Source organism: Tiliqua scincoides, chromosome 4 (genome assembly GCF_035046505.1).
Source record: "Tiliqua scincoides isolate rTilSci1 chromosome 4, rTilSci1.hap2, whole genome shotgun sequence".
In the NCBI taxonomy this organism is placed as follows: Eukaryota; Metazoa; Chordata; class Lepidosauria; order Squamata; family Scincidae; genus Tiliqua; species Tiliqua scincoides.
In genome coordinates this window covers 32,198,266-32,486,623 of record NC_089824.1, presented here as the reverse complement: position 1 = coordinate 32,486,623, position 288,358 = coordinate 32,198,266, and the positions used below count along the sequence as shown (strand labels likewise).

The 288,358-nt window shown below is 42.3% G+C and overlaps 1 protein-coding gene and 1 pseudogene across 1 annotated transcript; one reads left to right on the top strand and one right to left on the bottom strand.

Annotated features, from left to right (window-relative positions):
• Nucleotides 1-98,329: 98,329 nt before the first annotated feature.
• Nucleotides 98,330-98,449, bottom strand: LOC136649853 (5S ribosomal RNA; annotated as a pseudogene).
• Nucleotides 98,450-118,752: 20,303 nt separating this feature from the next.
• RALYL (RALY RNA binding protein like) lies at nucleotides 118,753-272,239 on the top strand. Its single transcript, XM_066624402.1, has 8 exons — nucleotides 118,753-119,008; nucleotides 218,565-218,640; nucleotides 220,695-220,727; nucleotides 243,144-243,191; nucleotides 245,424-245,587; nucleotides 255,090-255,203; nucleotides 259,554-259,732; nucleotides 272,129-272,239. The coding sequence occupies exons 1-8, from the start codon at nucleotides 118,753-118,755 to the stop codon at nucleotides 272,237-272,239; spliced, it is 981 nt and encodes a 326-aa protein (XP_066480499.1).
• The last annotated feature ends 16,119 nt before the right edge of the window (nucleotides 272,240-288,358 follow it).

The window sequence follows — 288,358 nt, the reverse complement described above, 5'->3', positions numbered from 1 at the left end:
AGTTTCATAGCCTACCTTCAGTAGGTGTATACACTCACTGAGATGGAATGCTTCTTCAGAGAAGAAATGATAATAATCTTGACATTTTTGGCTCTCATCCTGATTTCCCATTTGTTACAAAATCCTCTCCTTGCTGTTGAGCACTTCATAGCAACTGGTGTTGGTGCTTGAGAGGGCCGTTGGTAATGCTATAGTATGCATGATTTTTAATTCAAGGCTTTATTGTAGAACTATGATTGTCACTGTGCAATCACACTGTGCAATCATACTGTGCAGCACTGTGGGATTGTGCTGGAATCCCTAGCATGTATGCACTGCTGAAACAGAGACGCCTGCGTTGGCTCGGTCATGTCGTGAGAATGGATGATGGCCGGATCCCAAAGGATCTCCTCTATGGAGAACTCGTGCAAGGAAAGCGCCCTGCAGGTAGACCACAGCTGCAATACAAGGACAACTGCAAGAGGGATCTGAAGGCCTTAGGAGTGGACTTCAACAGGTGGGAAACCCTGGCCTCTGAGCGGCCCGCTTGGAGGCAGGCTGTGCAGCATGGCCTTTCCCAGTTTGAAGAGACACTTGGCCAACAGACTGAGGCAAAGAAGGAAGGCCCATAGCCAGGGAGACAGACCAGGGACAGACTGCACTTGCTCCTGGTGTGGAAGGGATTGTCACTCCCGAATCGGCCTTTTCAGCCACACTAGACGCTGTTCCAGAACCACCTTTCAGAGCGCGATACCATAGTCTTTCTAGACTGAAGGTTGCCAACAGTCGATGATTGTCACAAACATGGCCAGCAGTCACAGGCATACCCAGGTGTACATCTAAAGTTGGTAGTTGGATTGCAGTGCTTAGATCTACTAGGCACCAGTTTTAAACGTGAGGCAGTTTCTGTGGCTGAGCAAAACTCCTCATAATAATAATAATAATAATAAAACTTTATTTTTATCCCGCCCTTCTCCCTAACGGGACCCATAGTATATTATTATTATTTATTAACAATATTTATATACCGCTTTTCAACGGAACGTTCACAAAGCAGTTTACAGAGAAAATCAAACAAATAATGGCTCCCTGTCCCAAAAGGGCTCACAATCTAAAAGGATACAAAAGAACACCAGCAGACAGCCACTAGAAAAGACAGTGCTGGGGTGAGGAGGGTCAGTTATTCTCCCCATGCTAAATAAAAGAAGAGTACCCACTTAGAAAGTGCCTCTTACCCAGTTAGTAGGGGTTAGGACAGAGGAACTGCAAATAACTGACAACAGAAGAAAAATGACTAAGCAGGGTTTTGCAGATGAGCAAGAATGATTGTATATGTTTGTATTAATTCATTCTGTCATTGAAACCATAGAATTAATGAACTTATATGGGGCACTATATTCAGTACTCTTGACTAGTAAAGAGCTTGCTTGGGAATGCTAGAATCATTTCTTGTTTTCTTGCCATGAAATGAATTGAAGCCAAAGTTGTAATTATCCAGGTAGGATGTTCATTGTAACACCTTAGCCAGCAGGATAAAGAAGTTCTTTGCCATAATGAGGGAAAATTGGTCTTTCTTTCTTGAACAAAGAAATGCCTTCTTTTCCACTTGGCATTTCAGAACTTACTGAACAAAGAGACTAAAAATTTGCCACCTGAAAGCATGCTAACAGTAGTGCAGTTCCCTTAATATTCATTAGTATTCTATGGTCAGGTGCACCATACTGAGGTACAGAAGTAACTTTTAGCTTTCATTTTTATTGCTGGTACACCGGGGCTTGTAGCCATGGGAGATCGGTTCCATGACCCCCACAGATACTGAAGGGCAGGGTGCTGGTGCCACAAAAACTTACCTGGAGGCTGTGTCGGGCCCTCCAGAGGTCTCGCTGGCCTCCCAGCCTCCTCAGAAGGCCTCCCAGACACCATGGACAAGCTGAGTATTCTGCCCAGTCACCAGATCTTACTTCTTGATTTTTTTTTTCCCTCTGGGGCACTCTAAAGAAGTTAATGCCTCAAAACCCAAAATAATTGAGTAATTTAGGCAAGAAATGTGTTGGTCCTTCTGTGCCAATTACTGCAGATTTATGTCAGAAGGTGTGTTATTCTGTTGTAAAAGAAGTTGATATACTGATATGAATGGATAGCACTTCAAACTATTGTTGTAATTAGCATTTGTTCTGTGTTTTTATATTTTTTCCTGTACATACATAGTTAATATATTTTTTTCTGGTTAAATGCCAAATCTTAAACTGCCCTCTTATTTCTGGGACACCCCATATATTGAATTGCTATGTAGGCTCACTTTGTCATTTTATACTACAAAAAGCATTTTCTCTGATAGTGAACTCAGAGAAGTTCACTGAGTTCATGCGCTTGGGTAGAGCTCATGAATTAGGAAATCAAATGAGGCTGTCCAGAAATAAAGTAGTGGTTTCTACATATTTGGGAGACTCAGGATACTGTAATTTTTCTGACATTGTTGCCCTCATTTTGTCTGTTTTGCAAGAGAATATGATTAACAAATAATTGTTTCAACATGAAGAAATTCAATCTCTCAAACATATTTAAATCCCCATAGTATTTAGTAAATATTCCTGCTTGTAACAGCTGACTTTAGGAACCTATGTATTAAAATTATTCATTTCATGCATGCCCTAAAAAACAAAAGAAGGGGATTACATTCCCAATAAACTACTTTAAATTATAAGAATTAGGCTACTTATCACTGATTAAGAGCTATAAATTATAGCTTTAATAAGCAGTTAATAGTGTCACAGTTTTTACTGCTGATTGAAAACAATTACTATTGTACAGATACAAGTAATAAAAGGTTGCTTATCATGCAGGCAGTGTGCACCACTTTCATAAGGAGGACTTCTCAGTCTCACAGAATTGCGAGTTATACTGGCTGGTGCTATAGACGAAGATTGTGCTGGTAATGCACTAATTAGTCAGTCTGATATAATAGTGATAAATCCCTAGTATCATGTGCCAGTGCTGTAGCTGTGCTCCATCTCACAATAAAGACCCTAGACAACTAAAGACCCAGTTACAACTGATGCGAAATGGTTTGTGTGTGGCTGCAGGCTTAAATCTTCTTGTGTTTAACAGTTATGGGAGGCTGCAGTTCAGACTGTAGTATAGATGTGGATTATTTTAACTCTTTACCTCTGCACTGTGCTATTGCAGCAAACAGCATCTTTCAGATTATACCCTTCAGTGACATAATTTTCAGCAGGAAAAAAAGCACAGAGAGAAATAATAAAATTTCCCTCTATTTCAGCACTTTGAAGGTTTATTTTTATTTTTTACTTTATCTCCCTTCCTCCAAGGAGCTCAGCATGGCGTACATGGTTCTTTCTCTCCAGTTTGATCCCTGGTATCTGTAGGTAGGGCTAGGAAATACCCACCTGAAACTCTGGAAAGCTGCAATTAGTTATTGTCAGCACTACTAAGTAGATTGTCCAATGATCTGACTTGGTGTAAGTTAGTTTCCTAAGCAACAGCTTGTTGGTCACATCCTTCTATTTCTTGAGTGTCACTTGCTAACTTGGTAACATCTAGGAGGGTTCTAAAGAACAAAACTTTGGTTAGAAAAGAGTAGTTGGACATCTTGATTCAAAAGCAGGCTCCCATTAAAAAATAAAATTCACAAAAGGTCTGTGATTTGACTTATTGTCACTATTAAATGTGGATAATGTGATTCATATGGTAATGTAGTATGTTATAATTTATCTGTAACTAATGTACAATTGAAGCAAAGTTTTGCTTCTCTGTTGGGCACCTGGCTGCTGCTAGGTACCATCTTCCATCCCAGTGTGCATTGGGGTATCATGTGACTGCATGATGTCCTGGTGTACTCTGACATATACTACTGTGCCCAATGGCTGCCAGACAATCAGCAGAGATGTATTTCTTTCAGCGCTGAAAGAGCATCTCTCACAAGAGCATCACCACTTCATGTTGCAAAGCCCACTTTTGCCACCTATAACCCCCTCAAACTCCCAATCCACCACTCAAGGGCTCTTCACAGTTTGGTAAAATAGTCTCAAATAGCTCCTGAAAATCAGCAAAAATGCAGACCAAAAAGAGATTGCGCAGCTTTAATTACAGACATGGGTCTTCTGTAGCTTTGGTCAGCATCCAGTTATGTGTTTTTGAATTTAGTTATGACTTAGTTTCTTGCTAATATAATGTGAATTGGGGCCACACAAGTCATTTGTGCACTTTATTTCCCTTAGGTTTCTTTTGCTGTTAGGAATTAATATAATGTATATATTATAAATATACCCAATATAACAGCACAGAATTCTCCCATTTGCAGCTGCACTGAGCTTTTTGACTGTTTCAGATGTTATTCAACTACTGCCATAGTTTGTACCTTAATTATTGGATACACTACTTTTTCCCCACTATAATCTTATGACAGTGCTGTCTGCCAAGATTAATTCACAAAACCTGTTGGTTGCAACAGCTATAAGAGATGTTGCATTTTCACATCATAAACATATTAAGGGTGCAATCCAGAAGCGCCCTTGGACCGACACAAGTCCCTTGCACCAGCACAGAAGTGTCACAAATGTACCGTTTGCACCTCCTTGAGAGGAAGCCACGTTGGCGCTCTGAGAAGTGCCAGCCTGCAGAGGCTGATGCAAGCCTCAGCACCAGCTTCCTCTCTTGGACTTGTGTTGGGGTGGCTGGGCCAACAGAAGCGGAAAAGGTAGGCGGGGAAGAGGCGGGAGGGAGGCGTTCCTAGTGGGGGGGGAGGGCGGGCTGTGCCCTGGGCAGGCAGGGAGCAGGAGGCGGGGCTGGAATCCAGCAGTTATGCTGGATCCCAAACCCCGGTCCTGGAGAGAAAGGAGCAGCTCCCAGCCACTCTGCTCTCCTTGGACTTGTACCACCTCAAGAGGTGGCGCAAGTCTGACAAGACCCATAGGGACCTTACCCAGGGCTAAGGGCAAAAGTTTCCCCTTGCCTCTGGCTAAGCCGCTTCTGGCCACTATCCTGTGCCGGATACAAAGCAAGCCTCTTGGCTTGCCTGTTCCACTACAGGATAGGATTGCGCCCTAAGACAACTAAACCCATTCAGTTTCTTTACAACAAAAATCTGACAGTTCTTCTGTCTAGTCCTTTCTCTATGCCTGTGCTACTTCATATGTGGGAAACAAATTTTGCTGGAGAGGGTTACAGGTGTACCACAATCACACAGTACAGTTACCTTTCGGTCAGTCTGATCTTGTTGAACTGCCATGCTGGGAGAAAGCACATTCTGCTGGTGCTGGCTGCTGAAAAGCAGCCATGAAATGCTGGATGTCACTGTGCCAGAGGAAAATGAGCCTTCCTGCACATTCCACTGGACCACGGAAGTCCTGCCAGAGCAGGCAAGCTCAGTGCAGGGGATGGAATGGGGTGGGGAAGGGCAGAACAGGGCAGTGATGGGTGGGGAGGAGGGCAAATCGAGCCAGGGAGGTTGTGGGATTGGTGGTGGCAGATGCGAAATTCTGACTTTCTTCCTGGGCCTGCTTTCACGGATCAATGTGGTACCAGATCTGAGCTGAACCATAGCAGCTGCTGGGACTTATGTGAGGCAGGGGGACAAATGTCCCCTTACCCCAAGGTGACTTCCAGCAATCAAAACTCCAGCAAAGCAGGATGCAGCAGAAGCTGTGCTGGAGCTATTGCATCACTACGTAGGAGGGATTGGGCTATGATGAGCTTTCTTTTAAGCTTTTTTAATATGGATTTTTGCAGTAAAGACAAATATTATGAACTGCCTCCTTTGTGTCTGGTTTTTTTAGTATCAAATAATAAAACAAATTGCTGATTAACAATTGAACACCTGGAAGACAAGCAGCCTGGATGGATGCGTTGTGAAACTGTTACACGTTGGGATCTCTTGTTATTGATAGTATCATACTTATCAGTTTGTGAGTTGGTTTTGAAGTAATTGGTTTGATACAACAATACAGTGACAAAGCATAAAAGCAATTATTTGAAAAGGATTGGGACTATAACAAAACACAAAACATGGTTTGTTGTAGTCGTATAGTCCTGCTGGAATGCATTAAATTCATTTAGCAATTTTAATTGAGGAAAGGATTTCATTGTTAACTGTTGACAGTGGGGCATGTTTGTATAATTCACTAAGAATTTTAATAGTCATGCTAACTGCAAAATCTGCCGATTCCAGACTATTAATATAACAGCTCAGATGTATTTAAGCAATCAAATCCTGCCAATGACCCTAATAAGCCAATCTTGGAACAGTAGCAGGATTAACAGGTTCAAAATACTACATAGGTTCAACTACTAATTTGGACAACATTTGAGCACCACATTGTCATGTCTCAGTGAGAATATTCCAGAAATAATGCACTGTATCTACTGCACTAAGACTTGAGCTGCTCTGTTCTGCAGGATGTTTTTGTTTTTTTTTAATATGATCACATAGAAAATAAAAATGCAACATTTAGATAAAATGAATTTCATTGCTATGATGGAAATTATAGTTGTATGCATGTTATAATAATATTTGTTATAGGGAAAATATGGAGTTGGTGAGCCATAGAGGCTATGTCAGCACCATGCTCCTTGACAGAGAGGTTCTAAAGCAGGAGATGAAACTATAGGTGGGAAGTGGATGCCACCCCTGTGGCAGGAAGTCTTTCTGGAAATTCAGATATAATACCAAACCATGGTCTTGTCTGGTATTACATGAAAGAGCATTGTTACTGCATGATCCCTCCTTCTCTCCCTCCCTTTTTGTACTCTGATTCAGGACCCCATCCTGGCCCTGCACTGGTGCTGAGTGTTGCAAGCATGCCATAAGACATGCCTGCGAAACCTCTGGGCCAATGCAGGCTCAGCGCAAGGTTGCACTAAGCTGGTGCCAGCCAGAGGCCTGTTGCATGCTGCCCAAAGCTACAGGAGAGCATCAGGTGGCAGAGCGGTGAGTGGGGGTGGGGAGGAGGTGTTCCAGGGTGGGGGGAAGGCAGAGTGGGGAGAGGGAATGGGATGTGAGGAGGCAGGACCAGTGGATCCAGAGCCTTGCATTGGGTCTCCCAGCCTGACATGGGGCTGCTTTATTTTGCACAGGCTGAATAGTTGGCGCAGAGTCAAGTATCCCCATTGCAGGGCCTCTTCCCTTACCTGGGGGAAGGGGATTAATGTCTCCTTCCCCCCAGGAGCTGCTGGTGGCTGCCTGGCGATCGTTGAATGCAATGGCAACCGCTTTGGCACCACTGCTCCTCTGGGTGCCAGGCAGCTCAGGATTTCTCTGCCCATTAGCTTATTATCTTTTCAACCAGAGCCAGCTCAAGACCTTCAGATGCCTGAGGTGGTATGCCAAATGCTGTCCTTATCTGATGATGTTTCAGCCTCTGCCCCTCCCATTCTCTAGTGTTCTAACTCTGACTTTCTCAATGTTTGTCCTCTGCTGTACCACTTCAGATAGTCCATCATTTTGAAGTACCGCCAGAAGTAACTGACAATGACATCATTACCTGTTACTTCCAGGTTGAGAGGCAATGCAATGCAGCAAACACCAGTAGGAAGCACAGGGTGAACCAGAGGGCTTTTTTGGAGCCTCCTACCATAGTTTGTTGTGTTGTGTTCCTGGTCTCGCTGCTGCGTGGCAGACGTCCAGGGCAGCCTGCAGGTTCCGCCAGGACCCATCTCAAGTACCATAGATGGTACCCGTACCACTGCTTGAGAAACGCTTTTCTAGCTCAGCACTCTCTTCCCCTTCACATTTCCTCTTTTTCTCTATCCCCCTCTTCCTTTTACAATTCAGAGAGTGGAGGGAGGAGCAGTGGAAGCAAGTAGGCAGATAGAGATGAGTGACCCTTACCATTCTACTGCCTGACTCATGGATGGGCTGGTCCTGTCTTTAGCACAAACTTTACATCTAGTACAAATGTTTAGTATCATTTAAAGAAATTTGAATCAATATTTTCATGCTGAATTGCTCAGAATAGAAAAATGTTTTAATTATTTAATTTTGTTTAAAGAGATATAGAATGCTTTCCCAGTTCTCGTGATGTTACTTTCTAAAGAAATGTATTGGACAATAATAAATGTAAAACAAAAGACTAGTTCTCACACGTTCTACATTCAGTTTAATAACTTGGTTTCCTTAATCCAGAACACTATGATGTATAAATTTAAATGGGCTTTGTTTAGGCAGTTGTGATACACAATTAAAATGTTCAATTACAAGAATGAAATAGTACACCTGGCAAAAAACATGGAATCTTTTTGTTGCGCTATTGAACACATAAATTTTATCTTACTGGATTTGGTGTTGGACAGGAGCACAGAGCTTTTCAGTATTTGCACTGACATGATTGAGACATACAAAATTATGCATGGGAAGGATAAAGTGAATAGAGAGATGTTCCTTACACTCTCACATAACACCAGAACCAGGGGAAATCCACTCAAATTGAGTGTTGGGAGGGTTAGGACAGACAAAAGAAAATATTTCTTTACTCAGCGTGTGGTTGGTCTGTGGAACTCCTTGCCGCAGGTTGTGGTGACGGCATCTGGCCTGGATGCCTTTAAAAGGGGATTGGACAAGTTTCTGGATGAAAAATCCATTACGGGTTACAAGCCATGATGTGTATGTGCAACCTCCTGATTTTAGAAGTGGGCTATGTCAGAATGCCAGATGCAAGGGAAGGCACCAGGATGAGGTCTCTTGTTATCTGGTGTGCTCCCTGGGGTATTTGGTGGGCCACTGTGAGATACAGGAAGCTGGACTAGATGGGCCTATGGCCTGATCTAGTGGGGCTGTTCTTATGTTCTTATGTTTAAGGTAATGCTTCAATTAGCAGAAGTGTGCTTTGTGAAGGCTAGCTCCCTCTGAGAATGCTCTCCTTGCTCAAAAATCCTCTTCTGCTTGTGCAAGGACGCTTTGCTTGAGCAGACTTCTCCTTCCATTTTCAGAGGAAAACTGTGTTCATGCAGTGCACTTCTAAAGCATGACTCAGGATGCTACTCGAATAAGCTGTGCAGCCAAAGTTGAACCCATCACTGGTCACTGGGGGGGGGCAGCCAAATCCTGAGCTGCCTGGGGCATGTGGCTGCAGCAACACCAAGAATGGCTGTCGCCGCATCCTGCGCACCTCAGCCTGCTGCGGGCGGCGCCTCAGGAGAAGGGGACTTTCTTCCCTTTGTCCTGGGTAAGGGAAGCAGATCTGCAATGGGACTACTCACTTTACTGCCAACCACCAACTTTACTGTGCTGCGGCTCGGCGGTCCATGAGACCGCTGAGCAGCAGAGGGTGGGCGCCCGCCTGGCACTAGCCCAGCATCGGCCAGCGCTGGGCTAGCATGGGTGCTGGCCCAGCGGTAAGCCTTGCAGATGTGCCTTACGGCAAGTTTGCGACTGCACTCCAGCAAAAAGCCGGAGCGCCGAGCTCACGATTGGACTCACAGTCTATTCAATCTGTTTTGCTCCATCTTCCTCCCCCAACCTCCTCATCCTGTATACAAGTTGAACACAAGTACGCTGTAGCTTCAAAATCTCCAATAGACACTAAGGGTGCAATCCTAACCTCTTATGTCAGTGCTTTCCAGCACTGGCATAGCGGTGCCAATGGGACATGAGCTGCTTCCTGCAGTTGGGTGTCACTCACAGAGGCCATCTCAAAGTAAAGGAATGTTTATTCCATTACTTCAGAGCTGCATTGCCCTTATGACAGTGTTGGAAAGCACTGACATGATGGGTTAGGATTGTGCCCTAAGTGACAAGAAGAAGCCACAGAAAGGTTGATAGGAAACCTACTTAATTTCACACTATGCGGTCATTAGTTTCTATAAAATAAACCTTTTGTGGACTTATTTGATACATAAATTGGCATAGATACAAACACACACAAACCAATTTGGGATCTAACAAATACTGTAGAATTAATCATTATTGTACTAACTGCTATCTCCAAGGATGGGTACAATTCAGCCCACTTAATTTCATTTATGTCCCACTGTTTTCAAAAGGAAGTTAAGTCTGTGCTTAAAATTTTTTCAACTAAAAAAAAAATGTACTCAACTTCTCTACATCCTTCCTTCTCATGTCTGGGGATTTTAAACATGCTTTCTTTTGGATAGAAAAAATAAGGTAAACACTTTACTAGAAGTACAAATAAAAATATTAACAGGGGAAGCTATTCAATACGTAAAGTATTCAAGGAAAAAAAAACCCCAAACTACTGCATCTAGCAAAAGTATAAAACTTTAATACCATTAAGGCATTATTTTTGAAGTATGTATTTGCCAAGAGTAACCTTTTCTGATACCTGCAATTATCTTCCTCTAAACTGATTGTTGTTGACATATGTAATTAATGCTTACAAAAGGACAAACCAGGAATTAAGGCAGACAGCAATTATATCAAGTGTAATGTCTGCAGATTAATGTTGGCATAATGAATACTCGTTGTGTTTTAACACTGCATAACAACTGCATGAAGAGGCCCTGAAAAGGTGGCTTAGAAGGAGAGAAAAGATAAGATTCTACTTGCACCCAAGATAAATCGGTGGCAATTTAACATTCTAGTAGAATCCTGAAATGCTTTTCTTTTCTTTTTTAAATGAACTTATATTAACCTTTTAAATGAACTTATATTAACCTCCTGTCTGATATGCAATACAGATATGCTTTCATTTTGTATTTATTACAAAGCATTTAGTAACTCACCTTCTCAGTTTAAAGGTGTGGGAGCACTTATATAAAAAAAAGAATTTTATCTATTGAATTTGTGCACTGATTTAATGCATTAATAAATTATCTAGCACTGTCTTTAAAAGTTTGATTGTGAGTTGATAGCAACAGTAATGGCATGCAGAATATATTTTTATCTTACATTTTATTCAGATATATTATGCAGTTTAAAATTAGAATTATTGCTAGCAAGGCATCATGTACGTTACAAGCAGCGTGTCGTCATTGAATTTCTCACTGTGGAGAAAGAAACTGTTGGGAACATTCACAAACGTTTGTGTACAGTTTATGGAGAATCTGCAGTCGACAGAAGTACGGTTAGTCGCTGGGCACAGAGGGTGAGGCCATTAGAAGGTGGTTCGGCAGAGCTCCAAGATTTGCAGCGTTCGGGGCGGCCATCCACGGCTGTCACACCTGACAAGACGCAGCTTGCTGATGTGCTCATTCGCGAGGACCGACGCATAACGACTAGGCAGTTGGCGCTGAAGCTGTCAATCAGCAAAGGAAGTGTGGATGCAATCATCTGTGCTCTTGATTACTCAAAAGTGTGTGCACGATGGGTTCCCCGCTGTCTTACGGTGGACCACAAATCTCTCAGAAAAAACATTTCTTCTGAGTTGCTGAAATGTTTTGAAGATGAGGGGGAAGCGTTCTTGTCCAGGATTGTGACAGGTGATGAAACCTGGGTTCACCATTTTGAGCCCGAAACAAAACGACAGTCGATGGAATGGCGTCATCCTCAATCTCCACAGAAGAAAAAATTCAAAGCAACTGCTTCCGCCGGTAAGGTCATGATCACTGTGTTTTGGGAGTGTGAGGGCGTCATACTCATTGATGTGATGCCAAGAGGCAGCACCATTAATTCTGAAGCTTATGTGAAGACATTAACCAAACTCAAGAAGCGCTTCCAGCGACTTCGGCGCCATAACAACCCAGGTGAATGTTTGATTCAACATGATAATGCTCACACATGATAAATGCCTCACACAAGTTTGAGGACTTTGGAACACATCACTAAACAGGTTTGGACTGTGTTACCCCATCCACCCTACAGCCCTGACCTAGCTCCCTCAGACTTCCACTTGTTTGGGCCATTAAAGGATGCCATTCGCGGAAGACATTTTGAGGATGACGAAGAGGTGATTTGCACAGTGCAGAAATGGCTTCGTGACCAGAACAAGGAGTGGTACCGACAGGGCATGCATGCCCTTGTGTCTCGCTGGAGGAAGGCCATAGAACTGGACGGAGATTACGTGGAAAAATAGGGAGTGGAGAAGAAACATCATTCTTTCTTGTGTGTAAGTTTCATTGTGTTCAATAAATAATTGTTGAAGAAAAAAATGTGGTGCATTACTTTCTGGGCGACCCTCGTACATTAATATTAATAATGTTATAAAATTGTTAATAGAGCAAAATTAATATTAAATATTAAAATACTTTTATTTTATTAAAATATTATGTATAATAATATACTTAATATTAAATATATTAATATACTAATATAATTATTAAGTATATTATTAATAATAATTAATATTATATTAAAATTAAAATTAATAATGTTATTATAGAGTGCATTTTTCTTGCTATAGGAGTGAAAATGTGCATGAGTACTAGAATTTACAGACTCTAGTACCTGTGCCTAAAAAATGGTACTAGGAATTGAATTCTATACTGCTGGTATAGAAACACTGATACTTTTCCAGCAAAACTGTGCTGCACCATGTTTAAGAATATAAGAGTGGTAGATTAGACCAAAAGGCCATCTAGTCCATCATCTTGTTTCTTATAGTGAAAACAATCAGATGCCCACAAGACATGAAGGTAGTAGCCTTTCCTATTCCCCTGCCAGCAACCAATATCCAGAGACATACTTCCTCTGAACCTGGAGGCCTATTTACCTGCTATGGTTATCAGTGATTCCTAGATCAGTTCTCCATGAATTTGACTAAGCTGTTACAGCCATCTAAGCCAGTGACCATAGCTTTTGATAGCAAATTCAGTAAACAGTTCTATATGGTGTGAAGAAGTGCTTTTTTCTGTGTGGACTGAATCTTCTACCCTTCATTTTCATTGGCTGATCCTGAGTTCTAGTGTTATGGAACAAAGAGAGAAAACATATATTTATCCATTTTTGCATACTACACGTCATTTTATATACAGCTATCACGTCTCCCCTTACTCGATGTTTCTTTCAAATTGTACTGTCTCAAACACTTTAACCATTCTTCTTAGAGGCTGGGATGCTCCAACCGCTTGATCTTGATTGCTGTTCTTCTGTACATTTTCATTGCCATGCCTTGTTTTTTGAGATAAGTCCAGAGAACTGTGCACAGCATTCAGAACGGAGCTTCATCATACATTTAATTAAATGCATTACAAAGTAGTTTCAAAATTAATTATTTCACTAGCTTCTTTGGGAGTAGGTAAGGAAACTGCCTCCTTATATTGGCTCCATGTAAGAGTAAAAGAGAGAGGTATGTGTGGGGAGGTGCTCCTTGTGACAAAAAGTTCCCAGGTGTTAATATTTGTTTTGCAGTACTACAGTTGATGAAGATCCATTGAATCTCAGAGTATAAGGAAATATTTATACCCTATGGTTTCAGGATATAGTCAAAATGCATGTTTTCTGTTATAGCATGTTATTACTTTATGGTTAAAAATAAATAATATTTCATCGCATAAGACCTTATGTCCCTGCTTCCCTAGAGGCATAGAAACTACAATAAAATGGATTGTGTTTTCCTGACTTCAGAATGATTATTCATCCATATAGTTATTATACCTTGGTACATAACAGATTTGTGTTATTCTTTTCACCTTTTCAGTACTTGCCTAGAATACTACTAAGGGTGTGTTATAATTTTTCAGTACATTGAACAAAAGAGTAATATGACAGCAGAAAGCATCTGATAAATTAAATTTGACATATTTTTATCTATATAAAATTGATTCTGAACAGCTGGAAATTGTGAATATTTTAGTATTCATTTTTTATGTGGAATACTGCTTATGTGCTCAACACTAATGAGATGTGAGTTGTACTTCATCAAATTGACAGTTCTTACTCTCTTTGATGAAGGGGTGTGTGTGAGAGAGAGTGGGTTCTGGTTAACAAATTCACTTCCTTTTTGAAGACAAAACCAATTTCTTTGGTTTGAATCTTATCCATGTTTACCTTAGAATAACCTCCGCTGAACACAGTGGGTCTTACTTCTGAGTAAACATGTATAGGATAGTAGTATTTCCAGGATTTAAGAATGGCTTATCTTTTCCTGGATATAAAAAAAAATGTAGAGTAGTAAGAAAAGGTATCCAAATAAAAGATCCCAGTGTGATATTAATGGTGAACGAATGTTGAAATAACAAACCAGATAAAGATCTCGCAAAAAATATTGTACAGAGGTACAAATAAGACTCCTACTAATCATGAGCCTAACATACATAAGAACAGCCCCACTGGATCAGGCCATAGGCCCATCTAGTCCAGCTACCTGTATCTCACAGCGGCCCACCAAATGCCCCAGGGAGCACACCAGATAACAAGAGACCTCATTCTGGTGCCCTCCCTTGCACTGGCATTCTGACATAGCCCATTTCTAAAATCAGAAGGTTGCACATACACATCATGGCTTGTGACCCATAATGGATTTTTCCTCCAGAAACTTGTCCAATCCCCTTTTAAAGGTGTCCAGGCCAGACGCCATTGCCTGTTCCACAGACCAACCACACAATGAGTAAAGAAATATTTTCTTTTGTCTGTTCTAACTCTCCCAACACTCAATTTGAGTGGATGTCCCCTGGTTCTGGTGTTATGCGAGAGTGTAAAGAGCATCCCTCTATCCACTCTGTCCATCCCCTGTATAATTTTGTATGTCTCAATCATGTCCTCCCTCAGGTGCCTCTTTTCTAGGCTGAAGAGACTCATAAGGAAGGTGCCCCAACCCAGTAATCATCTTAGTCACACTCTTTTGCACCTTTTCCATTTCCACTATGTCTTTTTTGAGATGCGGCGACCAGAACTGGACACAATGCTCCAGGTGTGCCCTTACCATAGATTTGTACAACGACATTATAAAATTAGCTGTTTTGTTCTCAATACCTTTTCTAATGATCCCAAGTATAGAATTGGCCTTCTTTACTGCCACCGCACATTGGGTCAACACTTTCATCGACCTGTCCACCACCACCACAAGATCTCTCTCCTGATCTGTCACAGACAACTCAGAACCCATCAGCCTATATGTAAAGTTTTGATTTTTTGCCCCAATGTGCATGACCTTACACTTACTGTCATTGAAGCACATCTGCCATTTTGCTGCCCATTCTACCAGTCTGGAGAGATTCTTCTGGAGCTCCTCACAATCACTTCTGGTCTTCACCACTCAGAAAAGTTTGGTGTCGTCTGCAAACTTTGCCACCTCACTGCTCAACCCTGTCTCCAGGTCATTTATGAAGAGGTTGAAAAGCACTGGTCCCAGGACAGATCCTTGGGGCACACCGCTTTTCACTTCTCTCCATTGTGAAAATTGCCCATTGACACCCACTCTCTGTTTCCTGGTCTTCAACCAGTTCTCAATCCATGAGAGAACATGTCCTCTAATTCCCTGAGTGTGGAGTTTTTCTAGTAGCCTTTGGTGAGGGAACGCCTTCTGAAAGTCCAGATATATAATGTCTACGGGTTCTCCCGCATCCACATGCCTGTTGACCTTTTCAAAGAAGGTCAACCTAGCGGAGCAGCTTGTGACATTGGGTGGTTGTCAAACTTACTGATGAGTTGTGGAAGTTCTGTATTTATGAATGGAAGGTGAGTTGCCATCATAGAAGGTGTCTTGATTCCACACATGGAAGTGGTCCTTCCAGGAGCATAGTTCTTCTGTTCACAGAAGGAGCATCTTCAAGCACACCAGTAAGTTTGGATTCAACCCAATATTTGTGAACAATTTTCCTGTTGGAATATTTTGAAGGAAGACGACATATAATGGGCAAATAAGTGCAGGAACATATTTTGTTTAGATGGATTATAAAGTAATGGGAGAAATAGTACCTGATAGCTTTCTGGCATACCGTATTTTTCGCTCCATAAGATGCACTTCTCCCCCCCAAAAAAAATGTGGGGGGGGGGGAAGTGTGTGCGTCTTATGGAGTGAATACTGCAAAGCTGCAGGCGTTCTCAGGGCAGCAGAGCTTTCTTGGCAGGTGCTTCTGCCCCTGACCAGGGTCCTGCCTGTGCTCAATGGTAATGCAAATGCAAATTGTAATGCAAATGCAGGCACTCAATGGTAATGCAAATGTTCAGCGCTTAGTGACAATGCACTTGCAGAAAAATACTACAGTACCTCATTCTACCAGTGCAAGGTTGATAAAGCAGAAAAGGCTAGTATATAAAATTCCTTTTAAACTAGAGGTAGTAAAATATGCTAAGGAGCATGGAAACAGAGCAGCGGAGAGACATATTTTATTACACTATTTGGTTCAGAATATTTTTTTTTCCTGTTTTCCTCCTCTAAAAACTAGGTGCGTCTTATGGTCAGGTGCGTCTTATAGAGCGAAAAATACAGTATAACTGTTAAAAGCACAAATCTTCTGCTTGACCAAAAATGTGAGAGCTCTAACATGGTCTGAAGGTAATATGATACTGCAACCTAAGGAGGTCTCATTCTGGACAGTGTTCGGATGTGAGCCTGTCTGGAGTATCATATTTATGCTAATATATACCATCATGGAAAAGAGTTAGGTTATAAATATAAGAAATAAATGCTCCTTTCTCTCTTCCACATTTCTAATCTATATTAGCTTCATTGAAATGGAGAATGATCAGGTAATTACAACTCTAATGAGATCCTGTAATTATTGTCACTAAGGTAGTCATCTATTTTCCTCTGCTACCACCTTCAGAAGTCTGAGATACGGAATTCCCATAGGTGAAAAACATTAATTAGGCAAAAAGCACAGATATTTCTAGCAGTTATCACTATAAATATAGACGAAATCTCTCAAATTGGGAATACAAGTTTTAAAACATTCATTAGTACATTAGTAGCTTTATTTTGACAAAGACTGAATGTTAATATTAGATTCTTCTGTAATTATAGTTTCATGGTGCAATAGACAGTTCTAGTGCTTTCAAATGGCTTTTTAAAACTTTCTGTGCCTTTGCATTTTTGTCTGTAATATTGTTGAAAAAACTGATATTGTCTCTGTTACAAAGGGATCATTTTCCATTTAATAAATTAGGAAATACATTTCTGGCATTTAAATAAGAGAATTATTGCAAATCAGATATTACAAAATAGTGGATAAAACAAACAAAACAAAATCTAAAATTGATCAGTGGCACCTTAGTTTTATGATCTTATGCCTAGGTTGAGTTCTTACTGAACTTAACTAGATTTACTTTCAGGAAACATACAAAGAATCAAATTACATGTAGTGATTTTCCTAGTCAAGAGAGTGAACAAATTTGTTTCAGTGGCAGTAAAGATATACCCTTGAAACTTACTGGTTCTTTCACACAGTATGACTTTTGGTGTATGAAATCAGTGCAAACGTTGCTGGGACTGAACTGATAAAATGGTGGGTCAGATTAACATTATTATTTTTCAGTGCTGGGCAGCCTTTGTTGAAAGTACGAGTATGTTGTATGTATGTATGTAGTATGTTGTAATGAATCAACTTACTTTTAAGTAAATGTGTTTCAGATTATGTGTGTTAATTTCATTTATTTTACCATAACAATTTATATGTATATTAACTTGTTGTTACCTCCCTAGTGCTTTTAGAATAGAAGATGCTAGGTATTTAAATATATAACAAGATCAAGCAAATGCTTTTTTAAATTGAAATTTCATGAGAAATGTATGAAAGTCAAAAAGGTTGCCCATGTAGTAGCCAGAGAAGTGAAAATTGCAAGTCCAAATAGAAAGATACAGGGGGAGGGAAAACACATATTCATCACCTTGACATAAAATTATAGAAAGAAAATCCTTGCAAAATATCTTCTCACAAGAGGATATTAAATAATTATGACTGATGACATGCATTTGGTACATTACGTTTTTCTGTTGATAACATAATTTTCAATATACTGCTTCTCTAGCTGTTGGATCAGTTACAAGATTAATGCTTTATGTCAGGGATGTCAAACTCGTTTCATTCAGAGGGCTAAAGTCAGCATTAAGAACATAAGAGCAGCCCTGCTGGATCAGGCCATAGGCCCATCTAGTCCAGCTTCCTGTAATCTCCACAGAGGAAGGAGCAATGATGGCCATGCGACTGCAGGTGCCCATGCATTGGCAGAAAACCTCTGTGCTAATGTTGACACCAGTCACAGTATACCCCTGTCAGGGACACTACATTCATTAGATGCATGGCATGGAGCCGTACTTCTCTGATTTCTCAAAGGGAAATTTCGGTGATGGAAACCATGATGAAAGGGCACTTGGCACACAAAGGGAATACTTTGCACAAACAACCTCTTGTCCCTCACAGTATGTATAGCAAGCCACTTTAACGCTTGTGTCTTCTAAGATTTCTTGTTACAGGGATTGTGCTCCAGGGGGACTCTACACACAAACACCCAACTGGAATATTTACTTCAACAGAGGAAGCAAGGACAGTACACCCCATATGGGTAAGCAGAGGGGGGAATTTCATGCCATCGCACATTGATGCTGCATCTATGTCTCGTGTCACTACCCTTCTCCTTTCTTACCCTTCAGGGTTATGAAATATGTGTCTGTTTTGCCTGAACTTTTGTACCTTTTACAACAGCTAAGAGCAGAGAGTGTCTGTTCCCTTTGGGTGAATGCTAGCTGTTGCGATGGCTAGTCAAACACTCACCTGAATCCCTTTTGTTTATTAGGACTGCAGCATTTCCAAAGGGGACTGAACAGTGATTCTCCCCAGAGTTCACTGCAGCGCTCCAGGAGAAGGAAGGGTGAAACTATGTGCCTGCCCCCAACTGGGCACCTCTCTTCTTGCAAACTTCAAGTATGCATTTCAATCCAGAGAGCAGGTATATCTGGTGCTATTGTCAAGTCCTTGTTACTGTGTCTTTCCTCTTGCTCCCCAATGGCAGCTGCCCCACAGGAACGGTGCAGATTCCAAGGGAAGCCTATTGCCTGCCTGCCTGCAGTGACCAGTGTGAGCCCAGCTGCTGTTTGGCAAGTTGCTGGCCTGTTTGTTTCGAGTCAGACTGCTGTGGCTTTGCAAACTCCATGGCAGACAGTGAACCAACTGGTGCAGCCAAACTTCAGTGGTAGCTATTACTTGGCTGTCTGTTGGATAACTTGTGATGGGGCACCAGCCCTGCTGGGATGAGATGGTGAGCAACCTGTCTTGTGTGTTTCTCTTTCAGATGCTGCTCTATCCCTGATGCTGTTCAATAAAAAACTGTACCTAGATCACTCTTGTTGTTTCTTTGTTAGCAGATATGGAACCTGTCTTCCCACCCTAGTTGTTTCTTATCTCAGCTAGCCTCGGGGTGGGCCTTTCTGGGGGCGGAGCCTCTCTGCTCACAGAACCTATTTGCGGTAAGGTAAGGTAAGAGGTGCTTTCTGCCTTTCTCCTGCTGTGCTGGGATGCTTAGGGAGCAGCTTACTGAAGTGGTTTGTATGGGTTCCAGACCTGCCTCTCCCTTCTCTTTTGTCCCCTACCAAGGGTGTGTTTGGCTAATCATACAAAAGGTCAGCACCTTGCTGTTTGGCTGGGCTCAAATCTGCCTTCCTGACTCCCTCTCTTTATTCAGTGAACTACTAACACCCTGCCTTGCCTGAGTTTATGATGGTCCAAGGACCAAATCTCCCCTGAAAGATCAGGTGTGCGCTGGGGTTTTTTGGTCCAGGGCTCTCAGCTTTCTCCCAAAGGACAGTTAATTTAGGCAGGTTAATTTAGGAATTTTAACCCCTTGGGTCCCACCAGAATCAGCAAAACTATTGTGCACCCCCAAAGTGTTGGGGTGGGACCAAAGGGTAAATAGCAGACATCATTCCCCAGGTGCGTCATTTTGAGTCAAATAGATCACACCTAGTCAAAAGAAGGTCTTTTTGCTGTCTTTACCTTTGAACAGCATGGAGAAATACTGACAGTCTTAAGTCAGAGAGAGATGGCAAAATTAGACAGCAACTATCATGTCAGGTTGCATGAAACTTCTGCTTCAGTTTTGCAAGTTGATGTGAGCATAACACAGGGCTTGCTGTCTTCCCCAAGGATCAAGCATTAACTTTTTTGTTTATTTTAAAAACAAATCTTCCAGATGTATGTGAGTTCGTGCAGAGGTGTATGCAGGGGCTGCAGCACCCAGGGCAGTGTCATCATGATGTCATGAGGTCACTTCCAGGTTCTTCCAGAGGAGGAGGGGGCCGCCTTCTCCTCTTTTTTTGTTCAGTGAAAGGAGAATCCCTATTGGAAGGAGGGTGGAAGGACGCACCAAGCCAAGCTAAACTGAGCAGGCAGCTGGACAGCCATGTGAGTTGCTGGTGCCCCTCAAGCTTCGCCCTTATGTCTCTGAGTGTGTGAGAGCATTCTTTGAACTGCATGATCACTTCAAAACTATTTCTGGTTTTAAGATTTGCAGCACCTCAGATTGTAGGCTTTTCTTGATTAGGCAGCCTTTGAATAATTATTTTCCACTATAATGAACATGACCATGGGGCTCAGTATTCCAAACAGCTAAAAAGCCACCAATATCACTGTCTGTGAGTGAAATGAAATTAGAATGTCTTGCTAAAGTGCCAGTGACAGCCTGGACTAAAATGTCAAATAATAAAACGTGTTTTTTCTTCTTCTTCTTTAAAATTTTACTTTGGCTGTTTAGCCATGCTCAATCACAGCTGTAATTGAGGTTAATTTGTATGAACTACATCACCCCTATCAATTAGTAAACAAGAAAGCCAATTAAACCAATTAGAATGTATTGGAAATTGGCTACTGCCATCTGGATATTTCTATTGTCAGGATTTACAGCTGGAGTAACCTCTTAATTTAGAATAAATAAACCACCCCCCCCCCATTCATTCTTCTGTAACAAATATATTTTTAAAGAAATGTATTTAATTTTTATTGTTGACATCAACTGAAACAATCCAAAAACATCCATCTTGTATGATGAAAAATAAATTTCTGTTTAAGTTTGCCCCAGTGTAAACTGCTATAATGTGTAACCATACAGCTGATGGAGTGAACTCTAGTCCACAAAAACATTTTATTAAATAAATGTTAGTCTTTAAGGTTCCACAAGACTCTTTGTTGTTTATAATAGCATACCAGAAGTATCAGACATTTTAATAGTCTTTGATAAGAAGTCTTTCCATTTCTGTGTGTTTGTTATTTTTCTTCTTATTTTAAATTCCAAATTTGCTTTTTAGTTAATACTTTGCTGTATCCCTGTATCACATTTATAGGCTTTGATGGTACCTCTGTGTTCAATTTCTAAACTTCTACTCATCCTATTGATATGACATGAGGTTTCCTAGACAAGTGGACGTTGACTTGAATGACAGACACAAAAGACTAGGAAAGACAGTATAGAATCTGTAGATGTCTATAGATATTAGCTGTGTCTTGCAAGGAGAAGGCTCCTAAATGTCCAAAAGTACTCTTGGAATTCTGATCTGTGATGAGAATCTACACGCACTAGTTAGTGATGTCATCACAGGGTAAAGCACTGGTAATCCAATAATCAGACTATACATTATGATAAATGTGTAATGTGGCCTAATGCTATTTTTATGGCCCAATCTTATCCAGGGTGTACATCAGCAAATCTCTCATAAGTCCTGCTCCAGCACTGCAAAAGCCACAAGCTGTTGTGTGCTTTGGGGCTACTGGTACAAATGGTTTGAGGCCTTGCTTGTATACCATCAGCTCATCTAGCCTGTGCCAGAGCAGGTAAGATGATGGAGGGGATGGTTAGGGGGAAGATTGGGGTGGGAAGTGGACTGAACTGAGGGTAGCAAGGGAAGATCTTGTTAGCAGTGTCGCACACCAACATCTTATCCAATATGCCCCATGGGCTTCTTGGACTTGCGCCAGCTGAGTAGCTGGTGTAGGTCTGAGCAAATACATTGATGGCAGGGCAGCTTACAGGAATGATAACTGGTGTTAAATGTGGTGGGTTATGGGGCAATTTTAATTGTGTGTGGAATTGGAATTCTAATTGTGTGTTGCTCTACTTGTGTTATCACCATTTAACTTTGCTTGTAAAATCTTTTTAAGTTGTTAGTTCTATTTTTTTAACTTGATCATACTTGATGTTATCCACTTCCAAAATTCCAATATGTTTCTAGTGCTCTTCTTTGTTATTGTTGTTGAATTTTCAAGCAATATTTTTTCCTGAGCACCACTTCATACATGAGTGCTAGGGGCAAAAAAAAACAAACAAACAAACAAACCAGTCCAGAGAACAGTCCCAAGGCAGACACCTTAGCTTTGAGATTAGCTATAAATAAGAGGTGCTTAAATTCTGAAAAGAAGTTGTTGAAAACAAATTTTGATGACAAAATTTCTGTAATCCAGGGCTATTTTTCTTGCAGGCAGCTTCTGTATCAGCATAAAAACGGAGTATTATATCCCTGTCAACTAATGTATGAGATAAATGAAATGTTAGCTGCTCTCTTTTAAAAAGATTAATGCTTGGTTTTAGAAGTAAGCTGTACTGAAAGGGGAGTGTGAAAACACATTTATTCTAAATATTATTAAGTACAGTAGTTCTCTGAAATATGGATCAGAAACCTATAAATTCTTAATGTAGTTAACTCTGCCTGGACATTACCTCATTTCTCTTAGTTTCTGAATGCAGCATTTGTATTAGCTTATAGTGCTGGCAGTCTTCTGATATTCTTCCAGATTTATGTAAAAGATTTAAATTCTAGGAAACAATATATACAATATGCTGTTGTTTGAAGTCTAGTCATTATCCCTCTCATCATATGCAAATAGAGGTTTTAAAGGGGTGGGTATTAGTTCTGCACATGCTTTTCAAATCCTGTGCAAGGAATTCCGGAAGCCTACACATTATGGCAGGAATTTAATGTAGAACTGAGATGCAAGACTCAGATTCAGAATTCCATACATAGGAAGAGTGCATCTTATACTTCATTAGAGCTGTTATTACACAGCCCAATCCTGACCTGCACTTGGTAAGGCAGGCCAAGTGGCCTGCACCGTATTCAGTGCTGCACAGAAGTTGGTTGAGTATCCCATGTAATGCCCCAACCACCCCTTTGAGGCTGCTCAGATCTGCGCCAGTAAAATTGCTGGCACAAATCCAAGCAGCCCGGTGTAACACTAGGCTGACTGGGAGGGGGTTTAGAATCTGGCCTAAATTGTCCAGACCAGTCCTACTCTCTCCTGGGCCTGATCAACCTTCCCCACTCTCACCCAAACTACCCCTGTCCTGCCCTCCCACCACCCTCTCCAAATGCTCACACCAGCCTCTGTAAGTTGGCACTTACTTACCCCTGCTGGGCCTGGATCTAGCATGGGGAGGACAGCGCACATCTTTGCATTGACCTACCCAACTCTGAAGTAATTGTGAGTGTGCTTTACAGCACATTTACAGCACTCCCAGGCTGGAGCAAGGGACTTGAGTTGGCAGACTGCATAGTTAGGATTGTGCTCGCAGTTGTTTTATTTTGAGGGGGAGTTGTTTGATTTCACTGGAACTTCCTCTCAAGTAAGTGTGTTTAGGACTGCAAGACTTTTAGTTTTGGATGGATGTAGTCATGGTGTCAGATTTTATGGGAAGTTTTAGGGCTGAGAGTAGTAACCACGCTTTGAATAGCAGTTAAATGATTTTATTAAACTTTGTGCAGCAATTGGTATATTGAGTCAAGTGAAATAATTAAGTCTATTTTTTCTTAGTCTTGTAATCTAAAAGAGCATCAAGCTAGCAAAGAAATTTAAACACATAGTACACAATAAGCACACTCGCACCCCCTTGTGTGCAAATTGAGCTGGCTCAATTCTGAGCAGGTACAGTGGAAGACCGGACAAGTTGGCTGTACATTGTGACCTTACTCTTAGTTGCTCCTGGTAGGCTTTTCTCTGTGGCTTGCTGTTTTTACAGTCCTTTTTGTTGTCATTTTTTGAATCTGTTGTTTTCTAGTATTGGGCAGTAACTTCTCTGACTGTCCTCATGCTCAATCCTCTTTACAGGCTCTCACCTAGTTCTATATCTTCTCAGGGGCTGAAGCGTAGGGAGGTTTCTTGCATGTCAACATCTCAATAATAAAATAGATCATCATTCCAGCTATTCTTAGCAAACAAAGCAAGTTTTTCAGTCAAATTATTTTGAGTCTCTCTGTGTCATTCAGTACTTTCTCTAGTTTAGCCTTTACTGAAAGCAAATCCAATTTTTCCACTCATTCTATACTCATACATGTCTAAAATAGTCATTGATTAAATGAAAGCAATAAAATGTCATTAAGGCAATAGTATTGTAATAATGGATAAAACGGCTAATCTCTTAATGAAGGCAATAATAAGTAGTGCAACAATTGATGATATAATAATAAAAATGATTATATCCCAGGCTGCTTTGATTGCCTGGGAGGGAGCTAAAGCAGGGTATAAATTTATAAGTAAATAAGTGTGTGTGTGTGTGTGTGTGTGTGTGTGTGTGTGTGTGTGTGAGAGAGAGAGAGAGAGAGAGAGAGAGAGAGAGAGAGAGAGAGAGAGAGATATGTGACTGCAAAAACCAAAATCAGTCTGGAGTACCTCAAACTCACCAGCTACAGCTCTTGGATTTGGATAATCTTGGAAATCTTGGATTTGGATAATCATGTTGTCTTAGCATTGATCCTCCTAAAAAGGATGAACAGTACAGGTCCAGCCTATTTATACACGGATTTGACTCAACACGAATGGCCCCTACAAATGAGAAGGAATGTGCTGATCCCTGGAGAAGGGGAAAAATGCATCCCTTTTAAAATCACAGTTTAAAAAATTGCTTTTCTTACTGTTGTAGAGAGAGGCAGCCATGCAAGCCATTACAGGTATAACCTAATCATCCATAAATTTTTCTCTCTCAATGCAATGAGAAGTGCCCTTTAAATTAAACAGTCATTTAACAAAGGGAGAGAGAGAGAGGGCATGGGGCTGACAATTCATCAGTCATTGTCTCTTCAGGAAGCTTCAGAACAAGACCCCTCCCTTCTCCCTGAGCACTTGAAAGAAAGGTACTTTGCATTGGTGAAGAGAAGAGTGGTCAGAATAAAGCCTTTCTAAGCACCTTGAGAGAGAGTGATTGAAAGATTATCTACTTAATGACTCTTTCTTACCTCACAAAGGTCAGCAAGGCTGTTTTTAAATCACCAGAGCAAAGAGACTTTATTTTTCAAATTGATGTGCTATAGTTCCGTTTTTTGCCATCCACCTGAGTCCTTCGAATGGAACCCTTGAGAATAATGAGATTCAACCTGTATTCCATAACAGCTTCTATAACAGTCATAATATTTTGCTGTGAACTGTTTCTGCCGCCTGTTTAGTTACTGTGTATCCCTTTGTCCCAGGCATTTTCTTCTTACAATTGCATAAGCTCATTCTCATATGATAGTGTAGCTTTGGGGCTTTGCTAAAGTCTCAAGCAATCTTATTGCCCGTGTTTGTCTTTATACTCATGAGTCATCTGTATGACTGCAATGTAGCAAGTTTTTTTTAGAACATAGTAGGGTGGTGATGGGGGCAAGGAGGAGAAGTCATTATTTTTCTTCTTTGTATTAAGGGCAGCAATTGGTGATTGAACAAACTGTAATGGATACAGTGCTGAAGTACATTGTCCCTTGTCAGCATTCCAGTGCCAGATCATAGCCATCTGATGTGTGGTGTATGGCCTAAATATCTCTTCAGAGATTTGTGTAATAGCTCCCATTGGTGAGAGATGTTCTGTATATAATAGCCTTTAGTACGTATTATTCATTTTATGTCTTGTTATTTTTACACATGAGGACCACTCTATTTACTACAGAGGTCACAAAACTCTGCTTCATACCCACTCATCCAGTCACAGAAACACACAGATCTAAATCTCTTGAGTTTTTGCTCCTTCTTAATGTGTTAAGTGTAAAACTAGATGCATAACTGCAGAAGTTGGCTGGATGAATGTTTTGTTCCTGTCCGCGCCCCCCCCCCCACTTGCATATAAGAAGAGATGGGCCATGAAATGTGATGAACTCAAAACAGGGAGTGGGAATGTTTTAATAATTTGCACCCATCATGATCCCCTCCATTTGCTACTTTAGATGGGGGGAAAAACTTTCCATTGAAAGTGAATGAAAAGTATTGAAAAATAGCGCACCAGGAGGTTCATGATCAGGATTAAAACCAGGGCAAAGTGCTTAAAACTCCCCACCCCCTTCTAACATCCCGATTCACTCTCTCCCCTTTGTTATCTGACAAATCTTGAATGCAGGGTGGGGGATAACATGCCCATCACAGGAAGGGGCAGGATTGTGCTGCTCATTCAGGAGAAACCTCTTGTGCATTTGCTCTCTAATGCCTGAACAGGGCTATTTTGTTACATTTTTGTAATGCATGAAAATAAGTATTTGTTGCTGCTGCATTTATATTTCTCTGAAGGGGAATATAAGATGGAACTCCAACCATGTCAAACCCAGAGGCAGACTTGTTGCTTCCATGCAGAGAATCAAAGCACAAAGCTTCATTGCCATGCCTGTTACTTATTAATTGAAGTCTGAGGTCATTTCTCAATGAAACAATTGCTTATAGACTTGGCCCAAGGATTTGGACTATAATTGAAAATAGTGCTATATTGCTTATATTTATTATAAAAACCCACCTCAGAAGACTGATACCTGTTTGATTTTCTGGAGCAAATGAGTATCTGTAGCCAGAATTGCAAAATAAGAATATTTTCCTTAATGAAACTTTTGCATGTTTATGCTGCCTGTATAAATTCATTTATATGAGTTGAGATAAAAGCTGCAGGTTCCCCTCCCCCATATGCAATCATGCAATAACAGCAGGAAGCCTATTCTTTAACTGGATTACGAAGCATGTGACTATGTGAAGCAGTATAAGTATATGTATATATACATGCCTCCAGTGGTTTTCCTGCAGTGGAATGAACATAGGAATGAGGACGTATAGTGCTATCACATTTCTTCTGCCCAAGTCTTATATAAGTGGTTGAAATATTCTAAGTTTATGTGATACTTGAACACACTCTGACATTTGGGGGATATTCTTGACCTTTTTAGGTTCTATCACATTAAAATATGTGGATGCACCTGTGTTTTAAATAACAAAGGATCTTGGTGTAAGAGGCAGTTTGGTGTAGTAACAAGAGTGTCAAATTTGTTCAGAACATGTGTCAAATCCTTACCGCGCCTTAGTACTAAAGCCTGTGCCAGAGGGACCAGGACTCAGATGATGGGGCTTGTGGCATAGGACTTTCACTCTGGTTTCATGTTGCTCAACTTAGAGCAGACGCATATTGGAACCTTCGGGCCAGTCACTTTCTCTCAGCCAAAGCTACCTCACAATCTGCTTGTGAGGACAAAAGGCAGGAAAGAACCTTGAAGGAAGGGCGGTATAAAAATGTGATAAATAAACCCAGTTTGGTGATGGGAATCATGGAGAAAGGCCACCTTGAACAAAAAAGATGCACAAACAACCTGCTGCCCTCACAACCTCTATGGCAATATACTTCAAGACTCACCTTCTCAGAATTCTTACCGCAGGGACTTCATTCATAAACACATGTGGAACCTCCACTCCACTACCTGGCGGGGGGGGGGGCAAGGACAATGTACCCCATGCAGATAAACAAAGAAGGGCAGCGAATCCAGTGCCACACTGTATTGCCATTAGTTATTTGATTTTCTCTACTTTGTGAACTTTTTATTGAAAAGCAGTATATAACTACTATTAATAATACAAATAATATTGATGCTACAGAGATCTACCTCATGTCTCTACACCATAGTATTTCCAAATGCCCCTGTGCATACACTGTGCTGCCTAACCGTCTCCTTTTGCAACAGTTATTGCCACTGCTGGCCAAACACTCATCTGGAGCCTTTTTCCCCCTTCAGTCTACAGCATTGCCATAGAGGGCAGACCAGTCCTTTCTCATAAGTTCCAGTGCAACTCACAACAGGGAAGGGAAAGATAACATTGTAAGGCTCTGTGGTCTCGCCTACAACAAGGCACTACTGCATTTACATCCAGGTAGCACCGCTCCTGGATCACAGGAGCATCACAGGGTATGTACGCCATGTCCTGCTGTGACGAGATGCTTGGCAAACCTCACTTGTGTGTTTCTCTTTCAGATGCTTTTCCTTGAGACTGTGCAATAAAACGTTTGCCTTGATCACACCTGTCACTTTGTAAGCAGGTAGAGGTCCCTTTGCCCTGTCTTAATTATTTCTTGCCTCAGTTGCCTCAGGATGGAACTCGGCAGGAGAAGAAGGAACCTCTCCTACCTGATCTCAGGGTCTGCAGCATCCACACTCCCTGATGCATTTGGATCTGGAGAATGGGGGGAAGAAGTCATTGGTCATGAGCCATCTGTTCTCTGTTGTAGAAGGCAAACAGTTGGGGAAGGGGGCAGCATAAAGACAACCACAGTGTAGCTACTATTCATCAGGTGCCAGCAGTGATGCACATTTTTTTCCTACAGTTTTAATGCTGACGCAAGTATTATGGAAATATGCTGACACACACAGCTACTCTGAAGTAAACTGGGCTGTCCAGTGCATGTTGTTGTTTTCTGTTAACGATTCACATATTTACAGAATGTATTTTCACAGTTCACAGGCTACGTAGTTCCTATTGGAATTAATTAGATTTAAGCAATTGAAGTATACACAGGGCTGCATGTTTTTTTTTCCAGTTCTCATCTTGTGCTTACAACATATTCTTTTTTGAGAGTGAAGATGCTCTTTTAATTTCATGATGTTTTGTAGCTTTAAAAAAATAATTCCATATTTGCTATAGAACATATTTTAGATGCCTGTGATTGATGTATATAAATAGGTGTTATCTGTAAGCAGATGGAAGAGCTAATGCCAATATCTGCTAGCTGTTTATTTCTTGGTGTTCCTGATGCATGCTGGGAACGTGGGTGTCTTTTGATGTGCCAGTTATAAAAGAGATTAGGGTAGTAGAAAGCTTTGAAAAGTTTTTTCCTCCATAAAGTAATGACGTCTAAGAATGTTTTTCTTCTCAAAGAATAGTCCTGCTAAGCATGTTTTCTGGCTAGGAAAGCATATTTAAATTTCACTGCAGTGAAAAAATAGAGGTCTGTGCCCATTTCATTTCTACACCTATTTCTCACTGATAATCGCACAGTAACAAGCATTCAATGCATGCACCATTTGTAAATACAAAAGGGCTAAGTTTTCAGGTCATGTTTTGATTTTGATTACAAGGGCTTAATTGCTTATGAAATTATTTCTTAGGGGTACTTTGTCTTGTTTGTAATGCAAAGATTCACCCAATCCAGTAAGGAACTAAGATTAAGCAAGCTTCCATAGACATGATCCTAGCTGGATGATTGACCGACTCTTGGCTCTTTGAGCTTGGCATCACTTGCCCTGTATATATACACTTGTTGAAGCAGAATCATTGACTGCCTGGACTTAGGAATGTTAGAGTGACAGCATAAGTTTTCTTTGTAAATTATACACCTGGAAGCTGAATATGTGATCTATGTATGTGTATTTCACTGGTATTGTGCAGGTCTGCATTTGTTATATCAAGCTGTTATGTTGAGATATGTTATCTCAGCTCACCTGGGTCTCACTTGGGGACCCAGCTCACCTGGGTCCAACTTGGGACTCCCAAGTGGTGAGATTGCTTTGTTACTGCTGATGTGAAAAGTAATCACCTGAATTGGGAGTCATGCGAATGAAACCTGGATTCCTAACTGCTGAAATGTGGGTCCCATCTATATGGATAGCCCTTTCTGTGACAGTAAAACTTTAAGAAGCAAGGATAAATTGCTCTGAGATCTGAGATAAATTGCTCTATCAATTCTTAGATATTCTTTTCCTGAAACATTTTATCTTTGTTTTGTTTGCAATGTCCTTTAACTTAAACTGTTTTAATAAGGGTTAATTCTGATACAGAAAGGTTAATATTTTATTAGTGAAAACTGTTCTGATCCAGAGAAAGTTTGCTTGAATTCCACTGAAAACAATGTGATTTATGTTTATTTGTGGTTAAATGCTACTGAAATTGTGTTTTATTTTAATGGGGGCTTATGAGGGCATCCAAAGGGACTCTATGGCATTTGCACTTGTACAAAAGGGGGGAAGGCTATTCGTGCATGTGAGTCACTTCCCTGATGCTGGTCATGAAATATACATTTTCATAAACTCTCTTCTTCCCTCTTTCAGAAGAGACTGAAATATTTCAGGAAAACTCGGGAAGCACAGCAAAGTTTATTTTCTATTTTATTCTTTCTGTTGTTGTTCTTATTACAGTATCCAAGTACTTGTTTCATAGCCTGTCTTTTTTGCAGATTTGTGTTTATCCTTTTCTTGTTCTGAATCCATAATGAATGTTAAGTGTTTTCACTGGCTGAACAGGAAGACACCTAGACCAGCACAAAGCTAATGTCCTTGTTGTTCCATCTGGTTTTTTAAATAATTCTCTGCTGAGTTTGAGATAGAGCTGGCCAGGTAGAACTATCCAACACGTGTTCAACTCCTTGGTATTGTCAGAAATATGGTCTGAATTATTATTTTTTATTAATCTTACCATTCACTGAGAGATGGATGAGTGGTAATCTGATGAGATCTGTTATAGTGTACAGGTTAGTATTTTTGCTTTTAAATGAAGAGGACTGGGTTTCAGTTCTATGCTCAGCTAAAGACCTGTATTGGTCACACCTGGAACAGCTGTGTCTCTCAGTCTAGCCTAACTCACAGAGTTTGTGAGAATAAAGAGCCAGTTATAAAGCGGGCAGGTCCAGGCTTTACCTTTGGCAAGGGAAAAAATGGTCCCTTGCCCCAGGGAGGCCTCCAGAGGCCAGAACTTCTGCATGGGATACTGCAGGCACCATACTGGCACAGCTGCATTGCTGTGCAGAGTTGGGTAGGACTGGGCTGTCAGTCCCTTAACCACTCCACTCTATCTGCCTATTAGTCATTGAAAAGTTAGTGAAGTTTCTTTCCTAATGACAGAATCTTGTGTGTGTGTGTGTGTGTGTGTGTGCGCGCGCGCGCGCGCATTTGCGTGATCAGGATCAGAACTGCAGTTGGGGCAAAGCCCTGAAGCTCTCCTCCCTCCTGCCAAGCTTTAGCCCCCCTTTGCCCACCATGTACTAAAAGCAAACAACACAGTCTGTTTACACATTTCAGGTAATTCACCCTTAGTATCCTGGTGCTAAAAGGTTTAGGCATTAAAGGTAAGAATCAACACTTTGAACTGGGAAGGCACCTGCAGTTATCCACCGAACCAGCAATATAGAAGCAGCTTTCATATGCCTATGAGTTACAGCTGGATAAGGGCTGTTTGTTTTTCATGTGATAATGTGGGCTGTGTATAGAGAAAGTAACAATGGGAATTTCATGTTTCCTACTGAATTGAATCCCCCATAAATGGTCAGACTTATACTGAAGGCTCTGTCCTTCTCAGATGTAACATAGTTTTGACTGAAAGAAGCAAAAGAGTTCTCTGCCATTGACTGCTTCAAAAGAAATTTGCAGCACTTGGTATGTAATGCATACTGATGCACTCAGTAAATGCATTAATTAGGCAGATCATTCTGAAATGATTTGAGTTATCAGCATTTGCAAATTAAATTCAATATCGCTGTACAAATTTGATCTACGATTTGAATAGTTCTGTTTGTTCTGTTAGTGAATGACTAATGCTTGGATAAAATTAAACTAAATACCACTTTATGCATTTATTAGGTGAATCCATATTTTGTTATTCGTTCAAAATATGTGGTGTTTAGGAGACTCTGAGACAATCAAATGTTTCATAAAGACTGTACTACTTTAGGAATATAAATCATTGCTTGCTGATATATAGCTCTATTATATATTTTGATATCATTGTTATGGTACTTGTAGCATTAATACAGAATTCTCAGATTTCATCCTGCCAAGGCCAATTCATACAACCAAAATGATATGGATGGTGTGGATTGGAAGATTGGATGGACCTGTGCAGAGTTTGGAAGATGACAAAGCAGTCGGGTAAATTTTCACATAGCTCCAGTGTTGCATCTCAAGTCACATTTCCCTCACCATTGCTCAGACCTCTGTTGGAATCTATACAATGCTATAAAGGTGAATTAATTTGAAATTTGGGTTCATGGTGAAACAGTTGGAAGTGAGTAAACTCACATAGGTGTCTGGAGACTCGGTCCACACCAATTTGGTTATGAGAATGGGCCCTGAGCCTAATAACTCAATCCTAACTAAATCCCTGTACGGTGATGCAGTGGCGCTAGCATGGGCTACCCTATATCCCATTGGAATTTTTGGCTGTTGGAGGTCTCCTTGGGATAAGGGAATATTTCCCCTTGCCCTGAGGTAAGCCCCAGTAGCTGCAATGGGTCAACTCGGACCTGTGCGAGTGATATTGCTAGTGAAGTTCACATTGATTCATGCAGGCGGATCAGGCCCAGGAAGGGAATCGGGATTCAGCATGTGCCAGCACCACCACAGATCCTACCCCCTCATGGGCCCAGTCCACCCACACCTCACCCCATCCCATCTCCTTCCGTTTCAAAGCTAGTTCTAATTAGTAGATTGTTGCTTAGAATAGCTGACAGCAAAGCCTTGCAACTTCATTTATTTTTAAACACAGCAGTGTTTCAGAGAGAGTTTCAGAAAGGAAGTGAAAAATAATTATTTTTCTATGTTTGTTCTCTTCCTGTATTTTCTCTGATATGTACTGTAAACTAAGACATAGTAGTAATTCGTCACCAAGGAGTTTTTCACATTATTGTCTTTGGAAATAGTTATTCTGAGTTTATCCAATACTTATTTTATGTCTACTTTTGTGGATTAACATACACCTGAGTATCAAGTCATGGCACAGCAGAACAAAAACATTTTGCTATCTGCCTTAGCACTTAATGACTTGACAATGATCCTTTCCAGCTTTTCCGAAAAAGACCATCTTGGTCTTTTCATCTTCTTTCCCCAGTGATTTTCAACCTTTTTCATCTCATGGCACTAAAATGGTCTCATCTCATGGCACTTTTTCATCTCAAGGCACTAAAATGGTCAAGGCACACCACCAGGTTTTTGACAATTGACAAGGCACACCATGCTGTCAGGGGGGGCTCTCATCTCCCATTGACCCTATTAATAAATGACTTTCCCCCAAATTCCTGTGGCACACCTGTGCACCACTCGCGGCACACCAGTGTGCTACGGCATAGTGGTTGAAAATGGCTACCCTAGAGGGCCATCAACTTTTAGATAGCTATCAGGAGCCCCAATTTAGTTGGGATTTTTGTGTTTTCCATTTATAGGGAGAATGCCATTAATTGTTGCAGTTGTGCTTACCACTGCTCAGGTAAACGATGCATTGATGTAGTAAGAGTGCAGTTATGTACATGTAAAATGTAGCAGACACCAATAGGTATTGCAACCAAGAATTCAGTCATAGTTGCCTGTTTCCCAAGATCTTTTAAGTGCATAGGAGCTCTGAGGCATGCTGAAATAATTGACAGAGCTGCATGAACAATTATCTTTTGGGTTGCCTCCAGTGTTGTATGCCGATAGTTCATAGTCAAGCTCAAGTTATGAACCTAAAATCTATAAGCCTGGCTAAAAATATAAGTTTTTCAGGGGGACTTAGCTGTGTTTTGCATTTAAAAGAAGATGGAATATATACATAGTTGTACCAATACAGTTTCTGAATACTGGTGACTACAACAAAGTAGTATACGAAGTGTCTTTCCCTTTAGATATTTGCATGTGAATTAGTTTCTTTTAGGAAGAAAAAGTTAGTGTGTATTTTTAGCTTCCAAAAATAATTTCATTTCTTTACCTATATTTCTCTCTAATGCAAGCAGGCACATGTGCGTGCATAAGGAGCGCCTAGAAGAATAAGTTTTTAAAAGAACAACTTTTAGAAATTGGAATATAAATTTTAACATTTTAAAAAACGTTATCATTAAAGGATAAAGATTGTTTTTTAAAACAATTTAAGGAGAATTACTTCAAATCTAGTTGTTTTCTATAAACCTAAAATGTATGAACCACTTTGATTAGTTCCCACTAACTACAAGTAATAGGAAAATCCATGTACCACACATGATGGTAGATATATAACATTGTTACACAAAAGGAAGCACAATTCTTAAAGTTAAAGAATGCAAAGAGAAGCACCACAGTTAATTTTTTGAAAGTTACCGTGATTTCTTATTTCCATGTTATAAAGATAACAATAGTTCCTTTTCCCATTTTCCTGTCAGTAAAGGAAATTGTCAGTAGCCTATTATCTAAGCTGCATCATTGGTTTGGCTTCCTGGCTGTTCATGTTAATTTATTCCAGAAGCCAAATCTCTGCTTTGGTCCTTGAATTCTGTTCTTCTGCTTCATTCCAAAGCTTTATTTTTCTTGCAATGCTTCTGCCCTTCTGTGATCTGTCTATGGATTTAACTTCATGTTCTTTTGTATACATGTTCTGATATATACATGTATTATCTGTTATTTGTATTCCACTGGTTACTTCTCTTTCCTTGCCACAGACTATTGAATATCACATCTGGACTCTGTATTTACTACCCTGATCTGAAATAAGACTTAATTTGGTGTGATCTTTCAGTTTCTCATCTCTCGTATCACAACTGTTCCTTCCTGCCCCTTGTTTGGAATTCTGACTCAATTAGTCCTCTCCTCCTCCCATAGCTCTATCGATGTACACAGACCTCCAATTTTAAGAGTTTGCAAAAGTACAAAATGCTCACTACGCTGTGTTCCAGGAAAATAATTGCACACCTGCTCCTGCATTTTGGCTTAACTAGCTTCATGATTCCTAACAGGGATAGTGGAATTCCTTGGCACTCATATGTCTTCTCTAGTGGAGCATATAGCCTTGGGCAGGGAGTGATTTTCATCAGGAAGAATATGGGAGGGAAGACTTAAAACCTCTTTACTCTTCCACCATGGTGCCAATTCTTATTCCCCTACCCCTGCACACAATTTGAAAAAGTTTAGAAAACAGGTATGCCTTCGCTTATCTCTTTTGTCATGTCTAATTTGACCCTGAAATGCCAGACCAGACTAAGTGAAGTCATAGTCCCTACCCTCCTGAAGTGGTAGGTGCAATACTTCCCTATGGCCATATGTATTTGTGTTGTTGAAGCAGATAGCAGCCAGAAACCATTTTCCATCAAAAAGCTGTTACAGAGTAAATAACCAGGCCTGGACATTTACAGCTCCTGATGTAATATTTCTGCTTTATAAAACAATTACCATAAATAAAACAATTACTGTAAAACAAATACTTTGTAAAACAATTACCAAAAAAACAAACAAACAAAAAAAACAAAGGACAACCAAGCAAAGCCTGAACAAAATCAGTCACAAACCCAGAGGAGCTAAGCAAACAAACAAATCAAGCATCAGTGATGCCATAGGCCTGGTGAAACAAAAGATCTTCACAGACAGTGATGAAAAATGGAGCTAGATGACTTTCCCAGGATAGGGAGTTCCATAACCGAGGGATATCAATGGAAGAGAATCTCTCAGGATACCCATCAACTATCATATTGTGACAGGATATTCCAAAGAGTGATCCCTTCCACCAACCTACGTGGTGGCCCCTCCACCAACAGGCTCATATGGGAAAGGCAAACATCCTTTATTATGATGTACTTAATTCAGCTGGTACAAAATGCAGCTGCTAGCTTGCTGACTGGTGTCAGCCTTTATGAAGATCTTGCACAGATGTTACTTCAGCTATATCAGTTACCAGTGTATTTCTGGGTCCAATTTAAAGAACTAGTTCCAAACCTAACTGAAGGAAAGTTTATTATTACATTTAAAGCCCTATATTATTTGGGGCCAAACTACCTGAAGGCTCATCTGAGCACTTGTGTTCCTTTCTGAATCCTGAGGTTCATAAAGGCTTCAGATCTTGGCCTATGCCTTCTGTCCTGCACCAACACAAGAACAGCTGGTGAGGATCACAGGGCCTTTTCTGCAGTGGCACCACAATTGTAGATGGCTCTTCTGGACAAGGTCTGTCAGCCCTCCTACCCATATTGGTTGTCTCAACAACTCCCTGAAGATTTTTCATTGCCTAAGAAGATTTGTATCATCACTGTCTTATAGTTTAATTTGTGACTGTTGGAGTTTGTACAGGATATTGGTGACTGACTTCACATAAATATTTAAATAGAATAACCATATCAAGATATTTGGGATGAGAGATTATGCCAGAAATTGTCCTGGTTAGCAACTAGTTTTACAGGTCTGCCCCTTTAAGGAGGGGGTGCAGAATGTTTTGGGGCCACGCTCATGCCCCCCCCCCCAAGTATAACACCAGTAAATTCTTTTTCCCTAGCTAGGACCAGCTGACTTTAGGCCAGCAACCCACACTCAAAGGCATTACTTTAGATCAGGGGTCTCCAAACCCTGACCCGGGGGCCAGATGCAACCTGCGGCCAGCCTCTCATCCCAAGAGCCTCTGGCCCAGTTGACCAAACATAACTGGAGTTGTGCTACTGGGGTGGGGGAATGGGGGCCATTGAAGCGTGTGCTTTATTTCTTGGGCTGTGTTGGTGATTGGAGAAATCCTGGGCATTTGAGCCCATTCATTTATTAATTCATCTAAGTTCCATCTCTAATGTATTTATTTAAATTTTAGTATTTAATTTTTTTTCCCGGCCCTTGACACTGTACCTGCTATTTGATGTGGCCCTTCAGCCAAAAAGTTTAGAGGCCCTTGCTTTAGATTAACACATTTGTTTTCATTGTTTTGCAGTTTCAGTGTTGCAATTTTAGGACTCTGTCTTCCTTAATGCAGAACCAGGTGGAATAGGAACCAATCTGGAACATTTCAGATCTTTCATCAGGTGTTACAGTTTTAACTGTCTTCAACTATGTGGTTCTGATCATAATATCAATCACTGACAGGCAGAAATCTTGGCAGGCATTTCCCCATCATGTGTATACACATGCTCCCTTTTAAAAAGGAAGAAGGAGCTCTCAAGAGCTTTTATGTTGTTACTGCTGAAAATCTGAACTTCATTTTTTCAAAAAGCAAACCCTGTCCTGCTTTTTCCCCACTTCCAACTTCCCTGCTGTTTTGTGAATTATTCAAGGCAGACTTCACTTGAGGTAATAGTTTGATTGGAAGGTTTTTGTATCTGGATTTGGATGCAACAAGGACTGTTAACTGCTCAGAATGTTAAGTGAACAGAATTGCAGAAGGCTTGTTATTAAGATGGAACACGTTTGCTGCTAGTGCTCTGGGGCTGCCATTGAAATTTCAGCTCTGTTCTATTTGTCATTCTGGAGTAGGAAAGCATTATGATGCCTGGAGTATAAATCAGCCTTTACATGGTGTCGAGTCCTGAAGCACTTTGAACATTCTAATCCACTTCAGAGTTAACAGAACATTTTTTTTTCCTTTTGGGTTTTACAAGTTTAAAGTTTCATTTTAAAAATTTAACCTTGTCATTGTGTTATTAAGCATAGTAAGTGTTTTTCAAGATGTTTATCCTTTCTTTCTAGACAAATATAGTTCCCACTGCTTATTTCATATACTCAGCAGTAACAGTGACAGAGAGATAAGGCATCATATCTCTTTCCTACACTGGATATAATTTCCATACCAGTAATTCTTCATCATTGCTGCTTGAACTAATCGGATTTAGGGGAAAACCTACCTTTCTATTATCAGCTTTATTGGTTAGACTGGCCATGTTTGAATGGTCTTTTGGATGACATTTATTTCTCCTGTGCGTTTACACCAGCTAGATGTTATTTTCTGTAAGGAAACAGAAAAGGTGTCTTGTGGCATTTTGCAGAGGAATCAATTTAATAGATTAACAGATGGGGGGGGGCAGAAGCTCAGTGGCACAGCACATGCTTTGCATACAGAAATTCCCAGGTTCAATCTCTTGCATATCTAGAGGGAAAAGGGGTTTTTGTTTGAAACACTGTAGAGTCTGTTGCTGGTCAGCATCCCAACAGGAAGTGATTTAGATGGAGCCATGGTCTAAGGCCATATATAGCAATTTCCTGTGTGCCTGTTTATTGTGGCATAAACTTTCATGGACTAGAGCCCATGTTGTCAAATGCAGCGAATTAGACTCATATACAACAGTATATGCTTTCATATAATGTAAAATCTGTTAGTAAGATGCTGAAAGCCATTGCTTGTTTTTGCTTTAGGAAGCATTTATCCATCTATCTGAAACTTATTTTTGTGGAATTGGCTCATGAACATCAGAGGTTGGAGAGAAGTTGTATATGGATCGCTCACACTTTTAAATGTGGTTGTGGTTCATTTTTTTAAAATGAGAATTTAGCAGAATAATCATCACTGGATAAATGCAGCACAGAAAACTGCAGGTATAATTGACCAGGAGTTTTTGCATGCTCCATCAAGATGAATATGCTTTCTGATATGGTATGAACAGGAAAAGGGCCTAGTGGACTTTTTCTTCTGTAAAATTAGTATTTCCCTTGAGAGCTGAACTCAGATGCCTAACACATGCAAAACGTGTGAAAGCATACCATATTGGAGGTTTGTCAAAGCATTCATGACTATAAGCATGTAGAAACTGGTGGCATAAGTAGAGCTTTGAGAATCACTGCATTGGGCTGCAATCCTATACACTTACTTGGGAGTAATCCCCATTGAACGGAATAGGAATTATTTCTAAATATATATAAGACAGTGATTCTCAAAGTGGTGGGTCATGACCCACCAGTTCGTGTAAAGGTTCCCCCCTTCTTTAAGGGGCGGGGGAAGGGGAGAGGCAGGGCAGTCATCCCCAGGATCGCGCCCATATGGGGGGCGAGGGGGGTGCTTGTGACTTACTTTATGAAGACAGGGCTGCAGGAGGTGCGGGCAGCCCTGCACAGCCCTCTGCAGTGCTCCCTGAGCTCGGAGCATTAGGAGAAAGTGGGTGCGAAGCGCCTCCTGAAAAACGGAAGTGATTTGTGCCTGCTTTCTCTGAATGGTCCAAGCCTCGGGGAGAACAGGGGGCTTGGCAGGGCTCCCCGCACCTCCTGCAGCCTGCTGCAGCCCTGTCTTCAAAAAGTAAGTCACAAATACCCCCCTCGCCCCCCTTAGTAGAGTGATCCTGGGGATTGCGTCACTGCCCTAGCCCCTCTCCGCAAGAACTTACTGAGGAAGTAAAGCTCCCTTAAAGTTTGAGAACCACTGACATAAGATTTCAGTGGTGATTTATTGTTTTTGATTTGAGGATTTAAATGTATAGCCCTAATTTTAAAGAGAGCTTGAAATTTTGTCTTGTTTCCATTGAACAGAAGACGTACGGGTTTTCTGGGGTTAGAAGGGCCAATTCACAAAGTTCACATTTGAGCCTATTATACTTCATTATAATGTGCCTATAATATTAGGCACATTATTATATTATATTATATACAATATTATAATATAATGTGCCTATAATAACATAGACTGCCTTCTATGTTAATTCCTATGCCTGGAGTCACAGTTGTACCCCCATTCCCTCATACCTGCCACTGCCCATGGCTGTTAGCTGCCCTGTTCTGTCTGCTTTGTTTCTTTGGCCCAATTTATAAAGATTGCCGCACGTGCAATAAAGATATACGATACCCAAGACTTAGGATCAGACTGTCATTGGTGTAGCAGCTGGACTTGGCAGTGGAAATATGAGTGGGATAGGGGAGAAGTGGGATATTAGCAGCCAGAACTGGCCCATGGGCAGCATATGTCACAGTTATCTCTAATAAGTAGTAGATTTAATTTTGCTGCTATTTCAAACAAAAGAGATTATCCCGAGTTGGACTGGGAAGAACTTGTTCTGCATCACTCCTTTTAATGTTTCTTTTCCTTGTTATTATATATTAGAGAAACCAAACAAGAACTTGACCTTCATTTTCAATCTAGCAGCAGATATTAACTGCATGTTCTTTTATTTCATGCGATTCAAATAACGGGAGGATAGAAGTGCCTCAGGTGCTGCCAGAAAACCGCTCCCAAATGCTGCAGTCTTAAGTGCTTAGTATTCTGCAAGGCACAAAAATATTGCTGTTTGCTGAGCTCGTTCTTGTTAAATTAAATTAGGTACTTTTAACAGTACAAAATGGATTTCAGCATCTTTGTTTGCTAAAAATCTTTGGAAACAGTTTGTCTTTGTAACATTTTCAAAGTTGAAATGGATTTTTCTCCAGCAGTGGCTTTGAATTAAAAGGATTGTGTACTTTTTTTTTTTTTAAAGAAACCTTTTTAAAAGGCAGAAAAACAGATAATTTTGTTAGCTAGGGGAATGCTTCTGTAACTGTTCTGTGCAGTGAAATTGTAGGCATTGTAACGGCACATGTCTGTATGGTTTTGACCACCAGAGTCTCCTTTTCTCTATTGAGAACCACAAACACATATGTAGCTCCAGTTAATTCCATTAATATCTGTAGAAGACAAGCTTACACAAGTAACTCTTGGCAATCGACATCCCGAATAGTTTTGGTTTGTGGAATTAAAAAAATTCTGCTTTGTAGAGCAGACAGTGGCATAGTTAAGGAGGCAGGGGGTATAATGCCCTGGGGACCACTCCTTGATAGGATGCCAACCCACATTCCCAACTGCAGATCCCGAGGCATCCACGAGGAGTTCTGAAGCTCAGGGAGGCTACATGCGGCCTCCCCGAGTCTCGGATCATGTCCTGGAACACTGGGGGGTGTTCTGGTCCCGTGAGGTGTTAAATTTTTTGTGCCCCTGGGTGCCTGATCCCTTAGCTATGCCACTGGAGGCAGGCAACTGTTGGCATGTGGTTGTATCTGCACCATAAACATCCCCCATTGTTTCACCCATGCCCTGCCAGCACTTTTAGGGGTCAGCTGAACATCTCATAGCTGATTTCAGAAATAAGGAGTCAGTAAGAAGCAGTCGGAAACAGAAACTATATTAGCCACTATTTTTGCTTTCTCTGGTTGTTACATTGCGAGGGTCTGTGAGTCAGTGATAGACTGTGTGTTCACGTTCAGAAAATTCTAGGTTCTTGATATGGCTGGCAAAAACCCTGTCTGAAAGGTTGACAAGCTATTGCTCACAATACTGAGCTAGAAAGGGAGATGGTTCTTTGAATGAGAGGGAAAGTCCTCTGTTTATTGTCCATCTTGTTATCAACCAATGACTGAAAATCACTTTACACAGAAACAGCAATTACAGATGCACAAATCACACTTATGAATGCCAGCTTCCAATTTCTAATGATCCAAAGTGCAGGTTTCTCCGTGTTTATACTTATTCAGCAGGTGCACAGATACAGAAGTACAAGAGGTTTCCTCTCCTGAACTCACCATTTTTTGTAATACTCCAATTGGCTCTTGTATTCAAGTTCAGTGGCATTATACCCTAGTCTACCCAACCAAGTAAAGTTTGGTAATTTATCTTCTTCTAACTCATGTGACAATTCTCTATCCTTCTTCTGATACCTTCTATTTCCCAGTGACTATTTTAAACCTCCCACTAATTTCCTGGTCTCCCATTGGGTCATTTCTGGTGGGGGAAACAGCCCAGCTGGGACCCCAACATTCTCTCTTTCACTTTAACCCATGCCAGTCTAAATGGAATAATTTACTAGTATCTTTTCACCCACAACCATCTAAACATCTGTGCAACTGATCTTAAAAGTAGGCACTGCCTTTTATTTGTTTTCTGTATCTCTTAATAAAACTTCCCCAATTTTGGAAAACTATGTTTCATGGTTACTTTATCGGAGACACTCTGAGGTTACTTGCTTCACTATCCAGTCAGCTATCCCCAAAAAGGCATATACTGCATTTTGGCCTCTCTTGTTTTACATTCCCCCTGTTTAGTTTCATTCTGGGCCTGGCAGTCCTGGGTTAAGATGGTTTGGTCTGGATAATGGAGAAAATTTCTCTTCCCTTTGCCTCTACCCTTTTTATCTGTCTTTCGATTTCTGTGTAATGTTGCTTGATAGGCAACATAGAAACTTTCAGTTCAATCCGCAGCTCGTCTAAATGCTGGATTTAAACCAATTTACTCCCATTGATTGTACTGTTTGTCTTCATTATTAAGAATGGGTGAACATGGACAAGCAAATGACATTTTATTCTTTACTATGCCTGCCCTTTTTGCCTTTTGATCTGCTTTTCTTCATTCAAAGCCTTCCCCAACCATTATTATATTGGGATGTTACAGTGTTTGCAAGTGGCTTAATATGGGTATTACTGTCTGCACAGATGGAGTTTTCTATGAGATTGAGGATACTGAGAAATGAAATAGCATGTGCCCTTGGGTACTGCTGAAGACTTCTTATTGCCAGAAACTCCATAAGGGACATTAAACAAAGCAATTGCCATTGGCAGGAAAACTTGTATAAAGTTTTCCTAGATTTCCTACTCACAACAAAATGGAATTCCATTACCCTTAGTTGGCAATTTTCAGTTATTTTCTACTCATCTTTGGTGACTTGAATCAATGCTGATCACAGATTCTATTTCAATATGCATAGTTTTTTTATTAGTTATGAATTTACAATGATTTGTTTAAAATGCTAGCAATCTTGTTATTACAATAAAAATACTGAAAGGTCAGTATGTCACACAGAGGAAAATAGAAATATTGGATGATCGTTGGTTTATTAATACATTTGCAGCACAGTTGTAAGTGCTGGTTCTGCGGGTGCAGCGGCTGCTGCACTGGCCTAGACTGTCACAAATGTGCCATAAAGCACATTTTCAATGACAGTAAGCAGCGCCAGCAAGAAGCCTGTGCTGCCAGTGCTGCATCTGAGCCCCTGGTTGGTGGCTTCTGCAGACATTTAACATTAATTTGTCATTAACCCTAGTTTAGGGATTGGGGGACATGTGGTTATGCACTTTGTCATCTCATGTTTGAGTCTTTCCAGCCTGTCCCTACTCCTCTTAGCCATAGTTTACTAGACACCTGCTCTGTACTTGCATTAACCAGAGTTAATGTAAACAAGGAAGTACCAGAAATTAGACATTTCCCATCAGGATTTCAAGTACTGCATCCTAGTTTGCATTATTTATAGTTAACATCAGTGTGGACCATAATTACAAAGCATTGTTAAGGATGGTCTGTGGGAGGTGATCCTCATTCATGCATGAGAAAGGAGGTGTTGGGAGAGAGCTTGCACTTAATCCAGCCAGATTCTGATCCTTTAGCCATGATTACAAGCTGACTAGTAATGCAGCTCTGCTCATCCTGTTTTCTGCATTTTCTAAATTAATATTCATTGAAGGCTTTACAACTCATGTATTTCACCTGTGAGATCTAATTAGGTCACATGATGCTGGAACTCCAGCCTGTTTTGTTCAGATCCTCAAATCTTTTTTCAATGTTTACGTTTCACAGATTTTTATACTTATTTTAAAAGTGTAGATATTCAGATCACCATGTCCCTAGTTTTTACTCATTGGGAACATTTCCTGATTCTTTTGGACCCATCAACCAGAGTTATATGCGCCTTTGTTCAGCAGTTCCTTTCTGCTTACACACACACACACACACACTCACACGCACGCACACACACACACTCTGTCTGTATATATGTTGCATAGCTTGTGGGTTTATGAGATAGTGCTAGAAAATAATTGCAGTTTCATTTATAAATTAGGGGTTGATAAATTATCAGGGGAATCTCTGCTGGCAGCCCAAGATCTCAGATTGCCTCCCTTCCTGAACTTAATAGCAGAAAAAATCTAAAGGGGGAAGACTAAATTCTTTGACTCATACCCTGTGAGCTAAGGGCCCAATCCTATCCAACTTTCCAGCACCAGTGCAGCCACAATACAGCCCCAGGGTTAAGGGAACAAATGCACTCATGATTAAAATCTCTGGGTATACTGGCCATAAAATTCCAAAACAACTAATATTGTTTGATGAATTAAAAACAATGCTTTGTCTTACAATTGCTTTAGAAATCATCAGGCATCCAAAGGCAAAACTCCACCATTCCAAGGCATTTCAACTTCCTGTTCTCTATTTAACAGCAAAAGTCTTACCAATTCATCAAACAACATTAGTTGTTTTGGAATTTTATGGCCAGTATACCCAGAGATTTTAACCATGAGTGCTGTTGCCTCTGACTATGATAATCTGAGAACCTCTAAGGGAACAAATGTTCCCATACCTTGAGGAGGTCTCTGTGACTGCCTCCCACCACAGGATGCAGTGCACACCCCATTGGCACAGCTACACTGGCACTGGAAAATTGGATACGATTTGACCGTAAGTTACTAAAGACAGAACAGTAGATAATGACTCATATCTACTCATTTAAATCACCTGTTGTCCTTAGTTGATAAAATGTATTCAGCAAGTGATAGTTTGGGTGGTGTTTCATGACCAGGCAATCAAGACTACCACAGTTGTGCAAAAATCCATAATAACCGGTTTGCTTTAAATAATGGAAATTTGAAATTTATAAGTATGATTCTGGGGGTAAAAGGTAAAAGGTTGACAAACTGAGCCCTAATATTTTTTAAGATTATTATAGGGATCCACTGAATGGTGGATGAAAACAGCACTGGCAGGTTTGAACAGAGAAGATATGGCCAACATCATGAAAGAGTGCCTGACACTTCTAGAAGACAAAAATCAAATATAGGGTTCAGTTCCTTTTAGAGAGGAGTGTGTTATATAGTTAGGGTAGTACACTGTAGATATTGCCCAGTGGTTCCCAAACGTTTTTGACTGGCGGCTCCCTCAATCTACTGGGCCATTGGTTGTGGCTCCCCCTTAGGGTTACAATCCTATGCATTTTATAGGGTGGCTGATTTTTCATTCCATGGCTCCCCTGGCTGGTTTGTGTGGCTCCCTAAGTAGTCATGGCTCAGTCTGGGAACCATTACTATAGCCTATAATTTAGGTGGTAGAGTGAATATTCTGGGTCATGTCCTATATTCTGGCATGATTTGCTTTGGTTAAAAATACACCCAAATCCTTTGGCCTGTCCTGCTTAATCAAAAATAATGAAAAAAGTAGGCAAATGTGACCTTTATTTTACAAACACACTCTGTGATTTTTTTAAATCATCTGCATATAAATAAAATTTTTCTATCAGCTGAAAACATGCATTGAGAGGCCCTGCATCATTTTTCTCATGAAAAAGAAAGTTTGTGAATGGGTTACATGCATGCTCATACGCAAAGAGACACCCACACATCATTCCAGCATTTTGTGGCTGCTTTTTTGTTAAAAGGCTGAGAGAAATTCTCAGAACTGCTCATACTGTAGTTTGACCCTCATTTGAATTGATTTTGAAACTTGACAGGCCACAATGATTTCAGCACAATTCTCATCCTGTTATTTATCACCCCGTCTTGATTTGTGTATTAGCAAATTTTAATTGATATTTGGCATCATATAATTCTCTATCAGTTTTATCCCCATCTGTGTGTCAGTTGACACTTTTTCATTTCAGCACAGATGTATTTTATTTGTCCATCACAGCAGGGATACCATTTCATTTTCAACCTTGCTTACAATCTCTGTTTCATATATGCTGTTGATGCTTTATAGCTTAATAGCACAGGAAATAATTACTTTTAATGCTTGTGAACTTACTGCCCACATCTTTCTTTTTTCCCCTCTCTAAATTACATCTCCAACACCCAACCTTAAGTGATGTATAATGGTAAGAGAAACCCAATTTTCCACATTTATGTATGTGTGTATCTCTCCCCCTCCCACGCAAGGTGGATCAAAACAGATATTCTATTGAAGAAGAGTGTCTCCTTGAACAGACAATCTTTCCTTGGTCTCTCTGATTTTCTTGGTCAACCACCACTAACCTTTGCACCCCACTTACCAAGTTATGTTCTCTAAGCAGAACTGAAATAGTCTTTGTTTTTTGCACTATGTTCTTCAACAGGGTGCATAGGTAGTGTAATGATTGCAATAGAAATAAATATTGAGATGAAAAAATGATATATCTATAAATCTATAAATAATAGATCTGCCTGAGATCTGGAAGAGTTGCTACAAGTAAATGCAAACAGTTCTGTGTCTGATAGACTCCGTTGTCTGACTCCATATAAGAAAGAGTCTGCTCACTATGGAGGTATGATCTTTACCTTCCTACCATGCACCTAAATGGCCTCACAGAAAAAGACATGACACTTGATGTGCTATTTGGGCTTCTGTAGAGCACTGGAATATACATCTCCTAACACAGCTCTTCGTACTAATATGCAGCTGTCAGTTCAGAATAATTGTGTTCTTTTTATGGATGGCACCAAAGTATTGTACAAAATCTGATATTTCAGTCTTATCTTCAGGCCCTTATACTTCCTAGTTAGCATTCACAGAATGTTTTTCTCTCTCTAAAGCAGAGAAGAAAATCAAGGAATGCATTAACAATGGCAATAACATGTCTACTTCATCATTAGCGGTAATGATGGAGCATACAATACTTCTCTTGAGTTCATTATCTGAGATGGTGAGTGATGTCTACTCTTATAATCACGGATGTAACAAATGATATTCCCCTGAAGTGGGAAATGCATAAATTGAGGGGTTAAAAAGCAAAAGGACCCCTTTAAGCAAATTGGTAAACCTCTTGCAGAGTAAGAAGCCCCTCCCTTCCAAAAATATTTTAAGCCTTATATACTGTACATAAAAGGTTTATTTATTTGCTATGTGTACATGCACTTGATGTTTTGTAAGGGATGCTTTATTGAGTAAGTAAGCTTCTATTTAACCACACAACTTCACTAACAAACTTGCAGGTCAGTCCTATTGGGCCCCTAAGGTGGTGGATTTCATGATCTGTTGCCCTAAATACCGCTATGGCATTGCAGAAGTTGCAGTACCATCATGTATTTTGGGGCCACCAGTGCAAATGGCTGGAAGTCCCACACACTCTATTGGTCTCCAGACACTTCCAGTGCAAGAAAGGTGGCAGTGAGAACAGTTCATGGGTGGGAGGATTGAGGAGGATCAGAGCAAGGCAGACCAGGATTGGATCACAGTGACACTAGCACATGCCAGACCCTATCCTTGTTTTTCTGACCCAACATATCTGTCCCTCATTAGGCATCCAGCAGCTAAATTGTTGGCATAGGTACAAGGAGACCAGTTGATGGCAAGGTGGCCAGCTGAGAGATAAATAAAATACATTTTTATTTATCTCTCCTGGGCTGCTTGGTCACCCCCCCCCCCCCATCGTAGCATATAGTGCAGGAGTCAGCAACCTTAAACACTCAAAGAGCCATTTGGACCCGTTTTCCAGAGGGAAAAAAAGCTCAGGAGCCACAAAACCCTTTTGACATCTAAAATGAAGATAATACTGCATATATAGTTTTTTTTTTTTACCTTTATGCTCTTATAGGTCCCATTTTTATAATGTAGCCCCCTCTTGTAGCTTTTAGTTAGTTTTGTCATACATTTTTGTCCTGTGTTTTCAGACACCTGGTCCTCTATGGTGTTTTGCCTGATTCCAAGGCCATTCTCTGCCTGGAGAATTATGACCACTTTAAGCAAATTAGCTCCCCTTCTTTTCCCCAACAAATGACCCTGGTTTTGCCCTGTAGTCCTGCTAGACCCCACCTCCAGGGTAGCTCACCTGTTCAACCTGCAGAGGTCCTCTCTCCTGCCAGCAGCCTCCCACCACTACAGCAGCCCCTTGGTCCTCAGCAGGTCTTGGGCACAGCAGCCACACACCAAACTCCAGTGTCTCCAGCAGTCCATTAGTCACAAAGTCAGTTAGAGTATCCAGGGCAGAGTCCAAAGTCAATAAGCCAAGTCACAGTCCAAGATCAGATTCCAAAGTAAGTCAGTCAAATCAGTCAGAGTATCCAAGTCAAAGTCAATAAGTCCAGTCGGTCTCCTCTCCAACCTGCACTCCTTCTCCAACCCACACCCCTCTTCCTGCATCAGGTGCTCCTTATATCCCTGAGGGCCCTATTGCCTTCCAGTGGCTGCAGCTATGCAGCACACTCTGTTGGATGCCCAGGCCTTACCCTTAAAGGGGCCACTGCTGACACCACATCTACCTCCTCACCAGATCTTCCAGGATTCCAATACATATGGAGGTTATGACATCTGCTTACCTTACATGGATACTAAAGAACTCCCCCCACCTTCCAGAGGCACTCTCCTGGAAGGAAAAAAGGACACAAGACTCCAGAGGTGGGGAAGAGAAGAAGCCAGAGCTGGGGGGGATGGTGGGGGGCAGCCACAGACCAGCTTCTGCCCTGCCTGCCTGCCCTCCCTCACTCAGGTTGCAACCCTCTCCACACTATCCTGGGCATAAGCCCCATTGGCTACAACGGGACTCCTGAGCAGACAAGTTGGTTGGAGCTCTCAGGTTGCAGTCCTCTCCACACTTTCCTGGGATGAAGCCTCACTGACTACTTGTGAGTAGACCTGCATAGGAGGGGGCTGAGGCTGCAGCCCTCCACACCTTCCTGAGTGGAAGCCTCACTGACTACAGTGGGGCTTACTTGTGAGTAGACCTGCACAGGAGGAGGCTGAGGCTACAGCCCTCCACACCTTCCTGGGAGTAGCCCAGGGACTACATCGTGGCTTACTCTTGAACAGACCTGTGCGGGCTCCCACTCACCCGTCCTTGCGCTTGGCCTTGAGCAGGCACCAAGGCTGCCATCCCAGGCACCCTTTCCAGGGAGTAAGCTTCATCTGCTGTAATGGGGCTTACTACTGAGTAGACACACAGGATGTCTCCTCTGCTGTGGAGGAAAAGCCTCTCCTGGCGCTGAGTGGGGACCTGCTCAAGGAAAGGTGGGCTGCAAGGGCTTGCAATGGCTGAGGAGGAGGGCAGCTCAGGATTGGCTGGTGGTCAGCCAGTAAAGGGCCCTGAGCCATTCCAACAGAAAAAGCCAGGAGCCTGCTGGATGCTGATTGGCTGAGCCTGCTGGAGAGTGGGGGAAGGGAAAAACAGGGAGCTTAAGCCTGCAGAGCCAGCAAAATTGAAAAGGGAAACCAATGTGGGGCAGGTGGGGGTGAAGGGAGAGGAGGGCAGTGAGCTCAGGGGGAGGAGGGAAGCAGCCTGCCCTCCCAGCACAGGTGCCTCCTGTTACCCCGTTTGCCACTTTCACCAGGAGGAGCTGCAGCAGACAGCTGAAAGAGCCACATGCGGCTCTAGAGCCGCAGGTTGCCGACCCCTGATATAGTGTGTGCTTGGGCAGCACAGCTGCATTGTGTAGGATGGTGGGGGATAGAATTGGGGCATTAGAAACTGGAGGAGGAAGAGGAAGTGAATAGTTTCAAATACATAGGAAACTGGAGGTGTGGATGAAGAGTTGCAAGCCATACAGGTGCAGCCTATTTATCTACGGATTTTTTTATCTGCGGATTTGCCTCAACGAGAATGGGGTGGGGGTACTGAAAGTCACACACACCTTTGCCTCCTTTGCCCTGAGCTGGCATCTCTATCCGTTTCTAGGCAGCCCAAAACACTGCAAAAAGGCTCCGCCTTGCCCAGGCAGGGAAATAGCCCTGGAGCCCTGGAAGACGCTCCCCTTGCAAAGGAACAGTTACATTCCTGGAGCCCCTGAGCCAACTGAGGCTAAAGAAGGGAAGGGGAAACCAACACACACACAGGCAGGTGCAGTAGCAACAGAGGGGAATGCTTTAAAAAAAACCCCGGGAGTATTTGCTGAGCCTTGGAGAGACAGGTGAGGGTGAGCAGAGAGCCAGACTACAAGTTCCTGAATGCTCTGGGGCAGAGGAGTTTCCATGATGGCTGCGGCCAGGGAGGGCTGCAGGAGCGGCAGCAGCGAAGAGGAGGAGGAGAACCTGCAGTGCTGTTGGGAGGCTGCATGGGACAAAGAGGACTCCCAAGCAAGCTCAGGATCCCACCTGTGAAAGGGGAAGGAGGGGGGAGGGGATTGAAAACAGCTACCTTAGTTTCCTTCCATTCGGAAGTGTCAGGCTGCAGGCTATATTTTCGTAACTCTATGGGATTTAGCACAATGTGTTTTTTGTTAATCACGCCAAGTCATGGAATGGAACTAATGCAGATAAATAGGCTATACCTGTATAGATAAATTACTGAGAGTTGTATCAACTATGCTTTAGAGCAGTCATTCCCAAACAGTTGGTCCGGAACCCATCAGTAAGTCATGACCCAGTTTTTGTTGGGTCTTGAAACTGACAGGGCAGTTTAGGCTATGTGCATCAAGGGTTAAACAAAGTGCTACTTGGGGCACTGCTGCCCAATCATCATTATAGCCACACCCCTTGGCATTTATAAATCAGTCAGCAGCCTCTAGGGCAGTGGTTCTCACACATTTAGCACTGGGACCTACTTTTTAGAATGAGAATCTGTCAGGACCCACCAGAAGTGATGTCATGACCAGAAGTGACATCATCAAGCAGGAAGGTTTTTAACAATCCTAGGCTGCAATCTTATCCACACTTACTCAGGAGTGAGTCCCATTTACTAGCATTGTTAAAAGAATATTCATAGTAGCTTGTTAACAGTACAGGTCTGTAACATTTCCCCAAATGGAGTCACATACCATGGTAGCATCAAGTCTAATATATTAAAAATAACATATTGAAATGAATGGGGACCCACCTGAAATGGGCTCACAACCCACCTAGTGGGTCCCGACCCACAGTTTGAGAAACATTGCTCTAGGACACTGGTACCTAACCTGTGGTCCGTGAGACTCTGAGAAGTGGTCCATGAGGTCTCAGAAAAAAATAAACCTTGATCCCTTCCAGCATCTCATCAAGCAAGCAATCCCCCATGGACCACCAGAAAGGGCAGGGAATGAACCGCCTGCAGCTGCAGCCGGCACTGAAGTGTCGGTTGTGGCTGTGGATGGTCTGTCCTCTGCTCTCTCTGGTAGTCTGTTGGGGAGTGTTAGCTCAGGAGACATTTCCCCATGGAGAGGGCAGAGAATGGACAGCCTGCAGTTGGAAACAAAAGCAGCAACCCACACATTTTCTCTATAATGAATAAATCTCTAATAAATCTTCTCTAATTATTGCAAACTTAATCATATTACTTCTATGTGGAGGCATGGAGGGTTGCATATGATCAATGACAATTCCAATTTTTCCCTCAGTGGTCAGCAGGCTCCTAAATGTTGGAAACCACTGTTCTAGGGTCTCTAAAATGTTTTATGAACTACTGCTTTATAGCCTATAGTTGCTGCTGGCTAGGTATAGTATCATATATGTATTGAATGGAATGATCTGGCGTGTCTTGCCGACTGTTTTTCTCTGCAACTTAAAGTGTTTTCTATTGACCTTGGACACATGTGTGCACTAAGGCTTTAACCATCAATTGAAATTATGAATGGTGTGTTGGATAGGTTTAGCATGTCGAGAGGAGTTCTGAAGGTCATATATGATTTGGCAGTGGTAGTGCATTTCAGGGAGATCTATTCAACCATGTTGAAAAAAAACCACAAGGAATGTACAGCCATTATATGAAGTACTATATGTTAATTCAGATATATTAATGATGCTTGAATGCAGTGATTTTCAACCAGTATGCCACACCACACTGGTGTGCCGTGAATGGTCTGCAGGTGTGCCAAAGAAGTTTGGGGGAGGACCGTGAACGATGTTAACCACCCACCGGCAGCATGGTGTGCCTTGTCAATTGTCAAAAAACTGATGGTGTGCCTTGAGAGTTTTAGTGCCTTGTCAGGGTGCCATGAGATGAAAACGGTTGAAAATAGCTACTAATGAGTGTTTTAATCTATCCTTATAAATCTTGTTTTCCGATATGTTTTTTTTAAACCACTAAATGCTTTCTCTATTGAAATAATATTTTAATTATCAGGTTTAGTTGTTCAAATTGCTTGTGCATTTCCTTTTCATTTTCTCCAGCCACAGGCTGTCAATTAGTTTTCACCTCCTACTCGGAATGCCCAATCTTTAGATAGCTTTATCCACTAATTACAATCTAGATGCAGCTGGGTACAAAATTCAGGAAGAGATGGGAGCATCCTGTACTGAAATAGATACAGCAGCTATGAAAGTAGGTATTAATAGTTGTGTCTTGTTCACTGCAGTAGAGAACTTGTGGAATGGAGTTTAATGTATTCATAAGGAAATAAATACACCACTGTAAAGAGCTGTTCATTAAATAATTACTGTTATTTAGGAAATTTGACACTGAATTGCTCCTTTAACTGCCTTGCAACTTTTTACAAATTAGTTGAAAAATTCATTCCTGAAATAATAAACATACAGCCCAATCCTATCCCACACCAACCCAGAGCATGCAGCACCACTAACAACAACAACAACAACAACAGTATTTATATACCGCTTTTCAACAAAAAGTTCTCAAAGCGGTTTACAGAGAAAATCAAATATCTAATATCTAATGGCTCCCTGTCCCAAAAGGGCTCACAATCTAAAAAGATGCAACACCAGCAGACAGCCACTAGAAAAGACACTGCTGGGGTGGAGCACTATGTATACTATGGTATGGCAGGAGACCAGATAGCCCAGGAGAAGTAAGTAATGAACATTTTTACTCACCTCTCCATAGGCTGTCTGGTCTCCTGTGGGTCTCCTATGCCTGCTCTTTAACCAGATCTCCCAGGACAGATCCATGCTAAAAAGGAGTATAGGATCCAGCGTGCATGGCTGCAGCTGATATCTATCCTGTACTGGTTCTGAACTGTCCCAGCATGCACTCTGCCCCAATCTGTTTACTAGTGACAGCAGGGATTCCACAGGCTGGTGTCGTCTGTGCACGTAGCCTTCGGGGTGGCTGGGGCACTGGTGGCAGCACGGCAGAGCACTTGCTGCACAAGTGGCACAGGCCTTTTGGTGATGGATTGTGAGATCAGCTAGCATGGGGCCCAGATAGGATTGGGCTCAAACTCTTGCTACTGAAATAATAACAAATGTTCTATTTCAGATTATAAACCATCTGCTATTCACATGCATTATGAGATCGCACATCATTTCTACATCTAGTATTGCAAAATTTATGGCTGTCAAATGGCTATGGACATGTGGTTGATAGTTCTGAGAAAGTCATGTTCCTCTTGACTTTATATACTCGTATTATCCCAGGGTTATAGTTCATACCTTCTTGAGTGTGTGTGTGTGTGTGTGTGTGTGTGTGTGTGTCAAGGCTGGGAAGGGGGGTGCCCCTTCCCAGTGTTGATCTACATAGGTTGGGTCGATTCAGACTTGCAAGGAGGAAGACTCAGTGAGGCAGTGAAGGCTTGCCCTGGAACAGGAAACAAATGTTCTCTTACCTTGAGGAGGCCTCCACAGCTCAAACCTCCCCCATGGGATGTAGCACATGCCAAACTGGCACAGCTACATCAGCACCAGGGGAGTTGTGCTGGATTGGGCTGCCTATTGCTTACCTTCCTTAAATTTCAGGGTAACGGCTCATGTAAAAATATATCAGGTTAGCTCTAATAGTATAGTCCTGATACTCTGTAAAAATTGCAGTGATGTGTGATGTTAATCACTAAGCAAGTGAGTAAGAAATTGTGTGTGTGTGTGTGTCTACCTGGAGCATGAAGAAATATGTAATTGTTGCAGTCCCAGTGCAATTGATTAATAATGCAAGCGAACTGGATATTTTTCTGTTAATTACAAGATTCTTGCCTTTGTGCATCTCATGCAGTGATTAAGTGGAATCAGCATTTCTGCAAATGATAATACTTAGAGTTGCCATAGGCACAGCAAGGAGGAAGCACTACAGAGCGATGCCTCTCAGCAGGGACAGGCAGACGGAATGAAACTAGAACTGCTTCTTCTCTTATACATTCAAAATCAGAGGACTGGTATAATGAAATCTTGAAGCAAGCATTTTTGAAGCATGGGGAGGGTCCCTTGTGAATACTGTATTACAAATAATAAACATTAACACATTTATAAATATGCATTAGATGTTCTGTATCAAGGAGCTTGGCATACTCAAGCTAATTACGACGACCTGTATTGCAGACTCTGCAAATATTTTTTGTAAATGAAATCCTACCAAAACCATATAAAGAATGGTATAAGCACATTTTTTTTATGTCTACCATAGCATAATCACCAAAATTTGCAATTAAAATGGAATGGGAGCTTTAAAAGTGTAAGGGGACAAAGGTTCAACATTAAGGCAGCAATCCTGTACAGGCATGCCCCAGTATTTGCAGGTGTTCCATTCCGGAACCTCCATGGTTACGTGAAACCATGAACATCAGGGAACAACCCCACCCTCTGGGGGTGAAGGGAGCTAAGTTCCCCTTGCCTCCAGAGGGTCATCTGAGCCCAGCAGAGGCCACATGCATCCATCCATGGCCTCTGCTGGGCTCAGAGTGAGCCTTAAAGCAAAAAAAAAAAAAAAAAAAAATAGTCACTCTCAGTTTCTCAAAAAAACCGGAAGTGACAAGAGGCTGCAGATGGACATTCGTAGCCTCTGCTGGGCTTAGACAACCCTTCAGAGACAAGGGGATCAGAGCTTCCCTCACCTCTGAAAGGGGGGTGGAGGGGAGCCCTATGGATCCGATCTAGGGATAAGTGAATTCATGGATACAGGATTCACGGGTACAGGGGCCCACTGTACACACTTATGTGGATGTAAGCCACATTAACATCAGTGGGAATTATTTGCTAAACAACTATGCATAGGATTGGCATAATGTCCTAAATTCATAATAATAAAGAAAGTTAATATTGCAAGAGCACACTAAATGCCTGTCTTTAGTTTAGGGACTGTAACTCAGGCTGCAATCCTAACCACACTTATGTGAGAGTAAGCCCCATTGAACAAAATAGGATTTACTTCTGAGTAGACCTGGTTAGGATTGTGCCCTCAGTGACAGAACACCTTTTTCTGAATGTAAAATGTCTCAGGTTCAGTTGAGCTCTATCTGTAGGTAGAGCTGGGAGAAGCCCCTGTCAGAAACACTGAAGAGTTATACTGACTCAACAGAAACCATCTTCAAACATTCATATATAGATGTAGGGCTAAGACAAAAAAATTATATGTATATCTTTGTGGGTGGATTTAAAAAGGTAAAATATTTGATAGATGGAAAATGTCAAGATTAAACTTATTCAAAAACAAATTTCCAAGTCTTAAATTCTCTCCACTCATCCATCATCAGATTCTTGTACACTACGGGCCCAATCATATCCAATTTTCCAGGGCCGGTGCAGCAGTGCCAATGGGGCATGCGCTGCATCCTTTGGTGGGGAGGCAGTTCCAGAGGTCTCCTCAAGGTAAAGGAGCATTTGCTCCCTTACCTCCAGGCTGCATTGCGGCTGCACTAGTGCAGGAAAATTAGATGGGATTGGGCTGTCCATATCTTACTGTAGGGTAGTGGTTCTCCAGCTTTTATCACTGGAACCCACCTTTTAGAATGACAATCTATGCAGGATCCACTGGCAGGAATGGGAAAATTCAGCAGGGTTTGACTTGAGTCTAGAGTCACTGCCGCCCGTGACTCAACTCAAAAAGAGTCATAATGGGGGCACTTTCCGAGTTGCCAAGTCACCCTTTAGTGATTCTAAATGACTCGAGTTGAGCTGCCCACCCCTTTAAAAAGCCAGCCGCAGAAAAAACAGGGCTGTCGTCGGGCTATCTCTGTGTGTATGTGTGTGTGAGTTCACTGTAAAGAGTCCCCTGCTGCCCTGTCCCATCTGTAAAGAGGGGCGGGAGGGGGTGGGAGGGACTGCATGAGAGGTCAAAATCTAACATGTTTTTTGTTTGGGCTGGATTGAATTTCAAAGCTTCCCTCTAAACAGCATTAAAACTCAGAATGATGAGGAGAGGAAATGAAGAGGGATGGGCATGGAAATGAAGAAGTCCAGCACGGCTTGATTGAGTCATGCGTCTCCAGCCCCTGCGACTTGACTCAAAAATGAGTCATAACAGGGGCACTTTCTGAGTTGCCCAGAGTGTTTTGGTGACTCAAAAAGACTCAAGTCACTAGTCCTTCTCTTTAAAAAGTCAGCTGCGGCTCCTTGGGAATAAAACAGAGCTGCTTCTGGTGTGTGTCGGAGTTCTCTTTAACCACTTCCCTGATGTCTTCATCGCATCTGTAAACAAGGCAGGAGGGGGTGGGATGAACTGCATGAGAGCAGGGAAAGAAGCAGCAAGAGGGAAGAGAGTCACGCGCAGCAGCTGGGAGGCTTACCAGTATGACCCAATCCTTTGCAGCTCTACTCAGAAGCCAATTTCTACCGCTGCTAACTGGGTAAGAGGTACTTTCTCAATTGGATGTTCCTCTTTTATGCAGCAGTGAAGAGTAAGTGGCCCTCTTCACCCCAGCAGTGTCTTTTCCAGTGGCTGTCCGCTGGTGTTCTTTTGCATCTTTTGCATCAAGATTATTAGCTCTTTTCAGTCAGGGAGCGATTAGTTATTTGATTTTTCTCTGTAAACCGCTTTTTGAACTTTTTTGTTGAAAAGCGGTATATAAATACTGTTGTTGTTGTTATTAGTACTGTACTATGGTGGGAGGCTGCCTTCTGGAGCACTTGTTGATCTCTACATGGTTAGGATTGGGACCATTCTTGGTAGCCTTGCGCTTGCCTTTGCCTGACCATCCACATGAGCCAAGGCATGTTTACTTACTTGTGAGTAAATGCAAATGTGTGGCTTAGTTTCATTTACATAGGGCTTAATACATTCGTTAGCTTGGAGGGAGGGACTTCCTTCTCGGGTGTTTTTGGGGGGCTGTGTTCATTGGATTGAGACCATTCCAGTGATGTTAAATTCCGCTCAGTCTGTCCTTTGCAATGAACCAAGGCACGTTTGTGTAATTGCAAGTAAATGTGCAGAATCACTCAGTTTCACTTTCCACAGGGTTCAATGCATTTTGCTCATCAGCTTGTCACTTTCAGCTTCACGACCCACCCACAATCAGGTTGTGACCCACAGTTTGAGAAACCCTATTGTAGGGTATATATCAAGCAGGCACCTTCCCCAGTGTAAGAGACAGGATGAAACCAATTAAATCAGAAAAGCTCTCTTGATCTGATCTAAAGTGAAGTGAAATAAATGTTTCTTTAGTCTAAATGGTCTAAATGTGAGAGTGCATTCCGAAGTTTGGGTGTAAATATGGAAAAAGCAATGTTTCATGTGCTCACACTCTTAAGAAATATTGAACAGCAGGATTTTGTGATGAATAATATTCTCTTTTCTGTTGACATGTACTATCTTCATTTCACCTAGTCACTTACTATAACTTTTCAAAGTCCTAACTATGCTGTTCACGCATGGAATGGTTACAGTTTCCAAATACATTAAACTGAAGCGTAGATTTGGTTTTTACTTTATTATGCTTAAAGATGAGCTTCATAAAAGTTAGTTCCATTACCTCAAACTGACAGCTTTGAATTTGATTCTGCTCTCTTATGTTTCATTTAAAATAGGAAATTCTGACCTTGGGATAGGCAAGTGAAACTCCAGCAGCCAAAGTGTGTCTGAGGTCATAGTATGGCCTGCAGTGTTTGTTATTCTGACTTTAAAGTAAATATTGGATTTTCCTGATTGTGTTCTCTGATCGCTAGCATGTGACCAGTGGCAGTCCTGGCGGTTTTCCCACCAGGGTCCACTTACCCACCTACTGCCCTCCCGATCAGAAAGTAATTGCAGTGACATCATCATCACTGAAATACCTCCAGTGCGCCATCATCTCTGTTCCCCCTTTGAAAAAAAGGGGGAGGGAGGGTCAACCCAGGCTCTGAAGGAGCTGTTTCCACTGGTGCTAGCAGCGTGGAAGGCTCCAACAGAGCTTTTTCATGCTGCTGAAAGGTACCCAGGAGGCTAGCGCCACCTGCCCCCGAGTATCTTCCAGTGGTGCAAAAAAGCTCCTAAGGAGTGGCAGAAACAGCTCTTTTGGAGCCTGAAGTGGCAAAGACCTCCTCCAAAATAGAAGAAGTGAACCACTAATGGCCATGGCAGCTCCCCAGCCATTCTGAGGGCCACCCTCATCTCTTCCCCTTTCTTTAAAAGGGAGGAGAGGAGGGCGGCCCTAAGATGCAGTAGGAAACTGCGCTTAAGATCTGATCTGAGGGCTGCCTGGCTGATCTGAGGGCTGCCTTCCTCTCCTCCTCTTTAAAGAAAGGGGAGAAGGGTGGTCCTCAGATAGTTGCGGAACCATGCTGACAGTAGCTGCAAGAGTGGAGCTACTGTTGGCGCAGTTGTGATTGTGAAAGAAACCAGTGGCTGGGGGAGTGGGTTGCAGTGCTGTTCCCGGGCACCCAAATTCCTGGCACCTGGGGCATTTGCATCTCCTGTCCCCCTGGGTATGCCATTGCATGTGATAGTCATAAATAACTATTGAAACTAGGTTTTTCTAGTCAGTCTGTTCATGTAAATGCAACCAAAAGATACAGCACAGTCTACTTTAAAAGCAGTGAAGTAGCTTGAAGTGTAGTTGACTTGCTAAGGTGGTTGTCATGGGTTCTAAAAGTACGATGGCATTGGGGGTGGTGGATCTGTCAGGGATAATTTTTTTTTGTACATCTAGGAACAGGGCTTTAGTCAGGCAGTTGCAAGCCTGTAAATATGAGGACATAAGAACATAAGAACAGCCCCACTGGATCAGGCCATAGGCCCATCTAGTCCAGCTTCCTGTATCTCACAGCGGCCCACCAAATGCCCCAGGGAGCACACCAGATAACAAGAGACCTCATCCTGGTGCCCTCCCTTGCATCTGGCATTCTGACATAACCCATTTCTAAAATCAGGAGGTTGCACATACACATCATGGCTTGTACCCCGTAATGGATTTTTCCTCCAGAAACGTGTCCAATCCCCTTTTAAAGGCGTCTAGGCTAGCCTAGCTTAGGACGATTTTCTGCGTTCTTGTAAAAAGTATCTCTTCAACTTGTGTTTTAAATATGATGGAAGTAGAACTTCTCAGTTTAGAGGGATTGCTAAAGTGGTTCAGATGAAAACATAAAATGCAATTAAATTTATTTATGTATAGCATTTATACCCCGCCTTTCTGTCCCAGTAAAGGGCACAAATTGGGACTGCTTCCATTCTTGTGTAGTACTCTAATTGCTGTGGATTGAGTGGTTCATTCCCTAACTCCATGCTCCTAACATCTTTCTAGGACCGTGGGTCTTTTAACTCCAAGGACAGAGGAGGTGGAGCTAGGTGCAAGCAGTTGAATGATCAGTTGCCTGTTTGAGTGGTCCTTACTCCCTTCACTGCATGATGAGATAATGTATCATTTAATGGTTGCTATAAGAAAAGACATGCTTATCCCATTTAAAATGTCTTGATTTCATTTCATTCTCAATGGTTGTAGTATAAATGGGAGTATAAAGGGGAGCCAAAGTTATATCTGTTGGACCACCAGCATGAAAAATGACAGAAAATGGCAAAGACTGTGATTATGTTATGGGGTTATTCTGTGGCAAAAACCATTTCAATGGGGGGGGGGGGAGGAGAATGAACAAAGCAGTGAGTTAAAATACTCAAAAGTGGTGACATATGCTATGTTTCTGCTTTTAAGCTCTCATTTTATATGAGAGCTGCTTCTTGTGAAATATGTGACACTGAAAGGCTGCCTCAGAGATTGTCTGCTTTTTGCTTCACTGACATCCATATTCTTTCACAATGCTTGGATTAAAATAAGATTGATCGTGAATATGAATATCAGACCTCAAATTTAAAAATGAGGATTTTTTGATCTTTTTATCTCTATTCACTATTTCTGAATTTTGCTATGCTAACTGGGGAAAGAGGCGCTTTTTAAAGTGGCATCTTCTTATATTTAGCAGGGGGGTGAGCAATTGTCCCTCTGTATCCCAGGATGGGTTTTTTTCCAGTGGCTGTTGCTACTTTCTCTTCTCCATCTCTTTTTAGACTGTGAGGTACTTGTGGTTTTTCTGAAAACCAGAAGTACCACTCCAACACCTCCGGGGGTGTCAGAAAGCCTCAGGACGCAACCAGAAGCTGCTTCTGGTCATGTCCAGAGGTCAGATAAGCCCCAACCTGCGGATTTGCTTATCTGCAGGTTTTGGCATCTGCAAGGGTTCCTCGAACAGAACCCTCATGGATGGTGAGGGGCAACTGCATAAAAAACTATTAATGTTTAATAATTTTCCCCCAAAGGCCATTTAGCTTTAACTTGTGCTCATGATAGAAGAATATGTTGAAATGCAAGTTAAGTGTGTCATCGTTCTGGTTGTGTTCAGACTTGACGAGAGAAAGTGGTATGCGATGACACATGAGAAAAGATGAGGTCATTTTCTCATATTCAGATTATAATTGCAAATATGTCATAAATAACGTATTGGATTACAAAATCCCTATTCAGGCATTTGTCTGAATGTGGTCAGGAAGGCAGCAAGAGCACATAAGCAAGCCCCGTCCCTTTCCCCATTTACAGTGTTTGTCTGCATAGACAATTTCTATAGCTGGGGAGAACATAAGAAGAGGCCTGCTGAATCAGTCCCAGGGCCCATCTAGTCCAGATTCCTGTATCTCACAGCGGCCCACCAGATGCCTCAGGGAGCACTCAAGACCGCAAGATACTTGCATCCCCTACATCTGGCATTCTATTTACCTTTGTACCTGCCAATGAAGACACCAGACTGCACTTGGGTTTAGCTTGGGTCATTTTATTAAACACAGGTAATGAATTTTTGACACATTTTTTGAAACCTACTTGAATACACCTTCCCTCCTTCGCCAGTGTGAGTTAGGGAGAGATTCTCCCATGACTGGAAACATCGGAAGCAGTTAAATGCAGCATGTGGGCAGGCTTCAGCAGTATGGGGCAGAACTTGCTACTCTCACACACACACATACACACACCCCATGTATATTCATCCATCTGGAAATGAATGCCTGAATAGGGCTAGAATGTAAGATGCACAGACAATATTTTCATATGAGGTTACGAGAAATTACCCAGTCTATGGTTTTATTAAGCATCTAATCTATCTAGCACCTTTTTAAAAATCCTCAGGCTCTATTCACTGCAGATAAATACATTTTCAAATGTTTTGAAACCATGAGAATATGAATGTTGCTAAGTACTTGGCAAAGAAAGTAGAGATTGCTTGCATAAATTGCAAAAAGATTGTGCAGAAATTAACTGTTAGACGTAATAAGTATTAATAATTAAACAGGTCTACATAGAGTCATTAAAATGACTCTACATTAAAATGAGAATGATCAGATATAAACTCTTATTCATGAGGGAAAAAAGTCTGTGAAACTCTGGATATGAAAATACCCATCCATCAAGCTGCATCGTGGATAGATTAAGTGTCAAGAGCTATAAATAACAATGACAAATCACTTGCTGCTTATAATGAGAAGTATATGACTGGTGTAAATTGAAGCCCCAGTCCTCTTCCTCTTTCCTTTCCTTATATAGAGCACACTATGAAAAGACTTGCTCAGGTGTGCAGCCTACAGGTGCAGTCCAGACTTATTGAAATCAGTGGTGCTTTTCAATATAATGTAGCATGCATCTTGTAGGTCTGAGATTTCACTAGTGTGAGTGGTGTTAATCACAAGAATAAAAAGAAAATATTAATTAGGAGCAGTAGCTGCTAAAGGCACCCCCCCCCCATTATAGGTGCTCTGCATTTGTATCAGTACTTCCAAACAGATCACAAACTGTGCCACATATACTGCAGAGTTACAAATCTCCACTTCTCAAACACATTCCTTCATTGTATGTATGTCATCATACACAGTATGGACACAGATCATTTCCATTTCTTTTGCATTGACAGTCAGTGGCATTCAATTCTACAGAGTGAATGTTCATTCATTCATTCATTCACTAGGAATTACTGGCAGGTGGTGGAGATCAGAAAAACCATAGCTTACAGCATCAAAGTACGTGTTTGGTGACCAGCTACACTGCCATTCCTGCATGGATGTAGCCTGGCCGGACTTCAACTGACTGAGACATCCTCTGTTCACCTACTACCTCCCACTGGTGTTTGGTAAGTATAGGAATTGCTCTCCACACTCAATCCCCCTGCACTGCTGACACGTGCTACCAGCTAGCAAACTGCCCTACCGGTTTGCTCAAAACTTATGCTCAAAACCCTCCAGAAGGCATATTGGCATCACAGTTCTCAGGGTATCACAGATGCCACTGATCCTGAACTGTATCGTTTAGCTGGCTGGATCCAAACAGCTACTTTCAGCACTCCCAGCGGCATTTTTCTCTCTCCCTGTTTTTTGAAGAGTAGATCGCCATATTGTACCCTAAACTGCTTTTGAAACTCTTCTCCTTTCCAGTTTCCCACACAAGTGGAGTTGTGTTTTTTTGCAACGGGTGGAGAGATTCAAACATGGATCTTGCCGTTTACTACTTGAAACAGTAGTCTGAAAAGGTATAGTTCAAAAAAGCAGTGTCACGGTTTGAGCCATCTAGTGAAGAGCACTGGCAGTAATTCCATGAGAAGCAAAAACAAGTATGTCTGCCGGAGATGGATGTCACAGCTGTGACCTGCTTGTGAGCTTCCCAGAGGCATTTAATTGCCACTGTTGGAGACCAAATATTCTTTTTTTTCCCTTTGACAGATGCTGTTTTTTCCTTTTTAATTATAATTCCAGTTGTTTGTTTTGCACTTTGTAATTTTTTATTGTTTTAATTACTGATGGAAGCTGCCTTGGATACCTCCCTTGAATGAGGAGAGGCTGGATATAAGTGTTTTAGATAAATAAATAAAGTCTTTTAATTGCCCCTGCAAGGTAATTACCATGTTCTTATGTCGGTCAGCCAGTAGGATGCAGTAGGCTAGCTGCAAGACTTGTCACCCAAAATTTTGATTTTGAGCTCCAGTGTTGTTTTATGTCTGGCACAGCCTGCCATACAAGTCACATTCAGGCTTTAACTCCTTTTTTCTCAGGCACCAGGCTAGGGAGGTGGGTGTATACCACAACCAACCATTCATTGTTAGTGCACCATCTTGGAGATAATTTTCAGCTGTCTCCTAGAAGCTGTGGCTATGATTTATACACCCCAATTTGCTTGAATTAATTTAGTTTACTTGCTCAGAAATGCTGTTCTGAGAACATGCTGTTCTGAGCATGACAGCTCCCCGGATAAGATCATCAGAGCCCTCTTGGCTCATGAAGCCAAGTTAAATACCTCCTTGAGCGTCCTTGTCTGAAATTCAAGATCATTTCAAACTTGCCTATTACAATTGTCATGATTCAGACACAGATGTGGCTTTAACAAGGCTTTGTTCTCTGTAAGTAATTGTGCATGTAACCATATCAAGGCTCCATTGTGCAGAACTGTGTTTAAGTGGCACCTTAGCACCTCGGAAATATAAGATCCTTTCTGCAACATAAAGGCTGAACAGCCTGTTGCTCTCCTGGTCAGGATGCTCTTTCTTGTCCAGAGAGCAGATCATGAACTGACTGAGAGCTGGAATCGCTGTGTACTTTGTGACTCTATCTTCTGATTTTACATATGGCCTAATCCTGTTGGTGCCTAGTTCCACTAGAATGAGCATTCCAGTGGCATTTGGCACTTTCCAGCTGTTGCAAAAGGTGGCACACTGGAGAATGCAGCCTGGCTGCTGCCACCAGCAGAAAGGGACCCGCTCCATGCCCCAGTGGACACTGGATGGCTGCCAGCACATAAGTGTACATAGAGGGCAAGAGTCAGGCTGGGGGTGGACAGAACAGGGCACTGACAAGGGTGGGGAGGAGGGTGGATTGGGACCAGGAAGCAGGTAGGTTTGGAAGCAGTGGCGTCTACTGAATTCCAACCCCCTTTCTGGTCCTGATCCCCCAACCTGGGTACATACAAACGTGCACCAGCTATGCAGCTGGTACAGGTCTGTGTAAAACTGGCAACTTAGCACATGTTTACTGCAGGGCAAGGGAAGAAATGTTTCCTTACCCAAGGAAGGCTCCAGAGGTTGAACCCGCCATAGTATACAGTGGATGCCATGCAGGCACTGTTACATTGCCATGCAGTGAGTTAGTTAAGAATTGGCGGCTCCTCTGACTCTAAGCATGTACTGGGTGGGACTCAAAGGCTACAGAACAAATCCCTGTTGACTCCTGGAACAATCAGTGGCTTCCAATGCTACTGACCAAATTGTCCATGCCTGTTAAGGATGGTTAAAAAATTAATTTTTTTTAAAAAAGGATGGTATTTTGGAACACTGTTCTTTAATCATTCTTTATTGCTCAGTAATCTTTGGTTTTATTAACCAGATGGATTCAGAGTTGGCACGCGACTTTGGAGCTCCCTTCACATATATATTATTTTAATAAGTTTGGGGTGGTTTGTTTGGGTTTTTGTTTTTGGTAACTCACCTTTGCAAAAGACAAGGTAAAAATGTTCAGAGTAAATAAATGTTTGTGATGATAGCAAACTATTCAGAATATGAAATAACTGAAGCTATATAAAATACGATTGCTCTGTCAAGCAGCAATCATGACATATAATTGAATGGGAACATAGTGACAAATTATAAAAACGGCAATGATTTACAACATGTTTTGCTTACTTAGGCTGTGTAGAAGACCCTAAGTGAGATCAGCTCAGCTTTTCATTCTGATTTGAGTATTGTTAAATGCACAGCAGACACTCGCCCATAAGCCGATCTCACAGATAAGTCAAGGGCAGGTTTTGAGCCAAAAATCATGGAATTTTCTATGACCCTAGGACAAGTTGGGGGTTAAACTGGGGGGGGGGGTACCTGATTATAGTTTTGTCTGATTTTACCCAGGGCCAGATCCTGAAAAATAACCTACCAGTAATTGTTGCCTAAGAAGTGTACAGTCTCTAATTTATTAAAAATACAGTAAAAGATTATAAGATAGATCTTTATTGATTAACTTTTTAAATTCTGGTCTTCACAACCTTTTTGTAAACACTATCAGAGTAAGTGCACTCTAAATATACCAACAGAACCATTAATCAAATCCTTCTTTAAGGCACCTGGTGTGTTAAGCCAGAGGCTCTACATACAACATATAACACATAACTGGGAGTGTGCAATTCAATTCACAGTGGAGAGAAAAACAGCAAGGACTGAGCATGAGCAAGTGCAGTTACACATAGTTGCAACCTTATTTACTCAGAAGTAGACCCATTGCTTTCCATGGGAAATTGTAGCCTGAGTCTTTGTTTCAAATGGAAATGAGGATGACATCCTGGTGTTTTAAAAAAAACAGACCTCTGCCAGGCATATGCAAAAAGGAAGGAGACTGCAACAGGGTCTGCTAAAGACAAGGAGGTTTGCTTGATTTCAGTGGGAGCCTTAACTCCTGGCAGGCTTTTTACCAGGATGGGGGTTAAACTGAGGGGTGTGTGACATTCTTTGAAAATGACTTGCCAGGGATTGTTCTGAGGCAGCAACAAAAAGGAAAAATTGGAGGCATTTTACCTTCTTCTCCGAACAGGAAAGGAGATGAAGGGCTCATGGGAGTTGTGAGGAGGCTTTGTGAGGAGTGCAGTGTTGCACTTACATAGCAGCAGCCCTCAAACAGACTATAATTCTCATAAGCGCATTCACTTCTCCTCCTGTTTGGGAAAGAAGCTAAAGTGGCTGCCTCTGAACACCATATTTACTGGTGAGTGAAATTGCTCCTTTTCCCCCACCCCTTGTGTCCTGCATTTCAGCCCAGTCCCACTCCCCACCTCACCAGACAGCTGCCACACTTCCCATAAGCTCCCTCCGCACCCACTGAATTGACCCATGTGTAAGTCAACCTTGAATTTTTGACTTATGCATTAGTATATATGGTAATAGAAGGAAATGCTGAACACAGAGCTTACCAAAGACCCCTAGGAAGGAATTTTTGCAGGATAGATCTTAAACAGGTAGAACTTAAAGGTTAGAACAGCAATTATCAAACGTGGGTCGGGTTTGACCCACTAGGTGTGTCATGAACTAATTTCAGGAGGATTGCATACCACCTAGCACAGCCACCATTGAAAATATGAGAAGATGGGGGATGCTGGAAAGGTGGAGAGCTGTGTGGTTATTTTCAGAATTGGGAAATTGAGTCACGAAAATGCATGATTTGTGGTGACTCAGCATACATGGAAGACTCTGAAAAACACTCGGGTCAGGGGGCCCCTGACTTGGCACTTGTCCCCACACATGCTGACTCAAGTCTGCCTGTGTCTGGGGGTGCTTGCTTACTGTTTCCGTGGCATGGAAAACCTTCTGGGGCCATAATTCTGACCGGCAAGCAGCAGGGCGTTCCAGCCAGGAACCAGGAAATGGTTAATGAATCAGGCACGAGGGGGGAGGTGGGAGTGAGCTTTTTCCCCTCTCTGATTTTTTCTGTCTCTGAAGGAACCAATGTTCATTGGACAAACTATGGACATTTGTATATTTTCATTGGCTAAGGTAGAGCAGGAGGCAGAGCCCAAGGGGGTTCTTGCCTTACAATTGGCTGCAAAAGCCCAGGAAGGTGAGAGAACTCTTGCCAATTCTGACAGGCAGGAAGGAACAGATGATCACTAGAGAAAGGATAGGAGTTCTAATATTTTCATTGACTGAGGGAGAGCAGGAGGCAGAGCCCAAAGAGGTTCTTGCCTTACAATTGGCTGCAGGAGCCCAGGGTGGCAGGAAAAAACTCTCTTGCCGATTCTGCTTTCCAACCTCATGGCGTCTTGCCTTTGTTGTTACTTGGGGGAACAAGTCTCACTGAATGAATGGCTACAGTGGGACTACTTCTGAGTAGGGCTGCCAAGTATTGGGTCTCTTCAGACAACTGAAGTATGTAGAGAAAATGTGTGTAATGAGAAGTGGGAGTGCATTTTGTTGCCGGGTTCCCAACCATGCATGCTATTTGTGCATATAGCCATTTTCAACCACTGTGCTGTGGGACAGTGGTGTGCTGCAAATTATCCCCTGGTGTGCCATGGGAAGTTGGGTGAGGTCATTTATCAGTAGGGCCATTGGGGGTGTGAGCCCCCATTGGCAAAACAGTGTGCCTTGTCAATTGTCAAAAAACTGATGGTGTGCCTTGACCATTTTAGTACCTCAAACCCGTGAGATGGGGCAGGATTATAAATCCAAAAGAGTAAACAATTCACTTGCTGAATTTTAGCTTATGGGTACCGCTCCACTGCTGCTAAAATCCAAGGAATGGCCATGGACTTAAACTGGATATGGATTGCAGACCACCTCTTAAGGTGCTCTTCAGAAGCCCCCATTATTCATCAAGATGCGTAGTGCTGGAATGATTTAAAATGTAAACACATGCTTTGTGTTCTGTTCATTTGAAACATCCCTTGACACCTTTTTCAGCCTTGCAGATCATTGATGGCCACCTCAATGATACTTTGTGTAAACATGTTTGTATTGCTCTATTGGGAAAAAGATGGGTTCTTCTGTTGTATAAAACATTCAGCAACTCTGTTCTATAGCCCACGTTAATAAACAGTTCTATTTTGGATCTAGTAAAAGTACTATACAGTTTGATTATCTTGCAGTTTATATTTACATCAAATGATGCTTTTAAAGAAGATCTCTTCTTAAAAGGGCCCAGGAGACCTGGAGAGACTTTGACAGGAGAAATCTGAAGTGTGCAGTCCAGTGAAGAATTAAACTACTGGGAGTAATAATATGGGCTGATGCACTCAATATAGCAGTAATGCCTTCAGAGAAGGAGACGAAATAATTCAGATCCTCTAGGCTGCACTGAAGCTAAATACAGTATGACAAGAAATAGGAGCAGTACTCATTATGTCTGATTGCTAATTACCCCTTTGAATGATTCAGTTATGCCTGCTACTAGATAATTAGTTTAGTAATTTATGGCTGCAGCACAAACTAGTACTTTAATTTTCACTGCACAATTTTCACAACACCTAGCATTCAGAAGATATCACCTCTTTTTTTATTCAGTTTTAAATTGCTTTTTTGATGGTCTTTGTGAAAAACAGATTTTCCCCCACGTGAATTTCTTGTCATGGCTTTCATGCGAAATTAGGTGCTTATACAGAAGTTAATTCAAACTTTAGATATACAGAAGACAGCGAGGTTTTCATGCTCGATCTTGTTTCTGATGGTAAATTTGTTTTTCAAGTGTTACGCATTTTGGTGTTGTTCAGTCTTTATGAAGACTATACACTGGAGTAGGCTACTGATACATGGAAATGTTTCAAAGCCTGGTATAAAATAATGTTCTTCCCAAAAAGACTACCAGTGCATTTTGATGTACCATATTTGTTCTGAGTGACTCATGGCCAAATCCTATCCTTCCCCCACCTCTGGTGCAGCTGAGTGGAAAAGACATGCTGTATCCAGTGGGGGGGGGGAGGCTGTGGAGAGAGCAGGAGGCTTCAGAAGGGAAAGCGGATTTTCCCTTTCCCCTCTGCAAACCACCTGCTCCACAATGGGTCTCCTCATACCTGTGCCAGCTTTTTAGCTGGCACAAGGCTGAGGAGAGAAAGGGGTGGTGAGGCTGCTGCCAGAGAGGATAGCATCCAGTGGACTCCATTGCCACCAGATCCACCCGCATGCCCTAAATACAATTGCAAATAATTGTAAAAGTTAATTTGGAAAAGAACTTGTTATCCAGACACAAGTTGTTCAAGTGCATTTAATTTAAACAGTGGATGAATATTCTATAGTACAGGACAACCATATTTCTTATATATATATATATAAGAGATCCATTAGTTTTAAAAGTGATGGCAATCCTCAACATGTGATTGTTTAGATTCATAATGCATTTCACACTAGGTAATTTTACAACAGAGATGCTATTGGTTCAGAAATCCATTACCCAGCAATTAGAGTACCAGTTTGGTTGGGATGGGTTAGCACTCCCTTTGAAGGATGAGGTTGTAGTCTGCAGGTGCTCTTGGTCCTGGCTTTGAGCTTGCTTCCAAAGTTATGGACATGCTTAGGCTGATCCACCAACTACGCCCTTTCTGGTCAGATCTGGCAAATTTTACTCATGCTTTGATGACATTGTGCGCCAGAATGGTATAGTGGTTTGCAAGTTGGGCTTTATATCTGGAAGATCCAGGTTCAAATCCCTGTTTAGCCACGAAGCTTCCTGGGTGACTTTGGGCCAGTCATTATCTCTGTCTCACAGGGTGCCTCACAGGGTTGTTGTGAGGCCAAATGGAGGGAATCAACTATGTATACCACCCTGAGCTCCTTGGAGGAAGGGTGGTATAAAAATGTGAAATAAAATATTTTAAAAAGGCATGAATCTGCCCTTGAAAACTGTCCAAAACTTTAGTTAGTGCAAAATGCAGCTGGAACTGCTGACTGCAACCAGGGATTTCGACCACCATAATTTGCCAATGACCCCTATATGTTGGCTGTCTTATGTTTCCAGGCACAATTCAAAGTGCTGGCAATGACTTACAACGCCCCTAATTTGTTTAGGGCCTATATACATGAACAGTGGTTTCTCTCCCCCATTCCCTCAGAACATCTAGGGTGGTTCTGTTGTGAGTTCCATTTCCATTGGAAATTTGATCACCAGTAACTCACAGCATGAGATTTTCTGTTGTGACATCTGGGATTCCCTGCAGTGGGAGCTAGATCTGCTCTTTCCTTGTTGGGGGGGGGGGGGGGGAGTCGAGGCTATTTTATTTGGCCCAGGCTTTCGTTGATTTTGTTTGCTTTTCCCTGAATTGTTTTCCTGACACTGTAGCTGTTTATTATTCATTCTTTTGTTTTATCTTGGCTGATTAGTTTCATTTGTTATTTTAGTATTATTTGCTGTATTAGATTTGATTTTGTTGCTTTTATTGAATTTTTAATGAATTGTGAGCTGCCTGTGAGCTGCCTTTGCAAAGGAAGGGGTGGAATATGAATGTTTTAAAATAAATTAATTTCCATGTCTAGATAGAGCCAGGGCTAGCCCAAAGCATTCTGCTGCCTGGGGCAAAAGATAAGATGGCAGCCAACTTGTGCCAGGCTGCTGGGCACTCTACAGCTACAGCCTTAGTATTTATTTTCAGGCATGCGTACTAGAGAGAAGATGCATTCATTCCCTACCCAGATATTGAACTACTAGAGAGTAGTAGTTCTGTAGTAGTACTATACCTGAAATACAGGTATGACCTAATTATCCATACATTTTTCTCCTGCGATTTTATCTCAGCAAGATAAGAAGGGCCCTTTAAATTAAAGGGAAAAGTCGTTTAATAGTGGCCTCCTTACTTAGAATAGCCACTTAGAATAGCTTCACTCCAAGGTAAGCAACCCCTTCCTTCCCCCAGAGCATGTGAAAGAAAGATAATCACTTTGCATTCTTTCCCAATGCTGTGCTCTGGGTGAAGGGAGGGGTTGGTGGCTTGAAGTGAAGCCTTTCTAAGCACCTGGAGAAAGAGATTGATGGATTGACTGCCTAATGATTCTGTCTTACATCACAAAGGTCAGCAAGGCTGTTTTAAAATTGCCTAGCAAAGGGACATTGTTTTTTAAATGGATTTGCTTTAATGCGATTTTTTCCATCCATGTGAGTTCTGGGAATGGAACACTTGTGAATAATGGGGCTCAACCTGTTTAATAGTTCACACACAGGCATTCCCAAAAGGCATAAAATAAGGGCAGTGATTCCCTGGGGACTGGGACTGGTCTGCCTCTAGTATGTCAGTGACTGTAGCTGAAAAATAGATGTCACTAAACTGGGACATTAAGAACTTAGAGAGGGGTATCTGTGTTGAGGCACAATCCTATGCTTGCCTACTCAGAAGTAAACCCCATTGTGTTCCATGGGACTTACTCCCAAGAAAGTGTGTATAGGGTTGTAGTCTCACCTAAGAGTAAGTTCCATTAAACTCAATAAGGTTTACTTCTGAGTAGACAAGGCTAGGATTGTCAGTGTATTACAGCAAAAACAGCAGAGAGTCTTGTAGCATCTTAAATCATTAAAGCTCTGCATCAATTTTATTTCTGCATAAGCTTACAGTCATTAAGCTTTCATTAAGAATTGTTAGAGAAAAGACCTTTCAAGAAACAGGCAGACGAAAACACAGACTCCCTCCCATCCACCCACCCAAAGAACACTATAAATTTTGCTAGTGTTTCACCAGTAGCTTTGCATATGGGTGTGGTGACCGTTTTTGATCAACTACTTTAACCTCCTTCAGCAAGCATATATCATTAATTTACAAATGCAGTAGTAAACAAGGACAGAAGCTTTGTTTCATTTCCAGCAGCCCTCTTAAACCCTAGAAAGCTCTGCCACAAAGTGTGAAGATTAGGCAACAACTTTCAGGCTGCTGGTCAGGCCTACCATAGTCCTTTGAGAGTCAGACAAAATAAGATCAAGAGGATGAATGCTGCAGGGGCAAATTTTGCCACCCTGATAATCCACCATGCCTCATGGGAAGACCTGCCTTGGTTGGAGCCTTATGCAAGCAGGGCTTGCCCTGTCTGCTTTGATGCCAGGTAAATCTTTCATTGATGGGTTTAATGATGGGTTGGACCTTGGATTCAAGTCAGCAAGAGAGGTGGAAAAGATTGGGATGAGGTGGGGACTTAAACAGGACCATGAAGCAAAAAGTGATGCAATCTTATCACTTAGGGAGCTGTAAATCCAGGCGCTGCAGAGTGCAACTTAAGTTGTAGGAAATCTCTAAATGAAGCAGAATAATAATTATTATTATTAACAGTATTTATATACCACTTTTCAACTAAAAGTTCACAAAGCGGTTTACAGAGAAAAATCAAATAACTAAATGGCTCCCTGTCCCAAAAGGGCTCACAATCTAAAAAGATGCAAATGAGAAGCTAACCTTGAGCCACTTAGGGACAATATGCTGTGACAACAGCTGAGAAGATATTGCTCTGCTAAAAGTCTAATCCACATGAAGTCTTTTCTTACCAGAACAGGTCAAGAAAATTGCTTTTGGGCCACTCCTAGCTGCTGGCTTCCAAGATTTAAAAGGACAGAATCCTTGCCTGCAGTCTCACTTGTTCAGTGTCAGTTGTTGGCTTGAGTTTAACATAATTAAGGCAACAACAAAAGCCAGCCAAATAATATAGATAGTAAGGCTATCTGCACCATGTTTGTGTCATTGCATGCTTGTCAAATGGTGGCAGGTTGGGGAAGTTGTGAAAGACTTGGGGCACAATCCTAACCAGGTCTACTCAGAAGTAAGTTCTATTGTGTTCAATGGGACTTACTCCCAGGTAAGTGAGGTTAGGATTGCAGCTTTAGTTCTGTTGTAGCATTTTTTTTTTAACTAGGGATCTTTCTTAAAGATCTATGGGAAGACGTTTTAGAGGTCTAGAAATCCCACTGACAATGTCTCTGACTGCGCTTCCTTATACCAAAATAATTAATTGCCTGAGGGTTTTCTGCCTGCAGAGTTCTCATTGCCCCTGACGGGAGGAAGGCTGATGGCAAGTTCACTGAATTTGCCATGTGTTTATGGAAGCTGTTAAAAGTTGTTGTTTTTTTCCAAACATTAAGCTAGACCTAGAGGAAAAAGACTAGAGGAAAAGTTTTTTGTTTTTTTTTTACATCATGAATGTTGTCATTTTAAATTTTTAACAGATATTGACTAACTATGACATAGAGTAAAGATAATGCATTGTAGTGCCCAACGACCAGTATATTTGTGCAAGAAATTCCAAACTGGCAACTGAATAGGTTTCCCATCCTTAGTACCAATATTGCAATCTGAATTTTGGTGCAGATTTGGCTACAGGTGTTTGCAGAGCATAAGCAGAGCTCTGCAGGATGATACCAAAGTCCTACCTACTGTGCAATCCTGTGTATGTCTACTTGGAAATAGCTTTCATTGTGTTCAGTGGGCTTAGTCCCAGGAAAGTGTGTTCAAGATTGCAGCCTCAGTTCAATTTTCCATTTCCCACAGTGGCCAGCCATTTGTCTTTGGGAGGCCGCGAGCAGGACATGAGAACAATAACACTTTCCCGCTGCTCCTGTCTCCAGCATCTGGTGTTCTGAGGCAGACTGGCTGGCTCTGAACCTGGAGGTAACAAGCCACCATAATGATAAAAGCTCTCGATGCTGGTCCTGCATGAAATTGTCTAATCCCCTTTTAAAGCCTGGACTAGAGACTGTTGTCACATCTTCTGGCAACAAATTCCACATCTTTCTTTTCTCCATTCTCAATCTCCTTCCAACCTCTAATAGGGGGGAAAAAAATAGTGTTTGAGGTTAGGGCAACCTTTTTCAACCACTGTGCCATGGCACATTGGTGTGCCATGAATGGTCTCCAGGTGTGCTGTGGGAATTTGGGAGAGGGTTATTTATTAGTCGGGCCATTGGGGGATGTGAGCCCCCAACCAACGTTGTGGTGTGCCTTGTCAATTGTCAAAAGACTAATGGTGTACCGTGAACATTTTAGTGCCTTCCCAATGTACCATGAGATGAAAAAGATTGAAAATCACTGGGTTAGGGGAATTTTCTACAGTACTGCTCTGATTTCATTTCCAAGACATCACAATTTGTGTTTCCCCGTGAATCTGCTGCATAGTATTTTGTTTTTTACCAGCACAGGCTATTGAGACACTAGGAAAGGTGTAATAGATTGCTTTGTTCTTCTTCCCTTAGTGTTATCATTTTGCAGGAGACTTCCTTTCCTGATTGATCTGTATGTTACCAACTAAAGGTCATTTCCTGAGTCATACAAGTGGTTTGTTAGGCTGAGAGTTTGAAAGAGGATGTGATTAGTGAAATCTTGGTTTTAAAAAGTGCACTTTAAGGACTGGTGATAAGTCACCAGACAGCATTCAGGCTGGGGACCTCGGGGCAATTTATACAGTACAGCTAGAGCCTGCTAGTTGGTTGGAAGATGTCAATTTGTGTCTTTACATTAGCAGTTTATCTTTTTTTTTTTAAAGTCATCTCCAAGGAGGTGAGTTCTAAGGGATTGTGTTTATTTATGTGCTTCACAATGCGTGCATTCTATTTTATGTTTTGGGTGATCTCTTGCAATGCACGGCATTTCAGATTTTATAATCAGAAGAAAAAAAAGGTCTACACTGAACACTGGATTATGACAGGCCTCTTTGCAAAAGTAATTATGTAATTTTCTTGTTCAGGGACAGCAACTGAGATGCCTAGAATATCAAAGTGAGAATAAAAGCATTCTCCAAATCGGTGCATTAGTATTCCTAACACATTAACACTGTTGCTGACAAATCAGTTGGGACTAGCAGGAAAATATTTAGATTATCGAAATGAGTTTTTCCTTATGGGCAGCAGTGCAGATTATGTTTGCAGGTACTATATTACTGTGAAAAATATCTGGCATTATGAGTTTATCAGACTCTGTCTCTTCTTGCTGTTTTATTTTCACTGCAGTCCTGTAACGAAATGAGCATGGATTTCTACTTCTAGTATGCTTGTACTGTCCTCTCACCAAGTATTTAACAGACTTGAATCAATGTTATAAAGGTCAGCATTGACAGTGAGATTTTTCCCCTGTGAACATCAGGGCTGTGTTTATTACAGAACGAAACTATGCCCTTTATAGCCAGCGGTCTTGCTTGAAATATTAAATGGGTCAGAGAACAAATAGATGTCCCCCTACATGTTGGATGCAGAGTTCTTCTTTTATCAGTTTATCACACACGCACAACAATACCAGATCCCACCCCACCCCACCCCCAATAAAACAGATTCTGTGTGCATCATCCTGACATTCTCAGCTTCATTTCTAATGATGGCTTTGGGGAGCTCTACCTACTAACTGGACCACTGGTACACTACAGAAGAGATACTAGTCAGATGCTGAGTTAATTATAAGTCCTAAAAATAGCTGTAGAGGCTTGAAAACAGTGCAGTTTGGCCACGCAAAGGTAGGAAACCTGATTTTGGAGCACTTTTCTTGTTTTTAAAGGGCTTTAAAATCAGACTCCAGTATCCATTGGCATCTGTGGTGAGTCAAATCTGCAGATACCTGGGTCCCACTGTATGCAAATATTGACATAGAAAGAAAAGTACATTGAATACGAATTCAGTGATTTCCAAATAAATGCACTAAGAGTGAGGGATGTACTGTGATCACACTTTCCATACGGAAGATTCCAAGTTCAATCCCCAACATTCTTCATGTAAGGCAGAGTAAGATTTCCATCTGAAACTGTTGAGAACTGCTGGTAGTCAAGAATATTCAGGTAGATGGCTCAATGGTCTAACTCGGTATAAGACAGCTTCTAGTATTGACCCTAATTGCACTAGCCCTGTACAATGTAAGAACAACCTATATAGGTAAATAACTGCAAAATAATAATACAGGTGGAGCTTCTTTATCTGCAGATTTGGAACCCGTGGTTTTACCTCATCACACATCCTGAACGCATGGATCTGCCTCACCTGTTGTCCTCAGATCCAGAGGGGCCTTCAGAAGGGTCTCTGCACGAGACCAGAGCACAGCTCCAGTTGCGATTGGAGGATTGCAATCCACGAATTTGATAATCCATGAATTTTGGAATTCATGGGGGAATCTAGGAAAGGATCCCCCAAGGATACTGAGGCACCACCTGTAGAGTCAGTCGCGTTCTAAGGAATAATACTAACATTCAAATAAAATCCATTTACTGACTAACTGTATCCGTATCTTCTTTCGCTTGTTCACAATACACGTGGACCCTCATTATCTGTGATGGTTCCATTCCTGGACCCCTCACGAGTACCAAATTCTGCGTGAAACCAAATCATGTGGATTTCAGACACTACCAAGCTCCGAATGCGACCAGAGTCTTGCTTATAGATACTCGACTTATAGGGGATATCTAAGCTGTGTCTGTGTGTAACAGGACTGCTGTGATTGAAAGAAAATAGGTAATATATAATTTTGTTTTCACATGTTAAATTGTGAGCATAATACAAAATACTCCTAGTGCCATGAATATTTCAGATGATCTTTTCATCTGATGTATGTTATTCTTCATTATATTTTACTTGCAGATTTATCTATTCATGCAATTTAAATCAGTAAAGACGCATTATTTATGATTTGAACAGCAGTTCTCAGTAAGTCAGTCTGTCAGCAGGCCAGTCTCTTGCAAGAATGAACGGTGTAATGAAGAGAAGAATCTGCATTTATCCTTATTACATCTTTAGTGCACACAATTTACTGCCTAGTTTGTGTGCATCAGGCAAGCTGTGACATCACACTATTTTATTAAGGACATCACATCATTGTATCAAACCGAAATACAGTTTATAACATAAAGCTTAATAATAGCATTTACAGTTATTATATAGTTCATATAGGAAAGGGTTTCTATTTGCTGGAAATTTTTGAAATTTTGGGGTGTATTTTTAAAAAAAGCACATCGTGATTACCAATCAAGGAGCGAGATTAGCAATGACTGACAAGCAGTTCTATGTGTGTCTAGTCAGAGTTGAATGGGATTTACTCCCAGGTAAGTGTTTACAGGATTGCAGCCTAAGTTAAGTTCCAGTACTTTAATTGGGAAAATAAATATAAAACAATATTAATCATATCCTAAGGAGGGGAACCAAAGTGGATTATTTATTTTGTTTCTTTGCTGCCTTTTTCACAAGGCTATTAAATCTCCTACTGATAAACCTCACAGCAGGACATATGGCAGCAGGTTGCAAAATTTACCACCATAAGGGCACGATAGGACTGGACTGCTAATCACCCCATTCATCTCGATAATCTCATTGTATAGTATTAGGATATCAGTTGAGAACCATGTTTGTGAAAGTTTTTCTGTCTGTGGTAATTAGGGCATGGATGCCAAATGATATGCATGTGAAAATACCTACAGGAGAATAGCTGGGTCATCTGTTGCAGACAGGACACCAATCCCAAACCAGTTCTCATAGTGTGTAGCAACTGATACCTGAATGGAGAGAAATATTTCTATATTAATCAAAGGATATACCCAGCTAGCTCAGTGAGGCTGCAGTGTGCATGTGGATGTGCATATCAGTTACAGATGTACACTGCTAAGTATTCTGTATGCACATCTTCCTTGGAAGGTTGGTGCAAGAGTGTGCTTTGGCTGTGAAATGTTGACGCTTTTTGCCCCAGCAAATTATGGACTGCCAAGAAATAATTGAATCTAATAATAATAATAATAATAATAATAATAATAATATAATATACAGTATTTATATACCGCCTTTCTTGGTCTTTATTCAAGACTTTATTCAAGGCGGTTTACACAGGCAGGCTTATTAAATCCACGCAGGGATTTTTACAAATTGAAAGAAGGTTCTCTCTTTCAAGAACCACCACATTCAAGATGTTACACTCCGATCTGGTTTTAACATTCTGGCCTCCATCCTCCCACGCTCCGAGCAGATGGAACAGCTCAGCTGCAGCTTGCCGGCTGCTTCAAGGTCGCACGGTGCCCGTGGCCTCGAACTGGCGACCTTGTGGATGTTAATCTTCAGGCAAATGGAGGCTCTACCCTCTAGACCAGACCTCCTGCCCAGACCAGACCTCCTGCCCTTATAGATACCTTCTAACTCTGTGATTCTATGATCTCCAGGAACATTGAGCTCTGAGTTGTGTAGAGCTTGCTTTCCAAGGGCTTTGAACCACATTGTTGTGCAGCTTGAAGGGAACACTGCTGCAGAGACACTTGTAGCTTCACAAGGTTACAGTAAAAATTAAGGGATTATTGTGATCAAAATAAAGCATTTTATTTTAATTATTACATATATAATGGGAAAATAGATAAAGATGCTTGAAAATGACGGTGTTTATTTTATTCAGACCGTTGTGTCCAGTAAGATGTAGGCTGTAATCCTGAGAAAATCATTGGACATCAAGCCGCCTTCTCAGGTAACTGTAGTGCATCTGGGTGAGAATGACTTGTGCCAGAGGACATCATTGGATCTCACCCTGATTCAGAACTGGTTACTGGGGATAGTAATTGTCTGGACATGCTTCCATGGAAGGTTTGGTGCAGCTGTCAGCCCCCTTGCAGCTGACATCTCCCAGCGTAAAATTGATGCATATCTGAGGCGGGTTGTGTCTCAGCTCAGTGGGACTTTTATTTCTCACCCAGTATTATGTTCTCCTCACTGTTGCTGTTCAGAGGTGATGGAGTACTTTGGTTCATGGCTGGGACTGATATATTTTTCTTTTGACCTGCAGCAGGGTCTGCGGAGCCTTTTTGGCTTTTGTGGGGTGGTGGGGGTTAAGCGCTAGGCTAACCCCCCCTTATGGCAAGTGGCATGCTGGCTGGGTAGCCAGGAATGGGGGTGGCATGCATGTCGAGGTAAGCAAGGTCAGGGGGTGACAGGACTGCTCGGACAACGCTTGTCTGGCTTGGTGAGGCTGGCTGGTGAGCCCCTGGCTGGTTAAGCAAGGGCTAGCTCACAGCTTAGCCTGTGTGGGTCAGTGCTGGCTAGCTGCCTCGACCCCTTGGGGTTGGCTGGGATAGGCTAACCCTGTCTCTGATGGGGTGATGCCTGGAGTCAGGATGTCACGTCCATGGGGTCCCGGGGGAGGTAAACAGCTAGTGCCATTTTCCCCCAAGCTCTTAGTGACCAGCACGCTTTGGGATTTTTACTAGCTTAATTTTTCCCTGCTGCAGGTTATTTTTATTAATTCAGTAAATTACAATCATTTCAAGCCTCTGTCTCTTGTCCTTCTTGGGGAGTACCTGGGTAAACAAACATGTCTAAAAATAAGACACTAATGTTCAGGGTCTTTATAGCTCCTTATTAACCTATTTCATGAACAAAAGTGTGGGCAAGAAAATAATCCAGACCGAACACTACTGTAAGAGTTTTAGAGAAAAGTACCCGAAGTTGGCTGTTTCTGCTGCCTTCTCTTTACAGTTCATTTTTCTGTGAACATAGTTTTGGAACTGGAAATAGCAGTGACTTTGTCTTTTATAGGCCGTTTATTCTGACCTCCCCAAAAGCCTGGAATGTATATTGTTGGAGTCAAGAGAGATCTTGGTGATGAGTTCTGTCTGAAATAATCACATTTTTCCCCTTTATGCCTGGTTCCGTTTCCTTCCTCTTCTTCTCATTGTGAGACCATCAAGGCAAGGGCCTCTATATTTTGTGTAAACCACTCTCTCTGTAGTCACACACACACACACACACACACGCACGCTAAATTTAATAATTGTAGTACTGGTAGTAAGAATAATAATTGTAACAGTTGCAGGAAGTGTTAAAATCCTTAAGCAGGAACAGGTCACATTGGATGGTGTGATATGGAACTACTAGTAGATCATGCAAAATGAATTAAGGACACTTGTGAAGCTTGGAATGTCCATTTATCCTTCCAATTAGCATGCTTTGATTAGAGCAGTCAAGTGCACCTGACAAAGAAGTGCACCAGAATTCAGAGAAGAGCGCTCACTGTCTTTGCCTGTGTCACTCTTCTGGGCATGTAAAAGTAAATCTTTTCTTCTGTTAGACAGAGGTGTGCCTCCTGTTTTAATTCAGAAAAGCAGTGTCCATTATCAGAGGTTTGGGAAATACCAACTTAAAAAAAAATAGATTAAGGCTGCAATCGTAACCATACTTTCCTAAGAATAAGCCCCATTGAACAAAATAGGACTTACTTCTGAGTAGACCTGGTTAGGATTGTACCCTAAGGCAGAAAGGTAGCCAGAGAGACTGAAAGAAGTGCCCCTCTCTCTTTGGCAGAGAGGTAAGCATACTGTTACCAGATCCACAGTAATATACATTCATAGGGGAAATCTGTCTCATGTGCTTGGGCCCTCTGTAAGTGACCAATGACACAGTTCAGCAGTTTGACAGGGAAAGATGAAAGTGGGGGTGAAAGATGCAAAAAGCAACCTTATTGTGGGGACAATATAACAATAATAGGGAAGGAGAATCAAAATATAGCACTCCAGAGTTTCTTAGCAATTCATACACCTAGATTCTAAATTTAAGTAGTTGCTGTGTACAGGAAGAATAGAAGGAGGGGGGAACAGGAAATCCTCAAATGAGAAAGGCGCACATAATGGCCCACGCATGTGGGGGGGGGGAGAAGGGAGATAAGGAAATTACGTTGGTTACCCAGGGAGAGCTGGGGCTGGTAAACATGGTGTTTTTAGGGTATCTGGAAGGAAGGCAGAAAGGAAAAAAACTGGGTAAGTGACAGAAATGAAGGGGAAAGTGGTCCTACAGTTCAGACTGCAGCAAACAACTGTGACTGCATGGTAGTTTTATTTGGACGAGCAGTTTCTAAACTCCTTGGGAGTTTGGGAACTGGAGTAAATTGCTGCAGGGAAGGGACAAGGCATTGATGGGATCCCCAGGATCGTACTGTTGCTGGGGCTGATGGGGGAGTACACTTAGCTTCCATAGTGCCAGTCTCCGGCAGGGGTGTATGTGGGAATCCTGCTGAGCCCTGTGCGGAGCTCCCCAAGCCTCTGTATGTGTTAAAAAAGCAGTTGGAAACCACTTCCAGTTTCATGTTTGAAAACTTGAAGAGGTTTCCAATTGCTTTTTTTACACATACAGAGGCTTGGGGAGCCCTGCAGAGGGCTCCATGGGTCTCCCTGCACTCCCCCCTGAGGCCTGCAGAAGATAGGTGAACACCCCCAATCAGCCTTGGCAGCAGCACAATCCTGAGGATCATTCATGTGCCTTCCCCCTTCTCCTGCCCCTTAAAGGGACCAGGGGCAGGACTTCTGTGGCTGGGGCGTTGTAATGCCTAGTGGTTGGGGCATCGCAATGCTCTAGAACCTTAGCTGTAGACTGAACCGAGGGCTTCTGGCAAGGAGTGAGAATGGGCCATGAAGTCACCTCATTCACTTGTGGTGGGGTAGCTTGTCTTTCCCATGAAATGATCCATCTTATCCAATGACCCAAGGCTCCCAAGTACGAATCAACTGGAATGTATTATTTCCCTTGTACTCTGAGTCCTTGATGAATCAGTTAAGGATGTTTGTTCAGTGGAGGCCTGGGCCTAATCATGGTTCTCCCCTAAAACTTTGACAAAACCGACCAGGATTCCTAAACACACACAAAACAGAACTCACATAAAGAAGCAAAATGATAGATGTAATAAGCATATTTTCAGTTTGTCTGTTTGCAAGACAAGCAAAGAAAAACAGTAGTTTGTGGGCTGATGACAAGGCTGAGCCAAGGATCAGTGTTGGCTGTCCATTTCTGCTGGATAGGGTGTGATGCATTGCATGAGCCATGGAGGATACTGAGATCAAGATTTAAAAGGTATAAAAAGGGCTCTGGAAAAGGTCCAGGAGCTAATCTGTTGCCTTAGCTAGCTTAAGAGAAGGAAGCAGGATAAGGAAGCTGGAGATGCTTTCCCAAGGAAGAGCGGCACATTGCAAGGCATCCCACAAAGAATGATTGTCTGGCCCACTCTAGCAGAGCTTCAGCTGCACTTCGTGAGCGATGTGAAGAACTGTAACTGAAACAATTGCATATGCTTCCTCTGTTTCTCCCACCTCCATTTCCTTTTCTGTTTCACTGTTTTCTCTCATTTCAGTATCTAAGCCTTTTGGACAGGGGCCAGTCCAATCATTTTTTGTAAAGCACCATGGATTTGGATGGTGCTATATAAATAATATCATGCCAACCTAGGATAAAGCTTCAGGCATCTGATGAAGTGAACTGTAGTCTGCAAAAGCTTATACTACAATAAATGTAAATGTTATTATTTAAGGTGTCTCTAAGGGCGCAATCCTAACTCCTTATGTCAGTGCTTTCCAGCACTGACGTAAGGGCAATGCAGCTCTGGGATAAGGAAACAAACATTCCCTTACTTTGAGGAGGCCTCCATGAATGACACCCAATTGCAGGATGCAGCACGCAGCCCATTGGCACCACTATGGCAGTGCTGGACAGCACTGACATAAGGGGTTAGGATTGCACCCTGAGTCTCCTTATTACATCACTGTGCAGGTTCAGATAATACTTCTTTGCCTGGACCAACTCCATACAATAAAGGATCTGTGCACTCATGATTCACGCATGCCCTGGTAGCTCACTTTTGAGAAAGTTTGAGCATTTTCTCTTTATCACTGGAGGGAAGAAGGTACTTTTGTTTGAATTGGTGTTTTACATGTGCTGATAAATCGACTTTAAAGATGGAGAGAGGCACTTCGAGCATTCCCTTTCCAAGCATGTGATTAAGAGAAAAGAAAAGCTGTGAGAGAGAAAAAGACTTCTTTCTTGATGTGTTTGGAATATAGTATTTTCTAAGGAAACAAAAGATGTAGAAAATCTCAACTGTGATGAGTTGCCCTGACAAAAGATATCCAGCATGAGCTCCATAAAGATAATGGGTAAAATAATTGATTCTGGCAACATACCATTGTCAGCCATGCAGTATGAACATAAGTCATTCCACGTCACTGTCAAGAAATCACCTATTCTGTGTCATATTAATTTATGATGTAATAGCCAAAATGCAGCAAACCATTCAGACAGCCCCAATGCAACAGTTTTGCGCATGCTCCATGCCACATAGCAAGCCACACTTTTGAGACCTGACATGGAGGTTGAGTTGCAAGGAAAAAAAGTCCCACTAGGTGCATGTAAGCCCTTGGGTGCCCCAAAAGTTCCAGTTTTATTCTTGAGAATAAAATATATATATATGATAGTAGTAGTTCAATTCAGTCTTATGAATTATAGAGGTGATACAGTGGCTCCAGTCATAAGAATTTAAAAGGAGGGCGACTAAGGCTTATTTAGCATATTAACAGTTCAACTTGTGGGGAAAAAAGGAAAACTTGTGGGAGAATAAAGGTTGAAGAATTATTTAAAATTATATTTGAAAAAAAGATTTTAGCCTTTTACATGCACTAGGAATATTTTTTTCATGGAATACAGTAGGCAAACTGAAGACTGGAATGCAAGTGTGAGAGTACATATAAACTTATATATTATGCAGCTACTTATTTGCCCTTTTGGTAGCTCATTATTTATTAGACTAATCCTAGTTCAGAGGAAGAAGAAAAACTTATATATTACAGTCTCCTGTATTTCAACAGCTCTAAAATTCTTTGGGCTTGGCACTTGACAAGGTGAGAGTGCATGGAAATGTGGAGATTCAAATCAATCTTTGATTACCTGGTAAAATTTAAAAACTAAAAAAAAAGGCATTCTAATATAAACCATAGTTTCTTGAGGGTTTTGCTAAGATTATGTTTCAGATTGAGGAGCATCTGAAGGTAGATACCTATTAAACAGTATTTGGGTTAATACCAGTTTTAATCTTCAATGCGGTCAGTAAGTCTGCTGTGACTTTAGCAAAAGATCTCTGACTTTATCAGAATGATTTGTTAGTAAGTTATATGTTTCTAAGAAGTTTTCATAATTAAGTCACATAATTAAATATTGTGTTTAATTTTTGCCAAAATCCAGTTTGTGATGTCTGAAATTTATTTTTCACATTTTTATACCACCCTTCCTCCAAGGAGTTCAGGCTGATGTACTTGACTCCTTTTGTCCTTACACTGGAATGTTTTATGACTTAACCTCATCAAGGAATCTTCTTTTGGAACTTGCTGGCCCTTGATGACTTATCCCAAGATCTAAATGAGTGTCATTATTGTTGTGTACCTTGCCGAAAATGAATCAAAGAAGTATGATGAGCTCTGGAGGCCAGTTGCTCCACAGGTTACAAGCTATGTGATGGGTATATGTGATGGGTACATGCAACCTCCTGGTTTTAGAAGTGGGCTACTTTAGAATGCCAGATGCAGGGGAGTGGCAACAGGGTGCAGGTATCTTGTTGTTGGGTGTGCTCCCTACGGCATCTGGTGTGAGATACAGGAAGCATCTACTGTGAGATACAGGAAGTTGGACTTGATGGACCTTTGGCCTGATCCAGCAGCGCTCTTCGTATCTTCTTACTAGCATAGACTCCTTGATTTAATTTGGTCATGGTGAGGATAGCTAGTGTTTTAGAGATGGTTCTTTTGTGTTGCAAGTGACTTAATTTATGTCAAGTCAATTAGCTTCCAGGATGTAGCTTTTCTTCACAGGTTCAAATATGCTGTGCAAGCAAGATGCTGTCACCAATTAAATGTTCCAAGGAATAAGGGTCAGGCACGGCTTCCTCCGAGCTAGCCCGATTGAGTGGTGAGGAGTGTAGCCTTTCTCTAGGAATCTGAGAGCTGAAGTCTCTTCTTTTTAGTTTTGCTTTAGAATCGCAATATTGGGCTGGAATATACTCTCCTGGCTGGTACCCAGTACACATGTATACCAATGTGTCATGCATTTTGCATTCAAAGAAATAAAAAAGTTGTCAGGCAACACTTTGTCAGGAACACTTCCTGGGCTCCTCATTACTACCTTATGACTACCAAGCTAAAATAGTTTCTCCTCTAATAATACTTGGCTTTTACTGAACAGTGACTCTGGCTTTATACTGAATGATCTAGCCAAACAGAAAATCATAAGAACATAAGAACAACCCCACTGGATCAGGCCACAGGCCCATCTAGTCCAGCTTCCTGTATCTCACAGCAGTCCACCAAATGCCCCAGGAAGCACACCAGATAACAAGAGACCTCATCCTGGTGCCCTCCCCTGCATCTGGCATTCTGACATAGCCCATTTCTAAAATCAGGAGGTTGTACATGCACATCATGACTTGTAACCCCTAATGGATTTTTCCTCCAGAAACTTGTCCAATCCCCTTTTAAAGGCATCCAGGCCAGACGCCATCACCACATCCTGTGGCAAGGAGTTCCACAGACCAACCACATGCTGAGTAAAGAAATATTTTCTTTTGTCTGTTCTAACTCTCCCAACACTCAATTTTAGTGGATGTCCCCTGGTTCTGGTGTTATGTGAGAGTGTAAAGAGCATCTCCCTATCCACTCTGTCCATCCCCTGCATAATTTTGTATGTCTCAATCATGTCCCCCCTCAGGCGTCTCTTTTCTAGGCTGAAAAGGCCCAAACGCCATAGCCTTTCCTCATAAGGAAGGTGCCCCAGCCCGGTAATCATCTTAGTCGCTCTCTTTTGCACCTTTTCCATTTCCACTATGTCTTTTTTGAGATGCAGCGACCAGAACTGGACACAATACTCCAGGTGTGGCCTCACCATTGATTTGTACAACGGCATTATAATATTAGCCGTTGTTCTCAATATCTTTTCTAATGATCCCAAGCATAGAATTGGCCTTCTTTATTGCCGCTGCAATCAGTTTTTCATTAGTGAAAAACTAATGAAACTTTTCATTTCATTTTCAGTCAGAAAAATCAGTTTTTCATTAGAAGAATAAGCTCTGGAGAAACAACGGTTTGTGGGCTTGCTTCTTTCCACCACAACCTCCTTTTACCACACTGCAAGGATGTTAATGCAGAGACAGAAAGCTGTTTAACCTCCTAGCTGGATAACCAGAATTAAACCACAGTTTCTGGTTTCACACAAGCTGCAGAACCACTGTTTAAACAAACCAGGTTGTTAACCTCACAGTTCTATAACAGACCAAGGAGTACGGGAAGAAGGGAATCCTAACAAAAATCCAGTGCTGTGATGCAGCTGTGCTTGTGCAGCCTCTGTCACATCTCATTTGGGAATTGCAGCTGCTGGAGGTCTCCTCCTGGTAAAGGGACATTGGTCCCCTTATCCTGGGTAAAGCCCCAGCAGCCACAATGGGACTACTCATTGCACCAGCAATATTGCTGGCACATATTCCAGCCTTCCTGTGTTGGGCTTCCAAGCTCAAGAAGGGGTAAAGGATACAGCAGTAGCTTCAGCTGCCATTACCATCCCTCCTGGGCTTGATCTGCCACCTCCCCCTGCCCCATGTAACACTTCCCTGCTCCTTCCATCTTCGCCTGCAGAGCATCTAGCTTTTCCGGTGGGCTCAGGCCTCCAGCTTGTAGCAGCAGGCCTGCACCAACCTTACTGTTGGCACGATGATCCTTTGCATTGCTACAGCATGCCTTACAGCTTGTTTGCAGCAGTGTGCACATCTGTCCCACCAGTAGTAGCTGGTTTAGGATTGGGCTGTTAGTTTACTGCTGTTTTTATTATCTGGTTTTTTGTAGACTAGTTTTGCTTACAACATTGTTTTGTGACCCACTTTGTATAGTTGTACAAATGGAAAAGCTATAAATGTACTAAATAAATAACATATAAATCTGCATAAACCAGGGGACAGCCACTAAAATTGAGTGTTGGAAGACTTAGAAGAGAAAATATTTCTTTACTCAGCATGTGGTTGGTCTGTGGAACTCCTTGCCACAGGATGTGGTGATGGCATCTGGCCTGGACGCCTTTAAAAGGGGATTGGACAAGTTTCTGGAGGAAAAATCCATTATGGGGTACAAGCCATGATGTGTATGCGCAACCTCCTGATTTTAGAAATGAGCTATGTCAGAAGGCCAGATGCAAGGGAGGGCACCAGGATGAGGTCTCTTGTTATCTGGTGTGCTCCCTGGGGCATTTGGTGGGCCGCTGTGAGATACAGGAAGCTGGACTAGATGGGCCTGTGGCCTGATCCAGTGGGGCTGTTCTTATGTTATGATTTTCTGTTTGGCTGGATCATTCAGTATAAAGCCAGAGTCACTATTCAGTAAAAGCCAAGTATTAAATTATTAGAGGAGAAACTATTTTAGCTTGGTAGTCATAAGGTAGTAATGAGGAGGCCAGGAAGTGTTCCCGACAAAGTGTTGCCTGATAACTTTTTTATTTCTTTGAATGCAAAATGCATGACACATTGGTATACATGTGTACTGGGTACCAGCCAGGAGAGTATATTCCAGCCCAATATTGCGATTCTAAAGCAGAACTAAAAAGAAGAGACATTTGCATATGCATATTTATGCATATTTACACCTGAAAAGAAATTTGAATTGTATATCCAGGAGATACAACCATTTCAGAGAAAGTTGTGTTGTTTTATTCAAATGTTTTGTTTTTTTAAAGTGACTTATTTATTAAATCCATATGTATAGAGGAGTTGCTGTTTTGCTTCTGTAGATCTAATTTATATTTTGTATATTTTACTGATGAAGCATGCAGGATTGGTAAAGTTTAATTTTTGCAAATACATTCCCAGAGCTAAGGTACAGAATGTGTTCTGAGATTTTCTTAAAAGGCAAGCTAATGTTCCTCAGATAAATTATTTATACAGAAAGTACCTAAAAAAGCAAGGCACAGTTTGATTAGGAAGGAGGTTTTCTATAACTGAACATTGATTGCTGACTCCAAAGGAACTGAGAGATAAAGCATTCCGAAATAGTGACTGAACATTCACTATGATCGGTGACTTAGTAAGTTGGCAGCTACCTGTGGGGAGTTTTATGCCTAAACATGTATAAATATGTAAGGTGAAAAAATAATAATCACTACCAATTTTTGTATCATATGCCCATATATCTTTCTTGAGTTCACATATTTTATATACATGAAGTAACACTAATAAATGACAAATGTAATACAACTGGAATGCGGTGGGGCATATCTGCAGATCCGATATCCACGGTTTCACTTAACCACGGATCGTATCTGCATGGACCCCCGTGCCCCCTCCAGAGGCCCACAGAGGCTGCCCGCGACCGCTGCAGACTTCAGAATGGCCTAAGGGGGGGCCACTTCCAGATTTATGATAAGGCGTATATAAGGCATTAAAAACATCACTTCCAATTTTAGCATGAAACTGGGAGTAACTTTTTTGCCTTTTAGGCCATTCTGAGGCCTCTGTGGGTATCAGAAAGCCTCCAGAGGCAAGGAGAGCTTAGCAAGGAATCCCCAGTTATTGGAACAGAATGGTTATCGGTTTTGAAATGGAACCCCAGCAAATACCAGTTTCTTATATACTTAGGACACAAGCCTAACCAGGTCTACTCAGAAGTAAGTTCTATTTTGTTCAATGGGACTTATTCTCAGGAAAGTGTGCTTAGGATTGCAGTCTTAGTTTCTGTATATTGTACGCATTCCTGGAATGCTTACAACACTGAAAGGCATCTACAATATCTATGTTTAGTATGTACATTATATATGAAAAGTGTAGGATGTAGTTTCCTCCCCCCCCCCCCCCAAAAAAAAATCTCAGGTCATCATTTGTTGCTTTGATGTTGTCTTTCTTACCCTTTGGGTGTTACGAGCCAAGTGTCTTGATCTTGTTTGCACGTTCATTCAGGATGTGACAGCATGATGACAGATCGTAAAAACATACAGTCTACAGAATTACTAGTGCGAAGTGATTTATCTTGAAGTTCCCAAAAATCTCTTGCAACAAGAAAACACCCCTCATTCCATTATATTACCTTGAATTCAATGGGCACAATTCAGCCAGAGTTAAGCATTCTGTATTTACAACCAGTTCATTTCAGTGGGAAAGATAACCGATTACATGCTTTATTTTCTCATTGAAATCAATGGTACTTAAATGAGCATAACTTAGACTGGATCTTACCCATAATGATTCTTCAAAACGTTACTCATGAAAGCCTGTTCAGAACTCTTAGTTACTTCTATCATTACCAAAGTTTGCATAGTGATTTATCCTGGCTTGCTCATCCCTATTCCTTTCTTTGTCAATGTTTTCATTTCCCATCTGTGAGTCCTTCCTAGAAAATATCTCTCTGTAGGACTCTATATAGTCCATCTCCATAATGCACTTGAGTAGTGTTCTCAAACTGTGGGTCAGGACCCACTAGGTGGGTTGCAAGCCAATTTCAGGTGGTTCCCTATTCATTTCAATATTTTATTTTTAGTTTATTAGACTTGATGGTACCATGGTATGTGACTGCATTTGGGGACATGTTACAGATCTGTACTTTTAACAGGCTACTATGTATATGCTTTTAACAATGCTAGTAAATAGAACTTACTCCTGGGTAAGGTACTCCACCTGGGTGGGTACTCCACCTTTTTCAAGTGGGTGCTCCTCTTTTTTTAGCAAGGGGAGAGTAACTGGCCCACCTCACCCCAGCAGTATCTGTTCTAGTGGCTGTCTGCTGGTATTCATTTGCATTTTTTTTATATTGTGAGCCCTTTTGGGACAGGGAGCCATTTAGTTATTTGATTTTTCTATGTAAACCGCTTTGTGAACTTTTAGTTGAAAAGCGGTATATAAATACTGTTAATAATAATAATAATAATAAGTGTGGTTAGGATTGCAGCTTAGGAATGTTAAAAATTTTCCTGCTGGATGATGTCACTTTTGGTCATGACATCACTTCTGGTGGGTCTTTACAGATTCCCATTCTAAAAAAGTGGGTCCCAGTGCTAAACATGGGAGAACCATTGCTCAGTAGGGTCTGACATACACAAATCAGGAAGGTGATGGAATGAGTTAGTGCAGCGACCCAATTTTTGGGAGGATTGCAAAACTGGCAAGGCATATAAGGCTATGTTCATCAAGGGTTAAACAACTGGCTGCTGGGATGGGAGCACTGCTAACCAACCACCATTATAGCTACAGAGGCTTGTGCAGCTGTAAAGTGAAACTTTTTTTTAGGTCGATCTCGATGTTAAAAAGTTTGGGACACACTGAGTTAGTGGCCAAATATAAAGGACCAGTAAGAACCCTATTAGCTCTCCCAGTCACCTAGTTCTTCCTGGTTTGGCTGGTTGCTACTGTCAGGCATGCATGTCAGGTAATCCTTCTCCTTGAGAGTGTTCCTGCTGGTGCAGGGTTTAAGGCCCCTCAGCCTTTTTTTCAAACTCCTTGACACCTTACAATAGGACAGATTCTGTCAGGCCTGAGTATCCATTAAAAAAACTTGACAACAGATCTGATAAATGTGAGAGTTACATTGGTAAGGCTAACAAGAACGCTGCAGAATGGGAATCCTTTCCTCCTGGAAGCCAGAAAGTCTTGGCCTCATTCCCAGCTCTGAACCATAGGTTTCTTTTTTGGATATTTCATAAGAACATAAGAACAGCCCCACTGGATCAGGCCATAGGCCCATCTAGTCCAGCTTCCTGTATCTCACAGCGGCCCACCAAATGCCCCAGGGAGCACACCAGATAACAAGAGACCTTATCCTGGTGCCCTCCCTTGCATCTGGCATTCTGATTTCAATGGGGGACCATGAAGTAGGGAATGATAATTAAGGTCAACCATGGCTAAACGGTAACGATTAGGTTCAGCATCTTGCTCTTATTTCCCATCTTAAAAATGTCATTAAAAAGACCAAGTACTTTAGAATTCTCTGTATTACAACTGTCTCGGAAAAGCGATTTATGCTACAACTTTGCTTCATAACAGCCAGTTTTGAAGGAATGCAAGTTAGTTGTGGTTTCACAGATGCTGCTTTACTCTGTTCTTTATTTCAGACATTTATTTTATATAGGTGTTTACTTTCTGAGAATGCTTAGCTGTTACCAATGAAACATCACATTCCTGGCACAGTCTCAGTCAGACACAATCTCAATTACAGCAGCCACTGCCCAAAGGATGTTTAGCCTCTTTACAGTAATTTTCAAAGCAAAAACATGAACAGCCCCAAACAGTGCGTGTAAGCTACTGGGGGAGAAAGCAGAGCTGGGAATAATGGAGAGACTGTTTCCCTCTGCCGCTGAAAATGACCTGAAATTAAAATAATTATACAGTGTACATTTTTGTACCAACTTCAGATCCGACTGGCAATTGAATGATATTTTCGTAATGGTGCAGCCTGTCTAATGTGAGCTGCAATGGTTGTGAATGCTGCTTATGTTTTTTAGTGATGCTTTGAAATCTCTATTTCCTTTGGTCTTTTATGGCATACCAGCAGTTCCAAGGATATTAACTCCCCTCACCAATCATCTCATCTTTGGCATCTGCTCCATAGTCTGCTTCTCCAAGTCTGAAAGTTATTTTATGTTCTTTTTTTTTCCCCCACTGCCTCTAATTCAACATTCATTGTGTATAATTGCAGGGTAGGGAGATGATTACACTCCTAAGAATTACAATCAAACTTAGCTTGTTAGATTATAAAGACCTGGTTGTTAATCACAATCATTTACAGAACAGTTAAACCCCACTAAAACACAGATGGCTCATTTTTATCACAACTCCCCAAATCTTACATTGTTAGTGAAACCCAGAGAAGACTGTACTGCTGAACAGTACAGCAAAGTGTTTCTTCTGAATGGTATCTATCGCTATCACTCATGAATATGGTACAGCTGTATTAATCTCATTGATGAAAACTTGTAGATGTTTTCATTTCCTTCATGCAAAATACAACATGTCATCCTGCTTCCACTTAGAGATGGGTGGAAAGAGCAGGTTGTGGGACAGCTCATCGTAAGGGCAAGTTGAAACCTGCACAATGGTGGCCAACTTATCTAAAGCAGAGGTATCTTGGCTGCTTACAAAGAATAATCTGCCAGCTTGCTCCTTTGCAGTCACTACAAGTCACCCAACTTCTTTTTCTTCCAAGAGTAGCTTGTATTCCAGAGGCCTGGGGAGGAGTGGATTTCTGGACCATACTCTGTGTGTGCTGAAGGGCATTTAACAGGGGCACAATGTTCAGCTCTGATTTCAAGACAAACCTCTGTGCCCTAAGCCTTCGGGTAATGGTGACTCTCTAAGAAGCCACCCAGGTAGGAGGAAGACCATGGAAAGTGGTTTGCCAAAAGCCCCTCAAATCTGGAACCAGCCCTTGCTTGCAGTAAATTTTTATGTCACAACAGAGAACACAACCATGGCAGTATTACACTGGTACAGTGATATGGGACTTGGATGGGGGATGTTATATGGAAGCCCTTTTCAACCTGCTTTCAAGATTTGAAGAGCTCTATCTGTCTACATAAGAATGAATTTCAAAATCACAAAACTTATGGAAGGACAACTGAGTAAACAGGAAATGGTTTTGATTTTGCACACACAGCTAGTCTAATATAGTGACTAAGAGGCTAAAAGCTGTGAATCAGGACTTACCTGATGTGAACCTTGCCTCTGCCAAGTCTTGCCTTGCCTTAGGCCAGGGGTGCCCAAACCCCGGCCCGGGGGCCACATGCAGCCCTTGGGGGCTCCCAATCTGGCCCTCGGGGAGCCCCCAGTCTCCAATGAGCTTCTGGCCCTCTGGAGACTTGCTGGAGTCCATACCGGCCCAACACAACTGCTCTCAGCATGAGGATGACTGTTCGACCTCTCATCTGAGCTGTGGGACGAGGGCTCCCTCCACTACTTGCTGTTTCACATTCATGATGCAGCAGTGGCAGCGAAGGAAAGGCTGGCCTTGCCTTGTGCAAGGCCTTTTATAGGCCTTGAGCTACTGCAAGACCTTCATTCGTTTATATAAGTTCCATCTCTAATGTATTCACTCATGTAAATTTATTCAAATTTGAAATGTAAATTAATTCTTTTTTTCCCCTGGCCCCTGACACAGTGTCAGAGAGATGATGTGGCCCTCCTCCCAAAAAGTTTGGACACCCCTGCCTTAGGCAACTCTCTCCCTTTCCACCTCAGTATGTGGTTAATAATACTTGACCTTCTAATTACTGATAGATATTTAAAAGATTCCATACCTTCTTGCAGAGAAACCAGCAGTAAGGGTGCAGTAAGAGGGCATAAAGTATAAAGTAAGTAACATGTTGTCTTTCTCAATGTTACTGACCTAAATAAAAGCCAGTGATTGTACATCAAATGATAGAACAAATCATAGCATCAGTGTCAGGCCTTCAGGCAAGGATTGTTAATAAGAATGATGAAATGCACAATATATCACCACGATCCAGTGCTTTGCCTCAACTCCCATACTGTGGCAAAAAAGATAAAACCCCTATGTTTACAAAGGACAAATTGCTACACCTGAGGACATTAAGAATAATAGAGAGGCAACATTATCCAGTGGAGTGTAAAAAAAAAAAATGGAAACCAAGAACATTTGAGAACTAATCCTAGTTGTCTCATTGCTTTCCTGATGTCCTGAGAAGGTGCAGGATCCAGCCTTGAGTTTTTTATGCCCTAATTGTATCTAATTAGGGTTTTGTTTGCCTGGGACACACCTGCACTGCAGAGTGGTATTTGCTGATGCTGTTAATTAGTCCTGCCATTGTTGACCCTTTTGTGCTGGTTGGTTATTTTTTACTTTTGAGAGTCAAAATAGCTTGATTTTCTAGTGTGGCTGTTAGAAACATCTGACACTGGCCCCTGTTCAAACATTACACTAAATTTAAGGCTGTGTGGTCCCTCCGTGACCCAGCAGAAAGCAGCTTCAGATGTTCATGTTGTAATAGAAATGCGCAAGATCCTCAAGAAGATAGTGTGTTGTGTCAACAGTGGCCCCTTGCTCTGGCAGGCAAAGCATAGGGTTAAAGCAGGGCTTTTCAAACTGGGGTGTTATGACACCCCAGTCTGAAGGACCTGGCCTCTGCCCCCTTAAGGGGCAGGGGCAGCGAGGAGGCAGCAACGCGATCCCAAGAATCACGTCGCTAAGGGGGCTGCAGCAGCTTGGCTGGACTTACCAGAGCCTCCTGTAGCCTCCTGTGGATGCAGGGAGCCCTATGCGAGTGTCTGCAGGGCTCCTCAGGTCTTCAAAAGTAAAAGCACAGCGATCGCACTCCACTTCCGGTTTTGTGCCCAGGTGGAACACCCAGAGCATTTTGGCAACTCGAAAAGACTTGCATCATGAGTTTTCTGCGGATCCACAGAAAAAAATGGAGCTGCTGCAGGGGTGAATGTGTGTCTCGAAGCTCTCTTTAAACACTCCCCTGATGTCCCCATCCCATCTGTCAACAAAGTGCGAGGGGGTGGGACAGGCTGTGTGAGAGCAGAGACAGACAGACAAGCGGCAAGAGAGACGAGAGTCACATGCAGCAGCTAGAAAACTTACCAGTATGACCCAATCCTTTGCAGCTCTACTCGGAAATAGTCCCATTTGCGCCAGTTGTTCAAAGGGGCCTTTCTCCTTTTAATCTTGCTCATCAGTTCCATCCAAAATACCAACATTCAGAATCCCAGATTCACAGAAGTTACAACAGGCTGATAATTCAGAATGCAATAGAAGAAATCTGGAAATGTAGCAATATGCAGAGTTAAAGCTGTAAGGCACAGCTAACATCAAAGAAACATCATGGTCGATAGGATGAGAAAACATCTTACTATTGCAAGAGAGTTATTTTTTCAATTACAGAGGGTACCATTGATTGCTAACAGAAGAGGTCTTGATATGCAAACCAGTGTTCTCTAAAATTCTGGAAGCTGCTGTCAGCCTGACCTATCCATGTTTACAGGAAATGTGCCACTGTATTCAGTTGGGCCTGCTCCTGGGTGAATATTGCCACTCTCATCTCAGTGTTCTCTCTTCAATGAAACATCTTTTAATTGATCGTCTTTGATTAGTAGCACAGATACTCCACATTTTCTCATAATGCTTATTTTCCCTAGGAAGATGTTGAAACTTAGGACTAATTTGTAGCCTGCCTGCCTGCACTGATGGCTTTTTGCAGTCAACCCTTTGTAAAAAGAACACCCATAATGTGTGATCTTCAAATGGAAATTGAATTAGTTGGTTGCTTTCATTAATTGCCCCCCTGAATTAATTTTCACACTTTACATGTTTGCTTTCTTTTTCAACCTGATTTATTCATGACATGTTACTCTCTTGTGCTTTGAGATAGCCTCTGACTATTCAAGCATTTTCAGTGACATAGAACTTACCAAGTTTTAATGAGGCTTCTGATGTGTGTCTTTTTTGCAGGGGGATGGGAGGAAATGTCTCCTGGGTATTCTCAAATACTAGAATATGTCTAAGAATTTTTAGCAATGCAAGTGTCCAGAGAAAGCCTCCATGTGTCATTTCAGTAAAAATAAAATTAGCAAGCAATTCTTCATTTGCTAGTGATGCTTATTTCCTGGCATTTATTATAATGCTTGAGTAGCCCAAAGAAGCTACATATGCAAAGCAGCCTCTTTGCCATAAAATATTTGTTGGGGGGGACGGGTTGGGGCGGGGTAGTACTATTAAGCTGAAAGGTTAGTGCCAAGGACTGAATTAAAGAAAATTGGATCTTGTCTCAAGGAATTCTTACTGCTGTCAGTACAGGTGATGTATCAATTTGAAGTAATTCAAGGTTCTGATACATACCAGCAAGATATGCTGTATTGTGAGTGACTTTAGCAGAATGAAAAAGGGCTCTATTTGCTTGCTGGCTAATTTGGGTATTATCCCCCAGTCTGCAGATTGGGGGGGGGGGGGATGAAAGAATACAACTTGAACCTGAGAAAATACTAGTTTTCTAATGAAACAAGGTCTTTAGCAAATGAAAATTTTAGTGGGTAAAAGATTAGATAATTTGGGAACAGACTGTTAGTTACACATAGCTAGAATAGCATTGTACCCTTGACTGTGTAAAGTCAAATTTCTGATTTGCAAGACATTTTCTGAGTAATTATTCTAACAATGCCTACAGACAAAACTTTTATCTGTTTTAGGAGTGGAAGGTTTGGGGTGAAACGGGTGCCCAAAGAACTGCAACTTTCCACATGTTCACACAATCAATTTAGATCAGGGCGGTCCAACTTTGACTGCTAAGGGGGCTGCAGTATGCTGGCTCCGCCCCTGAAGGCACAAATGCGGAATTGGTGACATGATGATGTCCCTGACAGTTACATCTGGGTTCTGAGCCGGATGGCAGAAAAAGCAAGTGGAAGAGAAGGCAGTGAATGTGGTGGTGCTTTTCAGACTCCCTGTGGCACTGTTCCAGATTGTCCTTCTCCGAAGCTGAAGCAGGAGGAGATATAGGTGTGGCAGGGTTTTTGAGAACCACCAAAAGAGGCCTCATGGGCCTCATGTTGGACCACCTGATTCCAATGAAGATGAAATGAAAAAAATTAAGCTTTTGAACTGTTCAAAACTGCAGAATAGTCAATATCAAGATACTTTTATCCAAAACCTCTATTATATGTAAAATATACAGAGGTTTTATATTTATCTATTTAAGCCTCCTATTTGGGTGATCAATAGTGGCAGTTCCATACATACTGTATTTCCATAGTAAGTACAGACTTTTTTGTTGCTGCTTAACAAAATGCAGCTTGGTTGGTACCAATGCTGAGGGGACGAGCTTCTTAACCCTTTCCCCTTTGAAAACCGAGAAGCAGGATATAAATGCTAAATATCGCTAAATAAAGTTGATGTCCCACATATTGAGCTAATCAAATGCCAGAGTAATCTTCCTAGTTTGCTGCTTATTTACTTGCAAATTGATGATCAACTAGTACTTTCAGAAAGTATTTATGTGGCAACAGTGAGTGTTTTGTTTCCCAGGTTGAGGCCATCACTCCTGTAACAGGGGACTGCTTTCTAAGTAGCAGTGTACTCTGTGATGTATATTTACTTCCTTAGTTAACTGATATCACCATATTTTCCACAGACTTGATCCAACAGCATATTGGAACCATCAAGTGTCTAAGAAGTAGACAGACATTTGCTTGTTAAAATGCGCTTTGTCATTAGAGATGGGCTCCTCTACCTTTTGTTACTTTCTCCAGACTCCTAGCTACTTTAAACCAAGTCATAGTGCTTGTCAAAAGACTATTCTATGTGTTTTTTTCCTCTTCCTCTATGTATGTATTTGTGCTGGTTTTTTTTTTTTTACAGTGAGGGCTGACATTTAATTGAGATTTACATTTAATGAGATTAAGCATGGTACTACATAGAACTTACTTTACGGTACAAATGCAAAAGACTAGGCTGCGTATCTCTCAAGTAAATCTTTTTTTTCCCTCTGTCTCTTGATTGGTCAGACAAAGTTGTTGACTTGGAAAAGTGATAGAGCAAAGTTTGTATACAATGTCCTTGTTTCTTTCTGGTTTTAAAGGCCTCTGAGCATCCCGCTTGGAGGCAGGCTGTGCAGCATGGCCTCTCCGAGTTTGAAGAGACACTTGGCCAACAGTCTGAGGCAAAGGCAAAGAAGGAAGGCCCACAGCCAGGGAGACACATCAGGGACAGGCTACATTTACTCCCAGTGTGGAAGGGATTGTCACTCCCAAATTGGCCTTTTCAGCCACACTAGACGCTGTTCCAGAACCACATTTCATAGCGCGATACCATATAGTCTTCTGAGACTGAAGGATGCCAATGAATGATGAATGATAAAGGAATTAAGTGATAGCAGCTACCATAGGCTTGTCTCAGCTTAGAAACTTGTTAATCAGTTCTTGATGTCAGTTTAAAAATTAATTTTTTGAGTGATAAGCATGTTGATAAGCCAGAGTTTGACAGAGTTTGATTGTATTTTAATAGAACTAGATACTGTTTATAACCAACCTGTTTTAGCTTAACTTTGCAAATCTGAAATGTATGAATTTTATTTAGGAAATGCAACTTAACATATAGGCTAAAAGGAAACTATTCAATTGTTTATGATACCAAACAGTAGCTGACCCACTTTGAAGATAGCAAAGGATGTGCACTTGAATGTTTCTCTTGTGTCCTGTAAAAACTAAGTTGTGAACAGCATGTGTAATTGTGTCACTTAAAAGCAAAGGAGGGTGTCTTGCCTGACTTTCCCTATCCTGCCAACTACGCCAGTTTGTCCCATCCAAATATTCCAACTCCCTTCGCCTGCTTTTTGGCTAATCAACACCCTCCTTTTCCAAGAACAACAGCTGAGGTGTGCAAAAGAAATGATCAGAACTCCTTATCAGTTTGTGCAATTAACAAAATTTATTGCTACAAACACATACACTCCCTGTAAGTCCTCTTGTCCAAAGGCTTTCGCTCCCCAAAACTCAACTTAACTTAGTGGGTAGAGGTCTGAAGCCTCCAGTCCAAGTCCAATCCTGTCTCCAAAGCACAGTTCAGTCTTCTGCAGCAGAGTCCCTCCTTTGTGTCCTCTCCAGCAGAGTGTCTCCTCCAGCAGGGTCCTGGCAGTCCTTTCTTCTTTGTCCTCCAGCAGAGTCCTGGCAGTCCCCTTCTCCCATGTGTCCTGTAGGTCTGGGGTCAGGTAACCTCTGGGTCAGGTAACCTCTTCCTCTGGGTCAGGGTAGCCTTTGGTGTGGTAGCATTGCTCCTTCTGGTGCTGCCTTTTATCCTGCAGCCCCTTGTTAAGTCCAAATGCAGCTCAGCTGTGAGCTACCTCCTTAGCTCATTCAATGTTCCAGCAAGGTCAAATGAAGCTCAGGTGCCATCCAGGTCTCCATTGGCCTTGATTGATTTCAGCTGTGGAGCCAGCCCTGCCCTTCCCAGAGCTGTCAACCAGCTGTCAAAACATGGAATCACTGTCAGCACCACATCATCCACCTGATGATCTTCTGATCTTCCATTACAGAGGGTTAGCAGAGCACTGTGACTATGGAAGATGCGTGGGCAAGGTCTCAAGGGCTTCTTATTTTTTTTAATGTAGATGCTTCCACTTCATTACTCACAATGAAACAGAGTCTTAACTGTCTGCTTTAATGAATGGATCCCTTCCCAGAAGACTTGCTCCTGGTTATATTCTAATGATGATATAATTAGAAAGCAGAAATAGCTCATGGTGAGAGGATCGCCTGTAGTCAGAACTCATAAGCTCCTCAGTACGACTGTGATCAAATTCAGGATTACTGAAGCATGGAAAGATAAACTGTACAGTGTTAAATAAGACGTCAAGATGTTAGCTGTGATTATCTATATTTTTTAAATAACCAGTGCACTACAACTGTTGAAGGGATGAAAGTTTTCAGGTGCTGCTTCCTAGCTACATTTTTCAATACTTTTCCCTGCTACCATTCCTGAAAGGCAGCTCACAGAGCTTGTTGGTTGGCAACCTTCAGTCTCAAAAGACTATTGTAGAAGCCTACAGCACCCGATATTCCCAGGAGGTCTCCCATCCAAGTACTAACCAAGCCTGACCCTGCTTAGCTTCCGAGATCAGACAAGATCAGGCATCTGCAGGGTAACAGTTGCTGCATACAAGCTGTTATGATGTAGTTGCATAAAGTTGCTGTACTCTTAAGAGATTTTTTTTTCTGGACCAGCCCTTTTATTTTCTAATAGAGAGAAAAGGCACTTTTTAATGGTAGGTAAAAAGTGCATTGTACAGAATAAAGATTTTATGAGGAACAATCTATTTCAGAAGAATGTTGTAAAAGAGGGTTTAAAGGTTTTGTTCTGTACAAATAGAACTTTTTTTGTCAAATGCATTTTGAAGTTAAAAAGTTGATTTTGCATTTTATGCGAACATAATATAAACAGAAAAGAAATTAATCTCAACCACTGGATGTTAATCTCTACCACGTTATTTCAAATCAGTTCAGTTTCCCTATAATATAAACCAATATCCAGTGCCTAAACAAGACTTGCATGACCTGTAAACAGGAGCAAAGAAAAAACCAACTTGCTTGGGCAGCTTGCATATGGAAGCAGGTTCAAGGACCATCCATTGGATAAGAGCTCCATCCTTTCACCATACCACATAGCTCCCAGTCATTTCCAACTTCTGAGATTTGAACATGCAGTTTCGATCATAGAACTATAATACAGTTAACATATTTTATCCCTCTGTCATATCTCTTAAGAGAGATCAGATATTAGTTGCCGTTGAGAGTGATTGATCATTGTAATTGATCTTCATTAAAAGTTGTATGAAATATTGTTTTTACAAGACTCACGGTCCAATCCTATGGACCATTTATGACAGTGGACTTCATGATTCACTGTCACAAGTGACCCAGCAAGTACTGGGTCACAGCTGCCAACAGAAACACCTGGAGGCTCTGTGTGCACTCTAGAACTGTTCGGATACTACACTGGTCCAAATAAGATGACTGAATGGGTGCTTCTTGGGCAGGAAATGAACTGAACAAGGGGGGAGTTGGAGGGTGAGAAGTGGAGAATCTTGGTGGCAGTCACATATGCCGGATCCTATTCCTCTTTCCTGGCCTGGACCAACCATCGTCCTCTCCTCAGACTTACACCAGGAACATATCAGGCATGATCGAGAAGACCATTTGCTAACAGGAAGCCTACCAGGAGGAAATTAAATTGTATTTTTACTTACTGCTTGCAAACCGTCTGATCACCCCTCCATAGCATGCAGTGTGTGCTCTGTTGGCACAGATGCATACTGTGCATTGGCGGGATGTAGGATTGGGCTGTTAGACTGTAGGAAGTGCTTTAAAAATCAATCATATAGGAAAGTGTTTGTTTTTAGCAGCTATATAAAGCATTTTCATGTTCAGTGTTTCTGCGTTTGCAATCTGGTTTTTGTAGACTTACAAAATACACTTTGGTGTAGACATGGAATTATACCTTATTATGGACAACTAGTCCATAATAAGGGTCCAACTAGGGTCAAATAGTTTAGCTTTTTGTTCAAGGGTTAGATTACCAATAAAGGCCAAATCACTTATTATTGGTAAGATGTGACAAACGTGATATTTGTTTTTTTCTTTATTTTTGCTGATTTGCTGATAAATTGCTTATGGGAGAGGACCCAGAATGTCTCAGCACCTGTTCTTTCTCCCTTGAGCAAAATATCTAGCAAAATGTCTAGCACAGTTCCAGGGAGACCCATTTGTGCACTGGAGGCTTGCCCTAGGTTAAGGGTACACAAGTTCCCTTACCATGAGGAGACCTCTGTGACTGCCTCCCTACCATAGGATGCAGTGCAGGTTAGCTGCTAGTGACTCAGAACAAACTGAAAAGTCATGACACCCATAATGAGGACAGAGCAGACACCTATATTGAGAATGATATGGAAAAATTCCTATATCAACAGCATCATACCCAGATTTTGACTTTTCAGAGGCATCTGCCTGACCACTATTAGAGTCAGAATGCTGAAATAAGCGGACTTTGGTCTGCTCCAGAAAGGAAGTTCATATTTGCTAAATGGTGCAGTAGGCTCACATTTTATCAGTCAGAATGTCAACCTAATATGCTCTCTCTGTACATACATATAGTTAATATACTGACTGGAAAGTCTCTAGACGTTTTGTTATGCACATTATTGGTACAGAAAAGATTTTCATATCCATCCTGTTAAATTATTGCGGAGGAAATGGCTAAAAGAAATAAGAAAACCACACAATGTTGAGTTTTGATATCTTCAGCAATATTTGCTGAGAATGCTTGAGCAGTTTTCATAGCAGGATCAAATTAAACAAATGCAAACTTTGCATAATTTAAACAGAGGTATGTGCATTGTCAAAATAAATGAAAGCGCTTCTACTAGCCGTAGTAAGTTCATATTAAATAGTGTCTTGAGAAGTCTGCATATTTGTTCTAAAGCTAAATGTGTATTAACTATAACAGAAAAATAGAACAGGTTTTCAGTCCAAAAGTAGAATAGTGGTGTGGTCTTTCTTTCTTTCTTTCTTTCTTTCTTTCTTTCTTTCTTTCTTTCTTTCTTTCTTTCTTTCTTTCTTTCTTTCTTGTGGGGAGGGAGTTTGGATAAAAACCATGTTTAATGAGTAAATGTACTAATTCAATAAGATAACATTACATCAAAATTGGGTGTTCGTTTTGCATCCACTTCCTCCTATATTTGAGACGGTGTGGTCGATGCACAACCCAATCCCATTTAACTCCTCCTGTCAGTGCAGCTACGCCACCAAGGCGCACGTTGCATCCAGCAGGCAGGGAGTCACATTTCTTCCTGGAAATGTGGTCCACCAGCACCCCTCCCCGGTTATACCTTTGCTATCATGTTTTCATTTCTCGTTTCTATAGTTAACTTTTTCATAGTGCTCTTCTTACGGATGCTGAAAAGAAAGAGAGAAAAAACTATTGAAATTGCTAGTGAAAATATTTTAATTAAAACAGGCTGAGAAATCCAGTATTACAGAAAGAACTTTCTTTTTTTAGGCTGTCTAGATCATTTTTTTTCCACTTGGATCTGTCCCACAACACAGCTGCCTTGTGTCATCCTGAGTGCTGTCAAAAGAAGCATCACATATAAGACCTTTAAAAGAAGAAATGAGATTCAAAGTAGCAGATTCAGTACAATTCATTATGTTCTCTCATTATGAAACTGCTGCCACGGATGCTCAGACTTTCTAATAGTTCTTCACAATCAGGTTTCTGTAAGTTTCCATTTGGGAGAAATTCCAATATATCAGTTCATTGTGAAGAAAGATCCACAATACCTATTGTACTCTCATACGGTATGTAAATGTCAGGGAAGTTGGAACTGGCATTTCTATAGAGTAGGATGCCTGCTTTTTCTTGTTGAACCATGCTTTGATGCATACTGAATGCAATCTTCAGCACACGCTGAGTTCAGACATAGTGCTAAGCCACAATTAAGCCATTGTTCAGTGTTACTGTCATGAACTTCACCCTCATGCACTCATGACTCTTCTTAATGTGCAAGGAGAAGAAATGGATAGCTTTCAATTTGTTATCCTGATTTGATATTCTGGCTTTTTCACAAACCATTATAAGAACAAGCTGGGATTTTCTGCATTTGGGTGCAACAGTAAATTCTGGTTTATTTTAAACTAGGAATCAAATGTACAAGTTTCTTCACTAACAGGATTAGTGTGCCATCTCAACCTGGCCACACTAGTTGAAAATAGCTTTAAGTGAAGCAATAACCTAAGGATAAATGGAAAATAAAATATTTTTAAAACTAGTAATGATAACCAACAGGATAGTGGTAAAATAATGGAATACCAATATAATGTTTTGAATGTAACAAACCACCTACTAGCATTAGCTGAATCAGGGTGCATTTTCTGTTTCTGAATGGCTTAAGAAACTCAGGTCCATTGATTCGAAGACGGAATTGAGGTGTCAAGAGGTCAGTTAAAGCTGAGGCTAAAGGTTTGTTGAGAAATGAAGTTTCTGTATTATCTCCTATTGGAAGAACCAGTTTCAGAATGATGTTTAGCCATATGAATTATCACCTCTTTAGCAGATTGAGGCAGGGGGAGATTGTGTTGGGAAGGTTGTAAGAGGGAATTTGTAAGTGGTTCCCTCTTGCAACTGGAGTCCATTTGCATATGGCTTGTGAATATGGAGGTCCCATATAGAAATCATGGCAATGGGCATAGGTATTGCAGGCAGCTTTAACTGAAGCAATAGTTAAAAGAATAATAGGACAAACTAATTTTAAAGACTAGTAAAACATCAGAACAGTAATATAATATTGTAACATAGCATCTCCATGATCAGGTGCTCACAATACTTGCATAAAATAATATTGCCTAGAAAATGGGAATAAAAGGAAAGATAACTGAAGAAAGCAAAGAGTGTATATCTCAAAATATCTTACATACATATATGGTTTCGTACATTTTTTTTGTTACTGTGGTTTAGGAAGTCAGAGGGAAAGAACTTGGACAAATAACTGGATGCAATAAATTCCACATTCATGAACCTGTCACAGAAAGCAGGATTGCCTCTTGACATTCATTGCAGTGGTAGCATTCTGTATATTGACACAACAAATAATGTAGCATTATTCTCTTGTGAAGAAAAATATACTGCTTTTTTACCTGTCAAGGACACAACCTTCAAACTCCTGTAGGCGTTAGCAGTTTGTTCACTGCATTCATATGTAAACACATTAATGGTTAGAAAATAATAGAAGATTGAACTGACTTTGCTGGTGTCAGTACATTGGAAAGCTCCTTTCTTTGTCTTTCTTTGGAACAAAGTTATTACAGTTCTGTCAAGGTCCAATCCTACCCAACTATTCAGTGTCGCAATTCAGTGCAGTTCAGCCCAAGGTAAAGAATAAACATAGCATTACCTTGCTATGCCTCCATGACTGTCCCCCACCACCACAGGAAGTAGTACACACCCCATTCGCACAGCTGCATCAGCACTGAAAGGTTGGATAGGATTGGGCCCTAGTTACTGTACTTAGACAGAACTTCTTATGCAACACAATACTGTGATAGCAATTTCCACAGGTTCATGGTGACATTGTCACCTCTCAGAAATCACACTATTGTGCATCCAAATCCTCCCCATGCATGGACAATATCAACAAATGATCAGCAATGATACAACCACTATCAAGGATGCACCACGTACACACGCGGGGGGGGGGAACGAACAAGGTTCATACCTCCCATGGAGAAGTGAAGAGGATGATAGGCACTTGGGGCAACCATCTCCCAAGACTCCTCTGCCTGTGCTCAGTAGAGGTGAGTGACCAAGAGAAAAGTGACCTCCTAGGTGTTCTGCCAATCCGCATGCCTCAGCTCCAGTTCCTCCTGCCTGATGTCCATATTTAATGTCAATAGATTATGTAACATTTAAGATATGGTTCAAACACCATTGCACCAGATCTCTGTTACTATTCAAGGTGCTCCTTGCTCTGACTCTGATTCTATAAGTTATTTGGTCAGTAGGTAAAGTGCCCAGTGGTCCCCACTGCTGTCCATGGTGCATAGGGAGAGAGTTTTTTGGCATTGGTCAAATCAAAATTCTCTTTTTTTCTGTGCCGTGGGCTTTTGTCCCATGTGCTCTGCATGACAGACATTGTTGCAGCCTCCCAAGTGATCATTAAATGCATTACTTCCTTAGAGGCTTATTTTCAATTAAAAATAGACGCTATGGTTTGCGTGTGTGCATGCGCGTATGTTCTGATCTGAATCAGACCATTATGCAGTTTATCCTTTTATTTCCATGCTGTTTCCCAGCAGAAAATAGTCTTCTCCCCCTTTCCCAGTTTGCTGCAGTGCCACATATGGGGTTAAACGCCGCTTCAGGAATCTATTTTTGGTGAGAAAAACTGTGCAGAAATAAAGGATTAAACTGGGGCATTGCCTGGCTGCTCTTTTCAGGTAAGATTAGGCACCACATGAAACAGTGATGTATAAAGCATCATATCTAGTCCCCAATAAAGTTTGTTTAGCCAGTACAATGTCCCCATTGCAGGACTGAGGGAGTAGGATACATGCTGGGAGGGTATTGCAGGAGTCATATTTTGCATGGATTTCTCCCCCCTCTGTAGCTCCCTCATTCTTGACAGGAGGGAAACTGAGGTTCCTTGTGGGTTTTTGTTTCTGTAATACTGAGACAGAGCAATTATAAAGACTCTGAAAAGTATTTGTGGGATTTTCAAAAAGACAGGTGTTCGTAGGAACTTCTTGGTCGTTGACTGTCTGTTGGCTGTGCAGAAGTCTCCTTTTGGGTTTCTCCAGTTTCCATTACAAAGTCTGTGCTCTACAATGTAGAGGAAACAGAGTAATTTAGCCTCATTGTGTGCCTCAGGCTACAATCCTATCCACACTTTCCTGGGAATGAGCCCCATTGACTATAATGATACTTACTTCTGAGTAGACATGCATAGGATTGGGCTCTTAATATAAGAAGACTGGGTTTTATATCTTCTGAAGTAAGGCTGGCTTCAGAATTAAGTGGGTTTCTATCTATTGTGGCTGTGGAGGCAAAGAGGAAAGAGGTGGCAGCCAGGGCAGTCATCTCTTGGGTGCCTTCCACCCATGGAAGTAGCATTCCACCGATGCAATGATAACCTATGCAGTAGGGCTGTCAGTGAGAATGGCTGGTGACTGCATGTGCTCACCTCTGGAGTGTCCTGCTGCCACTGCCACAAGAGGTACTTTGGCGTAGGGGGTGGACAGTGGGCGGGGAAGGGGAGTAATAGGGCATTTCAAGGGAGAAGCTGGGAGAGGAAGAGGATGGATCTGTATATAGCTGGTGGAGGTCCCAGTAGGCCAATGGGCTATCAGGCTATTTTCCCTTACCTCTTGCAAGCCTCCTGATTCCCTCTCCCCCACAGCTTGCAGCACTCATCTCCATGTTCATTCTTCACTCCACTGCATGCTTCAGTGTGCAGGGGATAGGATTGGGCAGTTAGGTTCCCAGTTTTTGTGATCTGTAAAACTAAGACCAACAAAGTGCAATAGCATAATTACACCAGTATCATATTCAGTTCCTAAAACGGTGCTGGCAGTTGTTGTTTTTTTGCAATCTTCAATTGCATCATGTGCAACTGGCTGTGTTTTCATTGAACTTGATTACATGCTGATTGCAGATGTTCTTCAAAGCAACTAGCTCTTGATTATAAGTAACGTTTGCCAGATGTTGTGAAGTCAGAAGCCAGAGTGTTAGAGCCCAGTGTAGCTGCCAGACATGTCAGACAAATTGAAATGCATCCACTTACCAATTTCAGAAATTAGTTCTTTTATGCTGCTAAGCATTCCATTAATGTTAAGAGGCTTCTCCTCTAGTGATGCTATGCTACTGCTTTTTGCAGCTCTTAGCTTCGTAGCTTACAAAAATTATTTGCTTTGTCCCTTGCTGTACACTTATTAAATCAAATCCTATTCATGGAGCTTCTATTCAAAACTTTGGCATTGGTGTAAGAAAGAGAACAAACAGGACAGTTACTTTTAACATCAGAATGTATAACCTTATTAGGCATCCTGAGATAATGACATAATGTTATCCATGCTAAATGAGAAAACCATACAATTTTATGGTAATCAGGGTCACCCTTTCCAAAGCAGTGATGCTCATTGGGATAAGGATTTGGGAATGGATTGTCTTTTGACCATGTGGCTTTCTCTTCCAGTTGCTGGGGACAGCCAAGGCTTGTATACAAAGAGAAGTTAATTTAATCAATAGTTACATTGCATTAGAGATTACGCTTGCCCTCCCCAACAACTTTTTAATAAATTTATATGGATTTGATTCATCAGTTTTCCTTAATTTTTCTACATCCAGGTTATGAATATAGATTGTACAGGTACTGGTTCAGTTGATCCATGTTTTCATCTTTCTCTCACTTCATTAAAAGTGTTTTTGTTTATCCTCTAATTCTTGAAATTCATTCACCTGCAATTCTTCCTTTGTCCTTTCTCTCACATCACATCTTTAGTCAGAGAGAAGGTGATTGGCTTCCATGCCCCTTTGTTGATTCTCATACAGAATTCAGCAATGTAGAAATTATGTTTTAAAAAGTATCTGTTTTATTTGTTGGCAAGCCTGTAGGCACCCCAGAGGCATAATGGTACTAAGTAAACATCATTAGCATCAGAAGCTCTTTAAAAGTGCTTGATTTTAATGCTTTGTTCACTTTTACTGTCTTCATAATCTTGCCTAAGAGCTATGTTTTTCCTTGTGTTTCTAAAGAAAATCAAAATTCATATTTTAATTTCAAAAATATAGGACAAATATTTTCTTTCTAAAAAGGGAGTTCATAAAAATGAACGCAGCACCACTCCTACTCCTTTAACAAAATACTAAAAGAAAACATGCCTGCTTCCATTTCAGCAATGTAACAGACTAGGAAATGTTAAAATTGCTGAGTTGCATGTGTCTGAGCTTCCCGTTCCCTCATAGCCAGTGCTTTTCTAGTACTAGATCTCAGACACAGTGCTTTTTGGTACAGACATTAGCTGAGAATTATTGATTTGTAATTATTGTGTGATAAGACATTGACTGAAACACTTGCATGGGTGAGTTAGCCGTAAAGTTGAATAGTAGCTTCATCTTACCAGATTCATTTGGGCATTAGATTGGGACTGGACAGACTCTTAGGGAGGCAACACTCTTCTCCCCTCACCCCTTTGGAAACTTGCTACCAGCAGAGCATCATTCAGAGCATCTTTTAAAGAGCTTTCTATTGGGTCTTTGGGGGGTCTATTGTTAAACTAGTAAGAAGGTCTATGTTTTTAGCTGTTTAACTGGATGTTCCTTTATTACCTTAAAACAGCCATTTTCAACCACTGTGCCATGGCACACTGGTGTGCCGCGGATGGTCCACAGGTGTGCCTCTGGGAGGGTCATTTATTAGTATGGCCATTGGGGGATTTGAGCTACCAATCAGCAGCATGGTGTGCCTTGTCAATTGTCAAAATATTGATGGTGTGCCTTGGCAATTCTAGCACCTTGTCAGTGTGCCATGAGATGAAAAAGGTTGAAAATCACTGCCTTAAAATAACGTGTTATAGTAAAAAGTATCATCTCCCATTGATGTCACAGCAGAGAATCTCTGCTGTTTTTTCTTTTGCCTTCTTCTTAAAGATAGCTTTAGCCATTATGACTTTCATAACAGCTTAAAAGGGCATGTGCACACAATGTATGGTGACCAAACACGGCTGAAAAAGGGAGTGTGATAAGGTATTTTAGAAAGATTTGGAATAGTCTTTAAATTTGCTGCAAATTTGCCCCAACCTCATGACTAGCAGAAGTAGAACAAATTGTGCAAAATATAGAAACACTTGCAGATTTGCTTACTTTGCTTTTTTAATGCCTGTTGCAGAATTCAACCTATGTTGATGTATAAAATTAGATTGGGAAAAGCTTAGCGTTGCTGTTGGCCCAATTCAGTCTGCACCTAGTGTGAGGTTTATGCCTGACAACAGGTTGACTTCAGACAAGACTTTATTAAATTCTGCAGAAGGTGAAAGACAGGGAACTGAGCCAAGCACTCGTGTCATGCTTCTCTGCCTCGAATACAGTTACGTGTACTGTATATACATTTGCACCCACACCAAGCTAGAATGGTCCAGCTTAATTTCTCTCACATTAGCATTAGATGTATCTTTATGTTAGGCAGACAGTGCCAGTCTCAACACAACCAGTTCTGTGGCCTCTGGTAATTTTCCACTGCTTGAGTTCACCACTTGGTGAGGATCTACTGAAAATGGAGTCACAGCAAAGAAAGTGGAGTTACTTGTGTCAATACAGTACTAAACCTTTGCTTGTAGCCAATTAATACATCATTGCCATGCAATAGATATCAGTACTACTACAGCTGTAGAATGAACATAATCCAAGGATAGATGTTGAATGTTGCTGTTATTTCTTAGTTATAATAAATACATTATTATTTTGATGATGATGTAGTTGTGAATTCAAATAGAGACTTGGAGACTTCTTTTGGATTCATTACATATAGTGTTTGTTTAATGTACATAAGAACATAAGAACAGCCCCACTGGATCAGGCCATAGGCCCATCTAGTCCAGCTTCCTGTATCTCACAGCGGCCCACCAAATGCCCCAGGGAGCACACCAGATAACAAGAGACCTCGTCCTGGTGCTCTCCCCTACATCTGGCATTCTGACTTAACCCATTCCTAAAATCAGGAGGTTGCGCATACACATCATGGCTTGTACCCCATAATGGATTTTTCCTCCAGAAACTCGTCCAATCCCCTTTTAAAGGCGTCTAGGCTAGACGCCAGCACCACATCCTGTGGCAAGGAGTTCCACAGACTGACCACGCGCTGAGTAAAGAAATATTTTCTTTTGTCTGTCCTAACCCGCCCAACACTCAATTTTAGTGGATGTCCCCTGGTTCTGGTATTATGTGAGAGTGTAAAGAGCATCTCCCTATCCACTCTGTCCATCCCCTGCATAATTTTGTATGTCTCAATCATGTCCCCCCTCAAGCGTCTCTTTTCTAGGCTGAAGAGGCCCAAACGCCGTAGCCTTTCCTCATAAGGAAGGTGCCCCAGCCCCGTAATCAGCTTAGTCGCTCTCTTTTGCACCTTTTCCATTTCCACTATGTCTTTTTTGAGATGCGGCGACCAGAACTGAACACAATACTCCAGGTGTGGCCTTACCATCGATTTGTACAACGGCATTATAATATTAGCCGTTTTGTTCTCAATACCCTTCCTAATGATCCCAAGCATAGAATTGGCCTTCTTCACTGCCGCCGCACATTGGGTCGACACTTTCATCGACCTGTCCACCACCACCCCAAGATCTCTCTCCTGATCTGTCACAGACAGCTCAGAACCCATCAGCCTATATCTAAAGTTTTGATTTTTTGCCCCAATGTGCATGACTTTACACTTCAATGTTAACCAGCAACGGGCATCTCATGGGACTAATGTTAACCAGACTCTTTATAACATTCTGGGTTCTTTATTTGAAGATTTGAACTTCCCATTGGCTGAAGTTTGACATCATAGATGGGGCTAATTCTTAATAGGCTGTAGATAGCCTTAGAGACACTTGATAGGTGAGCTTCAAGTTACAAGTTTCCAAATAAGGTAAAATTAAACATTTAAACATATTGTATTACAAAGTTTTCAAGAACCAGCAGAGGATGCTATAACATTTTATCCAGGACTGTCCCTCTTGGCAGAACTTCAAACCCATTTCTTGGCATACATTCCCTTCAGACTCTTAGGATGGCCTTGCTTGAGCCACCTCTCTTATCTCTCCTGCATTCCTTCTCCTGTTTTTAGCAAAACACTGTGGGGCTCTCTGCCAGGCAAAGTCCTTTAAACTTCCTTTAACAGTTGCACTCTATGTCTTAATTCTATTTGTGACCAGTTACTTTGAGTACATTGGTATTGAGGGATCTATAGTGGTGTATATCCTTGTTAAGAAGTGACCTCTTTCCTTTTAGTGGTTGCCTAGCACCTGCTAAAGTGTAATTTCTTTGAGCTAAGGCTTCAGCCAGCTTCTTTGCTCTCTTACTTTCAAGTAACTTTTGGTCCCCTAGGGTTTGCCTCTATTCCAGTTGCAATTCAAACAAAGAGACTAAAAGCAGAAGTTTTCTGATTCTCAAGAAGGCTTTTGTTTATCCAATTAAAATGTGTACTGTCTTCTAAATTTGTCTCTTGCAGGTGTCTGTGGTTGGCTAGCTAGACGCTATATTAGTTTGCCAAGAATCATTGCCAACTGATAAGCCAGCAGCTAAAACTTACTTCTAATGACTACGATTGTTGCATATTTGTGTTTTCTCAGCATTGTGATGTCCTTGGCGAGTCGTGTACTTCTGCCAATGATGAAGCCTATCTCCTTCATTGCCCTAGTTGCACTGTCTTTCTAAATTCCAAAGTGTATAGCACAGCCTTTGAAGCCCCAAGGTCTCAGCTTCTGTGAAACTAGCAAAACAGCTTTCTAAAATGAGTCTTTCAAGCAGCTTTTCTGTGAGAGTAACTATGATTTTTCTAAATAAAAACAGCCTTTCTGCTCTGTATGCCTTTATGCTTTAGCAGTGTGGCTTTTAAGCTTTTGCCCCAATGGCAAATTACCCTGGTTATTCTGTCACCTTCCATCATGAATAAGCACTTTAAACAGATGTTTAAATTTTAAATCTACTAAATGTTCCTTTAACTGTTCATCCATCAAAGGGAAGTTTTAAGAAATAATAAAAAAATTCCTTGTGCTGTGTACAAGGAGAAAAAGCTCATGCTTCAAAGAATGTATGCTCCTTTTTAAAATCCAGAATATGGCTTTTACCTCATATTTCAATCAGTATATTAAATTTAGTAGGGTCATATCCAGCGCCGATTTTAGCTGAGAGGAAAGCATTTCAGATGACTAATTGTTAACTGCCTTAATGTGCACATTGAAATATGTTCATTAAATGTTATGACCAACATATTACAAAGTCATATTTTAGAACAGTACAAGAATGGGTGCTTTAAATCCTCTGATTTCCTTTTCAACATGCACCATTCATGAGATCACTTGCCACTGTTGCCCATGTTGTCCTGGTAAAAGGCAACATTTGTGGTGATGGTAGAACAAACCCATGATATCAGCATACACATACAACCTCAGTAATGTCACTGGGAAGAGTGCCGTGGCAGCCAGATAAGACCACGGCACTCATTACTGTGGCACAGTGGGTAAGAGGGTGCCAACTGCAAATCACTATCTCCAGGACTTCCTGAAGATGAGAGTTTGAATCCCTTGAAAGAATAAATGGTTTCCTGATATCTGCAGTTGGAAATTCATCTTTTGGGAGTATTGTCACTACAAAAGTACTTATCCGTCTTGTATATAACTGAATCACTGTGTAGTAAACTATGGATTCTTTTCCATGTTTCCCAGCATTCTCCTACAAGGAAAAAAATATGAAATCTGTGCTAGCAGTTTTCATAGGCTGAATGTAGTACTTGTCTATCAGACACAGGTTGTGGTTGTGTTCTCCATTTATTCCCCCAATGCCTGGTGGAAGTTTCCTTGCATTTCAATATATATGTTCAGCAAAGTCTCCCTTTTTGGAGTTTGCTTATGCACCCTGTGTGGGAAACAGTGCTAAAACCTGTAGATTAAAAAATGATGGTAAAGCCAGTGTATGGTGTTTCCATTTTGCAATGTGGGAGGGAAGGACATGTGTCTCTATGTCTCCATCAGACTCCATTTCAGTGGGTTTCTGTGTGTTCTGCACAGTTGGGTTGTTCAGGATGAGGGGGGTAAGGTGTCTCGGGAAACCCTAGTTTAGGGTTCTTTGTCCCAACAGCCCCAGTTGCAACAGTGAAGTTTGGATTCCTGATGGATGCTTGCCTATAACTCCTGATGTGGAGCACTTGTACGAGTTTTGAGAAGATGAAACTCTGTTCAGACATGCGGCATCCATGGACATTGTACTTAGTTACAGCATCCACTGATGTGCATCTCCAAGCCCTTTCCTCATGCTGATGTGCTCAGAAATACTGCTGCTCACCAACCCATGAAGATAGCATTTGTCTTCAGTGACAAATGCTGCACCAAGGGAGAGCTCCAGCCCATTATAAATTTCCTTTCCGTGGAAAGGAAACATCTGCATATGATTAAATGTTAACAGTATGCTCTAGAATAAATATGGCAGAGCCATATTTGTATGCCCACACATGTTAATTCAGACTGAGTGTGTCAAAGCTTTTGTGATTCTGTAGGTAAAACTGAGTTACTTCAGAACATGCTGGTATTATTCAAATGCATGTTGTTAATAGCGTAAGAAAAATAGTATGAGTTCTTTCTCATTTCTATGAAGAATTCTGTCTTCTGTATAATCATATGGAAATTTAAACAATTGTATTATATTTCCAGCCTCCAGGCAGTCAAATCTCAGTTATACAAATATTATTCTTATTTTTACAAATTTCCGCAATACCTTTGCCTGGCCGCACATTTTAATATTGAGAACAGCCATCAGACAAATTCTTTTCTTTGTGACAGAAAATATGGTGCACTTTGCAATGCTAATTCTAGCTACAGGAAAAATAGTTTAGGGTCCTATTCACACATTATTCAAACCATAGCAAAAGAAGACAATGGAAAATGAAGCATTGTTATGAAACAGAAGATGCCCCAGCCTTCCTTGTGTATGACTGACAGCACTAAGGAAGACATTTAGAACAGGAATGGGCTGACTTCAGGCGTGGATCTGTGTGTGTTTTAACTAAAATCCCTGAGGTCCATCTACATGCCTCAAATGTACAAAGCAAAAGTGTTTACTATGGAGGATCTGTGAACAGTGAAGGCACAGCTAAGCAATCCTAGAATATGCATCCTGTCTTTCTTAAGAAAGACCTGCTTTTCTAGAGTGGATCAAGAGCTGCACCGAGGTCAGCATTCTTTGCAAGGATAGTAACTAACAGGTGGCCCGTGAGAAACTGGCCACGCTATCCAAAGTCTTAACATTGCTGTGAATGTGTTAGAGGTGCAGCTATTCTTTACAAGTTACAGCCAGATCTCTTACGAGTTTATTAAACTTTTCATCCGTTCTTAAAAAAGGAAACTGTTGTGATCTATTTACCAACACCACCTGCTTCATAACCCAGTGAGGAGTAAATTAATGCAGTGAAAATGAATTGCAGTGGAAATAAATACAGGAGGCTGAGAAGAGTCAGCAGCAACGTGCGGTAAAGTGTGTGAGTGAGTGGGTGGGGAGGAAGGTGCTATTCAGGCACTAATCCTTGGTGTGAAAATAACGCGTGCAAGTGTGCTCTTGTATTCATTCCTCGGTGAAATGTTGCAAATTACAGATTATCTGTTGCTGTTATTTTAGGACCAATCCTGAAGTCAGTCATGTCCAGGGCTCCAGTGGCACCAAAATGGTGACTGCAGGATCCTGTGGGCACCATGGCTACTGCTGGGGTATCCTCAGGGGAAGGGAGCATTCACTTCTTTTCTCTGGGCAGACAGCAACCAGCAGCACTGGGTCTCTTTGGCTGTGTGCCAATTTTTAACAGGTGCAGAGTCAAGGAGGCCTGTGTTGGGTCATCCGGTTTGTGGAGGGTTTCAGGAAGTGGCAGCAGATGCTGCTGCTGTCTCCGCCCCCTCGTGGGCCCAATCCACCCCTCCCCAACCCGAAAAACCACACTGCAACCTGACAGTCTCACTTATTTCTGGTGGTAGCATGGCATCCTCTTCATGGTGCTTGCTGGTCACCACAAATGTGCTTTATGGCACTGTCGAGATGCCTGGTGGCAACACTGAGGCACAGCCCCAGCTTTGGAATTGGGCTGCTAATTGTTTCTGTTGCAGTGTGTGTGTCCCCCGTGTGCGTGTGTTGCCACTAAGAGAGACAAAGAGGTAAAATAAAACTAATTTAACAAAAAAAATCATCTGATTTCATCTTGAACAGGAATACCCTGTAAAATGTTACATGTTGCATACTACAACACACCTTTGTCTGCGAGCTTAACTGTAACATGTTGTGCAGAATGACAACTTCAGCTTGTGGCTCACAATCGGCACGCAAGCACACACACACAGTTGGATTTCAAGTAGGTTGGCTGTCTAAATATGGACAAGGTATAGCAGTAAGGTGAAAAACAGAACCGATGGAAAGTTGGAGACACCAAACAGAATCATAGCATGTTAGAGTTGGAAGAGAATATAGAGGTCATTTAGTCCAGCCCCCTATTCAGTGTAGGCAATTGATATAGCATCCCTGAGAGGAGGGTGTCTAACCTCTGCTTGAAAACATCCAGAGTGGGGCCATAGACTGTTTGCACTGGTGGCCCCAAAGACCATGATGGGCCAAATCCTATCCAACTTTCCAGCCCTGGTGTAGCTGTGCCAATAGGGTTTGTGCTGCATCTTGTGGTGGGAGGGTAGTTATGGAGGCCTCCACAAGGTAAGGGAACATTTGTTCTCTTGCCTTGAGGCTGCACTGCAGCTGCACTGGGGCTGGAAAGTTGGATAGGATTGGGCCCGATGGCAGTGCGGACTTTACGCCACCAGTCTGGGGCTCACAGTGCATATCACAAGACTCGCCATCATAAGCTGTAGGCAGATTGGGCTGCAAGTACACTTCTTCTGTACATGAGCTCTTCAACTCATATCTCTTCTTCATCTTTTCTTTTCTGGGCTACACACCAAGTTCCTAACTGCTCCTTTTAGGATTTGGCTTCCAGACCTCTTCACCATCTTTGTTGCCCCCCCCCCTTTGAACTTGCTCCAACTTATTAATGGCCTTCTGAAATAATGGTGTCCAAAGATGGACACAGTATTCCAGGTAGGGTCTGAGTAGTGCAGAATAAAATGCAGCTATTGGTTATCATGATCTGGACTCTATGCCAGTGCTAATGGAGTGCAGGATCACATTTGCCTTTTTTTGCGGCTGCATTACACTGCTTGTGTTCAGCTTGTGGTCTAGTAACAGTCCATCTTATTCTGGGTCAGCCCTGAGAGTGTAGCAGCACTCTGTCTGTTTCCCTAGCTGGGAACCATGCAGTGGCAGAGAGGTATGTACAGAACCTTTATACTTGGGTACTCCACTGCTCCCTGGTCCCCAGTCAGCCTACTCAGATCCTCACCAGCTGCTGCTGCTATTCACCCCTGCCCACCCTCAACATGCCCCCAGCCTGCCCTGATCCCTGCTTCAACCATCCCACAACCATCCCTCAACAGCCTTATTTGCACTGATGGACTGTCTAGGCAGTTCTGGCATGCAAGTGGAGCCTGTGTCCACTTGTACCGGCAGCTCTGAAGTTGGTGACTGCAGCACAGCTTTTGGACCATTACAGCAAAGCCTGTGGCCCTGGATAGTAAGATTTCCGCCATGGGCCCTTGATAGAGTTGGGCCGTAGGTAGCTTAGCTCCTTTAAACAAGTTGCTGCTGGCCAGGTCTCCCTGTACTTGTACCTCTGGCTTTTTGTACATGTTTGCAGATGCAGATGATGATGAACTTTAAGTTACGCCTTTTGAGAATAAGCTGCTTATTATTGTTTCTCACTCTGTTACAGCTGGTATCTTGTTCACAGATGGTTCATAAGTGTTAATTATGTAGGAAATACTTGTGATCTGTTACGTCCAGCATTGTGATAATTTAAATGCCTAAAAATAACACTTAGGCACTGTTCCAAGACTTGTTGCTATCTTAGGCACTGTACTTTGGCCAAGACATGGGCAGCCCAGTCCTAACCTGCACTGGCACAGCCAGGCTGCATGTCCTATGCTGCATCCAGTGCAGGTTAGGAGGGGGCAGGAGGGAATATGTTTTTGCCTTACCCAGAGTAAAGCCCCAGTCTGCCCTATGGGGCTACCAGCTATATAACTGGTGGACATCCAAGCAGCCCTGTGTAAGGCTGCAGGTCCAGGAGGGAGGATAGATCAGGTCAGTGGAGGAGGCCTCCAGCAATCCCATCCCGCTTCCAGGTCTGATCCACCCTTGTTCCACTCTCCCTCATCTAGAAATGCCCTCTCCCTCTGACCCACCCACTTGCCACCCTTTCCCAGCCCCTCTGCTGCTTGATGAGAAACTCACCTCAGCCAGAGGCCAGGGGCTTTGTTCCAGCACTGGTGATCCAATGCAGGCCATCCCTCTGGTGCTACTTGCTCCTGGGTCAGCATAAAGAGGAGATATATGTGGCACAACTCAGAGTAAGGAGATATGTATCCCCTTACTCTGTGTTGTGCACCAGCTACTCCTATGAGGCTACTCAGATCTGCGCCAGCGAAATCACTGACACAAATCTGAACAGTCAAGTATAATACTGGGCTGGCTGGGGGAGGTTAGGATCTGGCCTAAGTTGCCCATGCTGGTCCCACCCCCCTCCCAGGCCTAGTCCACCCACCAGCCCATTCTCCCCTGCTCCAAAACACCCGTTTTGCCCTCCCACTATCCTCTCCAACCCCTCACGATGGCCATCCTCAGCCAGCGCAAACTTACCCCCGGTTCAGATCCAACACTGGGAGAGTGGTGCAAGTCCTCACACTGGCCTACCCAGCAGGGTGCATCCCCAGGGTGGTGCAAACATGCTTTATGGCACATTCACAATACCCGGAAGATGGCGCGAGTCTGATGAGCCAGCCTAAGTGCTGGTTAGGATTGCGCTCTGAGTGCCTCTCAGTTCGGAAGTGAAAGTGAAATGGTGCCAGTCCAAAATAAGGTATTATCTTCTGCATGCTCAGAATGTAGAACATGCACATTTGAAACTAGAGGAAGTATATCTGTTTGTAAGTTAAAAGTAAAAGTGGTTTTCTCCATGTTGCAAAAAAACATTTGTAGCTGCATGCAGATGACAACATAGTCATTGGAGAGGGGGTTATCCACCCCATGCTAACAACTTACCTTGTTAAACCATGGCCAGTAGATTCAGTTACAAAAAGTCTTCATGCTGACTGATGTTTGAGTGAAGTCACCCCAAATATGAATACTTGGTCTTTTTCTTCTTGAGTTCTTGAGAAATGAACATGGTTTTCAAGCAGAGAGCCATCTCAGATTTAAACCTCACTTGAGGAATGGTAGTGATATGATCTAAAATATGGCCACAATGAAGCAGAACTGAGCAGCAACATACTTCTTAGCTGTATCCTGTTAGAACTGTTCTGCCCTTAATTGCTATATAAATGGCCTCTTCCCCACCAAAGACATTTGTCAGCACTGGGAAATATGTTGGAGTTTGGCAGTTTGCTACCTAGTTAGCTGACGAATACAGAAGCCATATGGTTTGCTTGAAAATACACGGTTGACGTCTATTTTAGTGACAGGTGGTATACTTGCAAGGAAAATAACGTATGTATTCTAATTTGCAAATCACACCTGAGAGTCTCTTAGTATGGAAATTACTTCAATTTTTTAAAAAAATCATCGAATACTGACAATTCCTAAGCACTCTTAAGTGCTCAAAGTAGTTCCAATTGGTAGAACTTGTTCATCAAGCCTACATTAACAGCTAAGAGTAATGATTCTGTTAATTTGAAGTAGGATACACAATATCCTGGAGATTAAAATAAAAAAGAGCAGTATAAACTCAACTCTGTTGCTTCTGTTAATGTCTATATAGTTACAGAAAGACCATTTTCTTTTCAGAACCTAACAATCATAGGCAGAGCACTACGTACCGTAGTGGCTACAAGGTTGAGCTACAAATCAAGACTTTTCCAGTTCATTAAGGATAATGTAATGAAGAGGTTTGCACACTCAGAAAGCATTTGACATGTGGGACCTCTGTATCCACTGATACCAAGGTCCTCCTTTAAATACCTTGTAATAAGGAAAAAAGCACCAAAATCCAATTTCCCACCTTCGTGCTGTTAAATAATTTCATTCTACTAGATTCCATTATTCACTCCATCTAGTGACCAAATGAGGGATAGTGCCTATGCAAATGCATTCTGGGGTGACAATAGTGGTTCAAGAAACCCAGATGTGGGTCTTTAAAGCTATTTTTCCACTGATTTGGTATCCACTGGAGGTTCTGGAATGAACCTGTAGAAGGTTCGTTCACCCGTAGAAGCTTCTACTTCACAACCTGTAGAAGTATTATTATTATTACAACCATTCTTTAGATAAAAATAACAACCTGCTCTTTCATTTCATGACAATTAGGTGTTTATACTATTAACATATTATTGTTCACCCTTTAGAGCTAGGAAGAGATTGCTAGTTTCTAATGAAACCTATCGATTGCACTTAGCAGCTGTTATGTAACATGCTCTGCACTTGCAATGATGTATAGTATTTAGCGGGTGGAAAAGTAATGTGGACTGATTGACACTAGCTAGATAAAGGAAGGGAAGCCTTTTATCATTGTTAAGGTTTGCCCTCTGTCTGGCCTGAAATGTTCTTTTCACTGACACCTGATAGAGTTTAGATGAAGATGGATAGATACTTTATAAGCCAGTAAGTGAGGGACCAATCCTGTCCAGCTTTCCAGTGCTGATGTAGCTGTGCTAATGGAGTACAGCTGCAGTGAGGGGATAATCATGGAGACCTCATCAAGGTAAGAGAATGTTTGTTCCCTTACTTTGGGGCTACACTGCATTGGCGCTAGAAAGTTGGATAGGATCGGGCCCAGAATTTTTAAGTTGAACTACGTTGAATAGGTGCTAAATTTAGATAGTCTTTTTCATGTATATAGTTTAAATATATATTAAAAATGTGGGATTTAAAATTGACTTCTGGGAATACTCTTTAAAAATTCACGGTGCCTTTCTTGTTGTTAATCTTGATTAGCACATATTATTCTCAATTGTCTTTAGACTCATTTAGCTGTTATTAATGAAATTGTGTACCTCAGTGGACCTTTGCACTTGACTCTGTGCAATTAAACAGAAACCTTTTGTCATCTTGTTTTAAGGGCTGAAATCAAGCAAACCAACCATGACCGGCAAAACACAGACCAGTAACGTCACCAATAAGAATGACCCCAAATCCATCAACTCCAGAGTCTTCATCGGCAACCTCAATACAGCCATTGTCAAAAAGGGCGACATAGAGGCAATCTTTGCAAAGTACGGGAAAATAGTCGGCTGCTCAGTGCACAAAGGTTATGCTTTCGTACAGTACATGAGTGAGAGGCATGCAAGAGCTGCAGTGGCAGGAGAAAATGCACGGATCATTGCAGGGCAACCACTTGGTGAGTTTTTGCATGTTATCTTGTGCTATTCCTGATGCTATGAATGAACACAACTGAAGTATTTTCTGTTGTGCTTCATTTGGGGCTGTATCTTATTTTAGTAGCATATATCCCATGTCCCATCACAAATTTGATGAAGGTTGCAATTTTAAAAATATTTACTTGGGAGTAAGTCCTACTGAATTTCATAGGTCTTACTTCTGAGTAGACATGCATATGAATGTGCCATTAGTGTATCTTCTTATAATGTGATTTGTGTCTTGCACAGGAGCTACATGTGGCTGATCCACATTTGTGGAAGTTCCTTCAACTTCCATCACCCTTGGGCATCTTTTAGAAGCAGTGAAAAATGTTTAGGTTATGTTAAATGATTTCATGTGTCCAAAGCCCTTGGGATGAACTACAAATTTAGTAGTTCAGTACAAATTGGGATGAAGTACAAATCTGATAGTATAAAATATGAATAGCAATAGATGAAAAATGTCTGTCTTTAGAGTAGTTGTTCGTATGAATATGTCCAAGGATTTTTCTTTGTGTATTGAGACAGGATATGCATACGAGATTAATTTGTACTACCTGCAATCTAATATAAGTATTTCATCTGTATGCTAGTTCTGATTTAGATGGGAAAATTAAGGGTTTACAAGTCTGTGGCTCAAATAATGTTTCAAGGATATGTCAAAACTAATAAGTCAGAATATCACAATATACATAGGCAATATGGTGCATTTGTATGGAAAACAAGAGGAGAATCAGGAGAAAAAGTCAGAGAATATTGGTCACTACACTGGACTAAGCTTTAGTCATTATTGTGAAAGCATGATGTGCCATGTGCTCAGGCACATTCTTGAATTTCATAGAGCATGTTTGATTTTTTTTAGTTGCTTACTCCATTCATTTTCATTATTAAAACTTCCATTCATTTAGTTATACGTTTAGTTCATACTGAACTGTGGCTCTTATGGGGAGAGTCATTATCCCTATTCATTTTTGTTAGAGGAAGCTTACTTTATAGTGCCTAAACCCAGGCCCGGGGGCCACATGCGGCCCTCGGGGACTCCCAATCCGGCCCTCAGGGAGCCCCAAGTCTCCAATGAGCCTCTGGCTCTCCGGAGACTTACTGGAACCTGTGCTGGCCTGAAGCAAGCTCTCTCAGTGTGAGGGTCACTGTTCAACCTCTTGTGTGAGCTGTGGGACGAGGGCTCCCTCTACTGCTTGCTGTTTCATGTCTGTGATGCAGCAGCGGCAGTGAAGGAAAGGCCAGCCTTGCTTTGTGCAAGGTCTTTTAGAGGCCTTGAGCTACTGCAAGACCTTCATTTATATAAGTTCCATCATTTAGATAAGTTCCATCTCTCTTATATATTCATTTATGTAAATTTATTCAAATTTTAAATGTCAATTAATTTTTTTTTCTGGCCCCGACACAGTGTCAGAGAGATGATGTGGCCCTCCTGCCAAAATGTTTGGACACCCCTGCTTTATAACATGAGAGCAGCGATGGACCTTTTTGCTTTTTGGGAAAAAAATTTATTTTAAAGGCTTCAAAAAATGCACATGTGGTGGATATGAGTTACAATTAATATTTGGGGGGAACACATTTTGAGAGATAGAAGATACCATTGCACAGTGGTCCCTCTATATCTGTGGGGGTTCCATTCAGCTACCCTCCATGGATACCATGTTCCTTGGATAATTACATCCATGGCTGGAGGGCCTCAAAAGACCTCCTGGGCACAGCCAGAAGTTACTTCTGGTTTGCACCCAGCAACTTCCAGTCATGTCCAGGAGGCCTTTTGAGGCCTTCCAGCTGCAGGCTTGGCATCCTCAAGAAATCTGCCCCATTCTGCTCTGTCCGTCCTGAAAGGCTACCTCCCCGGCATGCCTCCCCGACACAGCCTTCCCATGCCCCTGTGGTAGTTGGCGCAAATCCTATCTATGCTGGCAGCCCTGGGTTGTGATGCAGCATCAGCAGGGTGATGTAGGCCTCCCCACCAGCACTTCTGACTCTCATCTTGAACATGCCTTATGGCACATTTGCAAGATGCTAGGCCAGCGCACTCCTTTAAGATTGCATTGTTTAGTGCTTTTCATATGTTTATATATAGTGTGGGTATTTTGTTAAATAAATTACTTCCTTTACTATTTAATTACTTAAATAGATTACTTACTAATAATTTATTTTTGTTTTATCAATTTCATTAATACCCTGACTACTTTCCATGGAACTCAAGGTGGTGGCTATATAATTCATGAGTCCTCTCACATCCAGGCGCTAATCAGATCCTAATGTGCTTAGCTTTAGTACTGTTGCTACATCCTTTGCCTCTAGAACATTGCTTGTAGCTTACCTACATTAACCATATAACAAATGCTCAAGGACCTTTCAATTTTTATTATTTTATTGAACACTCCAGATACATAATTTTCCAGATACATAATGTGCGGTTTGCAACTTAAATACAATAGCAGTTAAAACTATCTCCATGAACATTTTGCAAAAATGCAGTGGAAAACTTTATTGCATGAATAGTACATTTCCTTTTTTAAAAAAAAGCTGTAGCCAGATGGATCTCTTGAGTACTCATCGTAATCCCCCATGTGTTCACAAGAGATACAGGACTGAGTGTTAAATAAGCCCCAAAAACATTTTCTAGTTTTCAATGGTATGAATCTTTTCTAATTTGTGCAAATTCTATGCACTTCTAAATTGATGCCATATGTAGAGGTATTAATTTCAGTGTTTCAAGGGAAAAACTCAAATAGCTTGCAAATAATAATATGTAAGGCATAATGTAATGGTGTAAAATGAAATGTGGCCATCAAGAGCTTGGTTCGAAAAGCTTTATCCAGCCCGCTGCCCTTTAAAATTCATCCAGGAATTATAAAGCGCTGTAGGCATTTGTGTGCTGGTTTGCTACTGAGCAACCATAAATTTCACTGAATGTCTTTCAAAGCAACTGTGTGAAAGCCAGCAATGCTGTTACTTATATATTGATGTATCGAAACTTGATTGCAGTAGCTTTATATTTGTTTTATGAGGTGGATCTCTAAAATAAATGGGGTGGGGGAGGAAACACAAATTTCCAAGTACAGTGATATCCTTTGGTTTAGCAGGATGGTTAAGAGCATGTGATGAAAGGTAAACGCTCAGCTGACATCTCATCCATGAACTCACTAGTGTCCTTAGGCAAGCCACTCATCTGTCACATGACTATCATTATTCATTTTTTTAACGCCACTACTACTAATATTGCTAATTGATATTTAGAAATTTTGCAGCTGTTATTAAGATAACATATGTTAAATTTTTTTAGCCATCATTAAGAGTACTATGTGAATAATAAGTACTGAGAATTACAATTGTCATGAGAAGTACATATTAATTTAGGGAGAATGCTGTTTGCCAAGAGGTACATTATCAGACTGGGCAATCCATATAAAGAACCAATGGTTTGTAGTGTCTCCTCATGTGTTGATGGGAATTCCACCATGCATTCAATCAATAATGTAAGGAAGCACTCCAGTTCTTCCTAGCCGAATTGCAATAGGGGACAAGAGATCCTCACAAAATTATAAACCTGTTTTGGTTAAGTTATTGATTTGCAAATGATCATCCATGTTTATTCCAAGTATGACAAATATCTAGACAGTTGTGTGAATTAGAGTTTTCGTCTTGGATTGCAGGGTTGGGCTGTCACACTGAAGCATTTGCAATGGCGGAACAGAGTTCCATTTTTGCTGAATGGCCACTGACAGCGTGCAGAGTGCTCTGTCAGTGGCCATTTGGGGAGTGCTGCCACAAGAGGCAGAAGCTCTCCATGGAACCTAGTGTGCCCATCAGAGCAGGTAAGACTGCAGAGGGGTGGGTGGTCAGGGGATGAAACTGGGTGGAGAAGGTGGAAGAATGGGATGGGGTGGATCTGGTGGCAATAGTCCACTCTTTTCACAGCCTTCCTGCCCCTTTCTTGTAGTCCATTAGATGTTCCAACATGGGAACAGCAACTGGTGGTGAAGAACTGCCAACAGTGTTTCCAACTCAAGAAGCTGATGTCTCAATGCAAGCCATAGGGATGACCCATTAGAAGCTTCAGTCCTAATATGTATGGTGAAAGATGTGAGTCAAGAAGTGTTAAGTGTAGCTCAGTGGTAGGAACCTTAAAATCTCCAATATTGCAATTTCACCATGGTTGAAGAGTTTTCACTCTTGAAGTTCTCTCATATTTTTGCAGTGGCTTTTCAGTGACATAGACTTTATTCAGATGTCAAACCATAATTTGTTGTGACAAAAATGTACCAGTTCAATTCTTGCCCACTCTCCCCTCCCCTCTTGCCCTCCTTTGTGTGCTGTGGAAAATATTGAAAGTTTTTTCTTACAGTTTTGAGCAAACCACAGTTTCCTGTTATATCAAAATTTGAAACTATGGTTTGTTAAAACCAGAGTCAGCTCACAAAGCAGGATAAACCACAGGACTTGTTGTTCAAGCATTCAAGGTGTAGGCTTCCTCATGAGGAAGCTGCTTGAACCATTCACTAAAGAGGCTATGCTGTGTCTCCAAAACTAGATGTGATAGGGTAAAACAGATGCCATTTTTGGAATCAGCACCCCAAATATACCCAGGAATTGGTGTAACGTTTAAGGAAGCAAAATGTGTGTTGGCCTGTGTTATGACCCCTGGCGGGTTGTTCCTGTGCAGCTTCTGTTAGTCTACCCAGTGTTGCTGCCAAGTGCAGTGTTGTTTGGCCCAGGATGGGACTGAACTCAGGAAAGCAAGTGAGGAAACTCTCCTAACACATTATTTTGGAACGTATTATTTTGGAAGTTCTATGAATTTGAGTGGGACATATTTTCAAATTGCCCTCATTCAAGGTCCTATATGTACACTCTCACTCTCACTCTCTCACTCTCTCTCTCTCACTCACACACACACACACACACACACACACACATACACACACACACACACACACAGAGCAACTTTATCCATGCCCATAGAGGAATGTGCGTGCACATAACTGAATTCCCTTGGAGCTGTTGGAGCAACCTTTAGGTGAATAACTCTGCATATATATGTTAGACCAGGGGTGCCCAAACCCCAACCTGGGGGCCATTCACAACCTTCGGGGACCCCCAATTTGGCCCATGGGGTGCCCCCTGTCTCCAATGAGCTTCTGGCCCTCCAGAGACTTGCTGGAGGCTGTGCTGGCCCAACATGACTACTCTCAGCATGAGGGCAGGCTGTTTAACCTCTCACATGAGCTGTGGGGCTGAGGTCTCCCTCCGCTGCTTGCTGTTTCATGTCTGTGAACCAGTAGAAGGAAAGGAAAGGCTGGCCTTGCTTTGCACAAGATCTTTTATAGGCCTTGAGCTATCATGAGACCTTTATTCATTCATATAAGTTCCATCTCTAAAATACTCATTTATGTAAATTCATTCAAATTTTAAATGTAAATTAATTTTTCCCCCGGCTCCCAACAACCGTGTTAGAGAGATGATGTGGCCCTCCTACCAAAAAATTTGAACGTCCCTGTTTTAGACCATTTACACCCATTGGACAATGCTGAATTTTGGCAAATGTGCTTGGAATGCTTAAGATCATATGTCAACATTATGCACTTATATGATTTAATGAGGAAGGCACAGTATGATTAATGGAACCAATTTTAGTGGTTCAATTTCACATTTTTAAAATATGCATAGGTCAGGGAGTATATTTGTTTTTTAGGGGTAAGTGCATAATGGGGAATTTTTACTCTAAAATCTGACGTTGAAATAGGTTCTTGATAGGGTTTGATTTATCATTGAGTTGCTCCACTTTCATACTGTTGTAAATCCACTGACAACCAATTACACTGAAGCAAGATCACACCATGACCCAGTATACAACACTAAGTTCCAAAGACAGCACAGCAAGATCTAATTTTTTTTTGGTGGGAGTCCTTTAAAGCTGTTATAGATATTCATTATTCATTGTTTAAAAAAAGATACCAACAAATGTAACACCAAAAACTTTCCAGCAGTTACTAAGAATAACAAAGGAGTCTCTACGGCTTCTTTGGTAGATGTCCTTTAAAACTAATAAATTAGTTCCACTGTGGTTTCCATCCAGTTTTGTCTCTGTAAGTATTATTCACGTACGCCTGCCTTCAGGTCCAAATTAGAGACAGTTTCCAAGTACCTAGTGAGCACAGACTGACATATAGCCTCCGGTAAAATGGTGGTTACAGATAATTATTTTGGACAACGTACTCTATTGCACACCCTCTTGGGAAGTACAGGGACCCTGCAGGGGCTGTCGAAATCATGACAATAATAGAAAACATACAAAGTGTGGGGCAGGTAATAAAGAACACCTTGAGCAAGACTTCAGCACAGAGCTTTGTTGTAAATTGAACTGATGTACAATAGAGTAATGTTTCCATTTTTGGTACTGTGTGTCATCCCCCCCCCCCAGCAGTTCTCTTTGTATCTGATGCTTGCAGTGGCTCATGGAAGTGAAACATTCTAACTATGTTTGCAGAGCCTCTAATCTTTCTGATGAATCAATTCATCACTATGCCCTGAGTGTCCTAGGCAGAGTGAGTAATGTCACATGACATTAAAACAGTTGCTCTCTCACTTCCGAAAGGACTAAGAGGATGCCTTTGGGCAGAATTGTTTACCTGTTTATAAATACTAGTAAGGAACATAAATACTCTTTCCCAGTAACCTTAGAAAAACTATCTGAGACCTGAAAAACTATTTGTGTCTGATTATAGTTTTGTCTGATTTTATCTGAAGCCAGATCCTGAAAAAGAACCTCCCAATAATTGTTACCCAAGAACTGGATAGTCTCTATTAAAAAATATAGTAAAAGATCATAATACATTTTTATTCTTTAACTTTTCAAATTCTGATCTTCACAACCTTTTTGTGAACACTATCAGAGTAAGTGCACTTTAAACAACATACCAGTAGAACAGTGGTTCCCAACCAAGGGGCACTTGACAGGACCTTTAGGGGTACTTGCAAAAGAACTGAATAATGGCATAAAAAGGTTCCAGAATGCCTTGCAGGGCCAGCAAGGCAGAAAGAGAGGTAGTTAGTTGGCTGTGGAAGCCCCATCAATAGCTAGCTTTTGGTCAACAATTCATGTCTGAGTCAGTGATTGAAAACCAGCACTGTGGGGAAAAAAAAAAAAAAGCTGAAACATAATATGGAAAGTGATCAATCAGCAAGAATTTCTCAGGACACTTCTGGTGCAAAACAGTGAAAAGGCATAGGGCCCAATCCAATCCAATTTTCCAGTGCCAGTGCTGCTGTGCTAATAGGGCATGCACTGCATCCTGTGTTGGGGAGGGAGTCTCAGAGGCCTTCTCAAAGTATGGGAACTTTTGTTTCCTTACCTCGGAGCTGCACCAGTGCTGGAAAATTAGGATTAGGCCCTTAATTTTCAGTTCTTCAAACAGATAAAAAGAGAAAATACTGTGATGAATACATGAAGTACAGGTTTTCATATAGAGGAGATGAGGCTTATATTAATATTAATTAGAAACATTTTGCTAATATGAGGGATACAATTTATGGTAATGGGCTACCAAGGGATAAGCAAGTGAAAAACAGTTGGGAACCACTGCAGGAGAACCATGAATCAAATCCTTCCTTAAGGTGCCTGGTATGTTAAGCCAGAGACTCTCCATATAACATACAACTTATATAACTGGGAGTGTGCAATTCAATTCACAGCAGAGAGAGGTGCAAGTGCAGCTACATATAGATGCAACCCTTTTTACTCAGAAGTAGACCCACCGATTTCCATGGGTGTTATTCTCAAGTAATGGTGCACTGAATTGTAGGCTGGGACTTTGTTTCAAATGGAAACGAGAATTACATCCTGCTGTTTAAAAAACCAGACCTCAGCCAATCATTTGCAAAATGGAACAAGGCTGCAGCAGGGTCTGCTAAAGAGTATGAGGCTTGCTTGATTTTGGTGGAAGCCTTGCTTTTTTCTCAGGAGGAGAATAAAAGGTTATCTTTGGCTGCAGCCTTGCCCTGGAGAGGTTGCCTTGGAGATTAACAGCCCTCTAATTATCTTTGCATCTTTCTCCCTTGCTGCAACTTGCTTGAAAAGCCCTGGCCCCTGAGTGACCTCACAGATAAGGCGAGGTGATAATTTAAGCTTGATTTATTGGCAGAAATTTCTCACCATATAGGTGAGTGTCTATGGTATATTTATTTATTTCTGTATATATATACTGCCTTTCTCATAGACTTGAGTTGAGTACACTTGAGTTTCAAGATGGTTTATGTAGGCAAGCTGACCATAAACCTCCCTTTTTTCCAAATGGGGTTTTCACACATGTCATTCTATCAGAGAAACTTCATAGAATCCTCCATTTCTCCTGATGTTTCCGTTCATGGCGCAGTCATCGTCCTGGCTGCACAGCTCTTGCATTTTCCAAGCACAGGCTGCTTCAAAACATGCATTAGGCTTGTTCCCATTTCTTTCCACTTTCCTTTGTCTCTAGTCAGCAGCTTCGGGTCACCCATGTGGGGCCTGAGCCGATCCTGCTTAGCCTTTTCAGGCAAGGCAGCAGCTCATCCTCCAAACCAGGGGTGTCCAAAGTTTTTGGCAGGAGGGCCACATCATCTCTCTGACACTGTGTTGGGGGCCGGGGAAAAAAGAATTAATTTACATTTAAAATTTGAATAAATTTACATACATTTGCATAAATGTATATATTAAAGATGAACTTCTATGAATGAATGAAGGTCTTGCAATAACTCAAGGCCTGCAAAAGGCCTTGCACAAAGCAAGGCTGGCCTTTCCTTTGCTGCCACTGCTGCATCACAGATGTGAAACAGCAAGCATCAGAGGAAGCCTTCATCCCACAGCTCATGCAAGAGGTCAAACAGTCGCCCTCACGCTGAGAGCAGTTGAGTCAGGCCAGTGTGGGCTCCAGCAAATCTCTGGAGGGCCAGAGGATCATTGGAGACTGGGGGCTCCCTGAGGGCTGCACTGGGAGACCTCAAGGGCTGCAAGTGGCCCCAGGGCCAGGGTTTGGGCACCCCTGATCCAGATCACACCTTGCTGCCATAATAGAAGTACTAGTAGTATTAAGGCCCAATCCTAAACAGTGCGTGCTGGCTCATTGCTGGCGCACACTGTCACAAACATGCCAGAAAAGCACTGCACACATGGTCAGATTTTAAGATGCATCCCCAGTTGACAGAAGAAACTGGCCAGGCTACCTGTGACTTTATGTGAACAGAAAACACTCCCTATGACACCGCTAGTACTTCTGCACATTGTAGAGTATGATCAGTAATAGTGCACAAGCTGTCTTTCAGGGAAAGTTCCTGTCATTACTGTTCTCATTAAGAAGAAGAAGAAAAACCTTTGATCCAACTCCACAAAATCTCAGAGTTGACAGAAAACAGAAAACTGCCAAGAAGTACATTGGCACTGCAGATGCTGGGTTATTTGCACTACATCTGCCTCTTTGTCTGCACTGGCTGGTCTTTCCAGGGGAATAATTTGACAGCTAGATCAGTTTTTCATTCCCCAGTCTCTAGGGTAAGATCTGTGTTGCTACACATTCCTGGGACACTAGAGAAGTGCATTTAGGACAGTGTTCCCACTACTAGCACAGTTCATCCTTGTGAATGGGGATGTCCTGTAAATGAGGAAGAAAAAAGGCTTGTATTACATGTATAGTGGTTAGGCATAGACTTCGTCTTCAAAACAATGACAATGGCTAATACCCAAAGCTAATGCAATTCTGTTCACGCACATTTCACCCTGTAAAACTTAAACTCTCTTCAGTCTGGCACAGTCTTTTTATTAACTGAATGGCTATAACAGTTTCCGACTGGGTGACATGCAGATGATGCTGATAAGTTTTATAAGATGACATTAAATAGATATTCACCTAATGCAGTGCTTTTGTGGCTGGCAAGTTGATGTGTAAAACATTTCCTGATGATAGCAAGCTTGAACACCACTGCTGTTGTTTATACCAATTCTTTTGGGACTATTTATGATCAGATATTTGAATCTGGCTTTCTCTTTTTGTTTCCTTTTTACTTATTTGAATTTTGTGTGAAGTAGAATGTATTCTCTATAAAACCTAACTGGGATGCTTCCCCTTTCAGTTCCCTCCTTTTCCAGCGCAAAAAATAAAGGACACTTGCTTAATTTGTTTTTAGAAAACATAGTAAGAGAGGTGTAGTTTTATCATGCCAGACTTTCAATAACCACAGTGTTGGAAGGAGATTTAAAACGATGCTTATGCACCAGCTTTACTTGGCACCGAGCTTAAATGTGAAAAGCCCTTTTTCTGTTATGCTTCCCATTCAATTAACTGGCATAGTGCCTAAGTCTAGGAATCTGCAACATCATATTTTTTATTGTAATTTCATGCTTCTTCCCTCTGAAATTGCACACAGCGTGGGAAGGAATACAAATAAAAGTGTCAGTGACTACGGGAGTTGCAGCCAACTCTTTAATCTTGCTCTGCAGCGACTCACTGATGTCAAAGAGGGATACTCCTTTTAATAGAAGAATGATGCAGGAGCTGAATTATTAGCAGGCTACAGGCCAGTTTACAGGCCACAGTTTATGACAAGGCAACATAGCTTTTTGTCCCTTTTTGTGACTTTCTGCAAAAAGGCATTTGTGGTTGCAGCCTGGGTGCTGTGGAACAGGTCTGGGCAACATAGAAATCAGTCACCTGCCTGCATTTCCAAAGCAGTTTTATGTAACGCTTGGGCAGCTGAAAGAACTCTGGCAGACTTCAGCCTTCATTATTGAGGTGTTAAGCTTGACCATATGGTGGCAAATTATGCTAAAGACACAGTAGCTAAAAAGAAGTGAGAAAAAATTCCAGATGAATGAATTTATTTGCTAGTATTATAACAATAGAATGAAGAGGAATGAGGAGGAGGGGCATTTATATTGATTCTTGGAGGTAGGGCTTGCCATCCTACCACTCTTGATACGAAGTGTCTTAACTCTCTACCAGCTTAGGAGGCTGCCCTATACTACTGGTCCACTGGGTTCAGTATTATTTGCATGACTGACAGGAGTTTTAGATGGGTCTTTTCCAGCTCTGCCTATGACCTGGGTTCTTTGTCATCCTAAGCATGTGCTCCACCACTTAGCCACAGCTGCAGAGAGCTCAGGTAGAAGGGCAGCAACCCACTTAGTACTATTTGTTTTTATAAACAGTATTCATGTATAAGCAAAATGAGGCCACCACTGAGTAGACCCTTCTCCACCAACAAATACAGGTCCTAAGTGCAGCACTTTATTTTCCCTGCATAGAAATAAATACCCTAATGCTGTGGTTTTCAAACTCTCCAGGAGTTTGAAACCCGCAGTAAGTCTTTGCGGGGCAGGGGGGAGGCAGCAGGGGGAAGGCAGTTACGTAATCCCCAGGATCGCATCGCTCAGGGGGCTACAGGGACTGGGATGCACTCACCAGTCCCTGCAGCCATCCCTGTGTGCGAGGCGCCCTGCGTGACCGCCTGCAGGGCACCCCAGATCAGGGAAAGGGAGAGTGGAGCTATCTGCTCTGCCTCCGCAAAAGCGGAAGCGGAGCGCAATCTCCCCACTCTCCCTTTCCCTGACCTGGGGAGCCCTGCAGGTGCTCGCGCAGGGCTCCCCACACACAGGGATGGCTGCTGCAGGGACTGGAGGGTGTACCCCAGTCCCTGCAGCCCCATCAGAAGGGAAAGCAGAGCGATCGCGCTCCGCTTCCGGTTTTGCGGAGCAGGGGCAATTGCTCCGCTTTCACTTTTCCTGACCTGGGAAGCCCTGCCGAAGGTTGTGCAGGGCTCCCAGCACCCCCAGGAGGCTGCAGGAGGCTTGGGCAAGTGCACCCAAGCCCCTACTGCCCCCCTAAGTGGTGCAATCCACAGGATCATGCCACTGCCTTCCCCCTGTCTCCTGGCTGCCCCGCCCCTTAAGGGGGCAGAGGCCAGGACCTACAGGCTGGGGCGTTGCGATGGCCCAGTTTAAATACCACTGCCCTAATGGGAAGGGGATCTCCCATTGCGGTGGGAGTAAACTTGCCTTTTTGCACTGTGACAACTCTGTTGAGTACCTGATTGCAACTAGGTGACTTGGCCATATAGGACCCCATGAGAGCCACAAAGAATTATTAAGCCAAACCTTTGGTAGCCCTTCTGTATGCAAAGCAGACACTCTTCCACACACCTGCAGCCTCTTCTTAATTATGGTCTCTCCCTAAAGGCAAGGACTATTGTTTTAGCACATTGGGGGCTACACAGAGCACTAATGTAATCCTGAAGTGAGATAATCTCTAGAAACGAGGCTTTCAAAGAAGGTTGAGGGAAAAAAGATGACCACACACTTTGCTCCATGAAAATATTCTGTACTATCCACTTTTTCTATACTTGGATGTACTTTCTATACTTTGCACATCAGCATATTTGCTAGCCATTTGCCAACTGCAGGGGATCCTAAGGAGCAAGCTAGGGCATACACTCAATCTACACAGGGCTTCTGCCAGGCCTGCTGGCCTTCTTTGAAACACCTCAGGAATGCTCTGTGGAACACAGTGATGGTGGAGAAGATCAGCTTGCCCACCACTACCTTCTGTGTGATGTACCACCACACAGCTACTGGTGATGAACAAGAAGCCTTGTCTGCCATTGCTATGTCCACTGTTCCATTTGTTTGTGCTGAAAAAGCAAATTGCAGGGCCTGTTTGGGAACCAAAAAACCATCATGGAATCTCTTTAGGGAAAATGAGTTTGGAGTTTGCAAAACAAGAAACTCTGGTCCACCCGTGTGCTGGTTCCAGAGTACCCCTTACAGAATACAATAAGCTCCTCTATTTTACAGTCTTACAATACAAGGACAGTATAACTTTAAGCCATATCTTATTTTCATCTGGCAATGCTAATTAATTGTACGAATTAATATACAATTTACAAATTAATGTACAAATTAATTAAGACAACTGTTTCATGTGCCTATCCTCAGTTCAATCCTCAATTACTTTCACAATATGGAAGAAAATAAAGACTAAATGGCAAGAGATTAACAGCGCACTTTAAAAATAACGCAAAATAGCCTTTAACACACTCAGATCTGTTAATTGTTTGATAGTGCCCACATTACAATCCGAAAAGTGAAAAACTGTGAACAAATAATTCCCACACAGGCCAGTAATAGCAGATTAGACACCTCATGTGAAGATGGCACCCATCAAAATTTCAGCACGTCCCCTCTCTCCACAACACATTTGCAAATAGTTTTCTTAGGTGATTGCTATTTGCATTAAAGTTGCCAGTTTACTCCTTCTATCTAGGGAAGGGAGAGTGCAAAAAAAAAAAAAAAAAGGCAACGTAATGAACAATCATAAATATAGAAGGAGCCCCATAAGAACAAGTGGTCAAACATCCTGCACTGAGAGGCAGAATTTGCTATACAGCATATTATATATAAATCTGTTTTCCTTATGTATATGAATGCATTGATGACATTTGATGTGATGGCTAATTCCTATTTACTTTCCAGCTAATGTGGCACAGTTCCAAACCCAAATCTACATTTGTCACCTTCCACGTGGGCCCCTGCTGCCTGGGACTTTTCCTCCAGGGAAAGGGATGAATGTCAGGCGGCTTCCCCCCACCCATGGGATACAGCGGTCACCATTTTTGTGCCACTGTTCCTGGGTGCCAGGAATTGGGCACCTGTTCAGGAATTGGGCACCTGGGCAGGGATTGGGCTGCCTGTTCTTTCGAGGTTAGGTTTAAGGTTAGAACACCTTAAACATGCATTATGTGTTTTGAGCAAGGCTGAAACTCAGAGCATTTGAAAAGTCTGACAGCCCAGTCCTAACACCCTCACCCGCATTGCACCAGCAGAGACTGCTTTATGACTTTCACAAAGCAGCCTTGCCTGATGTGTGCTGCAGGCACATCAGTGGGGAGACTGTAGTGGCCTCCTGCTCACCAGCTGGCCCTTGGACACTCAATAGAGCGGGTAATCCCATAGAGCAGCGGTTTTCAAAATGGGGTGTCATTGACGCCCCAGTCTGAAGTCCCTGGTCTCTTTCCCTTAAGGGGCGGGGGTAGCGAGGAGGCAGGGAGGAAGCAGCAATGCGATCCCCAGGATTGTGTCGCTTACGGGGCTGCAGGGACTGGGATGCTCTCACCAGTCCCTGCAGCATCCATCCTGGGGTGCGGGGAGCCCTGCCCGATCGTCTGCAGGGCTCAGCACTTCCATTTAAAACAAGCAAGCCTCCTTCTCTTTGGCAGGATTGCACCCGACCCTTCTGCACCCTTGTTCCATTTTGCAGTTGTTTGGTAGAGGTCTGGTTTTTTAAACACCAGGATATAATCCTCATTTTCATTTGAAACAAAGTCTGAGGCTACAATTCAGTACACCATTACTTAAGAATAGCACCCATGGAAAGCAAGGGGTGTACTTTTGAGTTAATTGGGTTGCAACTATGTGTAGCTGCACTTGCTCACGCTTAGTCCTTGCGGCTTGTCTCTCCACTGTGTATTGAATTGCACACTCCAAGTTCTGTGATATAAGTTGTATGTTATATGGAGACTCTGGCTTAACACATCAGGTGCCTTAAAGAAGGATTTGATTAATGGTTCTGTTGGTATATTTAGAGTGCACTTACTCTGATAGAGAATTACAAAAAGGTTGTGAAGACCAGAATTTAAAAAGTTAATGAATAAAAATGCATCTGATGGTCTTTTACTGTATTTTTATAAATTAGAGACTGTACAGTTCTTTGGTAACAAGAAGGTTATTTTTAGGATCTGGCCTCAGGTAAAATCAGACAAAACTAGTCAGACACCCCCCTAACACACACACACCCCTGACGTATCCAAGGTCATAGAAAATCCCATGGATTTTGGCTCAAAACCTGCCCTTGACTTATCTGTGAAATCAACTTTTCTAGAGTATCTACGGTAAGCATTCTGCATGATAGAGTAATATCTTAAGTATGTGTTGGTGGGGATGATGCCACCACTGAGCTGAGGCAAGATTTGAATACACTGTTTCATACTAAATGCAGATATAGATTTAAAAGTTTGGGACTTGGGGAAAAACATGATTAGGAGAAAATAATGGCAGCCATTAGAGTCCAAGCAAATACTCATCCAATGAAATTCTAGGAGAAACAACTTAACACAACTGTACAGCTGCACCACATGTCCCTTGATTATGGTTGATTCAGAGCTTTATTTATTTAGGTAAAAGCAACTTTACTATTTTCCCATTCCTCGTGACCTTTATGTCTCATTTAGTTTGGAAATTGACTGCTGCTCAGCATTTTCCTTCCGTGCTAAAAGCTGTTACTCTGCAGGGCTTATATTTAAAGGATGCCAAGCAGCTATTTGCAAGGCTGGAGGGAGAAAAAGGGCTGCCTGTCACGCTACTTATGGACTTTATTTATCGTAGCTGTTGCTTGGGAAATATCACCATCTGTTCACAATGGCGTGGGTGGAAGAAAAAGTTTTCATTTTTTTTTATGGGACTTCAGGTTTTGTATTTAAATATTTAAAACATTTGGTGTGTTGGGAAATTTGCACATATCATGCAGTGAACCCTGAGATGCCTAGTTTAGTGGACTGCAGCATGCAAGTGGAATGCTGTTGGCCTGAACTACCCAGTACATGGGTTCCGTGGCATCGCTAGAGGGGTGCGGGGGGTGCAGGCCAAACCAGATGACACACAAGGAGGGTGACGTGCTAAAATCACGGTTTTAGGAGCAACCCAGTCATGCCATATACCAATGGATGCAGAAGTTCCAGCAGAATGCAGTGCAAAAAACCAGAGTGGAATAGCTCCTTTCCTTCAAAAGTTATGGCCAAAAAACCAGAGAACAAAAAATGCATGGAGCCCTATGGAAAGTGAAACCGAGCTGTATCGCGCATTTACTCACAAGTAGGCGAACTTGCCTTAGTGCATCGGAAAGGGCAGGCCGAGAGGAATCCAATGACAACAGAATGGTCCCAATCCAATGAATGCAGCCCCCAAAAAGCACCCAAGTAGGAAGTCCCTTCCTCTCAGCTGCAAGTGTATTGAGCCCTATGGAAAGCAAAACTAAGCCACATGGCCACGTTTACTCGTGAGTAGACAAACTTGCCTTAGTCCGTGGGAAAGGACAGGCTGAGAGGAATCCAACAATGTCAGAATAGGCTTGATCCAATGAATGCAGCCCCCCAAAAACACCTAGGAAGGAGGTCCCTCTCTCCCTGCTGCGAATGTATTGAGCCCTATGGAGAGCGAAACTAAGCCACAAGGTCGCATTTACTCATGAGTAGGCAGATGTGCCTTGGCTTGTGATCAGGCCAGGCAAAGGGTAATGTGAGGACACCAGAATGGTCCCGATCCGATCGAACTGGAGCGCAACAAATGCTCCAGAAGGCAGCCTCTCCTCCCCCCCCCCCCACTAAAAAGGACAAGAAAAAGAGGCTTCAACTGGTAAGGGGAATGTATTCTATTTTACACTTGTAAAGCCAGGTGGGTCTTTCTCTTGATATGCTTGAAACAGAGAAACTTTATACTGGGCACTGGGGAGGGCTGGAAATCTCACTGATTTTTTGGGGGGGTGTTATTGCAGTTAGACTACTGAGAAAATTCATTTGGTGGAACAGGGCTGGCTCCCCCTTATTTAATTATTTCTTTTATTTTAATTTAATTATTTATAATTTATTTTAATTTGCTTGATGATGTCACTTCTGGCCATGACATCACTTCCAATGGGTCCTGGACAGATTGTCATTCTAAAAAGTGGGTCCCGGTGCTAAAAGATTGAGAACTACTGCAATAAGGTGTTAGTAAGTTGACACGGGGTGTGTGTGTGTGACTCTACAATTTTTCAAAATCACTAAAATCAGAGTTTGGAGGAATAATATCATCATGTTTTATATCAATCAATGTGTAATTTCATGCAGAATGCAGTGCAACCAACCACATTGAAATATCTGCGTTCTATCAAAAGGTACAGCCAAAAAACCAGTGGGGGCGGGGCAAGGGTACATCGGGTTTATGTATGGGTTTATGCCCTGTTCTGATAAGCCGATCGGGGATCTGGTTTCATGAAAAGTGAATAAATCAGCTGTCCTTTTCCTTAAAGTGTGTGGGTTTATCTCTCCATTGGTATTTGTTTTCTGCAAATTAAGAGCATTTTAAGTTCTTAATGCTCAAGCCCAGTCAATAGGATGAATTGGGGTGTGGGTGTGAGTGTGTGCAAAGAAAAGCAGATAAGAGGCAAATAACACCCACTTGGGGTGTTGTGAGGTCGGTGTTCTGCCATTCGGTTTAACAAGCATTAAGTAACATTCAGGTTGATTAGGATTCAGTAGTATTTCAAATGCTCTCCATACAGTCTTCATTCCCAAAGTGAAAAAGGATATTCTTTTACATGAAATGCAAAAGCACTGAATAAGCTACTGTTTTTCCTAACTACATGGTATATATGGGGTATCAACTGACTATGCGGGGGGGGGGGGGAGAGACAGACTTGCTTATGGTTTCTTCATTTTGAATTGGAATTCTCATTTTTGTGGTGGTTTTTGGCTTTCAGGCCAGTTTCAAGAAATGTGTGGAAGCCAGGCTGGTTTTTATCCCGTTTAAACATTTTTAAGCAATATTCTTTAGGTCAGTGGTTCTCAAACGTTTTAGCACCAGGACCCACTTTTTAGAATGACAGTCTTCAGGACCTACCAAAAGTGATGTCATGGCCAGAAGTGACCCTATCAAGCAAGAACATTTTTAACACCCCCCTTATGACAAAAACAAATCAAATTAATTAAATAAGTAAATTAGAAGTTTACAATAAGTACAAAAATGTATTTAAAATAAAGAAGAGACTTCCTAACCCTCTCAAGCAGTTGCTGATCTGTTTAAAAACAAAATCCTAAAACATCCCAAAGGCTGCAATCCTATCCACACTTACCTGGGAGTAAGCCCCATTGACTATCATTGTTTAAAGCAGGGGTCTCCAAACTTTTTGGCCAGAGGCCCACATGAAATATCTGGCGCAGTGCTGAGGGCCGGAAAAAATTTAAATATAAAATTTAAATAAATAAATTAGAGATGGAACTTAGATGAATGAATAAATGAATGAGTGGGCTCATTCACTCAGCCTCTCTGGCCCTCAGAACACCCTCCAGATGCAATCAGAGCTCAGCTCTGGTCATGTTCTGTGGAGTGGGCCGGAGGCTTTCAGAGGACAAGAAGCTGGCCGCGGGCTGGATAGAGGCTCACTGTGGGCCGCATCTGGCCCCCGGGCCAGGATTTGGAGACCCCTGGTTTAAAGCACATACATAGTAACCTATTAAAAGTACAGGTCTGCAACATTTCCCCAAATGCAGTCACATACCATGGAAGCATTAAGTCTACTATATTAAAAATGAAATACACATTGAAATGATTGGGGACCTACCTGAAATTAGCTAGCAATCCACCTAGTGGGTCCTGACCCACAGTTTGAGAAACACTGCTTTGGGCAGTTTTTACACTGCAGTCTGCCCTTGGACTCAGCAGGAACCACTGTGGAAGGACCTGTGCAGAAACCAAAATGTTTCATCTCAGAATTTGGCAATGCTAAATAGCTTAGAAAGATGGTTCCACAAGGAATGAAAGATGATTCAGTTCATTGCAAGACGACTTCTGTTTCATTAATGGAAGTCATCAAGGTGGTCCTTTTGGTTAGCAGTTCATTTTACTTCATGGAGATCCTTCATGGAATATAGTTCCTTAAGTTTCCACTAATTTTAAAAGAATACAGTGCTTGGAATATTTAAGGGAATCCCTTAAATATTATGCAAGATTAAGGAATTCCACCAAGAAAAGGAGATGCATACGTAAATTAAAATCAAACACTATTTTGACTCTGTTACATGTTATAACATGGTGGGGGTAGGATGGAGCTGTAAATGCATCTCCATTTGTTTATGTTGTTCATCTTTATTTGGTTATGTTGAATCCGCTGTTCTATGGTATCCACTAGTTTTACATGTTACGTTTGTAACTCAGTAGAATACCATGTTAGGAACCCAGTCTGTGAGGCTGTCCTTGTGTTGCTTGTAAGATTTCCAGCAAATGTCTTACAGTTGTTGATGAAGGTGGTATCCAGAAACTGGATCCAGAAACCGAAAGTAGGATCCAGAAAGTGATGCAGAACCGTAAATACATTGAAACTGTGTGACGTGGCATTATGTTCAGTGCATGCACTGTACTCATTTTGAGGGATCCAGTCTCTGTATGTCTTCTAAATGAATGCATGAAAATAATTAATCTAAAATGTGTACCTGCAGACAGACACCTGTATGTGCATAAATGCAATGTGTGAATAACTCCTGCGTGGATAGTTGTTTGTTTCGTAGTGTCTCTTCAGATGAATTCAGGTAGATGTGGGTGGGCCTTCAGTTACAATCCCCTTTATCGCATGTGCATTCTGTACTAGGGAAATGTTGATATTGTTAAGGGGGCGGATTGCTGCTCTAACCAATCAGAAGGAAGGAACAAAACATACCAGCATTCTCACTCAGATCTGCTGCAGTTGTCCCCAAATATGCTGGAACAAAAAGCTGACACACTCTACAATAAAGAACTGGCTTCCTCCAGGTCATTGCTGCTGGTCTGCATGCCATGAAAAAGCTGGGAACATCTCTCTTCTTTGTTGAACCATTGGTGGTTGTTTGCCAATGAAGAAAGATAAATATGAAAATAAGAGGATAAATGCGGGGAAACCAGATAAATACATGAACGACTAGCAGTTGCAACATACGGTTCCAACAAAGCTGTGGGAGTGGGTGAATGAATAACTAAAAGAGGATGCCAGCCATTTCCAACTTGGTATCTTTTAACCATTCCTGTTTTCCCAGTTAATGTGCCCACCTTGTTTGCATGTGGGGATTTATTCTTAAGGCAGAATGTGTTGTTGTCAAGCTAATACCATCTGTTGTTGGGAGCTCTACCTGCGATGTTCTACTGCATATTTTCTGGTTTTTAGACCTGCAAGGAAGTATGTTTCAAAGCTGGTAAGCAGCAATACCCGTAGTTAAAGCAGAATGCCTGGAGTTCACCAACAAAGTGGATTCTGTTTTCTGTACGCCTCTCTTCCTAGTGTAGAGCAGGGACTTCCCTGCATTTTGGGATTTGTGGCAAAGTCCAGTCGGGACTTTTTTGTGGAAACAGACTATTTAACCCCCAAATACATATCTCACCCTGTCACTAGGTGCATGTAACATGTGCACATGAGGAAAATCTATTGTATGCAGTGGTCCCGCATGCTCATGGCACAGTTCAGTGGACTGGCATGAAATGAGAAGGGAAGCAAGGATATAGGTGCCACAATAGACAGATTTGTCATGGGAATAATAGTACAATAATTGGGAAGGCAAATCCAAAAAAATTAAGCAGTTCGGTAAACACAAGCATTGCCTCACACAACTAATCTCTAAACTTCATAGGTTTTGACAGCCCAGTCCTATCCAATGCTGCCACAAAGGGACTCACACTGTATCCATGTATCCATGGCAGAATTGAGCAGGCTGGAGATCTCCTTGGAGTAAGGGAACATTTGTTCCCTTACCCTGTGTAGAGCCCCAGCCTGCTCAATGGGGCTACTCGGATCTGCTAAATCCCTGGTGCAGAACCAAGTAGCCCTGTGTAACCCAGAACCAAGTAGCCCTGTGTAGTAGCCCCTGCCCTCACTGAGCATAGGATTGGGCTGTAAAGAGGAAGACAAAAAGGAAACAATCACAAGGAATGTGCCATGTTTTACATTGTGTAGGTCTTAACACCAGCTTAAGATTTTGACAGAATGACAACATTAGTACACTATCATAACTTGCAATGTTATCTGGTGTTAGGCTAACAGGGGATTTTGTTGCAATCTTCCTTCAGCCAGCCAGCCAGCATAGCATTGGGATAGAACACATAGTTAAATTTTCATAGTAGGTAGTTTTAATTCCATAGATTAGGAACTAAAATCCTTATTTTAGGGAGGGCACCAGGATGAGGTCTCTTGTTATCTGGTGTGCTTCCTGGGGCATTTGGTGGGCCGCTGTGAGATACAGGAAGCTGGACTAGATGGGCCTATGGCCTGATCCAGTGGGGCTGTTCTTATGTTCTTATGTTTATTTCTGAAAGATTAAAACTTGAAAATACTTCTTAAACACAGATTTTTTCTACATGGATTTGACTCAATGCAAATGGCCCCTGCAAATGAGAAAGAATGTGCTGATCCCTGGAGAAGGGGGAAAATGCACCCCTTTAAAATCAGTTTAAAAAACTGCTTTTTACTGTTGCAGAGAGACAGTCATACAAGTTATACAATCCACAGATTTTTCTATCTCAAAGCTGATGAGAAGGGCCCTTTAAATTAAAGGAAAACAGTCATTTAATAATGCCAGAGGGTAGCCTGCTGACGATCCAGCAATCATTCTCTCTGCAGGCTTCTCTCCTCCCTTCTGAGCACGTGAAAGAAGGTTAAATGGCAGAGATGATAACCCTCTCCATTCTTTCGCCCTCACTGGGGCTCCTGGTGAATGGAGGGATTGAAGCCTAAGCTCCTGGAGAGAGACTGATTGATTCTGTGTGCATTACAAAGGTCAGCAAGGCTGTTTTTAAAGAAACTTTGTTCTTTAAATTGATTTGCTATAGTGCTTTTTTGCCATCCGATTGAGTTCTTGGAATGGAACCCTAGCGAATAATGAATCTCAACCTGTAGAGCATACTTCATAAGGTTTTAATAATGTCTATAGTAATATGAGCCCTTCTTAGAGGTGCTCACTTAAATCCATATTCCATTACAATCTATTTCCACTTAGCCGTTAGAACTTATTCAACTTAGGTAGGAAATGAACAGTAAACTGAAGGAATGAAAAAGACCACATTCTTTTCTCTCTTAAGCATCCATAGGAGTTCAGCAGTGGGGGAGAGGAAGAGAAACTTAAGAGTAACTTAAAATCAGAAATTGTCTCTTAAAGTTCAGAAAATCTGCAGTGAAAAATGTTTGTGTGTAGAACATATGTGAAAAATATAAAAATGAAAAGCACTATTTTAGGCAGCTCCTAAATATGATGTAACGTCCCTAGCTGAACTTATGGATCTCATTTGGTACTTCAGATCTTAGTTGCAGTCTACTTGATAATTTGTTCTTAAGGTGGGCCACCTGGGAAGGACATTGGGGTGGGAGGTGTGATTGGTCAGAGGGTTTCCCAGTGTGGACAGTAAGCAAAGTACAATTTCTTCACAACCATTCACCATATATAATTACTCTCACATGGTCTAACTGGGAGTGGTGCTGATCCCCAGGAAAACTAGATTTGTCCCCAGGGTATCCATCCAGTGGCTGATTCCTACTCTACTCCTTTTGTAGTGCTTGAATTGATGCTTACTTGTAAGACCTGATCCCAGACTACTCCAGGCAACACTAAAAATAAAACTCATAAAAACTAGAACTGTTATGAACAATTATTGTGAACCAAAGTATTGGATTTATGCAGCTCTCTAGTGCTTTCTGTATTCAATTGCTGTGATATTGAGCAAACTCAGTAGAGAGTGCTTTCTTCCTGTTTTGGTGTAAAATAGCAGAAGTTCCTAGGGTTTCTGGAGCAGAGATGTTTAGCTGTACCCTTTCATTTGTGCAAAGTTTTACCAAAATGTGCCATGTCTACCTGTTCCTAAACCTTTGTCCTCACAGCTGCCAGTAGTGTCTGCAAGGAATGCTATGTGCAGCTGAGATAAGAAATTATTTATTTCAACTGTCTGTAGCTTCCACACAATAACCCATCTTTATGCCATTATCAAGACATTATTATATTTAAAACATCTGCAGGCTCTTACAAATCATACTGATACAGCATTGATGATTGTGAGTGCAAGGCTTATACAGAACAAAACAGATTTTTGATTGTGTAGCATTACTTAACAATTCATATTGCGCAATGAGCAACAGTTGTTCAGTGAGCTCTTTGACATTTTGTGTAGAACATTGCTTCATTTGAAAAGATCTTGATCACAATCACACATTTATTTCAGTTCATTTGTTCTTGAGATTGGGTTTTGGAATTTGCAGTTTTATTTTATTTGTTAGCTATTGGCAAAAGTTTTTTGAGTAAATCAGATTGTCTGATATTGCAGAATAATGCTTTGGTTAGTGTTATATCTTTGTGACAGTTCAGGTTGGGAGTGTGTTGGAGCATCAGAAATAATGCCTAATCTAGCCTTCGCAATAGGTTTTGGTCGACCACCTTCCCAAATCTTGTTAAGTTACAGTATTTTTTCCATAGGAAAGAGGAGTGTGTAAGATCACATTTGCTTCTCAACCCATTTTTGCCCAGCTCACAGGTGTACACATTTGATCCCTGTTGTGTATATGCAACATTGGGCAGAAATGGCTTAATCCAGAGCCTTATGTAGAATCTAGGCCATTCATTTTGATGGCGGTGTCACACACAAAAGGGATTTGCGCATAATAATAATAATAATAATAATAATAACAACAACTTTATTTTTACCCCGACTTTCTCCCCGAAGGGACTCAAGGCGGCTTACAACATATTAAAAACGTAATTTAAAAACAAATAAAAACATATTAACACATCATAAAAAACAGCAGTCAGAATAAAAACTAGGTAAAAAGAGCATAGAGCAGCAGCAAGTCATAAAAGAATCAGGCCTGTAAAAATATTAAAAGATGTTAAAAAGATGTTAAAAGGCCAAGAACTCAGAAGGCTTGTTTAAACAGAAGGGTCTTCAGGCATCGCCAAAAGGTCTCAAGAGAGGGAGCCATTCTTAAGTCAAGGGGAAGGGAGTTCCATAGCGTTGATGCCACTACTGAGAAGGCCCTATTTCTTGCCGCCGCCCCACGTACCTCCCTAGGCGGCGGCACTTGTAAAAAGGCCTTCTCTGATGACCTAAGAGGATGAGCCGGATTGTACGGGAGTAGGCGATCTCTAAGATACCCTGGTCCAGAGCAGTATAGGGCTTTAAAGGTCAATACCAGCACCTTGAATTGGGCACGGAAACGAATGGGCAGCCAATGCAGCCGCTGGAGAAGCGGACTGACAGAGTCGAACCGCCTACCTCCAGTAACCACACGGGCCGCCGCATTCTGCACTAGTTGCAATTTCCGAACCGTCTTCAAGGGCAGCCCCACATAGAGCGTGTTACAGTAATCTAATCTCGATGTCACCGAGGCATGGATCACCGTGGCCAGGTCTGCACGATCTAAGTACGGCCGCAGCTGTCGCACCAGCCGAAGCTGAGCGAAGGCCCCCCTAGCCACAGCCGCCACCTGGGAATCCAGGAGCAGCTGCGAGTCCAGGTGGACCCCCAAGCTGCGGACCTGCTCCTTCAGAGGGAGTGCATAGAATTTCCTCACCTGCTGGAAGTGAATGGAAAAGTCCTTCTTACTTGGGACTTCTCTCTTGGTAGAAACTAGGCTGGTGGAAGCCCTCAGAGAAATATTGTCCCCAGGTTCATCACTTTTTGTTTTCGCCATTGGGAAAAGCATGTGCATTGATACTGAAGAAAATAAAGAGATTCATTGAAAGATGTCACTGAAATGGGGTTAAGTCTGATCCCAATGCGCAGGTTTTGCCCAGTCTAACTACATAAAACAAGGGAAGAATGGAAGGCATAAATCCAGAAAACAAAAACAGAGGAAAATACGTAGGGTTATGACACATAAGCATACACACAAAATTATTGTCCAAAGTATTTTTAGTAGTCAATTGTTTTATCCCAGCATCTCTAATTCAGGTCTTTCATGAAAGGGCCAGAATAGTCTTCCACACCTTCTCAGATTTCAGCTTTGAACATGCTGGGGCAATAGATTATCTTTTGTGTACCTTATTGTTGGACAGTGCATTATTTCATTTGTATCTGCTCCTCCCTTTTTTGTTGTTTCAGTGGTGCCCCAGACTATACAGGTGGTGCCTTGGTATCAGCGGAGGATCCATTTCCAGACTCCCCCGAGGATACCAGAAAACTGCGGATAGAAAATTCACAGTTAGGCATCCCTTAAAGCCTAAGAGGGCAACCGAAGCCTGTGGAAGCCTCTGTGGTCCTCAGAAAGCCTTCTTGGAAGCCTTAGAAAGTCACCCAGTTTTGTGTTAAAACCGGAAGTGACATTTAAAGATAAGGCCTTTGGAAGTCTGGGGAAGCTCTCCCAGGAAAGACCTTGTAAGGGCTTAAAACATTCTGCAACTCCCAGAGTCCTTAGAACACATTCTGGGGCTCACAGAGACTTCCACAGGCCTCAGAAGAACTCTGAAGGATACCGGAGCACAAGAGGCTTCAGGTTGAACCAAACCTGGCTCAGTGTGGTCTGTGGGAGCCATGTTTAGCCAGATCCACGGCTAAGTAGGCTCAATAAGTAGTCCATTTACTTGGTTCTCTAGAACTTAACAGGAGCTACCAAGAACTGAGCTGGCCTTGTTTATATAGCCCTACCCCTTCATATGAAACCTCCTGCCCTAACCTCCCTAACCTTACTCAAAGTACTTCTTACAATGGCTGAATTTTGGAGTGTAAAGGAATGTTGAGAACTGAATGTAATGTAGAGAAAGAAAGTAGGAAGACCAGCTATTTATGTATCTAGATGCTAAAGTGTGATATGTGGGGGAAACATTATGACAAAGAAAAGGTTGAGAAATGGCTATTAGGTCTAGAGTTATTGACAAGACGTTATCTAAATTACAGTATCCGTAATCAGGCCATATCTGTTTGTTAACATATGTGTAATCTGTATTGAATTCCTTCCTCTTTCAAATGAAAGACTGCTTCTTGAAGATATCTGCAAGTAATGTATTTGATGTCTTAGTGATGTGGATTCATTTTTCTGTGTTCTTACATCTGCTTCAATACTGATATGTATTTGCCAGAGTATTTGTATCTCTGAATGCTGTTCCCTAGAAACTAATTAGCATTTCATTGTGCAGGTACTTCTGCTTACATGGTGTTTTTGAGCTAAGAGTTTTGCTAATCTCTCCATAATTTATGCTAAAATGTCATAAATAATGTAAAAAAGAAGAAATTAGATGGTAGGTAACATTTTAAGATAATTGTACTTTAATTGCAAAATTACTAAGCAATTCCCATAATTACATATCGCATCTACATAACTACAAAATGAATTAATTCATTATGATTCATGTAAAAGTAGAAACCATATGAATTAATGATGACTGGCCACTTATTTTAAAGGATTTTCACATAGGTTAGCACCCTAAGTGTTTATTAATTTATTAACCAATGACACAGGTACTTCTGTGTAGAGACAGAGGCGGATTAACTAGCAGCTGAAAAACCAAACAAATTCATTATAGGCCGTCAGCAAAACAATTGAAATTCACTAAAAAAAAAAAAATTATCAAATGTTCTGCCACTGATATTTGGTATATGTCAGCAATCTATTTTTTTAATGTTTTCAACTAGTCTGGAAATGTGTGTTACAATTAATTGGAGTCATCAGTTTAAAGTCATCATTGTTATGGCAGAGCAAATACTTCATGGTGGTTCAGATCCGAACTTTTCTATATTCCTATCAAACTGGTAGACAAATTAAATTGATTCCGTTAGATTGGAAAGAAGCTGTGTTATCCCTGGTATGACGTCTAGACGTTCCTGTCCCCCGTCCCTCCCACACAGGGTCATCATCGTGGCTGTACACAGACACCATGAGAAATAGTTTCAAGCCTGTGGCAAGAGGAGCACTCCAGTTCCCTCTTCTTCCCAGCCATCTCCCACTCCGTCCTGCCTCCCTGCTTTTGAAAAGTTAGAGGCTGTTCATAGGCAGGAAGGAGGACACCAGAAAGAGCAGTCTAGCCCACCACTTTCATCTCTACTGCTCTTCCCCATTTCTTTTTTCCCTTCCATGCCTGCCTTGGCTTTCCAAATACTGTAGTCATAGGGCATGGGAAGAGTAGTCAACCAGACAAAAAGCAGTGGCTGCAACTGTCCCCATCAATAGGAAACAGCCACTTTGAGACGGGAGCAATGGCCAGCTTTAAATTAATTGGAGACTTTGTGAGAGATGGTCTCTGTGTCAGCAGTATGCTGAGGATACCCAATTATATTTTTCCTTTTTCTTGAATTCTGTTTAGGTGGAATTCTCCACTACCTGGAATGGGTATAATAAGGGCCTTCTGAATAATTCAATTCAGATATGTTGATGATTAGTGGCCCATTTGAAATAGGTAGGTATTTGACATCTTCTGGTCCGTGAAATAATTTGCAGCTTGAAGGTGCTCTTGATCCTGGCTCTCCTGCTTAATTTTCAGGCACAATATGTGACCAGAAGTGCCTTTTTTCAATTTTGAAATTGATTCCTTGGTCTTTGAATCTCAAGGAGCTAGCTTGCATGCCTTTTGGTTTCCAGGTTTAATTCATGGGGTTGGTTATAGCCTTTAAAGTCTCAACAGGCCAGGCTGAGTCTTGGGTTAGAAAGGGCTATTTGCAGCGGTGGCTATAGCAGAATGGAAGAACACATGCTTTGCATACAAAAGGTTCCATTTTCAATCTCTGTCATTTCCATGGAGCTGGAGCTCCTATTTGAACCCCGGGAGACCTGCTTCTAATATACAACAGTGAGCTAATTGAGATATAAGGGAAGGTAAGGCTGCTTCTTATGTCTCTCTAAATTCAGATTCACCCAACTTGTTCAGAGGCTGTTCAGGGACTTTCATTTTAGTGGAAGTCCTGATAAAGATACATTTATGGCTCTCTGGCGCAAGGATGGCCTGTTCTTGACACACAGGTAAAAATAACTGCAGAGTTTTTTTTAAAGGAAGTAAAGGCTTTCCTAGTCACAAAAAGGCCATTATAGTCTAGTCAGCTACCCATAGTTTACTAATTAGCAGCTCAGCTGGTATTTCTTTTGTTAACAGTGCTGCCTTTTCCTTGTTTTCGATAGTTTTGCTTATAGTTTTTCAATGTATTATTGGCAAGGGGGAGTTCAGTTTATTTGCATTTTAATGTTATTATTTTAAGATTCTTAAAATATGTATTTTTAGATAAATAAAATATAAAATAAGATAAAATAAAAACTAAAATGAAATTTTTAAAAAAGATAAAATATATCTTAAAAAATAAGATACTTAAGGCAACTAGATAGTTGAAAAACAGGGTATAAATGGAAGAAATAACACCAATAAATAAATGTTTTGAGGGGCATCCTCTGCCAGTGAGTTTTTATTTTTTTTTTAAAGGGGCCTGTTGTCTACCACTTCTGTCCACAGCAGAGCCCTATGCTTTCCGAAAGCTACTCTTGAAGGTTGGGGAATCTAAACTACTTATCTTGAACAAGTTATTTAGAGTTCTTTAAATTTTCTGGGAAGCCCAGTTACTGCTAGCAGGAAGGATTTCACGAAAGAAGAACGCGGTTTAGCACTTACACACACACACTCAATGCTTTCTTTCCTAAACTTTCCCCCTCTTTCTTTAGGTGCTTTCCTTTACAGGAATTCAGCCTTCGATTAGAAGGAATCACTGGACTTTTTCTGATGCAAGTAGCATTTGAAGTACAGGTACTTACTGATTGTTACTGTCCTGATAAGATAGGGCTTAAGATATTTATATAAACTTAGTTTCTCTGCTAATTCCTATATTTTATTTAGGTCTCTGTATCTGCTGATCTTCATTCACCATCCCTAGCAGTCTGTACAATAAAAACTAGAAATGTAAGTACTGGCAAATCTAATGGATATACCTGCAGGCAAACAAACATTCCCCATTCTTGTCATACCTTAGGGACCTTTTTTGGAAGATTGCTAAACCCTCATATACATCATGATGGTAGCAACTGGCACTCAGTTTCAACCTGTTGCCAGAGTTAACAGTTTCTACATCATGGCTGCAGCTCCGACACTGAGTTTTCTACGCACAGATGTAGATGGACAGCTCAGTCAATAAACTGCACTGTTTTGAGATCCTGGCTCTCTAGCGCAAGGATGGCTTGTTCCTGACACACAGGGAAATCACAAAGGGAGCTCTCTGCCAGGATATATATGGACTTGGACATCTGCTCCTTCTCATTAAGAAGGCCTGAGAAAATGACAGGAGAAAATGCTACATATCTGTCTACAGTTCTGTGTTTGAGGTGAGGTAAGGTGAAGATGACGTTTTCAGCCAGAAGCATGTTGTCTGTACAGAAGCCTTCTTGAAATATTGCTTTAGAAATGTAAGAATAATATAGTTAGAGCTGTGGTAACCAGCATCCACAGAGAACACGGGTTGCCAGTTAACCAAACATGCCAGTTAACAAAGTGTTTACATTTTGTGAGAAAGCATCTCCCTTATCATTAACTGGACAGGCCTCCCTGTTTTTGTGCTTCTCTGCCCTGCTTCCTCCATTTCCTCCAGAAATGGAGAATCTTTACTTTCTGAGCAGGGACCTCATAAGGAAGGAAGGAGGGCAGAGCCACATGGCAGACAAGTCCTGTGGAAAATGAGGGAGGGGCTGTCAGGTGGTATGTGAATTGACACATCAGTAAGCATCACACTCATCTCCACCTACTGCCTAATATGTTTGAGTTGGTAAGCTATCTACTACCTTCCTTTAACTGCTGTTTGTCTGAATGGTCAGTGTGTAATCCCTCAACCAGATAACCTTTAAGTGGTGCAAGTGGAAAAAAATCCCACAGGTAGCAATTTTGGACAACCACTCTGTCCAGTAATTCTACCTATCAGTTTTTGTTATCTTGAAATAGAGAAGGAGGTAATGGGTTTGTGACTGTCAGTCTGACTCAAACACCTATAGTAGTCCTTTAGCTACAGCATCTTTTTAGTTGTCTAGGTGGAAAGTCCATATGGGTAACAATTTCTGACAGCTGATCTGTCCAAAATTACTACATGTCATTTTTCCTACCTTGAAACTCAACCACCTGTTTCCAGGTGGAGAAAGATAATTTGACAGTATCTCCACATGAAACTTGCACCCCTGGTGAGACTGCATCAGAGACAAGACATGAAAACTATCTTTTGTCTCATGAGTGTAATTTTAAAGATGCTTTCCAAGTAGTTGTGCTCTGTATAGGACAACAGGGTACAGTGTCTGCCTGAGCACAATCTCCATTTAACATGTGAGTCAGTCCTTTAGAGCAGGGGTACCCAAATCCTGGCCCAGGGGCCACTTGCAGCCCTCAGGAGCTCCCAATCCAGCCTGCGGGGAGCCCCCAGTCTCCAATGAGCCTCTGGCCCTCCAGAGACCTGTTCGAGCCCGTGCTGGCCCGACGCAACTGCTCTCAATGTGAGGACGCCTGTTTGACCTCTCACCTGAGCTGTGGGATGAGGGCCCCCTCCACTATGTGCTGTTTCACATCTGTGATGCAGCAGCAGCAGCAAAGGAGAGGCTGGCCTTGCTTTGTGCAAGGCCTTTTATAGGCCTTGAGCTATTGCAAGACCTTCATTCATTCATATAAGTTCCATCTCAAATATATTCATTTATGTAAATTAATTCAAATTTTAAATGTAAATTAGTTCTTTTTTTCTCTGACACAGTGTCAGAGAGCAGATGTGGCCCTCCTGCCAAAATGTTTGGACACCCCTGCTTTAGAGTTCTCTCTGACTTAGAAATTATTATGCTCAGGAAATCTCCTTATTCAACTCTTTCCTGCACATCCTGAACTACTGAATATTGACTCTTCCAGCATTTCTGCCACAGATACCCACTGAACGAATAAATATGATGCCTGAAAAATACGCCCTGCCCCCAAATTCAGATATCCTCTTAGCCAAACACATGTCTGATCTGAGTATGAAAACTGAAGTGGTACCTTTAATAGTCCTTACGTATGTGGGGGCGGGGGGGTGGAGTTAACACTCAGTGCAGTAGCAGGGAACCTTGGAGGACTCGGGGGGCGACTGCTAAATAGATGTGTTTCCAGAGGACCTCAGCAATGAGGAACTCTTCATTGTCTAAGAAGACATGAAGGTGAGAGCTTGAACTCGGGGGATCTCTAGGGACGGCGGTCACAGAGGAAAACCCCAGATATTGCTCTATGCTGGATCACATCGTATACCAGACGCCATCTTCGGAGAAGATTCAGAGAAGACAGATTCGGATAGCTGGGTACCCCCCCCCCCATGGCCTAGATACAACGACATGACAGCGGAAAAAGCTTTAAACTGTGAGTAACCAGTTCATTACAAGTCTATAAAAAGAACTGCAATCAAGAGGTTGGAAGGAGGGAAAGATAACTTTAAGATTATTTATGTTGGCTGGTAGCCACCCAGAGGGGAAAAGAGCGAACCCGGATTTAAAGAAACCCTTGCTGGAGTATTTTTTTTCTTTTTTGTAATAAGGGTAACTGGAAGAAAAGACGAGAGATAAGACAAGATAAATAAGGGAAGATTAAAGATCACCCTGCTGAAATAGTATGCATGGAAAAGAAATAAATAACCTTTAATGGCTGAAATAACTTACTTTAGCTTTCCTAGCAAGAATGCTCAATTCAGGCCTAGTCATTTAAAGGTATACTAACTTAATTTGACAGATTGACCTGGATTACTGATCCACCCCTTTTGGATATTAAAAATTAAGGATTACTTTGGACAAGAAGGGATGCAAGATAATAAGACTTGGATGACTCTTTAATAATTGTTTGACTGATTTGACATTGTTATTGACTGGAAGTGGAATATTGACTTACCCCTTTTGGATATAAAAATTGGAAATTAGCCTTACAAGAAGGTGAAACAAGATCATGAGAGTTGGTTGATTTTTTTTAATTGTTGGACCATTTTATCTCTGTTTTTTACAGTCAGAGATATATTGGCTTGATTTGATATAGATAAGAATGGCATTCAAAAATTTAAAGGATGTCCTTTAAATCCAGTCTTTAAAAGCCAGTCCTTATTAATGGATTTGTTGTGGGATTTCAGAAGTGAAATGAAGCAACAGGTCAGAAAATTATCTGAACAAATGAAGCAAATAAACTCCTCCCTGACAAGCATGCAGGAACAGATTACAAATAACAGACAAGAAAAAAGAATGGAAACTAAAGAAGTGAAGATTTTTGAAATGGGACAGGAGATGGAAAAAGCAACCGTTATTATTAGAATTAAGAATTTTAAGGAAGAAAAAAGAGGGAACTTTCAAAGAGCACGTCGTTTCAAGAAGAGGAAGAATTTTTGGATTAAATCCAAAAAGAACAGAATTAAGAAAAAGAGAGAAGAAAAGAGAGAGATCAAGAAATACAAGAGAGTTAAGAAGAAAAAGAAGAAGTGGCAGTAGGAGAAGCAAGAAGGAAAACACCAACAAGACAGAGAACAAAGAAAGTACTAAGCCAGAAAGTGAAAATGGCTGAACAAGTAGAATTTTTTTTTTTTGGTAGATATTAATCGACCAAATTCTCCTTCGAAATGAAGAGTATTCCATTAATTATATCAAATCAAGGCAGATGTAAATGAAAACAAATCTGGAACACAAATATTGTGATAATTAAAGTGGTATTAAGATAACTAAAAGGGTTATTTTTTAAGAGAGAAATTATATAAAATGTTTTATAGATGGTATTTAATTCCAGAGAAAGTAGTAAAAATGTACCCTGGGTCATCAAACAAATGTTGGATAAGTAAAGAATTGAGGGAACTTTTTATTATATGTGGTGGATATGCGAAAAAGCAAAGAAATATTGGAAAATGATGTATAAACTGTTACAAGAGATATTGAAGTGTGTATTACCATTCAAAACATTCCTCTTAAATGTGACATCAGAAATTAAGAATCAGATAAGAAATATTTTATTCTAAATATTAGTTTAGTGGCAAGAATAGTGTACAAGTAAAATTTGAAGCCTTTTTATGATTGGATAGATATCTTTAGATAAAAAATATTGATTGTTTAGTTAAATTATTAATCAGTAGATTAACAAATATGATTTTTGTATTAAAGAATAATTTTGTTTTTAGACATTTTTTTTTACTAATGTATGTTGTAATCGATGGCCAATACCCTCATGTGTAACCTGTGTAGTCCCAGCCCTAAATCTAACCTATTTTCCTCACCTGTATCTGTAAAAAATAAATAAACTTCGTTGCAAAAAAAAAAAAATAGTCTTTACGTATTAAAAAATAAAAAGCCCTTGAAATTAAAATAATTTTAGCTTTGTGCTTGTAAAGTCCCATGTCCATCTTTCAAGGGAGGATCTCTACCTTTGGGGATTTGAGAAGACCATGTGACCACGTACACGCACTTTCAGAGGCAGCACTGGTGCATTATCACCAATTCATCAATCTCAGTTCAAAAGAAAAACAGTTTGATCTCAAAGACACACTGTCCCTTCTGGGTTCCTGCATCCTAGTTTTGTAGTGGTATTATCTGAAATTTCCTGCTCCCTTGACTCTCAGTTTGCCCCAGAAATTTCAATCAATTGATATTCTTTTTCTAATTGCTTTGTAGAAAGAACTTGTATTATTTTTGTATTCTCTCAATTCAGATAGCCACTCAGAGAGAAAATGCAGTGTCTGTCTTCTCATAAGTATTTCCAAAATGCCCAGTAAGAACATAAGAACAGCCCCACTGGATCAGGCCATGGGCCTATCTAGTCCAGCTTCCTGTATCTCACAGCGGCCCACCAAATGCCCCAGGGAGTACATCAGATAACAAGAGATCTCATCCTGGTGCCCTCCCTTGCATTGGAATTCTGACATAGCCCATTTTTAAAATCAGGAGGTTGCACATACACATCATGGCTTGTAACCCGTAATGGATTTTTTTCTCCAGAAACTTGTCCAATCCCCTTTTAAAGGCGTCCAGGCCAGATGCCATCACCACATCCTATGGCAAGGAGTTCCACAGACCAACTACAGGCTGAGTAAAGAAATATTTTCTTTTGTCTGTTCTCACTCTCCCAACACTCAGTTTTAGTGGATGTCCCCTGGTTCTGGTGTTATGTGAGAGTGTAAAGAGCATCTCTCTATCCACTCTGTCCATCCCCTGCATAATTTTGTATGTCTCAATCATGTCCCCCCTCAGGCGTCTCTTTTCTAGGCTGAAGAGGCCCAAACGCCGTAGCCTTTCCTCATAAGGAACGTGCCCCAGCCCAGTAATCACCTTTTCCATTTCCACTATGTCTTTTTTGAGATGCGGCGACCAGAACTGGACACAATACTCCAGGCGTGGCCTTACCATCGATTTGTACAATGGCATTATAATATTAGCCGTTTTGTTCTCAATACCTTTTCTAATGATCCCAAGCATAGAATTGGCCTTCTTCACTGCTGCCGCACATTGGGTCGACACTTTCATCCACCTGTCCACCACCACCCCAAGATCTCTCTCCTGATCTGTCACAGACAGCTCAGAACCCATTAGCAGCCTATATGTGAAGTTTTGATTTTTTTGCCCCAATGTGCATGAGTTTACACTTACTTGCATTGAAACGCATCTGCCATTTTGCTGTATTTGCAGTAAGGTCTTGCCAGTTCTTGACATGCTGTCAGAGGAAATTCATTTAGTCAGAATAGCAGAAATGCAGTTTGCTGCATCTGCAGTAGGGTCTTGCCAGTTCTTGACATGCTGTCAGAGGAAATTCATTTAGTCAGAATAGCAGTAAGGTTGACCAACGCCAGTTTGCAAAAACATATCCCAGGCTGCAATCCTATGCACACTTTCCTGAGAGTAAGATCCACTGAAGACAATGGGACTTATTTCTGAGTAGACAAGCATGGGATTGTGCTCCAGGTCTGTCAAAGATATTTATCTAATAATCCAGACCTCAAGCATTGCCAACTAACACACTGACTGGCATTTATAGTAATGATTTCTGGCCAAACATCTTCAGGACAGTTCTCGCGTCATTCTTCCTCTTTAGTGGTGTTCTTCCTTATTGAATTTTAGGTTGTTCCTCCTAGCTGACCAGCATTTTATCCCCAGGAGTGGCATTATTTCTCTCTTATACCCATTATCTGACAGTGTTTCCCCCATAGGAAGTCTGGTAGGCTATAAGATAAGGAGGCAAAACAGTTGCTCTTGGCACGCGGTTGTACTTCCTATAAGGAAAGGAACAGTCAGTCTTACGATGCTGGACTGACTGACAGTATCCAACTATTTTGCAAAGTGTGCTCAAAAGTTCAGACAGGGAATAGTGTTGATTGACTGAAGCTGAGGAAAGGCTAAATGTCAGCCTTTCAAGTCTAGGCTTGCTGCAGCTTTCTAACAGGCTGACAGCTGGAATTGAAGTCTCAAATAAAGACTGACAAAAGAGCGGAAGGTGGTAAAAAACACAGTGCATTATATATTTAAAAGTGAACCCAAAGGTTAACTTTTTCATTAGTCATCTATCAAATAATGATACAATTAACACAAGAAAAGGAGCCCAAGCCGACAATCTCTTTGTTGTACGATTGACAATAAATCTATTGAGCTACTTTGCTGCTGCTGTCTGAAATCGTGGACCAAATAAATGATTTCCAATTGTCCTTGAATCTATTAGTATCTTGACAACCTCCTCTTGCTCATGCTATATTAGGTAGTTTGATGAGCTGTACAGAATTCCACTCTCTGCTTAGCCAGCTGTATTTGGGTTAAGCCTCCATTTTTTTCCCTTTTTGCAGCGATTTCTGGTCTTGCTCTATTCAAGAGCTAGATGTGATTTCTCTTTCAAAAAAAGTTGTAATGTGGGAAGTTGTGAACTCATGGAGTACACAGTTCTAAAACATGCTTATTTTGCAGGAGGACCGTTAACTGTGAATACAACCTGCTTCATATTTACCACAAATAAATTGACTGTTCCAGATAATATATATGCAGTGAAACTGGCCTAGCACTGTGCTCAATTATAATTGTGTAGAACAGTGATTCTCAACATTGTTTTCACTTGCATACCCCTTGGTAACCCATTTCCATAAATTGTACCCCTCATATTAGCAAAATGTTTTCCCTTACCTCTAGCTGCCTTCCTGCCTGCCTTGCCAGCCCCAGAAGATAGATTCTGATGCAGATCTACCTTTTTCTATCATTATTCAATTCTTTTTCAAGTACCCCTAGAGGTCCAGGCAAGTACCCCAGTTTGGGAATCACTGGTGTAGAATATTGATGTGCAGTTTAATACAAAAGTTCAAAAAGCTGTCTGAATGAATGAATGAATGAGAGCACCAGCAAGCAGGCCTTGCAAAAGTTAGGCTTGGATCTTAACTTTTGTGAGAGCCAATCCTATCCCTCCCCTCCCCCCAATCACTGCAGCCATACCAAAAAGGCTGCCACTGCATGTGGAGGAATAGATTGGAGGGCTTGGGAGAGATAAGAGAAAATATTTTCCCTTACCTCCCTGTAAGCCTCCCAGTTGCCAAAGCACCAGCTCTTTAGCTTATGCGAGTCCAAGGAGTCAAAGGGGGGCAGCTGTTAAAAGGGGGGATAAGACCTGGCACATGCTATCACTGCACGATCCACCCCCTCCTGCAACCTCTCTGCCACATTCCTCCACCCTTCCTGCCCAGTTTTGCTTGCTTCTGTCCACTCACCATCCCCTCCACTGCCTTTCCTCCTCCAGCAGGCATGGCGGGAATTGTTGGTGGGGTTGGAGCCCTGCCACCACTTGTGGTAGCACTCAGGAAATGACCACTGACGGAGTGCTGCAGACTCCATTGTCAGCCATTTTACAGCAGCAGAACTCTATACCGCTGTTGTGAATGCTTCCATATGACAACCCAATCCTGGATATGATTGGGCTGTGAAGGAAGTTCCACTCATGGAATGGGGCTTTCCTGCTCCCTTTTCCCTATACAGCCTCCTGCAACTCCCAAATAACTGTACCTGAGGGTTGAAGGACATTTTGGAAAGGAAGGTATGTGGTGTGAGTGAATTTGATTTTGTCTTATGGAGGGGTGAAAATATTTTTTGCCTTCGGGTGCCAGATGCCTAAGTTTCGCCACTGGGTATGAGAAGGGAAGCGGCAAACTCCCAAAATTCAGAAGAACCGTTGCACAAGTGGAAGTGCAAGGGCGAGAGCACTCAAGGATCCTAGCCATTGGGGTTCTTTTTTTCCCTAGTGTGTATTGGCTCATGCGATTCTAAGTTTTTCTCTCTTGTTTTGCTGGCTCTGTTGATGCTGCAGTTGTATGATACTTTGCTGCATTGTGGTCATTGTCTCCAAAATGTTCTCCAGCCATGCTCCAAGGCAGATGCAGTCTACCAACCATTTACATTAGACCACCCCCAGGGCCTCAAGAAAGCTCCTGTTTTGCTGCCTGTCTGGAACTGTAAAAACAGGAGGATTGTCAAATCCCTAGCAGCCCCCGACATGTGACTGCTGTAGTGTATTCAGCTTGATGGGTCACAACTTTGGCAGCCCTGTTTCTTCATATCAGCAGCTGAGTGAGGGTTCTGGGGGGGTTTTAATTCCTGGGGGCCAAAAATGTAGTATCAAAACATGTTTATTATCTGTCTTTTTCTGTGTTCTGTAAAACTCAGTTGACAACAGCTGTCTCTTCCTTATTTTCAATGAGTCAGCTATAAATGAAGACAATGTTTACCATCAGATAGCACTAAAAACAACCAAAATAATTGCATTTCTAAAGCTGATGCATAAATATAATCTGGTAATGCCACCTGTCAGGAAGCTTAATAGCTACTATAAATTTGATATTTTGAGGGGGATTTTTTGGAGGAGGGGTCAGAGGAAATTCAGAAGCCCTATGGTAATCGTATTCCACAACACTCTTCTTATATTCATGTTACGGGGGGTTTAAAAATGAGTGAAAAAGCATTATATTTTGGCAAAGAGGAAGCACGAGGCTATATTTGCATATTATACAGTTGGATGCAAAGCCATCAATCATCGTATTATCTGTACAATGAGGATGATAAATGGCTTTCATTGTGATGAGAGAATTTAATCACATGGAGAACTGAAGAAGGCACATAACGGAAACGCTTCATTTGCAGAGGCAATGCTTTATCATTAGACACATATATTTAAGCATGCTTCTAAAACAGCACCATTCATTTGCATACACAGTCAGGTAACTTGGAAAAGTCAAATAAAGGGTGATTTCACTGAAAGCAACAAACTATCATGAAAGGGACATGTTGTGATACCCCTCCTTTTTCCCTTGGATTTAAAATATTTTAAAATAAGCGCTGTCTCAACATCTCCCTCCCCCCCTTTACACCTAGAAGAACTAGAAATCTGCTATTTAAAAGCAACGATGGTGAATATAGTTATTGATGGTTTAGAAGACTAAATAAGTTCAGCTTTGGTCATTTTAGAGAAAAACCACCAACTGAATGTGTGATAATTTTTCTGATTCTCTGGAATGTCTGTTGGGGGAACGTGCAGATCTCTCCCAGTGACTGGTTCATAGAAAAAAATACAAATGTTTTACTGAGAGGTGTGAGTTGATTCCAGGGTCATGGAAAAGTTCACAATAGAAACACCTTCCAACTACGAGAAACAACTTGAACTGGACTCAGGGGCACATTCAACATACCACCTTGTGCCATAGGACTTTGAGGGAGGGTCATTTATTAGTAGGGCCATTGGAGGATGTGAACACACCTCTGGACATGCAGTGTGCCTTGTCAATTGTCAAAAGAACTGATGGTATGCCTTGACAATTTTCGCGCCTTTTCAGTGTGTCATGAGATGAAAAAGGTTGAAAATCACTGTTCAGATGCCCAGAGATGGCCAAAATCAGGTTAAGGGTATTTCCACATCTTATTCTTCTATAGCAGCTTTGCACAATCATTGCAAAGTTATTAGTGTACTGTGTGTGCACTCATGAGGTGTTATATCCACTGAACATTGGTGTATTGGATATGATTGTATTGGATGTATTGGATATGGTGTATTGGATGATGTATTGACAATATCCTTTTTCATTCTTTTTCCTCCTTTTCTACCCACAAAGAGCAGCATTACTTAGTGAACCATATTTGCAGTCAGGAAAGGATCCATCACCCATTTCTGGCTTTCATAACACATCAGTCATTTTTCAGTGAATATATGGTTCCTGTCTTGTCTTTTCTAGAAAATGTTTGTACAGCTTAAAACATATGCATGGGGTGTGACTGTAGATAGTTAGAAGGATATATGGAACTGCCTTGCACTGAATCAAACTGTTGGTTCATCCGGGCGAATACCACCAACACAGACCAACAGCAGATTTCCAAGATCTTAGGTGGAGGTCTTGCCAATAATTGGAGATGCCCATATTTGGACTTCAGTGCGCTAAGTCACAGCAGTGATAGGAAAAAGCACCTGATGCCACATATATGCCCTGCTGCTGGACCATGACCCACAAGTAGACTAAAAACACAAACTCTCATTTGGTGTGCTATGTTATCTGGACACATACGTAGGGAAACCAAAGCACTGTTGGAATAGCCCCTTCATCCATGTCAACCAGGCAGTTCTAGGGCAATAGTATATTTAGAGTGTATGCTATGATGAGAACCACATCATAGCTTTCCTTGTGTCATGACCTGTTTATAGATGCACTGTAGCAGAGGACTACACTGTAAAATCCCATTGCTGGCATGAAGGGATTTGAATGTAGTGTTATGTAGTGTAGTGCAGAAGCTGCCATTAATGTCATGGCATGTATTGCTGTGCCATGCAGTGCAGTGGCAGTCATGCTACCTTTGTGTTGGTTGTGGTGAAAAGGTGGGAAAAGGAATAATTGGCCGTATCTGAAACAGCCATTCTCAAATTAGTAAGAGTGAGGGGGGATTAGTTTGAAACCATGTCACTTGCCCGGGGAAGGCGTCAGCACACCAAGCAGGATGGGGCAACCCTGTTGAGCCTTTGACTTGTGCCACTCTGTGCCCCCAAAAATTTGTGGGGAGGGACCTTATAGACCACCTGACCACAGTACTTCCGCAAGTGCTTTGGAGAGGAGGTTCTGCTTTACCCTGCCTTCCTCCTCCTTGTTGGCTCTGCTGTTCCTTACGCTGGCCTTCAACTAGCAACTGAGCCAGCTCTGCCTTCAGCTTTTCTCTGGCAGTGGGCTGTGCTGCAGCCTTGTTCTTAGGGGGCTTGGTGAGCACCTGTGCACTTAGCCATGGCACCAGCCACTGCTGGGGCCACTAACAAGGCTGTTGATGGGGCCTGAATCTCGGCCTTCTGAGGTCCTGGGAGGACTGGCCATTTGACTTCTGATGCCTCCCTACTCCCCAGTACCTGGGTTCTGGGTGCCTCATGGATCTGGTAGGTGGCTTCCCAGACAAATGATAGTCATGGGGCTTACTGCCAGGTAAGTGTGAATAAGATTGTAACTTGAGTGTGGTTCTGCAGATATAGTTGAACTGCCACATAGAACTGTTAAAATTGGTGCAAAACGGTAGTCACTGGTGTGGAGGCAAAATGGGCTGGAATGGATTGCCAGATAACTGCCAGACGGTGGCAGAAAACTTGTGATGAATCCGATCGGACACAGAGTAGAACTCATTACAGAGCCTATTCTATGGCTGTGGTAGCAGCGAAGAGATCTTTCTTCTCTGCTACCATTGCATCTGCTGAGAACCGTCCGGCAGAGCTGTTGCATGTGGTACGGAGTCTCCTCCATCAGGCCCCTCCAGTAGACCAGAAGGAACACATGGTCAGCCGCTGTGACATGTTGCACAACATTTTGCAGATAAAATCGATTGTATTCGTCACGACTTGGATGCCAGATTGACAATGTCTGACGATGTTCCCTTGGCAACTGCTTGTCCAGTGTTGTAGGATTCTTTTCAGCTTGTACAGTCTGAGGATGTGGACAGACTCCTTTGGAGTGTGAGGCCATCTGCCTGCCTGCTTGACCCTTACCCAGCCTGGCTGATAAGAGCTGCCCGGGGTGGACTGGCTGAGTGTACAGAGAGGGTGGTCAACTCTTCCTTGGTGGAGAGGATGTTACTGTACTCTGAAACGGGTGGTAGTTTGCCCCCTCCTGAAGAGGTCCTCCCTGGATTCCACTGTATTAGACAACTACCAGCCAGTCTCCAAAATCCCGTTTCTGGGGAAGGTAATTAAGCGCGGGGGGGGGGGTGTTTCGTCTTGGATGAAGCGGATTATCTGGTTTCATGCCAGGCTTTGGGACTGAAACTGTCTTTGTTGCCTCGGTGGATGACCTATGCCAGGGACTGGACAGGGGGAGTGCGTCCCTGTTGGTCCTACTGAACCTCTCAGCGGCTTTCGATACCATTGACCATGGTATCCTTCTGGGCCAAGTTGGGAGTTGGAGGCACTGTTTTGCGGTGGTTCCGCTCCTACTTGGAGGTTCAGTCCCACATGGTGGTGCTGGGGGATGCCTGTTTGACACCCTGGCCCTTGAGGTGCGGGTGCCACAGGATTCAGTTCTGTCCCCCATGCAATTTAACATCTACACGAAACCACTGGGAGAGGTCATCTGGGGATTTGGAGTAGGGTGCCATCAATATGCCAATGACACCCAGCTCTATCTCTCCTTTCCTCCAGACTCCAGGGTGGCGGTTGAGGGCCTGGAGCGCTGTCTGGAGGCAGTGAGGATCTGGATGGGGGCTAACAAGCTGAAATTAAATCTGGATAAGACAGAGGCTCTGCTGGTTCAGAAATCCTCAATGCAGGTGCTGGACTATCGGCTTGCGCTGAATGGGGCTGCACTCCCCCTGAAGGAGCAGGTCTGCAGCTTGGGGGTCCACCTTGACTCACAGCTGCTCCTGGATTCCCAGGTGGCAGCTGTGGCTAGAGGGGCCTTTGCTCAGCTTTGGCTGGTGCGACAGCTGCGGCCATACTTGGATTGTGCAGACCTGGTTACGGTGATCCATGCCATGGTGACATCGATGTTAGACTATTGTAATGCGCTCTATGTGGGGCTGCCCTTGAAGATGGTTCGGAAACTGAAACTAGTGCAGAATGCGGTGGCCCGTGTAGTTACTGGAGGTAGGCGGTTTGACTCTGTCAGTCCGCTTCTCCAGCGGCTGCATTGGCTGCCCATTCATTTCTGGGTCCAATTCAAGGTGCTGGTTTTGGCCTTTAAAGCCCTATACTGCTCTGGGCCAGGGTATCTTAGAGATCTCCTACTCCCGTACAATCCGGCTCGTCCTCTTAGGTCATCAGAGAAGGCTTTTCTACAAGTGCCTAGGGAGGTATGTGGGAAGGCGGCAAGGAATAGGGCCTTCTCAGTAGTGGCACAAATGCTATGGAATTCCCTTCCCCTTGACTTAAGAACTGCTCCCTCTCTTGAAACTTTTCGGTGAGGCCTGAAGACCCTTCTGTTTAGACAAGCGTTCTGAGTTCCTGGCCTTTTTAACATCTTTTTAACATCTGTTACTATCTTTTTAAAAACCTGGTTACAGGCCTGATCCTTTTACGATTTGCTGTTCTATGCTCTTTTACCTGACCGCTTTTTATCTGACTACTGTTTTTATGATGTTAATATGCTTTTATCTGTTTATTGGACTAAATTATGTGTTTTAATTTGTCTTATCCTTTGTTGTAAGCCGCCTTGAGTCCCTCCAAGGAGAAAAGCGGGGTAGTAATAATAATAATAATAATAATAATAATAATAAATAAATAAATAAATAAATAAATAAATCACAGAGGACCTTCTCACTGCAGTAGGAAACTATCAGCCCAATCCTGAGCTGCCCGGGGTGCACGGCTTCAGCGGCACCGAGAACAGCTGCCGCCCCATCCTGCGCACGTTGGGCAGCCGTGGGCGGCACCTCGGGAGAAGGGGACTTTTGTTCCCTTCTCCCGGGTAAGGGAAGCAGCCCCGCAATGGGGCTACTAATTTCACCGCCAACCGGAAGGTCAATGGTGAGGGAAGAGCATTCATATCAGGCAGTGAGCCCCACACGAATGCTTTGGATCTGGTGGGGTGGAGCCCCACTGGACCCGCCTCCCTGCCTCTCTACTCCCACCCACCAGCACGCCTCTCGCCCGCCCCCGCATTGCTTCCCTGTCACACCTCCTCCCTGCCCTCTCTCCACCCTCCACCAATCTCCCCCCTCCCCGTTACGCCTCCTCCTCGCCTCTCCCCCACCCCAGCTTTCCTCTCCGCAGCTCAGCAGAGACCGCTGTGAGACCACCAAGCAGCAGAGGCTGTGTACATGTTGGGCGCTAGCCCGGCGCCAATCAGCAGTGAGCTAGCATGGGTGGTAGCCCAGCGGTAAGCTGGAGCACTGAGTTCAGGATTAGGCTCTATGACTTCAGACTTATGCAAAAGCCAAGACTATACTGTGATGATAAGTGTCTCAAAGCAAGAGGGAAAAATAGAGCTAGTAGGAACTTCTGTTGCTTGTCTGAGGAAACATCTGCTGTCTCACTATGAGTCATATTATAAATATCAAAACAACAGAAAGATAATTTGTTGGTGTAATAAGATAAATGGAAAAAAGCAGTGGAGTCTGTGGTTCTTTCTGAACTGTGGGCACCTTCTACAGAGAACTTGTCCTGGGAATCTCATTAAAATGAATTGGATTGGTTTTAGGCATCATGCCAGATTAATAGGGTTAGGATCAAACTGAAATTATATGGCTGAAATTTCCAGATTACCTGTTTTTCTACCTGTTCTGGACCTTTCTAGCACCCAGAACCTTCTGTGATGTCTCAGTATCACAAAGAAGCTACTGAGTCATCTGGACACAATAGTCATTATCCTTTGTTGTTATTGCTTAAGCATCGTCTTCTTCCCCAACTAACTGGTCATCAAAGAACTTAAGCCAATCTATTGGACTATATTACCAAGAGCTCAACTGACACACACCCAATCCCAAAACTTGGGTAACATCGAAACTACTTGTTGTAATTCTCTCTACCCCTTCCTCATTTTGCTCAGTTCATTTTCTGTTTTTTCAGTATTTGCTTTTGTATGGAACATATTGGCACTCCATTTCTGCAGTATAAGCAGGATTCCTGGACAACGTAAGGTGGCTATAATTGTGGTTCATTGCACAGCTTCTAGCCAGAGGTCCTAAGTTTCAAGTATGAACTCAGCAATAGGCTGGCTCAGATGTGATTTCACTCCCTGAATTCTGCTTCAGCTGAATTCAGCAGTGGGACTCATAAGCCCCTTCCCTTCACTGCAGCTAAAAGGTAACGGATGAACTGGGAGATCTCCTGTGTTTAGCCCCATAAATTTTCTAGCTGTCTGCCTCATTTCATCAGCTATAAAATGGGAATAATAAAAATCTACCTCACAATTGCATTAAGGCTGAAGGAAGTAAGCACCATAAAACCCTTTGCAAACTAAAATGTTCCACATATATTATGAGCAATAAAATGTTATGCCAAAAATGCTTGGATTTTTTTTGGGGGGGGGGGGTGTTTACTGTAGGATAAACTATTAACTTTGCAAGCATGTTATCTCCATTGCACTTCCTTGCTCGAGGTTGCAAAAAGCAAGATGATTAAAGCAGTATTATGTGTTTGCATAATATTAAAAACCACAGGAGGATAAATTTTTGTAGAGAAATACCCAAGCCGGAGCAGCTGCTGAGCTTTTCACACAGAACTAAATGTTCATTATACAACCAGAGCATTGCCTGTATGTAATTTTTGTATTAAATAGTGAATGACCTATGATTTTAAGCTCTCATTGTTAACGTATCTTGTCTGATCTATGGATATACCCATGAAAAGCTGAGACAATCTGTCAGCTGAAGTAAAGCCAAGAACGCAGTCACCAAAACAGCATATTTCCATAGATGGCAATTTATCGAGGGAAATTTGACATTAATAGGACATCCAGGTCACCATGAAGAATTAACCTACTGACTTCTTTCGGCTGTTCGTGTAACCTTTTTTTTGAATGCCTTCACATTGTTTCTCCAGATCCACGTCTTTCAGTTGAAGCCAGTCGTAGTAAGCTCCTGAACTGAAGCAATTTAAATAGATCTTCCTAAAAAATGAACCCAGTTTGGCTTGAAAGATATCTCTATATGGACACATATTTGTCCTGTATGCCAATGTGCACATCACGAAAAAAGAACTTGTGAAAACATGCTCCCGTAATATATAAATGTCATCACTCATTTTTTTAAAAAAATTGTTCCTTGCAACCATCTTATGTGGTTGGTTTATTGCAAAGATTTATTGCAATTGCTGTTTGTGCATCAATTGTCCTGGCACACTGAAGAATCTGAGGACATGACTCTAGACTTCTTTGAAGGCGTTGCATTGACTTTTCAGTTTGAAACTCAAAATGGCAATAAGTAGAATGTTGGGGGTAGGATCAGTATATTGTTGGGATCTCCAATTGCATTGTGAAGGTTCAGGAACGAAACTGTGAGCCCATAAGGTCAAGTTATTCTTTCTAGAGAGTGGAAGAATTAAAGCAGTGACAATTGTTGTGTGAATAGATTTGCATATCTCAGTGGTTCCCAAACTTTTCAGAGGCCCTAGAGGCTGCTACCTGATTTATAAATATCAAGAGATGTAGCTGTAATGGTGATTGGGCAGCATTGCTCCCCCCACCCCAAAGCAGCAGCTTGTTTAACCCTTGATGCACATAGCCAAATCTGTCAGTTTTGCTACCTAACAAATTTGGGTCACAACCCACTGATGAGTCCCAGACCCACAGTTTGGGAACCACTGTCTTACATTGAATCAGACCATTGGTTTATCTTGCCTAGTGTTGTCTAGTTTGCCTGACAATGGCTTTCCAGGGTCTGTTGCAGCCTTGCTACCTGAGATAGATTTTTTAAAAACCTGAGTGTGCCAAAGATTGAACCTGGAGCTTCATGTATGGCAATTGTTTTCTCTAACACAACTCTGTAGTCCTATCTCTGAATGCCATATGCAAAGAATCTAGTATGCCACTGTGAGATACAGGAAGCTGGACTAGATGGGCCCTTGTCCTGATCCAGTTTTTCTTATGTTCTTTCTTTTGTGTGTGTTTATCATTATCCAATAGTGGTAGGCAACTTTGCCTGTAGCTGGGGTTTGGCATCCTCAGGTACATGACCAAGTCATCACTAAATAATGTATTTTGTTGTGTTCCTTCAAACCATTCAAGGTTTGAAAATCAGGCTCATCAGCCCTGTTGAGAACAAATCATCTTTTTTTAAAATGAAGAATATTATGCAATTCCAGAGAGTTAATTCCCACTGAAATCCAAAGAGGAAGGAAATCCTCCCTAAAGAGCCAAATTAAGGTGAATAACTGCTAAAAAAAAAAGAATGTTCTCTAGAACAGCCATTTTTAACCACTGTGCCGTGGCACACTAATGTGCCGCTAGTGGTCCACAGGTGTGCAACAGGAATTTGGGGGAAGGTCATTTATTAATAGGGCCATGGGAGATGTGAGCCCCCACTGGCAGCATGGTGTGCCTTGTCAATTGTCAAAAACCTGGTGGTGTGCCTTGACCATTTTAATGCCTTGTCAGTGTGCTGTGAGATGTAAAAGGTTGAAAATCACTGCTCTCAAACTTCAAGAAAGGTGGCTTGGAATGGGCCTTGGAGCCATGCCAATTTTATTGCCTTGTCTGGACTCCTGCCTTCTGGATTCAGTACTTCAAAAGAAAAGGCCAGAGAAAACTGGTGGACGCTCACAATAATGTTTCAAGAGCTGGCACACACAAAGCTTTCATTTGTAACAGGGAAGATGATAAACGTAGCAGCATGGCAGGATTTTGACAAGGCAAATTATTACGTGAGTTTCAGCTCCAGTCCTGAAGGCCTGAGCAGAATTATGCCCTGTTATTTTACTACTGTAAATTATATTTGTACTGTCTCATTAATACCTACATATACCCTTTGCATTGCATATAAAATATTGTGCCAAAAAGTGGCAAGAAATATGGGTTGCAGATCAATACGCAGCATATTTATGGCAGCAAATCTGGGATGTAAGCCAGTTCAGCTAAACTGGCTGAAATCCAAACTCGGCTCTCCTAAGTTGTGGGTCAAGTTATTGAAGTCCTGGCCATTCTGCTATCGTCAAGTTTCAGCATATTTGGTCAGAGGTGATTCAGCACCCTTGTGTCTCTGTGGAAAAGTCACATGCAGCCTGATCCAATGAACCTCTGCATTAGCAGTCATGGGTGTTGCAGCAGAATGAGGGCTGCTATGGCCATTAGCACATTTTGTGGACCGCATGGCACTGCATTACCATCATTTTGGCACTGCAGTGTTATGTGAGCATCTTTAAGATGTTGCTGAGAATGCCCCATGTTTTGTCTTGATGTCATTTCATTGGCAGCAGGTGTGTTTTCAGATACAGCCATGTGTCTGTGCAGAAAGCCATGATGTGGCACAAAGTAAGGCAGAAAAGGAGCAGGCCTGCGATAACCAACTACACATCAATAGGGATGGTGCACGTTTCAAGTGGAAAGAGCTCAAAATATGAATTCCCCTGCTCAGAAAGTTTGGGCTATTTTGAATCAAGTCCAGACACTTTCTCCTGGCCTTGAAGGGCCTCTCCTGTGTGGTTATTCCTCCCCTCTGCTCACTACCCAGCCCCAAGGTAAGGCTCTTATTCTTGGTTGAGGAAGGCAGGAGAAAATTGTCAGGATAGGGGAAGCAGTTCACCATATGCGCTCTTTGAGCATTCCTGTCAAACACTCAAAAAATAAAGAACAGTTTGACAGAAATGCTCAAAGATCCTGAATGGAGTTTTGGGATGATGTTAGGATGGGCACTGGCCAAGGATCTGAGGACCTCCCTGGTCCGGCTGATCTCTGAAAGCGCAATACCAATGGTAGTGTAACACCTAGTGCACCATTGGGGCAGGCAAGGCTGTGCTTTGCCTCAGGTTCACCAGCAACCTAGTATTAATTCTGTAGGTGACCACTGTGTGTGTGTGTGTGTGTGTGTGTGTGTGTGTGTGTGTAGGTAGGTAGGTAGGTAGGTAGGTAGGGGCTTGATCATCCCTACAATATCCTAAAGACCTTCCAGACATCATAAAGGCAACTATATCAATGCAACCGTAAACAACTTCACATTTTGATGTGCCTTTATACAGGAATACAATGAAAAAGCACCATCCTTGGTTGATCCTACTCACACCACCTACATTTCTGGGTCATCATGCAGCCATGCTTACCTATAGAACTGTGATGTTAGATTGAAAATTATCTGGATATTCCTTTGAATGATTTTCCTAGGACAAAGAGAAGCTCTATTCATGAGAATGAAAGGTTCTGTTCTTCCCACAGCAAGTAAATCTTCACTCTCTCATCAAGCAAACCATTTTAGTATTGATTTGGCAGTAATGTTCCGTAGGGTTTAGAAATGAGGGTCATTCAGAGCTGAGGAGACAGCTTGTTTTCCTGAGACCGTGACTGCTAAAAAAAATAAAAATACAGAGTCACTTTTTCCTTTCCTTCTTCCTTTTGGAGTGCTGTTGATTCTTTCAGAGGATTTTCCTCCTTATCTAGCACCTGCAAAAGCCCTCAGCAAAAGCCTCTCAATTGCTCTATGGAGTTTAATGATGTGCAGGTCATTCTGCGGTGGGAATTTAATTACTACCTTGCGAATCTTTGCCAATTCCTCCTGATAATTCATGGTGACACTGTACCTTAGATATTTCCTGCTGAGGTTTATGACACCATTTGACCTAAGTATTTCTAAAGTCACATGGCCTAATTTAAACACTTAAATGTTAGTACATTCTCTCTTTCTTAATAGGAAAGTAATCTTTTTCCTGTCACAAATAAGATTCCCCATGTAGGAACAAGCCACAATATGTTCTTTGACTCTTCAGATATCCCCAAGTAGGACACATTTATTTTCAGAACTTTAAGAAAGTCCATTATATTTGCTTCATTTGTGGGGGACTCCTGGCTACTAGCCAAAGTTGCAAAAAAAAAGTTTAACCAGCTGAAACTAGTGTATGCTCTGTAATGTGAAAAAGAGTTACTGATTTGGCCTGGCAAAATACTTGGGACATATACAGTTAAGTTATACATTACTGTTTCTTGTTATTTTTATACAGCACTGTATTAACAAAATAGCCCCCCCCCTTTATACATACAGGGCATATCAAGAAAATGTGCACACACTTTATGTCATCAAATTTGTCACGCTGGTGTGCACTGAAGCAGTTGCTTGACCCACTTAATTAATTAATGAGTTAGTGAATTAGAACAACTGCACAAAACGTTGCCCATCGGCATCTATACACCACTGACATAACTGATTATTAGCAGCCCATTCCTATGCAGGATGAGGGTCATATGCAGGATTGGGCTGCCATGCATAAGGGTTTACAAAGTGGAAGAGAGTTCCGCTGTCATAAAATGGTTGCTGATTGGTGGCCATTTTGCAAGCAACCCTGCCAATGGACCTCACTGCATCCGTTGGACAAGGGTTTTTTTAAATACACTTTTATTCATGTTGTGCTTTACAGTCTTCATTTAGCTAATCCTTGTAACTAGCCTAGGAGATCAATCATTCCAATTTTATACAAAGGAGACAAGGCCAAGGGAGAATGACCAGGCCGCACAGTGAATCTATGGAAGAAATAGACCTGGACACAAGGCTCCAAAATTCACATTGGATCTCATTAATAATTGCATTACTCTCAGAGTCTGCTTTAATATTTGACAACCATAAATACATTTCCGCATCTTTGGCAGTTTGAAAACAGAATGAAAATGTAACTGAAACTTAACTGGACCCACTGAAATTTTCTGAGTAAAATGACACAATTAAGGTTGCAATCCTAACCACACTTTCCTGAGAGTAAGCCCCCATTGAACAAAATAGGACTTACTTCTGAGTAGACCTAGTTAGGCTTGTGCCCTAAATTAATAGAGAAAATAATTAAAATATATATATTCTTAGTTTTTCCTAGAGGAGTAAGAATCACCCTGATCATAACAGTCCCAGTCAAATGCGCTTGGTGCTAATGAATGAAATAAAGATGTGTCTTGGGCTTACAAAGGTATCAACTTTAACAAATAATAATAAATACTGTTCCTGCAATAACTCATACTATTAAACTCATACTATATAAACTGAAGAGCCTCTCTTGTGCAGGCATATTTTGTTTTTTTACAGCAATATTACTTGAATCATTCTGTGATAAATATGTTTTGATGCCAGTTATCTGTCAGCCCTACCTCTGGTTTCCTGCTGCAGAACAGAAATGCAGTATGTTTAGGCCTAATTGTGTTTTTATACTTTGAAGGAAAACATACTGTGACCAGTAAATATTGAAAGTGGGTGAATGAAAAAAGCTTCACAAAATCCTTTGGTGCCACCATGTGGCATAAAACAACAGTGCATTTCTTTTGAGTGTCATGAAAATGTGTTCCGGTACAATCCTTAAACCTAAAGGTGTTTGTTTCCAGTGAGTAAGATAGGATTACAGCCAAAGCCTTATTGAACACAATGGGCTTACTGGGTGAGTAAAATAACACCATTTTTAAACACGTCTACATACCTGTTGAGTCTTCAGGAGTAGTTACCGTTGACTATACTGCAGTGTGCCTGCATTTGTGGGGAGGCAGTTACAGAGGCATCCTCAAGGTTTGCCAACATTTGTTCCCTTACTTCAGGGCTGCGTTGCGGCTGCACCGGTGCTGGAAAGTTGGATAGGATTGGGCCCTCAGTTGTCTACTTCTGATACCGAGAGAACGTATAGAAGGATGTAAGATGGTTTGCTTTGAATTTTCTTTTATTCTCCAATTCCCACCCTAATGCAGTGTAGGCTTTAAATTGTGAAGTGCAGTGTGGCTTTAAATTATTAAAGCCGATTTGTACACAGTCATAAGGTACTAACTTGAAAACCAAATCATGCAAACATTTTTTTCTATACGGACATCTGTTTACATGAAATAGCTCCCTGTTCGGCGTGCCACTTTCAGCCACTCTCATGTCCCATTTGAACAACCTTCCTGCCTTGTTCTCAAACTGCTTTTGACCTTGCAAGAAGTTGGGAAGGTAGCCTGACAATTGTCGGTGAAACTTCAGAAAAGACATGCATGAAATACGTGTTTACCCTACCCTGGCTCTTAACCAGGTAGTGAAAGATTACCTGAGGATGAGGCAAGCAATGTTATAATCAGGAAGTAAGCAGATGTAAGAAAGGAAAAATTCAGAACAAATCCTTGTCAATAGGTTTCAACAAACAAAATGGGCAGCACCTTGTATTGTAAGAAAAAAAGAAAGGTGCTTTGGATTAATTCTTTATTTTATATATTTAAAACAATAATAGGCTATTTTTCTGCTCCAATGAAGAGATCACCAAGATGGATTACAATTTCAGTACAACACATAAAAAAATACAAACATTTAAAACATTTTCTCTCTGTTTGTGTATGTGTGTTTTTCCCACCAATATATAGGTTACAGTAGAATCCTCTGTAAGTTAGGGAGAGCAAAAAAAAAAACGTCTTCAGGAAAACACCTGAAAAATCCGTTATATAGGAAATGGAACCTCTCATTCTTTGGTGTATTTTCTGGCACATATTTTTCTATATGTTGTACTGAAATTGTAATCCACCTTTGTGATCTCTCATTGGGGTAGAAAGATAGCCTATTAGTGTTTTAAATATATAAAATAATTAATCTGAAGCACCTTTCTTTATCCCCATTCTTCAGCCTGATCTGCCACCATGGATCAGCATGAACTTTCATTAGTGATACTGCTGGTGCAGGTCCAAGTTGACCCATAGTGGTGGCTCAGGCATTCCCCAGGGCAAGGGGACAAATGTCCCCTTACCCTGAAGAGACTTTCTACCTGCTAAAATTCCCCAGCAGGATGCAGAGTAGCCTACACTGGGGCATGTGTGTTGGCACTAGAGGAATTTACTTAGGATTGGGCTGTTTGGGAAATACAGTATACAGGTGGGATCGCGGTATCCACTGATTTGGCATCCACAGATTTGACTCACCACTGTTACCGGGGTCCACCTTTAAATGCCTTGTAACAAGGAAAAAAAGCGCCAAAATACAATTTCCTACATTTGTGCTGTTAAACCATATTGGTTGCAAACTTTTCAGGGTTAAAGATAGAGTGAATAATGGAATCTAATGGAATAATTTCATTCCACTATAATCCATTATTCACCCCATCTAGTGGCTGAGTGTGGTCTAGCATCTATACCAGTGTTATCACACATTTAGCACCGGGACCCACTTTTTTAGAATGAGAATCTGTCAGGACCCACTGGAAGTGACATCATCAAGCAGGAAAATTTTTAGCAATCCTAGGCTGAAATCCTACCCACACTTTCCTAGGAGCAAGTCCCATTTACTATCATTGTTAAAAGAATATACAGAGTAGCTTGTTAAAAGTACAGGTCTGTAACATTTCCCCAAATGCAGTCACATGCCATGGGAGCATCAAGTGTAACATATTAAAAACAAAATATTGAAATGAATGGGAACCCACCTGAAATTGGCTCACGACTCACCCAGAGGGTCCAAACCCACAGTTTGAGAAACACTGTGCATTCTGGGGCGACAATGAAGGAGCAAGAAACCTGGAAGTTTAAAGCTATTTTTCCACTGATTTGGTATCCACTGATTTTTTTTAATCCACTGGGATTTCTGGCATGGAACCCCTGGTGGATAACAAGGCACAACCTGTAATTTATTTTACAAATCTCAGGGTGTTGATTATATCTACTAAATTGTGATGAGACTGAATGTTCTTTCTATCCTAGTCATACGTCCAAACTCCTGAATACATTTCTTCACACCCTGTGCACCAAAGCCAAATAGCACACTTGAAGCAGTTGGGAGACTGAAGAAGAAATATGGGTTCTAACCAATCAGCTCTTTGGTCTGGATTCAGTCTCCCCTCTGTGCTCGTCCCCATTCCTTACCAGCAGATAATCAGTGGAAGTCCAACCGCTTTTTGGTAGCTAAATGTTAAGGTGTCTCTGCTGCTGTAACAGTTCTGTGTTCAGTCAGAGGCAGAATGTATAGATATAAACAAAAATATGTTCAGAAATAGGAAATTAGAGCTGCAGTTATGTACACACTTCATCGAATGCAGTAGGACTCACTTTTGACTAAACATAAGATTGCTTTAACAGTGTCTTGGGAAAGGGAATTCAAACAACCTTAAATAATTAGGTGGTTTTATGGCTGGACCACTTTGTCAATTAGAAGTTTGGTCCCTTATTTATTTATTTTTTAAATAAGATTGGGTAAATGCAAGTGTTATTTGTTTGAGAAATAAGCTTTAATTAAAATGAGAGCCCTACCTAAGATTTTGGCCCAATACTAAGTGTGCATTGGCAGAACGCGATGGGGACCTGGGAGGGGGCAGAATCAGTGACACTGGTGCATGCCATATCCTATACCCCTTCCCCGGCCTGACCCACCAACACTGGTTAGCACAGGCTTGCACCAGTGACATCGCGAGTGCAGGTCCAAGTTGACCTATTGTGGCTGTTAGTGCTTACCCTGGGGCAAGGGGACAAATATTGCCTTAGCCCTAGGAGATCTTCCTCAGTCCAAATTTGCTCACAGGATGCAGCATACCCCGCACTGGTGCTGCTGCCATGCCGCATGGGAATTTAGTTAGAATTGGACGGTTTGTTTCTTTTTCAAATATTGCCTGTCAGTATGTCCTTGGAGAGAATACGGCTTGAATTACATATTACACAGAGTTACATGCGTTTTTTCTCCACTTTTTTGAAAGTCAAAAAGGTTTTACTGTTTGAAAGCAAACAGTGAGTTGGAGTGATGGAAGAGTAGGAAGAGAGACCATTTATTCTCTGGTCAGTTCCCAAGCTACTCTTTCACCTGTGGATCAGGTTTCCGTATCGTCTTCATATCTTACCCCCCAGCTGAAAGTGCAATGTATGGGAGGTGGTTTTGAGCAGCTAAATTATCAGAGGGGAAAGGGTCAAGCTCCTCCACCTGCCTGACCTTCTCTGCCTTGACCATGGCTTGCTTAGGCTGAATTTATCCTGTATATTGGGGGACGGGACACAACGTGGAGTAACTGGCATCCTGACAATTAAGAAAATTCTTAAGAAAAAAATTGTGGAAACGAAACCAAGTTTAAAATATGTTTTCAGAAAAGCATGTTAAAGGGGAAAGACTTGATATACAGCCAAATCAGTAGTAGTACAAACAGTGGGTGACGTCACTGAAATAACAACCCAATCTTAACCGACGCTTAACAGCATGGAAGCATGCCGATGGCCTACTCTGTATTCAGCACTGGGAAGGAGAAGCTGGAGGTCTCCTCGAGGCAGAGGGATATTTATCCCCTTACCCCAGGTAAAGCCCCAGCCTACCCAACATCTGATGCTACTGACATCAATGGTATTGTCACCATACTCATTTTGGTGTAGAGTATGGATTTCAACTGAACTGATTTCTTCTGCACTGAGGAATTCAGTCATGGTCCTTTGTTTTATAGAATGTCTGAAATGTCCACCATTTTGAACTGCTGGTGCGCCATACTCATGAGACATGTCACATTGCTATTGTGCATGGTGAAACTAAACACATCTAGTGACTACCTAGTCAAACTCGCAGCATTATGCAGTGCCAGATTTGAAATTAAAGAAAAAGAAGAGGCATTACTTTTGTACCAGTTCTCGTATCGAGGGCAGGAAGTGTGGTGTGGAGGAAGAGCTGCCTGAAGACTAAGAACATAAGAACAGCCCCACTGGATCAGGCCATAGGCCCATCTAGTCCAGCTTCCTGTATCTCACAGCAGCCCACCAAATGCCCCAGGGAGCACACCAGATAACAAGAGACCTGCATCCTGGTGCCCTCCCTTGCATCTGACATAGCCCATTTCTAAAATCAGGAGCTTGCACATACACATCATGGCTTGTAACCCGTAATGGATTTTGCCTCCGGAAACTTGTCCAATCCCCTTTTAAAGGCATCCAGGCCAGACGCCGTCACCACATCCTGTGGCAAGGAGTTCCACAGACCAACCACACGCTGAGTAAAGAAATATTTTCTTTTGTCTGTTCTAACTCTCCCAATTCAATTTTAGTGGATGTCCCCTGGTTCTGGTGTTATGTGAGAGTGTAAAGAGCATCTCTCCACTCTATCCATCCCCTGCATAATTTTGTATGTCTCAATCATGTCCCCCCTCAGGCGCCTCTTTTCTAGGCTGAAGAGGCCCAAACACCATAGCCTTTCCTCATAAGGAAATCCCGTAATCATCTTAATCACTCTCTTTTGCACCTTTTCCATTTCCAGTATGTCTTTTTTGAGATGCGGCAACCAGAACTGGACACAATGCTCCAGGTGTGCCCTTACCATAGATTTGTACAACGGCATTATAATATTAGCCGTTTTGTTCTCAATACCTTTTCTAATGATCCCAAGCATAGAATTGGCCTTCTTTACTGCCGCCGCACATTGGGTCTACACTTTCATCGACCTATCCACCACCACCCCAAGATCTCTCTCCTGATCTGTCACAGACAGCTCAGAACCCATTAGCCTATATGTGAAGTTTTGATTTTTTTGCCCCAATGTGCATGTCTTTACACTTACTGACATTGAAGCGCATCTGCCATTTTGCTGCCCATTCTGCCAGTCTGGAGAGATCCTTTTGGAGCTCCTCACAATCACTTCTGGTCTCGTCTGCAAACTTAGCCAGCTCACTGCTCACCCCTGTCTCCAGGTAATTTATGAAGAGGTTGAAGAGCACCGGTCCCAGGACAGATCCTTGGGGCACACCACTTTTCACCTCTCTCCATTGTGAAAATTGTCCATTGACACCCACTCTCTGTTTCCTGGTCTCCAACCAGTTCTCAATCCATGAGAGGACCTGTCCTCTAATTCCCTGACTGTGGAGTTTTTTTAGTAGCCTTTGGTGAGGGACCGGAAAGTAGACTTTGTAGATTTTGTAGACTTTGTGTAGACTTTGTGACAAAGTAGACTTTGGTGAGGACTACCGGAAGCTAAGCAGGCACAGCCTGGGTTGTGTCTGGAGGAGAGACCAGAAAAGTCACTGATAAGCTGTCATGACCCTCGGTAGCAGAAAGGAGCTGTTAAGCTGTCGCTTGCCACAGTGGGAGAGCAGTTTGGAATATTGAGAATGACAAGAAGGATAACAGCTGGAAAATCTGCTGATGGGATTTGTGTGACTTTCCTGCAGAAAGCTTGGAGTGTTCCTGTACCTAAGAAGTTGGGTATGCCATTGAAGGATAACAGTTGGAGTTTGAAAGGTTCTATATACATTGAACATTGTAGATGCTTATTGGGTCTCAGAAGCCTACCTATGTAATAATAACTACAGATGAACTGACTGCAACACATGACATCATGAAATCTTAGGTGGAGAAAAAGAAGGGCTCATCTACTGTTCACTCATGGAAACGGCAGCATGACTGAGAGGGTTAAAGCTGCAGGGTTTTTTGTTTTGTTTTTGTATCAATTCTTCTAACTGGCATCAGAGGATTTGTATAGATTACAAAGGGAAAAGGAAGGGATGAGTGAGAGGCAAACAGTCAGTAGAAAGAGCAGATGGGGTGGTGGATGTATCCTGTGACAGCAGTGGTGGGGGTACAACTCTGGGAAATGACCACATGAAGTGACAGCAGTACCTGGCATGAAACGTGGGGGCCAAAAAAAGAAAAAAAGAAAACGTTCACTTACTGTTAATTTGCAAAAACTGGCACTGCCTCAGCTCCAAAGGATGTCTGCCTTGTAGCCTTTCCAGAAGTAGAAAGAAATGAATGGTAAGGGTGGATACAGGAGATTTTTTTTCTGTCGCTTCAGGTAATGTAGGCAGGGATACAGCAGTTCTCAGTCACTTGAAGAGGAACTCCCCAAAACAAGACCCTTGACCTTTCTTATACCCCAAAGTAAATAGCCCCAAAGTACTGCTTTGTACAAAAAGTACTATTTTGTACAAAATAGCCTCAAATTTACTTTATGCCCCAAAGTAAATAGGCTGTGAATTACCCTTCAACAGCATGAACACCGTTATCAACATTGGAAGTAAAAAAATTGATTTATGTGGCTGAACTGAATTGAAATATAGAAAGCTGAATTGCAATCATGAAACAGGCTTCTGTGAACTCTTACTTGCTGTGGTGAAAACCTGGAGAACTCTGAACGTCAATAGGACAATCAGATATCTTTCCATATCATCATATTCTACAGGTAACTACAGGTTTTTCTGTGTCACTGAAATATTTCAAATGTATCATTGAACAAAACCCCTAGACTGCAAAATAGATGCCAAAGTTTCTGATTTTATTTCATTGGGGTGTGTTTGTGTGTAATGATTGAGCTAAATGACAGTGGTAGAAACCCCCAAAACACCAACTTCTGGCCTCTTTTATAATATGATGGTATGGCTAGCCAGTCATAAAACTGTATTTCTAAAAGGTTCATCTTTAAATTGTTAATAGTAACAACCTCAGCTAAATGGGGTGCATTTTTTAAAAATCCCTTTTAACAATGTAGAGCATTGGTTCTCAAACTTTTAGCACCGAAACCCACTTTTTAGAATGTGAATCTGTCAGGACCCAGCGGAAGTGATGCCATGACATCATCAAGTTAGAAAATTTTTCACAATCCTAGGCTGCAATCCAACCCACACTTATCTAGGAGTAAGTCCCATGTACTATCATTGTTAAAAGCATATGTATAGTAGCCTGTTAAAATTAGAGTTAACATTTCCCCAAATGCAGTCACATACCAGTTGGCAACCTTCAGTCTCGGAAGACTATGGTATCGCGCTCTGAATGGTGGTTCTGGCACAGCATCTAGTGTGGCTGAAAAGGCCGATTCGGGAGTGACAATCCCTTCCACACTGGGAGCAAGTGCAGTCTGTCCCTGGTCTGTCTCCCTGGCTGTCGGCCTTCCTTCTTTGCCTCTTAGCCTCAGACTGTTGGCCAAGTGTCTCTTCAAACTGGGAAAGGCCATGCTGCACAGCCTGCCTCCAAGCTGGCTGCTCAGAGGCCAGGGTTTCCCACCTGTTGAGGTCCTCTCCTAAGGCCTTCAGATCCCTCTTGCAGATGTCCTTGTATCACAGCTGTGGTCTACCTGTAGGGTGCTTTCCTTGCACGAGTTCTCCATAGAGGAGATCCTTTGGGATCCGGCTATCATCCATTCTCATGACATGACCGAGCCAACGCAGGCGGCTCTGTTTCAGCAGGGCATACATGCTAGGGATTCCAGCTCGTTCCAGGACTGTGTTGTTTGGAACTTCGTCCTGCCAGGTGATGCCGAGGATGCGTCTGAGGCAGCGCATGTGGAATGCGTTCACTTTCCTCTCCTGTTGTGAGCGAAGAGTCCATGACCCGCTACAGTACAGAAGTGTATTCAGGACGCAAGCTCTGTAGACCTGGATCTTGGTTGTTTCTGTCAGCTTCTTGTTGGACCATACTCTCTTTGTGAGTCTGGAAAACATGGTAGCTGCTTTACCGATGTGTTTGTTTAGCTCGGTATCGAGAGAAAGAGTGTCGGAGATCGTTGAGCCAAGGTACACAAAGTCATGGACAACCTCCAGTTCATGCGCAGAGATTGTAATGCAGGGAGGTGAGTCCACATCCTGAACCATGACCTGTGTTTTCTTTAGGCTGATCGTCAGCTAGTCACATACCATGCTAGCATCAAGTGTAACATATTAAAAACAAAATATTGAAATGAATGGGGACCCACCTGAAATTGGCTCACAACCCACCCAGTGGGTCCAAACCCACAGTTTGAGAAATACTGGTGTAGAGAAATTCTATTTGGTGTAAAAGTTTAAGAAACTGTTTAGTTTAAAGAGAAACTGAAACTCTCACTCAGTTTCTTGAATAAGATTCATGATTCTTGGTGTAAGATCTATATTAAACCACTAGATGGCAGAGTTGCTTCATTTTTCTACCAGGTAGCACTAAGGGGGAGAGGAATGTGCAGAGAGAGAGAGAGATTTAGCAGCAAATTTCTGCACTTAACCAGCCAGTGATTAACAAATACTTTTTATTTCAGCTATTTTGCTATTAAAAATTAAATTCAGTTATGAAGTGATTGATGGCACTAAGGAGCAGACAAGCTTCTATTGACCTTTTAAAAGTCTGAGCATTTAAATGGAGATAGTGGCACATATATTACCCTTGCAAGTCCCTCATTAGCAGATCGAATGTTTATATGAAGATTGATACTCAGATGGAGCTCTGTGAGCCTGCAGTGATGGCTTTGTCCACTTGCTACTAAGATATCCAGAACAAAAGCTACCCAGTCATTTCTGGGACCTTCTGCCTGCCACATCTCACACTTCAAATTGTGTGCCATGGTGCTAAAACCATGAGCATATGAAGATTTTGACCGGGTAAGCCCTAAGCAGCTTCAGATTTAAGTATGTCAAAGTAAATATGATTTGGATTGCAACTTTCTGACAAGCCTCCCCAAGTTGACCATAATAAGTATGAAGGCTATCAGTTGAGTCAGGGGAAACAACTGTTTTCATTTAAGAACTTCATCTTATAGTAATTGAAATCCCACTCGTTAGACAGACCTTTCAGAGCAACTTCCAAAAAATTAATAAAATCTGCAACAATAATAAATACATTTTTAATAAAACTAACAATATAGAAGAATGCAGGTAGTAAGACAGACAAGTTAAAAGCACAGACAAGTTAAAAGGACAAAGAAAAGGGATAGAATTCATAGCTTTGAACTTCTTATACTTGCAGGAAGCTTCCAAGGGTCTTGCTACCTGCTCTTGTCCATAACAAATGCAAGGCAAGGAGTATAATTGGAGTATGCAGAAAGGGACACAAGAGGCCTGCATCTAATGGCAATGAAGAGGGCAGCAAACAAATTGTTTTATAGAGTATATCTCATATTGGCAAATATTTTTTTCAGATCTTACATGCTTTTTCATTCCATTCAATTGCCTACTAGAACAGTGCACCAGTGCCAACACCCTGGAGGTAATCTTGGAATTTAACATAGGAACTGATGTCATTACAGAAGCAATGATACCGTACTTTTACTATCAGAGAGTTGTATGGTACCCACCCATCTAGAAAAAGTATGTATGGCATTGTATATCCACTGAAATACTGAAAAACTGAATCCACTGAATCCACTGAAAAACTGAGTCTGAATTGACTTTGCTTGAGCTTTTCAAGTTCATGCCAAAAGACAGAATGCTGAACATGCTAAACACTAAATGCTGAACACTAAAATTGAGTGTTGGGCGGGTTAGGACAGACAAAAGAAAATATTTCTTTACTCAGCGTGTGGTCGGTCTGTGGAACTCCTTGCCACAGGATGTGGTGATGGCGTCTAGCCTAGACGCCTTTAAAAGGGGATTTGACAAGTTTCTGGAGGAAAAATCCATTATGGGGTACAAGCCATGATGTGTATGCGCAACCTCCTGATTTTAGAAATGGGTTATGTCAGAATGCCAGATGCAGGGGAGGGCACCAGGATGAGGTCTCTTGTTATCTGGTGTGCTCCCTGGGGCATTTGGTGGGCCGCTGTGAGATACAGGAAGCTGGACTAGATGGGCCTATGGCCTGATCCAGTGGGGCTGTTCTTATGTTCTTATGTTCATGCTGGTGGGATTGGGCAAAAAAAAATGTGTTGCCATAAACAGACACCTTAGAAAACAATGAATTGGATTTCTTTAGGAAATACCTCTGCATCAGAGTTTTTCGAACATTTCCCACCTTCTGTATTCCCTTCTCTATGTGCCACTTCATGAATGAATGAGTACCAGAATGAATATCTCCATTCTCCATTGCAGCTGTGTGCAAAAGTGAGCACCTTGCCTCACAATCATCCCTTCTGCAAGGAGAGGTGTCCTCTGTGGCTGCTGCTTCCTGGTTACTCTTCACCCTCCTTTCCCAAACAATGTCTCTTTTGAGGGCTGCACAGCTACATTTTGCCTTCTGGTGTGCCACTGCCCAAGCCACTTCCACTTCCTGTAGGGTCAGGTCAGATGGCTTAGCGCCATGTGGTCACCACTAGTTAAAAAGCAGGGCTCCATGCATCCCATCATATGTATTTCACAGACTCTGCAGGTGAAACTGTATGATCTAAAAAATAATGAACATAACTATCCCAGGCAATGGACATAGTATGAAGCTGGAAAAGGCATAATTTCTTGTCCTACAGGATATCTTAAGTAGAAAGCTGCATTGGTTTTGCATTAAATGAGATGAGCTCTTCATGGTACAGTAAAAAGCACTCAGCACAATCTCCTTCCATGAGCTCTGGTGAATGTCAGGCCTCACTAACAATGTTTAAAACATTTAAAATGTGCATTTCCCTGCCACCTCCTATAAATCACAAAGTATTTAAATACCAGAATAAGATTAACTACTGTAATACTATTCTGTACATCTGTCTTTATTCTTTTACGTGTCCGAAGGGGGACGTGATTGAGACATATAAAATTATGTATGGGATGGACTGAATGAATAAAGGGATGTTCTTTTCCCTCTCACACAACATCAGAACACCACAGTGCCAGGGGGCATCCACTAAAATTGAGCACCGGGAGAGTTAGTACACACAAAAGAAAATATTTCTTTACCCAGCATGTAATCTGTAGAACTTCTTGCCACAGGCTGTGATGATGACACCTGGCCTAGATGCCTTTAGGCATCTGGGGATTGGACAGTTTTATGGAGGAAATGTCCTTCACAGGCTACAAACCATGATGTGTATGTGCAGCTTCCTGGTTCTAGAAGTAGGCTATCTCTTAATTCCAGATGCAAGGAAATACAGAATACGGGTGTCTTGTCCTGTGTGCCCCCTGAGGCATCTGGTAGGCCACTGTGAGATACAGGAAGCTGGACTAGATGGGTCTTTGGCCTGATCCAGCAGGGCTCTTCTTGTTTCTTATTTGCAAAGAATCCAGTGAGCAAACATAAGAAGAGCTTTGCTAGATCAGACCAAAGGCTATGGGCAGCCCAATCCTATTCAGTGATTACGCTCATAGATCTTGCAATTCATCAGCATAAGTCCTAGAAAGATGGTGCAAAAGTTTCTGTGTCATTCTGTGGACCACCACCACCAGGGCAAACAGCCAGAGGCCATGGGCCACAGCGGCCTGCTGAACCTTCTCTGTCCCACTGTAGTCATGGCAGTCACTGTAAGTCAGCAGGGGGCAGAATGGGGTAGGAGCATGGGCGGTTAGGGGTGGAGAGTGAGCCAAGTTCAGAGCGGGAGGGATGGATCTTGGCAGCAATGGGTTCTGTTTCAGCAATGGGATACCCTCAGACTTGTCTCAGATTTATGCCAGCTAGATAGTTGGCATAAGTCTGAGGAAACCCACTGGAGACCAATAAGTCTATAGGGAGTAAGTAAAAAAAGATTTTTACGGATGCCTCTGTGAAGACTACAAATAGGATATGAAAACAGGACTCTTCCTGCTGTCACTCCCATGCCAATTGGTTTTCAGAGGTAGGCTGCCTTTGAGCCCGGAGGTGACAGGTAAGCCAGCAAGACTCAAATCCATTAATAAACTTGTCCTCTGTAAGTATATATAGCAGTAGAGTTTCTTACATCTCACACCAAAGCTAAGGAAAATATTTTGCTATCCAATGGGTACTTTTAAGACATATGAACCTGTTATTAGGAGTAAGTTTGGTACACATCAACATCCCCAGAATGCAAGGTGTTAACTTATAGCAAAGAAAAGCATAAAGGGCTAAACCAGGCCAGACTTTGTATTGAACTATAGTGGTATATCATTTTTCACCAACTTCCAACAGTTGGGAAAATTTCAGTGAAATTAGGAGATGTTATCTGGAAAAAATCAACAGTCAGCAAAGAGGGGAATGGGTCCACTGCTCAATAGTGGGGTATATATTTGTATGCCTAAGGTTCTTGCTGCAATTGCTGGCATCTCCAGGTGTCTTAAAAAGAAACTGGAAAGCAGGTCTGAGAAGACTTCTGCTCAAGACCCCAGAAGGTTGATGCTAGTTGGAGAATACTGAACTACGTAGATAGACATATGGTTTGATTCAGGCTGCAATCCTAAACACACTTGCTTGAGAATAAGCCTCACCGAACTGAATGGGCCTTACTTCTGAGTAGACATACATATGATTGCCCTGTCAGTTTATTCAAGTTGCTTCATATGTTCATACACAAGAGAAACAAAATGCCAAACAGAGGCAAGTGATTTTATATTTTAAAACTTTGACATCCAACTTGAGTGACAGTTGAAAGGGGCAGAAGAGAAGAGAACTGACATGCTAACAAATGAAAAAAACAAATTGCAAAGATAAAAGCTTTTTGATTCATTTCCGCTTATGCATTTTTTACAGCTTTCATGCCACTTTTAAAGTGCAGCAGTATTCCCAGCAGATGGCATAAGAGGGACAGCTGTACTGAAGTACAAAGTTCCTGATTCTGGAGAGATGTTGTTGTAGCATTGCTGTAACTCGGGAGCTTTATCAGCTGGGGTTCAAAGAGCTATTTTAAGCACACCCAAAGTGTTGTTCCTACATTGAAAACTGCTTTTGCAGTCTCAAACATGGTTTCCGTGCAGCATGGAGAACTCCTCTTGAGAAACATTTGCCCAAAGACCTGTGAGGATTGCTGAGCTAGTTGCCTTGGATTCCTGCCGTTGATTTGTGACACTGTCTTGCTACATCTGTAGTTACGCTGCATGGTGAACCCTTATGTGTTGATGCTGCTGTGTTAGACTTGGTATTGTGTACTAAGATTATTGACTGTTGAATAGTGAAAATAGTAAAAAGTAAAGTTTTAAAGTACACTGAAACAATGAATGACCAGGCTAACTAAGGAATGATGTATGATCAGGTTTTCTCTGAGACATAAACCTGACAGTGGATAACTGCAGAATTGCTGAAAAGTCCTTCCCAAACGGAAGCGGAATATGAAGTGATAGGCATTTAAATTAAAAATGCCTAGTGAAGCGTGTCAACCAGGCACACAGACAGGCACCTGAAAGCAACTATACATTAAATAACACAATCGGAACACGACATGAGCTGTCATACCAAGGACAAAAGGAAGCATTTTGTGAAAAAACATTATTTCAGCTGCCATGCTTTCAAGCCCAAGCTGGTGCACAATTGGCAAATTAAAGTTCTTCACTGGATTTTCAAAGAAACTTTAAAATACTGAGTTTGAAGAAAACAGAGGAACAAGGTTCAAAGCACATTTTCACATTTCTTCTAAGCTTGAACATGTACTACAAGTCACTTCACTGTTTATATCTGAATAATTATCCATTGGCTTTCTTTCTATCTGAAGAGCTCTATTTCCTGGAAACGTTGTGGGTCAGATTTCAAGCTGCTTTACAAAGAACACGGAGTAGAACACTGTTGTCAGGCATTTGGCTGGCATCAAATTTATACCCTGCTTATGATCTAGTCAATATCTATGTGATACTTCTGACATGTGGGCACAACTAGACTTCCATGGGCAACACCATTTTAAGATGGTTAAAGTGAATACTTTTGTGTTGATACACTGCATGGGCAGTGCTGGTAGCAAGACGGGTAAGTATCCTCCCAGACAAGTATTGCAGACAAGTAATTTTTACCATCAACCAATATATGAACAGCATCAGTATTGATAAAGAATGGTTCTCCATGGATTCAGTTCCTGTTATGTTTGGGGTAGAAATGTGAATGCAACATCTCTGTTTGTTTCTCTTTCTGAAATTCACACACACACACAATGTATTAGTGGTGCCAGCAAGAGAGGGAAAAAAATACCTGTGTGTGTGTGTGTGTCAGGATCTCCCAAAAAGAAATTCCATAGTAGGTATTACTGTTTAATGCAGTAGTCTGTTACAATTGTACATTTTTTACATTTAGAAACCCTATTCAAAAGTAATACCTGCTATAGAGTTTCTTTTGGGGAGATTCCCAATCAGGTTGGAGCCTGCAGACAATTAAGAGCCTGCGCTCGGCGGCACGACTCCGTGCCCATGAGCACTGTCGCAAACGTGCCATAAGGCACGTTTGCCAGCCTCACCGCCAGGCTCCCACCGGTGCTGCTTGAACTGCCGAGCAGCAGCATGGCAATTGGGGGTGGGGACAGGGGCGGGGGCGGGGCTGTTCCGGGGAGGGGGGAGGCCGGCGGAGGGCAGAGAGAGGGCGGGGAGGAGGCATGACGGGGAGGTGTGACACAGGAAGGGGGTGGGCTGGAGGCGTGCCTGGGTGAGGGATGGGAGGTGGGTTCACGGAGCTCTGCTCCACAGGATCCAAGGCACTCGTGTAGGGCTGCGCACCCTACACGAGTGCCTTTACCAAAAGGTTGGCGCTAAAGTGAGTAGCCCCATTGCAGGGCTGCTTTCCTTACTCGGGGGAAGGGGACAAAAGTTCCCTTCCCCCTAGGCGCCTCCACGGTAGCCTGGGAGGTGCAAGATGTGGCGGCGGCGGCCCTTTTTGGTGCCGCCGAGCCTGGGCGCCCCGGGCAGCTCAGGATTAGGCTGTAATTTGTTTAATGGTAATATTTCATTGCTGCTTTTGTTCATTGTATTATTTTCAAGTTTTGTGTTGTGAGTTGCTTTGGGGACAAATTTTGAACCCCCAGTTTAATCCAAGCCTCTGTCTCGCATGATTATGGGGGGGGGGGGGGCCTGCACAGGCAAATCAATAAATACATAAAACTAAGGTTGTGGGTGCACACCCAAGTCCATGCACAGCACTGGCTGGGCTTGTTCAGCTTCACTGTTTCCCCTGCTTGTACTGAGAGTTGGATAACTGAAGTTTCAGTTGGATCACTGAAAACGTATCCAACAGTCTTCTATGGCTTTCAGTAGAGAAAAAGATGGGAAGAGGTGGGCTAGATTTCTTTTAAGGAGTTATTCCATCTGTTACTGAGCTTCTCATTGAGGTGCCATTCATAAGATTTCGCAGTAGCCCAGGGATATCTAGGAAACACCTTGTAAACTGTTGGTTGGGTAAAGAAAGCTGTCCTATGACAGTGTGAATAACAGTTTTGCAAAGTGAAGAATATTCTTAATCAGCAATAATTTAATCCATTCAAGTTTCTAAAATTCAGCAGATACCCAACAGAAAATGAATAAAGTTCTGCATAATATATTGGCAGGATAATTGAGATATTTATTCCAAATTGCTGCATCTTAAAATAGGATTTTAATGAATTCCAGCAGAGGCTTTTAAAGTAGTAATAAATTAGCATGCAAATACATTTTTTGCTTATGTGGAATGAAGGGATCTTGACATACAATCAGGTCTTAAATGCTTGTGTTTGACAGTCATCATTTCTTTTCAGCATGCTAAAAAAACCTTTTTAAAGAACCCCTTCATTTAATGTATAGAACTGTTTTGCATTTAGCCTAGCAGTGGTTAAAGCTGTGAGACTGTAGCCAATAGAACATCAATATATAATATGGAATGTGGAAAACCAGATAAAGATGCTGAATTAAAGATTTATCTTCTCATTAAACTTAACATATGTAAGCAATTCAGAATTAAATCCTACTAGTAAATAGGAACTAGTAATTTCTACTGTGAAATAAAGAAACTTATTCTTTATTTATTCAGTGGAGATAATTTGAAGGCAAAACTGCTATCAGGCTTGCCGAAGCATTGCAAAAGTGATAGCCTTTTATTTAACTAGAAATTAGATTTCAGGCTAGGGAGACCAGGGAGGCAGGAGAAGGGATCTCAGTGTGTACCCTGAGGTCAGCAGAAATCAGTGGGTGAGCCAGTACTGGTCCCCAGAGACCTGCTGGCTCAGGGGATGCTGGCTGGGGAACTGTCTGGCTTTGATTGCAAAAGGCTTCCTCAAGGACTCTCTGGTTTGAGGGAGTCAGTGTAGTTCAACTGTTTCAACCCTTTGGAGTTGGCATTAAACCTCCCTGATAGAGTCCAGCCCTGCCTTCCTAGAGTCCTCCTTACTAAAGTTCTTTGCAGGATCAGTTTTGCACACTCTTAGGTAAGTGGACCTTCTACATAGCCCATCGGATGTTGCTCAAGGGAAGCACTGCCCCATCCACCCTTGAGGCCTAGATACACAGAATCCGTTACGGAAGATAGAAAGAGTTCCTGGCATGAGAGCATAGCGTAACATAGAAATATTTTGTAGAAAACAAACTCTTGTCAAACAAGTGGGAAATCAAGGCCTTTGCACATTTAGTCAACTCTGAAACCTATTGAGGTTTTTAAAATTGCCTGAGAAGTAGACAGAATTTTTCTCATCACTCATGTCAAACTGAATTGCTCACTTCTCTAATTAGAAGCCAACTGCAGGATTAGTCATTAATTCTAAGTGTCAAAATCAAGCTCTTGAAAATGGTACATTTTGATTGGCCTTCACGCTGCAGTTGCCAAGTGGAGGGTGGTTTAGGGTTTGCTTACATACACTTGAATAATGGTCTCTAGGAAATTTCAGTCAATGAAAGTAGCATACAGATGTTCTTCTGTGCAGTTGCCTTATTTTTTATACTAGTGGCACTAATTACTAATTATTTGTTTTACTTTAATTATTTATACTTATTTATTTTAATTTGCCTGATGATGTCACTTCCACCATGACATCACTTCTGGTGGGTCTTGAACAGATTGTCATTCTAAAAAGTGGGTCCCAGTGCTAAAAGTTTGAGAACTGCTGCAATAAGATGTTAGTAAGTTGACACCCTTGGAGGGGGTGACACCACTAGTGACCAAAATCACTAAAATCATAATTTGGAAGAATAATACCATCATGTTAAATATCAATCAATGCGTAATTTCATGCAGAATGTGTTCTATCTTTGTTCTATTAAAAAGTACAGACAAAAAACCAGTGGAGGCAGAGTGATGGTACATCACCACGCCCACCACCTGGGGTATTGCCCCGCCCACTGCATGGGGGGTGACGTGCTGGCATCCCGCACTGGGTGATCCGAACCCTAGTGACGCCACTGGGGATAGTGTCAAAAGATAAAGTTGTACTAAAACTGAGAAGCACAAATCACAGGGATGCTGATCCCAAATGAAAACAGTCTAATACCCTGACCAAAATGTGTGAGTGTGCCTAGTTTGTGGTGTGTGTGTGTAATGGGCATTTAATTAGGGTGCCAGAGAAATAGAATTAAAAGCATGTTTAGGGATGGCATTTGAGGAAATCCTTCCTTCCTTCCTCCCCACTCCCTAAACTAGGACGGAGAGGCATTGAGAAGTGGTAGGCAAGAGGGAAGGTTGTGAAGAATGCAACAGAGTGAGCAACATAAATAAAGCTACCTGGTTCTGATGTGGGGCCCAGAGCCTTGCAGGGAGTTCAGAGGGTTCAAAGCAGTGTGAATACCATACCCAGATGCAATACACCCAAGGGTTGTTGTACCAGTATAGAATGGCAATGTGTTGTTCAAAATCGTCCATTATTTAAGGAGTTTTTGACTTGATGTTTTCATGCAATTCTAGAGATAGACAGTTCACAATATCTTACTCTAATGATTGGGGGGGGGGGGAGGTCTAAAAGGGACTCCAGAGGTCTTTACATTTGGGTGGAAATATTTGACTTGATGGGTGAATGGAGTCTCAGTGGGCATTGATGTGCCTGTTTCTGGCACACAATCAAAAGAATCACTTCTAATCAAAATATGAATGTGCAGGGGACATTAGAGAGTGGGTACATTCAAAATGCAGATACAGTTTCAGTACACAGGTGTAACCTGAGGGTGTCAGACAGTCACCAATGGAAGGTGAAAATAACATTGCCTTTTGGAATAGGATAGTATCTGTGACAAGGCTGCATTCATAGATACAATCCTATCTCCCACTAGGCCACAGCATGCAACTGTGCCAATGAAGTGTGTGCAAAATGCTGGTGTGTGTGTGTGTGTGTGTGTGTGTGTGTGAGAGAGAGAGAGAGAGAGAGAGAGAGAGAGAGAGAGAGAGATCAGATGGCCAGCAAGAGATAAGTAAAAACATATTTTACTTACCTTCCGATAGGCCACCTGATCATCAATGGGTCTCCTCAGAACCATGCCAGGCATAAGTCAAAAGAGAGAAAGCGGGCAGGGTCTGTCATGCACAACTGCCACTGAGATCCTCCCCCTCCCATCCTCAAGCAGCTTCCCCAGTTCATTCCAGTCCCCACACCAAACTGTCCTGTCTTTCACTTTACCTGGACCAGTGAAGCGTCCAGACAGTTCTGGCTCATGCATGGAGCCTCCAGCCATTGCTCTTTCCATTATGTTCAGTGGTTGCGCTACATTTGCACCATTGCTGGATCATGTAAGACAGCAGATTGTGAGATCTGCTGTCGTACATGGCCCAGAAGATTGGACCAATAATATTGTAGTGTGATTGCAGGTTCTCCCACCAAACCATGTACCACATTGTGTCTGGCTGCAAACTGAGGGCGTATACTGGCCCATGGTCTGACTTTTTCTTTGAAGGTGACTCTGTCCTTGAATGGCTGCATGAACTGGACATTGACATTTGATCTAGTCTAACTGATACATAAGTCCATGTATTTAGCCATACGCTAAATAAATAACTAAATTGTAGGGCCTTTTTCGGTACTGTTTCCGGCTAGTCTGCTTTAAAACTAAACCATGCAACCAACAGGGCCTGGATGAAGCCAGACTGTCAGTTCACATGGAATCAGTTTGCATGGGGAGCTTTTTCCTTTCCCATTTGGGATCAAGGAATTTCTTTGCATCTCACCTTGGGAAGTAAATGTCTTGCTATAAGCACTAGAGGCTAGTGCTTAAAGCTGGTAATTTGACTAACCTCCACAGAAATTAGAAATTCTGTTTTAAAGAAAATGAATATGTAGAGGAAGGGACAGAACTGCCACCAGTCTAAATCCTGAATGTATTAGGCACAGCAGTCGAAAAGGTGCGAAGCAAATTAATCAGTCGCTCTGAAAATGGCAACTGGGCAATTTGCCTTTCAGGAATTATATTATACAATGTGAAGAATGTGTGGAGCAGGCTCAAGGCACTGAGTATATCAGACATATCCAGAATCCTTCAGGACCTAGAAGATTACAAGCAAATTTATAGATATTATTTTAGCAAAACAATATTCCTAAAACACCAGGGGCCAAATTCCACCTTCTGGTACAATGCCTGTGAATTTTTTTTAAGTGTCTGGAAAAAGAACATGACCCTGTAAAAATGTACTTTAGTTTCTGATCTTAGAAACTTCATTTTCTGCTGATCTCTTGAAAATGAAAGAGAGATGGACCAAATACATTTCCTCAGTGCAGGACTAAGCGCCGTCTGCCCCTTCTAACCTGCTAGGGAAGATGAGCCACTTCAGAAAGGATACTGAAGGAAAGCCCAGTCACTGCTTCCATCTTCCTCCCAGAATGAGGTGGCTGCAACAGTGTGTGCAACAGTGACAGGACTCTTTCCTCAATCATTGGGAACCCAGGAGAGTTCAGCCAAATACTTCTGGTACTGTCCAGATTTGGTAGCTTGTAGTGAAAGGAGATGGCTTTCCCTCTCTTTTCATACTGGTAGAAAGGCATTTCTTTACACATTAAGAGGGTGAAATGTATTTTTTATTGTGAATTGTATTTTACAGGAGGCTTCGATACGACACAGTTTTGCAGAGCAATGGTAGGAACCACAGTTTTCACACTTTTTTGGTTTTAAAGGCATTTAAACTTGGACCCCAGGTATCCACGGATTCCAGTATCTGCGGGGGTTCCGGAATGCTACATATATGGATACTGAGATCCCACCTGTATATTGTCTAAAAGTATGTTGTAAAAGTATGTTGCCTCTGTGGAAAAGTGGCGTGGAAGTGTTTTAAATGAAATAAATGCTGTCATGGCCCCCATGAGCCCAGAGTCTTCTCAGAGAGGGAGTTCAAGATCACGTGGGTGAGTGGTGCTTACAGGGGTCAGGGCCTGGTCCAGGTCAGGAGGAAAGGAGCACACTATGCAGTTAGGGTGTAATGCAACAAGTTATCCTTTTATTTTAGGGTAACAATTATTCAGGCGATCAGCCTGCTGATCCCTCTTCTGGTCTATCCTCAGCTTCTGCTGTTGCTGCTCCTCTCAGCAGTCCTTATCCTAGTCCTCTCCTCCAAGTGCCTTCATCAACCTCTGCACCAGCCCCACCTTGTAACACCTCTCTGCCTGCATACAACCTTGTGCAGGATTCCCAGGGGTCACTCTGCTGTGTCCCCTCAGATATGAACAAACTTTCAATCTACCTTGACTTATAAAAGTCACTGCAGGCTGAACCTGAGGGCTAAACTACACCTTACCTGGAAAATCTGACTGGATACACCCAATGTTTTGATTTTCTCTTGTAATTAATTGAGAGGGAGCCAAGCTGAATGGAAGCTGCAATGTCACAGAAGCGGTTGACTTTTCCCCCACAGTGTCCCTGATATCACCCCCCCCCCCATATTACCATTTGCCCTGCTGAAGGAAACATGAGGGTATCTATATTTTTCACCAGCAGAGCTTTGGGGAGTGCAGGTGGAAATTAGATTTGGAAATAGCATGTAGGAAAGGGTCACACAAACACACATACATCAGCCTTGTTGCTTTCGTCCAATTTGAGAGGTCTCCTTGGCTACTTCTGTCAAGACATGTGGGGATCCCATCACAGGATCTCCTGTGGAACGTGTTTGGTCCTCACAAACTTGCTGTTTCAATAGATCAGTGTTTAGATGCATTATAGGCGTAGAGCAGAATGACTAGTGTATTTCAAGCTATTGGCTCAGATAAAGGATCTGTGACTGCAAGTGTGGTGAACAATGACAGAACTGATTATCTGCAGTTCTTTGGTCTGGGGGAGGTGGTATGGGATTCCAGGAGTAAGACTCTTGTTTGCCTGCTTAGTGCAGCATCTAGGCAGCTAACTCCATTGCACCACATGCAGGGTGAATGTCCTTCAAAAATTCTACCTAAATCCTGAGAACTGCTAACAGGTATTGAACATGTGTGCAAGTCACAAGCCCTGTGGGCTCCAAGAATGCATCCGATTCTGGCAACACTGGCAATAACATTACTCATTTTAACAGGGAATGCACAAGAGCTGCTCTTGGTGGATTGCATTCCTAATGTCTAGAGGTAACCTATTAATTAAGTTTGGCTCTTATCTTTGAGAACTGTAATATAAGGGAGAAAACTAATTTGTCTGCTTTAGGATAAAAGCTAATCCCTTTGTTACCATAACAACATCTAGAAAACTCCCTAATCAAAATTCAATCTTAAGCATAGAAAATCTATTTAAATTTTTCCCCCTTAATCACTTTCTCCCAGCCCCCTCTGTAACATAAATGCAAGGCTAGTGGAAACTCTCACTTAATTGAAGCATTTCTGTTGAAAGTTTCATAATTGAAAGTGATTTCCTTTCAGGCCTGCCCTGTAATCTTCCTGACTGAAAGTGTAAACAGAAAAAGCATCATTAACTTGCCTTGAAATTAGTCATCACTTAGTAAATAGAAAATGTGCATAATGCATATGTTACACTAGTGAACAAGCTTGATGGACCAGTAAGGATGACCAGAAGCTGTTCACAAATTCTGATAGTTGGTAAGATTCCAATGAACTGAGTAATGTGGGTGCTGGTCATTGATTGCTCTGAACAAGTTCAAAATGGGAACATCAAGACCAACATCAGAGAATGGCACTTGTACCAGAGATGACACATTTGCAGAGAATGAATGCATCTTTTTCAGGGGATTCTGAGCTGTCAGTGTGCATGAAGTGAAGCAGGTAACGTGTTATTTCACTGCATAGACACTGTGCAATTTAAAATCTCTCCAAAATATCTTACCAAGGACTTCATGGTGCATATACAAGATGCATGAAGTTTCAACTCTTAATAAATCAATGCTGCACCACATGGAAGTGGTAAATATATTGGGTGTTAATCTTCTTGAAATAGAATATTATGCATTACCAAATTATTATGCATTATCAAAGCAAGTATGTGAGGACCTCCTCAGATGTTAGTGAGCCTGGTAACTTCCTGCACATGGTGCTGTCCAGGAGAAGGCCATGAGATTGCACAGTCTCAAGTATTATATATAAGTATTGTGTATATATAAAAGTATTGCACATTCTATACACACACACACACACACACACACACATACATATATACACACATACACGTACACACACACACACACAAAAATGTCATTGGTGACTGCACATGAACACTGTGTGCCCAGTTTCCATTCTCCTCCCACCCCTGCAAGTAGCATGGTAGCACAACCACACAGCTGTAATGGAAGCTCTGTGTATTGCAGAAAAGGTTGCTGGACACCGTGGAAAGATAACGTGGTGGTGAGAGGGCTGGCGGGTGTTGAAGTCTGGCTTGGCTGAGCGGAATTGTGTAGGTGGCAGCATTTGAGCCACACACCAGTCTTCATCAGCTTCTCATCCTCAGCAACGATTAGATTATTGCCAAGCAACTGAGCTGGTGACCCCCATGCAGCAACTATAGGGCTTTACACAGTGAAAAGAAAAATTAGAGGGAGCATTTCCTGTAATTGGGAGGGAAAATCTCACTGAGACACACTGCATGTACATTTGTATGCATTGCTCATATGTGACTCCCTTAATGCACTGTTGCATGCACATAAGCCTAAAGCCACAACCACACACCACTATACATGAGAAATTGCCAGATTCATCCGTGTCCAAGCTGACTGTCATTGTAGATAGTTAGTGTAGGGCACAGCAGAACACACAAACACCTATTTACAGATTTCATACCTTAGCTCAGCAGCTAATTAATAGACAAAAGGAGCAGAACTACACTATGAAAAGCAAGGTCACTATCCATTAAGATGAGCCTACAGTATTAACTCAGATAAAATGTCCTGTAGAGTCAAAAACAGAAAATCAAACCTGGCAGAAGTAACATCAGTGGTTTGAAAAAAGTTGCCTCTTCCAAATGTATTCTTGTTTGTTTTCTGGCCAGTACTGTAGCCCTTACTCTTCCCTAACAAAGCTCTTATTAATTTAAGCCTCAGTAAAAGGCTATTTGCTTTTACTCCAGTTCTAACCTATGCATGATCAGTAACACAAGAGAATTTATAATGAACCCTACTGATGGGTAAGTGATTTGGGGATTACAGTTGATATAAGAATAAACACTTAGTTGATCCTATTCCTCTTTCTTCCAGGTGCCTTTTCTTTCTGTTCCTTATTCAAAAAATGTCAAATTTTTTATTGCATCTGTATTTACTTACTCAAGATCTCTCTCGTGTCAGTTACAATTTCCAAGAGAAAAGGTTGAGGTCACTCTGTAAAAGAAAGTGTAGTTATTACATCTTTCAATCAACACAACTCAGTGAATGTCCCTTTATACAGCCTAGATTTTCAGGGAGGCACTTAAATGATGCGAAAACTGGGAAAGAACACAGCAGCAAAGAGGTTCATTTTGCCCCCAAGTTTGTATTGGAGGAAATCAAGCCAGTAATATCTCCCCAGGAATGGATGAGAATGGTATTACCCTGGCTTTCGTGGCGAGATTGCTGGTTACCTTCTGTCAGTGAGCAACTGCCTCGCTGCAAAGCAGAAGCACAGTCTCATCTCTTTTGTCTCAGTGTCACAGAGATTTGGTTCTTGGATAGCAGGATTCCTTCAGCATGACCATGTACAAGAGCAAACGCAGAAATCAAAGATGTGAGTAGCCCTTGTTCATGTTTATGTATGTGTGCATATCCGTATTTCTTTGTGTGCGTGTGTGTACATGAGTATAAATTAGATCAATGTGGAGGAAATGCCTCCCAACTTTTCTCTGTGGTGGATTAATAACACCTAAATAGCACAAGGAAAATTTTCTTTGCTTTTTTGTTAGAATATCTATATTATTAGATGAAGGAGAGATCATAAAAATGAAAAATAAGCTCACTTGTTACTATGGAAACCATCAGCAAGTGACTGCTTTATAAAACCAACAAGGAAATAGAGATCAAATGCAAGTTCATACAATCTCGGCGTCCTTTATTCCAAGCATAATGTTGGAATAGATGGAGCCCTTTGCATTGCAACATTGTATGCAAATAGGCTTGAGGAAGGCAAGGGATACTAGAAGTTCAATTGCCCTCATTTTTCAGGCACTACTTTTGAAAGGAAAAAGCCACCAAAGCATAAGGGGCGGGGCGTAGCAGAAGGAACATGTGTGGGTTGAAAAGAAGAAAACTGAACACAGAAGCGAATGAAATCCACTTGATCATCAATTACATTTTGTTCCTGTTTCTTAAAATAAACGTGGCACTTGCTGTGACATGCTATTAACCTTGCCGGTTTTGCGCGTCTGTGTCCAATGGAACAGCTCGTAAGGTTCAAGCTGTCAATACAGTACTGTACTACAGTAGTTGAGCTCTAAGGCGGCAATCGCTAACAATGAAATCTATAGGAGTTTTGCCATTGACTTCAATTGGATTGCTCTTACAGGCAGATGAAAAAGGTAGTACAGTCTTGCAACTCAGGGCACATGATCTTGCATGCTCTTAGAAGGCAAAAGGGGAAACACAGAAGCCAAGGGGAAAGAAATGCAAATATATAGTTAATGAGAGTTTTGCTGTCATCTTTTTTTGCTCTGTGCAATAGTACATGTTTGGGTCTTCACAAAAATTCTTAGCTCTAAGAACTCAAGCCTTTTAACCCATAAGCAAAGTTTTTATGGCTACAAAAGCCCCTTTGCTTTGGCAAGGGCTCATTTGTTTAGAGAATATATGAGACTTCTCTTTTTCCTCTAATCTTTTGCCACCGCTTTATATTTTGCCCCTGTGGAGGACACACATGCCAGCTCAAGCAGCAGTCACCCTAAATGAAAAGTATTGTTAGTGTGTCCAGTTCAGCTGTCACTTAGCATGGTTCTTTGGATGTTGCTTTATTTCTTGCAACTGCAGTTGTTGCAAAAAGTGACACAAAATCAAGGTGTTAAAAACAGCAGGACACAGAAATGACGATGGCAGGCACGAACTTGAATTTTGTCAGTTTAAGGGAACAGTGTCCCTTTGCGGCATTTCCAGTCTTTAAAATGTGTGTTTTTGTTTGTTTGGGGAGGGGGCTGATTTTTGGTGTTTCATTTGTTCAAAATTAGTTCCATTTAAGTGGAGAAGAAAGACTTTATTTATTGCTCAGAAAAGGAAGTTCTGTATGAAGGCATCCACTCTAAAATTAGAGTAATTTACTCTAGGAGAGCTAATAGTTTCCAATTATATTGCATCAGTAAACTCCAGTGTTGTATTGTGGGCTATTATATCAATGGTAGGTAGTTATACACAGAAGGTTTTAATTTACACATTGCATGTTTCAAAGCACAATGAAAAAATACGCATTCTGAGAAGAAAATTAACATTCAAAAAGGTGCAGTGCAAACAATTGTTTTAAACATTTCAGATGGCTGTAACTGTTCAAGAAGCTGCCTTATGTTGGGTCAAACCTTTGGTCTATTTACCTCAGTCTTGCTGATGCTCACTGCCAGCAACTTTCGAAGATTTCAGATGGGAATCTGAAACAAATACAGTTTCTGCCTGATGATGCCATCAGAGATTGAACCCGGAATTTCTGTGTGCAAAACAAATGCCCTTCCAGATGAGCTAGAAGTTAATTGTGGAGCATTTTTAATTTACACCATGCATATGTGATTCTTAAAGGCATTTTGCCAGAGCAAGCAGTGATTAGTTCCCTCTTGTGGCTAGGGTGTTAGACTAAGGAAATCCAGTCAGCTGCAAACCTTACTGACTGATCTTTGCCATTTGCAACCTAAATTTGATGGAGGGGTTGTAACCAGTGAGTAGAGCTTTGCCTACAGAAGATACCATGTTCAGTCCTTGAGCTCTCCAGTTATGACACCTTAAAAAAACAAACCCAGTAGCCTTTCTCACAGTTCCAGCAGCAGCTTGTATGCATGGGTACAAGCAGCACTATGGGATTTGCTACATTTTCAGGGTGAACATATGAGGGTGGTGGTTCCCCTAAATTCCATACAGTAGTCTTTCCCAGTGATTTCAGCCTGGGATCTTCTAACTGCAGAGCCTGTCCTCTACCATTGAACTACAGCTCTAGCTGCTTGCTGCCAAGCCTTACCTTTAAAACTTAATGAAATGCTGACCCATATAGTATCCACACTGAAACTGTCCAAGAAATTATTGCAAGCCCAGAGGGTTGGTATGAGTCTAGGTGCCAAAATTTGGAGGAGGGGTCCATGGTGGTAGAGACCATGGTGTATGGGCAACCTCGACAGAACCATAGCCAAAGGACACAAAGCCTAACAATGATGATATTTGACACAAACTGTATTCTGAGGTTTTCAGTTTTCCAGCCAGGCGTTTTAAAGAAACAGGAAACAAGGGTGGGAGCATTAGCAGGGATGAAACTGAAACAGGAGCAGCCTCACTAGAGCAGGCAAACTGGGAACTGTGGGACTGGGAAATTGGTAGTAACCCAGAGCCAAAAGAAGATGTTTGAGTTAAGAGCCTAGGAAGCTGCAAGGTACCGATATCGGCTGGTAGCAGCTTTCCAGTGTTTCCTAGCCTATCTGGCAATGCCAAGGTTTGAACTGGAGGCTTTTGCCTGCAACATATATGCTCTACAGTTAAGCTACTCTGTAGCTCCCTGGAGATGGACTTTAGTAGTTGGTATACCAATTGTCAGTGAATCAGCTGAACCTGCTGTATGGGATCAACAGAAATTTGATCACACATGTGAAAGGGGCTGGTATTTGTCATGTTTATATGAAGAAGGAACAGATGCCAGAAACCATCCTAGAGCCCAATGCTGGACCCTAGTAATCTCCATGGCAAGAGAGCAGGTCAGGAAATGGGAAGGCCTGTTGATAACTATCATCCCTGCTATCAGGGTTTGCTTCTCATGTAATGTATCAGCTCCATGTTACCTGATCATGTCGGAGATCTGTGTTGCCTGATGAATGCCAAGCACCTAAAAGAGATCACCTAGTAACCTGTACTCCAACCTGGAATTTTGTCAAGTGTTCTATTTCCAGTCCTTCAAGGAATCATGAGGCAATGGATAAACCTGCTAAAAATGTTGAGGCACTGCCATACATAGTTGTAAAGGGATGTGAGTGGAGAGAAAATAGAAAAGTGGTCCATTGGGATGTTGGGTGTGTATACATCTGCTGTGTCTAATCACTGATGTATTGGTGCCAGATTAAAAAGACATCTAAACAAGAAATCATAATCAATCCTTTCTACTAAATCACAATCCTTCACATAGCATTGCTCCCATCTTTTTCTTGATCTCCCACTACTGTTTTTACTAGCCACACTTACAGTGCCCCATTCAGAATTCTTTGTTGCTCTGGTCTCTTGTCTTTTATTCTACTGTACTAAACTTCTGTAGTCTCTTCTTTCCATTTCTTTATCTGCTCTTGAATCTCCATATTGGTTCCGTATTTGATCATTCCATCAGCTGATTAATTCTAGGGATGCAATTCTATGATCTGTTCTACATCTTAAGCTGGCTAATCATAAGCTTAGCATATACACTCAAGCCACGCACAAGATTTCCTGTGAACAGGATACATTTAGAAGCTTTTCCCGCAACACAGGCTTCCCAACTCGCTCTGCTTTAATTAAAGTGATCTCTGATAGCGTCCTAGACCACTAACTGCCTTGCTGAAATGGACTTCACATTAAAAGAGTCTTTTTATAGATGTTTATGGTATAATTGATCATAGTGCTTAAAATAATGCATGTGTCACCAACAGTGATTTTTTTCAAGTGAGCATTTTCATGTTCAACAGCCATACCTGAGACAGCACAATGGAATGAATTCCAAAAAGATATTTAAAACACATCTTTTGAAAGAACGTCGCATATGTACATTCACATTAACCATTTTGGTGGGAGACGTTCAGGATAGATTCTCACAGGGGCTGCTTGGGAGAATTTTTAGTTTTCAGATGCATGTTTACTCACTAGTAAGTCCCACTGGATTCAGTGAGATTTGCTCTAAGTAAGATAAGTATGTCCAGAATTGCAGCCTTAATGGTTCCTGCATAAATATTTTAATAAGAGCTCTGGCATAGGAACTGACAGCGTATTGAAAGAATGATGATGATGCTGTTTTGCCAAATGTATCTGCATTGGCACCTGCAATCTACATCTAGATTCCATCAACACATTAAGACTATTCTTATGCAAAATGCTAAGAAGAGCCATTAGAAGAGCCATTAGGTCTCTCTTGCACTGCTTGTGAACCAATATCTTCAATACAAAATGGAAAAGATATCAAGCGTATGTTCTAGCCAATGCAAGACTTAGATTTGCATTATAGACCCTTGTAAGGAAAAGTGGAGCTAATTCACATGTGTGAAAATGCCTCCACTCTTATTGGGGCTGATAGGCTATGGACTGCCACTTCAAGGATTTGTGTGGGAACCTTGAATTCAATCCCGTTCCATGACTATAAGCGCAGTTGAAGGGTTGTGACTAGTCGGGTCTACAGTGTTTTCTTCCTTATGCTTTTTTCATCCAACTACTGGATGACCTAAGAGAGGACAGTAACAGTACAAAGTAGTGTATGATACATCGTATACCTTCCATTGTGTGGTCAAGGTGCGCTCACATTGGCCTTTGCTCTTTGAAAAGCAAGCAAGGTCCTTGAAAATGACCTTGATTTTCTTTCTTTTTGGTAAGACCATGAGACTGGTTCGTTTTGCAAACAGAATCTCACAAAGGCTTCAGGCTTGAATATTCATCCTATTTTCCTATCGAGTTATTTGTTGTGTCGACTTCTGTAACTCAGCCAGACAAATAAAACAAAATTACTCCGTTTGCCTGGAGAATTGCAGAGGAAAAGAAAAACATTAACATGACTACCTATTTATACTAGAAAGTGGTAAGAGTCCCCATTAGTCCAACAGCAAAACGGGATATTGGTATAAACAGAGAAAATAAAATTGAATTATTCTTCACAGTTCTCCCATGGTGCAAATTTCTTAATACACTCCAGCAAAAGTTTTTTTTCAACTATAATCTTTATTTTTCCTTCCAGTTTCAGAATACATGTTTAGTCATCCCCAGCCGCAATATGGGGGTCACTGTTAATGTATATAGTACTGTTCTTTGTTTGTGAACTGTAACACTAAAAACAAAGCAAGAAATCAAAGCAGAATATAAAGCCACACCACTCTGTGCAAACAACTGGAGAATGAAAACCTCTGAAAGACATAGGCATATTTTAAAGAGGCATATTTTAAGACTGAGGCATTATTTTAAAGAGGCATATTTTAAAGACTGAGCAGGTTTACAAAAGATTATATGAGTGTTAATGAATAAGATAGGAATGCATATTTTATTGTGGCATCCCTTTTATCTCCAGTGGACTGTAAATGTCTTTAAAATGACACAGTTTTGTAACCTGTATGTAACTTAAATTGAGTGTATATCCATCTTACTAAAAGTCCAGATGATGCAAATGGTCCCACCCAGTGGGTGCAAAGCACTAAGTTCTGCAAGGAGCCGGAATGGCTCTGGAGGAGGAGGGGCGGTGTGCAAGCAGCCCCTCCCACCCCAGAGCCATTCCAAACGGGGGAGGAAAACAAAGGCAAATGTCTCCATTTTGCTCCCCCCACCCAGAAGGGCTCCAAAGGGGAGGAGAAGAGGCTGCTTGCATGCCACAGTGAAGCTCCCTGCAAAACTTAGTGCTTTGCACCCCCTCTAGTTACGCCACTGGTCCCAGGCCTTCACGTTGGCTCTTCTTGTCTCATGTACACTCACAGCATTGCTTTTTCCTTAGCTTATTTTTTGCTGGTTGAAAAGCAAAACGCTTGCCTAAATAACACCATCCTTTACTGCTGCCAGAAGGGTCCCAAAGAGCTGCCAGTCAGGCCCCCTGAGGCACTGCTCTATAAAAAGAGTGCAGCAACTGTAAGAGCTGTCAGAAATAAAGCAAAGCCTGGCCAAGAAGGTGTGTGTAGGATTGCAGCTGTACACAATCTGATACTTTCTGGGGTGGTCACCCTTCTTGCAGGAGAGACAGCTGGGAATAAGAGACCAGCTGCTTCAGCTAGTCCTTACTGGGTTTTGGAAGCAGGACTTCCAACCCCTTGAGACCAGAGGAAGCTGCCTTATACTGGCAGTCTATCTAGCTCAGTACTGTCAGAGATTCTCCAGTGTTTTAGGCAAAAGTTTTTCTCTACCTGGATCTGCTAGGAATTGAATCTGTAAGCGAAGCACATGCTCCATTAAGCTTTGGCCCGATGCTCTGAAGTGATATAAAACCAAACTTGCAAAGTCTCTTCACTTCTCTCTCTTCTCACAAGCTCAAGTGTTGAGTGTGGTTTGCCGCTCACAACTTCCCAGTTTGGCCCACATTTCAAAGAAATTCCTGGAGCTGTGATTTCCTCTTTGCAGGAAAATCAAGTTCTAGGTGTTAAATGCCCCTTCGTGTCTCCAAAAGATCAGAAATACCTGTAGTATCCATTGCCCTTCATACAATGCAATGCAAAGTGTATTGCATTGGGTGTAATTGATAGTCTTCACAGAATAAGAATTCCAAAGCTATTTTTGGTACAGCAAGTGACATTCCTATCCACCAAGAATCAGAACACTGCAAAGGCACTCACTAATTAGGCAAAATAGCTTCAGCATTTCTTTTCATGATGTGAAACCAGCCCTTCATTTATACGCCTTTAATTTTATGGCATATCAGAACATTATATGGTTTTGAAACAGCATTTCGGTATGCGGCATTTGTCAGGTTTCAGCACAACCCATTCACCTTTCCTTACAATATTACTTAATGTGGTTCATATGTTGTAGGGCATCAGAAGCATCTGGAAGAAGGAAAAAGCAACATTTGATAAGCATAGTTTAGTTTAGCAACCCAGTGTTTATGGTTGTTGATGCCCATTGATTGAACAGACAATGGGACCACAGTACGATGAGTGAGCCAAATCATGGTACTGCCCAAATCAAAATCAGTTCTGGTCAGTCTTACATCATTTCCAACAGTGCATACTTTTCATTTGGAACCATGCTAGTTAATTTTGTTGATTAATGAATCTATCCAGTCTTCTAGGTTAAGAAGAAAACAATTCAGGTTCTTTCTAGTTAGCTCAGAAGTTCTACTCAGGTAGCATAGTGTATAGGATTTAAGTGCACTAAGAAGTCATAGTCTCTTGAGTAGGCTTAGTAGAGTTAAATTCCTGAGACAGAGGGGTCTAATCCTCTCTGTGGATCACTGCACAGTGGTATATTTACATTTACCTCCACCCCAGTTCTAACATTGGTCCTGCTTAATTGCATGACTGAAGATACAGGTCACTGGTTGTCAAAGGGGCAGAATGAATTGATCAGAAGTCATTCTCCATGTTCTCCTGGAACTTGTGCAGCAGTATCCTTTGTTGATAGGGCAGGGCAGGGTATGATACGTAAAATGCCCAAGCCTGATTCATTTTCATCCAGGGGTCCTGCAACACCCTTCCAGCAAGAGAAGCCAAACTGCATTTATCCTTGAAAAGACCCTGGAGCCGGAGCCCACGATATTTATTAGCTTGAGTATATGCAGCAGTTGTGGTACATAGTACTGTATGTCCTTGACACCTCCAAGCAAAGCATCACTAGGGGGGAAAAAAAACCTGCCTAATTGCATCAATAGTTTCTGGCAGTTAGATAGTACTTTAGATGGACTGGTGACCTCATCGTACAATTCTACTGCATAATTCAGGGTGTATGTGATTCCGCACCCCTGTTATTCTCAAATGAATCCTGAGACCCAGTCGTCGTCCCCCAGTCTGCCTCCTTACTGCTGGGAAGGAGAGCAGGAACATGCTCCAGGCTGATGACTGTGGGAGAAGGCAATGGCTGGAGAAAGATGCCTGAGAATCATCTGGATCAGGAGAAGAATGCAGGTGCTGTAGGAGTTTCTGTTCTGTCTCTGTACCCCAGATAGCCTGTTCAGAGGCCTGAGAGCTGCTGCTCTTGGCCTGAGAGTTGAGTAGTCTGGTGGGAGGTGATGGACAGTGAACAAAGGCCACCCTTTCACTCCACCTATGAGGTGAGTTATATTGAGAGACTGCAACAGACCCCCAGTCTCTCAGCCAGAATTGTGGCTGAGCGAGGGGTTTGAGTTCATGTCTCCTTGGTCCTTATCTAGCAAGCTAACCTGTATGCCACACTAGGACTCTATACATGAGAGAGTTTCAAGAAGTAAAACAAGACCTTTAATAAAGCTAGATTATCTTAAACCATTAGTATATACTTTAATCAAAACAAGAGACATTCTGCCTTTCCGACAGTTTATTTGCATGCAATAGCCTTGAGTGTGACAAGAGAAATATTTTTGCAAGTCTTAGGCTTTTTTGAGTATAGTGTTGATACTTGCCTGATCAATGTGCTCGTTATCTCCTGTTTATATGTAATAGTGAGAGGTCTAGTTTAAAGAAAGAGAACCAGTGTGAGAAAACAACCATGTCAGGCTCATTTGTGAAGCTCATCATAATGAATGCTACTTAAATCTCTGCGCCATACCGATAAACATTAGCTGTTTGGAAAAACGTAATCTGACTGATAAATAGCTTGTATAAGCGGTTTAAAGCTTCCCTGACTATGATCAGAGAAGTAATGTCCTTAAAATTTAACATAAGTATGAATTGCTGCAGCTGTATGTAAATTGGAAGTACAAGCTGAAATTTATATACAGAGCTCAGAATAATTGGCTTTTCCCAAACAATTGCCTTTAACAAACTGACACCTGCATGACTGAAAATAACCAAGCTTTGTAATGGAAAACTCCCTAGAGAATAGATAGCTGAAGCAGTTCTTTGTAGTGAGCTTCTAAATAATTTCCCATTTCTTAATAACATTTCCAACCCAAGTGACACTTGGAAAAGAAAGTGTCTTGGCTGCTAGCTCACAAAAATACAAAATGTTCAGTGACTATTTTTAACTTTCAGTACAGTACTGCTTTGGGAAGACATGGAGTGTTTCATGGAGATCTTTGAGAAGAGGACAGTCATGTATTGGAGGTGTTATGGAAATAGTGGACAACCGCTATGTAACATTTTGCATAGGTGAACAAACATCTCTGTGCTGCCATTATTGATTTATTCTCTGCTTCACATTTTCTACGTGAAGATCTACTCCAGAATGAATTGATTCATCCTGGCCGTTGCTGCAGTGCTATGCTACTTTGGGAAGCACACAAGGCTTAGAACCTTGTTGCTTGAGGGAGTGCAGAGAGCAGAAGCACTGAAGGGAGTTGGGAGTTAGAACTGGAGCAGCAAGGAGTTAGAGCAATGAATGAGATGGCAGACAAGGATTCAAATGTAGATGCAGGGAGGAAGCCGGAAGCAGAACGGAGTAAGATCGAGTGAGAGTGTTCCTTTCCTAGCTTCCTCCAAGCCTTTATTGACTTTCAAACACATGATGCAATACTGATAAACTTCTAGCTACAACTGGCTGGCTTCTAGCTAACCACAACACATTCCTAGATAATGACCACTTAACATCCTGTTGTTTACAGCACTGGGCTTAGAGACTCAGCATATTTCCAAGGCTAGCAGAGTGTGCTCTGCACAACATAGGCATTCCTGCTGTTGTTGCCAAATATGCCAAAGCATTTCAAAGCCCAGTGCTTCTGCTACTAATTACTACAAGCCGTGTTATATGCATTGTAATACTGATTAACAGCCCTGTCTATTTAGCTGGTGCACCATGGAACACGTGTTCTACCTGTGCTCACTGTTGCAAAAGCGCCAAAAAGCACTTTGTGATAGCGCTACTAGCCTTCACGCTAGCAGGAAAGCGAAAAGCTTCCTGCTGGCACTGGTGGACACAGCAATGCCCACCAGTGATGGCACAGGGTAGACAGATTAGTCCCCAGGAGGTGAGTGGGATTAGTTGCACCAGCATGCGTCGTATCCCTCTTGCCAGGCCCAATCCGCCTGCATGGATCAACTTGAACTTGCATCAGTGATATCTCTGGCACAGGCCAAGTTGACCCATAGTGGCTGCTGGGACTTACCCAGGTACAAAGGGGCAAATGTCCCCTTACCCCAAGGAGACCCAGCAGCCGAAATTCTCCCGTGGGATACAACTTAGGGCACAAGCCTAACCAGGACTACTCAGAAGTAAATCCTATTTTGTTCAATGGAACTTACTCTCAGGAAAGTGTGGTTAGGATTGCAGCCCTAGCCTGCACCAACACTTCTGCATTGTCATGCAATTTCCTCAATAACCTCAGATTTAAAGGGTGTTTTTTCCCCTCTTTCTCATGTCAAGGAACATAGGGTAGCATCTCTTGTCTTTCTCCATTCTCCCTCATCATAACAACCCCATAAGGAAGGTTGGATTAACTGCCCCATATCACACTGTGACCATCACAGCTGAGGAAAGGAACCTTGCTTTCTTATTCTATCACTTTAACCACTACACCATACTGAATTCTATTGACATTTGGTTAACTACCAAGGTGCTGTTTAACATATGTACATGAAACCACTCCAAGAGGTCACCTGGAGATGTGGAGTTGAGTGTCACCAATATGCTGATGATACTCCTCTTTCTTTCCCTGTTCCATCACATAGCTGGGAGGCCATGTAGGTTCTGGATTAGCATCTGGAATTAGTAGTGGGCTGGATGAGAGTAAACAACTTGAAATTTAATCTAAATAAGAAAGAGGTGCATGTGCTAATCTAGCAACAAGGATTCTTCCTGTTTTGAATGGGGTTGCACTCATTGTTAAGAATCAGGTGCAGAGCCTGGAAGGTGCCCCTAGACCCAGCTTTGCTCCTGGATATTCAAGTCTAGCAAGGAGTGTGTCTGCTCAGCTCAGGGCCAGCTAGTGCACCAAGTAGGTCTTTTTTGAAGAAGTCAGACTTGGTCACTGTCACACATGCCCCAGTTGCATCCGGATCACATGATTGTAACATACTTTACTTGCAGCTACCTTTGGAAATTGTCCAGGAGCTTCAGCAGATGCAGGATGTTGCTGCGAGGCGGTTGATTTGGTGCCATTTATTTATTTGATTTTTTTAAACCCTATTTTTTTCCCAGATGGGCACCCAAAACAGCTTCCAAAATACAAATAATTAAATATAAATTAAAATAATACATAAAACAGATGCATATTAAGTAAAATACAAAGATTAAAAAGCAACCAGCAAAAAGCACTCATAATCCAAGAATAAAAGCGCAAAAGCACATAAAATATAAATTAGGATCATGTCACCCTTTTGTTGCCTCCCCTCCTTTCCTCAAACCACCCCTATTCCACCATATCTGCACCATTGCAGCATCTGGCCTGTGGCCATTTGCACGAGTGACCCCAAAGTGCATGAGAGCAGCTCTCCTTGTATGACACTGCAGTCTTTTATGCACATACAGTGACAGTCCAAGAGTTCCCCTGCCTAAGTGGCCCATAGGATTGTGCCTTAATCATGTGAAAAACAGCACATTCAGAGTTCTGTGCAAATGCTGCAAAACATTTCCTGGGTGTGATCATCTTCCTAAACTCCCACTGTTCAAAGGAAGTTAAATGTCCCTGAAATCGGGGGGAAATTATGATCTCTTTCACCTTTCTTTCTTCTTCCCTCAGAGGTGGCTTTTGGGTAGCTTCTCAGATACTTTTTAATAGATAATAGCAACCTCTGTGGGAAGAGATAATTGCAATTCTAGCCTGCAGTGGTAGTGGCAAGCAGGCATTCAGCTGTGTTGACAATTTAGAATGATAGCATAACTAGCTTAAGCTCAGACAAATGCAACTCCTAGGATTAATGGTGTCTGTATTCCTCTCAGACAGTATCCCAAAGGCTTGGACTGACACAGTTTGTCAATCAGTTTGGACAGTGACTTCTTGTCCAAGAATTGGGTGATATTGTCCCCTTTGCACATAAGCACTTTTTTTATTGGTGCCTTTTTCATCTTGGTCTTATCAACTGCACATGTTCACTGCAAGGTCAACATTTTGACCATATACTGGCTTCTCCTCTATACCTACTGCTTCCCTTATGTTTACAACAATGTCTGGTTAAGGATATCTTGTTAGGGATATCTAATACAGCTGTGGAGGAAACTGGACAAGATAAAATAAGCCTGGTTCACAGGCTTGGGGCTTTTAAAAATTGCTGCTGTTACTCTTTTACACTTTTTAATGTTTGATTGCTATTTTTAAGATGTTCTTTGTGAATGTATTTTTATCTTGTTTTTAATGGTGTTTTTAATTGTGTTTTTTGTATTCTTTTTAATTATTTTTGTAAGCCGCCTTGGGTCCCTTCAGGGAGAAATGTGGGATATAAATGTGGTAAATAAATAAATAAATAAAATAATCCCTGTTATACACACACACACACACTGACTATTGTTATATAACTCTGTAGTCTCATAAACTTTTCTTTCTTATTTGGTGATGGCCAAGATATAGTGATATCTGCTAGCTTAAATGTCTTGAAAAGGGGAATCGTGGTCTTTCAAATGCTGCTAGTCATGATGGTTGCAGGCCACCACTAAGTTAAGAAGCAGTAAGACTCTAAATACCCATTCCAGGGGAGCAGCAGTGGAGAATGATATGTTTGGGCTTGCCAGAGATATCTAGTTGGAAACAGGATCCTAGATTACATATATCTTCTGACTGACCCACCAGGACTCATCTTATTTCTTAGGTGTAGTATAGTACAGCATTTCTCAAACTGTGGGCTGGGACCCACTTGATGGGTCACAAGCCAATTTCAGGTGGGTCCCCATTCATTTCCGTGTGTGTTTTATTTTTAATATTTTAGACTTGATACTCCATGTTATGTGACTGCATTTGGGAATGTTACAGATCTGTCCTTTTAACAGGCTACTATGCATATGCCTTTAACAATGATAGTCAATGGAACTTACTCCTGGAAAATTGTGAATATGTGATTGTAGCCTTTGGGATGTTTGGGAAATTTTTAAAAACAGATCAGGAACTGCTTGGGAGGGTTAGGAGGCTTCTTTTTTATTTTTAATAAATTTCGAAACACATATTTATTGTAAATGTTAATTTAATTAATTGATTTGATTTTGCCGTGCAAAACCCTACCGTGCAGGGTGTTTAAAATTTCCTGCTTGATTATGTCAGTTCCAGCCATGATATCACTTCCAGGTTAATGACATCACTTCCGGTGGGCCTCTACAGATTGTCATTCTAAAAAGTGGGTCCTGGTGCTAAAAAGTTTGAGAACTACTACTTTTAGCAGTTGTGCAAATCGTTTGTTGTAACAACCGTGCACTGGTGTTCCTGGCCTCTGTGCTGCCTGGGGTTGGGACTACAGAATGCTGCCCCCCCCAAGAAGAGAATATCATGCCCCCACGGGGCTTTCTGAGGGCCAGAAGAGACTGCATGTGGCCTCCACTGGCTCCCTCAAGGCCTTCTGAGGCCTCTAAACTGCCTAAAACCCACTTCCGGTTTTCATCCAAAACCTAGAAGTGGGATTTAAAGGCCCTCTGAAGGTCTCCATATGATGGCCGAGGAAGGTGGTGGGGGGGGAGGAAGGCGCCGCCAGCACTGCAGGCATGACACCTCAGGGCATTTGCCTCCCTTGGCCCCTTCCCCACATACACCAGTGCCTCACGGTTTCATCACAACTTGTCCTTAATGTTTCACTTTCCTATATAGTTCTGTCCCCCTTTCATCATTGTTATGAAGGAAGATGATAGTTGACTTTATTTCACTGTTACTACTGTACTCAATTTTCTCCTCTTGTCAGGATGTCAGTCTTTATTGTTCTTCCTTCACATGCTGGTGCAGCAGCTGAATAGTGAATTGTAGCTATTATAGTTTTAAAAGGCTCTTCTTTTTATTTTTGATTCACAGCACTAATTAGTTTAGGGGTGAGAAAACTTTCCTTTGCACAATTGACACTTATGTTGAAAAACCCAGTGGGTAATAAAACTTTTATTACTGTATATAAATCTTCTTATAAAAATGACTGTTACCATTTTTAGAATTATGACAACTGTAGAATAGAGTGATGGAATATGGCGTGGATTTTTCCTTGTTCAGTGCTAAAGGATGGAAACAACCGTGGGGAGGATTGTGCGGTTTCCACATGCAGATAAGATTGGGCAGCATAACCCTGGAGAAGCGACTGCACGTCACACAATTTGCTGTTGTGTGAATCAGCAGTGTCAAAATGAAGGCACCACCAAGTGATCCATTCAGGGGGTTGGGAAGATGGAATTGGACTGGGGAGTTGAATAATGAGACAGTAGGATTATATGGAATTACATGGAAGGATACCCCATTTAAGACCTGTGTTGGCACTGAAGCTTTTCCATGTTACCTGACAATAATTAATGAATAAGAAGAATATTTATATATTGCTTTTCAACCAAAAGTATGAACTTCACAAAGTGGTTTAAATAAATGGGGTCCTTATCTCCAAAGGGCTCACAATCTAAAAAGTTGCAGAAAAGGCACCAGCAGCAACCACTGGAAAAGGTGTCGTGCTGAAGTAAAAAGGCTTACATGCTCTCCCACTGCTTAATATAAGTAGGCACCAATTTAAAAGGTGCCCTTTTACCCAGTTAGCAGCGTCAATAAAATTGAAAATGTGGAGACTCAGCTGTATGTTTGATGTGGTTCTGGGGTGAAACTATAGCCCAGTGATAAAGCACAAGCTTGCATACAAAAGGTCCTAGGTTCAGTCCCTGGTGTGTGACTGCTATAATGCAGTGTAGACAAGGCTGGCGTAGATGGACCTATCCGCTGATTTAGTAAAGGCAGCTTATGCTATTTCGAACACAATATTTGTAATATCCACTGTTTATGATCTTTAGTAGGAGCATATTACTTGCTGAGCTAACCATAGAGGCTGTGGTTTTCCTTATGTTATTTACTCATTAATGTTACAAAGAGCATTTGTAAGCACATGATTTATTCATTGGCCCTGTGTGTGCTAGAATTTAGTGTCAACCATACATTTAGAAAGCTGTATTTTCGTGTTCTGTGTGTCAGGGTGTTTTGAATGCTTTGAGGGAGGAGAGAATTAGTTACTAGCAGTTAATATATATGAGTGTTGTTTACATTGAAAAATGGCAGTATAAAACTGTCTGCTTTGTGATTATCTTTGGCAATTAATTTGTTTCTTCATTATAAATTTTTTCTCAATTATGACTGAATACCTGTGAAACTGGAGAGACTTAGGCCAATGAGCACTACGGGATATTTCATTTCATGGTACTTACTCTTGAGAATCAAACTTTGGAATGCTTTAAGCCATTTCTGCCCAATGTTGCGGATACACAACCAGGATCAAATGTGTACATCTGTGGGCTTGTGAGAATGTGATTGTTCTAATCCTGTGACTGTCACTTATACATGTTTTCCATGTTCATCTTAAAAGGACATACAACGGGACTAACCAGAGGAGTGTGATGAGATTCATCAGCTTGAGGCCCAAAACAGACATGCAAAAATCATATGAAAATCAGTAATTCTCACAGATGTATCCCACATTTGGATTCAAAAGCTATGTGGGTTTCCTCATCCATCAGTTTTTCCTCATGGGATAAGCGGAGTTCCTTTTCCATTTATTAATTCATGAGTTTGGAATCTTCCACATGGGTTTTGAACAACTGCTTTCAAAATTATCCAGTTGAAATTATCCAGTTGAAAATTATCCATACTTGGATAACAGTTTTGAATCCTCAGAGGAGTTGAGAAAGCATCCTAGACTGTCTCCCAGGGAGAGTTTACAGGACAAGGAAAAGCAAACCCTCAGGAAGAAATCCTTGCCCCTTTCCACAGTTAAGTGCTGCTGGGATATGTGAAGATACAGGAAAACAGCCAAAATATGGTTGACATCGCTACAGGAGGCACTCTAATGCCCCCAGATTGTTGTGAATGGGCATGGTTGCAAATCCCATGTGGATTAGCACTCAAGGATGTGATTTCCCATAGATGTTCTGCATGTTTGGGCCTTAGTGGATATCTCTTCTCTCCAGCCTATGTATGTCCACCCCTTTCACCTCCTTGAAATTCACTCTGCCCTTGCTAGAATTTAGTGGTGGTGCTGCCATGTTCCTGCCATTTGGAAAAGATATTGGGCAATAAGAGTAAATTAGATGCACATCAACTGAGAAGTATGTCCCAAAGAATTCAATGGGATTTACTTCCAGGTAGATGCATATAGGATTACAATCATAATAACCAAAGAGGTTTATGGTGTACCGCCCTTCTCTGTGGGGTTAGAGGGTTCATGTGGGCCTGTTCTGGCCACCCACTGAGCCTTGATGAAACCAGCAATGATGATCCACTGGGAGCTGTGGAGTCAGTGTGGGCCAAAAAGAGTTGGCTGGTCCAGGCGATTGGGAGATGGTGGAGGTACAGGAGATGGGAAACCTCAAAGATAGCAGGCACAGGGGACGAGAGGAGGAAAAAGGAAGAGACAAGTGAAACGAGCAGAAAGAGAGAGAGAGAGAGAGAGAGGAGGGGAAAACAGTGAGACAGAAGGAGGTGAGAGCTAAGGAAAAGTTAGGAAAGGGGGGAGACAAGAAGGCAGAGATGCTGAGAGCACATCCCTTTTACTTCCTGCTTTGTCTTTCTCCACCTTTCTATCTCCCTCCCACTCTCATTCTTGCCATTTCCTCACTTCTTTCTCATCCCTTCTTCACATGCAACCCCCCAAATCCCCTCATGCAACCCAGCCCCAAAATCCCACCCTTTCTTTGCCTGATAGCTGGCAACTGACGCTTCGCCACCTTGTCTGCTTCCTCCCCATCTTCCAACTTGGGGGGGGGCAATTTGGATTACATCCAATCAGACTGTATCAGACATAAAAATTGTCATTATTAAGAGTATTTGTATACCACTTTTCAACCAAAAAAAGTTTAGACTGCAAAACAGATTATTGAGGAACGAATTTTTTTTAACAGGGTAGAAGGAGACACTTTAGGATCTGTTGTCCTAAACTGCCAGTAGAGGTAGGATACAAGCTTTCATGTAGACATGAAGATTTATGGTTAATCCCAGGAAGAAATTTCTTGTCTTAAGCAATGGCAACAAACTGCCTAGAGTACATTTTGAAGAAATAGGTTATATAAACTTGGCCTTCCTTTTGTTTAAATATAGCATAAGTATAATGCATGTAGATTTGAACTAAATTATCTGCCAGCATGTTCCAGTAGTAACATTTGGTGATTCATACAAGTTTGGCCTGAACCTTACAAAAATATCGGTGACTACAAAACAGGAGCAGAACCAGTGTAGACATTGGTTGCCCTGTTCTGTTTTTTTGAATCTCAGATGAAACAGGCAGGCAGTCTTGACATCTTTTTGTAAACAACATGTCTATTATCATCCAGAGCTGAAAAGCGTAATAGAGGGTGCTTGTCCAGTACCTTCCACTGTGAAAATGGTCCTTACTGACACCATCCATTAGATAACGAATAATACTGGCAATTACACAAGATCCTACTTTAAGATGTGCTGACTCCACTGATTATGATTCATCACACACTGCAAGGATGCAGATGAAACACACCAACCACTTGTTCAATGTCACCGTGAAGCTGAAATATGGTTAGTGTTGTATGATGTTCCCTTGTGAACCTTTTTCCCCCTCACTGAACAGTTGTATTAAATCCAAAATCCACTTTTCTAGTTATGGGACTAGTATGTAAACTTCCCTCATTGCTGAAGCTGTTCACAGCTTATCTAGACACTGCTTGTCTTCAGAGTTGGGCCAGAGGAGAGATTGGGCAAGAGCTTCCACCTATTGGAGGTTCCACCAGGCTGAGCTGACCCCTGACCTGTCTGTACTGTAGCATTGGTAGCACACAATCTGCTATCGGAGGCAGGCGAGGCACATCAGGGGAGCCAGCAGGGCTTTGTCCCAAGGCCTCCAGTTACCAAGACTGCAAGTATTTGGGAAAGAACCCGCAGAAATCCAATGCATTGATTCAGTATCAGACCTTGTAGGCTGGATAGCCCTTTCTGCTATGCTGCTCCTGCAACCTCAAAGGGAGCATATTTCAGTGAGAGACCACTTGTTTTTGATGTGTAAGCGTCCATATTCAATCCCTTGCATCTCTGGTTGAAGGTTTCAGGACCGTGAACTTGGAAAGCTGAACCAATGGTTGGAGGAAGAGAGAGTAGTTGCACAAGATATGCTTGCTCAAGTTATTTGCAACATTGATTTCTGTTCCTACAGGTAGGGAATGAAAGAGAATTTCTTCGGATGGAGAAAAAGAAATTGTATCCACAGTATAGTGACATAGTTCACATAATGGGCCTGTTTCATTCCTTTTGGGAACATTTAACAGAAGAGGTAGCCAAACAAAGTAATGTGTAATTCACACTATCTCTCTTTCTGTGTGGGATATTAACAATAGCCCTTGTCTCAGTAGAAGAAAATGACAGAAGCCTTCTAATTACTTCCACCAGAAGAGAGAATGCAAACACAAGACCAAACCATGTGATCAAATTATTTTTGTGCTATTTTGGAAAGTACATTGTGTGGCAGAGACATTCATTATTTTACAAGCAATGACAGTTAATTTGAGTTTGGTGTTATTTTTTCTGATACCTTTTTTTCTGCTTCTGTTGCTTCTAAAGGTTTGGGACTGAGCTTCAAAGACAACCAAGTGCACACAAGACTAGAGCTCTTAATAAGACTTTTATTACCTTTCCTAGTCAAGGTATTCAGGGTCCATTTGTGTCTTCAACCCTATTTTAAGAGAAATTTTCCCTTGAAGGTGTGTGACAGTGACAAATAAGGAGTACATTTTTTAAAAAAACTATTCTTAATGTAATATACACCTTGTTTGATGTGACCAAATGTTCGTACATCTCTTATTTCCAAATTACTATTTATAATTGTGGGGTGATGGATGGAGGCCTACAGAATATTTTCAGTGCACACATTTTTGTTTAATTTACTGTCCAAACCTGTCCCCCACCATTAGCACCAATGCAACCATGCTAATGGAGCGCACGTTGCACCCCATGGTGGTGGGGGACAATCAGATATCCAGCAGGAGGTAAGTAAAAATATTTCTCACCCATTTTGCTGGTGTATGTCCAAGGAGAGAAAAGGGGTGGGGCAGCTTGAGAAAGACAGGATAAGATATGGCACCTGTTGGTGCTGCTGAGATCCACCCCTCCCTCCCCAATCCCTGCCCTCTTAACTGAAACTCCCCCTCCCTGACCTTGATCCTCCACCACCAACTTACTGGTGCCAACAGAGGCCTCAGGAGCTACTGCCGCATGCATTATGCTATGCCCCATTTGTTCCCAGAAGCGCACAACAGTGGCCCAGCTCTTGCACCACAAGAAAATGTTCTGCCCTGCTGGAACACAAGTTTCAGCAGTAGAGGGCAGCCATAAAATTGGACCCTTAGGATTTAATTCAATGCAGGATGTAACTGAGCAAAGATTTGTCATGGCAGAATCAAACCGTCAAATTTACCAGAATCTTGGAGTTCCAACATATGTATGACAAAATTTTTATGCTGTAACTCTGGATTCAAACAAATTTGTTTATCAAAATTTGAAATTGGCTCTGGAGTGTGGTTTGGAAACAGGTAAAAATCAGGATGAAAAATTCAGTTGCATTCAACTCTTTTTGAAGAAAAACTCAGGTCCCCATCTTACCCTTTCCCTTCCCCATCAATGGAGCCACACTGTCAGGTTGTACACTGCATCCTATGGGGAGCAGTCCTGGAGATCTTCCTCTGGATAAACTTCCAGCACTGGAATGGATCTATTCGAACCCACACCAGAAATTTTGCTGGCACAAGGCAGGAAGGTGGACTGAAGTCCAGAAGGGAGAATAGGATATTGGTGGGCAGCACTGTTGCCTACACCACCCCCTTCCAGCTCTCGTTTTGCCCATTCCATCCCATCTCCTCCCCTACCTTGTTCCGCCCACTACCTGCCTCTCTCCCACCCCATGTGCTGACTTTCTGGTACAGGGGCTATAGAGCATCCTCTGGTGAGTCGTTGCCACCACTCGTCACTTGTGACAGCAATCTGCCACGTTTGTGATAGCCATGAAGTGCCTTACATCACCAGAAGTAGCATTTTGGCAGTATAAGGCCCACTTAGGGTCAGGCTGCACGTTACAAATTTCATATGTAATTGTAGTTTTCTTAACATGTAGATATGTGTTAAGAATAGCACAATTACATATGAAATGTAATCCTAAACCAAATCCAGCAAATCCTAAGCATGTCTACTCAGAACTCATGGACTACTCATGGACTCTTCGCTCACAACAGGAGAGGAAACTGAACGCTTTCCACATGCGCTGCCTCCGACGCATCCTCGGCATCACCTGGCATGACAAAGTTCCAAACAACACAGTCCTGGAACGAGCTGGAATCCCTAGCATGTATGCACTGCTGAAACAGAGCCGCCTGCGTTGGCTCGGTCATGTCGTGAGAATGGATGATAGCCGGATCCCAAAGGATCTCCTCTATGGAGAACTCGTGCAAGGAAAGCGCCTTACAGGTAGACCACAGCTGTGATACAAGGACATCTGCAAGAGGGATCTGAAGGCCTTAGGAGAGGACCTCAACAGGTGGGAAACCCTGGCCTCTGAGCGGCCCGCTTGGAGGCAGGCTGTGCAGCATGGCCTTTCCCAGTTTGAAGAGACACTTGGCCTACAGTCTGAGGCTAAGAGGCAAAGAAGGAAGGCCGACAGCCAGGGAGACAGACCAGGGACAGACTGCACTTGGTCCCAGTGTGTAAGGGATTGTCACTCCCAAATCAGCCTTTTCAGCCACACTAGACGCTGTTCCAGAACCACCATTCAGAGCGTGATACCATAGTCTTTTGAGACTGAAGGTTGCCAACTAACTACTCAGAAGTAAACCACATTATAGCCAGTGGGAAATAAATGTCAAGGTACCTCAGATCTTTCCCTTAAGAACATGTGATGAATCCTTAACATTAAAATGTGCAAGGGTATAGTGACCCGGTCAAATGTCTATGGATGGAAAAAAATGGAGAAAAATATGGAAATGAATGCTGCAATCCCAGGGATTTTATTTTTTTGTTAAGTTCACAAATACTGCATTTTTTCCCAATGTATAGCTTAACTTTAGAGATTACATAATAAAAATTAGTGACCTGAATATTAAAACATTGTGGAAGGTTTCATTATAATAAAGGTCACAAGATAAAATTTCCATCGTAATTACACAGTGCAATCTCCAAAATCCAGATGGAAGACTTGCACAGGTAATAACATACCACAATCATTTCCTGCAGTATTGAGAGAATTACCGGCTGCTATTATTTACTCTTTAAATAGATACTTTTGAGAGCATCTCAGATGCATATTTAAAATCGAGGGAGAGGTTAAACCTATTAAATAACACATTTTTCTTGAAACTTAAAAATGCAGTGTACTGAGTGGCAAATAAATAAAATAAGCTCGAAAGCTCATGATTGCCTTGCTTTGTTGAACCAAATATTCCTGTGTTGCTTGTATAACAACTTGGTTGCTAGTCAGTGCATTTTAGCTGAGCCAAATTGATTATGAGGACCCCAAGAAATTCAAGAAATGCAACAATTGTACATTTGCTTATCTAGTCCAGCTCCACTTCACACCAGCCCCTGTTCCTTCTTCTCCTAATCTTCTCACTTCCACAAGTTTGAGAACAGAAGCATGTGGAGGAGATGAGAATGATGGTCTAGAGCAGGGGTGTCAAGACCCAGGGACCAGATGAGACCCACGGAAGCATTAGGGAGGGCACCAGGATGAAGGGAGGGCACCAGGGTGAGGTCTCTTGTGATCTGGTGTGCTCCATGGGGCATTTGGTGGGCTGCTGTGAGATACAGGAAGCTGGACTAGATGGGCCTATGGCCTGATCCAGTGGGGCTGTTCTTATGTTCTTATGTTCTTATTTTATCCAACCCTCAGTCTCAAAGCTACTGAGTAGTGCATGATAATTGGGCTCTCCCATATCTTGAAATATGATCAAGATGTGCATATTTTTCACTTCTCTCATTTGCAGCTAATGTGTTCCTAAGCAAGAAAAAGTCCTTATTTCTGGTTATGGCCTGTTTAACGACACCACTTCCTGCCTAATGACATCACTGCCGGCCCTCAGCAGGCATAATAAATTCATTTGGCCCACTGTATGAAAGGAGTTTGACACTCCTGGCCTAGAGAGTCCCCAAGAGATGCTCTAGGCCAGTGCTTCCCAAACTCCTACAAGGGAGTTGGGAGCACTGTAAGTATGTGTTGGATGGGGGGAGGCAGCAATGTGATATCCCCCCATCCATTGTGCTGGGGGGATGGGGGGATGCTGGGAGATGGGATGGGGGTTTTCTACTTATCTGCACCAGCGCTGCAGTGCTTGGGGGTCCGGGGAGATGCCCTCAGGGCTGCTTGTGCTTGCAAATTATTTTAAAAAGAAAAACAATAGGCACTTCCTGTTTCATCGCAAAAACCGAAAGTACCCCCCACTTCTTAAAGACTTTTGCAAGCAAGGGGAGCCCTGCGGGGGGCTCCCCCAACCCTCCCAACCCCTCTAGACTGCAACACTGGCTGCAGGTAAGTGCAAAACCCCCTCCTATCCCTGGCAGTAGTGCGATCCTGGGGATTGTGTTGCTGCTTTCCCACCCTAAGGGACAGGTGCTTCCCTAGCTGGTAGGGTATAACCCATCAGTTTGGGAATCACTGTTCTAGACCATGATTGTCATCCATCTTCCTCTTCACACTGCCTCTTTAGAATTGCAGGAGAAGCATCTGCTGCTTTATCTGTCTACTGCAAGCTTATTTGGGGGAAGGAGGGCTATCTGTCACTATATTTATGCATGTTTATGCGGAGAGGCTTGCAATTTTGTGCAGCAGGGTTATGTGTGTGATCCTGAAAAAAACCCTTCCTTTTAGGCACTGAGTGGGAGTATTGCAGCCTGCTTTAAAAGAGTAATTGGTAACTTGCAGTAGATACTTTTCAAGATCACTTGAAGTTATCTCTTACATCTTTAAGAACCATGTTCTACTCACTATCATCACAGCTTTGTAGGACATTTTCAGGATCACTGGAGTAAGTGTGATGGTAATAATGAAAAATCCACTCTCAGTTAGGGAAGGTAAGCAGAAGGGAGTTCAAAGCACTGCTGTAGTTTGTGGGGAGCACCAGCTGCCTTGATTAAAAAAAAATTCCAGTTGTTCTTGGTCTTGGAATAAGCTCTTTGTCTTTAGATGGAGACAGTCATCTCACAAATGAAAGAGCCAGTTTCCCCCCCCCCCAAACGCTAGATAGGGCAAAGCAGTTCTGCAGGTGGGATGGCGCACCCACCGGCTTTTTTGTGTTGCTAAATAATGCCCCTGATGCAGAATGAGCCAATCTCCTCTCACCAACACCATCCTGCAGCCCCCGCTGATCTTTCCCACCCCAGCAGCCCCCGACTCGCTAATGGTCCCACCTGACCATCCAGCCCTATTGACCTCCCCTACAACTTTCCCTGGCCCACGATCCTGCTGGTTACATCTCCTGGCTGTTGAAATGGCAGGAGGCAGGACCCAAGAGGAGTGAGGTGAGAGGCCAAGAGGCCAGCAGTGATGGCGGGCTGCTTTAGGTGGTGGCGTGTGCCAATCCACCAGACCCGGATTAAAGCAACTCCAGTGAAGAGGTGGAAGAGTGGCTGTAAGAGGGACAGAGGAAGCCTTTCAAGGCTTACCAGACATGCCTCTTTCACACCTTTGAGAGAGCTAGACAAAGGCTGATGGGCAGATGACACAGAGCTTCAAAACTACTACTTTATTTTAATAAAGCCTAATACAGGACATGATGTGGCAGGATTTGCAGGACTTGTCTTTCCAGTGTACAAAACAGACCCATGAAATTTTAGCATGTGGAATGTCTGCTTTCTTGGAATCTCAGAAAATGTTTGCATATGGGGCATTTGGTGGGCCACTGTGAGATACAGGAAACTGGAGTAGATGGGCCTATGGCCTGATCCAGTGGGGCAGTGTGCTTTGTCACTTGTTAAAAACCAGTTGCTGTGCTTTGACAATTTTAGCACCTTGTCAGTGTGCCATGAGATGGAAAAGGTTGACAATTGCTGGTCGTCAGGAAAGTTGAGAACAGAACCTGACTCAAGTTAAAATGTAAACTAACAATAACAACAAAATTGAAACTTTAAGATGAAATGGAGGGAAAAGAAAGAGAAAGCCAGAGTTATTGATCTGTGGGTCAATGTAGCAGTACTTTTATTTCGTTCAGTGATAGTTTTTAAAGTAGACCAAAAGCTAAAGAAAGGCCATCTAGAAATGAACAAGTTTTTATTTATTTTATTTTTTTACTTTATTTATATCCCGCCTTTCTCCTTGAAGGGACCTAAGGCAGCTTACAACAACAATTAAAACACACATTAAAAACATAATTTAAAACAAGGTAAAAACATTTTAACAAACAGACATCTTAAAAACAGCAATCAGATAAAAAGTTTAAAAGAGCAACCAGCAGCAATTTATAAAAAGGACCCATGGGCTGTAACCAGGTGTTAAAAGGTGTAAAAGGTGTTTTTAAAAAATGTTGTTTAAAAGGCCAGGACTCAGAAGGCTTGTCTGAAAAGAAAAGTCTTCAGGCCTTGCCAGTTTTGAAGAAAATATTTGACTGATGACAGAAGAGTAAAACACACAGTTTTAGAAGTTCAATATATTGTTTCAAGCAACAGAGAGAACAGGTGAAGCCTCAAGAACAAATGAATAAATGAGAAGGAATTGAAGAATTCATGAAAGAATGAAGTGAGCAGAAAAATAGTGAAGAGCTAAAAGAAAGTAAAATTGTTTTTCAGTCGTTCATTTACACAGCAAACAGCAATTGGAATGTACGTGTAGCTACTTCCTCTTAATTTCATTTCACAGATTATTCAGTGTGATGACCCTGAGCACTACATTTTAATTTACATTTCAAATATGTTTGATTTTCAGACATCAACATGGCAGGAGAACCAAAACCATACAGACCAAAACCGGGAAACAAGCGGCCACTTTCAGCTCTGTACAGGTAGGCTGATCCCCTAACATTTAGGGACAAGATTTTTAGAAAATGTTTCTAAGTGCTGGTGAAAGATTCAGATTTGAATATATATCTGTCTTGTAGTTCTTAACACAGGAACCTTGCTAGAAAAAATGGTGGCAACTTTATCACGTGATCCTGAGAAGCTCTGTGGTGCCTTAAACCAGTACAATAGCTTCATCCTAAGGTTCAACCCATCAGGAATGGCTTTAGGGAAATTGTTCCCAATCAGGTCCCACATCCAAGGCGCCCCATGCTAGGGCAGAGAATGCATCGCTCACAGTTGGCACTTCACAGGCAAGCCTCCATGCAGAAGCATCACGAGGCCAGCACAGCAAGCAGAGCTGTACAGCTGGAAGACCCTCCTGCCGGCCTCTGGCTCCAACTGGCCCAAAATTGGGCAGTTCAAAAGCAGTTGGCAGTTCTCATCACTGTCAGCCTACTTCCAAGTACCACATTTCATCCCAAGTGCCTTTGGCCTTGGCCCATCACTCATCATTGTGAGTAGAGGAGGCTGGGCAGCAGGGGGAGGTGATGACCTGAGCTCTTGAGTTAAGGAAGTGCTCGTGCCCCCTCCCCATACAAACACTGTATCCTCCCCTGGTCCCTCACCACTCTGCTGCTTGAAGCAACCACTTCTGTTAACCTCGTGCATGGGCCTGCACTGATTGTTTCCATTTTCAGTTGCTCTTTCATAATGAAAAACAATATTCTGTGACATGTAAAGGGCTGATTGCTTATTAAACCAGGTTTCTATAGCCTAGCCCTAGACCAGCAGTTCCAAATTCTCCGGGAATTCAGGAACTGGGGTAAGTGGATGCAGGAGAGGGGCAAAGGCAGTGATGCAATCACCACGATTGCTTCGCTTCCAGGGCCAAAAGGGTTTTTTTTTTACACTTACCCCTGATAGTGCTTGCCCCCCAGATGGTATAAGGAGCCCATGGACCCCTCTGCAGAGCTCCCCAAGCCTCTAAAAAAAAGCAATTGTGACCCACTTCTGGTTTGCAATTGCAAAGAGGGGGCAGAGATGGGAGCCTAAAATTCATACAATTTTTCTTTATCTATACTTTGCCCACATACATTGTTTTCAAATAATTTTGCAAGCTTTTTCAGCAAGTTACGTTGTTTCAAACACAAGCACAATGTAGCCTGCAACATTTTTCATCGGGTCAAAACTAAAACTGATAGGTATGTAGGAGCTCTCTTCCTGAACGATTCCTGGATGCTGAATGGCAGTTAGATAACTTGTGAATAAATACCAACATCAAAGTATATTCTCTTCCATGTAGCGTTGCAGGCTTAACATCTTTATTTTAGTTTCAATACGCAAGTTACTAATTTAAATTAAAGAGCAATTTAAACGAAAGGCCAATGGATAATTGCTTTCCTCTATTGCCTGAAACACTTTGAAGTAATTTACTGTATCCCTACAAATCACCTAAAACCATTTAGTCAAATATACTAAGAGAAGGTCAAACAGAGGGCAGCTTTATTTCAAGCAAATTGAATTCCTTCTTGAGAATGGATTTCAAAGATTTTTAATTGCAATCGTTTATCCACAGGCCATCATCACACCACAACATTTTTGGAGAGAGAGAGCGCATACCCAATTATTACTTCGATCAGAACATTGAAGCCCTTGCATTTTTTGTGAAATTTCATTAGCCTGTCAACATGCCAACTTTGTTATGAAAAAAGAAAACAGCCTTGTTGGGACCTACCAATTCTGGATTTGGGGGTCCTTGGGCAATGTAGGCTTAGTCAGGCCTCTACTGGTAGTGGTAATGTATACATATAAAGAATCCTTACACTGCCATGCTAATCTTCATGGGTGCAAGTTGAGGCACTTTTCAGTTTGGGGACGAACCTTCGGCCAGATTTCGAATCCCGGCAGATTTCCAATCTTGCCAACCCATGTGGTAGTTCTGAGACTCACAACAACATCCTTTAGACCCAGCACACCATGTAAACTTTGTGCAGTGCATTATTTGTGTGTGTGTGAATGTTATTTAAGCATTTTCAATGTGTTATTTGTTTAACAGACTTGAATCGAAGGAGCCTTTCCTGTCGGTCGGGTGAGTAAGAGTATTTTGCTGCATATTGTACTCATTAAAAATTCATAAGAACATAAGAACAGCCCCATTGGATCAGGCCATAGGCCCATCTAGTCCAGCTTCCTGTATCTCACAGCAGCCCACCAAATGCCCCAAGGAGCACACCAGATAACAAGAGACCAGCATCCTGGCGCCCTCCCTTGCATCTGGCATTCTGACATAGCCCATTTGTAAAATCAGGAGGTTGCACATGCACATCATGGCTTGTAACCCATAATGGATTTTTCCTCCAGAAACTTGTCCAATCCCCTTTTAAAGGCATCCAGGCCACATCCTGCAGTAAGTTCCACAGACCGACCACATGCTGAGTAAAGAAATATTTTCTTTTGTCTGTCCTAACCCTCCCAACACTCAATTTTAGTGGATGTCCCTGGTTCTGGTGTTGTGTGAGAGTGTAAAGAGCATCTCTCTATCCACTCTGTCCATCCCCTGCATAATTTTGTATGTCTCAATCATGTCCCCCCTCAGGCGCCTCTTTTCTAGGCTGAAGAGGCCCAAACGCCGTAGCCTTTCCTCATAAGGAAGGTGCCCCAGCCCAGTAATCATCTTAGTCGCTCTCTTTTGCACCTTTTCCATTTCCACTATGTCCTTTTTGAGATGCGGCGACCAGAACTGGACACAATACTCCAGGTGTGGCCTTACCATCGATTTGTACAATGGCATTATAATATTAACTGTTTTGTTCTCAATACCTTTTCTTTTATAAGTGGCCGTTAACATGAAGGTCTTTCGCGGACTGTATTCATGTTGTGAGAATGGATGATGGCCGGATCCCACAGGATCTCCTCTATGGAGAACTCGTGCAAGGAAAGCGCCCTACAGGTAGACCACAGCTGTGATACAAGGACATCTGCAAGAGGGATCTGAAGGCCTTAGGAGTGGACCTCAACAAGTGGGAAACCCTGGCCTCTGAGCGGCCCGCTTGGAGGCAGGCTGTGCAACATGGCCTTTCCCAGTTTGAAGAGACACTTGGCCTACAGTCTGAGGCTAAGAGGCAAAGAAGGAAGGCCCATAGCCAGGGAGACAGGCCAGGGACAGACTGCACTTGCTCCCAGTGTGGAAGGGATTGTCACTCCCGAATCAGCCTTTTCAGCCACACTAGACGCTGTTCCAGAACCACCTTTCAGAGCGCGATACCATAGTCTTTCGAGACTGAAGGTTGCCAACTAACTAACTAATTCAGTTATATGTAACTGGTCCGACCAACTCCATTTCCAATTATTATTCATAGGCCTGATTTATTTATTAGCACACTTAGCTGCAGTATAATAGTACTAGCTTGGAGTTTTCACCCATTTTGTAGAAAATGTGTATACACACACATGCTACACTAATAAAACTAGAAGTGGACAGAATTTGTTTCTAATTCCATTAACTTTTATTAGCCACAAACACCAGATGTAACGAACTCTTTTTTTTATTTTTGTGACCTTAGAACCGTTAGCAAGGAAACTCTTCATATTAGAAAGCCAACAGAGCATAGAATCACTTTCCCCTCTCCTAATTGGTTATAGTATTGACTTCTTTTCTTCTTATAGATTTTTGTTTCCTCTTTCTTATTAACAATTGTTATTCAAAGTTACTTTGCTTTCTGTGCTTTGCTACACATAGTATATATGTTAACATTCTGTCCACTGACAGTCTGAGCCACCCAAGTCTTGTAGGTACAAAAACAACAATGAAAGGGTCAAGCTCCCCTTTCAATCAGATCTGCAGACTTCCTGCCATGTTCTCCCAAGTGGGGAGGGGGAATCATGCACATGCACTGAATTCATTCCAGGTTGACTTTTGCATGATGCCACAAATACAGCTGGCTTTTGTGATGCTTGCCACCACATGCTACAAGTTTTGCAGGAGTTTTAGCTACAAGTTTTGGGCAGGAAGTCTGGTCTAGAGGGTAGAGCCTCCGTTAGCCCGAAGATAACATCAGAAGATCGCCAGTTTGAGGACACCGGCAGCTCCCTGAACGGCTGAGAATGGCGAGACCTTGAAGCAACTGACAAGCCGAGCTGAGTGATTCCACCTGCTCTTGGTGTGAGCAAGAAGCGTCTTGGCTGCCCTCTATGTGAGAGATGGAGCTGCTTGTCAGCCTGCGTGGGAGAACTGGAGGCCAGAAGTGGGACCAAACCAGGAAGATCCATTCTGAAATGTTGTTGGTTCTTGAAAGAGAGAACCTTTATGATTGTCAAAATCCCCTTGAGGGATTTAGAAACGTCTGCCTATGTAAACCGCCTTGAATAAAGTCAGAGGAGTAATCCGATGACCAGAAAGGCGGTATATAAATACCGAGTTATTATTATTATGATTATTTTAATAGTTTTCTGGATCTTGTACGGACCGGTACCAGTCCGTGGCCTGTTAAGAACTGGGCTGCACAGCAGGAGGTGAGCTCCAGACCCTAACTTACCCCGAGACCAGCCTCAGTAGAAGAGTTGCAGTAGAAGGAAGGCAAGAGAACAGAGGCAGCAGCTGTCAGGGAGCGAGTGTCTGGCCTTCCTGTGCCTCGCCTGGCTCCAGCGGGGAAGTGCTGGGGAACCCTGGGGCCTTTGGGGTCATCTCCAGCTGATGACGCCACCGCCGGAGGCAGGCAGGTCGGTGCCAGGTGCAGACATGTGGCCCCCAGCTGCTCCCACCAGGCGGAGATTGACTCAGGGACCTGCCTTCCGCAGACGACACAAGACAAGAAGCCTCCCTGACACTGCAGATGCCAGAAGGTATACCCCAGTAAGGCAGGCAAGGAGAGAGCAGGCTGGCTGGGAGAAGACAGGCTGCAAAGAAGGAAGGCGGCACCTCTAGCCACCAGGGAAAGGGGGTCCCTTTATGACCCCACCAGAGAGGAAGGGTGGGGCCGAGAGAGGCTGACCAGTCCCATAAAGACCATGAGGGAAGCCAGGCAGTGAGCAGGCAGTATGGTGAGGCAGGAGACTATGAAGCTAACAGCCACCTGCCCAGGACCAATCTCAAGGCTGTAACCCCCGGAGGGATGAAAGCGGGGTGACGTAACCCCCTTCCCCCAGCGCCTAGTCTGAGGCCCCCCGGCAGCCTCACCCCACCAAGGTACCCCTGGAGAGGACTCAGGAAACCCCCTTCTTCCCAGCTGTTAGCAAGGGCAGGTGCCTGACCATTCCCCATCCCCCCCAATTTGTGGACAAATTGTCTTCCACAAAACCTGTCCCTGGTGCCAAAATGTTGGGGACTACTGCCTTAAAGATGACATTTTTTAAAAGTGTGGCAAGAGCTTCCTTGCAAGCCAAATGCTAAAATGAGTTGGTTAGTCTTTATGGTTATTTTTGCTACAACATATTAAGATATTGTTTTAATGGAAACCCAAGGCTGGTTTTGGGCCTCCACCAAACTCCCTTGACTGATCCCTCAAGCCACACAAAAACTAGGAAATGTCCTAATCAGGGTATCCTTATTGGAGATTAGAACCTTCCATATATAAGAGTCTACTTATAACTCCCTTAGAGGCTTAGAGTTTTGGTCAGAGGTGGTGGGAGAGACCAGCTCCCCCTCCATAAGCAGGTGACGTGCATTCACAGCATGCTTCTGGGTTCAGCCCTTCCCTGTAGCCTTCAGTTCAGAGATCCACTTCTAGCCACAGCCTTTTGCCACAGCATGAACCTGAGCCCTTTCTCTCTTCTTTCCAACTAACCTCCCCAGTTTCTTGCCTATTTTCTCCTTCTCTCTACCCCAAATCCACCCCTCTCCTTGGTTCCTCTGGGAAACTCATCCAATTCCCTACACTTAGTGGTTCCCAAACTTACTGCTGCCACGGTGCCTTTGTCCATGGCTCTCTGTCCCTGTGGCACCATTGCACGAAATCTCACATGATAGTGCAAGATTTCAGATGATTTTGGCCCAGCAAACCAGGAAGAAGAAGCTGCATGGTACCCCTGTGAGTGTGCTGTGGTGCCCTGGGACACTACAGTTCACAATTTTGGGACCACTGTCCTGCACCCCCTTTCCCCCAAGCTTTCCCCTGTTTTCTCAGCCCTTCTCTTTTTAAGGAGTTCCTTTCTCTGCATTCAACCTTCCCCCAGGCTCCATTGTGTGTGACTGTTAGCTGTAGACAAGTGAGTTAAATTGTGAGTGAGTTATTTCAGTTAGGCTCCAGTTTGAACCCCCTTTTTGGCTTTTGAGCCCTAAGTAAAATTCTTTTACACCTCTCACTCCTGCCTCCATTTTCTTTTCTCCCCCAAATCTTACAACTGTGCCATTGGCCATTTTGCAAGGCCCCTGCACATGATTGATTTTCCCCTGTGTGTGCATGTTGTATGTGTTGTAAGAAGCACTGCCAATGACAGGTCTCCGCATCTCAGCCAACCACCCCTTGCACCCTTTGGGCAGGAATGGGACTGCACCTGTCAATTCAGAGATTTATCCCGTTGCTACAGACAGTTGGTGAAAGAAGTCTGTCTCTTTTACAGCTTGGCTACCTGCAGTTTTTTATAGTACTTGGCAAGTGGTCACACTTCAAAGGAGAGCTTCTGAGCAGCGGGTGTTTCAGAGATGGCTCAAAAGGTTTCTGAGTGAGAAAGCTCAGCTTATATCACTGAAATCAAGTCTCCCAATTTAGCTGTGTAAAAACTTCAGGTTGTCAGGCTGGTTAGTGATGCAGGAAGTCTGTAATTAAGCATAGAGATCAAGTGGGAGTTTACATCTATGTTTCAGCTGCTTTTGATGAAGACCTCAGAATAACTATGCTAGGAATGAAGGAACAGGAGATATATATATGTGGGGGGGGGATTAAAAATTTAAAAAGCTACAATACAATTAAAAACATCTCCCTCCCCATCCCGTCTTAATTTACACTCCTTTCTTAGTACAAGGAAGTGAGTTTGATGCCAACTGAGTATCATTTTTAAGCTCTGTGTGACCATAAAGATAATTTCAGGTAAATTAGCAGTTTAGAGGTGCATAGCATTCAGCTATGGGGATAGCAGTAGGATTAACTGAGCAGCAATTCCAGTTCTTTCAAAAAAAATTGAGGGAAAACGTACATCATTTTCTAAGACAACTGAGGCTTGAAAAACCTGTCTCCACCAACATACACCTGTCTCCACCAATCTTCAAAGAACCCTCCCTGCCAAACCCATACTGGCCCAAATCCTTTCCCTTTACTTCCTTAATCAAACAGTGGTGGCAGGAGTAGTAACAGCATGGGTAAGAGAGTGGACTCATCCATGAGGCCAACTGAAGTGTCTGCCTCAGACAACAGGTTATTGGGGGGAGTGCACATCTTTTGTCCACCTACTTGCCTCCACCGCTCTTCCTTCTCATTCTACTCCCTGGATTGGAAAAGAAAGAGGGGGACAGAGAGGAAGTATGGAGGGGAGGGGTGTGCTGAGCTGAAAAATTGGAGAGTGAGAGAAACAGAGACTGGTACGTCATCAGGTTAAGAGGGCACATTTGGCATGCCGCCTCAGACATCAGGAGGTCTTGTGCAAGCCCTGATGGGTGAGTAGGCAGGTGATCTTCCCCACTCCTCCCAGTTGTACAACAGGGCAATGGGGAGAAAAAGAAGAAAGGACATATCCCCTTCTCCTGTCACAGTCTGCTACGACTGCTTCACTACCACCATTTGGGTAACTAAAGGAAAAGTGACACTTGCAGCTTATGAAGTGGAGAAGTGGACAGAGAGAAGCTGCAAATTCCTTTCCACTTAGATTTTGATCTGTTTCAGAGAAGAATTAGGGAGCTTTTAACGTTTATCTCTCATCTGTAGCACTATTTTATAGCCCCCAACATTCAGAAGAACTGTGCCAGCATCTCTAGTTGTTTGTGTCTCATCTAGTAATCTAGTATCTCCACATTTGTGCTGAAGCTGCAGTCAAGCTATGGCTCCTGTACGCCAAAATCTACTTTCTGTGATCCAATATAGAATGTTTCCATCATGGAACCATCTAGTGACAGTTATGTTGTTAGCATCCATATTTGTGATGAGCTAAAACCAGGTCTATATAAATGAAAATTGGGGGTTAGCCTCTGAACTGGATTTTTAGCCCAATCCTAACCAACTTTCCAGTACCAACGTGCCAGCAGGGTGCATGCTGCATTCTCTGGTGGTGGGGGCAGTCATGGAGACCTTAAGGTAAGGTAGTATTTGTTCCCTCAGCTTGGGGCTGCATTGTGGTTGCATCAGTACTGAACAGTTGGTTACAGTTGGGCTCGCAGCATGTTGCTTAGTATGGATGAAACATTCTTTCTGAGAAACGGAAGATTACTGGAATTAGAAGGACATGGATTGAGGTTTGGCTGGCATGGGTACTTATGGGTATCAAAGCTAAGGTTAATGCAGAGTTTAGGTGCGACATCCTAAGAATATGGAACAAATACAAAGTTAGATTTTGCCCAAAAACACCATTGTGGTTATCACCACAAGAAGCTCTACAAAGAAAAGAAAAGTACACATAATTGGTTGACATACCATGATGTATTAAAATTTTCTCAAGGAGAACATATTTTAAAACCAAGAGAGGAATTGTTAGATGAAGGTCATGTGTGTCCATGGTTTCATTAACTACAAATGCAGGGAAGGTTTAGAGTAGACAAAAGGATTTTTGATATTGAACAAACTAAATCAGAACTCAAGAGGTATATTTAAATGATAAACAAGTTATTGCTAAAATCTGTAAACTCCTGTTGATATTTGAAACAAAAGAGAAACTAGTGAAAGGCTGCATGATGGGCTCAAAATTTCAGCTGTAATATATCAATGGAACAATGAATGGGTTTGTGGGCAAGAGGTTTGAACTTTAAATGCTAATCTGAAAGAGAATTTCTGTAATTGGTACCTGTCCCCCATGAAATTGGGTAGAATTTATAACACAACGGGAGTTTGTTGGAAGTGTGAACATCAGGAGGGATCATTCTCTCATATGTGGTGGACTTGCAAGTTAGCAAAAAAAAATTTGGAAACAAATTCATCCTCAGATTCCATTCTCAGAAAATGGAAGTATTCTAGTATACCTACAGTAGAAGACAAGCTGGTGAAGATGCTAGCGTTAACAGAGATGGCAAACTTGATGTCTTTAATAAGAGGAAAGACAATAGATTTAGAGCCCAATCCTATGCGTTAGGATTGGGCTGATATTCTTGACTGAGTGGAAGCCATTTGTGGTCTTTCTGCAGAGCTTAGACAATAAAGTATATATCTGTGGGTCTGGAGATTGAAAAGAAGAAAGAGATTTAATAGAGATCTAATAGTAAGGTTAAATCTTATTGTATTAAATAATATAAAAGCAGATATTATTATATATATCTGTGGTAGTGATAAGTGGAAGTCTTTTTAAATTTTGTATTAAGTATTGTAAGTGTTAAGTTTTGTATTATATTTTGTAGCTTAGTAGTTTTGTTGGTTTTGTATTTGCTTTATTATTATTATTATTATTATTATTATTATTATTATTATTATTATTATTATTATTATTATTATTATTTAGGATGTGTATTTTTTTGCTCTAAAAATATAAAAAATTTAAAAAAATATTTAGGGCACTAGGATTTAGACAGATTAAGGACATAACTAGACATGGAATATATGTGGCTACTATCAAAAAACAGCTGCTTGTTGTCTCCTCTTCTCTCTTCCAGTAACATTTACTGGGCGTTTCAAGATATTTCAAGTTAGATAGATAGATTATATATTGGCAACCTTCAGTCTCGAAAGACTATGGTATCGCGCTCTGATAGATAGATAGATAGATAGATAGATAGATAGATAGATAGATAGATAGATAGATAGATAGATAGATAGATAGATAGATAGATAGATAGATAGATGCACAAAAGTCTTATTTGGACATTATTCATCATGAAGAGAAGCAATGTATGAGCAGCATCAAGTGTATATGGCTAGCCGCACCCCATGCTTGTGTACTTGCTGGCCATGCCCTTAGACCTGTGGTTCTCAAACCTTTTCAACTGGCAGCTCCCTTGACCTACTGGGCCATTGGCTGCTGCTTCCCATCAGGGCTGCAATCCTATACATTGAATAATTCACAATGATTCCATGGCTCCCTTGGCTAGTTTCTGTGGCTCGCCATAAAGCCATGGCTCACATTTTGGGAACCATTGCCTTAGACCTTCAAGCATTTGGAACTGGTCTGTTGAAGGAAGTACAGGATGTATGAAGAGCTCCTCCATGTGATGTGGAAGTCTTTCCCCATTCAACATTACCCATGGAGAAAGCCATGGAGTCCCAAGGAATATAGTCAATGAGTACCTCAATAAGGGAACATGGGTACCCTCTTATTCAATGGCTCTCTCCACAAGGTCTACCAGTTGTTGTTTTTTCCTGATGAATCTCACTGCTGCATTCTCTACAGCACAAAATCACAGTTTTCTTAATGATGTACTAATTCACTGCAGAGTGTTCTTTTTACATGAGATTTACGCTTTTAATAAACACTGCTGATCTAAAAGAGCCTATTCCTATTTTGTACTTTTACTGTCATTGGCCTTTCGTCTAACGTAGGAGGAAATTAGACAGTTATTCATTCCTAAACCCATTGCTTTCTTGTTTCATTTCAACGTACCACAGGAACAGGGACTTCCACTCCATTGAAAATGTAAAAAAAGAAAGAGAGTATCCTTATTGTGGTGATGTATTCAGAGTAGCTTTAGCTTTCAACATGACTGGTTAGTAGTTGGTGTTAGTGTGATCTATTTAAGGCACATGGGGGGAAAAGAATTGCACTACTGTTCTGCAATTTAATTAATGCAACACGTTTCTTGGTCTTAGTTTATTAAGGGGCCATTCTTACATTTGTCATTAGTAATGAAAGATTGATTTTACTAGGCATTTTGACCTAGTACTGTGGGAGATTTAAGCAGCCCTCTGCTTAAATTACACAGTAAGAACACAATTCTATTCTTTCTACCCCCCCCCCCATTGACTTAGTAGCACCAAAATGGTGACCTCTGCATCCTATTGGAGAGGTCTCCTCTAGGCAAGGGAACAATCATTCCCTTATCTGGAGACAAGCCTCTGCAGCATGGAGGGGTCTACCCAGACCTGCGACAGATATTTTGATCTTTCACATCCATGTTGATCCACGCCACAGGATCGGGCCCAGGAACAGTGTTAGGATATCGGCAGTGCCAGCAGCACCAATCCCAGTTCCCTGCTGGAACCAATCTGGCTATACCCCTCCCTGCCTCTCTCCATCCTGCCCTGCCCTGTTCCCCCCCCATTCAGCCATTCTGCCGCCCCCTTCCACCTCTTCTGTTACTTACCTGTCCAGTAGCAGAAGATCCATCATCACTTCAGGAAGGTCCATACCTTCCTGTTGACACTGCCAGCAGTGCACTAAGTCGTGCAGTGATGGAGCACCTTTTGGGATAGGCACTGCCTGCTTTACGGCAGTCAGTGCCATCGCAAGGCAGGATATGAGGATGGTTGGCTCCATCAGGTAAGTATAAGATTGGGCTGTAAGTGTAACTTTGCTTATGCCTCCAAGTCAAGCATGCAAATTTAAAATATAAATTCTCTCATCTTCAGCTTGGTGAGTAGGGAGAGAAAAGTGGTATATAAATATTCTTAATAATAATTATGTCCCCATTCAGAAAGGTGTTTATTGTTCAGCAGTAGCTAAGGCACATGCATCAGTAGGCACCAATTTGCTAATTTGGGGGAGATATCCAGTGAACATCTTAATTGATTTTCCTAGGTTTCTTGGATCAAATATAGTGTCAAGAAGCAAGTATGGTATGTGACACCAAGTAAATTAGCCAAAATGTATGAAACTATGTCCAATAGTTGTTGGAAATGTAAGAAACAAGAGGGAACATTTTACCACATGTGGTGGACGTGTTCAAAAGTTAAAAAATATTGGTTACAAATTCATGCACAGATAGTTGATCTTAAAAACAAATATACAGTTGAAGCCAGAAGTATTTTTATTAGGTATGACAGATGAGTATGTGGAAAGAAAAAATGAAGTTTTATTTTTGTATATGATAAGCGCTGCCAGAATACTTTATGCTCAAAATTGGAAGACTATGAATATACCTTCGGTGGAAGAATGGTGGATAAGACTTATGGATTATGCGGAGATGGATAAATTAACAATTTTGCTTAGGGAGAATTCAACAGAAAACTTTTTGAAGAATTGGAGTCCAGTTATTGATTTTTTGAATCAGAGAGATGATGGTGATTTGAGGTATTTTGGATTTGAAGATTGATTTTGAAGTATTAGTGGTATAGACTAGTATTTGTTAAAGTTTGAACTGTATGTATTTGGATTATAAGTATGGGAATGTTTTGGCTTCGCTCGGGCTGCTTTATTAGAGTTTTGTTTATGTATGTATTTGTCTTTCTATTTTATGTTTATTATAGCTAAATAAATAAATAAATGATTCAAAAAAGGGGGAAAAAAGAAGCAAGTATAGAAAATAACCTATATTGACACATTTATATCCACAAAATCACATATCCCTGGCAAAGTATGATCCATCATCCCTAGGGCAAACTATTGCCCTTTCTGTCTTACTTATGGCGTTGTTGGTAGGTGATGTGTAAAAGCTTAGTTTTAGAACAAAGAAGCTATTACCAAATAGATTGTTCAGAATATCCTTTCATTCCATGTAAGTTTCATAGGAAAATGCATTTCATATTCTTGTGTATACTTTATAGGCTATAAACCTTTCTTGCTGCGCAGAGCAGTCATAGAAAATGTGACAGTCCTCGGAGGCCACTACTGATGTGTAAAGATAATGGTCTCTTTCTGGGAGAAAACTGAAAATGCTAGAGGTAAAATAAGCATTGCACAAGAAGAGGCTAACAGTTTCAACTTTTCCACATGGTTTAGAGAATATAGGGCAGATTGCTGTCAGCAGTTCTGGGAAATTATTATGATAATTTGATTGGACTGACTATATAAAAGCAGTAAGATGTACACTGGTAATATCTATAGTAGCAGTATATTAAGGTGGTAGATATGCATTACGGTACTCTGTATAGATATGTGTGATTGCTCTTCCTAGTACCTGCAAAGAAGGAAGGTGAATAGATTGATGAGAAAGAGCTCATTGTCAGAGACTGGGTTTTTGTGATATTTCAGCAACGTGGGAGGTACGACTGTGTCATGCCTTCTTGTGTTACTGGGGTACCATAAGTAGCTACAGGCTACACAGAACTGGCTCCCATTGCAACTTCTTCTGCATGGTTTGAGGTTTCTTGCCTTACCTCTATGACCTGTCACTTGAGGTAGTCAAACAGGGTTTGACAAAGTTGGCACAGGGCTTCCAGAAAAACAGAAAACAAAATAAAGTCTCTGGAAGCAAGTTAATGGGGCATCTCCTTATCTCAACTACTTATTTTGCCTGGGAATGAAGGGGTTTGAATTATTGTGCCCTGATGAGGGATGGGTAAGTTTTTAGCTAATGCCTAGACAAAGGAAATCAGATGACAGATTAGAGACCAGCAGGAAAGAAACCCTCTGTGTGTGTCCTTAAAAACTTAGGTTTGCTGATAACCTAGGGCAGTGGTTCTCGAAATTTTCTGGCTCGCACCTCCCCTGATCCTTTTAGCCATTGGCCACGGCTCCCTATTACAACACCTCACCTCAGTTACCCCCAAAATGGGGGTGAAGGTGTTATAATTATACACTAGAAACAAAAAAAAAAAGCTGCTAGCACTCTGAGGCTGCAATCCTAACCACACTTACCTGAGAGTAAGCCCCATTGAACAAAATAGGACTTACTTCTGAGTAGACCTGTTAGGATTATGCCCTGAGTTTGTTAGCAGCACACCTGGAGGGTTTTGGAAAGGGAGGAGGGAAGAAGTGATGAATTTGCTGGGGGGGGGAGACTTTGTTTTGTGTGTATCTGCTAATTGCAAACTGATGCAAACTGAGACCTAGAGACTGTTTGGCTGGAATCCTAACCGCACTTTCCTGAGAGTAAGTCCCATTGAACAATAGGACTTACTTCTGTGTAGACCTAGCTAGGATTGTGCCTTTTGTCTTACAATAGCAGCCAGCAGAGTACCCCCCCCCCCCCAAAGGAGGCAGGAGGAAAAAGGGAATGGCTGAAAAGAAATGGGGATTTTTATTTTTAATCAATTTTTGGACACAAAGCCATCAAGAGTGGCTTTTTTTCTTTTTTGAAGGGGGAGGAAAAAGAGAAAGGTGAAGATCCTGGGTTAAGCTGCCACAGACCCCACACCTATGTAGGTCTACTCACAAAAAACTCCACAGTCAGAGAATTAGACGGCAGGTCCTCTACTGGATTGAGACCTGGTTGAAGACCAGGAAACAGAGAGTGGGTGTCAATGGGCAATTTTCACAATGGAGAGAGGTGAAAAGCGGTGTGCCCCAAGGATCTGTCCTGGGACCAGTGCTTTTCAACCTCTTCATAAATGACCTGGAGACAGGGTTGAGCAGTGAGGTGGCTAAGTTTGCAGTGGCACCAAACTTTTCCAAGTGGTGAAGACCAGAAATGATTGTGAGGAGCTCCAGAAGGATCTCTCCAAACTGGCAGAATGGGCAGCAAAATGGCAGATGCGTTTCAATGTAAGTAAGTGTCAAGTCATGCACATTGGGGCAAAAAAATCAAAACTTCACATATAGGCTAATGGGTTCTGAGCTATCTGTGACAGATCAGGAGAGAAATCTTGGGGTGGTGGTGGACAGGTCAATGAAAGTGTTGACCCAATGTGTGGCAGCAGTAAAGAAGGCCAATTCTATGCTTGGGATCATTAGAAAAGGTATTGAGAACAAAACAGCTAATATTATAATGCCGTTGTACAAATCGATGGTAAGGCCACACCTGGAGTATTGTGTCCAGTTCTGGTCACCACATTTCAAAAAGGACATAGTGGAAATGGAAAATGTGCAAAAGAGAGCGACTAAGATGATTACTGGGCTGGGGCACCTTCCTTATGAAGAAAGGCTACGGCGTTTGGGCCTCTTCAGCCTAGAAAAGAGACGCCTGAGGGGGGATATGATTGAGACATACAAAATTATGCAGGGGATGGACAGAGTGGATAGAGAGATGCTCTTTACACTCTCACATAACACCAGAACCAGGGGACATCCACTAAAATTGAGTTTTGGGAGAGTTAGAACAGACAAAATAAAATATTTCTTTACTCAGCGTGTGGTTGGTCTGTGTAACTCCTTGCTGCAGGATGTGGTGACGGCATCTGGCCTGGATGTCTTTAAAAGGGGATTGGACAAGTTTCTGGAGGAAAAATCCATTATGGGTTACAAGACATGATGTGTATGTGCAACCTCCTGATTTTAGAAATGGGCTATGTTAGAATGCCAGATGCAAGGGAGGGCACCAGGATGCTGGTCTCTTGTTATCTGGTGTGCTCCCTGGGGCATTTGGTGGGCCGCTGTGAGATACAGGAAGCTGGACTAGATGGGCTTAAGGCCTGATCCAGTGGGGCTGTTCTTATGTTCTTACTCAGAAGTAAGCCCCATTTGAGTCAACGGGGCTTACTCCCAGGAAAGTGTGGAAAGGACTGCAGCCACATACAGCAAGATTACAACTCACCCCAAAGCAGATGGGAGCTGCTCACACACATACACCCAGCATACAGATGCCACCCCTGTTCCCCCCAGGCAAGATGGAGGGATACAGGCTGGGGCATTTGGACACCCCCCACTAAGAGCAGGCTGGCTCCCTCCTTTGCTGAGCTGCAAACTCTACACTCCCAGTTTGAAGCCTCTTCTCCTCTTCTCCAGGCTTGACCAATCCCAGGATGCCCAGGGGGAGGGGCACACTGGGAAATGTAGTCCTGGGGGTGAGGTTGCACATGGAGAGAGCTCCATGAGATGCGGCACCTCTGCCTGCCCAGCCAGCCTTCTCTCCCTCTCACCACCATGTTTCACAGCCCTCCCAGCCTCACGCTGCCCCACCCACCTCATTCACAGCTGCAGACAAGCAGCAAGTCAGCAGGCAGCACGTGCAGCAGAGCAGAGCAGCCCAGCCCAGCCCAGCCAGCCCCTCTCCCCGAGATGCCTGGTGACGCCCCTGGAGGCTAGCCACGCCTTACCAGGGAGGCGGGGCACACAGATTGAATACCTCAGACCTAGGGTCAAATAATTGTGGAAGAGCAAGGATCACATGGAACCTACTATCTCAACACTTTACCTAGCCAGGTAGGCTTAGCTGCCCAGTCAGTCAGCATATGTCGGCCAGAATTCTTTGTCTCTGGGGAAGCTTCATGAAGATAGCAGATACACACAATCCTTTTCTGGGTTACCATGTGGCCTTTCTATAATGGTGCAGGGCTATAGCAGGAAATTAACCCAAATTTTTTAGGATGCTGAGGCATCAACAAAGCCTCTGTGGGGTTAAAAGGGACTAAAATGGAGAAAAATAGGCAAGAATAAGGGCAACACAAAAATCTTTGCCCTGCTACCTTGGGTATCACTTTCTAGAAACAAAAGGCAGGAAATTTCTTATAAATAAATTACTAGTGGTTGTATATTGTTTTGTTGGACTAATTATTATACTTTGATGACCAACTCTAAACAATCTGTGTTGAAGAACGGAATCTAATCACCTTTAACTTCCAAGGGGTTGAAATCCCATTTCCAGAAGTACCTCAGGGCTACAGTGCCATTAAAATGCCTCACTGACGCTGCAAATAAGCAACAGTTTTTAAGAGAGTTGACAGTGGAATGACAGGCTCATCATTGTCTATGCTGTGAACACTCTTTCATTTCACCATTGCTTCTGCTCAACAGGTTTTAGAGGTTGTTGAAGTATTCAACTTGCATATTTTATCCAAGTTACAGAATGTGAGGTTTACTGTAGCTCAGAATTTGTAACATTTAAAAAAACACACGCGCACACAGTACCCTTACAGCAAAATACTTCACTTTCTGTCCTGGGACTGGTGCTTTTCAACCTCTTCATAAATGACCTGGAGACAGGGTTGAGCAGTGAGGTGGCTAAGTTTGCAGACGACACCAAACTTTTCCGAGTGTGAAGACCAGAAGTGATTGTGAGGAGCTCCAGAAGGATCTCTCCAGACTGGTAGAATGGGCAGCAAAATGGCAGATGCGCTTCAATGTCAGTAAGTGTAAAGTCATGCACATTGGGGCAAAAAATCAAAACTTTAGATATAGGCTGATGGGTTCTGAGCTATCTGTGACAGATCAGGAGAGAGATCTTGGGGTGGTGGAAAGGTCGATGAAAGTGTCGACCCAATGTGCGGTAGCAGTGAAGAAGGCCAATTCTATGCTTGGGATCATTAGGAAGGGTATTGAGAACAAAACAACTAATATTATAATGCCGTTGTACAAATCGATGGTAAGGCCACCCCTGGAGTATTGTGTCCAGTTCTGGACACAGGATGTGGTGCTGGCGTCTAGCCTAGACGCCTTTAAAAGGGGATTGGACAAGTTTCTGGAGGAAAAATCCATTACGGGGTACAAGCCATGATGTGTATGCGCAACCTCCTGATTTTAGAAATGGGTTATGTCAGAATGCCAGATGCAAGGGAGGGCACCAGGATGAGGTCTCTTGTTATCTGGTGTGCTCCTTGGGGCATTTGGTGGGCCGCTGTGAGATACAGGAAGCTGGACTAGTTGGGCCTATGGCCTGATCCAGTGGGGCTGTTCTTATGTTCTTATGTTCTAGTCATTCCATGCTGCTGTAGTCAAACCAGTAAAAAGTACCCTCTGTAGCATTATAGAGCAACATCAAAAACCAGAAAGTGTCTTTATGCATCTTAAAGATCAACGTATTTATTGTAGCATTAGCTTTCATGAGTTAGTCTATTTCCTCAGATGCATTAAATTGAAACCTCAATTGGCAGGTGTGTGTACAATAGATACAAGTATAGTTGTGTGTATGTGTTTTTTTAAAAAATAACTAAAGAGAAGAGTCAATTGCAAGAGGGAATCTTGTAACAAGCTTTAAAGTATACAAGATTAAACATGGTGACAATTCACAATTACTCCTAACCATCTCTGAGCAATACAGGCAGCCCATTTCAACCTCAGTCCCCTCACAGCAATGAAGCATTGCCAGTGTGGACATCCCATGGGGGATTTTTAACTGCTGGAGTTCTCCTCAAGGCAAGGAGACTTTTGTCCCCTTGCATGGGGGTAAGCCCCGGCAGCCACAAAGGGTCAACTGTGATCTACACCAGCTATATCACTGGTGCAAATCTGCATTGATTCATGCAGGTGAATTGGGTCTGGGAAAGGGCCTGGGATTTAGCATGCACTGCTGCCACCTATCCTGACCCCCCAGGCCTGATCTGCCACCCCTACCCCATTTCCTCCCCATTCCACCTTCCCCCACCCCATTCAAGCCCCACCCTGTTCTACTCTGCACGCCAAGCTTATCTGCTTTGGTGGGCCTCCATCATTCTGCCAATGCACTCTGGAAGTCTTTAGCCGCCCCACTGGAGTGCTGGCTCCCTTTTGCAGCACTTTTGCAGCAGCCAGCCCTGGCAGGGCATACGTTCGGCTGCTGCTGCCTTTCAGTAGAATTGGGCCATAAATTAATTAACACTGTATTGTGAGGGGGAAAATATTGTCTCTAACATTACCTGCAGTGTTGATGCTGTCTTGTTAATACACTCTAATTCTAAACACTGCACTGGAAATTTTTAATTTGGAGAATTTAATTTTAAGATTGGAGCAGAATGTGTAGGCATGTTAAAATATACTTCTGCTTGTTTCTGAGAGATTCTGGCTCTCTTGCTCTGGAAATTGCTTATTCAGTTTTTCTAAACTCTGACACTGTCATTTTGTAATTAATGGTTGTTAACATACTGTGCTTTTCCACTGTGTTTTGTTCAGTGTTCTCTGGGCTACTGTATCTCTTGGGAGTACATAATGTTTTCAGAGCCCTATTTTGTACTTGAAAGTGATTATTCTTTCAGGTCTGATGCTGCCACTGCAATTTTAATTTATCAAGGTGCCATTCAGTGAAATGTGGTGGGAACATTTCAAACCTTGAGCTCATCACTTATTCCTGAATCTGTCAATGAAATCTTCTATACCTGTCATGTCAAGCTGTGCTCCAGCAACGTGGAGCAGATTGCCAATAAATTGGATAATCAATCATACAGGTATACAATCTGACAAAGACTGCCCTGAATATACATTGGCTATGCCATGTGCTTAGAAGAGTGGCATCTCATTACCCGTAAATTCAAGGGTGGCGTGACCAAGGACGTCACCCAGTGCAGCCTTAAGTCAGTCTCTGGCATGGCACGCTGAACAAAAAGCCCTTTACAGTGCTCTGTTGCACAGTTTTCGCAAACCTGGTAGTGCAGGACTTCTGGTTTTATCAAAAGGTACCACAGGAACAAAGGAACTCTGCTTGTTAGTGCGGACCCTTGAAATTCCCACACTTCCTGACTTGGGGAACCTGAATGTCAGAGCAGATCATCCACTTCCTTTGCCTTAGAGTGGGAAGCAAATTGATGCTGCTCATGCCCACAGCAATCTGGAAGGAAGCAGCAGCAGACTGAGGGTGAAGAAAGCCCTGAATCTGCTGCCCCCTTAAAACCTGATAAAAACCAGATCAGGTTTCCTCATGGCTGGACCAGCTGTACTTAAACCAAACATGCAGTTTCATAGATACAACATGCCCTACACAGTTAAAGGAAACTATGGCTCTTGGGTTTGGCTGTTTACCACTGGAAATATTTTGCATTTGTGTCCTCTGCTATTTACCAGTGGGAACTGAAAGTATGTGGGAAACAAAGTAGGGGAAAGGGATGGCCTCAGATGGGTTCAAGCTCAAGCGTAGGCTCAGACATGTTCAAGCACTGAGCACTGGGTTGGCCAATAACCTCCAAGGTCTCTTACAACTCTAATATTCTATGATATTGTGGCAGACCTACACACATAAAACACAAATGAGGTACCTTAAATGTTAAAGGAAACTTCCACTTATTAAATAGAAATGCCTTAGGAAATGAATGGAGCTTGTGTAGGAAGCCTCCATGAGATACTGGAAAATGTTCCTTGGAGTTGAGATGATATTGCATGCCACTACTCCCTTCTGTGCCTGAAATGGGCTCTCAAGATTTCATACACATAGGGCGCAATCCTACCCTTTGCTGGAATAGGCACGTCAAGAGGCTTGCACTGTATCCAGCGCAGGATAGGGGCCCAAAGTGGCTCAGCCAGAGGTAAGGGAAAACTTTTCCCCTTACCTTTGGGTAAGGCACCCAAGCCTCAATGGGTCTCTTCGGATTTGCACCACGTCCAGAGATGGCACAAGTCTGAGGAGAATGGAGCAGCTTGAAGCCACTCTGAACTTCCCAGGAACAGGGGTTGGGATCCAGCATACCTGCTGGATCCCAGCCCCACCTCCCGCTTCTCACCCACCCACCCCTGGGGCCAGCCACTACCTGCCCTCCCCCCACCCCAGAATGCCTACTCTCCTCCCTGCCCACCCCAGAGCTTTGCGTCAGCCCAACTGGGCCGAGGCAAGGGTTGCCCCGCAAGCTGCCACGGAGGCTGGATTCAGCCTCTATGTGTTTGCGTACTTCCATGTGCTGGTGCTGCTTGCTCGTGAGGAGGCACAAACGTGCTTTATGGCACATTTGCAATTCTCCTGGGCCAGCACAAGAGATTTGCACCAGCCCAGGTTCTCTGGTTCGCTGGATATCATATTCTGTGATGTCTCGCTGAGCTACATTCCAGTTTTAAACTGCCAGGCTCCTGTTCAGGGACAGTAGTCCCTAGTATGTTCCATGTGTTCCCGAAGGAGCAGAGTACCCCTGGGTTCTCAGAGAGCCAACACAGACAGGAGAAGCAGAGGACTTCAGACAAAGCTTTTATTATCGTGCACGGGCTCACCTCTGGGCAAGTGAGCAAAGATCATTAGAATCAGTTACATCTTTATAGACCTGTTTCAATAGGGGAGGGGGTGAAAGGGACAGTTGCAACATTATCTATAGAAAACATGCGTTATGACAGCACATTCCAAAGTACATGTTTTGGTCAGCAAGTCCCTACTTCCTCAGATTGTTTGTGAACAGCTTGTCCTGTGGGGGGGGGGGGTTACTCAAAGCTTGTCCTGCAATATTTAGATAACAGGCATTGTTTACCCTTGGACTTCCTTGGGGCCCACTTCTACCTATTTTATGACCCAGATGTCCTGTACAGTTAGGGGGAAGAGGCCAAAGTCTTGAGCTTTAGCTACAGGGTCTGTTTCAGGATTTATTTAAGCTAAAGCTAATAGCCTTTGGTTTTCTGGCTTGGGGGATTCAGGTACACATGTGAATGAAATCCATTTTACTCCACATGAGTTTTTCATTGAAGCAGATCTCTTTCAGCTGAATAAGGATATTATATATAGTTTTCTTTCCTTGATGTATAAACATAAAATACTTAAATATTAAAGCTGGGCTAATTGCCGCTCTTTGTCATGTTGCAAAATAATGTTAGCAATGCTGTGCATCATGTATTCATGTATTGGCAACCTTCAGTCTCGAAAGACTATGGTATCGCGCTCTGAAAGGTATGGTATCGCGCTCTGAAATCGCGCTCAGATATGCTGTGCATATCTGCAAATAAATTAATAGCTTTTGTGTCTCTGATCCTCACAGAGCCCTTTATTTTGTTCTTAATTGTGTACAACTAAAGAGGAAGAGACTAATGAGGAGGTTGCAGTTATGTTTAGAAATGATAATTATTGTAGGTTTTTTATGCTGTAAAGTTTATGTAGTGTATTGAAAAGGAGACCTAAAAAGCTCCCAAAGAGCATTTATGAAAATAGCTTATGTCGCTAACAAAAAATTGCTGGGTGGAGCTCAGCGGTAAATGAGGCAGCTATTTCCAGAGGGTGCAATTCTGCTGTCTTTGCACTGAAGGCAATGGGAATTTTGCCTCTCCGTGTTGGCAAAGGCTGAAATGCCAGTTCTCTGCAAAAAGCTTCAGTAAAGCCCACACAGCAGATTTCTCACACCTGAGTCCAAAATAGTACTATCTATTCTTCCACTTCATTCTGCTGCATGCGCTGACTTGGCCTGAAACAAAAGTTAACGGCAAAGAAATCCAGCTTATTGGGCTGTGAGGCACGTATTCAGTTGGTTGGTGATTACTGACAGGCTGAAGGATCATTTAGGTGAGAAACTCAATTGTTCTTGTCTTTTAAAGATATTGCCATATTCAGTGCATGAATTCGATCACCCAGGGCCAACCCAAGGACCTCTCAGTACCTAAGGCAGCACACCAAACACTTCCAGCCCCCTTGCACAGTGCCAAATGCTGGTCTCTTTTTATCCAGCAGTGCTCCTTTGCTGCTCCTCCTGCCTCCTGGATTTGAAAAGGAAGATGAGAATGGCGTAGAAGAGGAAATGAGGAGGAAAGGAAAATGGTGGGTTGTAGTGTCGTATGCTAGCCCACCACCTTGCTGTCCTCCACACTTCCTCCCTCCCTCTCTTCCCATCTTTCTTTTCAAACCCAGCAACTGGTAAGAGCAGCATAGGTGGGTGAATAGTTGGTGGGCAACCCCCTGCCAATCTGGTAACTGAGGCAATGGATGGGTTGGCCCTGCTATCACCCCCTATTTAAGATTCTCAGGTTGTATTTCTGTACATCCTTACCTGAGACTATGCCCTATTGAACACAGTGGGATTGACCTCCAAGTAAACAGATACAGGATTGCAAGGGGAGTTAGCTGTTTTAAGGAAAACAGAAGTGTTCGTTTTGTTTTTTGTTTTTTTGTTTTTTTTTTAAACCTCCATTATTATTTCCATTATTACACAAGAGAATATAAACTGTACATTGTGTAAGGACATTGGTGTGAGTGTATAATGCATGGCCCAAGGCAACTACAAATGGAACAATCATTTTCTGGCATGATTCAGACTTTTATGGTTTTCTATTTTCTGTTTCCATGATCATATAAAGCTGAGCAAGATGATTCACCAACACTTTCCAAAAGAATTAAAAATAAATTTTAAAAATCAGATTACTTTTGCTTCATGTTTTGTTTGTTCTGCAGCAAACACCTCTACAAAGATTGCACAGAAAATATGTTTCACTTTGATTGGAAAAAATAATTAACCACACACATTAATCTTACATCAGTCTTATCTGTGCCTATTTGGTTTTCTCACTTTGTTCGTTCCAGCACTGGTATTCAGCCAGTGAAGGGAGGGGAGTTTCTGCATCTGAAGTTTCCTATTTATTCAATGAAGGCAGCAACTCAATACATACAGAAGAACAGGAAACAGAGTTGCAACCTCTAAGGTTGTGAATTGAGCAGATCTGTATCCAGGGGTACTATCCAGTGGCATACTCAGGGGGCAGTGGGGGAAAATGCCCTAGGCACCAGGCTTAGGGAGTGGAGCTGTGACCTGTTACCTCTGCCACCACTTTAATCAGTGCAATATGGAACCTTTCTTTAAAGGGGAGGAGAGGAGGGTGGCCCTCAGATCAGTGGGGAACCACACCAACAGTGACTGCACTCCAGCAATCACTGTCAAAGCAGTTCCTGACCATGTCTGAGGGCCACCCTCCTCTCCTCCCCTTCAAAGAAAGGGGAGGAGAAGAGGGCAGCCCTCAGAACGGCTGGGTAGCTGGCCGGAAGTGGTGCTCACCTCTAATTTTGGAGGAGCAAGATGGTGAGTTACAAGATGATTAGAGCTTATTGGCACCACTGGAAGTGGCATCCAGGAGGCAAGAGCCACTTCCAGGAGGCAGGTGGCACTCTCCACCTAGATACCGCTTCCAGCAGCATGAAACAGCATCGATGGAGCCTTTTGCATCTCTGCTAAGTGGAGCGAAAGGCTATATCATAGTCTGGGCCACCCTCTTTCTTTCCCCCTTTTTTTCAAAGCGGGAAGGAAGGAAGGGGGTGGCACCGAAGTAATTGCAGTGATGATGACATCACTGCAATTACTTCTGGGTCGGTGAGGTGGCAAATGAGGGGGTGGCCCCTGGAAGTAAAACCACCAGGACCACTACTGGTACTCTCTAGCGTGCAGTAAAACAGTCTGAGACTACGCATTACCTAAGGAACATATGAAGCCACCTTATACAATGAACATATGTTTCATATACATTATGAGCATGTTTAGACTTGGGTCCCATCTCCAAGGTACGACATTCAAATATGACAAAATCTGAAAAAAAGAAAACTAAAACAATTCTAGTCCCAAGCATTTTGGGTAAGGGATCCTCATCCCATATTAGGACTCCATTTGCATAAATTTTACCATACTATGGTATTTTTACCATACTAATTTTACCATACTATGACTTTTGGATTTTTTCATGGGCTAACGTGGTTCGTTATGACCTTTAGGAGAAAATAGGTTCTGAAGAAACTCAGTTAACATTTTATTATCATAAAGTTACAAAAAAGGTTTTTTTTCAGGTAAGGCAGTTAGTGTCCCACGTCACTTCATGTGGCTCTTTTGTATTCTTTTTGCAGCAGCTACGTCTTTGATTACGATTACTACAGAGATGATTTCTACAATCGGTAGGTGTAGCTTTTATTCCTGTCTTTGGGTACATAAATTACATGCCTTGTTTGTCATATTTCTCCGATAAGTAGGTCAGAAAAAAGTTTGCATTTATTTCTCATGGGACTCAATTTGTTTTTATGGCTGATTTGTGACTGCCTTTATGGTTTATCGTTTGGGTTGAGTGTGCACAGCATCAGGAATGCAACTCCATCTTGAGGTGCTGGGCTATGCCAGGTAGTGTGATCTGTGGTGCTGGATTCATCCTGCTCAAGCGATTCACTTGGAACCATGTTGCAGCACAGCCCTTCTGCTCCCCAAGGACTGCTATGTAGAAGGGGGACCAAAATGGAGTTTTCCACAAACAGCTGTTTTTAACTAAGAAAGGCTTTTCTTGGTCAGTGAGGCAGAAACGTGAAGTCCATTCACCTCTTACTTAGCACTGAGGATGGTGTTTCAGCTGCAGTATCTAATGCACACTGCTGCTGTTAAAGCCATGGGTGTAGGCAAGGGAAGGTGGGAACAGAACAGAACTTTTCCAATGCAGAAGCTGTGATGTCATCAGTGGGAATACACAAGTGCCGCCTTTGAAACCATTTTGAAAGGACTTCAGCCAGGAAGCACCAGCTCAGCAGGAGGCAAACTGAGAAACTGGGCTAAGAGCATGCACTAGAGTCCATTGCCTTTTCCTAACAGCTCCCTAACAGACAGCTTGAAACTCTTGTTACATTAACATTGAAAACTTATGGATTTCAAATGGAACTTACTCCCAGGGATTTGTGTATAGGATTACAACCCCATGATATAATTCTGTATGAGTTTACCTTGGTGTGAGACCTGCTGAAAACACAGCCAGATCCTACCTAAATTCCCCTGCAACAATGCAGTGGTGCCAGTATGGCTTCCACTACATTGTGTGGGGGAATTTTGGTTGTTGGAGGTCTCCTTGGGGTAACCCCCCAGCAGCTCAATGGATCAACTTGAACCTGCAATATCACTGGCGCAAGTCCACATTGACCCATATTGGCAGATCAGGCCCAGGAAGGGGGATAGGATACGGTCAACACCAGTGCTGCTGATCTCGCCCCCTCCCCATGCCCTGTTACACTCCCTTCCCACCCTCCCCCACTTTCCCCCCACCCTGTGCCAAACTCACAGACTTGCTCCGGTGGGCATTTCTTTATGGCGCTTTTGTGACAGTGCAAAGGCCTGGGCTGCCAGTGGTGCACACACCCCACCAGCATGCAACTTGCATAAAATTGGGGCCGCAATCAGGCATATTTCTGAAACTGCATGCCTAGGCTAGCTCTCTAACATACCTTTTTGTCTTTATTTGGGATATTCTAATCCCATTTTTTATTTTTAAACATTTATTTTAAACTACTAGAACACAATCAAAGAATTTGAGGTGAACTGAACTAAATGAAATATAGTAAATCTCAGAGTAGAAATCTGACAGGAGAAGAAAATGTTCTAATGCACGCACAAGCACTGGGAAGCCCAGAAAAGGGCTTGGGCCGAGGACTTCCTAGACTCTGGAACTGGTGACACATCAAGAATTTTTGAAATGAACTTTATTTAAAATTGCTGCATCATTTGAGAGTACCTACCTCAAGTACTATTTGGAGGTAACAGGTGAATTTCTGCTGAGAAAACAGGGATGACAGTCCCCTGGGCCAGCCAAGTTCTATGTGCTTTCTCTTCTCTCTTCTTATTAATTCAGATCTGCCTGAATGGCTGTTTCTTACTGACTTGAATGAATAGTGAAATAAATAATCTTGCACATTAATGTATCCATCAGAGATGTTTCAGCCCAGCAATGTTGAAGTTCAGGACCGATTAGCCTAAATGTCACTGTAAAATGTTGCTATGAGACCAGAAAACTATAAATTGAAACCACAGCTGTAATAATAGAGCTAAGGTTATTGTTTAGAAAAAAATTTCATGGTATAATTACTCGGGTGAAATGAAATTATGTGTAGCAGGTTTTATGTTTCAAAAAAAGGACAGCCTAATAATGATATTCCTTACTGAATTTACACAAAAGCTACACATATGGGTATGGCTGAAATACAAATGTGCTTCTTAATGTACAAAGGTCCTTGAAATCTAATATAACTGTGATGTAAAACCATTGTGATTTCAAAGAATAATTTTCTCTTTGAAAATGGGGAACTTTAGTCTGCAAGATGTCTTTGACATGGAACCACTATAAAGTATTCTGAAACCTCTGTTTCCATTTCCTTAAGGTTGTTTGATTACCATAGCCGAGTGCCTGCCCCACCACGTGCAGTGATTCCTTTGAAACGGCCACGTGTAACAGTCACAGCAACTCGCCGCGGGAAGGGGCTGTTTTCCATGAAAGGAGCTTCACGGTCTACATCAAGTGGAACTTCTGCATCAGGTTCAAAATGTGAGTTGAATGATGTACCACTTAGATTACTGACCTGTTTGCCTAGAACAATACTTCTCTTCCACCTCTCCCTAAATGTTTTACAGATGTGAAGGAAGGTTTTGACCCTGCTTTTGAGGGCTGATGGTTTATTGAGATTTTGTGCTTATTCATTTGGAAAGTGTGTGAATTAGTGAGCACTTTTCAGACCAAGCAGGGGATGCTCAGCTATCCCTAACTTAACGATTGCTAGGCACACGGATGGCCTGATACGAGGCACAAGGACTGCTGATAGCTAAAGGAGGGGAAAGTAGTTATATTTTCCTTGGGGGAAAGGACATCTGGAAAGATTTTAGCTGAACACTTCTGGAATTGCTGTAAACAGGCTTTCATTTCAGCTTTATGACAGAATTTTTCTCATTCACGCATGCAAAGTGGTTTTTGGAAGAAAAGACAAACAATCATTGTTTGCAGTCTTTGTAGGAATTTTCTTTTTTATATCATGTCTTCGGTATTAAATATTATAATGCTTCAAGCCCTAAAAATTTAAAATAAAAAATATTTTAACAGACATGAAGGGATGGAAAGGTACCTTTAAATTATTGGTGTAATGTGAAAACTAGTAGAAAACAAACATTTTTCAAGTGCTTTTAAAAATGTAAACAGTGTGTAATATCAGGAGTGAAGTAGTTCTACTCTGCTATAGCAAAGGCAGAAGGATAGCGGAATTCCCAAACTCTGGGGGGCATATGAACTCAAAGAAGCCCATGGTAAGGTTCCAGGAGTGGGTCTCAATTACAGCTAGAACCTGTGCTGTTTATTGTAGTAAACACTGCAAACTTAATCTGTATCTATTGCTCTGTTCTGGTAAGGAGGAATATTTTTATACAGGTTGAGTCTCATTATTTGCAAGGGTTCCGTTCCAAGAACTCACATGGATGGCAAAAAATGCACTATAGCAAATCAATTTAAAAAACAAAGTTTCTTTGCTCTGGTGATTTAAAAACAGCCTTGCTGACCTTTGTAATGCACACAGAGTCAATCAGTCTCTCTCCAGGAGATTAGGCTTCACTAGGACGCAGCAATCCCTCCCTTCACCAGGAGCCCCAGCAAGGCAGAAAGAATGGAGAAGGTGATCATCGCTGCCATTTAGCCTTCTTTCACGTGCTCAGGGGGAAGGAAGGAATGAATGAAACCTGGACAGAGAATGATTGATGGATTGTCAGCCAGCTGCCCTCTCTGGCATTATTAAACAATTATTTTCCTTTAATTTAAAGGGCCCTTCTCATCAGCTCATATAACTTAGGTTATACCTGTAATCACTTGTATAACTGTCTTTCTGCAACAGTAAAAAGCAGTTTTTTAAACTGTGATTTTAAAGGGCTGCATTTTCCCCTCCTCCAGGGATCAGCACATTCCTTCTCATTTGCAGGGGCCATTCGTGTTGACTCAAATCCATGTATAAAAAATCAGTGTATAACAAGGCTGGACCTGTACTGCTTTTCAACAAAAAAAGTTCATGAAGCAGTTCACAGAGAAAATAAAATAACTAAGGCTGTAATCCTAACCACACTTTCCTGAGACTAAGCCCCATTTAACAAAATAGGACTTACTTCTGAGTAGACCTGGTTAGGATTGTGCCCTAAATCACTCTCTGTCGCAAAAGGACTCACAGTCAGAAAAGTGCAGATGAACACCAGCAACAGCCACTAGAACAGATGCTGGGCTGGGATGAAGAGGGACAGTTACACTTTCCCTGGTAAATATAAGAAGAGCACCATCTGAAAAAGTGAATCTTTGTTGCATTAGCAGGTTATTAGCAAATAGTTGTAAAGTCTGCCAAGTCACACAGTGAGAAAACTATTGTCCTTCCATATTATAAACGAGCCACAAAGCAACAGAGGAGCCCTGTTGGCCGCCTGTATATGAAGTTCCCTTGGGAGCCTATAGTTCTCCATAGCAGTAGGAACAGAGCGTCCTTTTCAGAGTCTGAGTCTTGTCTGTAATGAACATAGCAAGCTCTTCACAAGTCAAGAGGTCATCGGCAGGTTGAAGCAGCCTGAAATCACCAAATGAGGCACAATTCTGGTCACCTGCCTTAGGGCCCAATCCTATCGTATTTTCCAGTGCCAGTGCTGCTAGGGTATGCACTGCTTCCTGTGTTGGGGAGGAAGTCACAGAGGCCTCCTCAGGGCCTGGGAACATTTATTCCCTTACCTTGGGGCTGCATTGCAGCTGCACCGGTGCTGGAAAGTTGGATAGGATTGGGCCCTCGGTTGATTCCCTATCCTGTGGCTGTGAATTTGTGCTTTGTCTCTGATTATGACATGAACCCTCTCACACACTGTGAGTTGCCATGTAAGAATATTGTTAATGTGGGTATGGCAATGATTATGAAATCAAATTTATATACTGACCAGTATATGTTAAATATTTGTATGACATATTTAAGCAAAAACCAAACTAAGGTTCACATTTGTACATGCCCTTGGCTGCAATCCTATCCACATGAACTTGGGAGTAAACTCCATCAACACAATGGGTCTTACTTCTGAGTAGACATGCATACAATTGGGCTGTAAGACTGGTTTCCACAACCCTTTTGATACAATGCACAGAAGAAGACAAACCATCTTGACAGCAAGACCTCTAAGCTCCAGTAATAACTTGGTACTCATGGAGTCTACCAAGAGTGAGACCTGTAATGAACACTTCCCACATTGACCCAGGGATGGGGCTCCAGCTCAGAAGTGGAGTGCATCCTGTGCGTGCAGAAGGGCCCAATTTCAATGCCTGACACTTCCAGCTAGATAGAGAAAAATTCTGCTGTGAAATCATGGACAGTTGCTGCCGTTCAGCAAAGACAGTGATATGCTGGAAGGATGAATTGTCTAATTCTGTCCACGAGAGACACACAGCAGCTTCCTTTCTTTAAACAGAGAAAAGAACACAAATTTGCACTTTATTTTCTTCCTCTATATAGTATATGAACTCACCCATTAAAGCAGAACAAAGCATCTCAACTGAGAGTATCACAATGTGGGAGCCAGCAAATAGCATTGTTCTGACTTGAGACATTGCCTTGACACCAAGCGCCTTGAGGCACAACTTTGCTCTCCTTGAATTAGATTTGAAAATTACATTTATGCAGCTTCATTTTGATTACAATGGCAAAAAAGCCCAGCCTTTCTCAAGTCCCAGTGCATTACAGAAAAATATATGCTTCATATCCTGCACACCTGAAAAATTAATTGGAAATGCACAGGTTTCTATAAGAGAGAGAGAGAGAGAGACTTTCATGCTTGATTTGCTGTTGGAATTGCTTCCGTTCTCAGCCAGCAGTTCTGAATGAGAGAAGGGAAGACATGATTTTGCTGATTTGTAGAGGAGCATAATGAATTTCACAGGGCATTCATTAGAGGAGTTGAACCATCAACTCTGCAGGGTGCTACATACAGAGAAAACAAGAAGCGTCTTCTTAACAAGTGTGTACCAGCAGGAAAAAAAATTCTGATCTAGCTGACATTTTATTATGTTTATTTATTTATTTTATTTATTTATTCGATTTATATTCCGCTTTTTTCCCTGAAGGGCACCCAAGGCAGCTGCTTTGTCATCCTTCCAAATTAAAATATACATCTTCTTACTTAATTTTTAAGTCGTCTATTACTACGAAGAAAAAAAGAACATTGCTGAAATTCATAAAGCCAACCTAATATTAGACAAAGGCCATCCAAGAGCCTTAGATTCAGGTCCCAATCCTATCCAATTTTCCAGTGCTGGTGCAGTTGTGCCAGTGGGGTGTGTGCTGCATCCTGTGGTGGAGGGGCAGTCCCTGGGGCCTTCTTAAGATATGGGAACATGTGTTCCCTTACCATGGGACTGTGTTATGGCTACACTGGAGCTGGAAAGCGGGATAGGATTGGACCCTCAGATTCCTACAGTGCAATCCTGGGCATGTCTACTCAGAAGTAAGTTTAAATGAATTCAATGGGACTTACTCCCAAGTAAATGCAGTGGTGTCACTGGGATTTGCGTCACCTGGTGCAGGAGGTGCATGCCCCATGTGGCAATGCTCCAGGTGGTAGCTGTGGTGATGTACCATCACCCTGCCCCCACTGGTTTTTTGGCTGTACCTTTTGTTAGAACACAGATATTTCAATGTGGTTTGTTTCATTGCATTCTGCATGAAATTACACATTGATTGATATATAACATGATGGTCTTATTCCTCCAAATTCTGATTTTAGTGATTTTGAAAACTTGTAGAGTCTCACACACACACACACACGCACACACACACACACCCCATAGTCAACTTACTAACAACTTATTGCAGCAGTTCTCAAACTTTTAGCACTGGGACCCACTTTTTAGAATGACAATCTGTCCAGGACCCATTGGAAGTGATGTCATGGCCAGAAGTGACATCATCAAGCAAATTGAAATAAATAATTATAAATGATTAAATTAAAATAAAAATAATAATTAAATAAGGGGCAACCAGTCCTGTTCCACCAAGTGAATCTACTCTGAAGTAAGTCCCATAGTGATCAATGGGGCTTACTCTCAGGAAAGTGTGGGTAGGAGTGCAGCCTGTGAGCCCAATCCTATGCATGTCTACTCTGAAGTAAGTCCCATAGTGGTCAATGGAGCTTACTCTGTAGTCTGCCTGCAATAACAATGCCCCAAAAAGAATCAGTGAGATTTCCAGCCCTCCCAGTGCCCAGTTTAAAGTTCTTTTTCAAGCATATCAATACAAAGACCCACCTGGTTTTGCAAATGCAAAATAGAAAACATTAGAAAAAAAGAGCTCCATCAGATCCATTCTGGTGTCGTTGGATTCCTCTCAGCCTGCCCTTTCTGATGCACTAAGGCAAGTTCGCCTACTCGCGAGTAAACACACGATACAGCTCACTTTCACTTTCCATAGGGAGCCATGCTTTTTTCCCTTCTGGTTTTTTGGCCATAACCTTTGAATGAAAGGAGCAATTTCAATTCTGTTTTTTGCATTGCACTCCGCTGGCCATTCCACATCCAATGGTGTATGGCATGACATAGTAGCTCCTAATGCCGCGATGTTAGTGCGTCCTCCCCCAGGGTGCGTCACCCCCCCAGTGCATCACCTGGTACGGCCCGCACCCCCCTTGCAGCACCACCGGGTAAGTGCATAGCAGCTTTATGATGTTCACTTCATTGGATGATTGTGTGTCATCTCACAGCTATGAAGAAAAGTAGGATCACAAAGCACTGTACACAAGGAAAGAGAATTGCTAATCGTTTTAATAATATTTTAAATCCTTTAAGACAAGCATTTGCATTTAGAACCAAGGTTAACAAAATCCTGGAATTGTCCACATGAGACTTCCACCTGGATAGGTTTAAATTGCAGTCATACTCTTTGATATTCTGGATTACTCTAAATTGCTGTGACACTTATGTATTTGTTTATCCAAGACTCGTATTCCTCTTGTTTAAACAGATGAATGTCTGAAATTAAGCAAAAAAAAAAGGCAGCATCATAACGACACTCAGGACATAAGAAACGTATGGCCAGAAGTGTGGGTTATGTACATGGTGAAAAAGACAAGAGTAGGTACTGTCATCATGGCAGCACCCTCATCCTTCCCCCTAAGGGGGCAGCTTAGTGTCATTCAGGTTGGTATAGGACATTGTACACACAAGACACAAGTACTAGGGAACGCAAGTTAGGGTGCAATCCTAAATGTGCCTTATGCTGGCCCAAGTCCCATAAAGCACATTTGCACCTCTGTGGGAGGAAGCTGCATCGGCACATCTAGATGCACATGAGATGCACGGATCGGCACATCTAGATTGGCACATCTAGATGCACATCATGAAATGCACATCTAGATGCTTCCTCACTGCCGCTTGTGTCGGCGCACCCGTGCCGACAAAAGAGGCAACTGTAGGCGTGGGGGTGGGGGTGGGGAGGAAGCGGGAGGGGGCGGATGATGAGCGGGTGCACGGGGAGCTGGGGGTGGGGCTGGGACCCGGCAGTTATGCCGGATCCCAACCCAGATCGGAGCAGCTTCAAGCCACTCCACTCTTCTTGGACTTGTGCCACCTTGTGCCACTTCCATTGTGCTATCTTGTGCCACCTCCATTGTGTGCCGCATTGTGGCGAGTAGCCCTTACCCAGGCTAGGTCATTTGACACCCAGAGCCCATAAATTTTTTTCACTCCCATATGACAAAATGAATTTGTCAGCGGGTAATGCACTCACCAGGATGGGGAGCAAAACTGGAAGCCAGTCAGAATGGGAGCCCAGGTCTACCTGGCAGGTAGATCTAGCCTCCAAGTCTGGACAGGAGTCCAGGCCTACCAGCCTAGAAGAGGTGGCTCCAGAGGGCAGTTTGAATGGGAGTCCAGGTCTACCCAATAGGTAGCTTTGGGCTTCAAATCCAAACTGGAGCCCAGATCTACCTGCCTAGAAAAGAGGTCTAGAGGGCAGTCAGAATGGAAGCCCAGGTGTACTTGGCAGGTAGATCTGGGCTCCAAGTCTGGATGGGAGCCCTTGTTTACCTGCTCAGAAAACCTTGGCCACTGAGGCCCAGGTTCACCCAGGAGCCCAGGCCTGCTTGACCTGGGCTCTGGAGTTAAAGTAATGCTCATACTTCCCCCAACACAAACACTGGAACCATCCCTGGTGTCACCCTCCAGGGTGTCACCTTGCTAACACCTTAAGGGTTCCATGCTGTGTCATAACAACATCTCATTGGTTCTTTGAACAGTCAGTTTCATTGGTCCATTTTAGTTAAGGAAAATGGTACTTTTTGTTAACTTAAGACAGCTGCATTTTTGTTTTTTGGGGTTTTTTGCCATAACTTTTGATAGAATTGAGATATTTCACTCCAGTTTGCTTCATTGCATTCTGCTGTAAATTACACATCAAATGGTCTGTGGAACTCCTTGCCACAGGATGTGGTGACGGCATCTGGCCTGGACGCCTTTAAAAGGGGATTGGACAAGTTTCTGGAGGAAAAATCCATTACGGGGTACAAGCCATGATGTGTATGCGCAACCTCCTGATTTTAGAAATGGGTTATGTCAGAAGGCCAGATGCAAGGGAGGGCATGATGAGGTCTCTTGTTATCTGGTGTGCTCCCTGGGGCATTTGGTGGGCCGCTGTGAGATACAGGAAGCTGGACTAGATGGGCCTATGACCTGATCCAGTGGGGCTGTTCTTACGTTCTTATGTTCGTAACATGATGGTATTATTCCTAACCACCACAAGATCACTCATGGTACCCCCTCCAAGGGTAGTACATGGGGTGAACCACCCCCCACCCCTGGCTAACTATGCCACTGGGTATGCCACAGAGTGGCAACACTCTCATGCAAGTAATCTTCCACCCCTGCGAGGGTCAGAATCTACTGGGAGCCCAAACCTAGGCTAGCAACTTCACTTTGCACCTGCCATGGCGAAGCCATCTTTACACAGAACCATCCTGTAACAGAATTGTGCCCAGCACATTCGCTGTTCTGCAGAAATAGGAGACTATGGTCAGAGTCTGGGCACAAGGCTGAGGTGCAGAAAGTCTGTTCCTGAAGTGACGATCATAGGAATATGCAATGGGAGTACCAGTGACCAAACACTGGGATGGTATGATACTGGAAGAGATGACTATCCCATCCATGCTCTGCTGTCTGAAAGCATTACAAATGAGAGCCAGCCTCAGATCAATATAAGGATTTTTGTGCGTCTGCAAAAATGGTGTAGAGTGGTCTGTTTCTAGAAGTGGCAAATTATCTGCTAGAAGCAGAGCAAAGACTTAAATGTCCCCCACTTGCTTTCGTAATGAATTTGTGGGATTTGAACCTTGCTTTGAATCTGACTAATTGCTGACCAGTGTTTTTTTGATTAAATCCAGTGGCTTGTGAAATAAATCTTGCCATCCTCAACTGGAGTTTCCTCTAAATTGGTGACCAATTTTTCTTATTAAATCCAGTAGCTTGCAGAATAAATCTTTCCATCCTCAGCCAGTTTCCTTTAAAGTCAACCATGAAACAGCTTCCTTGTAGTTTCTGTTGAAAGCAGCAGCAAATGTAGATTGCTGCATTGATGTTCCATGACAAATTCTGCTTTCTGCTAGAAAAGATGGAACAGATGTTGTCAGAATATTTGTATATGAGAAATGGCAAATGGGAAAAATACTGAACCATTTTCTCCTTTGTTTCTTTATGGATTCAGAGGATATATTTGGGAAAAAACTACATGTAGTCAAACTGGTGCTTCATAAATGAACTGTTGATTGTGTAATAGCCATTTTTTTCTAAGAGTGTAAAAGATGAACAGCTTGATATGATATTAGATGGATTTAAATACTTCCTATGCCTACCAAAGTAAGCTTTAATCTTTCTTTCTACACGTCAGACAATCAATTTATAGTTATGACTATAGTTATGACTGAAATGAAAAGAAGTGCTTTTCAGTTTTCAACATTTCATTTCAACAATTTTCAACATTTCTGTGAACACCAAAAAAGCATCTCTCCTTTTCAGGTGATTTTTCAGGCATTGTGTCAACAGTGGGCAAAAATATTGGTCCACTGAGAAGTAGTACAGTGCTGCCTTTATCAATCAGATGATTGATTCCAGCCAATTGGGATATGATTTCCAATGGGCATTGAATCATCAGCATTCCTGATACAAGAAGCATTGCCCTCACTCTGGCTTTGTTCGTTCTTCTGTACCCAATCTGACTGGCTCCATGGTCTTTTGACATCAACTTGGAGTCCAGTCCTATCCAGATTTCCAGCCCTGGTGCAGCTGCAATGCAACCCCTAGATGAGGGAACAAATGTTCCCTTACCTTATAGAGGCCTCCATAGCTACCCTCTCACTACAAGATGCAGTGCAAACTCCATTGGCATGGCTACACCAGGGCTGGAAAGTTGGATAGGATTGGGCCCTTGATTGCTTGGGATCACTCATCTGACTACTCTAAGGGCTCAATCCTATCCAACTTACAAGTGCTGATGCAGCCACATTCCAACCCCAAAGTAAGGGAACAAACATTCTGTCTTGCGGCAATGCTCCCAAAATAGTCACTGACTGAGCACTGTGTGCTCTGTTTTATGACAGCAGCTGTTTTTATGACAACAGAACTCCTTGTCGTAAATGGCTGCACATGATAACCCAGTCCCAGTCAGGAATGGGCTGTTATTCTCAGATAAGTGTGGATAGGATGGTACATATACATGCAAAATGTATTCTTTGTTCTAATCTAAGCTAAAATTTGTCCTTTAGGTTTTATATTTGCATGGGAAAAATTGAACATTGGAGTACATCTCTACACCTTGCAAAGGGTGGATTTATTCCTCGTAAAGATTAAAGACTATCTAAAACTAATAATATTTGAAGATATGCCTTGAACTCTAGTTTGTAGGGTATAAAGATGATATTGTGCTAGAATTCCTCTGAGCTGAAACTGTGATCTGTTTCAAGGTTCCTACCTTCTTCTTCTTCCCCTTCTTTTTTTATTATTTTTTCTCACTCAGTGAAATCCGATGAATTGCAAACGATCAAGAAGGAGTTAACTCAAATCAAAACAAAAATTGACTCTTTGCTAGGGAGACTGGAAAAGATTGAAAAGCAGCAGAAGGCTGAAGCAGGTAGGTGAAAATGATCTATAGTTGTTAGTAGCTCATTAAAGGGTGAATTAATCCAGTGCACAGTTATCAATCATTTTGTCAGTTTTAGCATGGATGGAGAGAAATTTCTGAAATATTTTGTGCTGAACAGTAGAACCAGAAGGAAGTTTAAACAGCCCGATCCTGGTCAAAACCAGACCTGGGCAGGAGGTCTGGTCTAGAGGGTTGAGCCTCCATTTGCCTGAAGATAACATCTGAAGGTCGCCAGTTCAAAGCCACCGGCACCGTGCGACCTTGAAGCAGCTGACAAGCTGAGCCCAGTTATTCCATCTGCTCTGAGCATGGGAGGATGGAGGCCAGAATGTGCGGCCAGATCAAGACAGAAACATCTGATTGTTGTGGTTTCTTGAAAGATAGAACCTTTCAAATTGTAAAAATCCCTATGGGGATTTAAATTGCCTGCCCATGTAAACCGCCTTGAATAAAGTTCAAGGAGAAATCTGAGGATATAGAAAGGCGGTATATAAATACCTGTATTGTATTGTATTGTAAAACCAGCTAACAAGCCTTTAAGACTGGGCTGGCAGCCAGATCTGAAGTGATATGAGAGTGTTGTGTTTGGAGCTCCTGACATCTTTTTCTTTCTCAGACAACATGCATTGGAAAGGTAATTTGGATTGGGAATTCTCCCCTACCTCTGGAGTGGCTATTGGCCACAGGGGGAAAAATTTAGAGGCATAATGTGTGACTATATATGTGGAAATATAAACAGATAACTTGTAAATGTATGAAATTGCATGTATAGTAGCTTAAATTAGTAGCTTCAAAATGACTGAAGTGATTTTAGGATGCCATGTAGCCAAAACCTCTTGAGTCTTGTATCATTCATAGCCTTCTGCCTAATTCTGTGCTACAGAACAATGCATAACATGACAGCGCTCTGCAACTTACAATGAAAATATAGTATTTTTTTTTTGGTTGGCATCCTTCAGTCTCGGAAGACTATGGTATCGCGCTCTGATTGGTGGTTCTAGAACAGAGTGTCCTCTCCAGTGTGCGAAGCCTGGGTAAAGTAGATATGGAGGATAGACTGTTTCCCATGCAGCAAATCCCCCCTCTCCACGTTGCTGAAATGGTTCAATGGAAAGGCAGAAGCCAATACAGTTGGTTCCAGCGGCATTGCAGGAGTTGCCAGAACGTGACTGTGTTCAGCCATGAACTGCCTCAGGGACTCCGGCTCCGGATTTTGCCTCGAGGTTGACTCTTGAAGCCTTTTCCATAACTGGATGTAGCCACAAGGCAGTGGAGGTTTGGAATCAGAGTTTTCCTTCTCTCAGATGAGCTGCCTATCGAGTCCCATCTACCCAGGCTATCGAGTCCCATCTACCCAGTTGGTAGTATAACAGGGCTAATAATGTTGTGGTAGCAGATATGGGGCCATTGTTATCCCAGGGGCCATGGCATTGTTCTGGACATCAGTTGTTGTACTCAGTGGTGAGTGGGGGGGGGGCACCTTGCTCCTGGTGCCTCCTTCCTTTCCCTGATTTGCCCTAGAACCACAATCGAAATATTCTGCTACCATCTTAACTGTAGCTAGAATCCAGGCAAGGCTTTGATTGAGTTCACCTGCCAACAGACAGGTGAAGGATTAAAACATAATAAGAGTTTATTTATGTTTATCATGAAGAGCAGAGAAGGAGTTAGATACTTCAGAAGAGGAAAAATAAGCAAGTAGGCTTGGAAAATGACTGGCATTAAAAGTGCCCAGGTTTGGTTCAAAGCAAAAATTAAGAAGTAATTACAAGCAAACTTAAAAGCAACATAATCTCCACATGCAACTTTTCTCCCTGGACCCCAACTGTATCTATTCAAGAGTTCAGCTTTTTGAACGCATGACACCTCACTGATATCCAGCAAGGATATTGAGCCTTACACTGAGACGTTCCTTAAGGAAAACATGTGGGTATCAGAAGGGGGCAGGGGGACCTCAAACATCACACATCCCATTCTAAAAAAATTATTCACTCACGTTGGACAAAATTAAGTGATGCCTCCCTAAAGTTCTGTGACTCTAACAGCTAGCATTCTAATAAAGAGACCTGAGACTGATCACCTGAGATGCATTACCTTTGTTAACATGGATCTGTCAAGACATTTCTCATCAAAGTGCTTTCCGTAGCCCAGAGGACAAAGCCCCTGAGAAATAGAATTTGCATTCATACACTTTTTAGTATTTTAAATGTGCCCCAGACGTCCTATTCCTTTCTTCCCACTTCTTAGATTTCCTATATATAACCAGTTCAGAGATTTTTTTATGCTAGACTCAAGAATAAACTTTATGATCTGAGTGTATCATCCCATATATGCTGTTGCAAACTTTAAAGCCTAGAATTAATTAGCGGCAGAAGGCATCTAAGTATAAACACATTTTTTTCTTATACTTTAATAGCTTCTATAAAATCAGTGAGACAGACCTTACTGTTGCATATAAAATATAATTAAAACTTTCACTCTAGCTGCTATAATCATTTAAAATTTCTTGTGTTTGATATAAGCAACTTGTACTATCTGTTCAGTCTGTTTTAATTCCTTATTTAAGAATTTTACCTCTTAAAAAAAATTGTTTCCTAAGACTTTATTTTTCAAAATTCAGATTATTCTTCGTATTCAACAGAGCCCAGAATTAAGCCTTTACCTAATGTAAAGGATTTCAGATTGTTATATTTTATTGGTTACCATTTTCAGGAATATACAAAATATTTCTGGGCAATCAAGCCAACAATAAATAATATTAAATCCTTTAATATTAATATTAAAGGAAAAGGTTGAGGACAAGTTTTGCTCTATTCCTTTTAAAATTAATAAGCCCCAAAGTTGTACCCCCTGTGTATTTAAATGTCATACCCTTATTACCCAGTGCTATGTTACAATTACACCAGTGGAAGTTGTCTTCCACTGCAATAAATGCAGGGGCGCCACCAGTGGTGACACTAGGGTTTGCGTCACCCGGTGCGGGAGGCCAGCGTGTTGTTCACATGATGGACCTCCTCCCATGCAATGGGTGGGGCCCCAGGCAGTGGGCATGGTGATGTACCATTGCCCCACCCGCACTGGTTTTTGGCTATAACTTTTGATAGAGATATTGCAAAACGGTTTTTGTTTCATTGCTATATGTGTAAAATCACACATCAAATGATATATAACATGGTGGTATTGTTCAAAAATACCAAGATTTAAAAAATTTTGGCCTGTAGTGGTGTCACCCCCCCCGTGCACGTCACCCAGTGCAGCCCGCACCCTCCCAGCAACGCCATTGGACACCACTGTAAATGGAGTGCTGCTGTTGAGAGTTTCGAAGCCACCAATGGAACTGGTTGGCAGCTATGCCTACCTGCTACTGCAGAGCCTTGTGCATGCTGACTAACATAAGTCAATAGAAAGGATATGTCATGGGTGGAGAGGGGGAGGTTTGGGTGGGGGGATTGGCAGTTTCAGGGAGGGAGGGGGTAGATCCTGATAGCAGTAATCAATTTCCCAGCCTGCCCTACCTCCTTTCTTTTCTCAGTCTTATGCCAATTACGTAGCTGGCATAGGTCCAAGGCGACCCATAGGCCACCAAAAGACCTACTGAGGGGTAAGTAAAAACATTTTACTTACCGCTCACTGGCCTTCTGTTTGCCCCCTTTCCTTAGTATGCAGTGCATGCCCTGTTGGCACAGCTGCATGCTACAGCGTGATGGGGGATAGCATGGAGAGCTTTATTTGATTGGTACTTGATACTATCTCTTTTTATATTCAAGTCAACAAAGAAGTTTTGAACGGTGTTGCAGCTTAAGTACACAGATGCTCGTAGAGTATTGTGGATAGCTCAAACTGATGTCCGCTTTGCTTTTGCTGCCCAGAACGGCTCCGAATGGAAGGGGCCACTTCCACTGAGTGTTGAATGCAAAACTTAGGGCTGTGCCTTCCTTCTGGGAATGCTGCTGGTCAGGACACCAGTGCAATTGATTAAGGGTAATAATATTGCCCACAGTCCAGCTAACTCTGCATGCCTAGCAGGATCCCATCCATCCACTTCAAATTGCAGCTTCCCACATCTCATGGAACTTTTTCAGCTCGAGTGAGCAGATGACATAGTTTGCGATGCTTCTCTTTGCTCTTCAAAAGCATAAAGTGAGACGTCCAACTGGGTGCGTACCAGCCTTTCAGCTTGCTGAAAAGGAGATCTCTGGATTGAGGCTGCTGTCCCGAATAATATACGTTTTATACCTAGCATCATTCTGTGGGATGGAAGAATGTGTTCTATTCCTGGAATGCAATTGTTTTCAGGAAAAAAAGAGATTATTTAGCCATGTTCTCGTTCTCTTACAGAAGCCCAAAAGAAACAAATAGAAGACAGTGCAGAGCTGATTCAAGAGGAATGCATATCAGAGAATGCAGACAATTCTACAGAAGAGCCTATTGAAGGAGGGCTAGATGTGGATGGGGATGGAGAAGAGATGACTGATGGGATAGAGGAGGATTTTGATGAGGATGGAAGCAATGAGTTGGTAAGGAATTCACAGTTGTACATGAACGTGCAAGAGACATTGTCTTTTAGGAGCGGTAATAACCTTTTCACAAAGCTACGGTACTATTTGGGGTACCTTCTGTGACCATTAGACCATGCTAGTCACTTCATCGTCTCCACTCCCTGCACCTGATTTCATCCATACAGTTCTTTCCAGTGCTGTATAGTGCAGGCTACCCTCTCTGTCCCCTTCTTTCCTTCTGCAAATCAGGAGGAACGGAATGGTTTTAACCAGAGTACTGTTACCAAAAGGGCTGTTTTGTTTAGGGGAATTATTACACTACCCTTATTGGAACTTCAGGATCGCAGGCTGGATAACAAGATGGCGTAATGCAGAGAAATTCCCTTTAGCTTAAAGAGGAGACTGACAGAAAGATAACTTTTAATAAAAGATTATAGTTTTATTACAAAAGCACAAAGGTAAACATAATGCACATGGAAAAATGATAAGTATATGTTTCTTGGTCCTAGTACTTGAATCCAGTGTACCTAGCTTTCATGGTGGTTGCATGTAAAGAGTATTTGGTGCATCCGAGGAAATTAGAAAAGGGAAAGGTTGTAGGGAAGGATTTTAGGGGTCCCTGATCTGCCAATCCCAGCTGCTAACTAAAGATGGGGAGAGACGGAGGGGGGAAAGGGGGGGGGAAGAAGGGAAAGAGTTCTAGACGCAAGATAGCTTACCTGTCTGTAGAGCAGTTGGATGGGGGGGAGAGTCCTGTGTGGAGGACCCTCTGACACAACACAGATGTGTTGGTCCTTGAAGGGGGAGCCAGAGAGAGAGAGCATGTGGCAGGAAGCCCTCTCTTAAAAAGGGTTTTCAGAACGTGCTGAGCTGGCTGGTAGCTTGCTTACTACCACATAGCAGGGTAAACATTGAAAAGATCAGGATGTCCCTTATCAGCAAAATTCATTGGGGTCTAATGGCTGGCTTCCTAGCTGGGGGAACTTAAACAATACAATGAGTCAGCAACACACAGAGGGCAGTTCAGGTTTGCATACAGTACTTAAGCAGTGATTGGGTTAAAACAATACAATGAATACAGTAATGTAGGAGACACTTAAACAATGATTTACTATGCCAAACTTCTTCATAGGGAGGTGGATTTAAGATGCCTATAATGTGTAACCACAGGGAGGTGGAAGTTGTGTAAGCTTGTGACTTGACCTGATTGTGGCCTGTGTGCTGAGGTTTAACCTGCATGATATTTTAGTCCATAGTACATAACCAGATAGAGAGAAAATCACAACTAAAAGGAAAAAGGGGATTTTCACGTAACAGTACCTGTGGTATGATATTAAAAGGCTTCTGCTCTGCTGACTATAACCAACCTAGAGAACTCCTTGTAAATTGCAGGACAGATAGATAACAAAACAATAGAGAGCCAGGATGGTGTAATGATTCTGGTGTTGGACTTAGACCTGGAAGATCTGGGTTTAAATCACCACTCAACCATGAAGCTTCCTGGGTGACCTTGGGCCAGTCATTATCTCTTCGCCTCCCCTACCCCACAGGGTTGTTGTGAGGATAAAAGGAGGTAAGGTATCATGTACAGCACCTTGAGCTCCTTGGAGGAAGGATGGTATAAACTTGTGAAAAATAAATAGATGTGTAATGTTCTATACCCAGTTTCCATCCTGAAGGTCTTTGAAGGAATAGTATGCTATGATGCAATTGTGAAAAGGTTTTTCCCTCCAGATCCCTATGATACAGTCACTGAGAAACACATTTTTTTAATTGGTAAGGTATCATAGTTTTGATGCTTTCATAGCATTTATTGCTTTTTTATCTTATTAAAACTGAAAAACTGCATTTGGCTTATTTTACAAGTTTATTACCATTTTCAAATGTATCTTGAATATTGGTACTTTCAAGTGTTTATCATTCAGTTTCAGAAAGGAAAGGTACCTCTTGTGGAGCATTTTTGTTTCAGCCTCAATGACAAATGGCCTTTGTTTAGTTTGTTATGAAAGTTTTCTCTTGTGTATAGTGTTAAAGCTTAGAATTCAAGCAACATGCAGAGTTAGTTTCTCCCTTGATGTTTTCTGTACCATATATTGCTCATCACTTATTGGCCCACTAAGAACCTAGTTCTGCTTAATTCAAATTTGATCATTTGTGCAGTCAGGGAAAAAACAGGAGGTTGAAAAAATGAATGAATATTGGAAGGATATCTTAGGCTAGAGACAGTCACTTATTTGGAGAGCTGAATGTGGTGTGCTAGCACCATCATTTCTCATAGCATCTGCAAGACCTGATTAACCAAAGACAAGAGTGCAGAAATTGGTGCTTACACCATTTAAACTCTTTTGAAAATAAATTATTGCCGTCTTCAGTCTAAGCTATGGACAGCCCAATCCTGAGCTGCCCAGGGCGCCCAGGCTTGGTGGCACCGAAGAGGGCTGCTGCCGAATCCAGGGCATCCCGCAGGAGGCACCTCGGGAGAAAAGGACATTCCCCTTCCCCCGAGTAAGGTAGGCAGCTCCGCAATGGGGCTACTCACTTTACCGCCGACCTTTTGGTCGGTGGTAAGGAAAAGGCGCTCATGTAGCCCCCTGAATCCTGCGGAGCAAGCTCCACAGATCCTCCTCCCTCCATCCCCCTGGAACGCCTCCCGCCCGCCCTCTTTCCGCCTCCCGCCGGCCTCCTCCCTTCCCAGAATGCCTCCTCCCTGCTCCCGCCTACCGTTCCACAGCCCGGCGGTCTGGGAGACCTCTGAGTCGTGGAACCTGGGCAGCCGGCCAGCGCTAGCCCAGTACTGGCCCGCGCTGGGCTAGCACGGGAAGGAGCCCGGCGGTGAGCCCCGTGAACGTACCTTAAGGCACATTTACAACTGTACTTGGTGGCATGGAGCTGTGCCACTGAGTACAGGATTGGGCTCTAATTCGTTTTTAGTCCTCAAATTTGATGACTTATCACTTCTTAAAAGATGTGTTTGTATACTATTGTGAGACAGTTCATTATTTACACTGTTTCCAAATAACCCTTCTACTTTTGAATACCAAGGAAATGTTAGTATTTGCACAGGGGCATTTCTGGAGGTGGATTCCATAGCTGAATGAAATATCTTACCCCGGAGCACAATTGCATTCAGTGCTCTGCCTCTACCGTGAGTTGGTACCCTTAGTGGAAATACAGGGAGTAGAACAGAATGCATTAGTACAGTGGTTCTCAAACTGTGGGTGCAGGACCCATCAGTAGCTCATGACCCAATTTTTGTTGAAACTGACATGTTAGATTAGGTTATGTGCATCAGGGCAGCTTAAACAAGCTGCTACTTAGGGCGGTGAGTAGTACTGCCTGATCACCATTATAGCCACACCCCATGGCATTTATAAATCAGGCAGCAGCTTCTAAAAAGCTTGGGAATCATTGCATTAATACCTCCCTTTATTCCTCATGAATGGCTTGAGCAGTTGAGGCAGGTGTAAAGTTTTCAGCTACCAGATTAGCTGTGCTAGGAAGTACACTTAAGACATGACATAGTCAAATGTTTAAAGGCATATACGGTTCATGCCTCAGCATCCACGGGGGTTCTGCTCCTGGAACCCACACAGATGCCGAAACCTGCAGGTAATCAAATCCATGTGGATCACACACCCTGTTGCCCTCTGAACATGACAGGAACTGTGTTTCAGTTCCTGCCAGAGGGCCTTCTGAGGGCTAGGAAGGATATATGCAGGAAAATTTCTTCTGAGGGCTGAAAATAGTCACTTCCTGTTTTTGGCTGAAAATTAGTTTTGCTGATGGTTTTCAGCCCTCAGAAGGCCCTCTGGACACAACCAGTCACATTCAAAGGATGAATCAAATCTGCTGGTTTAGAATTCACAATTAGATAAAACCATGGGTCCCGAATCCATGGATAAACAGTCTGGACCTATAGTCTCTTGGGTACATGTTTAAAGAAAGATGGAAGGAAGAACGGATGCCTGCCAGCCTGCAAACATGTACCCTAAAGACTACAGGTCCAGACTATGTTTCCATGAATTCAGGACCTGTAAGAATGGACCTGTTTATCCCTGAATTCAGGAATTAGATCACAGTTTTATCTAATTGTGAGTTCTGAACCAGCAAATTGGCTGGATTTGTACCCTTTGAATGTTACTGGAGCTGTGCTCCAGTTGTGTCCAGAGGGCCTTCTGAGAACTAAAAACCAGAAGTGACTCTTTTGTGATGGGAATGATGATGAATTGTTTGTTCAATGCATAAAGCATACCTACCCTATTCTATAATGGGTAGCAGCATTCCAGCCCAATCCTATTTGGAGGCCACACTGACAGCATCTGTCGGCAAGCAGACTTCTACATTCGCAGGGATGTCATTAAGCCAGTGTACATCAAGATATACAGGCATAACTTGAGGATAGGATTGGGCCTTTAATGTCCAATATATCAGGGCTCTTAAAAAATACTACCTTGCAAGTATTTCATGTGTTCCTTCTGAGTGGAGGAATTAAAAAGACAATAGTTTTTAAAGACCACCTGACCAGAGTAAAAGCTTTTCTATTTCAGAATCAGCATCACATTTACTTGGAAATAAGTTTAGTTGAACTTGTTTTCAAATAATATGCCTAGGATAACAGCATTTCAGTCTGCTCCACATCACACTCAGAATGTAAACCAATTTAGTATTTGATGAATGTAATGAGATGGCATCAATTTAGTGCCCATTTTTATGCCTGTTTATTCCTAGGTTCCTTTAGACTAAGAAAATGTGCATAGGATTGCAGGCATTATTCTTACTTCCTTTTCTTCAGGATTTTTCTAGATTATGAAGCTGATTATACTTCTCTCTCAGCGCTGTATTTACAGAGTACCAAATGAGAGTAAACAGTATGAAACTTAGCCCATTTAATGGAAAGGAGTGGGAGTGCCCTTGCTGTAGAGCCAACAACTGTAATCTTGTAAGATCTGTGCTTGCCCAAGGCCAGCAAAAGGCATGTTAAATGCCACCCACTTTTACCCATTGCTCCACTTTTTACTCCCTGGATTTGAAAAGAAGAGAGGAAAAGAAAGGAAGATGAAATTTGGAAGAGAGCAATGAGCTAATATGTCAAAGACGCTCGAGCCCAGCAATTTTCACATGGTGTGCTGTGGCATATTGGTGTGCTACAAATGGTCCTCAGGTGTGCTGCAGGAGTTTGGGTGAGCGTCACTTATTAGGAGGACCATTGGGGTATGAGCTTCCCACCAGCAGTGTGGTGTGCCTTGTCAATTGTCAAAAACCAAATGGTATGTTTTGACAGTGTTAATGCCTTGTCAGTGTGCCATGAAATGAAAAAAAACTGAATTGCTCTTCCAGCCTACCAATCTCCTCTCCTCTGCACATCCTCTTCTGCCCCATCTCCCTCCCTTTTCAAATCCAGGGAGTGGGAAAAGCAGGAGGAGTGATGGAGGCAGATGAGCAATAAGAAAGTTGCCTCCCACCAGTCTGTCTTCTTATACCTCATGCACACTTTAGTTCTGGCTTGCCCTAATAGGGAGGGTGAATACATAGCCAGAAAATAATTTTTTATTGCATTGAAGGGGAGAAAAGGGTAAAAATCAACAAAACAATGGAAGTATTCACTCAAGGGGAGGTGACAAGCTTTCTTGTATTTTCCACTTAAAAAGCAATGACTAGTTTAGACCATCTTACTGGCTGTTGCTGCTGGATTGATTTATTTGAAGACTGTGCCAGGAAGAAATCTCACTTTTTAGTTATAGGTGGAGCCTATTTATCTGCGTTAGTTCCGTCTCGTGACTCTGTGTGATTAACAAAAAACGCGTTGTGCTAAATTCCATAGAGTTACGCAAATACACTGCAGCCTGACACTTCCGGATGGAAGGAAACTAAGGCAGCTGTTATCAATCCCCTCCACTCCGTATTCAGCCCTGCCCGTTGCCAGCTGCCCAGCTTCTTTCACATGGGATGCTGATCTTTTAAGAGTCCAGCCCTATGCATTTCTACTCAGAAGTAAGCCCAATTGTAGTCAATGGGGCTTACTCCCAGGAAAGTGAGGAGAGGATTGTAGGCTAAATCTCATGCTTTGCTTGGTGGAAAGGCTTGCTTGTGTCCATGATAGCCTGCACCATGAGGGGGGGTTGCTTGCGTTGGTGATTGCCTGCACCATCTCAATGGGGGGGGGGGAATTTGGCAAATACTCCCTGGGTTTTCTAAAGCAATCCCCTCTCCTTCCCCTCCTGCCTGCCCCTCTGTTCTCAGCCCTCCCCATTGCCAGCTGCCTGGCTTCTTTCACAGTTGGGGATGCTGATCTTTTAAGAGTCCAGCCCTATGCATTTCTACTCAGAAGTAAGCCCCATCCCAGTCAATGGGGCTTACTCACAGGAAAGTGTGGAGAGGATTGTAGGCTATATCTCATGCTTTGCTTGGTGGGAAGGCTTGCTTGTGTTGGTGATAGCCTGCACAAGCAAGCTATCTTGCTTGCTGGGGGGGGGGGGAATTTGGCAAACACTCCCTGAGTTTTTTAAGGCAATCCCCTCTATTGCTACCACACCTTCCCCTGTGTGAGCGAGAGTGAGAGAGAGAGAGAGAGCTCCATCTTGCTGCATGTGTTCTGGCTACAGAGATTTTCAACCCCCCCCCTTCCCCTCTTCAGCCTCTTTGCTGGCTCAGGGAGTCCAGGAATGTCACTGTTCCTTGCAAGGGGAACTTCCTCCAGGACTCCAGGGCTATTTCCCTGCCTGGATGAGGCAGAGCCTTTTTGCAGTGTTTTGAGCTGCCTGGAAATGGAGCGAGGGCAAAGGAGGCAAAGGTGTGTGTGACTTTCGGTTCCCCCACCCCATTTGAGACAAATCTGCAGATAAAAAAATCCGTGGATAAATAGACTGCACCTGTATATCACTCTGCTTCAGGCTATTATGGATTCTCTCTGAGTTAAACAGAAGCTTAGAGAAAGGATCTCAAATATACTCTAGATGGGCTCTGCTGGGACTAAACCTGGCAAATGGACTAAGTGACATATGGACTAAGTGACATCTATTAATGCAAACTGGAGGAAGCAATCTTTTCAAAATCTAGTATGTTACCCATATATTCTTTATGCATACAGTGAACACAGACTCAGATAGAACATGTGGAAGGATCTCCTAGTTTATTGGACTCCAAATAGATGGTGACATGTTACGGGTACAGGGTCTGAAACTTGTTGGAAGAAATATGGGAATAACAAGTTAGGGCATGTGAGATGGCTTTGCCCAAATCAGGATCATTTCTAATGACTTTGTATTATTTACTTAAAGTTATTGATTAAAAGATACATGTTGCTATATACAAAGACTTTGGGAAGGGAAACATCACTGCAATTCTAACGTACCTACATAAAATATGATTGGATTTTGCACAAGTAATGGCTACACATTATTACAATATTTGTTAAAGTATTATTACCATGAAGAAGAAAGTCTTAGCTAAATTGTGGGTTGCATTGTGTGTCATTCTCTTGCGGTAAAGCCTGCAACCCTTATAGCCCAATCCAGCCTAAATCCCTGCATGGTGATCCAGCAGCACCAAATGTGCCTTCCACTATATCCCACCAGAGGGATTTTGGCTATTGGAGGTCTCCTTGGAGTACGGGGATATTTGTCACCTTGTCACAAGGTAAGCCCCAGCAGCTGCAACCGGTTAACTCAGACATGCACTAGTGTTATCACTGGCGTAAGTCCACATTGATCCATGTTGGCGGATCAGGCTTGGGAAGGGGACTTGAATTTGGCACACACCACTGCTAAACCCACCCCCTCCTAGGCCCAATCTGCCCATCTGTCACCCCTGTCATCAATCCATTCCACCCATCCCCTCCCCTTTTCTGCCCACCCCCAGCCTGTTCAACCCCGCCACCCTCCAGCCCCCTGCGCCAGGCTTACCTGCTCCAGTAGACCTCCCAATGACCACCAGCATGCACTAGAAGACTCTGACCTTCCTACCAGTGAGCCAGCTGCTTGCACTGCTGCAAAGCACTTTATGGCATTTTTGTGGCAACCAGCTGGCAGAACAAGCATTCCATTGGTGCTATCAGTAAGTAGGACTGGGCTGTCAGTTGCTTTGCCAGAAGAACCTCCTTCCTTCTGCTTCTCTTTCCTTGCTTGCTGATCATCCAGACCAGGGGGGTCTCCAAACTTATCAGTATGAGCGCCACATTGTATATTTTACAAATTTTTTGTGGGCCAAAAGAATATCAGTATTTTTAAAAAAAATTTTATAAATTTAAAAATTTTTTATTTTATTTTCCAAGAATATCAGTTTTTTAAATGAATGAATGAAATTTAAATGAATACATTTTACTTGGATCCTTTTTGTAATCGGCATGATATGATTCAGAACAAAAGAGAAATGTGACAATTACAAAAAAAAAATGCTGTGCTTAAACTGAGAAATTATTTATAATGAGTAAAAATGTCAAACATTAGCAAATGCTCTGACAAAAAAAGAGTTGCTCTGGGCCAGATAAAATCTTGTGCCAGGCTGGATTTAGCTCCCGGCTCATAGTTTGGAGACCCCTGATCTACACCTATTACTGAGCCATTCAAACTCTAAAGAAAGAAGCATTGAGGCTTCTGGCACTATGAACAATGAAATGAAGCAAAAGAAACTGAATGATTCCTTTTCAGATACTCAGGGATTTGCTTTCTTGTATGAGAATAAACAGAACGTGTATCATGTGCACAAAACTTAGAAGTCAGGGCCCTGTGAAATTATGATGGTAGTAATTTCTAAATTACAGATATTTTAGCGCTGCTGTTACTTGCAGTTCCTGCACAGCAGTTATCTTGGCAAATTTTGCACTGTATGTAATAACTGGAAATTACTGTGGCTTGGAGTGAAACCTATTCAAGAAGTAGCAGAACTAGCGATTCTAACACTTATTGATTTTGTAGCTACAGAATAGATCACCATCCTATCTGTCATGCTTTTCTTTGCTTCTGTGAAATTAGTAATGCTAATCAATTATCTCTGTGTCTGAATTGAAAGCATTGCAAAGTAGTACTGTCCTCTGTAAACAACACAGATGACACCCAATTAATTACTTGGCAGCATCTCTCTTACTTCGATAAGAGAGAGCCATTTTTTTCTAATGAAGCAAAACAAGAAGTGCAATAGATTAAAACCTCAATTATATAATACTTGAATATTACAAGATAAATGCATATGGATATTACTGCATAATTAAAGACTTAGATAATATTAGACTGCAATCCTATTCACACTTACCTGGAAGTACACCCCATAGACTACAATGGGATTTATTTCTGAGTACATATGGCTAGGACTGGGCTCTTAGTATTATAATGAAAGGAAATGCAATATTTTATGAATACTATATAGTCAGGGCATAAGGATATACTATACTATATAGTCAGGGCAAACTTTTCCGAGTGGTAAAGACCAGAAATGATTGTGAGGAGCTCCAGAAGGATCTCTCCAGACTGGCAGAATGGGCAGCAAAATGGCAGATGCGCTTCAATGTCAGTAAGTGTAAAGTCATGCACATTGGGGCAAAAAATCAAAACTTCACATATAGGCTGATGGGTTCTGAGCTGTCTGTGACAGATCAGGAGAGAGATCTTGGGGTGGTGGTGGACAGGTCGATGAAAGTATCGACCCAATGTGCGGCGGCAGTGAAGAAGGCCAATTCTATGCTTGGGATCATTAGGAAGGGTATTGAGAACAAAACGGCTAGTATTATAATGCCGTTGTACAAATCAATGGTAAGGCCACACCTGGAGTATTGTGTCCAGTTCTGGTCGCCACATCTCAAAAAAGACATAGTGGAAATGGAAAAGATGCAAAAGAGAGCGACTAAGATGATTACTGGGCTGGGGCACCTTCCTTATGAGGAAAGGCTACGGCGTTTGGGCCTCTTCAGCCTAGAAAAGAGACGCTTGAGGGGGGACATAATTGAGACATACAAAATTATGCAGGGGATGGACAGAGTGGATAGGGAGATGCTCTTTACACTCTCACATAATACCAGAACCAGGGGACATCCACTAAAATTGAGTGTTGGGCGAGTTAGGACAGACAAAAGAAAATATTTCTTTACTCAGCGCGTGGTCGGTCTGTGGAATTCCTTGCCACAGGATGTGGTGCTGGCGTCTAGCCTAGACGCCTTTAAAAGGGGATTGGACGAGTTTCTGGAGGAAAAATCCATTATGGGGTACAAGCCATGATGTGTATGCGCAACCTCCTGATTTTAGGAATGGTTAAGTCAGAATGCCAGATGTAGGGGAGGGCACCAGGATGAGGTCTCTTGTTATCTGGTGTGCTCCCTGGGGCATTTGGTGGGCCGCTGTGAGATACAGGAAGCTAGACTAGATGGGCCTATGGCCTGATCCAGTGGGGCTGTTCTTATGTTCTTATGTTCTTATGATAACACAGGTCTCCCTAACAGAAGCCATCTTACATGAAAGATGGCAGATGATCTCTACAAAAGAGAGAATAAATACATGAAACAATCGCGAATCATTCTACATCTACCATTTCAGACTGCTGGTGGGGGAATGCATTTCCTCTGTTTCAAAAAACTATCCAGGAGAAATGTGGTAACTGTTTTTCCATTGACTGAGAGTTTTGTTCTTGGAAGACTTAAAAGATGCAAGTCCCATTTGCTCAGAGGTGGATCCAAGGGGGGGGGCAGCGCATGGGTGTGTGCCCCCTCTAAACTGTTCCACCAGTGAGGAAGGTTGCCCACTGGGATGGGGAACACCCATCTCACCCTTGATGAACACCCATCACCACCCTCGGTGGTGAGATCATGCCCAGTTGATGCTCTGGCTGGCCCAAGATCTCACGGCAGGGAGCCTAGGTCTACCCACCTAGAAGAAGTGGCAGAGTCGGAATGGGAGCCCAGGTCTACCCGGCAGGTAGATCTGGGCTCCAAGTCCGGGTGGGAGCCCAGGTCTACCCATCCAGCAAACCTTGAGCCCAGGTCTACCCACCTGGTTGTTCTGGGCTCTGGAGTTAAGTGCTCATTCCCCCACCCCACCCCAACACAAATGCTGGATCTGCCCCAGCTCTATGCAAGGCCAGGAACTGTAGCTTAGAAGAATGTAGGAGGGCCCAGGTTCAATCCCTAGTATCTCTGATTATGATTGCAAAAGATCCCTGTCTGAAGGGAGAGCTGCTGCCTTTGATACTCACCTGGACTTCTTTTCTCCCAACTCAGGCTGAGATAATGGGGGCACTGCGGTATAATTACCCTCACAAGCCCTACATTTCTAATCAAGGATACAGTACTCTCTTAGGAGCCATTCAACCCACCCAGGCTCACAAAAGAAGAGACTTCCTGAAATTTTGCATTCTTCTTTTCAGCAGTCTTGCACCACCACCACTCCAAGGGGTCTGCACTCTATCCTTGGGGGGAAGAGAGGGTGCTTGACCCTGTTAGAATTCACCTGTACAGGCAAGACTCCTGTGGCTTTCGTTGTTTCTCTTTAGCACCATGGAATGGTGCAAGAATGGTGGAAATCTCAGTGGTACAAAGACTTCAAAGAATCAGATCAAGGACCTGTCATTTCCATTAATAGAAGGTCCTCTCTTCAAATATTTATTTATGTGGATCCTTTTTCCTGTTTCACAGTTTGAGACCATAAGAACTGAAAACTGCAAGACCAAAAAAAAAAAAAAAAAAACCCTCATTAGTAGATACTCACTTGACAAATACTGATGTGGTGCCCCTTCTGAAACCGCCGCGTACCTAATAATCTGTGGCTGCAAAAAAAGTAATAAAAGCATATCATGAAAGCAGCGAATGCACAACACCCTAATTTGCCCTTTCTATGCTTAATATTTACAGTATTACACTCAACTAGTTTATTGTTCATCTTTGCATAAATGAGCTTCTGTGAAGCCTTTATGATCAGCCCATTTGTTTTGGCTGTCAATTACTCAGGCAGACTTCTTAAGAACTGTGCTGAATTTAACCATGTTCTTCTCATTGCTCTAACAGGATTTTCTTTTACGCCCAAATCCCCTATATGCTGATTTTCAGCAAGATGGGAACATTTCCCTTGCTTCATATCTTTCTATCAAAATCTCAAGCAAGTAATTTGTTTTGGGGAATATTTGGCATTTTACATTTTCAGAAAAACCCAAGATGGAGAGATTAGGTTGCACATTGCAAATTTATAGGCAACACTCTAAGGGCCCGATAACTACAAGTGAACATCCTGTCCTCTGAATGTCCTTGATCAGGCTTCAGTATCCCAGCACTGGGAAAATGCCACAATACCAGAGGCTGATATCAATGACAGCTAAATAGAACCTCTAAATCCCTGGACATGGCCACCTTCGTGCTCTCTTTAGGGGCCTCCAGGGGCATTCTGCCAGCTGGTTTCAGAAACATTCTCCAGCAAGACAGTTCTTATGTTTTTTTGCTAGGTAGACAGAGAATGCCAGCAGGCTGCCACACCAGCAAATAATGCCTTAGGGAAGAGCATTGTGATTGCTGCTACAATGCTCAACTTTGTCACAAACATCACGTTACAGTAATGCAACTATGCAGGACTGGAGTATGAGAAGATGAAAATCTTACTGCTTAGTTGTGACAAGGATTGACAAACCAAGGGCCCAATCCTATTCTCCCCCACACCTGCCAATGCTCCAAAATGGCTACCACTGCATCATGTTGGGGGGGGGGGCAGTTGCAGAGGTCTCCTCTGTGTAAGAGAACAATCATTCCCTTACCTGGAGTTAAGCTTTTGTGGCACAGAGGAGATGTATCTGGAGCTGTTCTAGCTAAATAGCTAGTACAGGTCAACATGGATCCATGCCATGAATCAGCTCCAGGAAAGGGGTTAGGATTTGGCAGCCACTGCTGCCACCAAACCGGGTCCCTTCCTAGAATCAGGCAGGAGAATCAGGCAGGTGGTTCCTGATTCTCTGACCCAGCCTGGAAGTTGTCCTTCCTGCAGTATGCTGAGTAGAACAGTGCTGGAGTGCCTTTTGCAACTGGCACTGACTGCTGTATGGCAGTCAGCGAAAAAGGCATGCTGCCATTGCCCAGCCCAGGTGGGACTGGTCCAGAGATGAAACCAAAATAAGAAAGATGTGGCAAAGTACGACATACAGAAAAGTAAGTGCTCAGTCCTGATTCTATACTGCATTCCATGGCTGTGGAAACAAAAACATTCTGTGGAAGCAAAAACGACAGCTGTTTCATACAGTTACTTGCTTTCACCTGTTCTTCCAAAAGTTCAGAGCAGCTCAAATATGGCTTCCAAGGAGATCCAGGAAACATTCAAGCCAGGCCTGCTTAGTTTCAGCAGTAGAGCCATGACATGTGCCTTCACAGCAGAGCTTGAGCTTGAAATGCATTTAGTTTCCTTAATTGTGAATAGATGTGCAGAAGAGAGCATGAATAGCAGAGAGAGGCCATCAGACCCTGCAGCCAGGCCACTGCCTTTCAGGTGGAGCCAAAAGAGGCCATGTCTTGACCTATAATGTGTCCCAGTGGAGGTTCAGCTGGCTGCTCAGTTGCCCTGGCAACAAGGGAGAAGGGGGTAGGGGGAGGGTGGTCCATGCATTAGTGGGAAATAAAGCCCCCATCCTGGCCAATGACCAAGCGAAAAGGCTGAGGCAAAGTAGTGCAGGAGTTGGTCAGGACTCCCATAGGGCCTCCAAAAGTAACCAGGGACATGATGCATTTCCAGTATACAGGACTGTGTGACCTGCTGAGGCTGCTAAACATCATGAGTTTTTCATGGTCTGTAGTGAACATTTGCTCATCATTTCTTGACAAGCCTCCCTTCTTGAAGCTGCATATTTCATCAGAGTCTAGAGATGAATGGAATTCTACAGCAACCTTCTGACTTATGAACTCAGAGTAAAAGATGAAGGGAAAAAGAAAAAAAATCGCTTGGTATAGAAGAGTGTGTGAACTGAGATCGAGAGTCAAAGAATAGAATTAAGTGCATGCAACAAAATATCACTTCTAAACAATTTATACACCATGATGTATCTCTTCATCCATCATTTCACTTTGCAATTTTTTTTTCTTCAAAATAAAAGTATTACTGAGTGCAAAATTGATGCTGCTGCTATTCTCTATCATGAGCACGCAAATTGGTATTAAATAGGACAAAAAAAATCTTAGGATGTCATTTAATACATGCTGTCGAAAACAGATCCAGCTTTGATATTATTTTTTCCTATTGTGTTCACAATTCTTACTTGATCTTTTATGTCAATACTTTTCAACTCCATTACAATCTCATTGACACTTCTCTTATGCAAACTGAAAGCAGAAAATCCATTCTCTTGCTCTTTGTCCAACTGCTCTACTTCATATCAAATTAGTTCTCCCATTTCAGTATTAACCATCCACTGCTGTGGCTTCTTTTGTTCCTTGTGCCTCCCCGTGTTTGTCAATTCACCTAGTGTCACCTAGTGACATTCCACTCTCTCCAAAAGAACCTACTGTTGTTCTCAAATGGCTCCATTTACATATTCCTTGCAGCATCTTGAAGAAAACTCTCCTTGAAGATGCTTGACTTTATAGCAGGGGAACTCATCTTCCTTTTCCTTGAACTTTCTTTCAGTGAAGACACTTTCTGCCTCTTTGACCTTTGCCTGTAATGCTCAATGGCCAAGATCTTTTGATCTATTCTCTTCGCTCCATAAAGTAATGCAACTGGTATTTCTTCTTCCCAAAAATCCGATAACCCCTAGAGCAGCGGTTTTCAAACTCTCATGGAGAGTTTGCACCGCTGTAAGTTCTTGCGGGAGTGGGGGGAGGCAGCGGGGGAAGGCAGCGACACAATCCCCAGGATCGTGTCACTAACGGGGCTGCAGACACTAGAATGCACTCACCAGTTCCTGCAGCAGCCGTCCCGGGGTATGGGGAGCCCTGCACGAGTGTCTGCAGGGCTCCCCAGCCTGCTAAAAGTGAAAATGGAGCAATTGCACTGCACTTCCGCAAAACCAGAAGTGGAGTGCGATTGTTCCACTTTCACTTCTGACAACCTGGGGAGCCCTGCAGATGCTCGCACAGGGCTCCCCGCACCCGGGTCAGCTGCTGCAGGGACTGGTGGGTACATCCCAGTCCCTGCAGCCCCGTTAGCAACGCGATCCTGGGATCGTGTCGCTGCCTCCTCCCTGCCCCCACCCATTAAGGGGAAAGAGGCCAGGGCCTTCAGGCTGGGGCATCGCGATGCCCCAGTTTGAAAACTTCTGCCCTAGAGTGATGAATGGGGGGGGGGGGAATCTGTGAACATTCAGTGTATGTTGTTACATCATCAATATTTTATCTTTGTTTAATTCCTTTTAATTCAAGGTGTGCAGGAGATATACGTTTATATAAATGACCTTGGTGCCAGGTGCCTGCCTAGAGGGCAGGGGCCAGACCAATAATATGACTGTTTCCTGGACTGTTGGCAAGAGGCCACAGATCCACAGCCCAGGAAGACCACACTGTTGATGAAACCAGGTAATCAGCCCCCTCCCTTCCTAATTGACCCATGGAGTTCAACACTCCAAATTGGAATGGAGACTTGTTTACTCCTTAAATTCAGAAGAGTTTTCACACCTCCAAAATTCAGAGGAAGCTTACCAGCTCCAAATTTTGCTGGGATAGCATATTTGGTGTGTTTTGATCCTATATAGCCACCTCTTAACAACTCTTGAATTGGAGAAAAGTTTTATAACACAAAGGAAAGGTTTCACAGCTTCAACAGTCCTCACCAATCCTGTGATAAACCCAATCTAGTAGGCATGCTAACCAGCCAACGGACCTCCGAGCTAGTTGCAGCTTTCTCAAATGGGTGGAGGAAACAAAGGCAGAGTCCAGCAGGGGTCCTTAGTCTGCAACAGATGATCCCGATTGAGTCATGCCACCTAGAATCCCATAGGATTTATGGAGTGAACATCTACAAAATCCTTTGGCTTTAGAGCCTTGCATTATTCATTCTACTGGTCTTCCTGCATCTTGCTTTGCTATCCATTCATGGAACATTAACTTGCAGGTGCTAAGTTGAGGGAGAGCCCAATCCTCAGCTGCCCAGAGCACAGGACTGCCACGGTGCCAAACTGGCTAATGCAGCATCCTGAGAGCAATCAGGCAGCCCACGGTAGCTCCTCATCCCCTTCCCTCTGGAAGACGGTTCTGGAGCCGTGCGGCCCAACGCAGGCTCAGGTTCCAGTGGACCCAAGTTCCACCAATCCCGCCTTCTTCCCACCCTGCTTCCTCCCCCTGCCACACCTTCCCCATGCCCTCTTCCCGCCTTCCCCTGCCTCCTCCCACACCCTCACCCGGGTCATCCAGATGGACAGTGGAATGTGGGCCCAGCACCAGAGCTGGCCCAGCACAGGCTCACGCTTGGCTATCTCCAGTGCTGGGCTCACGGTAAGGGATCACATATGTGCCTTATAGCACATTTGTGACAGTGCATGCCAGCAGTAAGCTAGCATGCACGGGTCTGGATTGGGCCCTCAGTCACCAGCTGCCATCCAAGAACCAGTGTGGCAGCCAGCACCCAAGTTCGTTGCACTCTGCAACCCCTTTCTTTTCCAGCTCTCTCTCCCCCCCCCCACCAATGAGCCCTAGTGAAGCTGATGAGTCAGCATGGGCTAACCTATAAACTTTGGGGCCTCTTCTGTCTTTCCCTCTCTATGTCTAGGATCCCTTCCTTCCTCCAAAGAAAGGCAGCTCAGGTTCTTTGTCCTGCTCCTATCAAGGCTACTGCCTCAGTGCATGCTAGGGGGTACTTTATAGGCCTCTGTCTTTGAGACCCATCTTTGTGCAAGGAGACTTGCATGGCTGACATCCTTGCTGCCACGTTCCCTGAAACGTAATATTCTCAGGTTTCACAGCAACAGGATAAGTAGCCTCAGTCCACAATGCAGCCACATCAAAGACCTTCCAAATCTCCACTGTTTCCCTTGTCTTATGTGAGATAAGCAATTTATGCATGCGAGATAGCAATTTTTAAAACAAGCACTCTTGACTCATAACTTAAGTCTCTGGAAGGAGATGTAACTGGAATCTCCAGTAGAGAAGTCTTGAATAGTATTTTTCCCAGCTCTTGCAAAGCTTGAGGAATTGGTCATGGGAATCTGTTTATGGAAGGAGGCCTGGGGCAGGCCTTTGATCTCCTCAAGCAGAACAGGCCTTTGGACAAGCACAATTCTCCTTCCATTAACCCACAGAGCTACTGGGATCCAAGCCATAGTGAATCTTGCTTTTTCAATATTGATATTTTTGTTTACAGGAACATCAAATGAAGCCATATTGCTTGCTAGAAGATACAGGCGTACGTCCCCCATCTGCAGATCCAGCATCTGTGGATCTGATTATCTGCAGTTCTCCACAACACCCACATGCCCATTACTTTTGTTGAACTTCTTTATCCTGGCACTAAGCAAGTCTGTGTCTTCCTTTTACTGAACGTTAAAAAAAGAATATGAAAGGAAGGCAGGCAGCCTGTACACTAGGGAGACACAGTAAGGATATTGACAGGAAGCAGGACAGTTAACATCTCTCCTTCTAGTGCCTCCCTGCCTTTCACATTCCTGTTTCAGCATTCAGTAAAAGGAAGACCCAAACTTGCTTGGTTGCAGGATAAAGAAGCTAAACAAAGATAATGGGCAGGGAGTGGGTTTTGCAGGGAGGCCATGAGGAGGTATTTTACTTCTTTTTACAGGATTCCCTTTTATCTCCAGTTTCTGTTTCCAGGCGGGGCAGGGAACACATCCCCCACAGATATGGGGGATGCCTGTAATTTGTTTTAATTTTTGTTGGCTTAGGTTGTAGTTTACAGTTTGTATATTTTAAAATAACTTTTTTTTCTGAGAAATTAGGGCCCAATCTTATCCAGTTTTCCAGTGCCAGTGCTGCCGTGCTTATGGGGTGGGGGAAGAAGTCACAGAGGCCTCCTCAAAGTATGGGGACATTTGTTCCCTTTCCTCAGGGCTGCATTGTGGCTGCACTGGTGCAGGAAAGTTGGTCAGGATTGGGCCCTTATTCATTCTGAGATTTTTTTTTTTTAAAAATTGCTACAGCTGCCATATAGCTGAAGATAAATTATATACAATTTAGCTGAAAGGAGTGAAATAAAATTTGTTTTATATTACCTTGGGTTAATCATAGCCTTGGGTAGGCTGTAACTCTGGAGATAATAGAGCTTGAGTCTCTTTAGACATTAACTTTCCATCACATGCTTCTCAGACTAGAGAAAGACCAAAGCGATGTGCTGAACAAAAACACCAGAGTCATTTTCCATATGTATGTATGGGCATGCGGGATTTTCACTGTTTCTCAATGTCAGCAAAGTGGCATTCATGCCTCAGATCCAGATGGTTAGCAATGCTCTTTTGCTAATCACAATCCAAGGAAGCTTTTTAGTGCTCATGACAGGCTTGAGAAAAGATCTTCAATAAATAACCTGATAGTCTATCTCCCTGTCCTTGTGTAATAGAAGAGGGCAATCAGGCAAAGGGAAAGAAGAGACAAAAAAGAGAAGGGCTCTTTAGAGTGACAAGGTGCAGAGAAAGGCAGCACTGGTTTTCTTCTTGTAAAATCTATAGATCCACTTCATTGCCATCAGTGTTGCCTCTGATGCAAAAGAAAGATGGAAGGGGACACAAAAACCTACCTCTTCTTATCAGTAATGCTGCCTGACAATCTGGTTCTAATTTAAAAGTGAACTGGGTTTGGTATATTCTTGTACATGTTTACAAGAATAGATTCACATGGAAATGAATCTTGTTGGCTTCTGTATAAAATATAAGGTGCAGAAAAATATAGATGCCATTCCATAGTTCCACCATTATAAGAAGACTTTCGAGTCAACCAATTTTCTTATGAATTATTAGTTGCCTTGGGCACATCTTTTTCAGAGAGAACAGGTGGGGTAAAAAGGTTTTAAAATGACAAATAAGGGAATAAACTTAGGTAGAAAGCCGTCCTGTTTTCTTGAGCATAGGATTGCACTCAGGCAGTAACAGCTTATACTAAAGTATCTAATTTAGAATTGTTACTATCTGGAAATCACTTTTACTTGCAGAAACTACTTGGCATTATTCTATTGTCTGTGCAAAGACAATCAGGGTCCTCTTCACGTATTTAACTGTACTTGGGTAGGTATGTGATTACACAGATTCTTGATCTGTAAAAATGAACCGAGGTGCCATTATTCACAACATAATACGCGATCAGCCCTACTAATACATGTTGTAGTCATTGGATTGTGGTGAATGATGCAAAAATTCTCATAGTTCCTCTCTTTAAAATGTTTGCAAACTAAATTGCACATTTTATTTTATAGTTTCTACAGATCAAATGAATTGGGAATCGCATCCAGTCCCTTTGGAAAAGGAGAAGATAATTCACTCACTTTCCCATGTGGAAATGTAAACTGCAATTTCTTGCCAGTTAAGAACAACTTTGACTCAATTTTTATGGGGGGAAAAAAACTGAATTTATTTCTTGAAATGGACATTACCATTTGAAACTTAGAAATTCCATTTCTTATATGTTCTAAAGCTGTACAATTGTCAGATTTTTATGGTTTAGATTGTAAATGTGTTTTTTTTCCTGGCTAATTCTTGGTATTATTTTTTTAATTTTGATGTCAGAAGGGCCAATGAATTGTATGATAATATGAAGGGCATATTTAAAATGAGGGAGACACTGTATACAAATGTATATTTGTAAAAGCTATTTTTATGATTAGCATGTTTTACGGTTCATCATATTTAAAGTCAGGTGATATTGCACTTAAATGTTTACAGAATAACACAAAGCAGATGTCAAAGATTTATGATTCAATATGTTGAATAGTATTTTAATTATTATTTATTTATATTCATGTTTGAAAGCAAATATATTTATTAGTTAGAGTCATTACGAAGGGCAAAGAAGTATTCATAGTTGGGTTTTTTCAGGGCATCATGACAATGAAATGGGTGTAATTTGTACACAGCACATTTATGCACCATATACATCTCATTGAAATGAATTGGGAAAACTATCTTTGATTTGAATTACATTGGCCCCATAGCCTCAGGGCCAAATCCTATCCAATTTTCAAGTGCCAATAGGGCATGCACTGCATCCTGTGGAGGGGAAGCAACCACAGAGGCCTCCTCAAGGTATGGGAATGTTTGTCCCTTACCTCAGGGCTGTACTCCAACTGCACTGGTGCTGGAAAGTTGGATAGGATTGGGCCCTTACAGCCTAATCCTGACCTGCCCGGCACATATCCTGGCTGCTGCCAGATCCTGAGCTCTCCAGGCAGCCGCCGCTTTGCTCCACCAAATCCCCCTCCCTCCTGCCCCGCTCCCTCCCTGCTCTCCCTTTGCCTCTCCCCTTCTCGGAACGCCTCCTCTCTGCCTCCTCCCACGCCCTCACCTACCTGTCCGCTGCTCAGCAGTCCATGCGACCACTGAGCGGCAAAGTTCTGGCGCTAGCCCAGCACTAGTCCAGCGCTAGCAGAGCACCAGCGCTAGGGCCCACAAACATGCCTTACAGTACGTTTGCGACAGTGTGTGCCAGCAGTGATCCGGCATGCCAAGCTCAGGATTGGGCTCTTAGTCATTACTGTAAATCCCTCTCCTCTTCTTACTCTATCTTTGCTTCAGATAAGCTCATAGCTGGTTCAACACAATTCAAAAACCTGTTATTCCAGGTTATTGCAGATTGTTGCCAGGTTATTTGACCCAATATTTGACCCAGAGTGTTGCCAGGTTATTTGGTTTCATTTGACCCAAATAATGTGGGTGCTCCCTTCTAAAGCTGTCGGTTGAGCAGAAAGGTCATTCAGGTTCCTAATATCAGTGCTATCCTAAAAACATTAGAAGGCATCTTAGATTATGCACTATTTTACATCACACTTATTCCATAAGCTTCCCTGAATCCTGAGAATTTCAAGTGCTCTCCAAATGAGGTTTGAAATTGGATTTTTTTTTTCCTGAGACTGCACAGTTCATTCTGTAGCTTTTGAATGAACTCTGGTTTTTTTCGACCAAACAATCTACACATTTTCGTCATCTGCTGATAGTAAAATCTGTATAGGTTTATATACATTCTACATATATGACTGATTTTTGTCCAGGGAAAGTACTAGTAATGAGACAGCTCTGCAAATAAAATGGTATCGATCCAGGGTTTGTTCGTTTGTTTTTTGTTCTTATTAAAAACTATTTTCTTAGTACCAGCCTAGCTGAGTTATCATAGCAAAGTCACCAAGGGCGCAATCCTACCCTGCACTGGAACAGGCAAGCCAAGAGACTTGTGATGTATCCAGAGCAGGATACGGGCCCAAAGCCGCTCAGCCAGAAGCAAGGGAAACTTTTCCCCTTACCTCCAGGTAAGGCGCCTTTGCCCCTATGGGTCTCCTCGGACTTGCGCCACTTCCTGAGGTGGCACAGGTCAGAGGAGAGGGGAGCAGCTTGAAGCTGCTCCGAACTCCCCAGGAACGGGGGATGGGATCCAGGTGTCTTACGCGCACCTCCATAAGGCAGCCCGGCTTACTCCCGAGGAGGCGCAAACATGCTTTACGGCACATTTGAAACCCTCCTGGGCTGGCACAAGAGACTTGCACCCGCCCAAGTGAAGGGCAGGATTGCGCCCCAAATGTCTAGACATTCAATATTTAAAAAAAAAAAACTGTTTAAAACATCTAAGGCTATTCTTATGCAACTAAATAATGTTAGTTTTTTTTAGACCTAACATGTTGGTGATACTGTTTAGGACTAGCCTATTCTAGCATTGTTCACCAAATTGTTCAAGTTTCAGATATAGAATAAATATGCCCTGAGTCATTGCTATGCCCTCTTACACACACAAACATTTTGTGTGACTAGCACACACAGACATAGAACCACGTCATGGAGGACCCCAGCTGTGCACTAGTTTGTTTTGCCTGCTATTTTACACAATTTGCATTTATGTAGAGACATGAAGAACAGATTACCTGAAAAGCAAATCTGAGTGTCCCAAATCAGAAAAAAACACATCTGTTCAATGTGACATGGGAACAGAGGTCTTTCCTAGCCCTAATCTCAAGAATTGATTCAATGCAGTGATACTAGAGATAGAAACTGGGATTTTCTGAATGTAAGCATGCACCCTGAACTACAGCTCTCTCACATGTTTCCCAATCCATTACATTATTTCAGCATTTGCAGTAGTTCAAGCTGAGTTTAAACTATAGGGCAGAGGTTCCCAAACTGGGAGATGCGACACACTGGAGGGTACGACAAGTTCCCTGGGATGTTGTGGGCCACAGGATGGCCAAGCTGCCCCACAGCAATAGCACAGCAGTTTGCAGAGTAGACGGCCACAGGCACACTTCTGTTTGTGCCCACTCATCCTCTGTGGGTGGTTTAATGTGGAATTTTTGGCTTACTTTCCAGGCACTATCCTAGAAGTAAGTGCTGACGGTCATCACTTTGCATGTAATCAGCACTTCTAGGTTCGGTGACTGACAGTAACAGGACCAGGGTGTTGTCAGCCCAGTTAGTTTGGGAAGCACTGCTGCAGGGTATGATAAGGTCCCATCCTAACTGCAAGCACACTGCCTTTCCAGTGCTACACACAGAGGAGAGATTGATCCAGAGAGATGTATTATATTGTATTGTAACCTTAATTTGTAATCTGATCCAGACAGAAAGATTTTTACTTTTTTATAACCTTTCACTGAGATTAAGTAGTATTGCAGCTTTTCCTCTACAATAATTACTTCCAGGAGGAAAAAAATCCCAGTTCCCAAAACAATGAAAAACATCTATCCAGACTCCTACAGCCCTTGAAGCCGTGGTGGTTTTTAACAAACAGTATGGAGAGTTTATTTGCATTCATACACTGAAAATCTTGTCAGTGTGAACTTGTGTAATCATGATGGGTTTGTTTCGAATGTTGTAACATAATTTTTACATGCCTGTAAATAAATATTTTATCTGATTAACGCACTAATTCTCCTTAGTAATGTCTACTGCCAAATGCTGACTTGCGAAACTGGTAGGTGTCTGAGATATATTCAGTTTCTGAAACCGCTGGTCTAAAAGTGTATCCAGGTACATTTGCTGCAAACTTAGTAGAATGAAGCTGGAGAATTTGTGCTGTATAAAGTTGCAATCATTGATTATGTTCCCTGGACTAAGGAGTCTTCAGGAGCTATGTCAGTGTTGAGTTGCCATGTGTCAATTGCCATTTTTATAAAGGTACAACATATCTCACAACTTCACTTCATGCTGATATGATGGTCTAGTCACAGCCAGGGTTACAGTTCAGGTTTGTTAAACTGGCACATGAAGTAATGCACACTAAATGTGACTTGAGGCCCAATCCTATCCCCTGCCAGGCCAGAACAACGGAGCACATGCTGCAAGCTATGAGCAGGGAGAACCAAATGCCCCAGGAGAGGTAAGTAAACATCTTTTTTACTTATCTCTCTATAAGTCTCACTCACTGGGTCTCCTTGAACTTACACCAGCTCTTTAGCTGATGTAAGTCCAAGAAGACTCCTGGGGGGTGAGTTCAGGGTGGGAAGGGGGGATAAAATCTTTAAGTGCTTGGCGGCTGCTGAGATCGTCCCTCTCCTGCCCCCAGCTCAGCTAGCACTGGCGATGAAGGGGGATGGAAGAGGTTCAGCTGGCTGCTGTCGCCAGTACGTGGCCTCTAGCCATTTGCCCTGGTGACCATGGCTATCGGCATAAGACTTGCTCTGATGGATCACAAGATCCATCAGTGTAAGCCCTGGATACTATTGCCTGATAAACCATAATCCTCCTTCTGGGCTTCCTGGAGACATTTGGATAGTCACTCTTGGAAACTAGATGGATGTTTGATCTGCAGGGTTTTTAATGTTCTGATTCTAGGAAACACCTACCCCTTTTGGTACTATTTTGTTTACTAATAATAAAGGGCACAATCCTAACCCCTTATGTCAGTGCTTTCCAACACTGCAGTAGTAGTAATAGCAGTAGTAGTAGTAATAGCAGTAGTAATAGCAATAGCATATAGAATCCTTGCTGATGATGGCAAGGAGCCTAACTTTGGGGCAAATGTATGGTAGGGCTTGTGATCTGCTCCAGAGAGGCACAGCCACATTAGGTTATGGTGCCAGGCTTCCTAGCAATAACACAGGCCTACAAAATTGAGGGTCATCAAACTTTCTGGTGGTTTGATATGAATTTGGGGTGCCGATTCCAAAAATGGCATCCGTTTTGCCCTATCACATCTAGTTTTGGAGATACAGTATAGCCTCATTAGTGAATGGTTCAGGCAGCTTCCTCATGAGGATGCCATGGTGTAGGCTTCCTCATGAGGAAGCTGCTTGAACCATTCACTACAGAGGCTATGCTGTGTCTCCAAAACCAGACGGAATAGGGCAAAACGGATGCCATTTTTGGAATCGGCACCCCAAATTCATATCAAACCACCAGAAAGTTTGGGAAAAACTTTTCTGACCCTCAATTTTGTAGGCCTGTGTTATTGCTAGGAAGCCTGGCACCATAACCTAATGTGGCTGTGCCTCTCTGGAGCAGATCACAAGCCCTACCATACATTTGCCCCAAAGTTAGCCTCCTTGCCATCATCAGAAAGGATTCTATATGCTATTGCTATTACTACTGCTAATGATAACGTTGTATTTGCATTGAGCATTCATTTAAAAGCCACCTCTTACTCGTTAGTGTGAATTCTAATCATGTTCTAAACGCTGTGCAAACTGGGCAAAAGCAAAGCTTGACAGATGTTGCCTGCAGCAATGTCTGTCGTTCTGCCTCATCTGGGCTCCTGAATCAGCTGCATTTCGAGCGATAAAGGCAAGCCCTATGTGGAAAACAGGGATTTACTTTGTACACTGATAAAAAGCCACATGGAATTGTTCGCATCCTTATTCAAAGGCAGATAACATGTGCCCTCTCCCTCCCCTTGCTCTTAATAACTTGCTAGATGCAAAGGTGGTGGACAACTGGTGCTGACCTCTTCAGAGTTTGAGGCAATGTTTTTACTGTGGGCTTCAAATTCTTTTTGTACTGTATGAGAAGCAAAATTAGTAATTCACAGCCTCAAGCAAGTCAATAAAAGAACTAGTGAGTAGTTCTTCAAAGGATAAGTATAAGGGCTGGAATACATGCCCTCGACCTGTAGCTCAGTCCCTTTACAAGGCTGCAAAAAGCACTAGGCCGTTGACAGGATGAAAAGGACTAGGGCAAAAGCTAGAAAGACCATCCCAGGATGAGAAGGTTGGGATGCATGTAGGAACGTGATGGATTCCAGGAACTGGTTGGGCCAGTAGGCCCCAGAGGAAGCCTTCCAGAATGATGGAAAGTATAAGCGATCAGTGGGAATGATACTCAGCTGGAATCAAAGAGAGAATTTGGTTGATCCAGTTGATTTTCCTCCTGTTGCGCCTCCAACAGCAAATCAACAACAAGTGGTGTAGTCCTTCTTCTTGATGCAATAGACTTGGTGCAAGTTTACTTAATAGTCAATAGACTTGATCAATAGACAAAAGTCAACAGACTTGATGTAAGTTGAGTTAGAAACTGAATGTTGTGAAGCACTACGTAGGTAGTGCTATTATAAGGCATTTGAAGATTAACAGCCCAATCCTGAGCTGCCTGGAGCTGCAGGACCCGGCGGCTCCACAAAGGGCTCCCGCCGGATCCAGAGCCTCCCGCACTACTGTGGGAGGCTCTTCAGGAGATGGGGACGTTTGTCCCCTTCCCCCGAGTAAGGGAAGCAGTCCTGCAATGGGACTACTCACTTTAGCGGCATCTGTTTGGTCACTGCTAAAGTGAAGGCGCTCATGTAGGGCAAGTAGCCCAGCCTGAGCACCCTGGATCCTTCAGTCGAGTGCCCCCGACCACGCCTCCCCCCTCCCCGGAATGCCTCCCCCACACCCCCGGCAACGCCCCCATTCCCTGTTCCACAGCCCAGCAGTCATAGGCACTGCTGAGCCACCTCCAGTTGCAGCCCAGCGGTAAGCCCCGCAAACGTTCCTTATGGCATGTTTGCAACTGTGGTTCGCACCATGGAGGTGCGGCGCGGACCACAGGATTGGGCTCTAAAAGTCTGGTATATATAGGTAATATATGGCTAACTACACATTTTTCCTCAAACAAATGTATGATAAAGTGCTATTGGACATTACAACATATGGTGAAAAGTGGATGCATAAGCCATAAGGCGTCCTGTTTTTACTTTTAAGTTGTTAACAGTCAAAGGGGGAATTTGGACATCTTTCCTATAGGGAGCTGGAACTGGAACAGAAGAAAGGCTGCCAGTGCCAGGAGGCAAAGAAGAAGAGGCAAAGTCTTGAACCGGTTCTTAAAAACAGTGAGTTTCTTGTAGTGTGCAGTGTGCCAAAGGCATTTTGGCTCACAACCTTTTCAATGGCAACAAAAACAAGCATTATATTAAACTGTCTTCTTGCAACAATTTGTTTCCCCTCTGTCGAGGGGTGGGGGAAGACAGGGGAGATGTCTCTGAGGGGAGATGCAGAGATTTTAAAGAGTCTATAACATTGGTAATTTTATTTGATGCAGAGCCCAAAGCAATTCATAGGGCACCTGTTCTTGTACACAGAGATTCATATATAGCCATCTGTACTTTATCACATGTATACATGAGCCTCCATGTTTAAGAGCATGTGCTCTTACATTCCTTATAGTGTATAACAGACCAAAATAGTAGGCATCCACCCAAGCCTCTCAGCCCAGTCTTCCAACCCTCCCTACCCCAATGATGCAGCCGTGCCAACAAAATGTTTACTGCATCTGCAGGAGGGAGGGCAGTTGGAAAGGTCTCCTTGGGGTAAGTGAACTTTTGTTTGCTTGTCAAAGGGAAAGCCTTCACTACCACTATGGGACTCCTCAATTCTACACCTGCTATTTAGCAGGTAAGTCTGAGGCATGTAATGGCAGCGGACCGGGAGACAGAGAAGGGGTTTGGATATAGTGCACGTGAATGTTCCCAATCTCACCCCCAGTCTGCCTCCCTCCCTGTCCTCTGTCCCATCCGGGAACACCGTCATTCCTCCCCTCCCCGTTTTGCCACTGCCACAATTGAACTTATATTTGCCGGTCCAGAAGTGATCCTCCTCACTGCCACTGGTTGTTGCAGAGCTCACAAAATGCCTGCCAGTGGTGCACCACCAGAAGCTATTTTATGACAGTGAAGCTCTGTTCTGCTGACAAAAACCCCTGAGTGCATCAGCCCAATCCTGGATAGGCAATTCCCATTGCATTTTTTAACAGAAAAAAGATAATCCTCTCTGCCTTGGTAGTGTATTTTTTTCTTCAATTCACAACTGTGTCACTTAACAATCAATAAGTCATACATATCGAGGCATCCAATGGTTCCATCTAGCTTGACTATTTACAGAAATGCATTCCAGAAACCAACTGCAAAAGTTCATGTCTTGGGAACACAAAGTAGTTTTTGACAGCAAACTACATAAAATCAATTGTGGTGATTTCAAGCTTGAGTTGCCTTTCTGATGGAGGCTGTACCTCACTCTGCTTTCTTGAAGATTGTTTCTAAGTGAATTTTGAACTCTCGATCTCTTCTTTTAGTGCACAAGTGACGGAGAGAAAAAGCTGCACGCCTCCATCGCTCCCAGTTCAATGCTCGTCATTCAGGCTAATTTGCTGGGAGCTGTGCTTTGGATGACCTAAGATGTGTAACAAGGCAACAGAAGAGCAGCAGATCAATAGCAGCAATATAAGAAATGGGATGGAAAGTAGCCCTGCAATTGCACCTGGGCTGTTTCGAAAGCAAAGTACAGCACTGATTGTTCCATCAGGTGTACAGTTCATCAAGTGCAAAGACATGATGTCAAAAACGCAGTATGCAGAGGCAGGAAGAATCCTTCGGTCCCAGAGTACAAAATAGCTTTTGTCGTGATGGCTTATCGGCTGCTCTTGGTTGGAAAAAACTGGTCTTCAATGCACCTCTTGTTCAAAAGAAAATGGGAAGTAATGCTCCGTGTCATCTTCTTTGATGGTCATCTAGTAAACCTTGAGGTCAAAGACACCTGATCTTTGGTTTTGCACAAGCGTCTATGAAAGCGTTTGTAATAACTCAGCACAGCTCCTGTGCGACCCTCATAGAAAAAGTACTTGGTACATTATATCCAGTTATAGCAATTAACTTTCCAGTGCAGAATTCAGGTGGAAGGATGGTCCCTCTAAAGATGTACTGAATGTTAGGAGATATGTTTAAAGTGCATCAGCTAAACATCTTGCTTGCAAACTGGGGATGGAGTGCTACCTGCTGGGATAACTCAGAGACAAATAATGCAAAGGAAAAGGCATGAACCTCCTTCAGACTGAACCACCGTAGAACACAAGCAGAGGAACTACACACTGAACATTCCAAACATGCTAACTTTCCACAGTCAGTAAAAGGTGTTTACTGAGCTTTTTACCTTAATGTGCTAGTTTTCTATGTGCAGGTGGCAGTGATATTCTGAACTGTATTTTCCTCTCCCCCCCCCCCCAGTTGCACTGATGCCACTATTACGTAGAAATAGTCAGAGCCATCAGCAGGACTCCTGGGTCTAGGACAGAATTTGTGGGCATGCCAAATCCCACCCACCCCCAGAAGTTCCATGGCCTCCACCATGTTGTTTAAAACTCATCACAGATACCATGGTTAAACCG

What these genes read in the sequence shown, in the direction of transcription:
- RALYL (XM_066624402.1), top strand. Translation starts at nt 118,753, where the DNA reads ATGACCGGCAAAACACAGACCAGTAACGTCACCAATAAGAATGACCCC. An exon ending in CCACTTTCAGCTCTGTACAG is followed by an intron (nt 218,641 to 220,694) that starts GTAGGCTGATCC and finishes TTTGTTTAACAG; the next exon opens with ACTTGAATCGAAGGAGCCTT. An exon ending in TTCTGCATCAGGTTCAAAAT is followed by an intron (nt 245,588 to 255,089) that starts GTGAGTTGAATG and finishes TTTCTCACTCAG; the next exon opens with TGAAATCCGATGAATTGCAA.